The 286,575-nt window shown below is 34.8% G+C and overlaps 15 protein-coding genes across 22 annotated transcripts; 2 read left to right on the forward strand and 13 right to left on the reverse strand.

Annotated features, from left to right (window-relative positions):
• Nucleotides 1–2,931: 2,931 nt before the first annotated feature.
• LOC117324671 (calmodulin-A-like) lies at nucleotides 2,932–6,588 on the reverse strand. The gene is made up of 4 exons (XM_033880609.1): nucleotides 6,495–6,588; nucleotides 5,547–5,687; nucleotides 4,482–4,727; nucleotides 2,932–3,066 (listed from the first exon to the last, which is right to left on the reverse strand). The coding sequence occupies exons 1-4, from the start codon at nucleotides 6,586–6,588 to the stop codon at nucleotides 3,035–3,037; spliced, it is 513 nt and encodes a 170-aa protein (XP_033736500.1). The 3' UTR covers nucleotides 2,932–3,034.
• Nucleotides 6,589–8,044: 1,456 nt separating this feature from the next.
• LOC117324643 (calmodulin-like) lies at nucleotides 8,045–12,720 on the reverse strand. The gene is made up of 4 exons (XM_033880568.1): nucleotides 12,376–12,720; nucleotides 11,537–11,677; nucleotides 9,776–10,021; nucleotides 8,045–8,806 (listed from the first exon to the last, which is right to left on the reverse strand). Exons 1-4 carry the CDS (start codon nucleotides 12,605–12,607, stop codon nucleotides 8,688–8,690), a joined length of 738 nt encoding a protein of 245 aa, XP_033736459.1. The 5' UTR covers nucleotides 12,608–12,720; the 3' UTR covers nucleotides 8,045–8,687.
• A 2,041-nt stretch (nucleotides 12,721–14,761) lies between these two features.
• LOC117324652 (calmodulin-like) lies at nucleotides 14,762–20,484 on the reverse strand. Of its 2 annotated transcripts, none has more exons than XM_033880584.1 (5): nucleotides 19,429–19,536; nucleotides 19,194–19,221; nucleotides 18,260–18,403; nucleotides 16,175–16,417; nucleotides 14,762–15,094 (listed from the first exon to the last, which is right to left on the reverse strand). In XM_033880584.1, the coding sequence occupies exons 1-5, from the start codon at nucleotides 19,465–19,467 to the stop codon at nucleotides 15,066–15,068; spliced, it is 483 nt and encodes a 160-aa protein (XP_033736475.1). In that variant the 5' UTR covers nucleotides 19,468–19,536; the 3' UTR covers nucleotides 14,762–15,065. The 2 variants fall into 2 exon arrangements, with proteins under 2 accessions (XP_033736475.1, XP_033736476.1); XM_033880585.1 differs by lacking the exon at nucleotides 19,429–19,536 and adding an exon at nucleotides 19,613–20,484 and having other exon boundaries at nucleotides 14,811–15,094.
• A 1,026-nt stretch (nucleotides 20,485–21,510) lies between these two features.
• LOC117324666 (neo-calmodulin-like) lies at nucleotides 21,511–29,953 on the reverse strand. Its single transcript, XM_033880602.1, has 5 exons — nucleotides 29,849–29,953; nucleotides 28,624–28,654; nucleotides 25,214–25,357; nucleotides 23,148–23,390; nucleotides 21,511–22,553 (listed from the first exon to the last, which is right to left on the reverse strand). Exons 1-5 carry the CDS (start codon nucleotides 29,849–29,851, stop codon nucleotides 22,525–22,527), a joined length of 450 nt encoding a protein of 149 aa, XP_033736493.1. The 5' UTR covers nucleotides 29,852–29,953; the 3' UTR covers nucleotides 21,511–22,524.
• Nucleotides 29,954–32,409: 2,456 nt separating this feature from the next.
• Nucleotides 32,410–48,000, reverse strand: LOC117324660 (neo-calmodulin-like). Of its 3 annotated transcripts, none has more exons than XM_033880595.1 (5): nucleotides 47,541–48,000; nucleotides 46,378–46,408; nucleotides 35,579–35,722; nucleotides 33,836–34,078; nucleotides 32,410–32,810 (listed from the first exon to the last, which is right to left on the reverse strand). In XM_033880595.1, exons 2-5 carry the CDS (start codon nucleotides 46,406–46,408, stop codon nucleotides 32,782–32,784), a joined length of 447 nt encoding a protein of 148 aa, XP_033736486.1. In that variant the 5' UTR covers nucleotides 47,541–48,000; the 3' UTR covers nucleotides 32,410–32,781. The 3 variants fall into 3 exon arrangements, with proteins under 3 accessions (XP_033736486.1, XP_033736485.1, XP_033736484.1); XM_033880594.1 differs by lacking the exon at nucleotides 47,541–48,000 and adding an exon at nucleotides 47,113–47,441; XM_033880593.1 differs by lacking the exons at nucleotides 46,378–46,408; nucleotides 47,541–48,000 and having other exon boundaries at nucleotides 35,579–35,762.
• Nucleotides 46,167–55,342, forward strand: LOC117324654 (calmodulin-A-like). The gene is made up of 6 exons (XM_033880586.1): nucleotides 46,167–46,503; nucleotides 50,062–50,448; nucleotides 51,366–51,423; nucleotides 52,473–52,616; nucleotides 52,896–53,138; nucleotides 53,678–55,342. Exons 2-6 carry the CDS (start codon nucleotides 50,446–50,448, stop codon nucleotides 53,704–53,706), a joined length of 477 nt encoding a protein of 158 aa, XP_033736477.1. The 5' UTR covers nucleotides 46,167–46,503; nucleotides 50,062–50,445; the 3' UTR covers nucleotides 53,707–55,342.
• On the reverse strand, nucleotides 54,364–72,477 carry LOC117324650 (calmodulin-A-like). Its single transcript, XM_033880582.1, has 5 exons — nucleotides 71,723–72,477; nucleotides 62,453–62,498; nucleotides 58,628–58,771; nucleotides 58,019–58,264; nucleotides 54,364–57,574 (listed from the first exon to the last, which is right to left on the reverse strand). Exons 1-5 carry the CDS (start codon nucleotides 71,741–71,743, stop codon nucleotides 57,537–57,539), a joined length of 495 nt encoding a protein of 164 aa, XP_033736473.1. The 5' UTR covers nucleotides 71,744–72,477; the 3' UTR covers nucleotides 54,364–57,536.
• A 2,948-nt stretch (nucleotides 72,478–75,425) lies between these two features.
• Nucleotides 75,426–84,934, reverse strand: LOC117324647 (calmodulin-A-like). The gene is made up of 5 exons (XM_033880576.1): nucleotides 84,461–84,934; nucleotides 81,555–81,600; nucleotides 78,794–78,937; nucleotides 78,118–78,360; nucleotides 75,426–77,321 (listed from the first exon to the last, which is right to left on the reverse strand). Exons 1-5 carry the CDS (start codon nucleotides 84,464–84,466, stop codon nucleotides 77,245–77,247), a joined length of 516 nt encoding a protein of 171 aa, XP_033736467.1. The 5' UTR covers nucleotides 84,467–84,934; the 3' UTR covers nucleotides 75,426–77,244.
• A 3,500-nt stretch (nucleotides 84,935–88,434) lies between these two features.
• On the reverse strand, nucleotides 88,435–116,316 carry LOC117324672 (calmodulin-like). Its single transcript, XM_033880610.1, has 3 exons — nucleotides 116,185–116,316; nucleotides 111,257–111,499; nucleotides 88,435–88,676 (listed from the first exon to the last, which is right to left on the reverse strand). The coding sequence occupies exons 1-3, from the start codon at nucleotides 116,306–116,308 to the stop codon at nucleotides 88,651–88,653; spliced, it is 393 nt and encodes a 130-aa protein (XP_033736501.1). The 5' UTR covers nucleotides 116,309–116,316; the 3' UTR covers nucleotides 88,435–88,650.
• Nucleotides 116,317–128,838: 12,522 nt separating this feature from the next.
• On the reverse strand, nucleotides 128,839–142,334 carry LOC117324648 (calmodulin-2/4-like). Of its 3 annotated transcripts, none has more exons than XM_033880579.1 (6): nucleotides 141,973–142,334; nucleotides 135,707–135,797; nucleotides 134,922–135,071; nucleotides 134,273–134,509; nucleotides 132,281–132,331; nucleotides 128,839–129,074 (listed from the first exon to the last, which is right to left on the reverse strand). In XM_033880579.1, exons 2-5 carry the CDS (start codon nucleotides 135,795–135,797, stop codon nucleotides 132,300–132,302), a joined length of 510 nt encoding a protein of 169 aa, XP_033736470.1. In that variant the 5' UTR covers nucleotides 141,973–142,334; the 3' UTR covers nucleotides 128,839–129,074; nucleotides 132,281–132,299. The 3 variants fall into 3 exon arrangements, with proteins under 3 accessions (XP_033736470.1, XP_033736469.1, XP_033736468.1); XM_033880578.1 differs by having other exon boundaries at nucleotides 132,278–132,331; XM_033880577.1 differs by lacking the exon at nucleotides 132,281–132,331.
• A 4,099-nt stretch (nucleotides 142,335–146,433) lies between these two features.
• Nucleotides 146,434–149,930, reverse strand: LOC117324587 (calmodulin-A-like). Its single transcript, XM_033880507.1, has 5 exons — nucleotides 149,838–149,930; nucleotides 148,822–148,876; nucleotides 148,323–148,466; nucleotides 147,245–147,487; nucleotides 146,434–147,082 (listed from the first exon to the last, which is right to left on the reverse strand). Exons 1-5 carry the CDS (start codon nucleotides 149,928–149,930, stop codon nucleotides 147,051–147,053), a joined length of 567 nt encoding a protein of 188 aa, XP_033736398.1. The 3' UTR covers nucleotides 146,434–147,050.
• A 1,222-nt stretch (nucleotides 149,931–151,152) lies between these two features.
• Nucleotides 151,153–156,234, reverse strand: LOC117324658 (calmodulin-A-like). Its single transcript, XM_033880590.1, has 5 exons — nucleotides 155,764–156,234; nucleotides 153,806–153,845; nucleotides 152,957–153,100; nucleotides 152,216–152,458; nucleotides 151,153–151,996 (listed from the first exon to the last, which is right to left on the reverse strand). Exons 1-5 carry the CDS (start codon nucleotides 155,764–155,766, stop codon nucleotides 151,962–151,964), a joined length of 465 nt encoding a protein of 154 aa, XP_033736481.1. The 5' UTR covers nucleotides 155,767–156,234; the 3' UTR covers nucleotides 151,153–151,961.
• Nucleotides 156,235–158,243: 2,009 nt separating this feature from the next.
• LOC117324659 (neo-calmodulin-like) lies at nucleotides 158,244–162,170 on the reverse strand. Its single transcript, XM_033880592.1, has 5 exons — nucleotides 162,033–162,170; nucleotides 160,962–160,989; nucleotides 160,279–160,422; nucleotides 159,531–159,785; nucleotides 158,244–159,046 (listed from the first exon to the last, which is right to left on the reverse strand). The coding sequence occupies exons 1-5, from the start codon at nucleotides 162,033–162,035 to the stop codon at nucleotides 159,015–159,017; spliced, it is 462 nt and encodes a 153-aa protein (XP_033736483.1). The 5' UTR covers nucleotides 162,036–162,170; the 3' UTR covers nucleotides 158,244–159,014.
• A 7,512-nt stretch (nucleotides 162,171–169,682) lies between these two features.
• LOC117324665 (calmodulin-like) lies at nucleotides 169,683–187,936 on the forward strand. The gene is made up of 5 exons (XM_033880601.1): nucleotides 169,683–170,076; nucleotides 183,361–183,391; nucleotides 183,691–183,834; nucleotides 185,800–186,042; nucleotides 186,562–187,936. The coding sequence occupies exons 1-5, from the start codon at nucleotides 170,074–170,076 to the stop codon at nucleotides 186,588–186,590; spliced, it is 450 nt and encodes a 149-aa protein (XP_033736492.1). The 5' UTR covers nucleotides 169,683–170,073; the 3' UTR covers nucleotides 186,591–187,936.
• Nucleotides 187,937–221,839: 33,903 nt separating this feature from the next.
• On the reverse strand, nucleotides 221,840–272,759 carry LOC117324645 (neo-calmodulin-like). 3 transcript variants are annotated; one of them, XM_033880571.1, is made up of 5 exons: nucleotides 272,482–272,759; nucleotides 243,353–243,383; nucleotides 231,207–231,350; nucleotides 226,792–227,037; nucleotides 221,840–225,667 (listed from the first exon to the last, which is right to left on the reverse strand). In XM_033880571.1, the coding sequence occupies exons 1-5, from the start codon at nucleotides 272,539–272,541 to the stop codon at nucleotides 225,627–225,629; spliced, it is 522 nt and encodes a 173-aa protein (XP_033736462.1). In that variant the 5' UTR covers nucleotides 272,542–272,759; the 3' UTR covers nucleotides 221,840–225,626. The 3 variants fall into 3 exon arrangements, with proteins under 3 accessions (XP_033736462.1, XP_033736461.1, XP_033736464.1); XM_033880570.1 differs by lacking the exon at nucleotides 272,482–272,759 and adding an exon at nucleotides 247,865–248,801; XM_033880573.1 differs by lacking the exons at nucleotides 243,353–243,383; nucleotides 272,482–272,759 and adding an exon at nucleotides 242,463–242,500.
• Nucleotides 272,760–286,575: the final 13,816 nt, after the last annotated feature.

A 286,575-nucleotide genomic window follows, 5' to 3' on the forward strand; every position in this document is an offset into this window, starting at 1 on the left:
GGGGTGAATGCACACGAGTTGAGATGATTTTACAGTACACTGGCTCTTCTAACCAGATGTTATTATAACAAACAAATACGATCATTGCAGTTGAGTTTTATTGACTTCCCGTCAAAGCAGGCACACACTCGTCCCGGCCCGTTCATTGGGTGGCGTTCCTAGTATTTTCTTATTGACAACGCAAATATTATTCAGACATTATCAATAGAGTAATCATTGAAGATACAAAACCTGTATTTTTGACGTGGAAACTGTATGTGCATAGCAATTAGTTTCATCGGAAATAGAAATAAAGGCTTATTTGTTTTATACTTGCCGCCATCACGTCTTTACAGGGCGTTGTCGATCCCTATCATTGCAGCAATGGGGAACTTATCGATTATTCTGATTTTCATGCAAATGTTATCGCTAAAAGAAATCGATATTTTTCAATGGTTATGAAAAATGCTGAAGTGCTACATCGCGTTAGTAAATGAAGGCCTGATAAAAAGGACGACGACAAGGACAACGACAGCGACGACGAGGACAACAACGACGACAAGGACGACGACAACAAAAACAAAACAATAGGGAATTTGATGCATCAGATGATCTGCCACTCACCCATTTGTAGTTTGTGAGAAATTCTTGTTTCATTACTATAAATAAGTTACTAGCCGCGACCCTATTAATAATTTCCCCAAATCTGCTTCTGTGTTCCCTATAAGATACGCATAATACTTGAACATCCCTCCGTGATAGCAGTCAGGCCTTGTCCTATACTACAGGTACCAAGCAGACGACAGCTGTCAACGGCTGACGCTAACAAGCTGGTCACAAGTGCAAGATGCATAATTAACGAAGGCTGGCGTTTGTTTGGCTTCCGGTTCCCTCATCTCTTTCAAAAGCGTTCCGCTAATTGTCACAATCGAACGCGCCTTCAGGCAATATAGTAGCAAGCTGGTCAGACACTCGTTCAGTATACTGCGAACATTACTATGGTTACGTAATCATGGCTAACGAGACGCAATCATTTGTGAGGGTAAATAAAACTAATTAGGGTTATCGCTCTTGATCCAAGGTAATAACATCGACAGGTAGAGAAATCCGATAGAACAGCACGCACGTAATTAAAATACTATTTCATTTAGATTAGGTAATCACTCCCGGTAGTAAGGTAAACAATGACATACTATAAATAGAATATAGGAGTACGCAGTGTATGTATGGAGGCTCAGTAGTGACATTCATTAGTCTCGAAAATGCCCAAGCGAGTGTTGGGTTATGAAAGAATGAGTTCATATTCAAACGAATTTCCACTTGGAGAGAACAAAGTATTGTTATGTAATATAAATACAATCTGAGAAAAATGTATTCATCCATATTAGATATTTCGCAGTGTCAGAAGGACAGATGCACTTTAATACATGTAGTTTATTTAAGCATTGAACGGCTTTCAGTTGGCATTCATGACTATGAATGCCAACTGAAAGCCGTTTAATGCTTATATTTACCATCTGCGATTTTTTATTTGTCGTGCGATTTTTTTTTTTTGAAATTTTCAAATTCAAATTTCAGTTGGTAGTTCATAAGCTGGTGAACTCGCAACTGAATTGGTAGGGTTATATAGTGGCAGTGCCATACAATGGTAAATATAAGCATGTTAGTTTATGTACAGAAGTGAACGACGCATTTCTTCTCCAGAACTCTATATGCATAAATGTTCATTATTACTGATAAATCATGAATGCTCAAAATAACCCAATGGGGCATTTAAGATTTTCACATTCTGTTTTTTTTAAGTTAATGTAGGTTTTCATTGGGGTGCCTGATTCTTAGTCTTTATCCGAGTTTGTGTGTGATATACCAAACCATTCGAGTATTGAAACAAATATATCAGCCAAAGGCAAAAAATACATATAGAAAATGCGTAGTTTCTAGGTGTTGACTGTCATCACAAAAGCCAGGATCATATGAGGATGGGTGTCAGAGTGAACCATTTAGAAGAAAGTAAAGCACAGAAATACAGAGAGCAATGAGGAAAGACAGAAAACGTTTAAGATCCCTAGTGTTGAAGTGGGGACAAACTATTTATTATGGTATCTTTCATGTCCGTTAGATAAAATACATGGGAAAAAATCCCCGATTCTTCAGGGGACCTATTTTCGGTCGCCTTCTTCGATCAAAATGCAGTAGGGAACAGTGTGCCTTTTCATTGGGCTCGCAAATATCCCCTGAACAGAAGGCAAAGGGAAAAACCCATCCCAAACACCGCGAAGAGGAGGGACACAATAAGTCGCCTCTTAAGACCTCGGGTTTCAAAGCAAAAAAGGCAAGATGTTCCGAAAGGGTAGGTACATTGTACCTTCTGTGACATCGATGAAAAATGTTTTTTTTTTTTAAATTATGACGGAGTTGTGGGAAGGGATCAGGTCAGGGTTTCATTGATGATTCCTGTAATTGTTTGTGTTGTTATTTCGGGTTGTTTTGTAATTTAGCGAGCATTTCTTCTGTTGCTCTTAGATTGTTTAACGGCTTATGCTAAATTCATTTTAATGTAACATAAGGCTTCATGTGATGTTCTGTAAGATTTGTATCTAGACTCGAGGACTGTGTCTCCTTCAAAACAAAACAAATGAGATTGATACTTAGTCAATAAGACATTATTGTTGACCGATTGATAACCTGCATGTAAACATGTCTCCTGTCGATTTCTCTTCATTTGTATCAAGATAACTAGTGGCCCTATTGATTTGCATAAAACAAGATTGATTCGCCATTAACAGTACATTAAACTTGGTAGTGGAGGAGATGGGCGATCATAATTATATAAAGGTGAAGAGTATGGCGAGAAAAAACATCAATATAAGTACATATATAAATAACCACCAAAGTCTTAAAATAGGACTTTTATTACATATACATATATAAACAAATGACACAGGTTAAAACATTGTTGTAAGGATTCACAATATGATCCCTTTTTCTACATATACAAATACGTTCCACATCGTGTGTAAGAGTAGTTCTTGTTCCCGACATTTTCTGGACACAACTAACGATCACTTAAAATGAGTTTGATGAACTCTGTAAGAAAAAGAAATACCTTTTTTAATCAAGTACAAAAGACACAGCATGGAAAATATATTGCATTGTAATCAATGACAAAAAACAGTTACATGTACCATATCTTTAATTACCAACTGCAAAACAAAAAGTGAAATCATGTACTGCTTATTCCGGGAAGATTAACAGAAGTTTTCACCGTACATGTATGTGTATTGGCATCGATTTATCAGATACTCATTGCAGAGTTAATATTCTGTCATTAAATATCATTGTAGTTATAAAACCAAGAATAAAATGTTACAGAATCTAAGCTTTAGGCTGAGATAATATACATATTTCTCTCGTGCATATATTTGTTTCAAAATTGCATAAATCATAGTAGGCGGTTTTTTGTTTGCCATATTCTTCTATACGATTTTGACGTCAAATTGAATATAACGTCATTTTTAACTATGACGTCACTTAAATTTAAATTAAATGTCACGATGATATACCAGATATATAGGACTTGATATAGAATCGGACATTGGAAAGCGTATGAGATTTGCCTATCTCATATATGAGAAATGCCCTAATGGACACAATTAGCAAAGTTTAGAAAAGACAGACAGTGGATGATCTTTATAGTAAAGAGGAATGGAAGAACGTACGACAAAATCTCAACCACCAACCGAATACAGTCTCAAAAGAAGGTCAGAGAAATTAAATTCTTGAACGTGAAGAACATAAAATGCGGCCAATTGCTATAAAATTCTCTGTCAGGAATGTTGTCATGTTAATTGCTACTGAGCTGATCTTGACGCGACATCAACAAGCAATCAAAATCGTTAAGGAAACAAGTTCGATCGTTAGCCAGCACGGATAATAGAATTAGGTGAATCGCGGTCCTCGGCAACAATAATGTATTCACATCAGAACTGGAAACAAATCAGATTTGCTTTCAATGCTCCAGTTTCTATACTAACATGGTGTAGGAGATGAAGAAAGGCTAAACAGATGGCCAGTTTTATTAAGGATTTCTTGTCATTTAGTATCAACGATTCAGACAAGGAGTCGAAGTAATTACGTCACTGGCTTTGGTTATGTGATTGTCTAAAGAGGCGTGAGGAGATTTTTATAACACGAAGTCTAAGATTTACATAGCATAAACAATTTCGGTAGACCTTGAGATTATTTTGACCTATATTATGAATATTTTTGTGACATTCTGCAATCACTTTAGCCCTTGAAGGACGAATCAGCTGCATGATGCAGATTAATTAATGTTTACATTATGGTATCTAGTTCTGCATTGGAGGGTCGTAACAGCTTGTGTGTATTTTGTGCAATCTGTTGAAGTGTTGCCATATTCTTGTTTAGTATTGATCTACAACGAACATAATGGAAACATTATCCTTTGTATTATGTACGACCTTGACCTTGCGTGACCTTACCTCCGTATTGGATGTGTCCGTCTAAACCGTTTGCGTCCGCTATTAAGTCTGAAGCCTCCTCTTCAGTAAGCCGTTCACCAAGGTTGATCATGACTTGGCGTAGATCAGCACTATCTATCCAGCCGATCCTTTCTTTGTCAAAAGTTCGGAACGCCTCACGTAAGCTCTCCTCAGTCTCATCTGGTTCTTTGATTAATTCTGCAGCTATCTTCAGACACTCGTCAAAATTCAGAGATCGATTTTCTCCTAAATGGCATAAAAATATATCAAAATATTAATATTTATCTTAATTGAAGACAAAAATTAAAATTGACCCATATACAAAAGTGCAAGGCTCTTTATTGTCCAGCGTTAGTGGACAAGGACGCACAACCTGAGGAAAGTTTCCATTTGGAAGAAACAAAAGAAACATTACGAGATTAGCATCAGTTTCGCACTGGCGAGAATGTCGAACGTAAGAAAATGAAATATGATAAAATATAAAGTAAAATAAAATACATTATTAAAGTTCTCAATTTTATCACAATGGATTTGTCAGAGTCGTGACATCACGGTGACGTTTCTTACTGCGAGATCACAAACTGCGACAAACAAACAGCATTCGATCTTTTGTCAGACTGTTAAATTAATTTTCTTCTGATACAAGAGACAAAATTAAGATGAAATAGTATGGTTACCCTCACCTAATTTGTAAGTAAAAGCTGGGTTCTTACTTAAGCACATTTCCCCCTACTTCTGACATATTCAAGAGGACAATATTATAAATCTCAACTTAAATAATAGATTGAGATTTCTGAAGACAGTGCTCTGTCAAAAAATCGAAAGAATATGATATATTTTGATACACTCGGTGTACATACATACATGTACGAGTTACTACGTTCATTATGATTAAGTCTATATAATTAAGATAACTAATTTACATTACTGCGGGAAATTGTGATAAGCCGTTTGAAAAAAATATGCTTGTAAAACTTAATAATGATATACTTATAATATTTACCTTATTTCAGTTTGATAAAGGTGCACGTATTATAATCAATACAATTTCAAAACTTGTCTTACTTGATTTGAACTCTTCCCCTGCAGCCTTGACCGACTCCTCGGTCGGATTTAGTCCCATAGACCTCAGAGCGGGGCCCAGATGTTCCACTGGGATAAGTCCGTCACAATCCTTGTCCAGGAGGCTAAACACCTCCTTCATCTCTGTCGATACAAATCATTGTATGTTAATCCTATAAAGATCGATATAATTGATCCACATCTTTATGATATTGATAAACAACCACTAAATATGTGTACATGATGCAAATGAAATTTAATTCCTTCTTCATCCTCATAGAGATCAGTTATATGTATATAATACTCATCTAGATATGAAATTGGTCACTTCAAGTGCCATCACTCCCTCCATACTTATCTCCGTCTAGCCATATTGGTTTTAGCTTTCACTTTATTCCTATCATCAATCTTATTTTCATTGTAAATATTTCTATGTAAAGTACTGATTTCCGTTAAATAACAATGTACACAATGCTCATACTCATTTACTGATAAAAAGATACATCTATTTTATATACACTCCTTCCTTACAATGAAAACAAAACGTGTACCATCTGCGATAGACCACGACGGATCCAGTTTTCTTTATATAAGTATAATACTTTATATTGACAATATACGTACAAAACATGTTATACTTTTTATGAATAGTACACATTTTTACATTCTACTATATATATAGAAATTAAACTTTATATATATATACATATACTAATTTATATAGAAATTATATTTAATATCGATGTTATACTTTATATATTATACTCTATTATGAGAAATTAAACTTTATACATATATTATACTTTATATATATTATACTTTGAAGTCAGTATAGCTTAATCGCCATACTATCAGCGAAACATTGGATCTAAATCATACTACCACCACGATAATTGTGCCAAAGATAATATCTAAATGATTTAAAATGAAAGTATTAAAATCGACATTTACCTACAACCTGAAACTCTGGTATTTGGTTTTCTTCCTCCTCAGCCTGCAAGTAAAACAAATAGTAAGAAACACAGCTATTGTAGTGTTTGGTCATTGTTTAGTGGAACTGTCAGTATATATAACATAAAAGGTTACAGTTCCGTCCAATATAACAATAACAAACACATAAATGTTTCGAATTGTAAAATGTACATGATCTCTCGATTTTTGCTATTAATTTTACATAATTTCTCAATACTTACCATTATAGATGAATATATCTTTCCAATCTGTTGCTTCAAATGGTTACAACTTATGATCAACCTAGTCGTGATTCATTACAAAAACGGTTTGAAGACATGCTGGACCTCAATATTCAAAACCTTGTCATCATAACGAAATATGTACGTTAAGTTTAATTAATACATTCAATAAACCAATATAAACGGAAATATATAAAAAAAATCCGAAATAAGAGTTCAGGATTAATATTTTGTACATTTTAAAAATCCAAAACGGCAATATCATGTTCAAACATTCGACTTATAGCTATCTTAAGCTAACATGTTTAGACAACAAACATTACATTTATCCATTGACGGTCGGCTGACTTGAGATGAAACCCAAACTTAAGTTGTGCATGTTTACGTCGAACAAAGACCCTCGTCCTTTAATGACGAGTATAGGATGTGAAATATCAGCTTATGTGTGTAATCGCACAAAAGACATAATCATAGATGTTCTAAAGCAATGTATCATATGTTTCTAAAATCTTGCGGACTTCATTTTAAAAAACAAAAAGAATGTTTAGCCTCACAACAGGTATTTACTAAATTGTCATCAACACCCTGGCTAGTTAGTTTGCTGATCTACCACGGGATTTATCTTGACGTGATAAAAAAGTAGTGGTATTTTTTCTGGTGACAATATTTACAGAAATAACGAAGAAGAAAATATACATGTTCTGCATATTCGTCTAACTAAGGTTGCTTGAAGATAACATGTACTGTGATTCTACAGTATTACGTGTACTGCACGGTTATAAAATACACCAAGTCACATTTCTGAACAAATAGTAATGGGTACAAAGCTGGTGACATATTGGAAATGTGGTTGTTTTACTTGGCAATGATACGTGTTCCATATGGATCTTTTTAAAATTCGGATCTCGAACGATGGAAAATGACATGGCTGTCAAAATATAAAATGGTTATTTGAAAATGGCATATTTGAAAATGTCATTGCATTAATATATGAATACTATCGCGAAGTAGAATATGAAGAATATCAAATCTCGATATCAGTAGCAATAAAATTGATACTAAATGTCTTTACTATGACAAGCAGGCATAGGAAAATCAATGCTTCTTTAAAAAAAACCCACCAAAAATCAAAGACAAAGCCGGATGTGACATCGTGGTGGAGGAGTATTAATTCGAAGGTTCGTACATTCAACATATTGATTAAAAAAAGAAAAACAAACAGGAATATCTACATCTGCTAAGCATTTTTATGTTTCTATAGAGTGATCACTGGTAGTTCTATAGAGTGACCACTTGTGGACACACAAATATGATTTACGACATTGGACGGTAGAGGACACCGCGGCGTCCATGTCCGACCGATGGAGCTGTCCGGCCCTGGGGACCTAAATAGGACATGTCTCATCAGACGGGGATTTAGGCCAGCGGAAGTCTCGACTACTGATCCCCTCGTGTCGTCTAACAACAAGACCACCAATCACTCACCCAACCAACAACAAATATGTCCATATATATAATACAAATTAATTTATTTAGCATTATGTATATGGAGACAACAGATTTTCAAATACTATAAAGGTATGGAGAAAAAACGTCCCTTTTCCTACTAATATGAAAACCAGTTTTTTTTTGTGCTGAAATTTCTTTGAAACGTATAATCAGTAAAACCACAGAATGGAACCCGCAGGCAGTTTGAAGCTACCAGCGTTGCTAAGAGGTGTGATGCTGTTTGAAGGACGAGCTTCGTTGATATGGGACCTTGGCATAATAGTCTGTAACGCGCTCCCTCTGAGCCTTGTGGATAGTGGAACAAATCAATTACATAAATGGTGCATTATGATGTATCGATAGTGTCCACAGTAACATAGGCAGGATATCCGGGTCTGGTTTCAAACACGCCCTCGACAGTGATCTCTCTAGGGAGTATGAACGCTTTATAGAGCAATGTCGACTATTCCCGGTCCATCATTACATTGTTATTAGATATAGTGTTTAATTCCATCTTAAAATCACCCCGACAAGCGCCGCTGACGTATCTCAGCTCTTTCCCTAGAATCAGCCGGACGAACTCTGAAAAATAAGAATGGCTGTCTGTTGATAAAAGTGAGCATAGTTACGTGGGTGATCGTAGAAAATTGTTCTACCGCTTATCTGGTTAGTGACTATTGATACATGGATCTCTTCAAGAGCAATTACTGCCAGCTACCGCATTGATTGACTGACATGTGTAGTGGTCGGGCGTCTCACTACACTGATGTGTGTAGTACATCTCTTTAACGCCGAGATAAAATGGGATTTGATGTGATGAATGGTAGAGTTGTGATTGCCGCTGACCAGCTGTCGTCTATTACATTCATATTCTGTCAAACATTTAGAATGAATTATAAGATTGGTCAAGAGTCGGAGAATTTTCCTTCGGTATCTGAATCATCCAAAGAGCATAATGGATGAAACATATTCATATAAGCATCATAGTAAAATGAGCGGTCGATCACTTTGGTCTTTTATAACCTAATACTATTGAACCATACTGAAGCGCTTCCCATTCCGGCACATATGGTCGTACTACATGTATCAAAGTGTATGGGATGAAATGTTCTATTTCGGGTCATATTTGCAGAATATGTACGTCCGGACCAAGTCAATACTATGTAGTTATGCTATGACCGATTATTTCATTACACGGGTTTGCATAGCACAAATGGGAGCTAATGTAAATCGATGTATTTTTACAACAAACATTTTCCCTTATATTTTGGACAAAATAACAACAACAACAACAAATAGAAATAAAAAAAATCTTTTTGTACAATGATTGATATGTCATATACATGTATATCACAATATCTAAGATAACATGGTAGATAGGTATCATGGTGATTATTGCTGAAACGGCCGCAGGCGATAATAATTAGGAAATTTGCTTAAAACTATTGTCTATGTGCTAACTTATTATTAAGGTTATGTTATTTATTTCGTAATTTATCAGTTATGTTATAATTATAAGTATACATTTGTAAACATCCATGTTAGATATACCTTCGTATTTGATGTGCCCTTCTCCATCGTCAGCCTCCAGCATCATCTCTTTGACATCATCATCTGATAACCTCTCTCCCTTTGACGTCATCATTTGTGTTAGCTCAGCACAGCTGACGTATCCGCTTCCATCTCTGTCAAGTACTCGGAACGCCTCTCTCAGACTCTCCTCTGTCTCCAGTGGGCATGATAACATGTCTACCACAACTTCCAAGGCGTCCCGAAAGTCTACATTCTTATCATGTCCTAAACGAAAAGCACAAATAGAACATAAATGTCAGCCTTGTAGGATATATAAAGGAGCCTTACTTTACCGACAACGTATTGGGCCGAGTCAATGGGTCGGATATGACAGTGTGCCGTAAAGGCAGTGTGGAATATGGCAATGTGTCGGTAAAATGAGTGTGTCGGTATAGTCGGTGTGTCGGTATAGTCTGTATGTCGGTAAAGTCAGTGTGTCGGTATAGTCGGTGTGTCGGTATAGTCTGTATGTCGGTAAATTCAGTGTGTCGGTATAGTCGGTGTGTCGGTATAGTCTGTATGTCGGTAAATTCAGTGTGTCGGTATAGTCGGTGTGTCGGTATAGTCTGTATGTCGGTAAAGTCAGTGTGTCGGTATAGTCAGTGTGTCGGTAAAGTAAGTGTGTCGGATATGACAGTGTGTCGGTAAAGTAAGTGTGTCGGATATGACAGTTTGTTGGTAAAGTCAGTTTGTTGGTAAAGTCAGTGTGTCGGATATGACAGTGTGTCGGTAAAGTAAGTGTGTCGGATATGACAGTTTGTTGGTAAATTCAGTGTGTGGGATACGACCGTATGTCAGATATGATGGTGTGTTGGATATGATACTGTGTCGGTAAAGCCAGTGTGTCGGATATGACGATGTGTCGATACAGTCACTGTGTCGGATATGACAGTGTGTCGGAAAGTCAGTGTGTCGGATATGACAGTGTGTCGGTAAAGTCAGTGTGTCGGATATGACAGTGTGTCGGCAAAGTCAGTGTGTCGGATATGACAGTTTGTTGGTAAAGTCAGTGTGTCGGAGATGATAGTGTGTCGGTAAAGTCAGTGTGTCAGTTAAGTCAATGTGTCGGATATGACAGTGTGTCGGTAAAGTCAATGTGTCGGATATGACAGTGTGTCGGTAAAGTCAGTGTGTCGGATATGACAGTTTGTTGGTAAAGTCAGTGTGTCGGATATGACAGTTTGTTGGTAAAGTCAGTGTGTCGGATATGACAGTTTGTTGGTAAAGTCAGTGTGTCGGATATGACAGTGTGTCGGTAAAGTCAGTGTGTCGGATATGACGGTGTGTCCGCAAAGTCAATATATATGTACCATATCGCCGATTAACTGGAAATGGTCGGGTGATACCGGATGTCATTGATGTCAGTGGTCTGTAAAGTCAGGTTTCACGGCACATTGTAAATATGTATTTTAATGACTTTTCATTACATGGCAGATATAAACAATCTTGTTTGAAGACATGTTTGAAAATATAAAGCTTCAATCGATACATTTTGTCAGCCCTAGTCGAAGCGTGCAGGTGTTCTGTGAGAGCAATCTGAGTACATGCAACACCACACACCTTCACGTTCAATCGGAGTCTTCCGCCAAACACGAATCCAAGTAGGTTGCGGAACAATTATTTAATTCGAAAGAAAATTTTACTAGGAGAAAAATAAAAGTAAAATTTCCTCATGCTCCTATACTCCTTATGCAAAATAAGTTATACATTGTAATATAGAAGAAGTCTTATATTGCTTACTTTGATTAAATTGCTCGGTGTAAGCGAGTATTTCCTTCTCAGAGGGATTAAGGCCCATCGATCTCATCATAGGTCCAAGATCTCCCAGGTCCACAAAACCATCACAATTCTTGTCGTAGAAACTGAAGACCTCTTTAAGCTCTGTAAAAAAGGCAACTTTTTAATAATGATAAGGGAATTAATATGCATGAAGTGATGTATCGGACAATGACCGCTTAGTTGGTTATATTTCAAACATTACAAGACAGGAGATGAAGGGGAAAAAAGACCACCTAGAAAAATAATTAAATTAGACAGATACATAAAATGTTCCAGGAATTATTTTTATTTACTTTTTTTGTAAAATATCACAAATCTCTCAAATGACTACAAACTTTAATATCCTACTGAATTTAAAGTAGCATTATGAGGTTTCGTGGCTATACATCTACATTGGCAGTGAGCGAGGTTGTAGTTTTGGCGAGGGAGATACGTTATACAGTATGTACATGCAAGGAAACCAGATCGAATATTTACTCTTAATATCTGGTAGTAGTATTTGGACTTGGACTAATATCAATCGAGCGAATAGGATCACATGTGTTTGTAATAAAAGAGATACTCTACATTTTTTTAATTTCATTTTGGAGCATCATCATTTACTATTATCATTCGGAATACTAATTAGTATACACGTGACGTTATATGGGGAATGTTCTGCATCTTCTGTATTAGATATAAATCGTTGACTTGTGTGGTTGTTCTTGCTTAATATATATTTTTTTTATAAACGAGACCATTTAACCTTTTAAGGTGTCTGCGCTATCAATTTACAGTGTAGTGTTCAACGATGACCTTACCGGCGATTTGTACCTCTGTCAAAGACGACGTGACATCCTGCAAGAAAAAAACGTTATGAAAATAACAGAATTTACAGGAGCAGATTTGAAGATTCCATATCAGAAATATAGTATAGCAGGTATAGTGTAAAGGTATATACGTAAGATAATCTGTTATTCTGGGTAGATCGAAACACACGTCAAACACAACATAAATAATTTTATAATCTACCATGTTTATTACAGTGTCCATGATTGGTCAAAACGCATCACGTGACAAGAATGTTAACATTATATATTCCTCTCGTGAGGAAAAGAAAGCTTTATATATCACTGGGGTAAATGTCCCCATGATGATCCCCCGTGAAGTTGTCTCCCTTATAGTTGCTAACAAATGTAAGACGAAGAAATGCAAACATTTTCAGTCGAATAAGCAGAAATAGATGAAATTCTACAGAACAAGAATAAAAAATCACCAACGTGAACATAACATAGCAAGTTATCAAGTTCACAAAGTAACAAAACATGTCATACGATATAACAGATCATTAACATGTTAGAGAATATATAGTAGCAGATCATGAATGTGACAAAAATGCTATAAATCAGGAAGATCGAATTAATATAAACGTTTCCAATCGGAGAAAGTAAATACATAAAATAATTTCATAACGTTTAACTTACCATGCTTATGAAGTATCCTCTCACCAAACCAAACGTACACGCGTTTTACCTATGAATTTCTACCACCTGCGTTCGTCTCCAGGAGGACAAATTATATAAACAAGAAAACACAACACGCGACGACTTCTTTTCAACAAATTGTAAAGATTTCCACAGGATATTGTCTGGTGTCGGTCTCGTTCCCCATTCCCCTGAGGTTCCTATATATGGTATTGTAAACATACGGGTCGCTATTGTAATAATACTTCAGTAAGACAATGAAATATGATACCCTGTTAGAAAGCTTAAAATATGACACTATTATTTAAAACTTGTGAGTTGTTCTTTGAATAGCTGAGATACAGTTACATGAATTATATATCAGATAGCTACACTGTACTTAAAACCTAATACATATACGCAAATCATTCGTTGGAAAATAAACAATCTTTTCGAAAGTAGATAAGCTATTGTCAGGAAGATTCAAAACAATTGTTATTTGCCAAAAAGCCAGCTGCCTGTGTTTGACAGGTGAAAACAACATATCCATTATGTTTCCACTCAGTTATTGAAAGTACAATACTCTATCTTTGCCTTTTATTTTCTTCTGTCATGTATTGTTGTGGAATGTGGCTCTATTAACCAGAGTTCTGAAGGATCTCCGTTATGCTTTGTTGATTGACTACTCTGCAAGCGAATTTTGTAACAATTTCAATCACTCAGATTACTCGAACATACTCGCGTGGAATTCCTTTCAATTCTAAATGTGTTAGGCTACTGAAAGACACGACACCAATTAAAACGTCGCCTTTCTTTCTGTATGTATGTTTAAAACATTTATATAGTTATGAACCATTTAATCAGACTCTAGTCTGGGTTGTCTAATGTTGAAATGCTTTGTCAACAGCGGAGCGCCTATGCCACAAGAAGAAAACGATTCAATTGTAATATTAGGTTATACTCGAATTCAGATGTCATTTATCCACATTAACTAATGTGTCTTGAAATATACCCAGTAGTAAAAGTAACGCCATAACCGATGCATGGTGCGAGTCAGAGAGCAACAAGAGATAGATGCAACACTTTACACCGAAACAATATATCACTGCATTTTATGATGGGTCAATAGCGAGTTGGCTAGCAATAAACATGGAAATTGAGCGTGTTGTAGATACCCTGTTTCTCTGATCATCGTGAAAATTGTTTGCATTCCAACTTGTGGAATTCAATTACTGTTCATATCGCTTACTTTTGCTTCGCTCTCCTGACAAGAATGCAGAAACATGCATTCTACTGGAATAGATAAGTAATTGAAGCATCGTGCCATGTCCCTACAGGAAAACCTGTTTATAACGATCACCTAAAGTGGACGTGATATGGTCTTAATGTATTTATTTAGAACACAGATTTGTGTTTCGATATGGTTAATGCGTGTATGTAATTGTTTAACAATAATTTATCAAGGACAATTTTCTTTCTAAATACCGAAATGTTACACGAATTATAATTCTGTATTAAATAAGAAAGAAAAATAACATGATCAAACATGCAATCTGTTTATGAACACATTTATATTGAGAAGATATTATGAACATATCATGCTGCATTAATTGAGAAGAGCAAATCAAAAATCCCTGTGTAGCATGACATAAATATATTTCAGATTTTATTGTTGATTTTATGAGCATTAAAGAGGAAGTATTTATCAAAGAAATGCACCTCTGTAGGTAGAAGATCAACAATATTGATGTTTATAAGACATATGTTTTATTTAACAATCAATGTATATATACAAACATGTACGTAGTAAATTTATGATTGACCTAAGAAATATATTCAGCAGAAAACTCCGGGAAATTTCCTTGCTAGTATGAAAGCTTTCTGACGACATAGTTTGATAATCCAGAGCTTCAGCAAATATTCAGCATCAGCTTGAAATTTGATCCCATGTCATTTGACTACATCACTCACAACTATGTAACACTAATATGTCTGTGTCCATTGGTAGAATGATATCAAATTTCTACTGACAGCTCGTCGGGACGACATCAGGACCTCGTCATCATAGCCACGAATTCTATTGGAATTAAAAAATAAAAACAGTTTTAAGGTTCGATAAGGAATTGTACAAGTTCGTATTGGTAAACATAAGTTAACAGTATCTTGAAATTAAGTAATATGTACAGTAAATGCAGGGTAATGAATTCGAAACCGCCTTATAGCGCCTCTGATAAAAGAATATGGCACACCGTGGTCAAATTCTTGTTGATCACTCTCTTGTAAGTTTGAAAACAAGAATGATATAAATATTTTCACACAACAATACAGAAACTGGTATTATGTTACTAGTAGACGATTAGTTTTTCGTCATATTGGATAGACTGACTGAGCCAGACGAGGTTTTATTTCAGGTTCAATGCGTCGACAGACTTTAAATGTCAAACAGCGATGGCGTGTAAATGTGAAAACCTAGGGTAGTATTCCCTACACTAATAACACGTTATGATTGTAAATGTCACAGTGAATATCGCTATGTGCTACTAGTAGGTCTTGTTTGTTGATGAGAAAAACTCGATATAAACATTTCCCATATACAGTCATAGCCATAAGTATCTATATAATTTAATTATTTTCTTAGATTACCGGAATATGAAATTAACATGTGCAAATATTTTCGATAAACAGAACAGTGACAACAAGAAGGGCAATATATTGACAAATTGTATGCTATATATAATGTGATGTATACATTTTCAAGGGTAGTGCTACACTATGAGGATTCATTTTTGCTGCTATACAATTTCTCGAGGTTATATCATCACATTGAAAGAGTCATGAAAAATTAATTTACGCGATCAAAATTTTATAATACGCTTTAGAATATAGGAATCTGAGAGTTATTGTTTTGAATACAAACCATCACTTATAGTGCCAACATGGTGTATTGTTCATGTTTACGTAAACGTCGAACTATGCAATGTTGTGTGCATCATATGATATAAAGACATAAATAAACATTCTATCAAAAATGATATATAAATAAATGAATCGATAAATGTACTAGCAGTTGAATGTCAAGAGACTTTTTTAAAATGTCAACGAATTAACCTTTTGGGATGTTATCAGAAAACAAGACTGCCAACGGAATGTGAAATACCTGAGTAGTTTATTCGACCATCACCATCCAGATCTGCCTCCTTGATCATCTCCTCGACCTCGTCATCGTCCATTTTCTCTCCGAGGTTGGTCATCACAATTCTGAGTTCTACCTGACTGATATGTCCATTATTGTCCTTGTCGAATACCTTAAAGGCCTGTTTCAAGTCTTCCTCGGAGTCAGTGTCCTTCATCTTCTTAGCCATTAACGCTAGGAATTCTTCTAAGTCGATATCACCACTACCTGAAATAAGATTATTTCTGATATTTGATAGGTGTAGTTATCAGTTTCTAGTTAATCAGATTTTCCATGACAACTACAAAAAATGTATATCAACTCCTTTAATGTTATTTTCTATGATATCGATACACACACCAAGTACGCAAAGGCGTACAATAATGTAATTATATCAAATGAGATGATGTACAAAGGTTAACATATTTACCACTAAAAATTACACATTTACAATTGACAAGGAGTTCCGGAATGAAAACCATCTCGTATTTCTTCGATGACCGCTAACAAGAAACACCATTCGTATAACATGATCATTTGTGTATCATATCCAATTTGTTATCTCCCTTAGATTGTACTTCAATGCCATGTGTAAACCTCATAAATCGAATAATTTCCTATTAAAGTAATGCATTATCAAAATCATCAATTGATGGTAGCTGAAGTATGTGTTCCTGAAACATAATTTTGAAGTCTAGCATCTCGTTTAACAAACTCATCAATACCATTTCTCAAAATTATATCGCATTCTGATATCAATGTGGTACTACAAGTTGAGTTAGGCGTCTGTCTCCTGTATACTTTTCTGCTGTACTTATTTCCTAAAGTACTTACCATCGTCTGCTAATGTAATTGGTCCTGATAGTTATCGTCATCCTCTCCTTCCTTGATAATTTTCTTTAGTACTTACCGTTGACAACTGCATTCTGAATCATTTCAATCAGTAATTACCGACTACGTTTGCCTGTTGAATAATTTCCTTTCTTTTAGTACTTACCGTCAACGTCTGCCTCCTGGATCATTTCATATAGTATTTACTGTCGACGTGTGCTTCTTGAATCATTTCCTTTAGTAGTTACCGTCGGCCTCAGCCTCCTGAATCATTTCCTGTAGTACTTACCGTCGGCCTCAGCCTTCTGGATCATTTCCTGTAGTACTTACCGTCGACGTCAGCCTCCTGGATCATTTCCATTAGTGTACTTACCGTCGGCCTCTGCCTCCTGGATCACTTCCCGTAGTACTTACCATCGACATCTGCCTCCTTGATCATTTCCTACAGTATTTACCGTCAGCGTCTGCCTGTTGAATAATTTCCTTTCTTTTAGTACTTACCGTCGACGTCTGCCTCCTGGATCATTTCATATAGTATTTACCGTCGACGTCTGCCTCCTGGATTATTTCCTGTAGTAATTACCGTCGGCCTCTGCCTCCTGGATCATTTCCCGTAGTACTTACCATCGACGTCTGCCTCCTTGATCATTTCCTACAGTACTTACCGTCAGCGTCTGCCTCCTTCATCATTTCCCGTAGTACTTACCGTCGGCCTCTGCCTCCTGGATCACTTCTCCTAGTACTTACCATCGACGTCTGCCTCCTGAATTATTTCCTGTAGTACTTACCGTCGGCGTCAGCCTCCTTCATCATTTCCCGTTGTACTTACCGTCGACGTCTGCCTCCTGGATTATTTCCTGTAGTACTTACCGTCGGCGTCAGCCTCCTTCATCATTTCCCGTTGTACTTACCGTCGGCGTCAGCCTCCTTCATCATTTCCCGTAGTACTTACCGTCAACGTCTGCCTCCTGGATTATTTCCTGTAGTACTTACCGTCGGCGTCAGCCTCCTGGATCATTTCCTGTAGTACTTACCGTCGGCGTCAGCCTCCTGGATTATTTCCTGTAGTACTTACCGTCGGCGTCAGCCTCCTGGATTATTTCCTACAGTACTTACCGTCGGCGTCTGCCTCCTGGATTATTTCCTGTAGTACGTACCGTCAGCGTCTGCCTCCTTCATCATTTCCCGTAGTACTTACCATCGACGTCTGCCTCCTTGATCATTTCCTACCGTACTTACCGTCGGCGTCAGCCTCCTGGATCATTTCCTGGAGTTCTTCCTCAGTGGTTACTCCACCCATACTTCTCATCACCGTTGCCAGCTCGTCAGTGGTAATACAACCGTCATTGTCAGTGTCAAAAATGCTAAATGCGGCTTCCAGTTCTATTTAAGACATTAATATAGATTAATAAGATATTGATATAAGCGTTAATTAAAACAATTAAGATAATGAATGTTTACAGTTAACCTTTGAATTAATTAATACAATATCATGTCAAATCATTAAATGATTAAAATATGAAATGTACTTGTAGTAACCATAAAACGGAAAAAATATATAACGACTAAATAAAATATGATAGTGAAATCAAATTATGAATTGTTGAAAACATACAATTTAATGATGACATATCATATGAATTAATGGGAAAATAATATAATAAATTGATTAGATAAAAACATATCCTGTTTCAATCAAATCAGTAAATATAACGAAAATATCAGTTTATGTTGTACTTTCTACGATATATCCGTCTGCTATCGCATCCCAATAACATGGTCGACTTTATTATATATTGCTGAATAAAAAAAACAAGTTTTCCGATAGAAACTTTCCTGTTATCAAATGTATGCATATTATACCATTCCTATAGCATGTTTTATGCCTATTTAATGGCCGAATGAACATTACACATTTTACCCATATGTATAGTAGCGTATTGATTACATGCCAAAGTAAGGTGCAGTTTGAATACTCAACCAGAAGATTTGGACACAGTTATGTCTCTGAAAAATAGTGTTCGGATTATTATTCTTATGAATGTAAATATCGATCCAGTCACTGGCAGTAAACGTTCATTCCGCAATGCAGATGTTATTTTTCTGGCACTCTACATACTTGGTAAAGAAAAATGTCGTAAGCTTAAACATATGTATAGCGTATAGCACTCACCCGCAACCTGTTCTTCATTCAATTCATCCTGAAAAATATATAAAAGTACACAATTAGCCTAATTACAATCATATAGTTATAAACAGACAAATAGAGAGAGCATTTATCAGCGATATCAACTTCCTTATGTCGTTATAGACAGGTAAGTTAGATTGTAAAAGAATAAACGTAATAGACATATCATATGCATTAGCTACTAAGTTAAACAATAGTAATAACAATGTTTTTGTCTTACTCGTCTTGACTGCCAGAGAAAGTTTCCTTTTTGTGCCATTTGGAGTCCACAACTATATTATAGAGCCATGTCTAACTGGGGACATATCTTATCCTGGGATTTGGCTGTATGTTTATAGCATACATTTACACAATGTAGCAAAGTCAATATAGCTATTATTTGGAGTAATTTCAAATACACTTACCATAGTCTAATGTCATTATTTGTTATTTTCCTTTCGTGTGAGAGTTTCTTATTTCAGGCCCATTCAGAGTGTCCCTGGTAGCATTCCGCTCGTTATAACTCACCACATTAACTACAAAGCCGTAGGGCGTACGATATACCAAATGTTTATTGAAAGATTACCATCTTAACTGTTTGGTAGCTACAATAGCTTTTGAACTCTTCTATAGAACAACCACGGAGTTCTTTGATAGGTAATGTCTTGGGTCAACATTTCCTGCACAATCACACACCACTCGAAACATCGCAAACACGACAGGGAGTCAATTTACGCCTAGTGTGTCTTTAAATACACCTATGAGGTCAAATCGTATTCGTTCGAGTGTTTAATGAGCGTCAATATAGGCTATTTATATTAGTTTGATTTGCTATGTTAAATACAATGATCTTTAATGAAGACGATTATGAAGCATGCTCGTGTCTCCATGGCGTTACTTATGTCTGTCTACATGCATACACATTGCCGTTACTTAACTATGGTGGAAGATTATTAGACATACGTGTAATGATAACGATAATACTGTACTTATCGAGTGATTTGCGTCATCAGCCACTTCGAATTATTAACACTTACAACGTACCAAACGGGGAAAGATTGGCATCAACGTGTAGGATAAGGTTTATTTTTCCAATTGTCAATTCTAGATAGTAATATCATTGCGTACTCATTTTCGGTTGATACAGCACGCTGCTGACTAGTGGTGGAAAAAAAGCGCATAGCCCTGTCTTTTGAGAGATGTAGGTCGATAGAGATAATGGAAAGGTTAAAAGTGTTCCATCTGTTTGTGCGTCGAGTACTGTAAATCACTTATATTTTGCGAATAAGTTGAATGAGGCGAGTTCGCCAAATTAAGTACTCATGAAATATAAGTGGTTGACAATATCCCAAGCTAAGTACCACTATTCTTGTTCCCATTTTGAGGGTGTGACATTCCTCAGATCTGATCGCGTCTAACGTGTCAGATGTTGTAGATGACGCAGCAACAGACAACATACCACCCCCACCCCCCAACCTCCGCCCCCCGGAACGCGTGGTCATGTTTAATGCTGCAACAGTATCCATGCAAACGTAGATTTCTTTGATAATTTTGAATTATTTTCTATAATTCGCTACTGCATATTTGGTAATATTCACAGGGATTTGATTTCGCTTTACTAGCAGTCATTAAATACAGCATGAAAATAAATACCCAGCTATTGACCTTACATACAATGGACTGTAAAGAAGTGCCTATCTATGTTTTCAAATGTAATATCCGCGAACTAGGTCCGACTTCGACAACCGCGAATAATTTGCTCCGTGAAATCAACAATTGTACAGTATTTATTGCTTTATGGTTAACCCACTAGGAGTATTGTTAAGTATCCTGTAATAGCTGTTGTCTCAATTCTCGTAAATAAATTTTATTCTCATTATTGCAACATGTATGTTTTTTAAAAATGTCATATTTCAACCAAATTATAGTCTCTGTATCTCACCTTTTCCCTCTTATTATTAGCATGTCTCCTCCTCCTAAACCCAACAATTCAATTGGTATTCATTCATGTTTACCTACTCACATCCTTTATTAATATGCAATGTATAAATTATAGCTTGGGTAGAAATTGTTTCGGGGAAATAGCGTATATTAGGACACATGAATTTTAAACACTGTTTGTTGTTCTTCGCTATCGTTTTTCGCAAAGATGAGTTTCACTATAGGATATACATGTAGATAACTGTATTATACTACGACTTCAAAAATCGTCCCATGTGTCCTTAACTATGGGCGATTCCATTTTAACCCTAATTGACTGCTGTAGATCATATTCCGAAAGCGCCTTGTCGTTCAATGCTATTAATAAACCGAACGACGCCAATTTCAAGAAAACGTTTATTTGAATTGAACAATTTAATTGAAAAAATAAATAAATGTACATCAATTTTAACATCACAATTTATGATGGATCAGAGAGGCAATATGTTTGGTTCCCCAAGACACAACCTCGGGACCACTTTTACTTGCATTATATATACTGTAAAGCATAGTACATATCAAACATGTCAAATTTCAAGTGATATATACATGTAATATATCTCAAATGACATAACAACTAATATCAATTCATTGTTTCTTAAATATCGCAGTGAAGTATTATTCTTATAATAAAACCTGATGCCTTTACGTCGCGATCATATTTCTTTCTGCGGTAAAACAATATGATGATTATAACCAATTGTTTGTTAAACACTGATCAACTTAAATCATAGAAATAAGTTTCAAACATTTGTAGGTTATTGTTATTCGGCAAGATAATTGAGCATTAACGTAAGATAATGGTGAATGATTTTTACAGAAAATATGATATACCAACTCGCACACAAACACATACACATATGTATATATACATACATATGGTTGGAAAATAGAAATGTAAATAGCATGCAACACCTGTTCAGCTAACGTCTCAGGTTACGTTACATAGCTGCATTGTTTCTTTGAGAAAATAGGCATGTTCCACTCTGCAATATATAAATCCTTGTCAGGCAGATCGACTGCGGATACAAACAACAGGAATCGACTTCAATTGAACTATCACTTAAGGAAAACTGAACATCTTAATGACATTTACGAACACACAATGGTATTTGAAGACAAATGTTTATAATACTGATAACATTTGTACAATTCGCCTTTTGTCTTTTTGATTCGGACAAAGGATCTTTATCAATGACATGAACACGTACAAATAAATTTAAGTACTAATACATATAACATGTAGAAAGCTTCAACAGAGGAACATGTACTGTAGGTTTATATAAGATACATTGTAAAACAAGTTCCGGGAATAGTAGAGAGAATGATCGTTATAATAGGCGGAATCCAATCTTCTTTAAGCTCGCTGCATTATTTCAACAAATTCTGCAAGAATAAAAAAGAACATAGTTTTTGTACTTTCTTTCATAGTTAATATTTTGTTAAAGAAATAAAAAAAATCTAAACCTATTTTGAAAAAATATGGTATATATTACACAGTTAATTCCACTAGTTTCTCGTGATTTCTTAAGTATTAAATCTTTTAAAGTGATTGTTAGTATAGCTTATATGTAGTTAACTGATATCGACATTGTACATTGTAATATTCACAGTCATTGAATAGTAAAACACAACATACATAGCATCGTTAACTTAAGAAAGTTTGCATGCCGGTTTGGCTGCAAGGAATATAATACTAGCAAACTAGGTCCGACTCGGTCAACGACGACTGGGTTAACGACGAAGTATTAGCTTCGTGAAATTAACAACCATACATTGTAAGAGAGGGACAACACGTAAGCAATTATATCATGCAGAAATTAAAATTATATTTGTCAAGTGCTTGCTATTAACAAAGGATAATGAATACTAAATATTGACAGGCGAAGCACCACAAATGGTCTACATTGTACGACCTTGTCACTCATAACATCAAACGAGACGATGTCAGCTATATTTTTGGCGACTGATTGAACTTACCTTCTATGCTAACTTTACCGTTTCCATCATTGTCAGCCTCGGCTATCATGTCGTCTATATCATCAGGTGACATCTCGTCCCCAAGTCTCGCGAGAAGTACCTTGATGTCCTTACGAGTGATATAACCATTGCCTTCCCTATCAAATACGTGAAAGGCCTCCCTGATGTCTTCCTCTGTGTTTTCCTCGGATACTTTCTTAGCGATGACCATTTTAAATTCTTCCACATCTATGTAGCCATTACCTGGAGTAAAACAGCCCTAATGTTTAATACAATACATCTTAACGTACCATATCCTAAATAACAATTTTATTTGATTATCGAAGCCAACAGTAGCTATATTCTTATGCCTTAAATTTCTGCCCTCTGAGGAAGAATATGTTGATGTCCCTCAGGTCATGATATATCAAAGGCTTTTAAAACGGAATATGGTGACCCCTGCTTGTATTTCAATAATATCACTGACTTACTGCTATGGCGGTATATTGGACCGATATTATGGTTTTGTGCATGCCTCTACACTAAATGGGTCAAATTCAAATAAAGTTCTTTTCTTATGAAAAAATGTGTTAATTGGAATTTTTTTTTTTTTTTAGATAAATAGATAAAAAAAAGTCATGTTACTAAATACATTGCGTTACGATTTATTTTCAAAAAAAAAATACTTTGGGCGGATTAACAAAGAGTAGTGTTGTTCTATGTTATGTATGTTTCACAATAGCGATATTCAATAATATAAGCAAATCAATCCTTTTATGTGTATTTAAGTTATGAAATAGTTTGCCATAAACCCATACGTATAAAGATGGGTGCTACAGCTTTATGCTTCCTCTAATTGACTTATAATCGAAATATTGCCATCCTAGTTCTAATCTTGAACTTTGTTTTGTTTTCTCCGCCCAATTCACAGCATGCCCAATCGACCGAGGTGATTCAGTGCGACTCTCTTGTCGTGTAATAATCCTTTAGTACCAACACAAGTGCGTAATCAGGGATAAATGGTGATTACGTGAGATAAGTCACACATACAATGAACTCGCCCAATAACACTATGATACTTATATATTTTTTAAACTTGATGAAGATATACTCGTCTTCGGACGGCATTTCCCCTGGTTTCCCGCTATATAAGAATGTACGTTCTATCTATTTATTTATGCCTTTTTCTTTGTTAAGTATTGGATGTTTACAATATATCAAATAATAACATGGAATGATTTTTTTCTCTGTGAGTATAAAACATTATTATACATATTCAACAACCGTACCTTACATGATGCATAATAATGTGATTAATGTTTGTAATTTTTGCTTTCACGGATTGTTCTTTCTTAACTTTTATAGATTTCATATTAATCAACATGTTATTTTTTTTTCTGTGTGTTGTTTACATCCAAATTACACATCATCAAGTGGTTGTCGAAATGGAAACATTCATTATTTTATATTGTATAACACTTTTCCCGCTAACCATAAATACTGGTTTTAGATAAATAAATATATAAGACATTTATGGTCTGATAATCTGGACCACTCTAGTCGAATTCGTATACCTTATAAAGGGAGACAAATGGAACCAGAATACAACATTAAGACATTGGCAATGATATTAAACGAAATTAAACGTTAATTTGATCGCTTATATAATGCAATATATGATTGCATGCCCTAAATATTACACGATCGGTATTGTCATGTGCATAAAAGGGTCGTGCTAAAGGTACACATTCCCCCGCTCTTATAGGCGTACAGCATGTGAAAGGGGTTGAGAATAAGACGCGGTAGTGGAGATTCGGGGTTATTTCTATGAACGCAGCATTTCGATATTGATGTATATGTATACATAAGTGCATCATATCACCTTTAATGTCCTTCAAATGGGAAAGTTTTGTTTCCCCCCACTTACAGGTACACATCTTAGGGTTATGTATTGAAAAAAGGGATTTGCAAAACAATCCATTTTCTCATAGTCTTACTATCTGTAAAACAAAATACATTCCACTAAACCGAATCTACAATAGATTATTTCTACATAACTAAATCTGTTACTGTTTCTATAAACTGACCATCAACATCCGCCTCCAGCATGATTTCCTTGAGTTCGTCATTTGTGGGGTTCTGCCCAAGTGATCTCATTATTCCACCAAGCTCCTTGATCGTGATGGTTCCATCCCCATCGTCATCAAATAAGGCAAACGCTTCCGCTATTTCTGCGTAAGGAAGGGTGTGATCATTCTTAGTGTGTCACTAAAGGGGAATATACTAATGACAATCAACATTACCCATTGTAGTTTAATAGATTTAATTACGTCTTTGAGATGTAAATATATATTTCTTTCGCTATACACTGATTTGTCTCTATTTTCAGCTGAAAATAATTTCTCCGCCAGCCTCTAGGGCATGAGAATTGCGCGCACTGGTCGTCTTAACCGCAAGCGAGTGACATCACAAGGCAGGAATAAGGTCAACAATAGACTAATGAGAAACATGAATGAAAAGGAGTTAATGTTTCACGACCGCTGCTATTGAGTATTAGTTACTTGAAATGGAGACAAGGGCCGCTATGTATCTTAATATCATCAGTGATGTTGTAAGTATAATACAATATAGAATTGGAATTCAAAAAAATTATATCATTTAATAAATAAACGTGAATTACATGATATCTTGTACAATGCTCTGATATACAGGTTTTGAAGTATGATGTTTACCTTGAAATATTGTAGTCATGCATCACTATTGTGCTAAAAATCAGACAAAAATCAGTTATAAGGCAGCTTGGAGAAACTTGAGAAAAAAACCCAATTAAGGATGTAATAGGAAAAGCTCGACCCTCAGAGAAGTATCTGGTTCGATACTCATAAATCTTGAGATTCCTTTATCGCACCCTTATTATAGTGATATATCTTATAAAATTTAACCCTAGTACAATTATATAGGGATAAAAATACACGTTGTGATTCTCTCTTTACTGCAGCAATGATGGTCTCACGAGACGAGCAACAAACTATTGAAAGTACAACCGAAACTTGAAACACATATTCCATGTCGGATAGATCGTAGACAAGAAGTTGTCCTCTCTCGTATCAGTACTGGACACACGTATCTTACTCATTCGTTTTTTTAAACCAGAAGATTCGTTAACATGTCATGCTTTTGACATTTTTAAGCACATTCGTGATAAATATTTTTGAGCCCCGGACCTCAAAACTCTTTTTGAAGTCGAAGGCACTATCTAGCCATTTGAAAAACATCGATCTATTCCATAGACCCTGATGGCCTTTTGTCTACCTAATCCCCCTTGGCACTATGTGTGCTACGTAGTCCATATCAGCTATCCCGTACCAATGTTATTATTTAACATTTTAATATTCTAATTATACAATGCAGATATTTTTGAAAAATAAACCTTTTCATATGATTTTGTCTTCATTATCCACTTTTTTGTTTGTATGAAGATAGTAAATGAATCAGCATTGACTCAATGACCGTAGCAGTCTATAGGACGTTTGACAAAAGAAAAAAAAATCTCTTTACATCATATATTTGATGTTTTACCAATAGACTGATTTCGAGCAACGAGGCGCCAATTTCCTTTGAAATATTTGTACGGTTGTCAACATCATCTGTTTTCCAGATATGTCATGTCATTCACTGCCTTGACTGAACTATCCATAAAGAGTTGCTGGTGACCTATATGCACCGAAGTTGTTCCTGGACGTGACAAAGACATCCGGTTTGGTGCCATGACTGGTGGTGACTCGCCATCACATTTTTCTTATGGATTGATGATTGCTTATTGTTGGTCAGTTAATTTTTCCTGATTAGATTGATTTCATTTTAAACCGGAAGTGCTATTTGTGGTGTTTTTGTTGAAAGCAGGTATATCTTTACTGTCCTAAATAAGGCATCATTGTTTTGATAATACCGTTGAGCTGGTCCCCCTGAACTTTGACATTGCGGTGATGATATCATGTAAAATATCTAGTGTTATACTATATTCTCTACGTTATTCTCCCACGTAACAGTTACTCTCTTAACGTTACAGTTACTCTCTTAACGTAACAGTTACTGTCTTAACGTAACAGTTACTGTCTTAACGTTACAGTTACTCTCTTAACGTAACAGCTACTCTCTTAACGTTACAGTTACTCTCTTAACGTAACAGTTACTGTCTTAACGTTACAGTTACTCTCTTAAAGTTACAGTTACTCTCTTAACGTAACAGTTACTCTCTTAACGTAACAGTTACTCTCTTAACGTCACAATTACACTCTTAACGTAACAGCTACTCTCTTAACGTAACAGCTAATCTCTTAACGTTACAGTTACTCTCTTAACGTAACAGTTACTCTCTTAACGTAACAGTTACTCTCTTAACGTAACAGTTACTCTCTCCATTTAACAGTTACTTTCTTAACGTAACAGTTACTCTCTCCATTTAACTGTTACTTTTTTAACGTAACAGTTACTCTCTCCATTTAACAGTTACTTTCTTAACGTAACAGTTACTCTCTCTCAATTTAACAGTTACTTTCTTAACGTAACAGTTACTCTCTCCATTTAACAGTTACTTTCTTAACGTAACAGTTACTCTCTCCATTTAACAGTTACTTTCTTAACGTAACAGTTACTCTCTCCATTTAATAGTTACTTTTTAGCGTAACAGTTACTCTCTTTACATAACAGTTACTCTCTTTACGCAACAGTTACTCTCTTAACGTAACAGTTACTCTCTTCACATGACAGTTACTCTCTCAAAGTATTAGCGACTTTCTTTATGTTAGTAATATTGCTCTCTTAACGAAAGTTACTTTCTTCCGGTAGCAACAACTTTTTATGTATCCATGTAAAATTCAGTGCAAGGACGAACTGATATCGTATGAAAATCAACGCTGTGGTCCAAAACAATCGAATTTCTTAGAAGTATTGGAGTAAAAACTGTAAGATATGCCTTTACCGGCATTGATATAGCCGTTCAGAATAATTAAGAAGTATTCTTAGCATTATATCAGCATTTATTATCGTGGTTTGCTTTTATCTCCATTCGTAATAATAGAACTTTTACTATTGACAATATGCATATGACAACACACACTCTCTTTTACATGCAGTAAACCAATAATCAATCAGATACAAACGGATCCAAAATGTATTATCAACTGTCTGGTAGCAAAGTGGATAATACAATAATCACCCCTAATAGCTCATACTGTAGGTATCGTGTAATTCTCAATATTCTTTAGATACATCATCACGTAAAATTAGTCATGTTTTTGAGCCACATCCACGGTAAACAGTATATTGATATGATATAAGATGTTACAAGATCACAATTAATGAACAATTACACGAAAACATGCTTTTTACTATTAGACAATTGCGGTCTTCTCTAATTCGGGCACGGGTGGTCACTGTTTTTGCCAAACCTGACGGTATACTGACCATAAAGTGTACTGCAACTCAGGACACTTACCTTTGTCATCAAGGTTTGCTAGTATTTCATCCTGTAATTGAAAATAATGTTATAATTACTAATTACATACAGTATTACTCTCGATTGAAATATTATATTTATATAGAACTACACATTATATGCTATATATTGATCTACATTTCAAAAATTATCACATACGTAACATCTACATACATGTATATAACTTAATATGAAATGCATTGTTAAAACATGGAGCTAATCTGGTTCTTAATAATTAAATAATATTTCATCCCAATTAGGGCGACACAGGGGAATCTCAACCCGAAGAGGAACATCCTTAAGTTGCAAAACATGAGGATTCGCGAGTTATTGGCAGCTTAAGTATCTGACCCTGAGTTTAAGATTTCCCTGTGTCACTGCATTTGGGGTGAATAGTTATTTTTCCCTTACCCTGTTTTGCTTTTATGCATATAACATAGACGAAACATCAATGCAAAAAAAAAAAAATGTTTACGTGACGTCATTGAATTGTCGGCGTGACGTCATGGATTGTCACCATGACGCCATGGCATTGTTGATATGACGATTTGCAATTGTTCAGAACGTGCAAAGAGCATGCGTAGTTTGTCTCAACCCATGATGAGAAAAGAAAATCTAACATCAGTAAAATTGTGGATATCGTAGTCCAGGATAAGAGAAAATAATATTGCACTTACGTAATCTACAAATGACAAACTGTATCATTCTCGAGTAAAACTGTTGTTTTGAAACATCAACATCGCAAGCATATGTACCCTTACAGTTCGTTCATGGGTTTCTTGGGATAAAAATAACTATTTGGCATTAGAAAACGTCTCTGTGAAATAGACCGTGTCGGGTTCATGTGGATATTTTAAATCAATAACAGATCTTCACTGCCCTAACGTCAGTTACTATTTTTAGATCACGCACAGGACCAGGACGAAAATATAGACGCCATGTTAAAATTCATCTCTTTTTAAAAGATGTCCAATTATGAATATAATTCTACATAGCATGTTTACAATTGTGAATCATTGAAGAATAAGCAATCTTCGAGAATACTGAATTTATTGATTATTTCTCGTGATGTGTGACAAAATACTTTACACTGCCTAAGTTACATAAGCTGACATACCAGCTAGCTAGTTATTTAAAAAACATCTTTCTCTCTCTGATAATATTGCAACAATGCTCAAGAAGCAACTGTAATAGATAATATAGAAATAAATCAGGTAAAACTTACCATTTTGTGCTGGCTCTAAGTCAACCCTAGTTCATACTATATGCTCACAAACACACAATCTAAAGAGTCTGGTGTACACCTTACAATAAATAAACCCGATACTTTTAATTACACGTTAGAAGTAGAATTAACCTCTGGGGATAATCCTTCTGTGATACGATCTCTAATACACATTACAGTCGGGTACGATTAGTAACAAAAGGAAAGCAAAGCCAGAGGAAAAAAGGCCCTAGGTTAATCTACTATCAAGTACTTGTCACCTCGGTTTTGAAATGGTTCTAATGTGTTGATACAATTATCTCACTATATGTATTTGAATTTGAAATTGTCAGGGCTGAATAGATCAATTGAAATAAAAACAACTTAAACAGATTTTCTTCAATATTATATGTATGTACGTATGTTTTTATCTATCGGATTACGAGGAACAGCTTTAAGTATGCCATGCGGTATTAGAATTGTGTATTACTTTTTTTGTTACCTGTTAGTTGGTCTTAAGAATTCAGATCAATAATAAATCAATACATTCCATTAAGAATAATCTGAAATCTACTGAAGGGAGGTAACTCGTAAATATATCTGACTTTGTATTATTGATTCATCTGTAGCCTGTAATTTTAACTAGTGTTCAAGACGTCTCAGTTTGTAAATCATTATTGTTTTTGATAAAATCATCTGAAGTGGAACATATACTATTTGATACGCGTCTTTAGTTTGATTAATTGCCTGGTTATTCTTTAAACTCAGAGAATTCAGTGATAAAACGCCTGGGAATCTAAACGTTTGGGTCATAGCCCTAACGAAGAGTCATTGAAGGATAAACTAAGTTTATGAAGGAGTTTTGTTCTAGTAACATGACAAAAATGTGTGTTTAGTTCAATTCATATTTAAAGACATTATCTACCAGTATGTAATTTGTGCAATATGTGTATGTATGTGCCATAAACAACCATGTAACATAAAATAATACTTTTTTCAATGTCGACAGAATGATAGTGAATGAAACGGTTTGATTTAGTACTGTTTAACGTTCTATCAACAGCTCAGGTCTTTAAAAAGACGGCCTCCCCTGTGTGCGAGACGCATGTGTGTGGTGATTGGCCATGTGTGTCATGAATGTTTGTGTGATTTGGGAGATTTTGGTATGTTCGTGTTTGTCTCATTGTGATAGCGCGGAACTGATGCCGACTTTATAATGCTACCTCACTGAAGTATGCTGCCGAAAACAACCAGCATTACATCCCAACCGGTCACGTTTTACTGACAACGGGCGAATCAGCCGTCCTATTCTCAAAATGCTGAGCGCTTAGCAGGAGGAACAACTGCCATTTTTAAAGAATCTGATATGTATCGGCCATGGGACAGAACCCAAAGCCTTCCTTACAGGGGCGAACGCTCAACTGCAGACCAAAAGTAAGGCAGCGTGAATGGAACGGCACTAACAATACAAAGACTAATGCTAACAGAATGGAGGTTTGAAAGACAAGTTGTAATCTCACTATCTTGGACAGTCTTCAAATATTATTTTGTTATAATTAACTATAAGTAAATGGTAAGGTTGAGTAGCTAATGTTTATATAAATGTTTATGTTTCTTTCCTTTCGATGTCTGTCTTGAAAATTTATTTATTTTTTTATCATATGATCAGATATGGCTGTATTTGCCAGTTCATTGGAATCTCAATGGTGGCGGATGTAGGACTTTGCGGTAGGGCTATCCTCAACCACTCTCAGGTTTCCCCATAATTGGATCATAACATACTACTTGTATAAAATAAAGCTTCAGATATGTCTTTTATCTTTAAATTAAATTACATGATATCTATATTCAATAGACTTTTAGCGAGTGAATACATTTTATGTATATTGTCTCGTAAGCCATAATTAACTGGATATCGATATAATATTTATGTTATTGTGGCTTGTGTCATGTAATGATCGCAGGTATGAGAATGTCACAATATCTCAGGTAAATATCAAAAAAACTGATTCCTGAAATCCCAGCTATCAATTTATCTCTGCCTTGTCAACTTATTATCCAAACAACATAGAACACCGACATAATAACGAAATATTAATAAGAAGTAAAAATCCATTAAACAAGAGGAAATATAAACAAGAAAAGTACGAGAAGAATTAGACTACAAAACACAATATCTTTTTTATGTACATGACATAGAACATCAGGTCCCAGTTATTCAAAAGGTGAACAGCTTAATTATTTGATTAGTGTAAATTTCATTTCTATTTTACTTCAAAACTTGTGTGTGTGTTCCTGGAAATAAGCAGGTAACAAAGACTGACTGCTACAGTTCAATACAATTTTGTGTCAAGTTAGTTTTTCCAGAAATGGTTTTAAAATTGATATTAAACCGTCATAAGCCTGTGAAAATGAATTGTCCTAAACTCATTTTTAGAAAATGCGTCAAAGGTAGTGATTTCAAAAACCCTTATAAAGTTATCCGACATTCTATAAGGCAGGAGGGGTTTTCAATCTTTTGCGTGATTGTTTTAACTTATAATTATAAAACAGTGCTGAAACAGATAAAACAAGTCTAGAAGTGATTTTTTTATATATTTTTAATGATAAAGGTTAATGTATATTATACGACTCTAATTCATGATGTGAAAACCGTAAGCAAACGTTAGCGTTTCATCAAGGATTCCAACAGATTGTCGTCATGGTCTATTGAAAAAAACATCGCCATCTTCCTTCCATGTCTGATGGTGAACCACTTCTACCGAACATGAAGATTTATCATGAGTTCCTGTGTATAAGTCAAACTTTACCACGCGAAAGGATGTTTATTCCAAAATTTAGAGTAACATTAAATGCATACACGTGACCTTTTTGATGTATCTATAAATATGTGTCTACATGGCTTGTCTTAGGCACATTTCCAAACCACAGAGCAAATCAACTGATATACACCCTCATGGCGCTGTCATCAGGCGCACGAACTCTGTAAAAATAAAAACAGATATAGGTATCGCCTGTTTTCCGATTGAAGTGCGGAAGTCGAAAGTGTACAGCACTTTACCTATAATTGGTACAAAGAGTTTACCTACTTGGCGAAATAATGTAAACGAGCACATTTCCTACATAACAAAGTGGATCTTTAATTTGAATAGCTATTAAATGCATTGTCTGACACAATTAAAAGCCTTACATATGTACATTTGCTTAATAAGCAGCACAGATTCAATGATATACCGTGAACTATTCGTTGTGTATAAAATTTTGTGCTTTTCCTGGTAGCTATAAAACAAACTTATTCAAATGCAACGGATATTGTTCTATGTATCATTGGTTTATTATTGCATCATGGGCATAGGCTAACCATGCAGGTTTATACCAACGAAGTAATTTGAAATCACCAAACCATTAAAGAAAGTACAAATGGAAATTTCATGTGGTAAAGTATACGGATTTATACATGTTATAAACGACTTCTTAACCTTCGAATAAGCCTACATGTATCCTCTATTATACATGTTATTTACATCTTAACCTTTGAGAAAACCTACATATATCCTCTATAATACATGTTATTTACATCTTAACCTTTGAGAAAACCTACATATATCCTCTATAATACATGTAATTTACATCTTAACCTTTGATAAAACCTACATACATCCTCTATTATACATGTTATAAACGACTTCTTAACCTTTGAGAAAACCTACATATATCCTCTATCATACATGTTATAAACATCAACTTAACCTTTGACAAAACCTTCATCTAGCCTCTATTAAACACATTATCAACGTTTACTTAACCTTGGACAAAACTTCAATCTCGCCTCTATCATATATGTTATTAAAATCGTCTTAATCTTGAACAAAACCTACATATATTCTCTATTATACATGTTATTTACATCTTCTTAATCAAAACCAATATATCGCCTCTATTATATATATTGTCAACGTCTACTTAACCTTTGACAAAACTTACATCTAGTGTCTATATTATACTTACCGACGTAATTGATGTGACCGTCCATATCGGCGTGTGAATATTTAATCATTTCGTCCGTCTCCTCGTCCGTCAGTTTCTCCCCAAGAGTTGTCATAATGTCTTTTAACTCAATGGCCGTGATGTAGCCCCTAGCACTCGTATCGAACACCTTGAAAGCGTCTTTAATCTCCTGTTCCGTGTCGGTGTCGTTCATCTTTTTCGCCATCAACTGCAAGAACTCGGGAAACTCGATTGATCCACTTTCTGTCAGACAGATATATACATCCATGGCTTTATAAGAGGTATTTTAAAAGTTAAGGGTAGCAGAGTTGTTATACACCTATGTAAAAAAAACTGAAAATGTTTATTACTTAAAAATCAGGTTGATGACAGTACCATGTTCATACCCTAGAGTAAGATAGTTTTATATATTAAATACATAAATTTAGTAACTGAATTTATTCGAATGAGTTCATCTCCAGATATTTATCAGCATCATTAATAAACATAAAACTGAGTGTTTCATCGTCACACAGACACTTTCTTCTTATCATACAGTGATTCTTACGTGACAAGTCTAATGTTTAATGACCACAAAATCGAACTAATAAATATACACTTAACATTAGTGATATCTACGATATTATAGTAAAAGTTTCATTTAATATTTGTCAAACATATTACCAGATCTCAGATCAATTTTCACAGTACATTTTAGTTAACCCTGTTTGTGTCTTTTAACTCATTTAAAAGTTTTCCCTTTAGATTATTTTGGATATATTTACTTATTGTCCCTTAAAGTTCATGTCAGATATCACAGTGGATACGCATGATTTCACCTTATATTAACATAGATTGTTGCAGGATTATTTTTCTGATATTGCTATTCGATGACTGAAATATATTTAATTTATGTTAAAGATATTGTGATCAATGGAAAATATGGCAGAGGAACATGTATAAGCCCATGTCTAGTGCTTTGGTTAGATATCTTAGCAATAAAATAACCCGATTGAAGACAGATATAAAAGATATAAATTGCATCCTTGTTAGTCATGAGCTATTTATAATTCATATTTTTTTTTCAACTTAGCGTTTTAGCTCTAATCCTGCAATATTAACATCTACACACAAACAGTTTAAAAATATATTATATGAATTTCATTCAAGCTAGTCATGAGCTTTTTTTAGTATAAATCAAATTTTCAACAAACACTGTAGTTAGAATCCTACCATATTATTATCTACACACCAATTATTGATAACATATGTAGAAATCAAAAGGTTTTTAAAAGGAAATATATAATCATTTCAGTATATATCAGAAGAATAATATCAATTATCACTTTGATATCAAATTGTCTTGAATTTTTAGCAAAGGTTTAAAAAAAAGTTATAGATATATAGGTTAGATTGTGCTGCACCGGGAAGAGCCTTAAAGCGAGCGATAGAATAATGTTTTGTTTTGTTGTAAATTTTCAACAAAAGACACGCAAGATAATACATTTCAAAACTGATTCAGAGTTTGATACAATAGAGCCAAAATAAATCAAACTGTTTCATTAAGCTGTGAGTGAAAATACGTGACTACAGGGACCTTAGGAGGGACAAAAAAAAACTCTAAATAAGTGATCTGATTGACATTGTAATTTTTTTTGTTGCTCAAAACAGATATTAATGGGTTAAGATAATTCATTAGTAGTGTATTGATGATAAGACATACCCAAATACATATTTTACTGGAGAGAATAATGATATACATACGGTCATTGTCGACCTCGTTGATCATATCCCTGACCTCCTGCTCTGTCGGTTCTTGGCCAAGGGACTTCATCACCGTCCCCAGCTCGTCCACATCCACTGTTCCATCTCCATCACGGTCAAACAGCTTAAAAGCCTCCTTGAACTCTATAAAAATAACCAGTATAATTGAGAGACTGTTCCCCATATCATGAAACAGCTTAAAAGCCTCATTGAACTCTATTAAAATACAACCAGTAATTAATGTATACTTATTTCCCCGATATAATGAAATAGTTTAGAAGTGTCTCTGAACTCTATAAAATACAACAAATAAAAGTGTATTTATATTCCCCATATTAATGAAATAGATTAAAAGTCTACTTTAACTCTATAAAAATACGAGAACAAGTGTACTTATTTCCCTTATATCTATGAAACAGTTTAAAAGCCTCCTTTAACTCTATAAACATAAACAAGTAAAAGTGAGTTTTTATTTTCAATTTATTAATAAATTTGAGCATTAAAACAAATGTAACCAGGATAATGAATAAAAGTTAGACTAGATATTTAACGCGTGATTAGGGAATTTCCTCCTTCTCGAGGACAGGATATTATATATCTTGATTGAATTTTGATGATATCTAAAAGAGTAATTTATATAACAAACAAAATTACGCTGAAATACATGTATATGGAATGTATCGTTTTTTTATACAGTGGATAAGCTTATTTGGACATATTGATTACAGATTGATTGATTTATAGCATTCCCTTCAAAAATTTATATTTTATGATCTGGATGTCAGATCAAGGTATAACTTGAATTATTCTGAAAATTTATCCAGAAAAGAGAAATTGTTTTGTATCTTATCTGAAGTGAACCTTAGCCTGTTTTTAGTCTGCAATTAGAAGGAAGGGATATCTTCTTTAAAATGCCATTACAATCAATAGCCGAAGCCTAGCTCCATGCTAACAGTTTAGTGTAAAAATGAAATGTGCACAGTCTTCTAAATTCCATATTACTTAGTGTCCGGTATGTATGATACTTGTAATGGTGAACGAGTATGGAAACGATTCTTTTGGGGGAATTCAAATTCAATTTTGGATAAAATGCTTATTATGTTTTTCGTTTGTCTACATGAATACCAAACATTATATGTCGTTGATAATAATCTGACGGGTTTTTTTGTTCAAGATTTGCTAAGAAAGATTAGTATTTATGAATATTCAAGAGAAAGGAATACTTAAATGAATCAATTATTAAATCAAATTACCTGAAAATGAAATGGTACGTTGATACTGTTTTTACTCATATTTCTAAAATTTTGGATATAACGCGTCTAATGTAATATAGTTATTTTTTTCGTACAACCATATTTCCAGCAGGTCATTTAGTTGTTGATACCAATGAAATTATATAGAAATTCCATTATTCATTCGTTTTCCTCCCTTATATCAAGCGTCTTGGCATGGTACAGTATACTTTAGATCAGCTGAACGCCTAAACTTGATATGGACCCAAAGAAGTATCGTGGCCAATGGTCGATCGAATTTATCGAGTGCTGTGAAATATCAATTCCGTATGACGTAAGGAAAGTGATTCCACTTACTCTTGCACACGACAGATCGGTTGAAATCTGTGAAAGATTAACACTTTCGTGTGAAGCTGACCCGCAATGCGGGAACCTTGGTGAATCTAGCTGGCGCCGTTGCGGTGCGTACGATAAGCTAAATCACCTAACACAATTTGGTTAAAAACCTCGCCAATAACACTGGTTTGACAGGTACACTTAAAGTGCCGTTATCTCATTGTTTCGAACATTTTAATGGAAAATTTGGCTTCAACAAGAGAAAATGATTCTACTAAAATTGTATTCACCATTCGATTATTTGATTCGGATGAACTTAATTAGAATTTGTAAAATTGGGACACTGCTTGTATCAGTAGGTTTCAGACAAGCTCTAAATAATGTCAATTACCAGAAAAACAGAGAAAAATCAAACAAAATATTCTCTACAGAGGAGCGTCGAAAGAGAAAAAGACAACGTGAACTGAAAGACACCAAAGCAAAAGGAAAAACAACATAAACTGAGGAGACACACATACAGAAGGAAAGACAACATGAACTGATGAGCCATTGGAATAGAAAGGTAGACGACATGAACTGAGATATTCCATTTAGGAGAGTAAACATGAATTGACGAGACAAAAGCTGAGAAAGGAAAGACAAAGTGAAGAAACATAAGGACGAATGAACTAACACAGTTCATTGACGCAATCATACGCTAGTGATCTGATGCTTGACGTGGAAGATTAAAACGATTTTTTTTAGAAAATTTGAAAATAACTGCGTGTTTCATAGACCAACCTATCGATATCAACATAATTATTATTAACCTCTAGTATATGCACTTATGATATAAACAACTATGTAAATATATTGCCTTGCGGCTAATTATAATGTTGAAGTATCAAGCCCTGCTGAAACCGATTTAACGAACACCGATTTTCCCATGGGGAATTGATTAAATCTGATAATTATACGGATTTATAAAACATTCTAATTGGAACATGCATCTTAAGAGCATACATACATGTATCGTGTCATTTCTGTGGCTAAACAGAACAACTTCGGCCGACAGTGTGGTTTACTTAGTTTAACGTCCTATTAACAGCCAGGGTCATTTAAGGACGTGCCGGATTTGTTTGGAGGTAAAGGAAAGCCGGAGTACCCGTAATAATACCACCGACCTACGGTCAGTACCAGGCAACTGCCCCAGGTGGGTTTCGAGCTCGACCGACTAGCCTGGTATGTTAATATAAATAGCTTGACAATTGTGGCTATGAGTTGCCTAAATTATTCTCGTGGATAATGTCTTATACGATCCTTTTGCCAATACAATTAAACTAAATCCCAACAATTATATTTATATTAGGGTAATTGGGTACCAAAATAAACCTACTGCATATGTCATATAACAATAAATTAATTACATCAAGATAAAACGTTAAACAGTATGTGTATACCAAATCCATTATCTCGTCCAATTTATCATGCTAATTTAATTTGATTATACATATGTATAAATAAATATGACCATGATAAGAAGACAAAGCATTGTCAGTTTCAAAGACAAGATTTCTATTTAAGTTTATTTTAATATTTGTTTTTCTCTTTGTTGGAGCTTTATATCTTTATCATAGCTCGAGAAAATTGTATGTATGACGTCATTTATCAAAGAGTTGAACAAGTTTGGTAATACATTATTGCTTTGTAAATATCCGAAGCGCACTAGATCTAACTCTTACTTAAAATTATCAACCTTTAAAAACCCATTGAATTTACTGAAAACCTATAAAGAAACATATGATAAAGCAAAAATCTACAATGTCGTTCAATGTATAGTGAACAGATCCAGATATAGTGTAATCATCTACATTATAGTTAATGGTACAGTAAACACATTACAATGTAAATAATGGTAAACACCTGCATTGTATATAATGATATAGTCAACATCGACACAGCCGTTAATGATATAGTGAACCCACAATGTAGTTAATCATAGAGCAAACACATTCAATGCAGTTGGTGGTACAGAGCAAGTCTACATTGTAGTTGGTGGTAGTGTAGCTTATGATAAAGAAACACACCTACATTGTATCTAATGGTAGAGTGAACACCTAAAATGTAGTTAATGGTATAATGAACAATTACGATGTAGCTAATGGTATAGTGAACACCTAAAATGTAGTGTATGGTAAAGTGAACACCTATAATGTAGTTGATAGTATAGTAAACACCTATAATGTAGTAAATGGTATAGTGAACACCTATATTATAGTTAATGGTATAGTGAACACCTACACTGTAGTTAATAGTATAGTAGACACCTATAATGTAGTTAATGGTATAATGAACACATACATTGTATCATATGGTATAGTGAACATCTATAATGCAGATAATGATATGGTCACCTATAATTTAGTTAATGGTATAGTGAACATCTACAATGTAGTTAATGGTGTAGTGAACACGTACAGTGTAGTTAATAGTATAGAGAACATCTACAATGTAGTTACTGGTATAGTGAACACCTATAATTAAGCTAATGGTGTAGTGAACACCTACAATGTAGTTGTTAATGGTGTAGTGAACACCTACAATGTAGTTAATGGTAAAGTGAACATCTACAATGTAGTTAATGGTGTAGTGAACACGTACAGTGTAGTTAATATTATAGAGAACATCTACAATGTAGTTAATGGTATAGTGAACACCTACAATGTAGGTAATGGTATAGTGAACCCCTATTATGTAGTTAATTTTATGACGAACACCTACATTGTAGTAAATGGTGTAGTGAACACATATAATGTAGTAAATGGTATAGTGAACACCTATATTATAGTTAATGGTATAATGAACACCTACAATGTAGTTAATGGTATAGTGAACACCTACAATGTAGTTAATCGTACAGTGAACCCCTACAATGTAGTTAATGGTGTAGTGAACACCTACAATGTAGTTAATGGTACAGTGAACATCTACATTGTAGTTAATGGTCTAGTGAACACCTATAATCTAGTTAATGTTATAGTGAACACCTATAATGTAGTTAATTGTACAGTGAACCCCTACAATGTAGTTAATGGTATAGTGAACACCTAAAATGTAGTTAATGGTGTAGTGAACCCCTATTATGTAGTTAATTTTATGACGAACACCTACATTGTAGTAAATGGTGTAGTGAACACATATAATGCAGTTAATGGTGTAGTGAACACGTACAGTGTAGTTAATAGTATAGAGAACATCTACAATGTAGTTATTCATATGGTGAACAACTTTAATTATGCTAATGGTGTAGTGAACATCTACAATGTAGTTAATGGTGTAGTGAACACCTACAATGTAGTTAATGTTGTAGTGAACACGTACAGTGTAGTTAATGGTATTGTGAACCCCTATCATGTAGTTAATTATATGACGAACACCTTTATTGTAGTAAATGGTGTAGTGAACACATATAATGTGGTTAATGGTATAGTGAACATCTACAATGTAGTTAATCGTATAGTGAACACCTACAATATATTTAATAGTATAGTGAACTCCAACAATGTAGTTACTGGTACAGTGAACCCCTATCATGTAGTAAATGGTGTAGTGAACACCTATAATGTAGTTAATGGTATAGTGAATCCCTACAATGTAGTTAATGGTACAGTGAACATCTACAATGCAGTTAATGGTACAGTGAACCCCTATCATGTAGTAAATGGTCTAGTGAACACCTATAATTAAGTTAACGGTACAGTGAACCCCTACAATGTAGTTAATGGTATAGTGAACACCTACAATGTAGTTAACGGTACAGTGAACCCCTACAATGTAGTTAATGGTACAGTGAACACCTATTATGTAGTTTATGGTATAGTGAACACCTATAATTTAGTTAACGGTACAGTGAACACCTACAATGTAGTTAATAGTATAGTGAACACCTGTAATGTAGTTAACGGTACAGTGAACCCCTACAATGTAGTTAATGGTACAGTGAACTCCTACAATGTAGTTAATGGTATAGTGAACACCTATAATGTAGTTAACGGTACAGTGAACCCCTACAATGTAGTTAATGGTACAGTGAACTCCTACAATGTAGTTAATGGTATAGTGAACCCCTATTATGTAGTTGATTTTATGACGAACACCTACATTGTAGTAAATGGTGTAGTGAACACATATAATGCAGTTAATGGTATAGTGAACACCTGTATTATAGTTAATGGTATAATGAACACCTACAATGTAGTTAATGGTACAGTGAACAGCTACAATGTAGTTAATCGTATAGTGAACACCTACAATGTAGTTAATGGTGTAGTGAACACGTACAGTGTAGTTAATAGTATAGAGAACATCTACAATGTAGTTATTCATATGGTGAACAACTATCATTATGCTAATGGTGTAGTGAACATCTACAATGTAGTTAATGGTGAAGTGAACACCTACATTGTATCATATGGTATAGTGAACATCTATAATGCAGATAATGATATGGTCACCTATAATTTAGTAAATGGTATAGTGAACATCTACAATGTAGTTAATGGTGTAGTGAACACGTACAGTGTAGTTAATAGTATAGAGAACATCTACAATGTAGTTACTGGTATAGTGAACACCTATAATTAAGCTAATGGTGTAGTGAACACCTACAATGTAGTTAATGGTGTAGTGAACACCTACAATGTAGTTAATGGTAAAGTGAACATCTACAATGTAGTTAATGGTGTAGTGAACACGTACAGTGTAGTTAATATTATAGAGAGCATCTACAATGTAGTTAATGGTATAGTGAACCCCTATTATGTAGTTAATTTTATGACGAACATCTACAATGTAGTAAATGGTGAAGTGAACACATATAATGTAGTAAATGGTACAGTGAACCCCTACAATGTAGTTAATGGTATAGTGAACTCCTATATTATAGTTAATGGTATAATGAACACCTACAATGTAGTTAATGGTATAGTGAACACCTACAATGTAGTTAATCGTACAGTGAACCCCTACAATGTAGTTAATGGTATAGTGAACTCCTACAATGTAGTTAATGGTACAGTGAACATCTACATTGTAGTTAATGGTCTAGTGAACACCTATAATCTAGTTAATGTTATAGTGAACACCTATAATGTAGTTAATTGTACAGTGAACCCCTACAATGTAGTTAATGGTATAGTGAACACCTACAATGTAGATAATGGTGTAGTGAACACCTACAATGTAGTTAATGGTATAGTGAACCCCTATTATGTAGTTAATTTTATGACGAACACCTACATTGTAGTAAATGGTGTAGTGAACACATATAATGCAGTTAATGGTATAGTGAACACCTACAATGTAGTTAACGGTACAGTGAACCCCTACAATGTAGTTAATGGTACAGTGAACACCTATTATGTAGTTTATGGTATAGTGAACACCTATAATTTAGTTAACGGTACAGTGAACACCTACAATGTAGTTAATAGTATAGTGAACACCTATAATGTAGTTAACGGTACAGTGAACCCCTACAATGTAGTTAATGGTACAGTGAACTCCTACAATGTAGTTAATGGTATAGTGAACACCTATAATGTAGTTAACGGTACAGTGAACCCCTACAATGTAGTTAATGGTACAGTGAACTCCTACAATGTAGTTAATGGTATAGTGAACCCCTATTATGTAGTTGATTTTATGACGAACACCTACATTGTAGTAAATGGTGTAGTGAACACATATAATGCAGTTAATGGTATAGTGAACACCTGTATTATAGTTAATGGTATAATGAACACCTACAATGTAGTTAATGGTATAGTGAACAGCTACAATGTAGTTAATCGTATAGTGAACACCTACAATGTAGTTAATGGTGTAGTGAACACGTACAGTGTAGTTAATAGTATAGAGAACATCTACAATGTAGTTATTCATATGGTGAACAACTATCATTATGCTAATGGTGTAGTGAACATCTACAATGTAGTTAATGGTGAAGTGAACACCTACATTGTATCATATGGTATAGTGAACATCTATAATGCAGATAATGATATGGTCACCTATAATTTAGTAAATGGTATAGTGAACATCTACAATGTAGTTAATGGTGTAGTGAACACGTACAGTGTAGTTAATAGTATAGAGAACATCTACAATGTAGTTACTGGTATAGTGAACACCTATAATTAAGCTAATGGTGTAGTGAACACCTACAATGTAGTTAATGGTGTAGTGAACACCTACAATGTAGTTAATGGTAAAGTGAACATCTACAATGTAGTTAATGGTGTAGTGAACACGTACAGTGTAGTTAATATTATAGAGAGCATCTACAATGTAGTTAATGGTATAGTGAACCCCTATTATGTAGTTAATTTTATGACGAACATCTACAATGTAGTAAATGGTGAAGTGAACACATATAATGTAGTAAATGGTACAGTGAACCCCTACAATGTAGTTAATGGTATAGTGAACTCCTATATTATAGTTAATGGTATAATGAACACCTACAATGTAGTTAATGGTATAGTGAACACCTACAATGTAGTTAATCGTACAGTGAACCCCTACAATGTAGTTAATGGTATAGTGAACTCCTACAATGTAGTTAATGGTACAGTGAACATCTACATTGTAGTTAATGGTCTAGTGAACACCTATAATCTAGTTAATGTTATAGTGAACACCTATAATGTAGTTAATTGTACAGTGAACCCCTACAATGTAGTTAATGGTATAGTGAACACCTACAATGTAGTTAATGGTGTAGTGAACACCTACAATGTAGTTAATGGTATAGTGAACCCCTATTATGTAGTTAATTTTATGACGAACACCTACATTGTAGTAAATGGTGTAGTGAACACATATAATGCAGTTAATGGTATAGTGAACACCTATATTATAGTTAATGGTATAATGAACACCTACAATGTAGTTAATCGTATAGTGAACACCTACAATGTAGTTAATGGTGTAGTGAACACGTACAGTGTAGTTAATAGTATAGAGAACATCTACAATGTAGTTATTCATATGGTGAACAACTATAATTATGCTAATGGTGTAGTGAACATCTACAATGTAGTTAATGGTGTAGTGAACACCTACAATGTAGTTAATGTTGTAGTGAACACGTACAGTGTAGTTAATGGTATAGTGAACCCCTATCATGTAGTTAATTATATGACGAACACCTTTATTGTAGTAAATGGTGTAGTGAACACATATAATGTGGTTAATGGTATAGTGAACATCTACAATGTAGTTAATCGTATAGTGAACACCTACAATATATTTAATAGTATAGTGAACTCCAACAATGTAGTTACTGGTACAGTGAACCCCTATCATGTAGTAAATGGTGTAGTGAACACCTATAATGTAGTTAATGGTATAGTGAATCCCTACAATGTAGTTAATGGTATAGTGAACATCTACAAAGTAGTTAATGGTACAGTGAACCCCTATCATGTAGTAAATGGTCTAGTGAACACCTATAATTAAGTTAACGGTACAGTGAACCCCTACATTGTAGTTAATGGTATAGTGAACACCTACAATGTAGTTAACGGTACAGTGAACCCCTACAATGTAGTTAATGGTACAGTGAACACCTATAATGTAGTTAATGGTATAGTGAACACCTATAATTTAGTTAACGGTACAGTGAACACCTACAATGTAGTTAATAGTATAGTGAACACCTATAATGTAGTTCACGGTACAGTGAACCCCTACAATGTAGTTAATGGTACAGTGAACTCCTACAATGTAGTTAATGGTATAGTGAACCCCTATTATGTAGTTGATTTTATGACGAACACCTACATTGTAGTAAATGGTGTAGTGAACACATATAATGCAGTTAATGGTATAGTGAACACCTGTATTATAGTTAATGGTATAATGAACACCTACAATGTAGTTAATGGTATAGTGACAGCTACAATGTAGTTAATCGTATAGTGAACACCTACAATGTAGTTAATGGTGTAGTGAACACGTACAGTGTAGTTAATAGTATAGAGAACATCTACAATGTAGTTATTCATATGGTGAACAACTATAATTATGCTAATGGTGTAGTGAACATCTACAATGTAGTTAATGGTGTAGTGAACACCTACAATGTAGTTAATGGTATAGTGAACACCTACAATGTAGTTAACGGTACAGTGAACCCCTACAATGTAGTTAATGGTACAGTGAACACCTATAATGTAGTTTATGGTATAGTGAACACCTATAATTTAGTTAACGGTACAGTGAACACCTACAATGTAGTTAATAGTATAGTGAACACCTATAATGTAGTTAACGGTACAGTGAACCCCTACAATGTAGTTAATGGTGTAGTGAACACCTATATTGTAGTTTATGGTATAGTGAACCCCTACAATGTAGTTAATGGTGTAGTGAACACCTATATTGTAGTTTATGGTATAGTGAACACCTATAATTTAATTAACGGTACAGTAAAACCTTACATTGTAGTTGATGGTTTAATGACAACCTACAGTGTAATTGATCTATAGTGGGAATACTATAATGTAGGATTATATTATTGTAACTGTGACATAGAAAAAACCTACAATGTGTGATTAAGTATAGTTAAAACAAACCTATATTTCCGGAATAGCTATAGTGAAGAACTACGTTTTAGCCTGGGAGACGGTTAAATGGAGGTTTTGGTATAGTAAAAACCTACAATGTTGGCTTTCAATGACTGTCAGGACGTATTACGTAATTTGATGGGAGATTACGATAATGACGCTCGTGTATAAATACACACTTGATGATGGCACTACACGTACGCTGCAAGAAAAGATAGACACGGGATAGGTTTTCAAGTGATACAGTAAAAAAGGGTCGCCATGTGTAATCATTTGCTTATGTTGTTTGTTGAACATGCTTGAAGTGCCCTGACCAAGCCCTGTCCGGTCTTGTCTACGGGAACCCATCTGACTTGTTCCATCCATCTCAACATCTTTGCGTTTCCCACACTCTACTTCACTTCATAATTGAAGGAATGTATCTGTACTTCATGGTAGCATACAAATAGCTGAAATGCTCTATTAAAAATAGTGTTTTTGGAGCTGTAAGCTGTAGTACACATACATGTATAGCTAATGAACAGCATAGGAAACTATGGCGGCTGGTTATGTTACGTCATTTACAGAGGCGTGTGTTGTGTGAGATGATTTTAGGGAGTATATCACTAGGACAAACACTTACCGTCTATTTGGTCCTGTGAGAGATGTTCCATCTGAAAAATAATCAATTGAGTGATATCAGCTTGAACAGCGTCATGCATGATGTCGTTATCTTCATATACGTCACACTGACTTTGAAGTGAACCAAGTAAGTTAAATAGCATGTCATATATTTAAATATATTTTGGTATATCTTTTACTAAAAGCATATTCATATTATTTTGATGTTACTTTCCGTAAAACACATGATTACTATATAGAGGCTTTAAACACTAGATTTGAAAGTTATATAAATTTAATGTTATAACATATTTATAATAATGGCTATATAGTATAACAGGCACATGGTATGTTTTGCATATCTATTTGCTTCAAACATTGTATTTGATAGGTATATAAACATAATGTTATTATATACATATACTAATCATTATATAGTATTACAGGCACATAGTATATATATATAGGCTTCAAACATAGTATTTGAGAGTTATACAAACATCATATTATTACATATGTATAATATCCATCGATTATATAGTGTTACAGACACTAGGTGTTAGCTGTATATAGAATCGATGATTATTTTCATAGTTTCGCAAGATAGAAACGGTGAGAAATATACTGTATACAAAAATGTATATACATCAACACTGCAAAACACTCAAAACAATAGCATACGAACTGTGAAATGATAACTTGAACAGATGCCAATTCTTCAATTTACATTCAGAACAAATAACCGAATCTTCTTTACCTATGATGGTGGCTACTCCATAGCTCCCTCCACAATGAGTAAGACGTTTGTCGTAGTTATCAGGTCAGTGTTTTTATATTATAATCCAGTTGCGTGAATCTGAACAATATTTGTTCTACAACATTTCATCGTAAACATCTTGGTAACACACACTCAGATATAATGATAAGACAATCGATTTCTGTTAAAAGTTAAAATGTCTTGAATCACCCAAGACAATAAAATGAACCCTGCACGCACTGTAAGGAAGCTGTGTGTTAGTTACAGATATTTGTTTGATTTGCCTAACACATGACCGACAGCTGCTCACCTGTGCCCTAATCAGGTGCTGCTCAACATCAGGAGAGCCTGCTATTATCATTAACACACATTTATACTAGTGAGGAGTAGCTCTAATTGTTTCTGACAGTAAAGTAAAAACAACTCACCGTGCGTTAAGGGGAATCTGACATTACAGTTGTCCCTTCGCCTTACGTGGTCACAATGTAATTATTCTCTTAATTGGCCTTTGCTTGAAACGTCTTTAATGTTTTATATCAGAATATCAAATCAGTTTTGGCTCATTTACAAAATATATAGTCCTTTTCTCGATAGGTCAAAGTCTCCGTGGTATATTGAAGTCAGTCGATAATTGAACACTGCGCTGTCAGCTGGAACCGATCTGTTTAATTTGCTATACAGTGGTTGTCGATGATTGCGCGGACAGGCCTGTTTGAAGAACAATAACGCTGGTTAAGTCAGTTATCAATATCTTTCGTCTTTAGTGTGCTTTGTAAAATCCGGTATGATATATAGGTAAAGAATCATACTGCTTAAAACACATTGAGGAAATGTTCACCGCCCAGTAACCACAAACCAACACATGTAGTGTTCTGGTTACAAAAATAGATGGCGGTGTCTTACAGTAGCTGGGAGAGGAGGGAATCGGTTGATATCAAATACAGGACTCTTTATCTGTAGATTTTAGCATCTTCGTGTTCATGGTGATGGCGCGAGTAGCGAACACTTGTAAGATTCGGGAATCCAATCTTGCCGGAGCTATCAGCACGAGTATTACACGACATGGATTCTGTGTTGTAAACTCCCCAATCTCAGAGCAATCAACGCACACGCTTGATTTGGAAGATTTCGTAGTTTTAAAATAGATCCGACAACAGACCTTCGTCTATAAACGTATCTCTCAACAGCGTCCTTCACATTTTCATCTGTTTCGTACCATTTCAGAACATCATACAACAACAATACTTATAGAATGTCAATCATAACTGACATACTGTAAAATTTGTAATATTCGTAGGCGATTTTATTTAATTATTTTCGAGGTAAAAAACGAAAATAAATACCCAGTTATACTTATTTCCATATGCGAATGTAAAGAAGTGTTTACTAAATAATGTTTACAAGGTGTGGTTGAGCCAAATTTAATGCCCGCGAGCTAATTCCGGCCGGGACAACCGCGAAATAACGGCCCCTATGGAATTTAGTATATATACAATATTATTCTTAGTTATTCCCTTTCATTCGGCAGATAGGTAATGCGTTATTTATACTGCAATATTTTGGGAGAGAGGAGGCGTTCCCCAGGCACTCTTAATTGTTTTCCTTAATCTTCTACTCGCTATCATTAGATGCAATCAGTAGTTGATTCTAACCCTACTATCGACGCCAGTGTTTCGTATAGACATTTTGTTTTGACTGAAATGCTGCGGACTATTTTTTGTAGCTGATGGCACAGATAACATAGTTGAAACAATCTATATCTGCTACCAGTCCTCACAGGCAGGTCTTATATTTGTATATATATATTATATTCTTTCAGAAGAAATTTAGTACATGAATATTTCCTATATAAGATGTTGTAACAATTTATCTTTAAATTTTAATGACAGAGAATATCGACAGTTAAAACCAAATCATACGTATAAGTCTTAATCGAGAAAACGAGGGATATATTCAAACAGAATTAGAAGCATTGAGATCCTAAAAATATACAAGATGAATATAATTTATCATAATGTAAAGACACTAGTACCAACACTTATACAAGGATTGAACTGTTTTTAATTTAGAGGTTATCTAGTACATGTACGCAGTGGAATGAGCTCAATTTTCTATGATAAACACTTTACCACAGACTGCGAGCTATCCAGTCATATATACACACCTACTGTTTAATGCACATGCCAACATGTCATATCTCAGATTAATAGATTGTTTCTTCTGTTTATGGGAGATGATCGTATGAGACCTTTTACCAACTGTCGATGTTCAATTCATTCAAGATAGTCATTCTTGTTAGGTTTTATTATAATTATATTGAGTATTACAAACCTGTTACTGATATACAGCATGGTACGTAATGTAGGCCTGATCAATTTACTCCCATTCCCGACAATAGCCACCAGCAAAGAGAATAATCACCTACTCAAATTAAAGATTCATCCAATTAATCGCCATTGAATCAACTCCGATACTTTGATTAACGTTTGATATAATACAAAATTCAATATATTTAATTAGACAAATCAGCTTAAACTTTCAGTTTTAAGTAACGCAGTTAAGATTGTTCACGTGTGAAATATACCAGAAGTAGCGATCATTAACAATTATAACGTATCCTCAATTCATGTGTTGAAGTACTGTGACGTCACATATATGCATTATTGTTGACGTCATCTATTCGTGTGCACTTGATTTTTTTTTATTTCATCTTTAGGATTCGTAGAGATAACGTAATATAGAGATAAAATAAAATAAACTGGTTTCGTTTAATCATCAATAAATTTATTTAACCTACATCCAAAATATATAATAAACTCAATATTTAAATTTTAGAAAAAAATTACATAATGACGTTATCAATAATATACAGTTGAAACGCCCAATATGCCACAATGCAAATGTACCTTTAAGGTTAATTGATTATTCTGATCGTTGATGTCGTTGCAGACTTTGGCACCAGATTTTCTGCCAGTTACAGTTTGAGTGGCGTGCACCAACCCCGTGACCGTCCATCTATGACATGTGTGTGGACTTGACAAAAGAAGGGGATTATATTACGGCTGACTGGAAACGAGACACGTCCGTACAAAGAATCAGACACAACTGTACAGTATAATTAAAACAATGATCTGGTCATATAAAACAATTCACATATTGCTTATCCCGTGGTTAATACAACAATCAAACCATGCATAAAACCGATTCCTTCAGATATCAAAACAACTATTGTACAGTACTGATTCAACATAGTGAAGAATAACACAGGGTTGGACTAATTTTATTCTACTACATACGGGCCCCATGTAGGTGAAAACAGCGGTTTCCCTAAAAATGGTAAGTACATTATTGGCAACATTGTCGATATTATCTTATATCCTATTCAGTACTTTTGTTGATGGCAATGTGGTGGTTTCTATAGAGAGATACTTGACACTACACTATTTCAAAAGGATAATTGATAGGTTATATATGACAAGACCAGCCCCTGCTATCGTCTATTGTTAGATAGATAGACATTTTGTTTTACCTATCTCTGTATATTTACCAACCATACAATGATAGATCTTTACATGCCTTTTTATTCATTTTTGTATTATTAAGTATTGGGAATATTTTTGCTGGGGTTTAATTTAATATCACCGAAACGTAGCTATATATTTAAACGATCAAAATCTCAGACTACCAATTCATTCATCTGTTAGACAACTGTGAGACTTGTATTAATGGGATCTGAGTCTTCACACAGTACATTAGAAATTATTGATATTATGGTAAACGTATCAATATATTGGTTGCATGCATCGTTTACATTCTCCTTACTTCATGGTTTCTCTCCCATAGATTCATATTTCAAGATGTGGTCACGTGTTTCGTCGTATGACCTATGTTGACCCGCTGAATTGGCTTTATTTCTCTCTATCTTTAAGTAACAAGATTTCTACTATTATGGCGGTCTAGACATGTCCATCAACTAAATCCAAGTTATCCTTATTCTATTTACAACCCTACTTTGTAAAATGCATATATTGCACATCTGACCATCATGCATTTATTTCTTCTATCTTCCAGAAAAAAATTCTTTGTATATATATTTTTAGATAAAATTCTCTTTTTGTGACAGTCTTGACATCTTCATCTCTTATCTGTAGTTTGTTAAAGGATTCACTTTGCAAAATGCAAATAGTTTTCGCAATCATGTTGACAGCCATACATATTTCATATGTTTATATTTGTTATTTTCATCATAAAAGTCGCAGACGTCTGAACAAGTGGAGGACGAAATCGACCTAACACCAGATCAGATAGCGGGTGAGTGACGACAATAGCGAAATATGTAAGCCCACGTTTCTGTAGGATATTAACTATCTATAGATGACATAACATTCTTTTTATTTTTCATAAAAGCGTTTGGATGTTCCAGTATACCAATAGAAAGAGATCAATATTTTGCAATGAATGTCAACTGTCTATGGAAATATCACTTTGTGGAAAATATAGAATATAACTTATGAATAAATAAACAAAAATTCAGTTGTAGCTGGAGATAAACATATATATGTGGATATATACTGTAAGAAAAAGGACATTGTCCTTGCGAATTGCGAAGTTTAACGAATAAAAAAGAACAAAAAAGAACAACAAACAAAAAATACAACTATCAAAAAAATCTGTAAATACATGTTTCCTCATTACGACTGTAAAATACATATATAATAATATATATATCAATATAAATCAACAAACCAAAAACAAAAAAAAACAAGACTTTACCGCTAGGCCTTTCTGCCTTTCAGTCTTTTTCATTCCGCATAGGCAAAAAGGCCTAGCAGCAAAGTCTTGGTTCCTTTTGTGATTACATATATATTAATATCAATAATATTATACACATATTTCGGGGGCCGCGGTGGTCAAGTGGTTTAGGTGTCCCTACACTTTATCACTAGCCCTCCACCTCTGGGTTGCGAGTTCGAACCCTACGTGGGCAGCAGTTGCGAGGTACTGACCGTAGGCCGGTGGTTTTTCTCCGGGTACTCCGGCTTTCCTCCACCTCCAAAACCTGGCACGTCCTTAAAGACCCTGGCTGTTAAATAGGACGTTAAACAAAAACAAACCAAACCAATACATGTATTTACAGATTGTTTTGATAGTTGTATTTTCGAATAAAATCATCACAATACCCCACCATAAACATCCTTTGTTTGCATAACATGTAGAATGATTAACCTTCTCACGGCGGGAGGGTTATAATCATAACATTAGGACAGTCATTTAAACGTCACTTTCAATTGTCAGTTTGTTACTAGAATTCTTTTTTTTTCATTTTTTTGATAATTTTAATATTTCCCCATCTTCTATAGAATTTCAGGAGGCGTTTAGCCTGTTTGATAAAGATGGCGATGGTACAGTGTCGGCAAAGGAACTTGGGACGGTAATGAAGGCTCTTGGACAGAACCCATCAGATGCAGAATTACAAGAGATGATAAAAGAAGTGGATACAGATGGTAAGATAGTTGTGTCAATGCCCATTAGTGCAAAAAGGAAAATATTGTTACGCTAAATTTTTAAATATGGAGGGAGAATACAGATAAAAGAGACCAACCAAACATACCAGTTGCCTTGAAATCACTACAAATTACAAAGACACATATAATGTCATTTTCAAACATTCTGCTGACGTGAAGATCTTTTTTTCCGAGAGATAAAAATATCAGCCATTGGCAGATTTTAAAGAGAGATTATTTCCACGTACAGTCCATGCTGTCGTTATACACATATTACAGGTAACGGCACGATAGAGTTCGATGAGTTCCTGCAGATGATGGTGAAGAAAATGAAGGATTCCGACAGTGAGCAAGAAATAAAAGAGGCGTTCCGAGTGTTTGATAAGGATGGCAATGGATATATAAGTGGAGAGGAGCTCCGACTTGTTATGGCGTGCCTGGGAGAGAAGTTGTCGGATGAGGAAGTTGAAGAGATGATTAGTGAGGCAGATCTCGATGGCGATGGTCTTATCAACTACGATGGTAAGGAAGATATAAGGTCCCCTAGATTATTTATTAAATGTAGCATCCCTTTCGTTTGCTCTATCTCAAGGACATGTATCTTTTGAGTTTTTTTGTTTTTTTTAGTTTTTTTGTTTTTTTTTATCAGTATTGTCTTTGCATTTGCTTTGGGGTCTCTTTGTTTGTAATAAATAACATCCATACTGATTATCGGATTATCGCCAGTAACTAAAGTGGGAATTTTTTTATTGAGGAAATATATCAGGCTGACTTTAAACTTTATTACGTAAGAGCTTTGGTAACCGAAGTTATATACAAATATGTTTTTTACTTCTCCTTTTTTTCAATTTGTGATCTCCCTTACTGACATAAATGTATACAATATACAATGTAAATTATATGGTAAAAATGACACACCATTTCTTTGCAAGAAAATGATTCTAAAGTAAATTGCATGAATATTTAACTCCTCAAAATACAAATAGAATTCTGATCTCTTTACAATGATTTAATTACAATGCTCATTTTGCTATAGTTTAAATTCATATTTTGGATTTCAGAATTTCTGGCAATGATGTCGAAGAGTTGATACCTTATCAAATGGAGTGTGTATGTTCAAAGACTGGAGGATACTACAGTTATAGCGAAATGTATGTGTGGATGTATAGCTTTCCTCTCAAAATCATATTACTGCATCTTTAAAGTGGACCATTACCCTTCCTCTCGTCGGCTTTTGCTACTATCACAGACAGTAGCATTATCTACAAAAACATGCCAAATGGATACTAATGCAAGAGTTATCGAGATACTTGAAACACAGGCACCTTACTAAAACACCATTTTTTATGTTTTATCTTTGTTTTTAAAAGTAGGTGCATGAATTAATGTCTTTTGTGACGTAAGTCAGAAATGATTTTTGACAAAATGGCGCCACGTGACTTTATCGATCAGGACGATGTGGATACATTCGTATGAGTGTTATAGAAAAATATAGTGCTCTAGTTTGAGAGCGTTGTATATTGCGATGTAATTTGATCATACATCTCAATGGAATGTTCAGCCTGCGCCAAGCACTTTCTAAAAGTTCTATACACGTGTTCAGGGAAAGAATCATTATAATTTTATGTCTTCGACACGTGGCAAGGAGGGCATGCCAACATGCATTACACAGAATGTAATAGGTTTAAAAGAGCAAATAGATTGATATTCCATTTTCATTTATAGGAGGAGAAAAAACTTAACTCAATTTAGATAAACATTCATTTTTATTAAAAGTCACACATTGGAAAGTGTGCATCAAATTCAAAACAAAGTGCCCAAAATGTGTCATGGAATCCATTGCATAGATAATTCAATATAGGCATAGTACACCAAATATTCACTCGTCACCGTTTAGAGTTAACACATTTTGATGACGTCATCCACATTTTTTGTAGATTTATATTCGATGACGTCACTCATTATGATATAACAAGTTGCTGACATCATCCATCATGTGTATACTTTTTATATGATTATTTAACTGTCAAACTGTATAATGACTGGCATTTTCACAATATTTTTTATTGAATGTAACAATGTAAACAGTGATATTTTTTGTTGTAAAATTGGGATCATACAGGTTTTGAATACAGTGTATGCTGTCTTTTAGTTAATCTTGTTTACAATGATGTACGACATAAATAAACAACATGTGTATTTAACTGATTTTTTCCGTGTGACGCATGAATATTGAAACAAGATTAACTAAAATTCCGGTTTTATGAAAGCTGGTGCATAATGACCAAGAAATAATGGTTGAAATATATTTATTCTTCTTAGATCAACAAAATATTTTAATAAGCTTCCATTGTGATTGGCAGTAAAATTAAAATTGTTTGAAGTGCTGTTTATAGCTATATCAAATAGTGTTGACGAATTCGATCTCTCTAGACCAGATTAAACATAGTCTAGTTCATTAAGGTCGCGCATATAACATAAACTTCAAACTCTATTCAGCACATACACTAAATGGGAAACGAGTTGAATGTATTGACTTTAACGCTGAAAAACATAAACATATGTAATGAATCTAAGAGGGACTATGTCCATATTTATTTTAAGGGTTTTGAAGTTAAAACTGAAGTATATAAATCTTTTATTCCAATATTTCAATGCAAAAATGCTATTGGAGATTTATATATCGATAATCAGTTCTAGTGTCAGATAACATAGAGTTTAAACTTAAGATAATTCTGAGCTATTGTTTCCTTTGATATATTGTTAACAATTAAATGTTTTCTTTGTCCCCTATTTCTGTCTCAAGTAAATATCAGAATCTTACCATTAAAACGGCATTTAAGTCATTGTTCTATAAATGGCAGTATAAAGAGGTTTATAAAATGAGCAATTGTTTGTAAATAGTTTATATATTAATATTTATATAGTGACGTATAAAATATATTATTTTAATGTCACGATAATAAAGAAACCATAGAATTAAACAATGATTGAACATTCTGAAATTACATCAATACACTTGGCAACCTATACAATACTGATATTTTCAGGATGGAATAAAATTTCTTTAAATGAAATGTACATACTGAATTGTAATAATAATATTGTGACACAAGTGTTATAACTTTCCCAAAAAGTATGAATTACTTTGTGCATATCATGAACATATATATATATATATTACTTAAAATGATATTTAAATGATGGACATGTGTGATATATACATATTTATTTAGGTTGAATATATCATAAAAAGAAAACTACTTAAATTATAAAATGAATGAAAAACATTGTATTTATTCAATGGTTTCAAGTGTGGGTTATGTGATTGGGTGCGGGAACATATGTGCCCGGCTGGTGTGCAGAGTTTTCTCCCTTACTTGGTGGTTTTAAATATACACTTATAAGCTGTTGTCAAATGGCTATATTTAGGAAATATTTAATAAAAAAATACATCTAAAGTGACGTAACATTGACTTTTCAAACAAGAACAAGATCGTGTGTTGATACGAGTTTGTAATGGAAGACAGATATATTCTGTTAAATATTTTGAATACTGAATTAAGTATATAAAGCGGGCATATCAACGAAGGCCTAATTATAGATTATTAGTGTCAAAACAGGGTAAACTTTATTTATAGTGACCTTTCATTAAATCCGATTACAGTTTTTATTCGTTTATTTATTTTATCTTCATATCAACACATGAATCGAGTGATATATTTTCTACCACTGATGTGAAATGCGCAGAGAATATTGTGTATTAAAAGTCATAATATACAGAGTACTGATCTCAAAGGGGAAGAACGTCTTTGTCAAATATCAATTAAGGCCATACATTACATCTCATATGTGTAAGAGTTATCGTTCTTCATGATTTATGTTACAAGAGATACTACTTGTGATTTGCATCTTTATATGATTCAAATATAAATAGTTATCTCTTCAATGTTTTATCAAAAATCAACTAAGATAATCTACAAAGAAAAAACAGATTCAAAATGAATCACTTTTCCGAAAGGTAAGGAACCATTTTCAAAGGAGGTTAAACTCACATCGAGCATTTAACCGCACGTGCACCGTGCCAGGCACAACTGATTGCAGAATGTTTTTTTTATTATATACTATTTTAACTTATTTCTGAAACTTATTTATATATAAATACATATGTGTATTTGTTTGTGAAATTGAATTGCGCATGAAATGAAAGTATGAGTGGTACTGTATTTTGTTACTGAATATACCTTATACTGTTGTATTGGTGATATTTATATATGAAGAGCGAAATACACACAATTCTGAATAAAACTGAAAAGAAAAAAATTGTCTGTCTTGATGTTACAGCTCGATATTATTCCTGGAACTTAAAAATATCATGTTCACTTAATTGGGTCATGTTCACTAAATTGGGTCATGTTCACTTAATTAGGTCATGCTCAATTAATTAGGTCATGTTCACTTAATAAGGTCATCTTTACTTAATCAAGTCATCTTCATTTAATTGGGTCATGTTCAATTAATTGGGTAATGTTCACTAAATTGGGTCATGTTCACTTAATTAGGTCATGCTCAATTAATTAGGTCATGTTCATTTAATAGGGTCATGTTTACTTAATTAGGTCATGCTCACCTAATTGGGTCATGATCACTTAATTGGTTCATGCTCACCTAATTGGGTCATGTTCACTTAATTGGGTCGTGTTGAAATAATTGGGTCATGTTCACTTAATAAGGTCATGTTCATTTAATAAGGTCATGTTCACTTCCAGGTAAGTCGTTAATATAAAGTGTATATAAAGAACATCAACACATATCACGGGGGAATTGGCCAATTTCAGTTGATGCAGAGGAGCATGTCGTTGTAAAAATCAGCGTTCCGCAAGGGATGACGCCTTCTAACCATTCTAGGAGAGAAACCCGCTATCTCCAATCCTTCTTTGTAATCATCATAACGAATTCTGAAAAAAAGAAACAATGGAATTTGTTTCGTTTATTTTCTTTGTTGTGCAAGATATCATTTTCTGGATTTTAGTATGGTTCTGGACTAGTTTGTTTTTCCATCATTTGATGTAATACAATACAATCCCAATTCTTTAATTCTGTACTGTATTCCTCAGATCCCTATTCTTTTATTTAATCTAAGTACGATATTGATATGCTCTTAATGTTGATTAAGTATGGCTAGCGATCCGTTTCACATTTTCTTTTCGAGAAAGGATTTCATCTATTTTGGCCGAAAACCCTGCAACAAATTATTAGGTCGACAAAACCTTTAAAGGCCTCTTGACATAGCATTGGTCACAATGTACAAAATGCAATATTTTCTTTTGGGAATTCATATCCGAATTATCGTTTACTCACATTTCGACCAACTATCCAACAAGTGCAACAGACAGTCTTACCTTCATACTCGAGAAGACCATCGCCATCTTTGTCGGCAACCTCTAATAACTCATCGACCTCCTCAATTGAAGCATCTGCTTCCTCTAAACTGGTCAGAACGTATCTCATCTCATCCACGTGAATGAAGCCTTGACCGTCACGGTCAAAAACCCGCCATGCTTGTCTGACCTCCTCCGCGTCATCGATGGTATCAATCTTCCGTTTCATCATGTTCACAAACTCCAAAAACTCGATGGTACCACTACCTACAAGGTTAGGATACAGCGTGATATTTACTCAACATCATCATCTTTTGTAATGTTGAATTGTGGTTTTACTTCATTATGTCAAGTAATTGTGATTCACCTAAACGAAAATTGCATTGTTTGTGTTTTGGTATTGGTGACTTGTCCTTATGGTTTTAAAATGGCACAAGATTGATTGAAGTCAAATTGTATCAGTACTGCGAAAGCAATTGTTTATGTTATCAAATATAATTTGAATGCAACTTGCAATTGTGTGCTATAAACATAATGAAAAGTGATCAAATAAGTTGAAGAACAACACATCATAATATATTGCAATAAATGAATGCACATGTATCTGTGAATGGGACGACGAAATCTTACCATCAGCGTCTACCTCGTTGATCATTTCCTGTACCTCGGCGTCAGTCGGGTTCTGACCTAGTGACCTCATCACTGTCCCTAATTCCTTGAGCGATACGATTCCATCGCCATTTTTGTCAAATACATTAAACGCTTCTCGTATTTCTAGGAGGAAAAAAGAAACATTGTTAACTTGATATCTTTGTTAGGGAGGACTTCATACGCTATCTTATACATTAAACCAGTGACCCATGTTATAGTTAAGGATGTATGTTACCTTACATATTATATATATACCTGTGCTTTGTGTTAGAGTTAAGGATATATGCTACCTTACATATTATATATATACCTGTGCTTTGTGTTAGAGTTAAGGTTATATGCTACCTTACATATTTACATGTGATTTGTGTTAGAGTTAAGGATATATGCTACCTAACACATTATACCTGTGATTTGTGTTAGAGTTAAGGTTATATGCTACCTTACACATTTACCAGTGAGTTTTGTTAGAGTTAAGGATATATGTTACATTACATAATATACCTGTGAATCATGTTAGTGTTACGGCTGTGTGCTACCTTAAACATTATATCTATGCCTATGAATAAATCATTTTGAGATACTGACGACAGTTTACAGGTTTGTGGAAGGTAGCTTACATCTAATAGGTATAAACAAAACTTACAAATGTTGTTGTTGTTATTGTTGTTGTTGTTGTGTTGTTGTTGTTGTTGTTGTTGTTGTTGTTGTTGTTGTTTAGATCAGAATTACCACATATACAATGTAAGTTTATTATCTCATAAAGTGTCTATATGGATTAGCAGATGGCATTGTAAATTGCCCAGAGGAGTCCATCAGCAGACCGAGTGTGTCCCCGGAGACTCATAACACACTCAGCTGAATATCTTATCTAACTATCAGTACTCCACGTCGTATTTCACATAGAGGTATACAAGTCGATATATTATATAATGTCGTTAAGTAGCTGTGTGGCTGTATAGGGGTGTGGGGTGGGGTGGGGGTGGGGGTGGGGGGGGGGGGGGGGGGGGGGGGCAAGTGGTGGCTACAAACGGACATAATAAGGATCAATATATATTTATGCTAATTATATAATACCTTGTTATCAATATCACAAAATTTAGATTAGTTAATGCATAATGTAATCAAGATTTTCATGAAAATACACACTGTATCAAAGAATATAACAATAATGAAGTATATACCAAGACAACAGTTAACATTTTAATGAACAAGTTCAAAAATAACATCAAACACTTAAACAAACACACACACACACACACAAATGCTTATAAAAAAAGTACACACCTACACACAGAACAAACAAACACACACACAAACATACACAAACATTGAAACAAAAGAGTACACAAATACACAGACACTTAAACACACAAACAAACAAATACACACATTCAAATTTATTTTGGTTATTGTGCTTATTGTGCAAATTAATGTGAAAAGAAAACTTACACATTTTGAAACACTTATCAATATTTCGAACAGAAATAAAGATGTCTTTGTTCAAAAATTTTACTGCAATGTTTATTTATAGCATATATAAATTTATTTTACGTCGCTTTCGTATGATTCCAGTCCTTATGAATTGTTGATATAAAGTGTTCAAATACTCAAAAGTACAACACGTGATCATAGTAGGGGTATTTCTTAAACGACATCTGTTCATTTCTATAATGGAAATCATCCTATAACAATATGTAATTAAGTCTATCAACCTAAACAATAACCGGTAATTAATACCAATAATTGACAACCACGTGAGTAAGTTTGCACTATTAGGCGTGTAAGCACGAAACGTGGACTGTAATTAGCTATTGAAAATGATCGTCGAGTCGACATCGACCCGACACATTCGGTTTACAATAGCCATTCTATCATACCTTTAATTCAGTACAGGCAATATATCTCGTTAATGACAGTTTGCACCTGTATAACAATGCTTGATTCGCCACGGTGGCCATCTCGTCCAGGTTGTTAAAATTATTACTATTTGATTTATACTTTGTCCTATTATATTCATTTATCAAACATATAATATGTCTACTGTCTTTTATTAAATATTTCATAATTTCATTTCGTAAATAAACCTTTAAGTAACGGCACTGTTGAAATATATTACAAAAAGATACAAAATGTTTCCAAAATCCTGATACGTATAGATACAGTTAAAGGAAATCTATACGAGAGGTAATTTCATATGTAAAGGTAGCGAAACACGTGACGTCATTAATGTCCGTGTATTTACAGGATCATAAACGCAGAAGGAATAATGAAATAAGAGTTATGGATGGCCTATCGTTTACCACAATATGTCTTAATGAATAACATCTATGATTCATAAGTGATGTAAAGACTTTTATATGTTTACAAGTGGGAAATAGGAGCCAAACGTATAAAATTATTTCAGACCTAAAGAGAAAATATGACAATTAACTATATTAAACAACACCGTAATTGATGAGGCGTGAGGATATATCTTCTTACAATTGCCAAATTTCATTGCTCTCTTTGTTATTTTGCCCCTTAGATCTCGTGGCAATGACATAAGGGGGTGGCATAGCTGCAATATCATATTGAGTTAGTGTAAAATATATTTCACTGGTATATTATATATGAAACGTCCGAGACCCAATTCATTTAAGCGCTGTGTGATATTGAAGTATCGGTGACGTCAGAACTATAAAATGGTTCACTGTTCACAGCTATTTGGCAGATATTCCTAACCTTACAGTCCGTATGGATGTACTATTTATGAACAGTTGATTGGGAATATATACAAAGTCCCTTGTTGTGTATTCCTAAGATCTATCTACGTAAGACAAAGGAACAGTCCATTTGATAGTATATCAAACATGTATAAGACTGTGAAGGTCATGCAATGTTCAAATGGAATCGATTCGCCCAGAAAGCCAAATTACTTCATGTTCATTAGGATTTCTGTGTTGTAATCAGGCCTATTGTCTGGCCACACTATTTTGCATGAAGGTTATATTTAAAATGTTCATATATCTTTATGTGAGTAATGAAATATAACTTATTTTAATCACGAAACATGTTTATCAGTTACAGACTTGATTTAAATCTAGATAAAATCAATATCTAACATAGCGAAAGCTTAATACATGCGGATTCATTTGAGAGTGCAGAATAAATTCCAAACCGTGAACGATTAACACTCAGATAAAAAGATCACTTTATAAATTTTGAATGACAACCTCAGTTTAATCTGATCCATCTTAATTCGATATTAATACTGTCAGTTAATCAAAGTGTGACGTGGCACTTATCTACCTAAAACATTCAGCGTTAAAGATATTTTGAAAAATAAAGTATGTAAGTGAAACGCGAACGATCAATTTTTCATAATGCTATTAAGCTAGGCGCGATTAAAATGTTATCGCGAATAATTAAAGTAGGGTAGTTTGAGAAAAGATGATTGCAAGATTAAAATGGATATTTTATATTATATGCGTTAAATCTACGATATTAAAATTGATTCCAATCTATTGCTGTAATGAAAATCCCTAAAGTCGATCCAGATGTAATTATAAATCTATTGAATATTCCCGGAAGGACAAACCTCAAATAGTGATACACTCATAATATATGATATTGATAATAGCCGAATTTTGTTTCAGTGGCAAGCTGTGATGCGTACCACAACATAACACTATCTACATGGTGCGGAGATTACAAAATACCAACATGTGATTGATCACCATGGTTTAATTTCGTGCGATTTTAATGTTAGCTATAAATGTGGGGGTTATTAACAGCTGGGGGTGATAGCTATCAATCTCTTACCCGCTACCTGTTCTTCTGTCAGACTCTGCAGCGCCGCAAGCTTGGCCTGAAACATAGGTGTGTCTTAATATCAAACAAACTTGTATATTCTCTTTGCTTTTTTTCTCTCTTTATGTTGAATTCTGTGTACCTGAAGATAAGAGTCACATACATCAAGTAGTTATAAAACACATCGTGAAACATCAACGTCCAATAAAGTGTTACAAGAAATGAGAAATAAAAACGCAATCGTTTTTGCTGTTTCATATGTATCCACATTCCAAGAGTGCATGTTCGTGGAGAATTTTGAAAGTCTGAAAGTATAAACAATTCTGTCATACGGTACAGCGTCAACTGGCCGGGTAATACATTAAGAACCTATACAAGGTCAAACGGTGGTCCTAACAGTTTAGTAATATTATACTGTTGAAAAGGGTCATATGGTAGTCTTAAAAGCTTAGTAATATTATACTTTTATAAAGGACCACACGGTAGTCATCACACTTAGTAATAGTATACTGTTATACAGGGTCATACGGTAGACTTCCTAGCTTAGTGATATTATATTGTTATACAGGGCCACACGGTAGTCTTCACAGCTTAGTAATATTATACTGTTGCACAGAGCCACACGGTAGTCTTTATAGCTTAGTAATATTATACTGGTATACAGGGCCACACGGTAGTTTTCACAGCTTAGTAATATTATACTGTTGCACAGGGCCACACGGTAGTCTTCACAGCTTAGTAATATTATACTGTTATACAGGGTCACACGGTAGTCTTCACAGCTTAGTGATATTATACTGTTATACAGGGTCACACGGTAGTCTTCACAGCTTAGTAATATTATACTGTTATACAGGGCCACACGGTAGTCTTCACAGCTTAGTAATATTATACTGGTATACAGGGCCACACGGTAGTCTTCACAGCTTAGTAATATTATACTGTTATACAGGGTCACACGGTAGTCTTCACAGCTTAGTGATATTATACTGTTATACAGGGCCACACGGTAGTCTTCACAGCTTAGTAATATTATACTGTTATACAGGGCCACACGGTAGTCTTCACACCTTAGTAATATCATACTGTTATACAGGGTCATACGGTAGTCTTCATAGCTTAGTAATATTATACTGTTATACAGGGCCACACGGTAGTCTTCACAGCTTAGTGATATTATACTGTTATACAGAGTCACACGGTAGTCTTCACACCTTAGTAATAGTATACTGTTATACAGGGTCATACGGTAGTCTTCATAGCTTAGTAATATTATACTGTTATACAGAGTCACACGGTAGTCTTCACACCTTAGTAATAGTATACTGTTATACAGGGTCATACGGTAGTCTTCACACCTTAGTAATAGTATACTGTTATACAGGGTCATACGGTAGTCTTCACACCTTAGTAATATTATACTGTTATACAGGGTCACACGGTAGTCTTCACAGCTTAGTAATATTATACTGTTATACAGGGTCACACGGTAGTCTTCATAGCTTAGTAATATTATACTGTTATACAGGGTCACACGGTAGTCTTCACAGCTTAGTAATATTATAATGTTATACAGGGCCACACGGTAGTCTTCACACCTTAGTAATAGTATACTGTTATACAGGGTCATACGGTAGTCTTCATAGCTTAGTAATATTATACTGTTATACAGGGCCACACGGTAGTCTTCACAGCTCAGTAATATTATACTGTTATACAGGGTCACACGGTAGTCTTCACAGCTTAGTGATATTATACTGTTATACAGAGTCACACGGTAGTCTTCACACCTTAGTAATAGTATACTGTTATACAGGGTCATACGGTAGTCTTCACACCTTAGTAATAGTATACTGTTATACAGGGTCATACGGTAGTCTTCACACCTTAGTAATATTATACTGTTATACAGGGCCACACGGTAGTCTTAACGGCTTAGTAATATTATACTGTTATACAGGGCCACACGGTAGTCTTCACAGCTCAGTAATATTACACTGTTATACAGGGCCACACGGTAGTCTTCACAGCTTAGTAATATTATACTGTTATACAGGGTCATACGGTAGTCTTCACAACTTAGTAATATTATACTGTTATACACGGCCACACAGTAGTCTTTATAGTTTAGTAATATTATACTGTTGAAAAAGGTCATACGGTAGTCTTCACAGCTCAGTAATATTATACTGTTATACAGGGCCACACGGTTGTCTTCACAGCTTAGTAATATTATACTGTTATATAGGGTCACACGGTAGTCTTCACAGCTTAGTAATATTATACTGTTATACAGGGCCACACGGTAGTCTTAACGGCTTAGAAGTATTATACTGTTATACAGGGCCACACGGTAGTCTTCAGAGCTCAGTAATATTATACTGTTATACAGGGTCACACGGTAGTCTTAACGGCTTAGTAATATTATACTGTTATACAGGGCCACACGGTAGTCTTCACACCTTAGTAATATTATACTGTTATACAGGGTCACACGGTAGTCTTAACGGCTTAGTAATATTATACTGTTATACAGGGTCACACGGTAGTCTTTATAGCTTAGTAATATTATACTGTTATACAGGGCCACACGGTAGTCTTCACAGCTTAGTAATGTTATACTGTTATACAGGGCCACACGGTAGTCTTCACAGCTTAGTAATGTTATACTGTTATACAGGGCCACACGGTAGTCTTCAGAGCTCAGTAATATTATACTGTTATACAGGGTCACACGGTAGTCTTAACGGCTTAGTAATATTATACTGTTATACGGGGTCACACGGTAGTCTTCAGAGCTCAGTAATATTATACTGTTATACAGGGTCACACGGTAGTCTTAACGGCTTAGTAATATTATACTGTTATACAGGGTCACACGGTAGTCTTTATAGCTTAGTAATATTATACTGTTATACAGGGCCACACGGTAGTCTTCACAGCTTAGTAATGTTATACTGTTATACAGGGCCACACGGTAGTCTTCACAGCTTAGTAACATTATACTGTTATACAGGGCCACACGGTAGTCTTCATAGCTTAGTAACATTATACTGTTATACAGGGCCACACGGTAGTCTTCATAGCTTAGTAACATTATACTGTTATACAGGGCCACACGGTAGTCTTCACAGCTTAGTAATATTATACTGGTATACAGGGCCACACGGTAGTCTTCACAGCTCAGTGATATTATACTGTTATACAGGGTCATACGGTAGTCTTCACAGCTTAGTAATATTATACTGGTATACAGGGCCACACGGTAGTCTTCACAGCTTAGTAATATTATACTGGTATACAGGGCCACACGGTAGTCTTCACAGCTCAGTGATATTATACTGTTATACAGGGCCACACGGTAGTCTTCACAGCTTAGTAATATTATACTGGTATACAGGGCCACACGGTAGTCTTCACAGCTCAGTGATATTATACTGTTATACAGGGCCACACGGTAGTCTTCACAGCTTAGTAATATTATACTGGTATACAGGGCCACACGGTAGTCTTCACAGTTTAGTAATGTTATACTGTTATACAGGGCCACACGGTAGTCTTCACAGCTTAGTAATATTATACTGTTGTACAGAGCCACACGGTAGTCTTCATAGCTTAGTAATATTATACTGTTATACAGGGCCACACGGTAGTCTTCACAGCTTAGTAATGTTATACTCTTATCCAGGGTCACACGGTAGTCTTCATAACTTAGTAATATTATACTGTTATACAGGGCCACACGGTAGTCTTCACAGCTTAGTAATGTTATACTCTTATCCAGGGTCACACGGTAGTCTTCATAACTTAGTAATATTATATTGTTATTTAGCGCCACACGGAAGTCTTCATAGCTTAGTAATATTATACTGTTATACAACGCCACACGGTAGTCTTCATAGCTTAGTAATATTATACTGTTATACAGGGTCACACGGTAGTCTTCACAGCTTAGTAATATTATACTGTTATACAGGGCCACACGGTAGTCTTCACAGCTTAGTAATATTATTCTGTTATACAGGGCCACACGGTAGTCTTCACAGCTTAGTAATATTATATTGTTATACAGGGCCACACGGTAGTCTTAACACCTTAGTAATATTATACTGTTAAACAGGGCCACACAGTAGTCTTCACAGCTTAGTAATATTATACTGTTATACAGGGCCACACGGTAGTCTTCATAGCTTAGTAATATTATACTGTTATACAGGGCCACACGGTAGTCTTCACAGCTTAGTAATACTATACTGTTATACCGGGTCACACCGTAGTCTTCACAGCTTAGTAATATTATACTGTTATACAGGGCCACACGGTAGTCTTCATAGCTTAGTAATATTATACTGTTATACAGGGCCACACGGTTGTCTTCACAGCTTAGTAATATTATACTGTTATACAGGGTCATACGGTAGTCTTCACAGCTTAGTAATATCATACTGTTATACAGGGCCACACGGTAGTCTTCACAGCTCAGTAATATTATACTGTTATACGGGGTCACACGGTAGTCTTCACAGCTTAGTAATATTATACTGGTATACAGGGCCACACGGTAGTCTTCACAGCTTAGTAATATTATACTGTTATACAGGGCCACACGGTAGTCTTCATAGCTTAGTGATATTATACTGTTATACAGGGCCACACGGTAGTCTTCACAGCTTAGTAATATTATACTGTTATACAGGGCCACACGGTAGTCTTCACAGCTTAGTAATATTATACTGTTATACAGGGTCACACGGTAGTCTTCACAGCTTAGTAATATTATACTGTTATACAGGGCCACACGGTAGTCTTCACAGCTTAGTGATATTATACTGTTATACAGGGTCACACGGTAGTCTTCACAGCTCAGTAATATTATACTGTTATACGGGGTCACACGGTAGTCTTCACAGCTTAGTAATATTATACTGTTATACAGGGCCACACGGTAGTCTTAACGGCTTAGTAATATTATACTGTTATACAGGGCCACACGGTAGTCTTCACACCTTAGTAATATTATACTGTTATACAGGGCCACACGGTAGTCTTCACACCTTAGTAATATTATACTGTTATATAGGGCCACACGGTAGTCTTCACAGCTTATTAATGTTATACTGTTATACAGGGTCATACGGTAGTCTTCACACCTTAGTAATATTATAATGTTATACAGGGTCATACGGTAGTCTTCACAGCTTAGTAATATTATACTGTTATACAGGGCCACACGGTAATCTTCACAGCTTAGTAATATTATAATGTTATACAGGGCCACACGGTAGTCTTCACAGCTTAGTAATATTATACTGTTATATAGGGTCATACGGTAGTCTTTATAGCTTAGTAATATTATACTGTTATACAGGGCCACACGGTAGTCTTCACAGCTTAGTAATATTATACTGTTATACAGGGTCACACGGTAGTCTTCACACCTTAATAATATTATACTCTTATACAGGGCCACACGGTAGTCTTCACAGCTTAGTAATATTATACTGTTATACAGGGTCACACGGTAGTCTTCACAGCTTAGTGGGTCACACGGTAGTCTTAATAGCTTAGTAATATTATACTGTTATACAGGGTCACACGGTAGTCTTCACAGCTTAGTGGGTCACACGGTAGTCTTAATAGCTTAGTGATATTATACTGTTATACAGGGCCACACGGTAGTCTTCACAACTTAGTGATATTATACTGTTATACAGGGCCACACGGTAGTCTTCATAGCTTAGTAATATTATACTGTTATACAGGGCCACACGGTAGTCTTCACACCTTAGTAATATTATACTGTTATACAGGGCCACACGGTAGTCTTCACACCTTAGTAATATTATACTGTTATACAGGGCCACACGGTAGTCTTCATAGCTTAGTAATATTATACTGTTATACAGGGCCACACGGTAGTCTTCACAGCTTAGTAATATTATACCGTTATACGGGGTCACACGGTAGTCTTCACAGCTCAGTAATAGTATACTGTTATACAGGGCCACACGGTTGTCTTCACAGCTTAGTAATATTATACTGTTATACAGGGCCACACGGTAGTCTTCACAGCTTAGTTATATTATACTGTTATACAGCGCCATACGGTAGTCTTCACAGCTCAGTAATAGTATACTGTTATACAGGGCCACACGGTAGTCTTAACAGCTTAGTAATGTTATACTGTTATACAGGGCCACACGGTAGTCTTCACACCTTAGTAATATTATACTGTTATACAGGGCCACACGGTAGTTTTCACAGTTTGATATTGTTATAGTACAGAAAACAAAAACTCTCAAAACCTCTACCGCAAACCTTTCATCGTCAAGGTTTGATATTTGGTGTCCGAGATTATATACAAATACAATATTTTCGGGTTACTCACATAAAACTTTAGAGTACTGCTAATTCAATGAAGGATCAGTGATGGGAGCAACGCTATACCGATTAAATCGCCCTTCTAGGTAAGATGGGTGGTACTAGGGGACACCATACAGATCATTAATCCTTCTGGGAAGGATGGGTGATGCTAGGAGAAACATGCAGTTAATTGACCCTTTTAGGAAGAGACAAAGATGCTTCGGGCATAGTAAGGGTCAGTGACGCCAGAGGCGCCATACAGTTGATTAACACTTCTAGGAGGGGCCACTGATACTAGGGGCACCATAAATTGTGACGCCCTTACAGAGAAAATCAGTGAAGTGATGCCAGGGGCACCATACAGTTTATTAACACTTCTAGGAAGGTTCTGTGAAGCTAGGGGCGCCATATGATTGTGTCGCCCTTCTAAAAAGAGTCATTGATGCTAAGAGCACCATACAATTGTGTCGGCCTGATAGAACGGGTCAGTATTGATGATTGGGGCATCATGCAATTGTTTCGTCCATCTGAGAAGGGTCATTAAGGGGTACCATACAATTATTTCGCTCTTTTAGGAAGAGTCAGTGATGCCAAGAACGCCATACAGTTAATTAATCCTTCTAGAAAGGGTCATTGATGCTAAGCGCACCATAGTTAGTTCACCATCATAGGAAGGGTCAGTGATGTTTGGGGCATCGCACAAATGTTTCGCCCATCTAGGAAGGGTCATCAATGAGGGGTACCATACAATTATTTCGCCCTTTTAGGGAGGGCAAGTGATGCTTGGGGCATAATAGCGATTTTGTCCTTCTCGGAAGGTTCAGTGGTGGTAGGGGCGCCATACAATTGTTTCACCCCTCTAGGAAGGGTCAGTGATGCAAGGGATACAATACAGTTATTACGCCCTGCTAGGAAGGGTCAGTGATTCTAAGGGCTAACGGTGAGGGAATTCAGAAGGAATGTTAGCAAATTTAATCAAGACTATGTTGATGTACTCTCTTTAATGCTGTAGAAGTTCTCGTTCATACATCTATTATCCCTACAACAGATCCATGACCCATGAGACCATTTCTACGCATCCGATAACTTCAAGACCTTATGCCCTGCTAGATATATCATTGTGCAATTTTATAGGGCAGACAATGAGTCTTTTTTCATTTTTCTTTCATATCGATCACATTATATCTGTTTATCTGTGATAAATTGCTAGGAAACGCATACGATATTAAACGAACAAATAACTGGGTCACAAGTGTTACTATGCTGGGAGACTGTAGGCTCCGATCTGTCTAATCTTAATATCTTATTGATGAGGCTGGTAACAGTCTGTTGCAGATATGATACAAATGTAACAGAGAAAACAACACGGCTGTTATATACTGCACTAATGATAAAGACAAATGGCTTCTTTTTGACGAAAATAGATACATTGAAATAAAGCAAATATATTTTCCCGTTTAATATCAAATTAATACAATTTCATCCTTATCGGGGAGAGTTTTTATTAAACCGCGAAAATTTAAACTATTTAACTAGGAAGTATTTTAGTAATGTAATATTTAGAGCATTTATTTTCGCCGATGAGTGTCCTCATCCGGGAGTAACTTGATTCGAAATAGTGTATCTTAGATATAAAATTAACATTTCCATCGAATGTTATTAATCATTTGATCAAAACTAAAATGCTGAAATATATTGGTTATCAATACTCCTCAGCAAAATGTGACAATGAGGCGATATATTGATATCAGAATTTTCAACAATATGTGACCGAGAAATATTATGTAGTTTAGTAATAGTTGTAGTACGTGTCTTAGATCCACTTAGAAAAAAGTTTAGCCTCTAGAACGTTGACATTGATTTAACTAGAAACTAGTGTAAGCAATAGAGCAGAAAACATAAATGTCCAAGTAGTCGACAAAAATTAAATTTATAACATTATATTTCAAAAGAAATGCTTTCACAGAAATCTTTGAGAGAGCCGTAAGGGGGTTTCTGTCCGATTGACGTCAAAGACAATGCGTACCAAGTACAAATACAAGTAATGTCATAACTTCAACAAGAGAACTGGGGCAATGTCAGGGAAAGGAGGGAACAAAACGATATCTTAAATACGCTATTCAAAATCAGTTTTGAAACAAAAGTGATGCATTTATTTTTCATTATATAACCCTGGAATGAATTGTTGATAATTCTGAACCTTCTTACCAAAGACGCAAAGGTACATGGTAACTAGATAGAGTTTAAATATATATATTACAATTCGCGTAATCGATTTGTCCTGCTGTGGATATTAGTTGATACGAGGGCAAAGTGGTATCGGTTCATTGCCAAAACAGCTGCCGAATTCACAAACGTAGCTACAATTCCGCCTGCTGCTATCTCTCTCGCCCTCTCGACTTCTATTAGATATTGTGAACGGCATCCAAATAGGAATCATGTAAAAGTACCTATTAATGGCCCATTTCGTGAGCGAATGCTACAGGTTTCCAAAAGAAACATGTCAAATTAGTTTCACTGAAATTGATATTCTGTCTTATTTCAGCCTATCTATATTTATTCTTATTGATTTGTTCTCCAAAAATCTGTCAAATTGTATTTGCCAAATAAATGACATCATTTACTTTCTGGAACTGCAGCGTATGAATGAATATAAATAAACTTGTAACATAGCTTTAAAGTATGATTTGATTCTGTTATAGAGATTAAACGAATTTAAGGGAAAATGAACTGAGAAAGTTCTTCATATTGGTTGTATGCAGTTTAAGTCCGCGTTAGTTTTACACAAATCGCCGAAACTAGCACACTGACGGTCTCTGAAAACCAGATTTTGTATACAACGCCTGTAATTTAAATGCCCGTTATTGACTACAAAGATGCTAATTAGGAAGAAGGTAATTAAATCCTGGAAATACATACCAGGTGTTCCTTGGTGCTCATGGCTGGAAGGCGAAGATCAATGAGAGAATGACCAGTGGTCGCAATTCTGTCCTGTAAAGTGACCAGCGAGGTGACCAGCGAGGTGACCGACGAAGCTGACCTGTCTGCTAGTAGAGGTGTGATGCTGTCAATGCAAGGCACAATTTTCGCATCAAATATTCATTAGACACGTGACAGGGCACCCGTCCAATATAACAGAAGTCCAAAAAAGTGTATATCTGGCAATAAAAATTATACAGTGATATGCATCATACGCAGATGCATTATACAAATGAATTGTCAAACCGCTTACAAATACCAGCTTCGTAAACGTTCCTGGCCACTGTTTTACTTCATCACAGTTTTCCCCAACATATTGATGTCTTATAAACAATGTATAGTGGTGTACACACTTCGTTACCCATCGGGGCCACTAAATACCATTATTCAGCCTCAGTAACATCGACTGACTTTACCGACTGGTTTAACAGTACCTATGAGAAATTGCATTGACACAAGACTGGATGCTCCAATAACAGACTGTTTGTATATGCTATTTCAACAACTCCTCCGAGAATTAGTCCACGGAATGTAAATGATGTCTGTCGGTTAAGATATATTATTTATCTACCTTCGTCCATGATATTTCCACGTGTCAATTTCTCTTTTGTTGTTTTTGGTGTCTTGAATGTCTTGAATGTCTTGAATGATTTCTACCGATTCTTACTTCCTTGTCTCGCTATTCGTCATTATAGACAGATATTCCACGACTGAATGGCTTACAGCACAGATGCAGGACAATGTTACCCAAATCAATATATAGATATGGACCAGTGGGCCGTGTGATCACAACGGCAATGCGCTTTATTATTTATAACAGTCAAAGCTTTGTCTATACATCTTCAACAAAACATGAGTTAATTTTAAAACAGACTATCGTAATATGATTTACTCTGCACTCTAGGGGCATCCATTGGATCTATTATTGAAACTTAGAAATAGAAAATGGAAACCAAGTACTTTGAAAGTCTCTCGAGTATGGGCACCTGTGAAATTTGAAAACAGTTACAGGTGGAATACCATTTCTTTCTTAATTGACACTACGCGTCTTGCTTTTACACGCAGACATCCATTTAGAGATACTATTGACTAAAGTGTAAACATTACTACTTCCATGGTGGATCTCAAAACATAAAATAGCGATTGGTTTCCTCTCAAATATGTCTTAGTTATACAAGGTCGTTTGCCGCCGACAAACATCAGAATTCTCGCAGATCGATACGCTTTGGACATTCAAGGGGTCTGTATTGCTTTCAGTTAACCCAATTCCACGTTTAAAGTGTTTTGTCTTGTGAGTCCGTCTGTTAGTGCAGTAAGTATATACCTGATATGTTCAGTGCACGATGATTGTCTATTGATCCACATGATTGCCATATTTTAGAGGAACTTTATTTTTGCTGGTTGAAAATGACAGAAAGTATGTATGGATGTCTTTATTCGTGGGTCCTTGATAGAATTCTCCGAGTTGACTAAAACACTTTTGAAATGTACTGTATTGCAATCTTTCAGACAGCAGTTTATTATAAGGATACCATATTCCTGGCTTTCAGTAACTTTGCTCATCTACATGTAGATAACCAACAAAAATTCCGCCTTAAACTTCTGACTATCATTAAATATCAAAGTAATGTTAATGTTTCAGTCGAATTGGCGAACTAATTAATGGATCGTGATTTTGATTTTGAAAAAAAAACATTGACAAGTTTTGAATACAACCTCATTTTCTATTAGAAAATGCTATATTGTCCGGTTATGTTGCTTGTATATACTGTAGCGGAACTGGATCGATCATCGGCGACCAGGTAGCTCAGTGTTAGAGTGTCCGTCTAGAGTTCAGAGGGTCCCGGGTTCGAACCCCGGTCTGGCTGCTACATGTTCTCCTTCTCCTATTACATAATTGGCGAGTTTGACTACCCCTTGTTTAAAGCATAAGGAGTATATCCGAACTTGTGGTCTTCGGGGGCGAAGACCTTGAAAAAGGAGGGAGGAATGTAACGGATCGGGACTGGGTCGAGCACCGGCGACCAGATAGCTCAGCGTTGGAGTGTCCGTCTACAGTTCGGAGGGTCCCGGGTTCGAACCCCGGTCTGGCTGCTACATGTTCTCCTTCTCCTTATACAATACAGCTCTGACCTTGACACATATTCTTCTATATCAAATGCGTATTTCGATGCAAATTATTTTAAAAGTGTAGAGTAAACAGTCAACTTTCTAGCTCAGACTAGCGGTATGTTCCTTTAGCCTAGTGGTAAGATGTCTGCTAGGAGATTAGAGATCACTGGTTTGAGGCCCAGCGCCCAGTAACATCTGGAAATATCCATTACCCTAAATCAAAGTGTCTATTTCTCAATTGTAGCATATCTTATAAAAAATGTGCAGAATTACCCCCTATCCTGTTTTGATTTTTCCATTTCCTGATAGTATCACTAATAACAAACTCTCATGTACTGAGGTTTCCATTTCTCGGCAGTTGTATGTCTGCTTCCAAGCACGTCCTTTGTGAATGTCAAAGTCATAATTAGGATCTTGTTCCCCGGATCGCAATTTATGTGATATGTCTCGACTCCTGGCGAAAACAGAATATAGGCATAGGAAGTTTAATTCGGATGTTTCCCATTGCAATTTATCTCATTAACTTATAAATGTCTCCTAAATAATAGTTTTATAAGTATGCAAAACAATGAAAAGGCAAAAGAGTGATAGCAAGTGATCGTAGAAGAGTAAATTTCACTTGTTCGACTTTTAAGATTTTGATTGAATTTTTATTAATTTTATTAATTTTCTTCTGATTTGAATATCAGCTACAGTTTGGGAAAAAACCAGTACAAACACAAAGAAAACAAATATGATCGAATTTATTGAATTGCAAATATGTACAATAATAATAAATTAATCAGTGAAATGTAACAACGAATATACACAACCAACGATTCAATTGATAACAACTGAAAATATGTATACTTCATCACAAACTCGATAGTATACATAATTAATTGACTTTAAGAAGAAAATACTTTAAAATCTAGTAAAAACTGATACAATATTGAACGATAAAAGGTTATACTAATCATGGCTTAATCAAAACATGTAATTTTAAATTTTATGGCTTAAGATGTCTTTGGTTCACTTCATACAATAAAATCTGTCAACAGCAAGCCCCGCATGGACCTACAATGTCACTCTGACCTGCCAATGTTTCATCAAATGTACATTGTGAAATATGCAATCTGTGATGTAAACAACAGGTGTCAATTTCTACTGTAGCGTTCGGTTTGACAAGTTTTGGTGTATATACAGATTTATATTTTTGAAAAAACAAATACTGGATGGTCTAGACGTCTTATATCACAAATATTGCCTTTTTTCATATGAACAGAAAGCAAAAAAATATATCACCAATGAAAAGCATGAGGAATGATGGTAATGAAACTTACACACCTCTCGGATGTATTGTCAAAGGCAATACGAGATCATGTATTAACGTACAAATATCAAATACACAATAAGTTAAGATAAAAAAGTTCGAAAATTAAAAAAAAAAGCTAAAATAAAGAAATAAAGAAAAATTTTGAAAAAGATAAAAAATAAAATATTAATATGAAATTAAACTAAAAGGAGAAAAAGAGACGAATTAAAACATCAATGGCTTTTATCAATGGATTTTAATTCTTGTCATTGTCTCATTTTTCAATCAATAATTAAAGGACATATTATCTTTAAATCAGGTAGGGATGATAAATAATGTTGTAATGCTTAAATTTTCATGAAAATCATATAAAAAGTGCAGCATTAAAGAATGTGAATAGTGAGGTCTTGCACAATATAAATACAATAAAGAGCAAACATCTAATCCGTTGATATCTTACTTCATTTTTGTTTATTATAATGCCAGTCTTTCTTTCATGAGTTTATTTAAATTACAATGTTCATAAAAGATACGAGAAATGTGTTTAAAAACAAATATGACTTGAAATAATGATTTTGTCTCAATTCTACCGTTACAAGGTTCCCCTGCGAGATACAGATGCGGGTCAGATAAATGGCATAACATAGTCTTATTCATGAACGATAATTTATCAATCAGACAAACCCTGTGCATTCTGCTGACTTTTGCTACCATCTATAAAAGATATAAATGTATTTGATTATGAAATTGGGTTCTACAATGATACCGATGACAATATATTGAGCCATGTGACCCTGATTACGATCTTAAAGGTCATTTGATATCGCATCCTTGCGACAAACCCCAGGTCTAGACTTTTGATTCATATCTGATGTACGTTTCTATTCATGAATGCTCTGTGATGACGCAATGATATCATAACTCTGGACGCCTCTAGAACTAGTGAAAGGAAACCAACCGTCTGAGGGGAATGTCGTTGGATATGATATGGTAATAAATATAACCGGTCAGGTAGCATTTCAAAGTAAGCCTGCCAGGCCAAGAAGAGAAATATTGTTCACTGAAATAATTCATCTGGCCCTTATTTCATCAATCTTCATTCACTTAAGGAAATCCCTAAGCTTAAACCTTTCCATAGGATGAATTATTGGATTTCATAGGGAAAAGTCTGTCTTGGGGAACTTTCATTACACTCTGTGATACATTCCCAAAGAAAATTTTGAGTTGAGAAATTTCTTTTTGTGGAAAATGAATGGAGCTGAAACCAGGAAGAGACAGCTCAAAAGTTGGTATTAGACATTGTATAGTTTACCGTTGGATCTATCGATTGCAAATTTTAACCCCAAACACCCTACCAGTATAACTGTGATGGTGGCTTTCATTTATATTCAATGAAGCACTTTGTCGTAACATCGTAATATGTAAGCAATTAACGGCAGTCCATACCAGCATAGCTATTAAAACACATCATAAAATTCTGTTTTTATAGTCTTAAATGTGGTCATCATTTATCGAATTAAACGCATTCCATAACCGTTGGAGTTCTTTTGTGTGTAATGTCAATAATCTGTATTAAAGGCATATGACCTCAGCAGTCATATTCACCTGAACGATTTGTTGAAAGCGTTTCACTTTCTTAATAAAAGCGTTCCACCAAGCGTCTCATTGAAAAATACATATTAGTTTTTCATAACTGTAAGCGGGCCTTCAAGCGACATGGTGGCATTATGAATTTATAGCTTTACGATCATACCGATATGTTCAGCACATGTATTCATACCTGTATGAACGCTGTTTTGTCTGGTATGTATACAGCTGATCGACATGCAACGAACATACATACGTTAATAAAATTGCATCTGATAGACATATACCTTTCGTATGAAATCAATATACATTGTACAAACAATATCTTACAGTAGGCCGTAACAATACATAGGCAGACAAGTATTGTTATACATATGAACACCACGGTATATGATGCCGAGGATATGTATTGTGACTTTTCTAAATCCCTGGCATTTTATTTTATTTTTGATGACTATAATATCAATGTCTATACCGCCACTTGTTCTTGTTGATCACAATCTGGGTCTTTGACTCCTTCAGGGTTCGCTAACATCTTAACGAATTCTGAAATGATACAAAATCGAATTTGGTATCAGAATGAGTGTGCATTGGTGTCAGAAAGTTATCATATGCATATATATCGATGGTACTAAAACATAGATTGTAGATATGTGACAGATAACTAAAAAGATATTGATCTAGACAGCAGTCGAAATATTAAAATCTAGACAGCTCAAGAGTGTTTCCAATTTATGTAATTCTTTATAGTTTAAGACATTATCCAACTTATCTTCTGCTTTTTTGGATTTTTTAAATTACGATTCTAACTATTTGTGATATAAAATTTTATAATGATAACTTTACATTAGTTTTAAATTAAATATGGATCGTTTGCAACTTCCTATCGATATTTTGCCATTTCGTTTGATAAATTTCGAGTTTTGTATCAACAACACTTTAGGCCCTTAGAACATCTAAGAAACAGCTGTAAGACCGTCTAAGTCATTTGCTTTACCGTATCATAATCTCAATTTGTTTCAACAGGACGAGGTGTCAGTATCTTTGGTGTCCGTGTACATTAACCTTGCGTCAAGATTTTATGAATTGCAACTTATCTAAGATATATTATGCATAATAAAATAAATGTACAAGCAATTACTATATCGGAATAAACAGAATGCGGATTCATCAGTCAGTGTCTATGTCGCTGTGAAATACAATTGTTGTACTTTTGTTGTTTATCCTATTGGGTTATGTAGAAGAGAGCATGCATAATTTCAAATGTACAGAATGCGGAAGAGTTCTAAGTGTATCCAAGCATTCGTATTGCGATAACGTATAGGATTAGCAATCGATTTACCTTCATATTCAACAGTTCCGTCGCCATCTATATCAGCAAGTTGTATCATTTCATCAACTTCCTCATCCGGGAGCTTGTCACCAAGGTTTGTCATGATGTGACGTAACTCATCGACAGTGATGTAACCTCTGTCCTCGCGGTCAAATACTCTGAACGCTTCAAATATTTCTTCTGGACTTCCTTTGTTTGCATCTTTTTTCTTCATCATCCTCACGAATTCATCGAACTCAATTGTTCCGTTACCTGAATGTGTGGAAACAAATGGTAATAATGGAGTTTGCTAATTATTCATTTTCTGTAATACAATTTAAAGACAATATTTGTTTTGTTTTTGATCATAAATTGTGTTATACTGTGACTTATATGTATATTTTTTTGGTATATTATTCCCTCATTGAAAGTCCTACCGACACATATTTCAATCTAGAAAACTATAGTTAGCTTTCCCTATAAAAATTGTTTAATATTTAATATAATTTGTTTCAGTCACTAAACTCCCACGTCATTTAAACAATGCATAACATATCATGCATGCGATACCATTGTCCTTGACTGAATTGGAGATCACTGGAAAAAAAACAACACAACAACAATAACTCTGACAACACGTGGCCCGCACCCCTGTAATTATACATTTAAATTAATTAAAATACATCAACAAGGTCACACTATTTACCGTCTGTGTCCACTTCCAGGACCAGCGCCTCTAGTTCCTCCTCGGTAGGGTTCTCCCCTAGGGATCTCATTACAGTTCCCAGTTCTGTCGCGGACACTGTTCCGTCTCCATCCTTATCGAACACACGGAATGCCATCCGGTATTCTGAGAAATAATTGATCGAGAAATAAATTTATTTTAATAACTACGACCGCCTGAATGTTGTGTTAATATGTCATAGATAACCAAGAACAGAAATTCAGTTAATTGTATCAACTAATGATTTGTTGATAATATTAATTCACGACACTTATCGCCCGCTTATTATAAGTCAGCATCTTTATATAATGTGTTACATTTGCAAGACTTGCCTTTGAATTTCAGACAGACAAATGTAGCGACAGGATATCTTTTCTAACTATTATATGGTGTATATGATATTAATCTCTGACTTTCTTATTTGGATTGATGCCCTGTTCTGTCTATATATTTAAGTGTTATTACAATACTAGTCACATTGGATGTGCTGTAAAAGTGGGTTTTTTTTCGATGGTTTAATTTTGGTGGTTATCAAAAGTTTTCAACAAAATGGATGTCGTGTCATCATCTCCTTTAATCAGAAGTTCAAGGTGTCTGTAGTTTGCGATTTAAGGTTTGCTAAGACACAGCGAGAATAGAATAACTCCTTAAAATTGATATTTTCATAGCAAACAAAAAACAAAACAAAAACAAAAAACAAAAAAGCACGTGTCTGTTGGTGACTCTTATCGTTTGAACTAAACTATGAGTTTTAAAAATATATATTTTTGTCCGGGTCAGGGCTGGTAATAGGCCAAACAATATACCCACCAATTATATATCCTGTCTAATTGTAATATATTAAACGCAATATTTCTACCATTTTTATTGTTCGAATGTTGTTTCTGTCAATATGAATCAAATAGCAAAAATATGTCAAAATCTAAAGCTTTTTAAAGATGTAAATGGAACACTTGATTTGTTAGCTTGAGAATTTTATTTTCAATCGGTTTTTATTGGGGTTTTTTTTTGTTGTTTTTTTGTTTTTGTTTTTTTTCTTTGTTTTGTGTTTTTTTGTTTGTTTGGTTTTTTTGCTGTGTTTTTTTTGTGTGTTTTGCTTTTTTCTGTTTTTGTTTTGTGTTTTTTGTTTTGTTTTTGTTTTCTTAAAAATCAAATGTTCACATAAAACCTGCAATAGTAAATTAAGATATGTTTCCAGCAGCTGTATCAATATGAATACATGTTTGATATACATGATGTATAGTTACTCATCTCAATCACAAACAGTTTACGTCATTGACCACACCGTGCCAAAATTATTGTTCCTATATTGCTAAAGTTTCATTTTTCAAACCAAACATATTGTAAATGATATACATCAAATACGTGTCTATCTCAAATATGTAATAGGATACAAAACAGATATCGTGGACAAAGGAGCGTTGACGATGGAATTCCTGTGTTTTTTAGAGGTAACCTTATACCGTACTCACAGCCCATTGCTGTAGTAAGTGTATGGATGTTAATGCGATGGTGATGTCTATACCAAGAGGTTGAACAGAAAACCAGCATTACGTTGTAAGTACAAAGCGGAGTTAATCAATTTACAACCGTCCCAGTGGACTGCTGTTGTTACCACAGTGGACCTAATGGCTGCATATTTTTACAATAATTAATGAATAATTTTCATCTGGATGACTCTGCAGGAATCTACAATATCCATTGTTGGTTCACCATACAAACGGATCACCCTCATAGACTTGAAGAAAAAAAGTCGGCCTCTTGATATTTCTTCAATATCCTGATAAAGACCATGTGCATCCTTGATAGATTTATCCTCCTAGGAGGTGATAACAGGTTATGGTAAATGTTCAAAGTTCCAAGAATCTCACTGGCCTTGTGTCAAAGGATCGTTTGAGTTCTGTGTTTAGTATAGAATATGAATATATCTCAAAAGAGATAAAAGATAGCAGAAACGTCAATATCTTGTATCTAATATTGTTTTAATCTTTATTACAAAGTATTCCAAATTTGGTTATATACTCATTAACTCCCTCATGAACGTCATAGAAAACGTATTCCAAATTTGGTTAGAAATTCGACAATGCCCCCGTGAATATCATCGTGGAGCATATTTATTGTGAATATTTTAAAGCGGCAATTTAACATTGAAATTAAATTTAGATAAAGAGAATAACGAGAGGACATGATAATGAATAGAGGACAATGGGCCAATAGGATAAGTATGCAAGGTAAAATACTAGACTCTAGGTAGAATACTAGACTCTAGGTAAAACACTAGACTCTAGGTAGAATATTAGACTCTAGGTAAAACTCTAGACTCTAGGTAGAATACTAGACTCTAGGTAAAACACTAGACTCTAGGTAAAACACTAGACTCTAGGTAAAACTCTAGACTCTAGGTAAAACACTAGACTCTAGGTAAAACTCTAGACTCTATGTAAAACTCTAGACTCTAGGTAAAACTCTAGACTCTAGGTAAAACACTAGACTCTAGGTAAACCTCTAGACTCTAGGTAAACCTCTAGACTCTAGGTAAAACTCTAGACTCTAGGTAAAAGTCTAGACTCTAGGTAAAACTCTAAACTCTAGGTAAAACACTAAGTAAAACACTAGAATCTGAGGTCTGTATATACGGGGCTATTTTATCGAGGTTTTATCACTGTTATGATGGTCGTTATAACGAGATTTCAATTAACATAGTATTGATATTCTCAAGAACTGTTATCACAATTACACTCACCCTCAATTTGCTCCTCCGCGAGTCCCTCAAATGTCTCATCTATGAGCTGTGAATGAAATATCAAATATATCTTACATACGTATTTATCTACATGGTATTGTCCTAATCGCCAGCCAAATTGTGTTGTTTTTATGATGCTGATTTTCAGAAATATAAGTACTAATGAGAAAGAACAATTAATTCCTTTAAAGAATTTAACGATACAAGGTATCAGATAAATGATGGCTAAATTCTAAAATATTTGACAATATTTCCTTTGGCATTTGAGTGATATAAACTCGCGTATGAGAAGTTGACTACTACAGTATATATTTACAAATAGGAGACTTTCTATCATAGTTACTTTTGAATTCATTAAAATTGAAATGTATCACTTAGTGTCAATCAATATTATAACCTTTAATGACTTATGTAATGTAATACATCATGCCTTATTAGACAGCTGAAATGGGGAAGGAAGAAAACACACACAAAATGTCAATACACAAGTCCAGCCGGTGTTAATGTTACTTCTGGAATTATTCCTCTGAAAACTAATTCAACAAAATGTTTTGCACTGCATCCTCAAAACGGACAAATGATATTTAATGTTAACATCTAGCATGGCACAAAAAACCTCTAACTAAATCATACATGTAATTAACATAACAAAATAGCCCTATCTAAAAACGGCTTTTCAATTTATTATTTAATATATATATATATGTGTGTGTATATAATTCTAATTAGATGGGTTTTCGGCTAATTATCACTTCATTGAATAAATTTATTGAATTGATTTGGCACCTAATTGATTCCTAAATTAGAAATACAAATTGTACTAATTTAAACTTAAGAGTAGGCAAGCTGTAAAGGTGCTCCAATAATGTAGTTATACTTAAATAGGATTTGATTTCTTTGAATGTTCTGAAAAGTTTTGAGCAATAGATATACAAAATTGATCATTGAGTGATAAAAAACGTCCCTACGTCATTACTACCTGTGCGTACAATAATGCCCACGTCATTACTAGATGTGTATTACAACCATCCCTGTGTCATCATTAGTGAAGCGTTCCAACCTCCCTACGTCATCACTAGATGTGTGTAATAATAATGTCCACGTCATCACTAGATGTGTGTTACAAATGTCCCTGTGTCATCATTAGCTAAGTGCTACAAATATCCCTACGTCATCACATCATCACCATTTGTGTGTTACAATTATGACACGTCATCAATAGCTTTGTGTTGAACTCATCTCTACGTCATCACTAGCTGTGTGTAACAAACAGCCCTACATCATTACTAGAAAGGCTACAATTAGTCCTGAATTTTTCACTAGCTGTGTTTTACAATCATACCTACGTCATTACTAGCAATGAGATACAACGATCCTTGCGTCATCAATAGATGTGTGTTACAAGTAGAATTATTTTGTCCTATCACCATTACAAGTAATGTGTGTATTGAACATCCCTACATCATCGCTAACTGTGTGTAATAATTTCCATACGTCATTAATAACAAGGGGTAAGAGACAGCCAAACACCATCGCTAGTTGCGTGCTATCATTTCCTATCGTCATCACTAGTTGTTTCTAAATAAACATCCTTACGTCATCGAAACTTGTGAGGCAAAATTACACTACGTCATCGGTAGATGTGTAAAATAAACATGTGTACGCCATTACAACTTTATCCTATCAAAGATAATCCACCGATTGATTACCACGTAGTAAAAAATGAATTTATGATTTTGTTTGTAATCGAATAAAACTGCCTTTGATTAAATTAATGTTTCTGCCTTTACCTGGTTTAAAGCTGCTTAATATTCAATGTGTATCGAATCCTAATTTCATTCAACAGACACAATGTACCCTCAACAAACAAACAGCACACTTTTAAAAAAGATGCACTCTTGTGACATTATGAGATGATTGTCAATGAAAATGCATCATGATTTGATGGTGTTCCCCAATAACAAAACACTGCCAGACAACAATACCTTCTGTTGTTCTGCTGTTAGCTGTAATAATAAACAATGGTCTTTATCATCTGACGTAACGCAATTAAGAGGACTTTTAAAAGGTGTATATTTCTATTTATCCGTAATCTGGGTTGTAATTAATTACCAGTTTAATGAGAAATAAACAAGAAATCCAAGATATAAGGTGTAAGTCTTGACTGGAATCTAATTAATTATTGATTCCGGTGCAGACATGTCACTTAGCATTTTAATCACAATGTGATTTCAGGTATACATGCGCATATGCAACAGTATATTTATGTACCAACACAAAATGAATAAATAATGTTAATCAGTGAATATAAACTCATCACTGATTAACTTTACATGCATATACTTTTTTACTATCCAATATTTTTCCATTTCACAATGATTTAATTGAATTAATTTAATTGGTATTGGGCAACAGGCTAATACCTATATAAACCCTTTTACATAATTAAAGTGTAAGTATTGATTTAAACTTAATGAATATTTTGATCCTTTCTGGGAAACAATTTTTTTATTGAATGGTAAATTTTGTCTATTTATACGTGTAGGTTTACCTTCGCCGATTGCTGAAATGATATTCTAGACAGGAAAATGCATGTTCAACATATTTAATTATATTGATAATCAATTAAACAATGTTACATATACCCAGTTAGATATCATATTATACTTTACCCTGATATGAAGAGCGTGATTCAAATTTACGTCAGCGTTTAGCAAAATTCCTATCAACATATTCCACTTAAAGATATCTATTTATAACTTTAATCACTTGCTTTTGGATAATCATATGTCATGTTTGAAGTCCATAATATTAAGCAATATACTAATGTTTTGTAATTAAACACCTGTTCATACCTGTAATCAACGTTTCAAAAACATTTTGTATATATATGTATAAATACTCACCGCCATGACACCTGTTTAGGTAGTTCCAGCAGCCGTATATACTAGTTCTGTCAGGGACAGTTGGGATATCGAAGTCGACAACCAGGTATGTGTTTATCTTTGACAATTTGTCCAAATTCAAAATGGCTGCTGATATTTTGAATGACAAGGAACACGAATCCTCCTATGTCCACAATAAAGCTTTCTGCATGACCACTTCACATGTAGGTATCTGGTATTAGTCCTGTGATTGTTGACCTTCTCATTGTTTCAGGTGACTGAGGTTTGATACCACGTGGGACTTGTTCTGAAATGTATTGTTGTCCTTAACAGAGGTGCCCTGTCGTTATTCAGCTACTTATTGATTCTTACCTGTTCAATATACCTATCACACCATATCATTAATGCATCATCGACGCGGGGCATGGAACTGTCACAGAGCCGTATATCTATATAGTCTACGTATTGTATATAGGTATTCAGATCCGGGATATAAATAAATATCTTCAGGAGACTTTTTTTTTTTAAATTGTTGTGCACAATTCTCAAACATTTAAACCTGATCGATAATTGAGGATAAGATTCGGTGTTGGTCTTTTAAATAAAACGCGACGCTTTGATCAACGTGTTGTTTTATTTGTGGCTTTGTTCCATAATGTTTTGTTTTATTAGTTAATTCGTGTTATTATGTGCGATAAGCTACCTGGACGAAAAAATAAATAAAATAGAAATAAGCTCGGAGGTAGATATCTCTCCTACCCCACAAATCGATGATTGACAAACATACCTGAAGCGGGATCAATCCACATTAGGTTCTGGGCCGCGACTTGACAATAGCTTAACTAAAACCCTTTGAGTATTTTGAAACAGCGTCATATTGATCTAGCAACCCAGCACATTATATATGTACAATAAGTACTGGCCCATTATTAATTGTTCAATACAGTATGGATCCGTACCTTCAAAACATGGACTATATCCTGAATATACAGCTACCGGGCGTAAATATCATACAGAAACCTCGCCATATACCTTATTTACATTAAATAAAAGTATACCACGAAGATAAAGCTGAATCAGTACTCTATAAAGATTTTAGTGAAAACAGCGTCATCTCTTAGAATCAATTCGTTTTATATATTGTGTAAACTCTGGATGTCCTTTCCTCTCAGGTGCCTGGTTGATTTCGTTTGTTGACATTTTATTTTCGTACTTTTCACTCTAATTTTGGCTGTAAGAAGTAACCCTGATGAAATATTCTCCATTCTCCTGTTGTTTCCTTTGACTCTCGTACCACCTAACGCTGACTATTTACAAAACACTGTCTTTATTATAGCTTTGCTTAGGGACATGTATCTACCGCTGTCTTGATCACTGGGTTCCATTTTGTCTTCTATGTTTTCATATGCCGTAAATCACTTAGATTTCGCGAATCCATTTTTTCGCGAATTAACTTCTTCAGACAAATTCGCGAAGACATAATCTCGCAAACGCTGTTCTAGAAATGGCTTTCAATTTGCGAATCAATAGCTTTCAGAGTTATGGAATCTGCAAGACTCCTATATCGGTAACTGGTAATTTCGCCGTTATCCAAGTGTTATTTTCGTACAAATAATCTTCAAGGATTTGAATTCGCGACTGAATCTCTTCGTGTATTAACGCGAAAATAAACCCCATGCGAAATATAAGTGATTTACAGCAAAATGTTTATTTCATTGTTATATGCATGAAATATCGGAATAAAAAAGCTGAATATGAAAAATTAATTTGAAAAAAATATCACAGATTAATTCCCAAGTACAGTAATTACAGTATGAGAGCCTTTGTAGGCAGGCGTATATATCTTAGTGCAGACAGTTCTTTTACGTCCTGACAAGAATACAGCCACTTATCACGTCAGCTTGGCATGACAATGGTACATTTGAATATCTTTAACAATATAATACCACAACACCAAGGGTTTTAGTATTTTATTATGTATTTACACATAGTATAAGGGAAATGTTTGAATGTATGACATAGAAGGAAAGAGGAATAATAAAACCTAATCATGTTAATAGTTTATGTAAACAAACATTAATACACGTATCTGTGTGGGAATGTTTCTCACACAGCAGGACAGTCACAATCGGTAGTATTTAACTAATGATTATATGTACTCAACCATGATAAAAGCTGATATGTCAGGCTAGGTTCAACGCATAGAAATAGTTTTCATGATTAACGCAATTTAAACGAATCTTTAAATTACAAATGCATGTACATATATATGTATACAAATACTGACATGACCAATTCAATTAGCGTTTACTTTGAAGACGACAAATGATTGATCAGTCCCTGGTTAACCAAATTTACACTATTATATAATGTTAGTTTCTGAATACTATATATTCGAGACGTATTTTTGATATTCGTGTTTAATGCTTATTCAAATAATCACGTATACAATATTAGAATATGGCATGCAAAGAAATACGCGTGCAATACATGTAAATGCGTCCCCATTATACTATTAAAAAAACTCTTTCGAATCTCATTGTGATTAATATCTTTCGAAAAAAAAATTTAAAAAAAATTGATTTACGTGTATTGACTGCCAAATATGGTATTGTTGAAGTTATATATTGCTAAAAGAATTGTTTGCAACTGATAAATAATACTTCGCGAAAGATCTTTTCATGCCATTCGTTTAACAACGTAATAACGGCAAGTAATACGTATATATGACATATTTTCTAGAGTTATCACAGACAAAAATGAAGCACAATATAAAATATATTCTTAAAATTCAACTTATCGATTAGTGTCAGGTACCAGAGAGGAATGTACTGTATAGTTGGTCGTATTCGCGGGGGATTTAATTTCGCGGTAAATAAATACATCGCGAAAAAAATATGCCTTGAAAATATTAATATATCAGTAATAAAGAAGAATTGTTTGTTTACTACAGAATTTCAACAAGACGGTGTTGCGCGAAATTTAACAACCGGGAACTATTTCCAACTGGGACAACCGCGAAATATTAGTCTCGCAAAATTAAACAACTATACAGTATACATATTTTGAGACAGCATTTAGGCGTTTGTTCTTTCCTTTCGCTCGCCCCTGTATATCAGGTACTTTGCACTTAGATAAGATACATAGATAAAATAACGCCTCATCTCTCCATACACAACTTTTCGTAGCAAAAATGACTGTTTAATTGAAACACTTGCAATAAAATGTTCTGAGCAAATTGTGTACAGGAAATAGCATGTAAAATTGAACTCGGCTTACGATAAGAGAGTGTTCCACGTCAAATACAGACTCTGGACGCAAAGTCAAACATTTTCTCTGGTGAATTAAATGTTCATTTTTTGAACCTAATACTATTTTACCGAAAAGTTACAAAAGTTGTCAAAAATAAATATAGCTGGTAATGTTACAACTCAATAGTTTTAATTTGAGACAAACGCAATTCCTTGTTAGATGTATGGATTGTGACACCTTAAGGTCACAGAATTATCAAATTCTAGGTATTGTTTTCAGACTTTTGGCATGAACAGGTTGCTTAGGATTATTACAAGCATAAATATTTTCAAAATAAAAAAAAAAAAAAAAAAAAAAGGCAAAATAAATGAAAACAAAAAAAATAAAAAGTTTAATGAAATTTAAAAAAATTATATAATTTATAACAATTAAAAAAAAAATTCACAAAAAAACTTTTTTGATATGAATATTATGAACTTGGTATTTCACAGACGATGGTATCTGTAGTCGTTTACATGTTTTATACTTGTTTTACAGACTGAAGCCACTTCATGATTACACTGTTCAACTTTCATTAAAATGTAACTAACAACGACTCCAAATAAGGCACAAGAGTTCACCTCGCTAAAAAATATACAAAAAATACGCTTTAACACAATATGGCAACACCAATATATAACAGCTAACAGAATAAAATAACCTTTACCCATATAGATATATATATAAATTATATGAAGCTATGTCTTAGCAAATACACTGTACTTGGAAGTTTACTCATATTGAAAGTTGATATCGGTTGTCATAGTAACATGATGTGAAGCCAAGTACTTGTTTATTATTCGTTATTGTAAAATAATGACATCTATTGTTAATTATACACATAATATTAATCAGGCATGACGTCACACTGGAAGGCTTCCCCGGATGTGCCGTGTCTGTTGTGTGTATGACGTCATCTGTCATTGATTCATCATGGTAATAAACTCTGAAAATATAAAAGAAAACGTGTTTAATTAGATGAAAAACTACATAAATAGCAATTTCTTAAAACATACTTAAGGTGTTATGCTATGTATCGCCTATGAATTTAGAAATCAATATTTGTATTACGATTCCACATGTTTCCACGAATTATTTTCTCAAATTCAAATCCTCATTCAGTACTTGTCATATATCAATATGAAATATTTGTAGCATAGAGTCATAATTCAGGGTCAACAGATGCGTCAACAACTATGCTCCAAGATATTTGCTTTGAAAGATTTGTGTCAATCATAAACACTCTAGCATTGTCCAAATGTTCCATGTACTAGACCTTCACCTATTGGGCATAGACTTACTCGAGTCCCAGATGTATCTCGTAAGATACCGTAGGGCCGTACACAGGGAAACCATATACCACAGCGTATACGTACAAGGGCATTGCAAGAGGTTACACAACGAGTGGTTGCTGGATATGTTTTTATTTTAGAGTTAATTATGCTTTTCAAGCTACAAAATACACGAGCTTTAGCCTTTGACTGATCGCTGTCACTGCCGCAGTTAAAGACACTTGGTCTGGGACGTTTCTGCGAGACCGGTGTTGTTAAAATTTGCTACATGTACAAATGTGCCACCGTTTAGAGGACCATATATAAATACTAACGCATATTCATTCTGTATGACAGACATTGTTTCAAGGTTGTTGTTGGAAGGTCGTAAACCACCAGTTTTATATCGATGTATTTATTCAACTGTCAGCACGTTTACAGAATGGTCCGAGAGTGTCGTAACACAACGTATTGTGGTAGAAAAAATACATCAAAGTGTCAACAAATGGGGCAAAAATACTACTTAGCCAAAACAAAAGAACAATCGATGTCAATTTATATATCAGCCGTCAGTGTCAAGCAACACAAATTACTTCACTATCAACATTCAACGTGACGTCAACACATATCACCTCACTGTTAACTACAACATAACGTCAACACATATCACCTCACTGTTAACATACAACATAACGTCAACATATATCACCTCACTGTTAACATACAACATAACGTCAACACATATCACCTCACTGTAAACATACAACAACACATATCACCTCACTGTTAACATACAACATAACGTCAACACATATCATCTCACTGTTAACATACAACATAACGTCAACATATATCACCTCACTGTTAACATACAACATAACGTCAACACATATCACCTCAATGTTAACATACAACAACACATATCACCTCACTGTTAACATACAACATAACGTCAACACATATCACCTCACTGTTAACATACAACATAACGTCAACACATATCACCTCACTGTTAATATACAACATAACGCCAACACATATCACCTCACTGTTAACATACAACATAACGTCAACACATATCACCTCACTGTTAACATACAACATAACGTCAACATATATCACCTCACTGTTAATATATTACATAACGTCAACACATATCACCTCACTGTTAACATACAACATAACGTCAACACATATCACCTCACTGTTAACATACAACATAACGTCAACACATATCACCTCACTGTTAACATACAACATAACGTCAACATATATCACCTCACTGTTAATATATTACATAACGTCAACACATATCACCTCACTGTTAACATACAACATAACGTCAACACATATCACCTCACTGTTAACATACAACATAACGTCAACACATATTACCTCACTGTTAACATACAACATAACGTCAACATATATCACCTCACTGTTAATATATTACATAACGTCAACACATATCACCTCACTGTTAACATACAACATAACGTCAACACATATCACCTCACTATTAACATACAACATAACGTCAACATATATCACCTCACTGTTAATATATTACATAACGTCAACACATATCACCTCACTGTTAACATACAACATAACGTCAACATATATCACCTCACTGTTAATATATTACATAACGTCAACACATATCACCTCACTGTTAACATACAACAACACATATCACCTCACTGTTAACATACAACATAACGTCAACACATATCACCTCACTGTTAACATACAACATAACGTCAACACATATCACCTCACTGTTAACACACAACATAACGTCAACACATATCACCTCACTGTTAACATACAACATAACGTCAACACATATCACCTCACTGTTAACATACAACAACACATATCACCTCACTGTTAACATACAACATAACGTCAACACATATCACCTCACTGTTAACATACAACATAACGTCAACACATATCACCTCACTGTTAACATACAACATAACGTCAACATATATCACCTCACTGTTAATATATTACATAACGTCAACACATATCACCTCACTGTTAACATACAACATAACGTCAACACATATAACCTCACTGTTAACATACAACATAACGTCAACACATATCACCTCACTGTTAACATACAACATAACGTCAACATATATCACCTCACTGTTAATATATTACATAACGTCAACACATATCACCTCACTGTTAACATACAACATAACGTCAACACATATCACCTCACTGTTAATATACAACATAACGTCAACACATATCACCTCACTGTTATCATACAACATAACGTCAACACATATCACCTCACTGTTAACATACAACATAACGTCACATATATCACCTCACTGTTAATATATTACATAACGTCAACACATATCACCTCACTGTTAACATACAACATAACGTCAACACATATCACCTCACTATTAACATACAACATAACGTCAACATATATCACCTCACTGTTAATATATTACATAACGTCAACACATATCACCTCACTGTTAACATACGAACATAACGTCAACATATATCACCTCACTGTTAATATATTACTAACGTCAACACATATCACCTCACTGTTAACATACAAACAACACATATCAACCTCACTGTTAACATACACATAACGTCAACACATATCACCTCACTGTTAACATACAACATAACGTCAACACATATCACCTCACTGTTAACACACAACATAACGTCAACACATATCACCTCACTGTTAACATACAACATAACGTCAACACATATCACCTCACTGTTAACATACAACAACACATATCACCTCACTGTTAACATACAACATAACGTCAACACATATCACCTCACTGTTAACATACAACATAACGTCAACACATATCACCTCACTGTTAACATACAACATAACGTCAACATATATCACCTCACTGTTAATATATTACATAACGTCAACACATATCATCTCACTGTTAACATACAACATAACGTCAACACATATCACCTCACTGTTAACATACAACATAACGTCAACACATATCACCTCACTGTTAACATACAACATAACGTCAACATATATCACCTCACTGTTAATATATTACATAACGTCAACACATATCACCTCACTGTTAACATACAACAACACAAATCACCTCACTGTTAACATACAACATAACGTCAACACATATCACCTCACGTAACTAAACCTATTCAACACATATCATCACTGTAACAACACATAACTCAACACATATCACCTAACTGTAACACATACAACTTAACACACAATAACTCACTGTTACAACAACAACAATTCAACTCACTGTTAAAACAACATAACGTCAACACATATCACCTCACTGTTAACATACAACATCACTCAACACTATCCACAACATACCAATAACGTAACAAAATCAACCATTTCACTTACTTAACATAACACATACCCTCACTTTTCAATACATATAACGTCAAACTAAACACTCACGTTAACGATAACAATAACGTCAACACATCCCTCACTTTAACAACAACATAACGTCAACACATATCACCCCGTTATAATTACAACAAACAAATATCACCTCACTGTTAATATAAATAACGTCAACACATAACCACTGTTAATATACAACATAATAACACATATCACCTCACTGTTAATTTACAACATAACGTCAACACATATCACCTCACTGTTAACATACAACATAACGTCAACATATATCACCTCACTGTTAATATATTACATAACGTCAACACATATCACCTCACTGTTAACATACAACATAACGTCAACACATATCACCTCACTGTTAACATACAACATAACGTCAACACATATCACCTCACTGTTAACATACAACATAACGTCAACATATATCACCTCACTGTTAATATATTACATAACGTCAACACATATCACCTCACTGTTAACATACAACATAACGTCAACATATATCACCTCACTGTTAATGTATTACATAACGTCAACACATATCACCTCACTGTTAACATACAACAACACATATCACCTCACTGTTAACATACAACATAACGTCAACACATATCACCTCACTGTTAACATACAACATAACGTCAACACATATCACCTCACTGTTAACATACAACATAACGTCAACATATATCACCTCACTGTTAATATATTACATAACGTCAACACATATCACCTCACTGTTAACATACAACATAACGTCAACACATATCACCTCACTGTTAACATACAACATAACGTCAACATATATCACCTCACTGTTAACATATTACATAACGTCAACACATATCACCTCACTGTTAACATACAACATAACGTCAACACATATAACCTCACTGTTAACATACAACATAACGTCAACACATATCACCTCACTGTTAACATACAACATAACGTCAACATATATCACCTCACTGTTAATATATTACATAACGTCAACACATATCACCTCACTGTTAACATACAACATAACGTCAACATATATCACCTCACTGTTAATATATTAACATAACGTCAACACATATCACCTCACTGTTAACATACAACAACACATATCACCTCACGTCAACATATATCACCTCACTGTTAACATACAACATAACGTCAACACATATCACCTCACTGTTAACATACAACATAACGTCAACACATATCACCTCACTGTTAACATACAACATAACGTCAACACATATCACCTCACTGTTAACATACAACAACACATATCACCTCACTGTTAACATACAACATAACGTCAACACATATAACCTCACTGTTAACATACAACATAACGTCAACACATATCACCTCACTGTTAACATACAACATAACGTCAACATATATCACCTCACTGTTAATATATTACATAACGTCAACACATATCACCTCACTGTTAACATACAACATAACGTCAACACATATCACCTCACTGTTAATATACAACATAACGTCAACACATATCACCTCACTGTTAACATACAACATAACGTCAACACATATCACCTCACTGTTAACATACAACATAACGTCAACATATATCACCTCACTGTTAATATATACATAACGTCAACACATATCACCTCACTGTTAACATACAACATAACGTCAACACATATCACCTCACTGTTAACATACAACTAACGTCAACACATATCACCTCACTGTTAACATACAACATAACGTCAACATATATCACCTCACTGTTAATATATTACATAACGTCAACACATATCACCTCACTGTTAACATACAACATAACGTCAACACATATCACCTCACTGTTAATATACAACATAACGTCAACACATATCACCTCACTGTTAACATACAACAACACATATCACCTCACTGTTAACATACAACATAACGTCAACACATATCACCTCACTGTTAACATACAACATAACGTGAACACATATCACCTCACTGTTAACATACAACATAACGTCAACATATATCACCTCACTGTTAATATATTACATAACGTCAACACATATCACCTCACTGTTAACATACAACATAACGTCAACACATATAACCTCACTGTTAACATACAACATAACGTCAACATATATCACCTCACTGTTAATATATTACATAACGTCAACACATATCACCTCACTGTTAACATACAACATAACGTCAACATATATCACCTCACTGTTAATATATTACATAACGTCAACACATATCACCTCACTGTTAACATACAACAACACATATCACCTCACTGTTAACATACAACATAACGTCAACACATATCACCTACCTGTTAATAACATAACGTCAACCATATCACCTCACTGTTAAACAACATAGTCAACACATATCACCTCACTGTTAACATACAACATAACGTCAACACATATCTCACTGTTAACATACAACAAACATATCACCTCATTAACCTCAACATAACTCAACAATCACCACTTAACTACCCATCACTTTACACATATCACCATACACTGTAACATAAACATACGTAAATATACACTCTCACTTTAAAATTAATAACGTCAACACATATCACCTCACTGTTAACATACAATAACGTCAACACATATCACATCACTGTTCAACACAATAACGTCAACACATATCACCTCACTGTTAAAAACACAAACCAAACATAACCTGGATACATATACTCCACTTAACCTATTACATAACTCCCAACACATCACCCACTTTAACATACAACATAACGTCAACATATATCACCTCACTGTTAATATATTACATAACGTCAACACATATCACCTCACTGTTAACATACAACATAACGTCAACACATATAACCTCACTGTTAACATACAACATAACGTCAACACATATCACCTCAACTGTTAACATACAACATAACGTCAACATATATCACCTCACTGTTAATATATGAACATAACCGTCAACACATATCACCTCACTGTTTAACAATACAACATAAACGTCACATATATCACCTCACTGTTAATTATTACATAACGTCAACAATATCACCTCACTGTTAACTATAACAAACGTCACACCATATCACCTCACTGTTAACATACAACATAACGTCACACATATCACCTCACTGTTAACATATCAACATAACGTCCAACACATTCACCTCACTGTTAACATACACAACCAACATATCACCTCACTGTTAACTAATTAACATAACGTCAACACATATCACCTCACTGTTAACATACAACATAACGTCAACACATATCACCTCACTGTTAACATACAACATAACGTAACACACATATACCTCACTGTTCAATACAAATAACGTCAACCAATCACCTCACTGTTAACATAAAACAAACATACATCCCTACGTAACAAAAATATACGTACACATATCACCTCACTGTTAACATACACATTAAACGTCACAAATATCACCTCACTAATTAACATAAACAACAACAAATACCTCACTTAACATACAACATAACGTCAACACATATACCTCACTGTTAACATAAACAAACGTCAACACATATCACCTCCTGTTAACATACAACATAACGTCAACAATATCACCTCACTGTTAAATATTACATAACGTCAAACAATCACCTCACGTTAACATACACATAACGTCAACACATATCCCTCACTGTAACAATACAAACATAACTCACACACTCCTCATTGTTAAAGCAAATAACTCACACTATCACCGTCACTGTTAACAACAACATAACGTCAACATTAACACACCACTAATAACATAACTTCACATTACCTCACTGTACAACAATCACACGTCAAACAATCACCTCAACGTTAACACTACACATACTTAACATACACAACGTAACTAAAACAACGTCAACAATACACCCACGTAATTACATACGTCAACACATATCACCTCACTGTTAACATACAAGTAACGTCAACATCACTCACTGTTAAATAAACATAACCAAAAAATATACCCACTTTAACATACAACAAAACAACATATCACCTCACTGTTACATACAAAAAACGTCAACACATATCACCTCACTGTTAACATACAACAACGTAACCATATCACCTCACGTTAACATACAAAAAAACACATATCACCTCACTGTTAATCTACAAGTCACACTATCACCTCACTGTTAACATACAACATAACGAACAATAACCTCACTGTTAACATACAAAACATAAACGTCAACACTTATCACTCACTGTTAAATATACATAACGTCAACACATATCACCTCACTTACATAAACATAACGTCCAAATACTCACTGTTAACATACAATAACGGTACAACACATATCACCTCACTGTTAATATACAACATACGTCACACATATCACCTCACTGTTAACATACAACATAACGTCCAACACATATCACCTCACTGTTAACATACAACATAACGTCAACACATATCACCTCACTGTTAACATACATACATAACGTCAACACATATCACCTCACTGTTAACATACAACATAACGTCAACACATATCACCTCACTGTTAACATAACGTCAACACATATCACCTCACTGTTAACATACAACATAACGTCAACACATATCACCTCACTGTTAACATACAACATAACGTCAACACATATCACCTCACGGTTAACATACAACATAACGTCAACACATATCACCTCACTGTTAAATACATACATAACGTCAACACATATCACCTCCACTGTTAACATACAACAACACTATCACATTCACCTCACTGGTTAACATACCATAAAATAACGTACACACATATCACCTCACTTTTAACATACAACATAACGTCAACACATATCACCTCACTGTTAACACACAACTAACTACCATATCACCTCACTGTTACATAAACATAACGTCAACACATACACCTCACTGTAACATACAAACAACGACACCTACACCTCACTGTTAACATACAACAACGTCACAATATCACCTCACTGTTAACATACAACATACCAACACATATCACCTCACTGTTTAACATACAACATAACGTCAACATAACACCTACTGTAAATATACATAACGTCAACACATATCACCATGTTACATACAACTAACTCAACACATATAACTCAACTTAACAACACCTGTACAACAACATAACCCACCTAACATACAATAAACGTCAAACATACTTCTACTTAAATTATAACGTCAACACATATACCTCACGTAACATCCCATACTGCAACATATACACCTCACCTGTAACATACAACCTAAAATATATCACCTCACTGTTAACATCAACAGAACGTCAACACATATCACCTCACTGTTATATAATTACATAACGTCAACACATAGCACCTCACTGTTACAGATAAGATAACGTCAACACATATCACATCACTGTTGAACATACAACATAACGATCAACACATATCACCTTCACTGTTATACACATAACAGTGCAACACAATATCACCTCACTGTTAAATACAACAGTAACGTCAACACATATTACCACCTGACCCACTGTTAACATAGCAATACAATACGTCGAACACATATCACCTCACTGTTAACCATTACAACAACACATATCACCTCACTGTAACATATAACATAACGGCAACACATATCACCTCACTGTTACATACAACATACGTCAAACATATCACCGCACTGTTAACATACAACATAACGTCAACACATATCACCTCAACTGTTAAATATATTACAACGTAACAATATATCACCTCACTGTAACATACAACATACGACAACATAATAACCTTCACAAAAATTAACATAACGTCAACCATATCACCTCATGTTAAATACAACATAACGTCAACACATATCACCTCACTGTAACATACAATACAACACATATCACTCACTGTTAACATACAACAAAACCCAACATATACATACACTCAACATATACACACTCAAACATACAACCTATAAATCAACATACTCAACTACATATCACCTACGTTAACATACACTCAACTCAAAACACAACCACCTACTAACATAACATAACAAATACCTCACTGTTAACATACATATACACAATTACCTCACTGTAACATATCATAACGTCAACATATACCTCACTGTTAACATCAAAACACATATACCCACTGTAACATACAACTAACGTCAACAATCACCACTCTTAACATAACATACGTCAACACATACCTCACTGTTAAAACAAAACGTCAAACATTCACCTCACTGTTAACAAATAACGCAACTTACCTACACTCAGTACTTAATACAAGTAACGTCAACACATATCACCTCACTGTTAAACATACAACATAACGGCAACACATATCACCTCACTGGTTAACATACAACTAACGTCAACATATCACCTCACTGTTAACATATAACATAACGTCAACACATATCACCTCACTGTTAACAGACAACTAAGCAACATATATCACCTCACTGTTAACATTACAAATAACGTCAACACATATTACCTCACTGTTAGCATACAACATAACGTCAACACATATCACCTCACTGTTAACATACAACATAACGTCAACACTATCACCTCACTGTTAACATACAACATATACGTCAATCACATATCACCTCACTGTTAACATACAACATAACGTCAACACTATATCACCTCACTGTTACATACAACATAACGTCAACACATATCACCTCACTGTTAACATCATACAAACGTCAACACATATCACCTCAATGTTCATAACATACGTCAACACATATCACCTCACTGTTAATATACATAACGTCAACACATATCACCTCACTGTTAACATATAACAAACGTCAACACATTCACCTACTGTTAACATACAACAACTCAACATATACCCAACATACACTTATAACACTATCACCTAATTTAACATCAACAAACTTAATACCACTTTAACATCAAACATACGTCACTATTACCACTAACACATATAACTACGCACACATACACCTCACTGTTTCACATAACACACTAACATACACCACACTGTTACATCAGTAACATCAACGTAACTCAAACATATCACCTCAACTGTTAACTATAACATAACGTCAACACATATACCTCACTGTTAACAATAAATAACGTCAACACAATCTCACTTACTTTTAACTCAACATAACGTCAACACATATCACCTCACTGTTAACAAAAACAACACAATCACCTCACTGTTAACAATAACAAACGAAACACATCCTTACTAGTCACCATAACATACAACGTCACACAATCACCTCACTGTAACACTACAACAATATCAACCTACTGTTAACATATTACATAACGTCAACACATATCACCTCACTGTTAAACATACAATAACGTCAACACATATCACCTCACTGTTAATACACATAACGTCAACACATTATCACTCATTTTAACATACAACACATATACCCTCACTGTTAACATACAACATAACCCAAACATATCCCTCACTGTTAACATCAACATAACTCAACATATCACCATGCAATACAAACTCATGACATATCACCTCACTTTTATAAAACATACTCACATCACCTCACTGTTAAATAAACAAACTCAACCATATCACCTCACTGTTTACATATAACATAACGTCATGACATATCACCTCACTGTACACAAACAACTCTCAACATATACCTCCTCTTAACACATAAAAACGTCAAACATATACCTCACGTTAACCATAAACAACGTCAACACATATCACCTCACTTTAACATACAACAAACGTCAAACACATCACCTCACTGTTAACATACACACACATCAACACTTCACTGTTAACATAACATACACGTCAACAATATCACCTCACTGTTAACATCAACATAGTCAACACAATCACCTCACTGTTAACATCAACAACACATATCACCTCACTGTTAACATAAACAAACAGTCAACACATCACCTCACTGTTACATACAACTAACGTCAACCATATCACTCACTTTAAACAACAACAACACATATCACCTCATGTTAACATAAACATAACGCCAACACATCACCTCACTGTTAACATAACATAACGTCAACACAATATCACCTCACTGTTAACATAACATAACGTCAACACATATCACCTCACTGTTAACATACACAACACATATCACTCATGTTAAACATACAACATAATGTCAACACATATACCTCATTAACATCAAACATATCGCACTAATCACTCACTGTTACATACAAAACACCACCTCACTTTTAAATAACATAACGTCAAACATATCACCTCATGTTAACATACAACATACGTCACAATATCACCACTGTTAACATAAACATAACGTCAACAATATCACCTCACTTTAACATATAACTACATCAAACTATACCTCACTGTTAAATACAACATAACGTCAACATATACACCTCACTGTTAAATCACATAACGTCAACACATATCACCTCACTTTAACATACAACAAACGTCAACACATACACCTCACTGTTAACATAAACTCAACAGAATCACCTCACTATTAACAAAACATAACGTCAACACATATCACCTCATGTTAACATTTACAACACATATCCCTCACTTTTAAATTCAACAACGTAAATATCCTCAGTAACATAACTAACTCACACAATCACCTCACTGTTAACACAAAATAACGTCAACATATCACCATCACTGTTAACAAAACATAACTCAACACATTATCACTTTACATAACTCAACACATATCACCTCATGTTAACATACAAAATCAACACATATCCCTACTGTAACATACAAAAACAATCACCTCACTTTACAACATAACGTCAAAAATTTACCTCACTGTAACATACAACAATGACACACATCACTGTTAAATAAAACAACAACAATATCACCTCACTGTTAACATACAACATAACGTCAACACATATCACACTCACTTTAACATAAACATACGTCAACACATATCACTCACTTTAACAATAGATAACGTCAACACATACACATCACTGTTACATACAACATAACGTCAACACTATCACCTCACTGTTAAAAACACTCAACCATATCACTACTGTTAACATACAACAATAACGTCACACAATCACCTCACTGTTAACATAAACAAACATATCACCTCACTGTTAACAACAATTAACGTAACACATATTACCTCACTGTACATCAAATACTGTCCACATATCACCTCACTGTAACATACAAAAACTATCACCCTCACTGTTAACATTAACATAACGTCAACACATATCACCTCACTGTTAACATACAACATAACGTCAACACATATCACCTCACTGTTAACATACAACATAAACGTCAACACATATCACCCACTGTTAACATACAACAACATATATCACCTCACTGTTAACATACAACATAACGTCAACACATATTACCTCACTGTTAACATGCAACACAACGTCAACACATATCACCTCACTGTTTACATATAACATAACTTCATGACATATCACCTCACTGTTTACATATAACATAACGTCATGACATATCACCTCACTGTTAACATATAACATAACGTCAACACATATCACCTCACTGTTTACATATAACATAACGTCAACACATATCACCTCACTGTTAACATACAACATAACGTCATGACATATCACCTCACTGTTAACATATAACATAAACGTCAACAGACATATCACCTCACTGTTAACATACAACATAACGTAACAATATACCTCACTGTTACAATACAACATAACGTCAACACATATCACCCACTGTTAACATACAACAAACGTCAACAATATCACCTCACTTAACATTACAAACAAAAATTTCCCTCACTGTTAACATACAACATAACGTCAACAATATCACCTCACTGTTAACATATAACAAACGTCAAACATATCACCTCACGTTTAAACAACAAAATTCACACCACTTACCCATACTCAACAATCACCTCACTGTTACATCACATAACGTCAACAATATCACTAACTGTAACATACAATACATTCAACATATCAACCTCACTGTAACATAAAAATACTTCAAAATATTACCTAACGTGCATACAACTAATCCCACTTACCTAATTAAAAACAAACTACACCTCACTTACTTAAACATACTCAACACATATCTCCTCACTGTTAACATACACAAAACCCACCATAACCTCACTGTTACATATAACACTCAAACTATCACCTCACTTTAACATCAATAACACATATCACCTCACTGTTAACATACAAAAACATAACCACTGTTTCATAAAACATAACACAACATATAACCTCACTGTTACATACAACAAACAACACATATCAACCTCACTGTTAACATAAACAAACGTCAACACATATCACCCACTAATTAACATAAACCTAAACAACACATACACCTCACTTTAACATACAACATAACGTCAACAATGTCACCTCACTGTTAACATACAAAACCATAATCACATCACTGTTAACTACAATACAATGTCAAACAATATCACCTCACTTTTAACATACAACAAACATACATATCACCTCACTGTAACAACACATAAGTCAAACATATCACCTCACTGTTAACATACTATAACGTCAACACATCACCTCACTGTTAACAACTAACCAACACATATCATCCTCACTGTTAACATACAACATAACGTAACACATATCACCTCCTGTTAACACACCAAATACCATCAATTCCCTCACTTTACATAAACAAAACCAACACATTCACCTCACTGTTACACACAATAACGTCACACATATACCTCCCACTTAACATACCAAACTCAAACAATAACTCACTTACACCTCACTGTTAAATCACAATCCACCCTCACTGTTAACATATAACATAACGTCAACAAACATCACCTCACTTAAATAACATAACGTCAAAATCACCTCACTTTAAAATAACGTCAACACATATCATCACTGTTACATACAACATAACGTCACAAATCACCTCACTGTTAACATAAACATAACGTCAACACATCACACTCACTGTAACTACAAATAACTCAACACATACCTCACTGTTAACATACAACGTAACGTGAACACATATTACCTCACTGTCAACATGCAATACAATGTCGACACATATCACCTCACTGTTAACATACAACATAACGTCAACACATCACCTCACTTTACAAACAACATATCCATCACTGTTAACATACAAATAACTGCAAACATACCCTCACTGTTAACATACACAACATCATACCCTCACTTTACAACAATAACTTCAACACTATACCTCACTTTAAATACACATACGTCAACACATATCACCTCACTGTAACATAAACACTAACAAACACTAGTTAAATTTTTAAACAACAAAATAACCTCACTGTTAAAATAAAAACACGTCAACACATTCACCCACTGTTTAACATAAACAAAGTCAATACATATCACCTCACTGTTAACATACAATATAACGTCAACACATTACCTCACTGTTACATACAAATAACGTCAACACATATCACCTCACTTTAACATAAAAAACGTCAACACTATCACCTCACTGTTAACAACAACCAAAACTCCACTGTTATACATACAACAACGTCAACACATATCACCTCACTGTTAACAACAACAACAAAATCCCTCCCTTAATACAACATAACGTCAAACTATCACCTCACTGTTAACATACAACATAACGTCAACACATTCACCTCACTGTTAACATAAACAACGTCAACACATATCACCTCACTGTTAACATATTAACATAATCCAACACATATCACCTCACTGTTACAACAACATAACGTCAACACATTCACCTCACTGTTAACATACAACAACAAAATCACCTCACTGTTAACATACAACATAACGTCAACACATACACCTCACTGTTAACACAAACATAACGTCAACATATACCTCACTGTAACATAAACCATAACGTAACACATATCACCCACTGTTAACACACAATATACTCAACACATATCACCTCTTTAACATAATATACAACATAACGTAAACACATATCACCTCACTGTTAACAACAATAACGTCAACATCATACACCTCACTGTTAACATATAACAAACGTCAAACACATATCACCTCACTGTTAACATACAACATAACGTCAACATATCACCTCACTGTTAAAAAACATAACGTCAACACATAACCTCACTGTTAACATACAACATAACGTCAACACATATCACCTCACTGTTAACATGCAACACAACGTCAACACATATCACCTCACTGTTAACATACAACATAACGTCATGACATATCACCTCACTGTTAACATACAACATAACGTCAACACATATCACCTCACTGTTAACATATAACATAACGTCAACACATATCACCTCACTGTTAACATATAACATAACGTCAACACATATCACCTCACTGTTAACATACAACATAACGTCAACACATATCACCTCACTGTTAACATACAACGTCAACACATATCACCTCACTGTTAACATACAACATAACGTCAACACATATCACCTCACTGTTAACATACAACATAACGTCAACACATATCACCTCACTGTTAACATACAACATAACGTCAACACATATCACCTCACTGTTAACATACAATACATAACGTCAACACATATCACCTCACTGTTAACATACAACAACACATATCACCTCACTGTTAACATACAACATAACGTCAACACATATCACCTCACTGTTAACACACAATATAACGTCAACACATATTACCTCACTGTTAACATATAACATAACGTCAACACATATCACCTCACTGTTAACACACAATATAACGTCAACACATATCACCTCACTTTTAACATACAACATAACGTCAACACATATCACCTCACTGTTAACATACAACATAACGTCAACATATATCACCTCACTGTTAACATATAACATAACGTCAACACATATCACCTCACTGTTAACATACAACATAACGTCAACATATATCACCTCACTGTTAATATACAACATAACGTCAACACATATCACCTCACTGTTTAACATACAACATAACGTCAACACATATCACCTCACTGTTAACATATAACATAAGGTCAATACAGATCACCTCACTGTTATCATGCAACAACACATATCACCTCACTGTTAACATACAACAACACATATCACCTCACTGTTAACATACAACATAACGTCAACACATATCACCTCACTGTTAACATACAACATAACGTCAACACATATCACCTCACTGTTAACATACAACATAACGTCAACACATATCACCCCCCTTTTTAACATACAACATAACGTCAACACATGTCACCTCACTGTTAACATACAACAACATATATCACATCACTGTTAACATACAATACAATGTCAACACATATCACCTCACTGTTTACATACAACATAACGTCAATACATATCACCTCACTGTTAACATACAACATAACGTCAACACATATCACCTCACTTTTAAAATACATCATAACGTCAAGACATATCACCTCACTGTTTACATACAACATAACGTCAACACATATCACCTCACTGTTAACATACAACATAACGTCAACACATATCACCTCACTGTTAACATACAACATAACGTCAACACATATCACCTCACTGTTAACATATAACATAACGTCAACACATATCACCTCACTGTTAACATACAACATAACGTCAACACATATCACCTCACTGTTAACATACAACATAACGTCAACACATATCACCTCACTGTTAACACACAATATAACGTCAACACATATCACCTCACTGTTAACATACAGCAACACATATTACATCACTGTTAACATACAACATAACGTCAACACATATCGCCTCACTGTTAACATACAACAACACATATCACCTCACTGTTAACATACAACATAACGTCAACACATATCACCTCACTGTTAACATATAACATAACGTCAACACATATCACCTCACTGTTAACATATAACATAACGTCAACACATATCGCCTTACTGTTAACATACAACAACACATATCACCTCACTGTTAACATACAACATAACGTCAACACATATCACCTCACTGTTAACATATAACATAACGTCAACACATATCACCTCACTGTTAACATACAACATAACGTCAACACATATCACCTCACTGTTAACATATAACATAACGTCAACACATATCACCTCACTGTTAACATACAACATAACGTCAACACATATCACCTCACTGTTAACATATAACATAACGTCAACACATATCACCTCACCTCACTGTTAATATACAACATCACGTCAACACATATCACCTCACTGTTAACATACAATACAATGTCAACATATATTACCTCACTGTTAACATACAATACAATGTCAGCACGCAAGAGAAAACATTTACAGCAACGTCAGGCTACAGGAAGAATGTACGCCAATGTTTTGACTCAGGAGTAGAATTGAAGCCAAAAATAGCTGCAAAAAGAAATTGAACTGAGGAGACACACAGAAAAAAAGGAAAATATCATGGAACCAAATAATATCAAGAAGCTATCTAACCAGGATTCCCACTTGGGAATCAACACCTCATATGCCTTCGTCACGATGACTCCCGTCAAATATGGGGATACAGAGTCGATCATTTAAGAACTACCACACCGACACATTAGTTCTCTCCACTGTCATTAGTTTTCTATTAGAAGTTAGCTAAGCATGAAATTACATGCATTTTTTATCGAAACAGAAAGAGGCGTTTGTTGATAAGTAAATACGGTTTACGAAGCAGCGTCATTAATTAGGCCTTATGTGGGACATAGTATTCAAAATGTAGCCAATGTTTTGGCGTACGCAATGTGATTGCCTTTGTTTTAGATTATGTCACTAAATGTGCTCCCGTTGTTTGGCCCAGTCTGTATAAGTTGTAGGACGTCTGACGGTACTAGAGTATTACCAATAGCCAGGGATTGTAACCCTCGGTAGTGTATGTAATTAGAAATAGTTCCATTCCTTAGCAGTGCAAAAATGACTATTTGTATTATAGTTGCTTTTTTATGAGTGACATTTGTTAAAACAGCATCAACAGAATTCGTATCACATGTAAATGGCGTTTATCCTGGAGAGAATTTAGATGCTTTAATGTACCCGTGCTCTCTTTACACATATGAAATCTTAACGCATGTTATAACGTTATTTTCAATGACATCTGAAAAATGTTAATTACACCAATCCTTGTTCATGCCACCGACTCGTCTCGTAAGTGTCCATGAGAAAATAGTATTGTAGCGAAGAAATATAACTTAATTTTAAAGCGGCTTTCCTTCCTTCGGACATCAGAAACATACATAATTTGCTATTGATTAAATCTATGTCCGAACGATAATTATATGAGAGTAATGAAATTAACGCCGATATGGACAAGAAAAAGGTTTATTGTATACAAATACCGTATGTCTTTGTGGTAATTAATGATACTTCGGGTCGAATTAAGAATTTTCAGGATCTAATACTCGAAGAACTTTGGTTTATCCTGAGAGTAAAACTGCCTTATTAATGAAAAGATTATCACTTTAACTACTTGGTAAAAATACATATTTTCCAGTAAGTTTAATTTTGACAACTTAAACTTTATTCAAACGAAAGAATGCCTCTTAATAGAACGGGAAAAAATATATGCTTGCCCTTTATCTAATTGCAATGTATTCTTGGCAATTAACCACTTGAAATGATATAATGCAGGATAGGTATTTGCTGACCTATATACAACTTTACAATCGAACATAAAACGGGGACACACCATGAAAAAATCACGTGGCATACTGACAATTACAATCAATACCGATGGGATATCTAATTATTATGCATGACCTCGTAATGAAAATGTCCACCCATCTGTGACGATAGAAAAACGAGTTGATTGGCATCACAATAGTTACATTACTGTTGTCATTCGGGTGACACGTCACGGTCTAGTGGCTAATATTGCGACATACAATATTAATTACGGCAGTCATCGCTAGTAGTTTCCGTTCCCACAAATGCTTACATAGCGTTTATTTCATCTAGTCAAGAATCTGTATGGGATGTCTGTAGTATCAACATATGTATTGTTACGGATGTTAAACAGCGCAGATTTGATAGAGTTATCTCCCCCACCGTCAACTCCGCATATGAATTCCAAAATGAGAAAATATTTTATGTTTTGATCTTTGAACGTGCGGAGCAGTACCGTGTGGCATTTGAAATATCATCATTATATGTTAAAGAATATAAAAAAAAGTATAAAATAAGAAGCGATAATCGAGAGCTTTCGATGGCCCAATCTTCTAGAAATTGAGCTTGAGCTTCATGTAGGTGTTGCAATTGTGTACATGACTTAAGCTTGTCAGAAGAGTTTTTAAAGTCCTAATAACAGCCAGGGTCATTTAAGAACGTGCCAGGTTTTGGAGGTGGAGGAAAGCCGGAGTACCCGGAGAAAAACCACCGACCTACGGCCAGTACCTGGCAACTGCCCAACTTGGGTTTCGAACTCACAACCCAGAGGTGGAGGGATAGTGATTAAGTGTCGGTACACCTTAATTAACCACTCGGCCACCGCGGACCCGTGTCAGAAGAGTTACGCCACCGCTCCAAAAGTAAGGTACATATGTAGTAGCAAGGGAGGCATCAGAAAGGAGAACTTTTAGATGAGAAGAGAGAGGATAACATCCCAAATTTAGTCGCCTCTTACGGTAACTTACTCCCTTTCAGTAAGGCAGGTCCGGGAAATATTCGAGGTCCAGACAAAATTGATATTTTTCTTACAATCTACACAATATTGTCATTGTTTAACGATATTCATAGAAAATAGATATACAACACATATTCTCGGACTTTTCTCGCGATTCTTATTATCAGTCTACATATATCATCTGTATTATTTCACAGAGCGCTATTTATCGATCAAATACCAAAACCCGGAATAATGAAGACCACCACACCAAGCGAACCCTCTAGTGCATAGCATTTCTCTGAGGTACAATGATTAGAAAACAATAGGTGAACAGGAATTTAATTCAATCATCAATTATGGATAGCTTTAATATAAAGATATGTGTCTAGACAGCAAAAAAAATAATAAAAAATTAAAAAAAAATTTAAAAAAAATACATGTTTCACATATCTTATGTTGATATAGATTATTGGTGAACACGTTTTGTCCTAAGGGAGAAAGCATGTTAACAGGACAATGTTCTTTTTGTCAATACTGAGTAGCCATCCTGACATCCGACGGGAATTCGAAAGTTTAAAACGTCGACAATGAATAATAAAAATATCTTCCATGGTAAAACAGTCATATCAATCTGTCGGACACTCCATCGTTCCGGCTATGTGTTAATGGTTTGCTAAGGACCCCATGACTACTGATATTACTTTGTCAGCATAAAGAGGCACCATTCTAATCAATATTCTTAAAATATCCCATGAATTACAGAATTTAAGGACAGTTATTTTATTTTCCTGTTTTGGTTTAAAATTTTCTACTTTTCACTACACTTAATGGAAATTTCAATACTGATTATAAATAATAATGATTATAAATAATACTTATTATAAACCGACATTACTGACAAACGTCCGAAATCATAATATTTGAGTTTGCAACCCTATATAGTGTAGGGCGTAAGCATTATGCCTGCTGTCCCCACTGCATGATCGAAAGAGGCAACTAGAATCTTCAACTTCTCCATGGCCACTGTGTCACGTTTACTTAATATGATTAGCTCTCGCGCTTGAGAGAATAGACGTGGTCTTAATGTGCGGGAGAAGACTTCACAAGCTAAGTTAAGTGTACTAAGGGGATGTGAAAGGAAGCACGGGTGACCTACATTCATGGATATCAACAAAGAATGCTGACGTAATAATGTGACCATCATTTTAACTTAAAATCGATAAAACGAGAAGAAATATGAACAAGAATATGAATTTGCCTGGAGACGCTAAAAAAGTACAGGTAGAAAAAGATAAGGTGCTCCGGAAAACTAAGCGTCTTTGCTTCATCGACGACACCCGCCATACAAATCTAGGTCACGGCGAGACCCGCCATATACATCTAGGTCACGGCGACACCCGACATACAAATCTAGGTCACAGCGATACCCGACATACAAATCTAGGTCACGGCGACACCTGACATACAAATCTAGGTCACAACGACACCTGACATAACATCTAGGTCACGACGACACCCGACATACAAATCTAGGTCACGACGACACCCGCCATACAAATCTAGGTCACGGCGACACCCGCCATACAAATCTAGGTCACGACGACACCCACCATACAAATCTAGGTCACGACGACACCCGCCATACAAATCTAGGTCACGACGACACACGACATACAAATCTAGGTCACGGCGACACCCGACATACAAATCTAGGTCACGGCGACACCCGACATACAAATCTAGGTCAAATCCGGGTGGAGTCACATTCTCAAAATGACAACTAGGATGATGAAAATGGAGGCAATAGACATAGCTGTGGGTCAATGTATCTCAGATTAATCAATAAAACAGTTCTGTAAATTAGCAACAAAGCTGGTCCCAATGAATAGGCATTGTTCTTCAACGACCAAAATGTGCCGTTTGGTATTAAAAAGTAACAATCACCCAACCCTTTATACACTACTTTTAGTTTTCTGTATGAGTATTTAGTGAAGGCAATATTAATATGATTATGTTATTTTTTTAAGTTTAAATATATATGTATGAGGGCGGCAGATCTTATTTTTCTCACCTTCATAGTCGATTTCTCCGTCGCCATTTCTATCGGCCTCCTGTAGCATTTTCTGTACCTGCTCATCCGTAAGACTCTCGCCGATGGATGACAATGCCACTCGGAGCTCCTCGAAATCTATCTTTCCACTCTTGTCTTTATCAAATAATTTAAACGCATTACGTAGTTCCGCCTCTTCCTCCGTAGATTCCATCTCTACTTTCATTCTTTTTGAAAAGTCGTCAAAGTTGATCATTCCATCGCCTAGTAAATAAAAAAATTATCAAACGAAATAAGATGCATTTTTTCTTTGGGTAAAGGTTTACACTAAATACATAAATAAACAAATAAATAAATAAATAAATCAATCAATAATAAATCAATCAATCAATAAACGATATTACCTGGTCAAAAATCTGACTAATATCCGATAGGATTGATTGTACATGTATCTATAAAGAGTCATATATACAAAATGTTATGTGCTGATTTTGCTTTACATGAAACAATATTGCAATTGACTATTTTAGAAATTGTCCAATTCTCTTTGGCTAAAATATGGTATCTTGGAGGTTAATATTTTCAGATATGCCCTGATGCTTCTAATCTTAGATTCTCTGTTAATATTTCGTTTATGACGTCATTTTCGTTGTGACGTCACAATGCCCAAATGAAAATGTCATGTTTTCAAGATAAATATAATACAAATCCACCGTTTTGCAAGCAAGATTTATATCTTATTTCAGAGTAAGGACCTTTCTTTCTATCAATATGGCGTTACTTGTATACCGACCTGATAGAATCTGAGGTATTAAATTCGGTCAATATGTGATTCTACATGGTTGGTATAACACTATATTGAAATAAACAATGGTCCATAACTGTTAAGGATTATACAATCAATCAATATTTTTTCTATGAAAAACGTCATTTTGGTTTTTTTTTTAAAGACATTGATTTTTCAACGAAATGGCAGCTCCGGTTACTTGCTCTCCTGGGAGTTACATAAGGCAGTGACTAAAGTCTCAATAACTAAGGATAATAAAAGCTCAGTTGAGTCGGCTAATTGCTGTGATACTAGTTAGTACATGTATATAGTGGTATGTAAGAAATTCAAATAATTATCAAATTATCGAATTAATTTTTAAAGTTCAATTGTTATTGAAAATATGAAAGTAAGACTGGTTGACTGCCAACTTGTCGGGAAAATCTTATTTCCGATGGTGGAGGTTTGAAATAATTTAAGCACACAATGAGGGTTTTCGATCTGTATACGTAATATCGGCAAAAATTTTTGTTTGAAATTGAAACAAAACAAAAACTGTCGCAGTAAATTTGAGTTTCCTCAAGGAGGGTCGACTTTTATCTAAGGCTGTGGGAATGTTTTAATCTTTTAAAACAAATATTCCATTGCTTGTCAGAAATGTTCATAAGACATGTTGTAATTCATGTGTTCCATTGATTGTGGGGTGAAATAAAAGATGATCAACTTCCTACCGCCATACAAAGTACGTGTATATCGCTACATGTTCGTCATACAAATACAAAATGTATAATATTTGAAATATGTTTTGTTTTGAAGTTATCAGATTTTCGAAACGAACAATACAAATATAAATAAATAATCAAACAAACAAAAACATTCTTGAAGGAACATTTGAAATTAAGATACCCGGTAACACGTGTTTCTAGTAAACATTTCTATATTAAAAACTTATATTCCATCTAATAAATTAAATTAAAAAGACATAAAATTGATTGAAGTTGTAATAAAACTGATGTTTGACGTGCATAAATGGCCCGTTAGAGTATACGGGACCTCTGTGCTCCGCCTCCATCTATTGTTAATAGTCCATGCTTATAACGCAATGGCTATTTGGCACGATACTAACATATTCAACGGGGTCGTAACATATGGTATCCCAGGTATATCATGGCCGATGGTTTACGTGAACATGTAAGAGAAATACGCAATTGAAACGCCGTCGTCATCATTAATATACGTAACGAGGATGTTTCATGTGGACAAATGATACGGCTATAATTCAGTAAAGATCAGACCTTTCAAACACCTTGGGAATGAGCTATGAGTTGGCGGTGTATTACTTACAATGTAAAACACGTTTTGATATATGAATATTGAATCATGTTATATGTTGTTTTTAAAAACATTTGAAAAAAAAACCCCAAAATTACATCGTATGCAAATAAGTAAAATTACAGTGTTACAATACATGTCCATTTTCCGGAAGGGAAATTGTTAAAAATCATTACCTTAAGTACTGAATATTCACACACAGACGGAACAGTGTTAATTCATTATAGACATATACTGTCATTCAAATTTAAATAGTGTCGACTATTAAGTAAAATTAATCCGGAACATTTTGATCTATTTTAACATATTAAACGAAGCTTAGAATGATTTTATGAATCAGGTGTGTTTCGGATCAACGGATAATATCTATATTAATAGAATCACATCTTATCAGGCTAATATATATAAAACAGATGAATTCACAGTAAGGTATTACATAGATATTTCACAGTCGGTATACACACAAAAAAAGAAAAAAATTAAAATAAAAAAGCACGCATGTGTTTATGTGAAATACCGAAAACGCTTATAAATAACCGCCTAATAAATAACAACATTGATTACATGTGTCTTATATATATATATACTTAACAACCTGCGTGAAACCAATTATACCGACGATGTCTTATAGGTTACCGAGTGGAATATGTCAAAGGTCGATGGAGGTTTGGGGAAGATAACTCTATGCTTCTACATCCCGATTCAGCATCGTAGCTAGAGCATGATTTGTATGTGCGAATCCTAACCAGCAATAGTTCAACACGTAACAACTGATTGACTGATTGATTGATTGATTGATTGATTGATTGATTGATTGATTGATTGATTGATTGATTGATTGATTGATTGATTGATTGAGTGGGAGGGTGGAAGGGTGGGTGGGTGGGTATATCTAACTGACTGACTGACTGACTGACTGATTGATTGATTGATTGATTGATTGATTGATTGATTGATTGATTGATTGATTGATTGATTGATTGATTGATTGATTGATTGATTGAGTGGGAGGGTGGAAGGGTGGGTGGGTGGGTATATCTAACTGACTGACTGACTGATTGACTGATTGATTGATTGATTGATTGATTGATTGATTGATTTACACACTTTAGAAAGGTTATTTACATGACCTTCAAAACCAAAACACGAACGTCTGTTCTCCTATTGATTAGATCACTATAAGGAAATGCATATCTTATCTTTCAATGATAACAGCCTGTATCACCAAAAACTCACAGATACAATATCTTATATCGTAAAGCACAATGGCCCAAGATTTTAAATCAGTCTCAGTTTATAAGTACAATGTACCCCGTCCCCCGAATCATACAATATGTGTTGGGAAACATTTTACAAATGCTAAATATTACAAGTTTATATCATGCATTCTGCTAGTTCAATAGATATTCCACTGAAAAGCTCGTGCGTTCCTCCTATTTTCCACCTGTTCATTAAAATTTGTCAACCGGAAGTTATGAGTGAGAATTAAACGGCATAGCCCAAGAAGACGCTTGTTTGATGTAAGTAATTCTCAATGTTATAAAGTCCACCTACTTCCGACAGCTAGGGACTATAGCTACAACACAGTGTTTGGTTGTTTGTTTTTGTCTAACGTCCTTTTAACAGCCAGTGTCATTTAAGGACGTGCCAGGTTTTGGAGGTGGAGGAAAGCCGGAGTACCCGGAGAAAACCACCGGCCTATGGTCAGTACCTGGCAACTGCCCCACGTAGGTTTCGAACTCGCAACCCAGAGGTGGAGGGCTAGTGATAAAGTGTCGGGACACCTAAACACTTGGCCACTGCGGCCCCTAACAACACAGTGTACCACGATGTCTAAGAAGGAATGTTTACAATGTAGTCTAGCAAACTGACATGAAACATGTAAACTATCAGCATTAACGAAACACAATTTGTTGGAATTTAAACTATTTGGTCTATTTATCGTATAAATTGCATGGATTATGGAACTTTTTAAATTCTATATTAAAGAAGGACCAATTCCGTACAATGACAATCCGTTCGGTATTCAGAGGTGTTCGGTTGTGAGAAGGTTTGGTTTTCGGGAGTTGCACTGTACATAATTAGACAACGTTAGAAGAAAAATATTGTAGAAAGAGAAATAGAATCTATAACGAGACACAGTGACCCTAACAAAGATTTACTGTAAGTTGGAATTCCATATTATTCGGGATATATCTTATCTGTAACAACTGCCAAGACTGCAAGGTCCGTAACTGGATTAAAAGGGACCTTTCTGAACCAGCTTCTGTTCTTCTAGCAACATTAAATTATAACCAAGTGAATGCGCATTTACCATGGGGATATATCAAATTATTGATTTATTTGAATTTTTTTTTACATTTTCTTTATCGTAAATGTGTATTTTACTTATTCTTGCATGCACTGGAAAGATAAGTAAGTTTATCTATATAAACAAATATACATATCTATTGTTTGTACCGTCTAATGAAGTTTGTTCTTGCAATAGAACAGTTTTCAGTGACTCCGTATAGATATCAAATCTAAAAGGTACACGTACTACACAAATTTAGGTCTCGTGTGTGCAGCACGCTTTGGTCATGTGATACTAAAAAAGTAATCAATATCACGAATGCATAATAATATGATAAGAGGTCTAATGATGATGTATAATTCATAACTCGATATTGCGATTGTATTTCAAAGTAAAATATCTCTCGTCTTAAAATTTCGGCTTCCTAATCATAAAACCATTTTATGTGACATCAAAGTAACGGTGTTTTTTTGTTTTTATTTATTTATTTATTTTTTTACCAATACCGGAAGTCAATTGTTGAAGGTTGAAAATTGTCACTTCCGGTTGGAGTCTTACCGTCAATATCCATGTCCTTAAGGATGTCCTCCACTTCCTCCTTTGTAGGATTCATTCCTAAGGTTTTCATCACCAACATCAGATTTTCGACCGTGACCTTGCCATTGTCATGAAGGTCGAACATTTTAAAGGTCTCGCGCAGCCCTGACAACCAACAAAGAAACCACGATTACAATCCATTGAATCAATAGCAATACCGATCAGATCATCTACAATCCTGTAAATGTGAAACGTAAAGTTACTTATTTCTACTGGAAAATGATTATTTTACTCATTGCAATTGCTTGTATTTAGCATAGAATCTCGATTAATTGGATTCAAAGCGAACATACCTTGCATTTCCGGAATTGGGTATAAGAAACAAGACGTATATATCTACTTACGCGCATGTTCCGTGTCTGTCTTTCCCTGCGCATTCTACAAAGTAACCATAGAAACATTAACAGTTTTGCGAGGACATGTTGATACGAGATTATGGTGCATATATCTTTAATAAGAAACCATCATTAACATGTACATGTATCCATAGTGTACATACAAAGAGATGGAGGCCACGCATAATTAATGATTTAACATCTGTTAACTATGATGGCCGATTACGGCCATCCCGTGTTGGCGAGTTTGCGCGGGGAAATGTCGCTTTTGCGTTTTGGCGTGTAGGCGACTTGTTACGGTTTAAAAACGCGACAAGATGACATTTTATATCTTAAATATTGCTTTTGGCGTCGTTTGAGAACGCGATCGCGCCAAAGCGACGAAATCTTAAAGCGACGAAATGCCAAAGCGACGAAACGCTGAAGCGACAACACGAGATGGTCGTAATCAGCCACCATAGTTAACAAAACGGAATTAATAATCTTAAAAATTCGAGTTAGTGTCATAATTTCAATTCATTATCCCCAAATTTCTATTTATTATCGAAATATATTGACTGAGTATCTCCAAATTCCAGCTTAGCGTCTCAAAATTTCGAATTGTAGTACATGTATCTAAATGATTCTACTTAGTGTCTTAAAATCATGCCTTTAAAATGTAAAACTCTCCATAACATTGTCTATTGTCATGTGTACGGACAGTAAATCAGTGACACAGACAGTAGAACGACACGAAGATTTATCAACGATAATGTCAAATTAATATGTAACAAGAATTGATTTTCTCACGTGACAAAGATACATACTTATCGAAAGGAGAATGGTGTTAAAGTGATATTTCAAAAATATAAATGTTCTATTACGTGATTAAGATGTAATTTTGATTGATTTATGACATCAGCAGCCGTGATGAACCGTTTGTTTTGTTTTAGGTACATGTAAATACTTAATATATATATACATTGTATATCAATATACAGCCTTGTGCATTTGGTATTATATATATATTATTAAAAATAGTCCTTAATTCAGGAATTCAATTCGTCACAATTATTTTGTAATAATTAGTATTGTTAGCTGTAGGGCGAGCGTAATCATGTGTGATAATTACAAAGTATATTGTTTAATCAGGACAAACCTACTAATTAATACAAAGTGCGCCGCATATTCATTTACCCCAATACAGCATAAATATCCAAAATAAGTTTTTCCGTGTCGGGCACATTGTAATAGCCACAGCGGGATTTTTTACGATTTCCACTAGACATGTCAAACCTTGCATGTTTGAAGGGATAAATCATACTTCAAGGACAAAAACTGTCAGATATGATGTTACGATTGATTACATTAGTGTAGTAATGTGCATTTCTGCATTCTTAATGTTTGTTTCAAATAGATAACCGAAACGGTTCATTTGACTGCTACGTCAAATACCATTATCGAGATCCCGCACCTTTATGACGTAATAGAGATACGCCTTACAATAACATACACGTATTTTGTCCCATATTATGGTCATGTAGGCTATCGACATGTCCATCTTCAGGTGCATATATTCAAAGAACTACCCGGATGTGATTCACCGCATTTTTTTTTCAATCTTTGTTTTAATTTATCGAGTAATTTAACAATCATACACATATATCTGACAAAGTCCATACAAACGTACCCTTCCTTACAATACCACATGACTGTTCAAACAAATATGGATGGACGTAGTTTACATAACCTGAACTCTAACATGGGTCAAATGTATGATGAGTAAGGTATCATATACCCTTAACTATAACACAAATCGTGAGGGATAATGCATACGGAAGCATATAACCTTAACTCTAACAAAAATAACATGTATGAGTAAGGTAGCGTATGACCTTAACTCTAATACAAATCGTGGGATATAATGTGTAAGATAGCATACAACCTTCACTTTAACACAAATCTAGTATAATGTGTAAGGTAGCATACAACCTGAACTCTAACTCAAATATTGCAATTTCAGATCTGAGGTGTCTGATTCTATTTCTCGGGAAGCTAAGAAACGGACAGGTATATCCTTACGTGGGTCTGTCCTTTGGCTAGAGACTTTACCTTTACTGCTATGAATGGTAGGCGACGCGCTTCCTGTATGTTGTTCTGTGAGGTAGCCATCAGCTACTACACTGATATCTGGCCTAAAAATGATCCTTGATATCTACGTTGCGACAAACCAAACATACAAACCATTTCAATACATGACCGATTTAAATGACCGATTTCCGATTCGTTTTGTGACTAATACTTTATTACGCATTCTAAATGTACCTTTGGTAAGATAAATTACGAGGTATTTACTCGCACATAATACCCGTGATTCGGGTTAGAGTTAATGATATATACTACCTTACACATTATAGCTATGATTTTATTAGCGTTAAGGTTGTATGCTACCTTACACATTATACCTGTGATTTGTGTTTGAGTTAAGGATATATGGTACCTTACAAATCACACCTGTGATTTGTGTTAGAGTTAAGGTTATATGCTACCTTACACATCATACCTGTGATCTGTGTTAGAGTTAAGGTTATATGCTTCCGTATGCAGTATTGTAGTATCTAAAAATTCTACTTAGTGTCTTAAATCATGCCTTTAAAATGTAAACCTCTTCATAACATTATCTGTTGTCATGTGTACTGACAGTAAATCAGTGACACAGACGGTAGAACGACATGAAGATTTATCAACGATAATGTCAAATTAATATGTAACACGAATTGATTTTCTCACGTGACAAAGATACATACTTATCGAAAGGAGAATGGTGTAAAAGTGATATTTCAAAAATATAAATGTTCTATTACGTGATTAAGATGTAATTTTGATTGATTTATGACATCATTGGCCGTGATGGACCATTTGTTTTGTTCTAGATACATGTAAATACTTAATATATATACATATATATCAATAAACAGCCTTGTGCATTTGGTATTATATATATAATATTCAAAATAGTCCTTAATTCAGGAATTCAATTCGTCACAATTATTTTGTAATAGACGTTATGTTATGACGTAATAGAGACAAGCTTTACAATAATATTCACGTATTTTGTCCCATATTATGGTCATGTAGGCTATCGTCATGTCCATCTTCAGGTGCAAATATTCAAAGAACTACCCGGATGTGATTCACCGCATTTTTTTTCAATCTTTGTTTTAATTTATCGAGTAATTTAACAATCATACACATATATCTGACAAAGTCCATACAAACGTACCCTTCCTTACAATACCACATGACTGTTCAAACAAATATGGATGGACGTAGTTTACATAACCTGAACTCTAACATGGGTCAAATGTATGATGAGTAAGGTATCATATACCCTTAACTATAACACAAATCGTGAGGGATAATGCATACGGAAGCATATAACCTTAACTCTAACAAAAATAACATGTATGAGTAAGGTAGCGTATGACCTTAACTCTAATACAAATCGTGGGATATAATGTGTAAGATAGCATACAACCTTCACTTTAACACAAATCTAGTATAATGTGTAAGGTAGCATACAACCTGAACTCTAACTCAAATATTGCAATTTCAGATCTGAGGTGTCTGATTCTATTTCTCGGGAAGCTAAGAAACGGACAGGTATATCCTTACGTGGGTCTGTCCTTTGGCTAGAGACTTTACCTTTACTGCTATGAATGGTAGGCGACGCGCTTCCTGTATGGTGTTCTGTGAGGTAGCCATCAGCTACTACACTGATATCTGGCCTAAAAATGATCCTTGATATCTACGTTGCGACAAACCAAACATACAAACCATTTCAATACATGACCGATTTAAATGACCGATTTCCGATTCGTTTTGTGACTAATACTTTATTACGCATTCTAAATGTACCTTTGGTAAGATAAATTACGAGGTATTTACTCGCACATAATACCCGTGATTCGGGTTAGAGTTAATGATATATACTACCTTACACATTATAGCTATGATTTTATTAGCGTTAAGGTTGTATGCTACCTTACACATTATACCTGTGATTTGTGTTTGAGTTAAGGATATATGGTACCTTACAAATCACACCTGTGATTTGTGTTAGAGTTAAGGTTATATGCTACCTTACACATCATACCTGTGATCTGTGTTAGAGTTAAGGTTATATGGTACCTTACAAATCATACCTGTGATTTGTGTTAGAGTTAATGTTATATGCGACCTTACACATCATACCTGTGATTTGTGTTAGAGTTAAGGTTATATGCCACCTTACACATTATACCTGTGATTTGTGTGTGAGTTAAGGATGTATGCTACCTTACACATCATATCTGTGATCTGTGTTAGAGTTAAGGATGTATGCTACCTTACACATTATACCTGTGATCTGTGTTATACATGCCTGTGATATGTTTGTTATGAGTAAGGATATATATGCTACCTACATCATACCCTTTACCCATAATTCCTGGTAGAGTTGAGGATACCTAACACATTATATGTACGCATTACATAATACACAATCAAATTGGTTTGTTTGCAAAACCCAATCGACATCACCAATGGACGAAGATTGAGCTGAGTGATAACTATGATGTCATTTTTGCTTACTCTGTATCACACAGAAGTGTAGCATAAACCCTTAAGTCAACAGATTTTTTTTGTACGGTTGTTACATGTAGACGAAGTAAGCACACAGAAAGAGTTATGTATCCTGCAACAGACATTTAATCCCGCACAAATGTATATTTGTTTTCGAACCGCTTTCTTCAGTAATCGAAGTCAATTTCTTTATATTTACCATTGCATGTCACTGCCATTATATGACCCTACCAATTCAGTTGCGAGTTCACCAGCTTATGAACTGCCAACTGAAATGTGAATTTGAAAATTTCAAAAAAAAAATAAAAAAAATCGCTCGACAAATAAAAAATCGCAGATGGTAAATATAAGCATTGAACGGCTTTCAGCTGGCATTCACAGTCAATATGAATGCCAACTGAAAGCCGTTCAATGCTTAAGAGGTTACGTCAATTTCAATTTGAACAAATTGTTAATCGTTTCTGATTGACATTTTACCCATTACAAAACCAGTAACCACAGAAAACGCGACCTTGCCCTAGCAGAAATGTATATACATTGTACATGTACCGTGTAGTAAAGTTTGCTCATGTATATGTATATAGTATAATGTAGGATCAATTAAAATGAAGCATTCGATAATTAGGAAATAGATATATATATTTTCTAAATGTATTCATGTAAGTAATGAATGCATCTTTGTAACAATGATCATGATGCATTATATACATGTTCCAGAGATCCATTATTAAGATATTAACTAGCATTAAAAATGTAGCGTCCCGATCTCAAAGAAATGAAGAAAAAATTGTAAATATAAATATGTTTTTTACTAGTATCTAGAAAAGGCGTTCCGATTTTATACATGAACGTTGTCACTCATTACCCATTCAAACAAGTATATATTTACTTAATTTGGAAAACACACACCAATAATTCTATATCAAACTTTTAAAAAAGTATTAAAAATCACTTACCATAATTATATGACCAAATGCACAATTCTGTGAAAATTCATAGCATACAGCCCGTCGTATCAAGTCCGTCTGTTTGTACAGCAAAACACATATACAAGGGATGTCTCGTTTTCTGAGTTAATCCCGACACATTTGTGGCACCGGTAGGTGTTGGAGGTCAGTCTTCCATTGTTTCTGGCATAACCAGAGATGATCTGATTTGTGATACTGTTTAAAACTGCAGGATGAACTTTGGAGTAAACATTTAAACAACCATTTAGCTGTCAGAATGCAATAGGCAGCTTTTGTCCCGGTGGTCTTTAATAGGAATACCTATAGCTATTGTCTATATCGTTCACATTACACCTGTAGATGTATACACATTTGCAATTAAATTTTAAGGACCACCGGTTTCGTATAATCTTTATTACCGGTTAAAGATTTTTTTAATGTTTACAAGATGAATGATAAACAACTTCATTGAATTTTGATTGAGTCCTTCTTTAAAAGTACACACAGATGTATTTGTTAAAAGTTTATTCAAGCATAAAAGCGTTTGTTTATCATAATTTTTTCAATTAAATCACTCTTTTTTATTTCTTAAATATAACAGAAAATAGAAATCCGGCTGAACGTCTGTCTCAAATTATAGATAATTATGGATCATTATACCATTTTTTTTTTATTCATTTATGGACTTTTGTCTCAAACTATGTTCATCTGCATTTATTTACCAAAGTTTCGTGATACGGCTATTTCTATAACATTTCGAACATTTTTAAAGAAAATATGTAATCTCGAAAGATTCAATATTTAAACAAAAAGAAAAAAGAAAAAAGAAAGAAAGAAAACCAAATATCGTCATGTTTTCAATCATAATTCTTGTATCAGTAATTATCTAGTATTTTTGATTTATTAACATATCTTATGAAGGTCAACATCCTTTCAAATACACTAATATTTCTGCTATTAATTTCAGTGTCTCCTAGGTCCGACTGGACTGGATCGTGTCCATTAAAGCTCCGATATTTTAAACTTATTTGATATCGACATCAAACGCAATATATGTAAACTTTAATAATATTATTTAAAAGCAATAAATAAATCAACAGAAGAATTCCTTATTGTCAGAGTATGTGACGAACAATAGATTCAAAATGATATCGTGTGATTTATATTCCAACATCTCTTCACCAATACGGTAAGTATATGTATGGCGGGGAATTAGATTGTATCGAAGACCTACGGAAACCTCTGACGAGAACTGTTCGACTTCTATTGTCTTATCTGAATTGACACCAGTCAGTACCGGCCTGTTCAAAGGACGCTTAAAATCCAGGAATATATTCTTGTAATCGAACTGAATTACGTCCGTGATATCATTTCACATAACTGCATGATTATTTTCTGTCATCTATTTGATTAAAACAATACAAATCACTTTGTTATTGTTTTTATTTTTTTGATGTTATAAACAATAGGTTGTCTTGGATATTCTGGTTAAGCTGACTATACTTTGAAGAATTAAGTTTATACATCGAGTAGGGTGGTCCGGTTTACCGAGGTAAAACGCACCGTTAGTTTTGCTCGAAGTTTTAAAATAAAATATATCGTAATACTTTGATGAATGTAACAAGCCTGTTATCTAAATTACAGCATGATTCTTTTAAACTTCATTAAATAAGTGTAGAATTGAATATGATATTTTTCATATTTAAGATAATTTTAATTTAAAATCCGATTAAGCTGTTTATAAGAATAAGATATAGGATCGAATACCTTAGTCTTCTACTTGTAGAAATGCATTAATCTTAATCAATATTTTATGACTGTTTGTACTTCTAAATCATATTGCTTGCAAAAAGTACATTTAAGACAATGTTAGATTAATTTGCATTTGTTTTGAAACGATACAAGGAAATAACGAAAATCCTGTTTAATTTGAGTTTGTGAATTGTATATCATTTTGACTGCATTTTTGCCACAAATAATTCTTTTTGATTCAGTTTCATAAATTATATACAAAGTATCTGGACCCGGGCGCAGATTTAAAGATGGTATTGTTAAAGATGGTATTGTTTCTGTGATATTTCTGTCCTCTTGAAAGGGACGCATTCATTGTACCTATTATTGAATTTGAACACCGGTTCAAATGTAAGACCTACGGCATTGTATGTAACAGTTAAACTGTATGTGTGTAAATTATATTGATATGTATTTGTCAAACTTAGAGTATTGGGCTACACAGTTACATTGTTTTGTTTTTTTCTTTTTAGCCATTCATGCATTTTTATTACAGTCGAACTTCGTTTTCTCGAAGTCAGTGGGAGTAATGAAAATACTTCGAGTTATTCTAAGTATTCGAGATACAGTACATAATTCATACCGAATTTTTACAGTCGGAATTGAAATTTTACCTCGACTAAAGAGAGTCTTTGAGTTATCAGAATTACTTTAGTTACTGTGTTCCATCCCATATAAATCTAGGGTTATCTCAGATAATTCCATGTTCTCAAAAAGAGAATTAGGGTAGTGACAACAAAAACTGCAGTGAACAATTCTAGTGCTTTCTATCAGGATCCTGTTAAGGTCACCTATAAGCAACCCGTCATTTAATAAATCTGGTAAATTGGAACATTGAAAGAATTTGTGTAGGAAGATGAAATGCGTGTGCATGAATGTTCTCGATCTGTGCCATGTCTATTTGGCTTATAGGGTAACGACAAACCACGGGGACTAAAAATTCACCGGCAGAGACCCACTATCAGCCTAAAATGATTTTAAAATAACATCTAGTTTAGTTTTAACATATGTTATTCCATCTTTGAATCAAGCAAGAGGATTGGGCACGAGTTATAGTAAATTATATAGACTCTCTCCTTCATAATTTTATTCATCGACAATATACATTTATGTTCAATTTATCCAATGAAACGAAATTTAGAAAATAAAAACAATTTTTTCTTTGATAATCAGGTTCAAAACTCAAATTTATGATAAAATTCAAAGTTAGTCTTAAAAATTCTGTTTCAGCTTGCAAACAGGTGTATACAGGGGTTAGACCTTTTAATTTATTTGTAGGAACACTTGGTCTTTGTTGTGATGATATTGTTAAAGATCAATTGTTCTTTTGACGTCACAAAAAGGCGACTGGACATGGTAGCAGTATTAATTTACACTCTGTGAGTGTTTTGAATGGATTTTTAAAGACCACAAACCGGGAATAAAATAAAGTAACACCTGTCTATTCAATTTTATAATTATCGGGACGAAAATAGTCTAAGATGAAATACGAGGAGTATATAGTTCATTTTAATTACCTAGGTGACGTCACATTGCAATAGATCCCGGAAATGAGATCAGCTGAAGCCAAATTCGTATACACAGTACAGCGTAGTGTTACACTGTATACGTCAGAGATTAAATGGACGGCAAAACAATTATATTCCTAAATTATTTGTCATTTAAAATCATTTGATTTGAAATTTTAACTGAACGCTTAAATACCGTTTAATGTTTTTTATTGAATTTAATTTTAACTAATGCGGTAGTTAAAAATAGATCGCGTTCTACGTACATATCAACCTGTCTTATGACCACACGTCATAATGGTGTGTGTTAAGGGTTCTTTGTTCAGTTCTGAATCTACATATCATTACACACAAAACACGATGCACGTACGTTACATATGTAAGAAATACACATGTATATATATATGTATTTTTTTTAATTATATGCATTGATAATTTGTTCACTTCTGAATCTACATATCATTACACGGAAAAAAAGAAGAAGAAAAAAGAAAAACAAAAAAACACGATGAACGTGCGTTAGATATGTCAGAAATACACATGTGTAAGTTTTTTTTTATTTATATGCATTGATACATTAGAGGATGTAGAGTTACGTAATTGAAAAAAAATCACAGGGACTTGTCACAATTTTCCATCGCACATTCCGTATATAATGCATGTTAAAGGATAGTTTGTTGGAAATTTGTTCAAGAATCCCTGTGAAGAAAATGAAAGAATTCTAGCTTGACAGTGAAATCACTTAACTCCTACACTAGCTACACAGGGACCTAGAACGTATCCCCAACTCCACGGAATACTTATATTTACAACATTTAGGTGATACGGTATTGGACTAGTGCCAAACACTCCTGTGTCAAAAACTACCTATTGCCTATCACATGATGATTATTAAGGGATCTGTGCGGATCGTCAATAATCAGATAAAAATTATATTCTCCCAACGTGAACTGAGACGAGACTTCAGAACACAGGAGGGGCCCGGACCCAAAAGCCTTGTTATCACACAAACACAAATCAAAATTCATCTTTTTAAAAAATCGTTTTATTTCTTTTTTTATTTAATTTTTTTCTTTACTTATTTATCTACTTATTTTTTCATTTATGAGTGCGCTCGAAAAATTCAAATGCAATTTTACTTTTTTAGTTCCAATATTCCTTCATATGTTATTAACTGTGAAAAGTTTTTCTTGTCGTTGGGCTAACAATACTTTGAGTAGATGAACAAAAAACGCAACCGACTTTAATAATTTGTCAAAATATGTCTGATCAATACAATCAATTCACAAAGAATGCGTTTAAATACCATGGATCCAATGTCATGGGTATTAAACCAGAAAACGGGCCTAGCCGAATTTGTTTTAAATAGGTCAAGTATGCACATATATAAATGTATATATTTACAACTCGCTGTAAGGGAAATAACACTTAGCAAAATATTGGATTTACAATTTGATTTACCTCCCCTTACTATGTATAACCCCGTATAGAACAAACTGTCTATGTGATATTGGAGCAAAAGTATGGAAATCCGAAAAGAGATTTGGAGCGGTCTTTAAAATGTGAAAGTGACAAAGGATGAAGACACTTCATTGTCGAAACAAAGAGAGATAGTTACACACTGAAGGCTAATACCGAAATCCAAATGGGTTTATTTCTTTTTATTCTTTAAATTCAAACTGAAAGCATCTTTTATTGAGCCTCTATACATGTATGGTATGTAACAGTTCCCACTTAAGTGGTCCATATATGCCCCGCCCCCTAAATTGTGCGGATCTTCCATTAGATTGAGTTCATTCAAACTTGTGTACATTTGACACATTTGAATATGTCACAAATAAATATCCATCGGTAATTGGTTAGAGATTATCAGGATTCACAATCTGCCGCGCTAAATCACTCAAACTCATTTTCTTGTGAGTAAAAGCAAAAAATAGCTCGATGACATTCAGACGCCATGTTTGTATGCTTTTTTTTCTTCAATAGACACGCCAGTCCTAGTATACATATTGATAGTAGTAGGAACAAGCACAAAAGACATGTCCATCTATCATTGAGACGCATCCGAGTGCCGACATGTTGGATGAATCAAAGCACACGCAACTGTTGTAAATTAGATACAGCGAGTGTACTTTCGTTTAATTCTTTATTTCCTTAACGAATATTACATACGGGCCGGGTGCCACAGGTGCTTCCCTCGACATATATCCCAAAACAATACAATATATATGACAAAGCATTGCAGAGATATGACACCGGGTACTTGCATACTTTCAATAAGACACTCACATCGTTAAAGAAAGGAAAGGAGAAAGAGAAAATAAAGAAGGTAGGCAAAAGAATCAGAGGCTTAGGATATTTTGGACTTCGTCTTAATTTCGAAAACATGACCAAAAATGATTTTGTTTGAAAATCGGGTTTCACGTTAGAGTATCTTAACAACAACATCAAGCATCAACTCCACAATAAGGTATATATTGATATTTGGAGTATAACCATTGTATTCTACTCCTAACATGATTTTATGGATAGTGTTATATTTGGGTAAATTAAGAAGAAATGTTATACCTTCACACAAAGATCAAAGAATTTATTTGGACTTTAGCTATAGAGGAGAACCTCTGTTTGTTCAGTGTCCCGAGACCCATTCTTATTCCACATTTCATTAATTTTGCTCTTTCCGTGTCTATACACGTACATCATTTGTAAGCTTCTCTAAGCCACAATTATAGCAATTTGTTACAACTAATCCGTAATACTGGATATAATTCATAAACCAGTCTCTTGACCTCCCTTCTAGAGTTCCTCATCTCCGGACCGACCCCAGCATCACTGACAAACATATCCCGGAAATGACTGACATTCACTTCTGCCTTTTTGTACAGTTATTTATGATTGCTGTTTGGTACGCCCTGGAGTTAGACAATAAATACCGATGGTTTGTTTTACCATGCATGCCATGGTGTGTTTTTTTTATGAATAGTGACACCACTTCAGAGCACTTTTCAAACATTCAATATCTTAAAATTACGAAAATGATTCCATTTTGGCATAACGCAACCCCTCACCTAATCCCATCCCAACATAACTCTGTAATATACTAACACCGGGTATTGAAGCTATTTTTACTGAACTGACTTCGCTTCTGTTTACTTTGTGGACATATTTTGTCACTGGCATCACTGACGAGTCGTCAAATGACGAAACAGCTTTATGACGTTGTGTCTATGATGAAATTTTGTTTTATACATGCAACTTAATTTTGTATACTTGTAATAGAATATCTAGAATTAAAAAAGTAAAATACTCGTGAAATGAATCTTATCAAAAATGTTAAAAAAAAAATATAAAATAAAAAAAAAAACCGAAAAAAAATCAAAAAAAATCCCAGAAAACAAGAAAAAACAACAACAACAAAACAAAAACAAACGATCACATTTGTAAGTAGATGAGTATTTTATCTAAAACAATGTAACAGACGATGACAACTACATTACTACAGGTCGGACAGTCCAGGATATCACAGAGTAGAAAGATAATGCTTATATCAATGATTGTCCATCTACGAAACCACGTGATCGATTAAGTTTTTCATGACGTCATATGTTGTTAGAATAATGGTCGGTGAGGATCTCATCCCATCATGGTCGTGAACAAGGTGTAAAACTCTGAAAAAACAAAGAAAACCAAAATTGAACATAACCTTTCAAGAGAAGGATCATATTGTATATATGGAACATTTCTGAAAGCTATGTTCTGTTTGTCATAAATTAAATTCTTGATAGCAGTTCCGTGGTTTAAGATGATGTATGTGAGAATATGAACGAACGATTTAAAATGTATCACGATATTGAACAATACACAGTGATCATAGATTCACACCAATAACACTCCAATCAAAATACGTAAAGACATTTTATATCCACGAACATGTATGATGATACGTCATAAGTTTCAGGTAATTCAAATATGAAATTCATGGACATCCTAAATTTATTGCAGATTACGCAGTAAGTCAATAATTACACTAGCAACGTCTTTAGAGGTCGACATTGAATGTGGAAGATAAAATAAAAAAAGGGTGTTAGATTTCTACGTCATAAGATACTTCAGATAAAATATTTCAATCGAAATTGATATTTAATAAAACATGCAACATTGGATTAAAGATTAAAATATAAGTAAAGTAGAGGACAATTAAGATTAAAAAAAGGATATTAAAAATCTACAATGATTATGCAAGGGTTGAACGTCCACTATTACGGCCTTGAGGGTTTTTTTTTTTCAGTGGACGAACAAATTCTACAACAATACTAAAAAGTTTTATTATCATTATTTTCTAAGAATTAGATAATTGTCAACAAAATATATTTCTACTGTCGATTGCATCATTAATTTTGTCATCCATACGATATATTTTACATCACACATATAAAGTGAATGAGATTTAAAAAAAACACAATGATACAAGTAATGCATTTATCATAAATGGTAAAATTTATCTACAAAACTGTCAAAAAAATATCCAAAAAGAGTAAAATATGTCCATGTATCCATAAAAGGTTTGATACATCCCCAAAATAGTAAAAATATCCCCCAAATGATAAAAGATCTCCGAAAATTGAAAACTACATTCCCAGAATGAGACAAAATATATCTCAAAAATGTTAAAATATATCCCTAAATGGTTAAATATATCCAAAAATGGTAAAATATATCCCAAAATAGTAAATGATATCTCCAAAGTGGTAAAATATATCCTCATGTTATACCAAGGTAGAAACAAGATAATTATATTCATTATACAATCATACAAGACATGATCTGCGTGGAAATTACTAAATAGATCTGATACTAGAAGCTGGCAAGCCTACAATGCAGTACATAACAGTAGCATTATGTAATGTAAAGCTATATACATGTATATATGCCACTACAATTAATGTTATCATTCTTTAGAAAAATACCCTAAGTTCAGCACTTAGCAGAAAATTGGTTCACAATATTGGTAACAGTGTAATAATCATTCAAGCACTACTATATAGTAAAACATCGCTGAAATGCCTTTTGTTTCCTCTATCTACAAATGCATATATGTATATTTTGACGTCAATTCGTCAATTTGTTCATTTGGAAATATATGTTTTTTCCATACAAAACAAATCTTGAAATATGCTAACAGGCAACAACAGGCATTTTATCAAGGTATATAAGGTAATTTTTTTGCTGTGGTGTACCTACAGCAGTAAAAATGTTAATTTATATTTCTAGAATTCATTGTAAGTTGATAAATTAAATCTTTATGTTAGTTTTACAATTCTAACACCTAAAAATATCACGTGTTTACTGATGCGTAGGGCATTAGTTAATTCGATTGTAAAAGTAGCATGAAAAGTAATACTACACATGCTCAGTCTAGAGGTGTTTAAATAGGTTTAAAAATATTACGTCGTTATAAATGAAATAACAGAAATAATCATTCTGATTACGTTTGGAATTACTTATATTTAGTTCAATAAATGCAGCATTAATAAGCACGTACATAATAAATTAATGTAAATTAATGTATATGTTGTTGTTTTTTTCGGAAAGGGAGGTAATCGATCTTTCATCGTACATTTACTATATTACAATCAAACTTCGATACCTCAAAGACCTGCTTAATTCAGGTAAAAACAGTTCAAACTTTTAAAAAATATTAAAAAAAAACGTTCTCAGTAACCTCTATCATGACCCCAATGACTTTGGGATAACGAGGTTATAGTGTATGTGCTGATATGGAATAATTTATATTCTTCTGGTAAATAATTTAAAAAGAGCTAAATGGATAAACATAATGTCATAATCGAAATATTACTTTTTTGAATTTTAAATTGATACTTGGTATTTATTACTATCATTCTATAAGTACATAGACGGCCAATGATTGACCAGTATATTTATATAAGTGTTATAATCGGACAGCTGGCATACGGGAACGGTGGCACTCAAATATCCAATCAACTATTCACAGACAAGGTACAATACAATGACAAGAGAGGGGGAAAATAATCCAAAGATAATTTGTTGAATTCTTAGAGAAATATCAAATTTTATAAAAATAATATTCTTCAATATGACACAACAGTAAAATCTACGGAGTATATGTTAATGAAAGATGATGTATGGGATCAAAAAACAGTTCTACAAGAAAAGGTGAAAAATAACAAAAAATATTTCCCTATCCATACTGATTAGTAAATTGTCAAAGCACTCGTGTTACATTCTAATAGTGTTTCGGGGAATTTCACTAATAAATATATTCATAACACATCTAATGATGAAATGGGGAGAAGAATAGGTGATTATCCCAGGAACACAGTTAACCAAGCAATCTGCTCGCTGACGATAAGCTGGCGTGTAGGATAGAGATAGTTTGGAACTAGGGTGAATTGAAAACGAATTTGTTTTGTCGCGATAAAAGTAAACTTGTAATGTAACAGTGTTATATTACGGATTTAGTAAAACTGACGTCGAAAGTATTTTTTGCATGATATAAATAAAAAATGTGACGTTTGAATGGAATAATGCTAAATATGTATTTTTGTTTGTTTACATTTGATCCCAGAAACGTAATCCTTTTAAAATAAAATGCGAAATAAGATCTACAATACGCATGTAAAATTGATGTAAATATTAACTTTGTTTGTTAAAATTCAGTAATCATTACTATTAATTAATATGGATTTTAATGATTTATCAAGAGGAAGTAGAATGATAGATAATAAATAATAATAAAAACAAAAAAGAGAAATAACACGTGTTTTAGACATTTAACACCTGTTGTGACAAAAAGCAATGCTATATATATAAATATATGGTGACCATGTACCACGATTTGAGTCTCCCTATCATCAGATAGACGTCGTGAACAAGACGTAAAATTCTGAAACAAAAGTACAAATCAACATATATAGTAAAAATATACTTACAAATGGTACTAAACAATATGATCAACAAAAAATCTCGCGACTCATCCAAACTATTTACATACATATGCTATTAGAGTTAATCTTTCAGTGATTCATTTTTTCAGGTTTTGCCAAAAGTTTGAAGTAGATGATGTTATTACTCGTTTAAATTACGAAACGGTCCGTAATTTGCGATGATTTTATTACGGTAATGACAATATACACGTCGGCATGTGCAGTAATAGTTTAGTAACATATTTGCTAGCAGGGTGAATATTAGGTTTAACATGTACGTGTATTTTGTCCCAATTGGCAAATATGTATGATGGACCAATCTAAATGAAGAATAGTTTATAATAACCCTTTTTATCATAGGTATTTGAACAGATATGTTGCAATGAGTATTAAAACTGGAAGGCGATAGAAATCCTTATCCGTATCAACATCAGGTAGTTGGCATTCATTATTCAATTACGTAACTCAACAAGAACTTCTTTCATTGGCTAAATTTATTATTATTATTGATATAAATGAGATAACTAATTCACAATACTGATGTCCATCCTTTTTTACCATGCATTCTTGTTATCCATTTGTTAATATTCATATTCTCTGCACTACTGTATTGTTTACGAGAATAAATGTACGAGAACAAACAATGCCTATTGTTATTATCATTGGAACTTAAGAAAAGTGTTATACAAATGTACATGACTAATCTTTATGAACACACTGGCACATTCAAATTCGACGGGTTTCACTCTCGATGTTCTTCTCTATATAGACCATGGAATACAATCATGACATATATGGAAGGTTCAGTACCTTCATGACCTTGTAAATGTTGGAAGTCTTATCGGCACACGTTTTATGAAAATATCATATTGATGATAAAAAAAAATAAAGAATTTATGCATCAGCATCATATGAGAATTGACTACATAAAATGCTAGATTCGAATTTCACATGTAAAAATCATCTTCCTCAAAGCTTTTTTTTTATGTATGAAGCAAAACAAGATTTGCCACGAATTATTACAAAATCGCAGAGAAGAAATATATGTATCCAGATTGAAACCCTTATATTCAAATAATGGCATATTATTTTTGTTTTTATCGTTGTGTTGTGTTTGTGTTAGAATATACATTAGTAAGTAAACAATGCCCTCATCCTCAATATGTATTGTTGTTATACGGTTACATGGTAAACAAATATATTATTACACATTGTGACTTTTTCTGTACATTTACAGCACCATGTATACCCTAGACTAGATCTCAATCCCTAAGGTCGTGTAAAGTATTGTCAATCCTAAATCTAGTACTCGATCATACCCCAAAGTTTGCAACTTTTAAAATTAGAAAGATATCTAACTAACAATTGATGATAATTATTTTTTCATAATCTTTGATTTTCTAGATACAGGTAACAGTCTTAGATTACCGTTTTCATTTAATTCTGGTATTAGAAATATCTACCCATTCAAAGTCTGATTCATTCACAATTCGAAATTAAATTAATTCAAAATAAAACTAAATAAATGAAAATAAAAACGACCAGCTCCAAAAATAAATAAAGCAACACCATGCAGTGTTGCCCGAGTATACATTAAATTGACCTAGTTTATTAAGGACGAGTAGGTCATACGTACGAGTCATTGTCATTCAAATGAGAAAAGATCTCGACCCTTGATCCATAACGAGTAAATAGCTATCAATCTAAACCTCAGATGACTGAATCGACTTAGACAGTTCGATGCACCCGGAAAATGCTTAAGTTACAACACTGTCACTTTCTATTCAATCACCTTAACTCTCTCGAAAACAAAATCCCTCAAAATCACAGTTAAGTTAATAAAACCTCTCAAAATGCAAAGAATTAACCGTAAATTTGATTGGTTGTTTTGAAATGCCTACCGTCAAAATCGATCTCGCCGTCCCCGTCAGTGTCCGCGTCAATGATGAGTTGCTCGATTTGTTCCTCTGATAGGGACGAGGCTGACAGGATCTGACGTAGTTCATCCGGGCTAATTGCGCCGCTGCCATCTTCGTCAAACTGAGCGAATGCTACCTGGAGTTCTTCCTTGCTCAACTCGTCAGGTCCAAGTTTTGACCGCATTAATACCACAAAGTCCTCTGTCAGCACAATCCCATCTATAACGATATTTAAGTATTTTATATGCCTGAGTTTATGATATTCTGTAAAACTACATATTTTACATCGAAGCGGTAAACTTATCTTAGCGATTTTTGCAATGGAAGAATTTCGCTAAATTTTAATTGCACTTATAGCAGTTTATATACAGTGTTTCCTATGGGAAAAAAACAACCATGCATTAACCTCTTTAAAAGTCCATAATCTCATAATAAACTGAAATCACGTGGTGTACATTGAATATATTCATCAACGTATATATGTCTTTCAATCAATGCATTGTTTATTTTCCCTTCATAAAATGATATGTTGAAATATGGTATTTATATTTCAGATGGTGAGGTCGCCATTTGGATTGTGTGTGGTATGTTTATCACTGCTAATGAAATAAAAATACAAACAAAAATCTACCATTTCTGTCTCTTGTTAAAATCGATACATTTTCACGAAGCTCCGCTTCATGTGGATTTTGTCCTAGCAAGTTGAAGCACATGCGCAGTTCTCTGGTCGTCATCTTCCCATCTCTATTCCTGCCGAAACTATCCACCAAGTCACGCAAATCTAAAAAAACAAGTAATGATAATTGATAATAATAATAAAAAATAATAATAAAAAAAAAAAAAAAAAAAAAATAGAAAATAAAAATAAACTATTTTTTTTAATGTCGAAAATTATGCCCCAAATTTCCTTCACCGATAAATATGAACTTTTTAGGAGAGCTGGCATAATTCTATAAATGTCAAACATGTATGATTCGTAGGTTCATTGGTACACATACATGTACATGAAATGTATATTGAAAACCACCGACGAATTTTCTTTTATTTATGATAGTAAATGAGGAAAATCTATCGCATACAAACATCAAGTATTTTTTTCTGTTAAACTCTCAAGAAGTATTTCGAGTATGTTCAGTGTTATTACAAAATGAGGAAGCGTTGCTTACATGATAACATGATGCTGCTTTGCAACAGATAAGAACTTTTAACTTTTCGACTTTACTAAAGTAATCATTTAGAAATGAACAAAGTTGCTGGAATATCTGAAGGGCGCAATTAAACAATCTCAACCTCCAGGAAGTGAATCATGAATATACAATCAAGAATTTCTCTACCTCGGGAAGAGATGTTTTATCGTGTTCTTAAAGAAGAAAATGTTACATTATAATTCTAAAAAGTTGAATGTTTTACTACTACCATTATCAGAGTAATGTTCCTGTTTGTTTTCCTGGACCTTTGGTTCGTGGTAGTGCCCCTTGTAGGAGTTCTCTGTTTTCTGCTGGGTCATCTAGAAGTAAACAAATAAATGATGGTTTAAAACAACACGAAATCTCGACGTATAAACACTACCAATAATATTAGTTAAAAAAGAAATGCTGACAAAATATTAAGTTAATAGAACCTTGGAACTGCAAGGATATGATAGCGTCAGTACTTTAACAACGGCGCCCGATTTGTAAAGACATGCCATTTTCAGTTAATGTCATGAGCTCAAAATAAAATCTGGGGAAGTGACGACTATGGTCGGAGTCATGAGGGCGATAACAAGTAAATAGCTAAGGGCGGAGTCACATAGGAGAAAGACAGTAGATATCTAAAAAAAAAAAAAAAAAAAAAAAGGCGTAGTCGTATAGGAGGGTAAAAGGAAACTAACTCAAAAAAGGGCGGATTCATGTACATGTAGGAAGTAATTAAGGGCGGAGTCATATAGGAGGTAAAAAAGTAACCAGCTAAAAAAGGGCGGATTCATGTAGGAGGTAAAAAAGTAACCAGCTAAAAAAGGGCGGAGTCATGTAGGCGGTAAAAAAGTAACCAGCTAAAAAAGGGCGGAGTCATGTAGGAAGTAAAAAGTAACTAACTAAGGGCGGAGTCATGTAGGAAGTAAAAAGTAACTAACTAAGGGCGGAGTCATGTAGGCGGTCAAAAAGTAAGTTGCTATAAAAGGGCGGAGGCATGCAGGAGGTAAAACAATAACTAACTAAGGCAGATGCATGTAGAAGTTAAAACCGTAACACATATTTAAGGAAAAAAACTTCCTTCAGGAAACATTTCTTAAATTTGGTAATGCTTCCCAGCGGGGAAAAAAATATGTTTAGACCTTTCTTAAGTTCGGGGACGTTGACAAAAAAAGGATCTGAAGGAGTATATACGTGTAGGTTAGTCGGAATCAAAGACAATGGCCATTGTTTCCATCCTTCTGATGGTCAATAGCTACCAAACCTGTGTTGTCATGACGGTTGTCAGTGTAAAGTAGGTTGCAGACAGGTTTGCTTCTTGTGTAAATTATTCCTTCGAAAATTATCATTCGTACCTTACATGGATGTACATTGTATATACCCCTACGGTAGTTTAGTTATAGGTGAAAATGTTTATATTTTTATCTGTTGAATATCATACCTCGTTATCCAATATACATTGTATTGTACGTCTTCCTAAGTGAAAAGGTTTTAATAAAACACGATGAACACCATGCATTGTGCAAGTCCTTAGGCTGTGAGTTATAAATCATTATTGACTGAAAGACATTATCCAAGCTAAGCGACAAGGCGGTACACGTAAACCATTTTAAATGTTTACAGCGAGACATTCAACAATACCCGCGGATTAGAGACGGGTATCTTTATATGAGAAAATAGACGTCCGATAGCCCGAAGGTAAATATTGATTTACTCCGCCAATGTGTAGGTGAAAAACTTCAAGGTAAGATATACAAGGATGAACAGTTTCTTCGGGGCTGAAGATATTGATTTCCCGTTGTCTTTTCAAACCCATAATGGAACTGATGTTTATACTGTACCGTACACAAATCTATTTCGGAATGACAGCTGTCATATGGTTGAACAGAGGTTTGCTTGGTTGCCAAGACGTCTTTCTTCCTTAATTTGTGTTAAATAATTCGGCATCGCGTGTTGCACGTGTTCAACATGCTCAAAATTAGTTTAACCTCACGGAAGGTTTTGTATATCTGAGATATTAGCATGTGTTATTGACAGTACAGTATATATATATAGATATCATTTTCCGTGTATTGCCTTTAAATTTCTTATTAACTAGGGGTATTTTTTATGATTCCATTTAGGTAATCGGCCTCGAAAATTTATTATTAATACATGTATCATCCGGTTGCTGTGTATTGTTCTGGTGAAACAAGATCTTAACATAGTCGACTTTGATAAAAATCAAAGTCGACCGGCCCATCAAAAACTTCACAGAAACCGGACTTACGGAATCACAGCACCAATTGTCATGAATCACGAACACTTTAATTTTATTAGATAATATCTTTTTCGGAAGACTTTGTCACGAAGAATACTTAAACAGTGAAGCTTACTACATGTAAGATAAAATGAAAAAAAAGTGTGATTTTAATGATATTTAATTATTTGCTTTGATGTTTTATGCCAAGGTTGTCACCAAGTGTCTACACGACCCCTATAGGATAATTAGATCAATTTAGCGTTAGATGAGACAGGTTTTCAAAATAAAATTGAAAGTGATTTTCTAATGTTATTACGTTTGTGAAGGACACAGAACACGTGCGCCGATTCAGTTTCGAAATTAATTTGTTATTAAATGACTTACGATTAAAATGTCAATTTTATTGACTTTAAAAAAGTGAAATAACTTTTATCAACTTACATTAAGCACGTTTGATGGTCGGGCGCAAGCACTCGAGGGGCCTTTAATTAAACTTAAACTTAAGATAAGATAAGGTATTTCTTTTAACTATATCCTTCTTTTTGATGGTATCACGTGACTAAGTGAGTCCATATAGGGTAGAGGTCACAAGGTCATGCCGTAATACATAGCGTGATGTCATTCTAATCTCAACGAAAGAAAATAACCAATTCAATACATTAAACATATAAACTATTACATTATCGGGTGGATAATGTAACTAAATAGGAGCGAATCTTTCAGGGGAAATAAGTACGATTATATCGTGTGTGTAATTTATGTCGTAGATATTAAGTGACGTTAAATTATTAAGTAAACGGTAATATTTGATCACGTGAAAAAAAAATTTTATCGTAACGAAAAATTATCTAATAAGACGTTAGAACTATTGAATTCAGCTATGGAACTACGGTTATGAAATATTCAGGGCCAATAAATATTTTGTTAGATTTTCCCGTTGATATTTTTTTTTTTTTTTTTTTTTAATTTTAAAAGACATTTCGCGTTTATAACATTATGGGTGGAATTTTTCTATAGTTATCAAACATCAATATGATATAATGGTTCCTTTCATTAGATTCCTCAAGGACTAGAAATTAGTGAAAACGGTCTTTTCATGGTGACGTGAGCGGGCGGTAATTTATTTGTTAATATTAATAATTAAATCTTCATTCCTGCTTGTCAAACCATTAATGTCTGATCAATAAATGGTTGGCTGTACTGTCAAAAAGGTTGTCGGTAAACCCATACAATTAAGACGTTTGAAAGACCGAACCTGTTTGAATATGAAAAAGAAATTTCATATCTATTTGCAAACTTGAATTATCCAGACATTTTATAAGCTTTAAACTTGCACAAACAAGACCATATACAATTCATAAACGTGTATAAGTCAGACTGTATAATCTTTAAACCTGAATAAACTAGGCCCTAAATAATCTGTAAACCTGAAAAAAACAGAGCATGTATAATCTGTAAACCTGTATAAACAAGACCTTGTACTGTATTATCAGTAAACCTGTATAAATTAGATCATATATGTTATGTAAAACTGTGTAAACCAGACCCTTTATATTCCGTAAACCTGTATAAAGCAGACCCTTTATATTCCGTAAACCTGTATAAACCAGACCCTTTATATTCCGTAAACCTGTATAAACCAGACCCTTTATATTCTGTAAACCTGTATAAACCAGACCCTTTATATTCTGTAAACCTGTATAAACCAGACCCGGCCTTTATATTCTGTAAACCTGTGTAAACCAGACCCTTTATATTCCGTAAACCTGTATAAACCAGACCCTTTATATTATGTAAACCTGTATAAACCCGACCCTTTATGTAAGGTAAACCTGTATAAACCAGACCCTTTATATTCTGTAAACCTGTTTAAACTTGAACTGTGTAATTTACTGTATAAACTTCTAAACTAATACAGAGTCTTTGCAGTTTCATCAATATTTTATCATTAAACATATTTCAATATGTCTATTTTATACACAAAAAACACGTACTAAATATAAATCATTTTTAAAATCCTTTCCGAAAATCGCACATTTGTAACACACATATACGTAGCTCACTACCACGCCCTCTGTAACAGCCTCTTCACCTGTTATCAATACGTACACAGTTCGATTGTTCTGAGTGGTACACAATTCGATTGTTCTGAGTGGTAGGTAATTACACACCGGTGTGATAGCGAGACATCCCGCAGTAAAACTGTCAATACTTCGATTTGTACCTAAACTACCGCGTAGAAAAACCCAATACATCACAGGTAAGAAATCGATGTTTGCAGCGCCCCCTATAGTAGGCGGGAACATCAACACATACCTACATTTACATAAGATGCTTGCCCGTTAGCTGATGATGAATGTCATTCTTAATTTTAGCAAATCAATGGAGAGTTCAAAACAGGCATACACAAGAATGCACTGCTAGATTATGGAGAAATAATATCAATTCAAAGCGAAATTCTAGATATTACTATCAATATATGGTCAAACCAAAGCGGTATATGTAAGATGTCTTTGAGAAGCCGAAAAATGTTGTTTTTTTCAAGAGCCTTCCGACAGGAATGCCACATCTTCGACAGGGTACCTTCCCATTCGACCTTGCCGTACAGTGGTGTCAAAAGTAGGTTTAATACAAAGGAAAAGAAGGTTAAAACGTTCTTGTTCCTGAAACTTGGTTTAATCATAGTCCAATATCCGTTAACAAAAAGAAAAAAAAATTATGAACGATATTTACAGGAATAGAACTCGATCCTATAGGATCCTGGATTATCCGAATCAGACAAAAAAAAAAAAAAAAATGAGTGTTTTCTACCTGTGCGAACCGAACACGGTCTTTATAAAGATGCAACACTTTGGGGGAAAACCGGCAAGAGCAGGCTCCTATAAACCTGTTCAAATCAAACTTAAATTACTTGGGAATCTATCAAATAAATATATACTTGTCAACTTTAATAAAGAAGACGGGTTTTGATATATGGATTGGAACTGTGTGTACGGAAGGTTTATACAACTAATGTCAACAGAAGCCGCAAAAGTTATATCGCTGTGGGTGTGTTGGTGAATAGTTCTTCAATGTCAACTTTTATATTCAGGCTACAAGGTTAATTATCGCTGTATACACTCTATCGACTGTCTAGTACAACCAAATCAATTATTTACCTATGCCAAGTAGCGTGAAATACCGACCATTCTCTTATTTACGATAGGCGAATTGGTTTTTAATGGCGTCCGTCACTCGACTAGCGATGTTATTACACCAGAAGTTCAATAAGCGGTATTATCTGTGAAGGTCCTGTATATAAATCGGTAGTTAGGTGGTCGATATGTAAAGCAGTTTGGTTTTGTTGTTATGTGTTTTAAACCACGTGTTTTCTTTAACCTGTCGTGGTAATACATCATAGGACTAGTGGTTGAGGGTATTTTTACCATCCCCTCTCCCCTCACTCCCCTCCACCATCGACCTCACACACCTCATCCCACCTCAACCACTACCACACATAAATCCCCCTCTCTCCTGCCCCTCCACCGTCGGCCTCATCCCTCCTGAACCACTACCACACATAAATCCCCCTCTCTCCTGCCCCCTCCACCATCAGCCTAGACCTTATATATTATAACATATGAAATGGTAAATGATTGTGAACGGATAAGAATAAAGTAAAACCTTCCTTAAAGGACAGTCGAGTGATCAGAGAAATTTGGCCGTTCTAGACAGTGGTCTTTATATAGAAGTTTATGTAGAATGGAACGTTTTAAATTGGAATTTGAAGAAAGAGGCTTTTAAAACAGGTTCGCGTGTAAATTGTACATAATTTAGATTAAAACATAGAGAAGGTAGTAAAACTGAAAACAATTTACATTTTCGGTCCATGGAGAGAGGTATTGCTTTGAGATACTGCGGATGCATGTATAGGGATGGGATATAGTGTCACGGGAGAGGGAGGGGACGGGGAGAGGGGGTAGGGGGTGTCATGAAGATCATAATTCACTTGGTTTAAACAAAATCCACCTAAATCCATTGATAAATGTAAGCGGTCAAGACATTAGATAAATCAAATAAATAAAGTTTGTCATGGGGAATATTTAAAGATTAACGAGACATCAAATTGTCATTTGGATAATAAACTTTAACGTTCTGACAGATATATATATGTAGAAGAAGGTTTAACATTGTCACCAATGTTTACCGTTGTTGATGGTTGACAATAGTCGGTGTTTACCTGTCATTAGGAGCGACACCTGGATTTTATACCTACTTGTACTTACCTTGTCCACTATCACACAAACGCACTTTGTAGAAATGACAATGTCGAAAAAACAGGTTAATGGTAATCCTTCATAGGCATTTTAAATGTCTCGTCCAGTCTGATGCAGAATATGCCGTCCCTTCGACCAGCGCACAGTTCGTGTAACCCTACCTACAATAATTATAATATCGAAAAGACTAGAATTTATATACCACGTACATGTAGCTCCGCGATAAACATCAACGACGTATTCAATACTACGCTATATGGATCCTATGTGTGCCGTGTGGCTTAGCCAGTCTATTGTTGAGACACAATGCCTCAAATGGTCCTCCAAATATCCACCAATGTCTCCTCGATAGATATTCCTTATCACAAGAGTCGCGCAAGCTCACTATACACAATATTATATATATATATACACCGAAACTATACTATGTTCATGTATAGGAAACGTTTTTTCAATTGCTTTAAAGTTCCAGCATGTAATTCAATATAAATTACCCAGTTTTTTTTCTTTATTTACAAAAGGTTTGAAAAGTTCATTTTAGCCACCTTAAAGCTCCCATGGTTTTAATAATAGTTAATACGTAATATAAATAAACTGACAATGATTTGTAAAAATGGCACGTGGTCTGTGCCGTTGTTGGTCTCCTAGGGCCGTTTACAATTAGAATTTACCATGGAATTATTTACATAAGGCATTAAAAGTGTTATATACATATATTTGTATGTTTGTATGAAAAGGGCATTTACGGTCACCAAAAGCTTTTCAGGTTTAAAAGAATATAAGATAATACAGAATGAAAACTACGAACAAAATGGACTGTTGGGAGTTTCAAATTTACTGTTGTTGTTGTTGGTTGTTGTTAGTTGTTGCTGTCGGTTGTTGTCAGTTGTTGTTATCCGTTGCTGTTGTTGCAGGTTGTTGTTGTCGTCAGCTGTTGTTGTTAGTTGTTGTTTTTGTTGTTAGTGGTGGTTGTTTTTGTTGATAGTTGTTGTTGTTGTTGTCAGTTATTTTTGTCAGTTGTTGTTGTTGCTTTTGTCAGTTTTTCTTGTCGGTTGTTGTTGTGGGTTGTTGTTGTTGTCGTCGGTTGTTGTTGTTGTCGTCGGGTGTTGTTATTGTCAGTTGTTGTTGTCAGTTGTTATTGTCGGTTGTTGTTGTCAGTTGTTGTTGTTGTTGTTGTTGGTGGTGGTGGTGGTCTCAATAAGCTTATTTTGGTTGTATCATGACGATACCCACAAAGTCAAACATGTGACTCCTGTATAGGTTCCTTTTCAGGTCCGATTGGGCAATTCAGCCACGGTCGAGTTAGCATTGTGACATCCGACCGCACTCTATAACCTCTTACTGTCTTTTTGATGGAATTCAATACTTTGTTCCGTTTCTGTCATCAGTATAGATTTTCACCTGTGTTTTTCTGCTGTTGTTGTATGATATCTACCTTACTGTACGTCGTTACCTATGGAAGCAATGCTATTGACTGATGTTTAACATGTGAACATGTATCAGAGATCCTTTGAGGGATATAAAATAGGCCGTCTTGTCTGAAGTAGGGATGTAATATATACAAATATTCAGCACTCATAGCTATTGACAGAGCAGTTCATTTTAGTAGAATCTGAAAACACAACCTGCTAACTCAATCGATTTCAGATCAATCCGAAAATTAGACTCACAAATTTGAAATGATTAAATACATGTAGGTAAAATTATAAAACAAAATGGCGTCCATTTATTAACCAATACGATTGATTTATATCGCCACGACACTTGATGATGTCTTATTTAATTACCTCTCCTGTTATTTATGATACCGTATCACCTCGGTTGATTTTATTGTAATGAGTTGTCCCCGATTTCAGACAACACCCGGAAAACGTTATATTAACGTCAGGTTGTGATGTTGCTTTTAGGTTGCAACAACGTTATAAATGACGGTTCCAGAACGTAAATGTGTTACCTTGTTTATTTTTATGCTGGATAGACGTTGTGACGTCATACATGTCTTATTATGTAATATTATAATGCTTATTATTTATACCCGTCCTCATATGATCCTGGCTGTTGTGAGGAGGTAACGCCCCTAAAACAAAATCCTGTTTGTTTGTTCCCTCGATCTTTGATATTGTCTTTCTTTTCCATTTCGGTCTCTTTAGATTCTGTCCTTACTTATCTTTCCTTTTGTTTTGGTGTCTCCTCAACCAATACTGCTGCCTTTCCTTTTGTTTTGGTGTCTCCTCACTCAATACTGCTGCCTTTCCTTTTGTTTTGGTATCTCCTCAATCTATACTGCTGCCTTTCCTTTTGTTTTGGTGTCTCCTCAATCTATCCTGCTGTCTTTCCTTTTGTTTTGGTATCTCCTCACTCAATACTGCTGCCTTTCCTTTTGTTTTGGTGTCTCCTCAATCTATAATGTTGTCTTTCCTTTTGTTTTGGTGTCTCCTCAATCCATACTGCTGCCTTTCCTTTTGTTTTGGTGTCTCCTCAATCTATACTGCTGCCTTTCCTTTTGTTTTGGTGTCACCTCAATCTATACTGCTGCCTTCCCTTTGTTTTAGTGTCTCCTCAATCTATACTGCTGCCTTCCCTTTTGTTTTGGTGTCTCCTCAATCAATACTGCTGCCTTTCCTTTTGTTTTGGTGTCTCCTCAATCTATACTGCTGCCTTTCCTTTTGTTTTGGTGTCTCCTCAATCTATACTGTTGTCTTTCCTTTTGTTTTGGTGTCTCCTCAATCTATACTGTTATCTTTCCTTTTGTTTTGGTGTCTCCTCAATCTATACTGCTGCCTTTCCTTTTGTTTTGGTGTCTCCTCAATCCATACTGTTGCCTTTCCTTTTGCTTTGGTGTCTCCTCAATCCATACTGTTGCCTTTCCTTTTGTTTTGGTGTCTCCTCAATCTATACTGCTGCTTTTCCTTTTGTTTTGGTGTCTCCTCAATCTACACTGCTGCCTTTCCTTTTGTTTTGGTGTCTCCTCAATCTATACTGCTGCTTTTCCTTTTGTTTTGGTGTCTCCTCAATCTATACTGCTGCTTTTCCTTTTGTTTTGGTGTCTCCTCAATCTATACTGCTGCCTTTCCTTTTGTTTTGGTGTCTCCTCAATCTATACTGCTGCTTTTCCTTTTGCTTTGGTGTCTCCTCAATCCATACTGTTGCCTTTCCTTTTGTTTTGGTGTCTCCTCAATCTATACTGCTGCTTTTCCTTTTGTTTTGGTGTCTCCTCAATCTACACTGCTGCCTTTCCTTTTGTTTTGGTGTCTCCTCAATCTATACTGCTGCTTTTCCTTTTGTTTTGGTGTCCCCTCAATCTATACTGCTGCTTTTCCTTTTGTTTTGGTGTCTCCTCAATCTATACTGCTGCCTTTCCTTTTGTTTTGGTGTCTCCTCAATCTACACTGCTGCCTTTCCTTTTGTTTTGGTGTCTCCTCACTCAATACTGCTGCCTTTCCTTTTGTTTTGGTGTCTCCTCAATCTATACTGCTGTCTTTCCTTTTATTTTGGTGTCTCCTCAATCTATACTGCTGTCTTTCCTTTTATTTTGGTGTCTCTCCAATCTATACTGCTGCCTTTCCTTTTGTTTTGGTGTCTCCTCAATCTATACTGTTGCCTTTCCTTTTGTTTTGGTGTCTCCTCAATCTATACTGCTGTCTTTCCTTTTGGTTTGGTGTCTCCTCAATCTATACTGCTGTTTTTCCTGTTGTTTTAGTGTCTCCTCATTTTATACTGTTGCCTTTCCTTTTGTTTTGATGTCTCCTCAATCTATACTGTTGCCTTTCCTTTTGTTTTGATGTCTCCTCAATCTATACTGCTGCCTTCCCTTTTGTTTTGGTGTCTCCTCAATCTATACTGCTGCTTTTCCTTTTGTTTTGGTGTCTCCTCAATCTATACTGCTGCTTTTCCTTTTGTTTTGGTGTCTCCTAAATCTATACTGCTGCATTTCTTTTTGTTTTGGTGTCTCCTCAATCTATGAGGCTACATTTCCTTTTGCTTAGGTTCTTATCTGTTTCCCTGTTTGTCTTACTTATATTCTCAATCTCTCCCCCGTCCTATCAATATTTCCTTAATCTTCTGTCTCTCTCTCTTTGTCCTTTTTTAATGAGTATCGTTTTATTATGAGTATCTCCTGGTTGATACTTTTGCCCCATTCTAATTTGTATGCGTTTTTTTTTCTTTTTTTTTTGTCAAAATCAATCATATCACTATTCACATACACAAATATCTGTCCATTTTTTTTTACCTGTATACATTTCAGTTACATTTTTGATATTTAAATGACAAATCTTAAATTTACAATTCTTATAACTTTTAATAATATATCTTCTTTTTAATTCCAAGGATAGCCTGTTTGTAATAGTATAATGAGCAATTAAGCTCTCGCTAACTTTACCAGACAATGCAAGTGTTTCCTTCATAAAGAGAAATGACAATGCAATGTTGTTATTGCTGGTGATAATAAATTTATTCCGTCTGAACATGCGTTATATACAATGATCTTCTTTATTGAACAGCTTACATCTCATCACATATCAACATCTCACATAAGAATAGCTCAACACATTCATTTCTATTAACGAAAAATGACGTCATAGTTTACCTATATACAGCGATGAGGTTGAATTCTTTCAAATAGAAATACCATAAAAATATTTAAAAAAAAGTTTCAATATTAAAAAAACACGTTATGTTGTCAAAAAGTTTTTTTCTGTAGATTTCTTGATTGGATCTTTTCTAGATTTTGTCATTGATAACACACACGTTTAAATATAGCCCGAAACATTGGACATTTGTCGGTTTCCCCTTCAATAAGGATTAATGACATCATAAAGGTCAAGTTCTCGGATGGCATTCGGCTAACACTATATATTTCCATTAGCGTAATTATAATGACGATCTGCACGTGAGCTCCTACACGTTCACATGGCTCGCCCGTGACGTCATTGAACATAAGGGAACTCACAAATGGTGTCATAGGTTGGAAGCATTGTAAAAAAGACACCCAAAGTGACCTCACGCTTGATGTTTTACACCGCAGAGACCCAAAAATACGAGTTGGTGAGAAGGGTAGTGGTATCTTTTCAGTATCCATACATTCGTCAAGGATCTCCAGCGATCATTTCGCAAAATTCTGAAAAAAAAGATTGGTAAAAAAAAAAACATTATTGAATATCACTCGAAATGCATTGCATATTAAGTTTTCTTTGGGCAAGGCCACTGATAATTTTCTGACGCTTTCATCCAATTATTTTTAATACAGATAAAAAAGACAGATGAATCCGGGAATAATCACCTTCAAAGCTCATTTTGCCGTCTCCATCTTTATCAGCATCCCTTATCATCGTCTTGGCCTCATCTTCCGTCACATTTTTACCGAACTTGCGCATTACGGACAGAAGCTCTTCCGGTCCAAGGAACCCATCTCCGTCTGCATCGAATATTGCAAATGTTTCTTTGTCCACTTCCGGTCCAACTTCCTCGTCTATTTTGTTCAACATCATCTCCTCAAACTCGTCAAGTTCCACAGTTCCGTTCCCTGTGTAATGTAAGGATATACGTTAAAATAATTCAAATCAAATAGCAAATGCTTCGTCTCATTCTCAAAGTCTAAATCTTAAAAATGTCTTTAAAACTTAATTTGTATGTACCGTCTAAAACTGTTTAATGTTTCCTTAAACAAATAAATTCTGACAGACAGACAGACATAAATTTCTTCTAAAATGTATCTGCAATGGACCCATTTTTATATTCTGGAACTCAAACTTCATGTAGATATTGAACTTGCAATTCGAACCAGGGCTAGCCATATCTTTGAGTTTTGGGTTTGTTTTCTTTTCAACAATTTTTTCCTGGAATGTCATAAACTTTCTCTTTTTGCATAAACTTAAGCATTGAACTGTAACCAAATGGTAGTATACAGTCGATATAAATACAATTTGGATGACAGATAAATAGAATGCATCCTGTCATTGTGGTGGCTTATGAGATTAAATGCTAACAATCAAAAGCTCTCGAGGCCGGAAGTAACTGGCAGCCATTAGTCTTTTTTAACCTACAACACCTGCGGCTGTATCTCTACACAGACCGAATCACTGTAAATTGTAGTATACAGTCTCATAACTACAATTTGGTTTACTAACGTCATATAGGCAAATGCAACACAGAATGTAGATATAAGTACATGTATGTTAGTAGCCAATACAAAGTATTTCGTGAGACAAGTGGGCGTGGCAACTGTAATACCCGTATGTCCGCACCAGACCACGAAATATCTTCATAAACAAATGAAATATTTATCTTTTTTGGGATTTACAAGAAAGCAATAGAAAAATTGAATTAATTAACATCTAGTGTTTTTGTGGTGTACTGACCATCCGCGTCCACTTCGTTGACCATGCTGTTGAGTTCGGCCTCAGTGGCGTTTTGTCCCATAGCCCTGAGGACAGAAAACAACTCCTGTGTTGTAATGGTGCCAGTTTTCTTCATGTCAAAGAAATCAAAAGCTTCGGCGAATTCTGAAAAAAAAAAGGAATTTATCTAACGTCATTTGATGCTCTCGGACACTTTAGGATTTGTGACACCTCGTTCTATATTTATTGATACCATTATCTTAGAAGCTGAACAATGATTTATATTTACATTAAAGCTGACCATCACCAAATTATCCATTTGCGATACGACGATATTGAATTCGTGCTACTCTACAATATCTCTATCGATCCATATCATAAATCTTATAGAAACGTTTATTAATAAGTAAAGTCGAAAGCCGCGTTGTCTTTTTCCTCCGTTTTCATACTGTAGCAGAAAAAAGAAATTTTAAAAATTGTTGGAAATTTTCCAGGATACAATGGGGAAGTAAGTTCTCACCTGCCAGCAATTCCTTTGGCAGAGGTACTTCCTCCTCTTCCTCCTCCTCCCCTTCCTGTTGACAAAAATGTTTTAATATTGTAGAGTTATTTATTGATGACCTTAGAAAAAAAGCTTCAGACATTGCTTACAGCATTGTTTCAAGTAATAGACATTTTCATTGATTATTCAGTCTGAGAAAATACAATTTATATGAGCAGAATGGTAGCAAATAAGGCTATGTTTGTTTATGTTATCTGAGCATGTTTATGCAAGGTACATTATGTAACTCTTGGATTTTGAAAGTAGACTTATACCTTGTTTATATGTTTAATACATGTAGCAAGATCGCCTCATAATGCTATTGAAGATTACAATGTATAAATCTATTTTGATATATTATCTATAATAATTATGTTTACTGATACCAAACATCCGCGGTGTTTTAAACTCATAGGAACTATGAGCAATATTGGTACATACCATTTTGTAGTATAGAAGTGCTACTCTCCAAAACGGATGTCCCCGTCTTCCTTAGCAACAAACCACGTACAGGCCAAGCTAAAACTTCAGGGTACATGTACAGATTAAAGATGCACCGAATGGACACTCAAGATTGACGATTAACAAACGATAAATCTAGAGAGTTCCGAAGATACGTTTATCAGTCTAATAAATCTTCCTAATGGTTTTGGCCACCCGAAGTCGTGTGTAACATAAAAGAATAGGATATTATTAATGTTAGCGACTCATCCATTGTCTTCTATCAAGGCTTAATCTATTTGTTTTATGCTCGCTCCGTTATTGTACCTTGTCACGTAAGATTACGTTTCAATGATCAGGATAATTATAAATTCCTCAATAGTCTATAATTGTCGCTAGAAACAGGTTTGGTTCATGGGAAGTACGGTAAAGTGATTCATGAAATATTTGTTTTATTTAAGTCATTAATTTGTTTAAAAATGTAATTTAGAACAAATAATCTGTTAATACAACGAGGTGCATTGTAAGAAGAGAAAAACGCTTGTACAACTGACAAAAACCATAACAGGGCGTACAATTATAGCCCAGGGTTGACGAGAGAACTGGGGAACCAGGGTCAGGGATGGGAGAGATGTGGGCTGGTACATTTGTATAAGTGTGTGGATATGCAGGATGTGCTAAATATACAAAGTTATTATTACATAAATATCTGTATTTAAGCACCACAAAAGAATAGGCAGGTGGCCGTTATATCGAGGTCGATAGGTAAAATGAGTCGTGTTACCATGGGAACGAAAACCGACAAGATTTTGTGGTATACAGATGTTTTTTTTTTTTTTTTTTTTGCAAACATGTGGCTTTAATATACATTTAGTATATAATATGCATGTATTCGTTTTGGTAGCTTTTACTGTTTTTGACTTTCTCACCTTTTAAACTTATATCTATTTACACTATATAGTGAGGGAAACTTAAATAATAAGATGGGGGGGGGGGGGGGGGGGGGGGGGGGGGGGTCCTCCTCCTCCTCATCATCATCATCATCGTCGTCGTCGTCTTCCACGTGACCTTGTAATACGACTTTGTACATGTAGAGAGTGAAGAATTTAAACAAATACGGTCGTCTATCTAACTATAGAATAATCTAAGTCCTTGGTAATATGATTTTAATCAGATTGAGTCCTCAGTACCAAAACTTTATGGCAGATTTAATTTTTTCATGACATTAAGCGGTATAAGTTCCGACATTTCATGTCAATGTTCAGGTGTACCATCTTAACCGCGCGTGTCGCATTGCAGGTGTCTATTTATAGAGTATACTTATGTTGGTTGTGTACATATGTATCATAAGTGTACACATGTAGACATATATACATGTGTATAAATATATAATGTATACACGCGTAGCGTCTTCATCTATATGTAATGAACGGTTACCACCTTCTTTGTCAATATTAACACGCCCACTTATATTTTGAGTTTAAAAGATATATTTGATGTGTGTGAAACTAGATTATCTCCTATAAAAGTGTAAAAAACTAGTTTAAAGGGAGGTAAATCGTACACTCTTACTCGACTACACTCTTTACTTGTAGGATAAACCTTAGCATTTCAATGATCAATTTATGCCAAAATTGGCTAAAAAGAAAAAAAAATGATAATAGTCATTCTCCGGTATACAGGTAGACAATGTATGTCCATTGTTTTAATTCGAGTAGCTAGTTGTTATTGGAGGGGCAAATGACCATGGCTCATGAATTCACATGCATACGTGTATTTCCATTAAAAAGTCATTTTGAGATACAGACTCGCCTATGAAACAAACTCGTGTGTCCGCTTATTTGAGTTGTCATACCTGTATAACGACTGAGTCTTGTGATAACGCGTTATTAAAATCAAGCTATACAAAATGAATTTGTGATTGCAAAGCTGTAAATGCAAAATAAAACGGCATGTCTTCCAAAATTTTTTAAATTTTATTCGCATAAACATTCACAAAGGATAATTTATACAGGTACAAAATTTGCAAAACATACATTTTGATAATAGCCATGTAAAATGTACATGGTATTTGTGAATAGCTATATACATTATACTGTGTTTTCTCTGGATATTATACACGGGTGTCACATTTTTAGTATCCCATTCACCATAGACAGCTTATCACAGACACAAGCACTCTTAACATGTAGGTTTTTTTACATAATGGAGAAAAAAATTCAGCAGTTTCGTAATAGAACTGGGCTAGAAAAACTCATAGCCCAACATTGTCCTTCAAATACAAGTCCTGCCGATCACAAAAACGTTATTATGATGAATGTCGTACAAGATTCGTCAAACTACAAAACGTTCTCACTGTTAAATGGTCTTTTTCTCACAGTCTCATGATCTCAATGTATCACATCATCAATGGAATTCTGACAGTCCAAGCTATTAAAGAAATGGTGTCTTGACGAAATGAAGATCCATGAATGTTTTCGGACGACGAATTTGGCACATGATCGTGTGACGTGATGACATGAACATTATGATGTCAGAATCATCTCACGCGAAATAACTCCATTCTAGAGGTAGAATAATTGCACGTGAATATAATCCACCGGTAGAAACATATCACGTGAATTCAGTCCAGAGTTAGAATCATTCCACGTGATATTTTATTCAAGACGAGAAGCGTCTCACGCAGGTTCCATCATTATCATGGCGTAAAATTCTACAAAAGAAACAAAAAAATGAATGTCTTTGATTAAAATGAAAGCAGGACTTCTACTATGATAATTGCATTTGAATATTTCGGGGTTATTTTGACGACACAAAAGTGAATTGTACCTTGACCATTTTAACGGATTAGTGATGATCGAGAAACAAAACACAAACGAACAACGTAATGTACCATATACCCTTAACTGGGTAACTTCTTACTCCTTCCTACCTTTGTAGTTAACTTTGCCGTCACCATCTGTGTCCGCCTCTCTGATCATAGCATCGATTTCGATCTCGGTGAGTCGTTCTCCCATCATGGCCATGACTTCCTTTAGTTCTCGTGGACCAATAAAGCCGTCGCCATTTTTGTCAAATATCGTAAATGCCTCTCTGAGCTCAACATCTAATTCTGTCTCGTGGATTTTGTTCATCATCATTTCTACAAACTCCTCGAACTCAATAGAACCACTTCCTGTATCGGAGGAATAAGATACAAATGTACTACATAAGTAAAATTTCAACTTTTACAAAATTAATTAGTCATACAAACAACTTTAAAACCCTGTAAGACATATGACCTCCCTCCTATTAGATGAGACCAAGAGATTAAGAAATACACTTTATTTATGAGTTGTAGAGATGACGTTGGCCTTCAAACCCTAAAAGATTATCTTATTCTAGGTATTTTGTATATAATATTTGTGTTAAGTTTGACTGAGATCAAAATACACCAAAAAATAAAATGTCCAAATTAATAGTGATGATATTTTATAAATAGTAACAAAATTAATTCATAATTATTACGTATTGTGAAATAACATATGAAACACCATATTAGTTATTTGTACTTCATAAGAATTTGATTTAAACACTACTGCTGGAATTTTTTTCCATATTTATTTACGAAAACTTATAAATTATAGACAAACATTGTAAAATTTGATTTAAAGATTTGTCACGTGACACCCACCATCCTCATCAACCTCGTCCACCATGTGTGTGAGTTCCGTTTCCGACGGTTCCTGTCCCATGCTCCGGAGCACGTCTCCAAGCTCCTTGGTCGTGACGCTTCCCGTCTTATTTATATCAAACATGTTAAAAGCTTCTCGAAACTCTACAACGGAATAGGACAAGTTCAATGTTAAAAAGTATTGTTCAACTGGATAACCTTGTCTTCTCCCTCCAGTTATTTGAAATTTTTACCGTTTTTAGTTTATTTGAAGCGGAAAATGAAAATAATTTAATTTTAATTTAATTGAATGCAACCTTATCGGTATGTTACGCGGAGGTCTACATTTCAAATTAATGTTTAAAAAAAAAATCTAAAATAAAGATGTTTGAAATCTGATTTATTTATATAACATACGGACAGAATTTGTTTGTTTTGAATTGATTATGGTCGACTCATACTTATAAATGAAAAAAGATACACTTCTGGCCTGAGAAAGCATCATTAATTTAATAAAATATTATTGTTTAAATTAAAAATAGCTTCATTAACGCATGCACCGCAGAAACGATACTATCATGCTATTATGAAAGCGGCTAGTTAAATTTCACACCGGGGATGGAAATTATTTATTTAGATATATATATTAATGTTTTATATTAAACTGTATCGACGTAATACAATTAAAACTGATGGCTTTAATAGGGAAATAAAATCAAGGTGGAAATTATTTTATTAAACACCTTTGGAAATGCCAAAATATCACTGTTAAGCGGAAAAATAACTAATGTGCAGTAATCCCCGCAGAGTTGTACGTTTACATCAGGTATGGGATTGTAATGTTTATCATTAAGAGTTACGTACACATACCTGCGAGCTGTGCCCTGGACGGAGGAGGCCACCGAGCAGACTGTGAATGAAAGAATCAAGTTTTTTTACAGGGTAAAAACACTCACACAGGACCAGCAATATAATTTGTAAAATAACTATTATTTTGATACACAACCAGAAAGCCAAGAGCTACAACTAGCTGTCTTCTGATATATTTGTATGTTTATTTTATTTTACTTTCTTCTTTGCATATTATATTGTTAAATTACTTTATGTACATGTACTGTACCAATGGGGTCATTCTCAAGTTGACTCTCCAGAGCGGACGACTTATTGACCAAATATCGGAACAAGAGAAATAACTTCTCTTTGAAGGTCAGTCACGGACATCAATACCATGTACATAACAATAGATACACGCAGATTCAAATAAATGGTTTTGTTGAAGCTCCTGAATCTACATAAGTTAAGGTCAAGATTTGTATAAAGAAGAGTCACTTGTAAAGGACGTCTAATGTTCGATACTTTCGAACTTCGCTCCAGTATTTACACAAGCCGGGAGTGTTAAAAGTCGGAACTTCCGTATCGGATGCTTGAACAGTATATGTGTCTAAAAGTAAATTGATTTACAACAAACATCATAGAAATCGAAACATTTTCGGATCCAAGTATCAAGCGTGTGCAGTTTTAGTGGCCTGCTCGAACTGGTAAACAAAATGAAATCCACGTCAGCTTATATCTTCTCTGAATAAATACTGACCATCTATGGTCATTTTACAGGATTGATTCTCAGACTCCCGCAATGAATATGGTTTTGCTATAGAACGAAATAATAATTCAATTTTCGATTATCTTCGTGCAAGACTCCAAAAGTTCATTGAATGACAGGCGAAATATATTATATATGAAACGGGCACTGCAAGTGTAATTCATGGTGTTTTTATCATTTACGGGTATTTAAGTTTCAAATATCAGTAATTTGCAACAGTATTAGTTTATTTTTATGTTGAACAGCAACGTTACGATTACGTGGTAATGTATGACGTCAATATTAGTCAAAATCATGACGTCAAATTTGACCCGATATATTTTGACCAATCACGTTGTACATAAACAACAACACCAACAAAATATGCCATTAAAACAGATTTCAATAATGGAAATAAAAGAAAGTTCAAATGAACGGGTAAACGACAATGGGCACTTTTACTGGTGAACTCTTTATATAGCTGTCCGAGTTGTCTTAGATTAGGGCAATTGTACACATGTTTTATTTATGAGAAATTTCTAAAACAAGTACACTGTTTTTATTTCAACTAGCCTTTGAGTCAACCTATTAACACGTTATCAAGATCTGCGTTTTGAAATATGATTTCACAATGCAAATGGAATGATGCAACGTCACCCATGATGTGACGTCACAATCGAAACCATGGGAATAAACTGTCGAATGTATAGCTATGCATTTATAGTTAATCTTAAATGAATCACGTACTTGCTTAAAAGATGGCCGCTATAATTATTATTATGTGATTAAGTAAATAATACCAAAAAAATTGTGACGTTACAAGAAAAATGAGATGACGTCATGTGTTCATGACGAAGTCATGATACCGAATAAAGCCTCTTTGACAAAATGTCATATTATAACAAAGATACTTTTGTTTACGTTACATAACTATACATTTTAAATATTTTTCATGCCTTTACATACTTTACAAGTAAAAATTCCTATAAAACACAGATTTTAGATGATACTCACTTTTAAAGAGAAATAAAAGTACCAAAAATTATCGACACGTGAAATATTAGGATTCTGTTTATATATTTGTTAAAAAAAAAAAAAAAAAAGTTTCAACACGAAATTGTCTCAGTACACCGGTGATATATCATAGCAATGCCTAATCTATGGTTAAAGATAACACATAAACAAACAAACAAATCGTTAAGAACGCAAACAGACATTGTAAGATGGGAAATATCTACTTTTTACATACCATGTTCCTTCGTCTTGTCAGCTACACAACTGTACCACTACCAATAATTTTACAGTGGTGTCACATATCGCACACAAGTCTTCGATGTATATATTGATGACGTCACAGCCATAAGGGAGCTGGTGGAGACCCCGTGGGGACTACAGATTGTGGGATCCTCGCTGTAAATCGAACCTCGGATCACAGAGTTCATTCATGCGTGTCAAACATTTTTTGTGTGTGACGGCTTCCGTCATGTCATTCGAATGAGAGGCGGACTTAGCGACGTTTGTTTAGGAACAAAGCCATTGCTAAAACGATACAGCCCTGTACAGTGGGGCTGAATGTCAATTGTCCGTGTGGATGTATATAAATACATACAATTCTTTAAGGCCGTAGTCATTTAAAACAATACATATGACACATTGTCTCTCCAGTAATTAACGAAGCATATATATCTAACATCAAAGTAACATTATTTTTAATTAAATTAAAGATCACCCTGGACAAGACATTACGCAATATCGGTCTGAGTTGACATATACATGTATGTAAAAATGAGGGGGTTACTGTGGGTGGGGTTATGTCGGGTTAGTAGAGGGGGTATGTGTCTATTGTCCCTCATACACACTGTAGAAAACTTAGAAATACAAATTAATACCCCCCCCCCCCCCCCCCCAAAAAAAAAAACAACAACAACCCAACAACAACAAAAAACAAAGACGTACCTACACTTGTTACGTGTTTGTTGGGGTGGAATGTCGGATAGAGACAAAGATCATTGTTTAAATAATGAATAAAACTGGACTTTATCATATCAGAACTTTTCAACTAGTGTTCGGGGTATTTCTTCGGTTTTCATCCAAAATTTACTTTAAATTATTATTATGGTTCACAGATACTATGTAAAGGATATATGCCGAACATTGTCTAACCCGTTAAACACTGGACAATCAATATTGACACAAAGAGGGATATGTTTTATGTTTAATCATTAATAAAAATTGAAGAAAATCAATATGAATTGTCTGATATGTATGTCTAGCGAAAATGATTTATATACATGTACATGTGATATCGATGTTTTAATGTAGAAACTTTTGGCGTTATATCGAGGTTTTACTATAAACGAAGGAAATTATATAAAAGTGATTATGTCTATAAAATTATTGACGTCACATCAGCAGTTGTATATATATATATATATAAGAAATTGAAATCTGTCCTTGCGAAGGTGAATGTATGAAAAATAACAAAAAACAGACTTTGCCGCAAGGCCTTTCTGCCCTCTCAGGCTTCTTCAGGCGGACTGCTGCCTGAAGAAGCCTGAGAGGGCAGAAAGGCCTTGCGGCAAAGTCTGTTTTTTTGTTATTTTTTATATATATATATATATATATATAAACGAAGTTATTTGGGGCTTTACTGATTATGTAAAGAATTGCTATTTTCTTGAGTTTCGTTGTATAACAACGAAGTATTATGGTAGAATAAGAGGCGCGGTATTGTGATGTTATTTTGAGGTTTTACTGTATGTAAGCGAATCGAATGACGTTAAATCAAGGTTTTACTGCAATAAAGGAAGGTGTCATTCTAGACCTGAAGTGTATATGCACAGTTAATACCTCGATATAATACATCTTGTAGCTACACTACGTAAAATCGACCGGTGCTGTCCTTTGATAAAACTTCAACCCTATAGCAATGTTTATGTGACTCGTAATACACTTGGCATACTTCACAGATTACGGAATAAGTTTGTTAACCGATTAGTAGTTAAAAGTCTCCTTTATATCTCAACAAACAGATCCAGGCATAACGTGATATGACACTTGGGTAAAGGGACATAACTCGGCAATCGTGTTCCATTCTCCTATGCATGGTTACCTCCCTTCTATAAAATAGTCGATACGTAAGTGTCAAGATACTGGCCAAAACCTACTCTATTAACGAGCTATCCAATGTATTTTCCTCATGTACTGTTTATCCATATGAGGCTGTGCCAGTCAGAAATCAACTGTTGTGTCATTAAATGGAAAATGACGTTTCGTCATGAATTGGAAAAAGGCATAGCAAAATGGCCACCTCAACTTGATTTTGTAACTTTTTACCCCGAAACCTGTGAAAAGCGAGTTTTTTTGTTTTAAAAACTTAGTTATCTTTAAAACGTTTCTATTTGATATGAGACTTCATGAATCTCGCCTGAAAATGTAATTATTGTTCGCCTAGTTAAATAAAAAGATAGTTTCTTAAACTCAAATATAAAACACTAGAAAAAGAAAGCCGAATATGTCTGGTTTTATGACGAATTGATCCTTGGTATTACACAAGTAAATCGTCGATGTATCATGCTTCATGTAAGTAAATGTACGTTTCATGCCCGGACCTATGCCGTATTTTCAATAAAAAACAATTGTTCTACACTGTAGCATCTACCATTGTACATTGTATGTAGGATTGAAATATGACTCAAATCTCGTACAAAAAATAACAGAAATGATGAATATAATTGTATACAAGTTTTAATGAATCAACGCTTAACATATAAACAAAGTTATCCTATGGATGGATATGAACAAAATGGAATGTATATATCTAAATACATATACATGTACATGTGTTGTGCTCAGATCTTTCGCTACTTATGAACAAACAGAAGTAAGTTCTATCATTCTGTAAAACAGTCGTCGATAGATTCACTCATCTAAAAAAAACTCTACACACGTAATTTTTGGTATTTGCGGCAATAAAAATGGATTTTTATTTGTGTCATAAAAGGGTTGAACTGCCAAGTATTGTCAAACATTGTTTGCCATTATTAGATTTTATGATAAACAATTACAATATTAAGGTTAGAATTCAATTCAAATAATGAATTTTATATCATAGCACAACCCTCATAACGGAAGTGTTCAATTTTTACCCAAAAATATTAAGCGTCATACAAAATTCGAATCGAAAGCGAAGTAAAATAAAACGAAAATTTCATTTCATCTATAGAATATTTGTTACAAATTTGTGTTTGGAATCTCAACAAGCTGCCTGGCATCTGGATGATGACATATGTTAACCATATTATCATTATTTTCTGAAAATGCACCTGCAGTTATCACCTGTTTTCAAACAAACGCCCATTCTGAACACCTTTTTGTGTTGGATTTACCTACGAGTTCAGTTTTTTAAAAAATACATCGCTTGTACACCCCCTTCCCCTGTTATACGTCCCATTCATAAATAAAATACATCTTTCGTTCCTCCTTTGGTTGTAAAAAATCCTATGACGACTGCATGAGAAGTCCTACAACATCTGAAAAAAAAAGATGAAGAAATCATTAAAAACTCAACATTTTTGAAATCCGCTAGCTCAAAATCTTAAGATGTCAAGTCAATTATATTTAAAGGTGTTATCAAATTAAAAAAAAGTAAAGCTTGTTTGTATATCTTGGCATGTCCAGAAATGATACGGTTTTATTGAAAAGAAAATTCATACAATTTAAAAACATACATTACATCTCAAGTAAAAAAAATATCATAGGGAATAGATTTAGATATTTTGTTACTCTTATGGCTAGCTGATCAGGGGGGGAGGAGAGGGGGAGGGGCGAAAGAGGTCGTACCCACATTTTCAATATACATTAATCTACATGTATACATGATATATACAATATTTTGAAAATAAGAATCGTCCTTTGCAGAACCCTTGCATACAATGTACATTGAGCCCCCTACCAAAGTTTGGATCCGCCCCTGGCATTACTGAAGTAAATTTTCCCCATACAATAATTAAATACCTTCATAACTAAACTGTCCATCAACTGTCAGCTCGATTTCTCTGATAAGTTCGTCCACTTCTTCATCTTTCAGGGGCTCTCCCAGGGTCGTGAGCACGTGACGAAGCTCGGACGCACTATTGTAGCCGTTTCCATCTTTGTCAAATATCCGGAAACAGTCCCGTACGGATTCTGCTGTCTCTGTCAATCCTGCGTTTTTCTGGACGATCCTCTTGCACTCATCAAGGTCAAATAATTTGCCTCCTTTACCAGTTGCTGAAATCATGCAAATAGAGAAATTAACTCCAGCCGAAGTTAGATTATCCTAATCTTATAGCATGTTATCGTTTAATAAAGCAATGAGGTCATAAACAGTGTTATCAACATATATTAAGGCTATATGCTACATTACGCTATAGTATGTGATGGATTACAAAGCATGTTGGATTTATCTCCCTTAGTTAATGCATTAGTGTCTAGATTTTTTTTGGTTTCCAATTATGACAAGATAAGCTTGGATTTGATGTTCTTTTAAGAATTTCATGGAGAATTTGTATAATAAATATATCTTTGAGAATCATGACGTCACAATATCCTTAAATACATGTATCTGATTGAAGACCACAGTGACCGGAAGTATCCGAAACTTACAGTGTATGCTAATATAAGATCAAATACTGTGTGCTAGCCCTATGATAGTAGTAGCACTTCCACCAAGAACATAAATTGATTAAAACAACAGTCAAAAATTGTCGTGACGCGAACTTACCACTAGCACCATACTCTTGTGCTATCGAGGAGAGTTGCGCCTGCGTAGGACATAGCCCTATACTGCGCATGACACTGCCTAACTCGATAATGTTGATCTTGTGATCATCATCTTTATCCTGGATAAGGAATGCTTCTCTCAACTCTGTAACAATGTATTCAATATTCGTGAAGTTGGACATTAATTTGTCACAACCTAAAACAAAATCCTTCAACAAAATAGACCGCCATGATATTGAAATTATAGATGGAATTACATATATCTAATACTGTACATATGCACTACAGTGCAGTAACTATAGTAATGATGAATATCTCGATCTATATCAATTAAAAAAGGTAACTATTTTCTTAAATGAAACTTGTAGAAATTTTTATTTTTATTTTTAAAGACATTTTTAATACATAAATACATAAAAACCACACACACAAACACACATCACTTTCATAAAGGTATGGTTTGCCTATCATCATAATCATAATATCACCTTCATCATCATAATCTCATCATCATACTAATCATCATAATCATAATTTCATCACCATACTAATCATCATCATATCATCATAAGAAACTTGTAAATTAATTAATTTTGATTTTATAATTAAAATTATTCTAGATACTTTCTTGGGTTTTTTTCATCATTTTTGCTTAATTCCAGAAATTTTATCTTAGATCCTTACCGTTCATCATCTTGTCCATTCTTTGTGCCTTTAAAAGTAAACAAAGATTTGAATCAAAATAGATATATCAACTACACCGTTACCAGGGGCGTATAGACCCCTGATTTCAACGTCACCACTAGACAACTTCTGACAGATAAACACGAGTTGTCCCCCTTCACTCATTAAAAACGTTAAAATACAATTTTAAAGACTGTAGCTATTTGACAAATCACAACAACAATGTTTCCCCAACATTATTTTAAAAGTATATGTGCTTTCTATATGTATCATAGACGTATGTCTTTCCCACACAAAATGTGACTGTTCACTGACGTTATTTTTAGATATACCAGGTATATGTGCACTGTTACAAAGATATCGGTTGACTTAAAGCAGACCTAGACTTGGTAATATCAAGTACATTTATGTATGTTAGCATTGTCAGCTACTGGATTGAGTTATTTCGCTCATTCAGTTAAGATATAAACAATTTAACATATGTTTTGGAGTACATAATATACAGCCACATGTTGTTTTGAATCGAGTGTATCTTCATCTTTCGATTGTTTCATTAATTATTTAAAAATAACAATGCATCGCCATTGATTTCCACAAGTAAGCTTCCCGATGTATGCCGCTAGGATAAACATCTGTCTATGAAAAAAATAACGAACGCTGGCTATAAGTCTGTCTGAAAACACAATATAAGTATGACCCGATTCTGATCAGGGAAACATGACGTGTAGATTAGTAATCAGCCAGCCAGCTTGTTCTGTCGACACACGTTACATATGTAATTTAGTTATATCGTGTATGTACAGTCATGAAACCTAGAAACGTCAAAGTGAGTATTGATCGGCCGAGCCCTGTTTGAGCATAATAATATAAGGGGAAGAAAAGATAGGACGGCCCAGGTAAACAAGTATGCGTCAACCGGTTTGAAGTACTTACCTGTACGTGTGACCACACCTTTACCTGTAATTACCTGTTTGAACTATGTTACAGTAATTATATATAGGTATACTGTATATGTAATACAGTATATATGACTACAATAGTTCGATTTTGTGTAAAATTCTACATCCTTACCATGACTGTTGTCTGTTTGAGGCCGGTAGCAGAAGAATGACTGTATTTTTGTTCCGTCAGGTGTTGCACAGACCACCGCGCCAATAGTAGGATTTCACCGGTGTAGTGGGAAAAACCGTCCCAGGAACGCTTGACTAGGCGGGCGGTATTTTTAGGTCACCGCTTTAAAGGGAAACAAAAATCGGTGGGGCATTTTTACACCGATACAATAACCTCTGAACCGTAGCACTTGTTGCTTGAAGTTTTTGCTATAATGTCCGTATAAAAACGACGAGTAAAGTGATGAAAATACTAAATGTAAGAAAACAAATATATATATATATAAGTAAATAAATATAAATAAATACACGTAGACAAATAAAATACTGGATCAAGAAGCCAAGAAAATGAATTACTTAACGAAAAGTACTTAGTCAATTTTAAAATTGAAATAGCATTTCAAGGAATGAAACTTACATGTTGAAGATTTACTTCAATTTAATGGACTGGAGGTTCGATTTTTGGTTTGTTTTTGTTTAACGTCCTATTAACAGACATGGTCATTTAAGGACGTGCCAGGCCTTGGAGGTGGAGGAAAGCCGGAGTACCCGGAGAAAAACCACCGGCCTACGGTCAGTACCTGGCAACTGCCCCACGTAGGTTTCGAACTCGCAACCCAGTGGTGGAGGGCTAGTGATAAGTGTCGGTACACCTTAACCACTCGGCCACCGCGGCCGGGGGTTCGGGGGTTCGAACCACAAACCTAAAGCTATACGTTAACATGGTATATACACTAATATACAATGTGCGTACAATGTATTATACATTCGTTTCTTTCCTTTTGAATAATTATCTAATAAAAGATAATGTGCATGGTCATTTGGAGGAGAATCTACTGTTTCGAATATTTGTGGCGTTTTTCGAAACGGCGCTTAATATTTACAGAGCTTTTGCAGACAAACAAACAGGAACGGAGCCAATGTTTGAAATAAATATAACTTATTTTACGATCTATGGTGTCTTTAGCAATCTACTGCGTAGCCCGTATTCCTTTTTATTACAGAATATGTCCTCTGTAATTCATAGATTTTACAATAATTTATATACATGGAATTTGGCAGACAGAGCTTATGGCAGTCCGGTTCTTATGATTATATAAATGATCGATAAAATTGTGAAAGAAACTATAAATTCAGGATATTCAAATAACAATGATATCTTTATGCATGTTGTAATTTATCAAGATATCTAGCTACAATAAGTGGTTAATTTTAATACCAAATTATTGAACCAGGAATCACTCTGATAAGTCAGTTAAAACAAATTGACACGCGAAAACATTTTTTTACGAAAAATATATCCACTGGCTACAGTATATAGTCATACTTTATTATCAGGATGTGTGGAGTTACGTGGTAGGCTACATAATGTACAATACGCCGGAAGATAAAGATGGCGGCCTGCTGTACTGACCTCTGCCATTTCACTCTAGTTCTGCCAATCTGATAACACCTGGGAGTTTTAGCGCGTGCATACGGATGTTCGCCAAGGTGATGTACTTGTACTGTGTATATACTATCTTTTAAGAAAGGTTAAAAATAGCATCAATTGAGGATGATAACAGGATACTGTGGTCCCTGAATGAGGGCCGAAGTTTACCGTGAATGGACAAGGAGCTGGTTTTATCAGTGGTACAATCTACTAAATCACCAAACAATAAATTCTGCTTAATGTTTACTAGTATATCAATTCATTATAAATTATATGTAGAGAGAAATAAAATCTCGTTATAATGTCACTGTTTGGCGTTTTATCGAAGGAGATGCAATTGAAGGAACTTTTGAAATAGAACGAAAAGAAGCAAGGTACCGATGTGTATTCAACGAAACAGTAATTCTTTCTTGAAATTGAAAGATGAGGAAAACAATTGGCAAATAGTATACATGTATTTACATAAAGTCTCAAGACTGGGTAAGATATAATGTGTCCCGAAAGTACGACTTCTGCCATATAAATCTTTGTAAAAACATGTAATTCCATGATGTCAACGTGGGAGTCGGGGTAGTAACAACGAAAACGACAGGCAAAATAACGAGCTTTCCCATTATAATGTAATTTTCTTAAATTCTTTATCAACTTGCACCTCACGACACCCTTTGATGAACATTTGTAAACACCAATGACGGAATATAAGATGTTTAATATCGATATTTAAACACCGAAGATTGGGAAAGCCGGGATGTTGCTATCTAGAAAAACTTATGGTGTGAAGTATACGACAGACGAAGAAGAATTAACTGTGGATGAATGGTGAAAATGATGCAAGCGACGTTGTGTCCTCCCTTGGGCGACATTTTTCATTATTAAATTTTTAGTGATAAGAGGCTTAATTCATGGAAGAGCTTATCAGGACAGACTAATAGAACCCTACAAAGTCCTTTACCGACACCCTTAGATATATAGATGATGTGTTATCTTTAAACAACAAGATAGCATGGACCATATCGATAGGATGAACCCTCAAGTATAATTAAGGACACTATACTTCTTTCTTCAGCATACCCCAACTTTACTGACAACCCAGCCAACAGGGGCATCTTACCACTCAACTGAAAACAAGTTGGGTGATTTCAATTTCCGTGTTGTAATTTTTCCATTTCTAGATAGTAATACCCGCTTCCAGCATATGGCGTTTACGTGCCTCAGTATTTGGATATAAAACGTGTTAATATAAACACCACGATTACAAATAGAGATGTCGTCTGCTGATGAAAACAACACATGGATTCGATATATCATGTCAATAAAGAATAGACGTATATACATTTATCATATTGAAATTATTTGGAAGATTCTATTTTATTAAGAATGTAAAGCTGGTATGAGATGCTCGTTCATGCTTCTGGTGATTTTCGTTAAAATTTCTATAGCCTTTACTTGAATCTGACCACAATATAACTATAAATGGGAGATACTAGTAAACAGTGCTAGGTTAGGACCCATTCGCATGTGGGAGTCGTTGTCAATATTAAGTTAGATAGATAAGACGAACCACCCCAAGTGTCTAAAAGTAATGAGATACAACGATATTATTTGTTATGTGCCAACAGTATCATAACTGTTGCGGACTGAATCCGGACTCTTTGGTAACTTGTACCCGATACCGATGAGAGTAAATTTTCTTGGTAGATATATTTGTCATATGTGGCGCCGATGTGTTCCAATATGGCGAAAATAAAAGATTATATTACAATTGCTATGCATGTTGGAACACTTGCGTGGTGTTTGAGTTACCGAAACACAAAAATAATGACAAAACCACTTGCTTCATTTTAAAAGTGCATTATTTATCCTATGTATTGTTTATTTCGTTTGCTAGTGAAAGAAATCCATCATTTTGTTTAAAGATCGATTGAGTGTCTTGCCATCGAGTACCATCTATCAAACAGGTAGATCGTCAAACATGTGTAGCGACAACCTGTCTCACAGCGGGGCACCAACATAGTTTCACTAACTTAGAATCGTTAATCATTTCTTATGCGAAATTTACCATATTTTTGTACAATGTGTTTGCTGGTATTTGGTAGCTAGCTATATATTACACGAAAAAGATCACAAATGTCTTTCATCAAAATCATAAAACTGTTTAAATCAGAAATTGGAAATGTACCAAATGTACATTCAATCTTAGATGTGATAATTTACATCTATTTGATGAGTGAACACTTTGAAGAATATTCTTCTTCTTTGAACTCTTTGTATTTGTAAGTAGAGATGATGTGCTAATATTGTGGTATTTATGTCAATCATAAGGTTTATTAGAAGGAAGGACGTGGATAAGTACTTTTCATTGTCTTCAATGAATACACTGTACAATGACTAGCCGGGGCACCTGCCTTGGAGTATCAGGCCTATATTGTGATACGGTGTTAGAATAAGCAGGCGGTAGCTATCGTGAGGGACGTTGCGTGGTGGAGCGATCGGAGTACAGCACCACCTAAACACTCCACCAGACAGCCTCTCTCATCTCAGGAAAGGTACCAGGAGAACGTTAATAGGTCCCGAGGTGGAAAAGTTAAGATTGTTGTCATTTTTCATAAACAAGATACAAAGAAAAAACAACTATTGTGGGAACATTTGGCCACAAAAATCGGCCTATGTAAGATTTACTCTTGCACCTGATGAAACATGCGTGTCGTTAATGTGAGAACTAAACAAGCCGTGTGAACAGAAGGCTATAGGCGGATATTCGTTACATAGGGACGTAGTATACATACCTGAGCTTCGATTCTATTGTTTTATTGTTGACGGTGTTTCAAGTGGGATCTTTCCTTTTGTCCCAGTTAAGGTGATTCATCCTATGAAAACATGACTGCCTTTCATAATTGTTAGGACCTCGATTCATATGTTTTCAGTATTTGCCACAACTTGACTGTTTTGCCATTAACCATGACCTTGCTATCAATGCCATATGCCACACGTGTCACATGGCTATTGTGACGTCATCAATAAAGATGCCACGAGACTGTCTTGATGGTGCCAGTAAGAGTCCGAGACTCTTTGGGGGGGGGGGGGGGGGGGGGGGGGGGAATGGGGAATTTATGTCAGTTTGGCTGATTTCCTTAGGATTTAAGTGATAAACAGAATCATAAACTAGAACATGTTTCCATACCATATTGAGTTAACTCTTTGGATACTTTAACCAAAAGGCTCGTGCCATATCAAGTGATCGAGCTCGTTAAATATAGTCGGTCACACGTGTGTAGAGAGTACCGATGTGTTAGTAAAAGAACACACATACTGATGACATCATACACAAATTTATTGGCCATTAAACCCTTTGCCTCTTTTGAAGTAAGCTTTTGATTCATTTTTAATTATGATTGCTCGTGCTACCCTCTTGATATGATTTGCCCCCCCCCCCCCCCCCCCCATGAGAAGATAGATTATATAATATATCGCAATAATATGTTGAAAAGGGGAGATAGCTTTTGTATATTAATATGCAGACGTTTGAAAAAAAAGTCGTTATCAAAGCATCGCACATCACATCCTGGCTTTACGTAAGATCATAGCAACATATTAATACTTTCACATAGTTAGATCCATTAAGGTTCATTTTATAGTATTGTCACACTGAAATTTGATTACCTCAAATGGCAGCATTAATGCCTATCAGTTACAGTATACTGGCAGCAATATACCAATTGTGTTTGCTTATATATATGTTAATGAAATATAGAATGTCTTATCACTAATAAGTCTAATACAGTCTGTCACTCTTTTGGAGTGACGGGGGTGGGGATCTCAACCCGTGGGGAGAGATTCTTAAGTTGCCACTCCGAGGGTTGAGACCCCTTGTCTCTTTCCCAAGGGGGTAAATGATTATTTTTATTTTTCTCTTACCCTGTTTATCCTCTTATTTAATACATACTATTGCCGTTACATCAATGCAAGACAATGCTGATGTGATGTGACTGTGAATTGTCGATGTGACGTCATAGTATTGTTGCCGCGACGTCATACAATTGTTTAGAACTTTCAAAGAGAACGTGTAACTTGTTTCAACCCTAGGGTGAGATTAATAGAATCTTTCACCCCCGTGGGGGTGAGACAGGGGAATCTCAAACCGAGGGGAAGATTCTTAAGTTGCCAAACACGAGGCTTGACGACTGTTTGGCAGCTTAAGTATCTTACCCCGAGGGATGAGATTCCCCTGTCTAACTTCCATGGGTGTGAATGATTATTTTTCTCTTACCCTTTTTACCCTCTTATGTATCTAATGTATTGACGTTATATCAATGCATGGAAATGTTGACGGGACGTGATTGAATTGTCAACGTGACGGTGACGTCATAGTAATGTTACTGTGACGTCATGATATTGTTGACGTGACGAAATGCAATTGTTGAGAACGTGCAAAGAGCACGTGTAGCTTGTCTTTTCCCTAGGGTGAGATAAGAAAATCTCACCCCGGTAAAACTGCGGATATCCCTGTCCAGGGTAAGAGAATAATATAATCTAGCATGTGTCTGTTCCGTGGACAGGGATATCTCAACCCGAGTGTAAGAGCTTAACCAGTCAGCACGAGGCTTGCCGAGTGCTGGCCAGCCAAACTCTTACACGAGGGTTGAGATATCCTTGTTCGCGGAACAGACCCATGATTGAATATTTACATTTACACTGCAGCCCCACTATATAACTTTACCAAGCTCACTTGGAAGTTATGAGTCCGTAAACTTCCAAATCTTCATTATGACGTCATTATTATAGTGACGTCATAATTGTCACATCGGCGATAACGAAAGATGGCTGTTGAAAAGGCTGTTCCGTCTTTGACGATAATAAGTTGTTTATTCATTATCAGAGTAAAATTCTTGGATATAGTCTTTCAAATTCGTTGTCAAATGTAAATACAAGCATTGAACTGCTTTCATTTGGAAGTTATGGGCTGATGTATGCCAACTGAACAAAGGCAAATTCAACATGAAGCGCTAGCGCGCTTCATTTAATTTGCCTTTGTCCAGTTGGCTTTCATCAGCCCATAACTTCCAAATGAAAGCAGTTCAATGCTTAATTATTTTTCTCACATACTTGCAACCAAACGTAAGTTTTTATGAAAGTTTTTCATCGCGCCATCTTTAATGCTCCTTGGAATGTGCGTCGAAATTAATGACGTCATTATTTATGACTTGGCTACTCAACGTAAAATGATGACGTTACGTTATTTATTGTGAGCAGCGCCATATAGCGCGTGCCGACTGTCTTTACCCCCCTGTGTGATATCGAATTTTCTCTTACCCTGGACAAAGACATCCGCAGTTTTACCGGGGTGAGATTAATAGAATCTTTCATCCCCTTGGGGGTGAGACAGGGGACACGGCAACAGTACAATGACGTCACGTCGACAATTCAATCACGTCACGTCAACATTTCCTTGCATTGATGTAACGTCAATATTATATACATGTACATAAGAGGGTAAACAGGGTAAGAGAAAAATAATCATTCACTCCGATGGAAGTGAGAGGGGAGAATCTCGACCCTCGGGGTAAGATAATTAAGCTGCCAAACACTCGGCAAGTCTCGTGTTTTGCAACTTAGGAATCTTTCCCTCGAGTTGAGATTCCCCTGTTTCATCCCAAAGGGAGTGGAAGATTCTATTTATCTTTTCCATAGCAACCACCGGATAACCATGTGAAGTATGCGAGAAAAGAAAATCTCACTACGGTAAAATTGTGGAAATCCCTGTCAAGGTAAGACAAAAATAGTGTGACGTCATAGTGACGTCAGATGACATGACAATAGTTTTATTATCCATAACAATACTTAAAACATGATCAAATGACATAGGAAATACTAATCATATAATAAACTATTTCAATTCATGACCTGATTTCTATGCATTACAGTCATTAAAGGTACATCGTACCTCTAAATAAAGAAGAAAGAAACATCAAGGCCAAATCCTAGTTCGAAACAAATGTAAAAGAAAATGTCTGGAACATAAGACAGATTATATTTTTTCAGTTTTGCTGTCAGATTTATCCTAATATTTTCCCGTGTGTACAACATGTAAAGAAAACAGCGCAGTAACGATTATATAAGAGGCTTCAGAAAAAGCCTTTCGTCTCGTGTACATACTACATACCTATATGTCTGTCTATAACTTACACATGCCGTAACGCGATACCCCAATGATGGGCAGACCAACCCAACAGATTGACTGGGGCAGCCGTGTCTACGGTTGACAAACTCGTAGGTCTACTGCTGTCGGTATTGTGTTGGAGTTAGTTTGGTATGCGGATACATCCGGGCGAGAGTGTGATATTACATATAGTGATTTAATTTTAAAAAGGAAGCAATTGACGGGAGTTAAACCTGTTGTGCGGTATGCTACATATGACGTGTCTCGGGGAACTTCTCAGGCCAACTTACGCCCAGTGTTTCGGGGAGTAGACAAACATTCTGTAATTCCTGGCAGAGTGCTGATTAGGGACGGCTGCCACTAATCTTACCTCCTGTCACATTCCAGCTGTGTTCACACTATTTGGTCGTCGATATGGTAAGTCTGCCCACCGGCCCGCGACGCTACTCGATTGTCATCCCTAACCGCCGTGTCGTCACGAGAGGACGCCATCTTTTATACTGTTGATCTCTTACAGATTTTCCTGTTGTTTTCCCCGTCTTGCTTTCTCTTCATTTCTGTTTTGTATACATACCGCTAGTTATCGCGTTATCCTACATTTAGTACGGTCATGATACTCCCTCGCACGTGTGCATGTTCGTGGATTATATACCGGTTACACTGGCCAGACCATGCGTACGTCATACTTAAGAAGGATGCTTTTGTCTACACTCGCATGTATATTCTTTAATACTCGTTTTTTTGTTTTTGTGTGTTGACGTCATTATCTATGCCAAAGTGACGTTTCATGACGTCATGATATGATGTTTTGTTTTATATACAGAGGAGAATCAGGGTGGCTAATGCTCATGGTGTGTGAACATTTCATATGAAGTTGAATTATCTAAGATGTAACTATTTTACACCACGTGTTAATGGAGTTTAAGGCACGTGCTTTCTAATGCTATTTTGTTACTCATTAGTAGAAAACATACTGCAATTTCACAGATTAGATCTAGTTTTAGTGTTACTTAGTTTACCTTCTAACTCAACTGATAAAAATGATCGATTCCAGAGACTGAGATCTTTCAACGTGTGTTTCTATTTTTATTTTGCGTATATATATACAAATCTTCAATCGCATGGTTCTTGTATCGTATCATCTGCAAGGCAAAGTTACAAACCAAAATGTTTCCGAAAATAAAAATGGCGACTGAGGGATAAATGTGTGATATGATAGCAACTCCAATCTTGATGCTTCATCACGCGAACATGCAACGCACATGTGAATATGCATTACTAGTCTGACAGAAAACAAAAAAGTCTGTATGACTGCAATGTAAGAACATTCTAATATCTTACTGATATACATACTTTTATTCGTGATGGTTACCAAGCACATCACACGAAGAATCTAACCTGTGACTAACTTTTATGATATTACAGTTCTGTCAATAGTGGGATATACTGCCTACTATTACCATGGAAATGAATAGGTGCGCCACACCGTAGGCCATGCACATGTGTGCGCGCGCGAACAGTGTGCACGTTTTGTGTGACTGCGGGCTCTTAATGAGCACATGTACATGCATTCTTACAAACCGTAGTAATTTACTATCGCGTTACACGGGCTTCCATTTAGCCTCGTTCCTATGGCTCATTTCCCCATCTGTCCCAGGCTAATAAGTAATAAAATGGCGAGCCAGGGATGTTTGAAGGCCACAATTCATGTGTTTTTCAGTGGAAGATAGAATATCTTATCATATTTAGCCGTCCTTCAGCTACAAGGCCTTAGCACTATGTTTTTATTGTGGCGGATTCAGATTAAGAGGGACGTGCTAAGTATTACCTGGAGATCTATACAGATTCTTTAGGACGAGTAGGGATCTAGAGGTGAACATAACATCAAAGCTATGAAGGCTGATTGTGTAGCAGTTCAATGGTCATATGATAAGCTTACTGACCTATCAACACATCCGTTAGCTGAGGACCACACGTTAGCATAACTAACCCTTCAACATTATGGCCTACGGGGCCACATAATAACGGTACAGCAATGCGAAATCAGAGAAACACCAAGATATTAACAAAACGCAATTCTAACCGAAAAGTAAGATAAGATATGAACGAAAGATACACGAAAACCACTGACAACATATTTTGCGAAGGAAAAAACCCAGGCGTTTCGGAATGTCAGGCGTCTTAAGATTCAACGATATATCACCACTTAAATCAAGGCAAAATTTTAAACGTCAAATCTCATAGTTCATATTACATATTTCGTGATAGGATCATAATGAATGTGAAAATGGTCTTCTTCCTTAACTTGTGGCTTTCGATATCCTCTATTGAAAGATGTTTTCCGTCCGCGGTCCAAATCTATTAATAATATCGTGATATTACATATCCATACTGTAAATTTAAACTAATTAATAAACTGAATACAATTCTTAAGCGAATGACTAAGCCATTTGAGGACTAAGCAATTCCCATCAAATATCTCGTTTTCCAAGCATTATTTCGTTCATTTATGATAAAAACACATACCAATTTAATAGTAAAACAATTATGGTCCTTTATATCAGTCCATAGTTGATTGTTTCTATCAATTGGTATTGATTTCCATCTCCTTCAACTTGTAGCTCTCTCACGACCCCTACTCGCCAATTATCTTTTATCCATAGCTCTAACCACCCCTTCTCACTCTCTGCTACCACCCATAGCTCTTATAACTCCTACTCGCCCTCTGCTACCACCCATAGCTTTTCCTACCCCTAATCGCCCTCTGCTACCACCCATAGCTCTTACAATCCCTACTCTCCCTCTCCTACCAGCCATACCTCTTACAACCCCTAATCGCCCTCTCCTACCACACATAGCTATTACGACCCCTAATCGCCCTTTCATTCCATTCATAGCTATTACAACCCCTACTCGCCCTCTCCTACCACCCATAATTCTTCCTTCCCCTACTCGCCCTCCCCTTCCATCCATAGCTATTACAATCCTTACTCGCCCTCTCCTACCACCCATAGATCTTCCTACCCCTACTCGCCCTCCCCTTCCACCCATAGATCTTCCTACCCCTACTCGCCCTCTCCTACCATCCATAGCTCTTCCTTCACCTACTCGCCCTCTCCTTCCATCCATAGCTATTACAATCCTTACTCGCCCTCTCCTACCACCCATAGCTCTTCCTACCCCTACTCGCCCTCTCCTTCCATCCATAGCTATTACAATCCCTACTCGCCCTCTCCTACCACCCATAGCTCTTCCTTCACCTACTCGCCCTCTCCTTCCATCCATAGCTATTACAATCCCTACTCGCCCTCTCCTACCACCCATAGCTCTTCCTTCCCCTACTCGCCCTCTCCTACCACCCATAGATCTTCCTATCCCTACTCGCCTTCTCCTTCAACCAATAGCTATAACAACACCTATTTACCTTGATGAAATATCGGTCATTTTTGTAACCCCAGTTTTACATTTAAACCAATTGTTGGCCATTTCCTTGCCCGTGATAGCTCGAAATTTAATCAATGTTGAAATTTGATTAAATTTGGTAATGTACGCAATAGGACACCGGTCACTTTCGTCAACTCACTTTTAATTATAACAAAATGGCATTTACTTGCCTCTGATTGGTCGAAACTTATAGATTGTCCAATCGGTATATAGGGGTAATAGAGCCTGCAAATTCAACTGCATAGGTTCCGTTGCCGAAGCATTGGTTTGGTTTGGTTTATTTAGTTTAACGTCCTATTAACAGCTAAGGTCATTTAAGGACGGCCTCCCGTGCGTGCGACATGCATGCGTGTGGTGAGTGCGTATGTGTGTTTTGGGAGGCTGCGGTATGTTCGTGTTAAGTCTCCTTGTGATAGTCCGGAACTTTTGCCGATTTATAGTGCTACCTCACTGAAGCATACTGCCGAAGACACCCAGCAGCACACCTCGACCGGTCACATTATACTGACAACGGGCGAACCAGTCGTCCCACTCCAAATATGCTGAGCGCTAACCAGGAGTAGCCACTACCATTTTTAAAGACTCTGGTATGTCTCGGCTAGGGGACAGAACCCAAAGCCTTCCTCACAGCGGCGAACGCTCAACCAAAAGGCCAAAAGTGAGGCATTGTCAAGGGAGATATTAGGAAGAAGAAAGTTGTTAAGAAAGAAGAGAAAAGATAAGATCCCAAATTTAGTCGCCTCTTACGATCATGCAATGGGGGCAGCAGGTATAATTCTTACGCCCTACCTGCAGGGCAGTGCTGAAGCAACCATATGAAGGCTTCCGGTCGAACTATTGTCTGATATTGATGAAAAAAATGGTTTATACTGGTTTAAGGGGACTGCGGATTCAACCGGATTGGTTTAATCGCCTTAGCCACGACATTAAAATCATTAGGACTTTGGAGGCTTTCGATGGACTTGTTTAATGGTTTTCCTTCCCAATTACCATTTGTTATTATTATTGCTTAATGTAAGAAAGCTCTTTTTTTTCTCGACTTTAAATAAAAATGAAAATTTCTATAGTTCAGATTCCCTTGACCATTTCATTCAGATGCATATTCTCAAGTTCAATATTCGTACCCTCAGCATTTCATAAGCATTTCATCTAGATCATAACGTTTCTCAAAACGTCGCACCAATAAAAACTTCCTCACGATGAACAGGCGTTAAGTGCAATAAGGATCATGGACAATTTGATCCCAAGGTAAATCGTTCTTGTTAATAGGATCGTATCCATTGAGGAATTAAGTTTCTCCTTTCCCTTCAACTTCACCGACAACGCCAAACGATCTTTCGGTCAATCATGTATGCATAAAAATTGAAAATTGGTTTTCAAAGACTATTTAAGAGCGTCTTTGTTCCCAATCTCTATTGTATTAGCGAGTATTGATTTGTTGGTCTTTTGAATACAGAATCGGCCTATGTAGTGCACAACCATCACACTTACTTAGGGATAGAAGAAAAAAACCTACATTGACAGGCATGGTCATGGTTTAAGAATAGGCTTTTCATTAATGGCGGTGAATGATTTAGTTGACTGCGAGGCATGGGATTTGTTCTAAGGAATTTATACGACTAGGCTACACAAAATTTCAACATTCAACAGTGATGGATGTCCACGTTCTCCACAAATAAATATAACTAACGACTGTTTGATGGAGATTGGTGATCACTGGAGCACGCCCGCATGGCTGAATTATTGAGTGACGTAACTCCTTATATAGAAAATGGCAGACTTCAGGTCAAAGGATCGTTCTTTATGGTAGCTTGTATCTGCATTAAGGGTTGAAGTTAAATGGACACAACAAGAAGAGGCCGCTCTGAGGTGATGAGACCATGGGCTTTTTACACCTTGAAATCTTCATGTATAATTCCAAAGTTTGGCAGGTGAATTTGCCGCAAGCTCGTAACTATATACAATCTATGTGATGTTGCGTGCGTGGCCTACACGGAAGTGGATATTTTATATTTTTGTAACTTGTGGGGTAGTGAATTCCCTGCTTTGATATACTGATTAACACCGGCCCTATCATTATTTCGGCACCGCTCACCAAAGCTCTTTAATTGAATAGACAGCCAGCGAGTATTTCACCATACAAAACTGTAATAGATTCAGCCAGGGGCAGGAAACAATAGAAAGATTCATGAAAATGAAACATCATTTCATTTTCTTAGGTGTTATCAAGATGGCAAGCCTACTCAAATGAGTTTTACAGAAGATGTTTGATATATATATACAATGTTGTGGCTATTTATTATATTACTAAAAAGGTGTGATTCATAAGAAGATCGTGATCAGAGAGCTTAAATGATTTTTGAAGGATTCTCTTTGACATACAACAGTCTTAAAAGGGATAATGTTTTGCGAGACAAAATAAAACAACGGCTACCATCAACACTAGTGCAAGCAAAAAGGAATAACACCATTATCAGACAACATAGAAACGTGGGAAGAATCAATTTCATTCTTTGATATGCTTATCTATCTGAATGCAGATATTTATTTGCTATAATGTACCAGCGTCTCATTGATGTATATTTTGTCACGCGCTTAGATGACGTTGTCATTACGACGCAAAAGCTTCACCAAAAGGTATCTAAGGTTATTATGAAATGACGTCATCATTTGTCGTGTGATTCAAGAAACAATGACGCAACTGTATATGTAAAAAAGTTGTTGTACTGTTTTTGTGGTACATTAGGACAGAAACATGTTTGTTATTCTTCGAAAAAATCCATGAAGAGGGAAATTAGCCGACATTGCCAACAAAGGCTTCACTGGGTCTTCCGGTCAAATTCTGACATGGATATTACAAGTTGAGGAATATGGGATCACAGCTATCAACAACAATTAAGGTTTGGGACATGCTGTATTATTAAATGATTTGTACAAAAATAGAAAGTAAATGCAGGGTTTTGTACGTCCATCTATAATACTAGTTTGGATAGGTAAGTAGCAAAATACCATTGCATGTCTGTTGCACATCAAAGAACATATTCGCTTGTAATTAGTGGTGAATGTCTTGTCTTCAGATGGCCAAACAACAGGCAACATGTGGTGTAGTGTTCTTTAAAAGCAATGGTAAGAATGGGGTATAGTATGCTAGGACTAATTAAGAACTCACTGTCAATTACAAAATATGACTGTATGTTAGAGAACAGTAGCACAACGAAAAAATAGAAAAAAAACTAAGGGGGGAGGGAGAGGGGGAGGGGGGGGGGGGGGGGGGGGGGGTTCTACTTGTATGCAGGTAACAAGAGAAGGCTTCCTGCAACAACACAAATTTATTGTTGAACGTGTTATAGACGTAATTTTACATGTGGAGTATAGCAGTTAAAAAATTATTGCCGTACTCTGGTTCAAAATATTTTTGTACGATTAGATTTTTACGTTTTAACTTTGCTAATCATTATTGGAGATTTATTGATTGACGAAATGTGATACTTTTTGTTTAATTTTAGGGCAAAAAAATGTTTCACTAAGCTGCAAGGCTAGCGTGACTATTTTAGTTTTTAAATTGGGAATTTTCTGTTTCTGGATGGTAGCGTCCATGTGTTACCTTACTTATAGTATAAAATGCACATGATTCGATATTCGATGAATTGTTCCCAATATTTGTTCCCCATTTCGTAATTAATGTCAGCAACTGCTGATTGCAAAAAAAAAAAAACAAAAAACAAAAACAAAAAACAATGTCAACAGTGATACATGCTGTTGAAGAATATGGAATATTTTAAAGGCGTCTTCATGAGTTGAAGGGAAATAATCATGCTTCAGTGATAATCGTCACAAGACTCTGAAAATGCCTGTTTTCGGAAAATGAATAACACAAAATAATAGTATGTTAGTATAATGAATTACGAACTATTCTTTAGCATGCAAAATTTGTTAAATGACATCAAGAAAGCTTTCTAACTGTCTTCTACCAACCTTTCATACAACTGCTGACTTGTTCAAATGATTAAAAACACTTATTAGTTGCTCTGTAGGCGATTACCTGAGATCCGTGTATTCAAGTATGATTTATTTTCATTTCAACATATTTTATTGATAATCAAATGGATTGAACATCAGGCTAAGCCTATATTAACGTTCTCTCCATAAATTATTACATTTATTTCAAATAATTAGTATTTGGTTATTAGTCAAGAATGGAAATTACAGTATATATATATAGAAAGAGTATTTGTGAATAATATAAAACGATAATCTTATGTATTTTCTTTTTCTTTATAATAATTTTCAAGTTATTGTTAAATATTTATGAAAACTCGTTTACTATGCAGGAGAGAGACAAGTGCCTGATCAACAACAGAGTTTCTGACTATAATGTCCATTTGGTAAATACCAGTAGTCTTCTACTCATGTGTTGACCAAACACGCATCTCCCTACCGCATATAAACTGGTACCATATAAGAATTTAAAATTAAACATAAAATTGTATAATTCTGATTAAGTCCAAATCAAATAAGATTATCAATTGAGATTGGAAGGAGATAAATCAATTATACATAACTAGCAAGTCACCACATCTCACCCAACTTTACCCTGTAAGGCATGTAATAAATATAATAATGCTTAGTTAAGAGGGTTACAATCACATTGACACTATTCACTTTTGTTTATATATATATTATATATACATACATTTGTATGTGTGTGTATGTTGATAATATCATTTAACAGATGTATAGTGATTACTACAGAAAGCAGAAAATAATTAGAAAATCATTAACACCCAAATACAGTGACAGCATCCGTAATTGAACATTTACATTATGTATATGCATATTATATGATTATCAAATTATAAAGTAAGAGATAGTTTGCACCTAAAGTGCATTAAAGTATGATTTATGTGGTGAACGGTGTGCGGGGCACTTCCAGAAGAGGACCTGGCCACACCTCTAGAACACATGATCACCTCTCTTTATCACCTTGCCACGCCTTTTCACCATATGGTCACACCCCCAGAGCATAATGATATGCCTCCTTACATCATCAGTGCTTGACTGTCAAACACAGTGCGCAGGGCATCGCCTCTTTGTACCTGGCCACGTCTCTAAAACATATGACCATACCTCCACACATATGTGATAGTTTACGGAACATGGTCATGCATCTGGCAAACATGGCAATGCACACGAACATCAGACCGGTGGACATGTATCAAAATAACGGCTCTGTGACTTTTGAGGATTTTCATATGGAGGTTGAAAGTCGAATGTTATATTTTTATACGAATTGGTTACATTCAAAGAAACTGTTAAACATTATCGGTTGATTGTTAATTCTCTTTGAGGAAAAATATGTGTAGACTCCCTATTGAAAGATGACGTCATCATTACAATGTGATAAGTGACCTCACTAAATTCCCCATATTTGTCAGTGAATGTGACATTGGATATATGACATTGATTATACAGGTATGATATCGAATATATTGCATCGGATATAAGACATTGATTATATGACTTTCAATTAAAGACATTGAATATACATGTATTACATCGGATACATGTCATTTGAAATGATATATTGACAATATGATATTGAAAATGTCATTGAATATATGACTTGATAAGAGACTGATTGAAAAATGATTGGAGTTTTCAAGCGTTGCTTCGGGTGTTTGTTGTTTAACAAAGTATAATCATGTAAACATGCTGCCAAGCGTCAAATGAAAAACTGCTTACAGTGTCCAGGAAATGACATATGCCCTGTCTGTTTTACTGGCACTGTAAAAGGCCAGGATATAAATTTGGAATGTATATTTTATAACGTAGTTTTGATCCATATTTTTGTTTTTGTTTTGTTAATTCAATAGATAGTCATTTAAACTAGCTTAGATATCAGTATTTATACCACAGCAGAACACATATGTGTGATGTTGTAAAATTAGACCAACGCATATTGTACGGTATTAACCGAAGTTCAAGGATACAAGAGGAGAAAATATTCATCGGTATGGATACAATACAATTTATATATAGATATACACATGTACTCCATTAACATCAGAACTTTGACGTCTGTCATTAAGTAGAAATTAACAACATGACTGTTCATCTTTGAGTTCGGCTACTGGGCAAGATACCCCTAACAAAGCATTTATTTTCATATCCAGGCCAGAGTATAGGTGTATACTGTAGATGTGTGAGGCTTTTCAACATAACCAGCTGCTGTGCATTTGTACTTTAACATAATTGGATATTTTTTCCTCTTCTAGAGGAACAGGGTTGATTATGTGTGGTTTGTTTGTGATGTGGTTGTAAAGTACTAACCCCTATTAAGACTATAAACACTGCATGTACGCTTACTGAAGATGCCAAGTACACCACTGCTGAGTCTAACAAAATAATCTTTCTCTTATAATCGTATTTCTTGATCCTCGTTACCTAGAAAGTTTTTTTTTTCTTTTTCTTTTTTTTTTTTTTTTACAAAAGTCTCTCATGTGAGAAACACATTTAGATATGAATTTAGTTGTATATACAGTTTATGTTGAATGATAGGTAAAGTCTAGTAAAATAGCTGTTTTGTTTCCCGGGATTCTACAATGAAACCTTTCTTACTTTTTTCATAGGTCGCCACATGTTGATCACTCGCATCAACAATGCCTCATAAACATTAATAAACATTTCCCCTATTGTTTTGATCTCTTTAGTTTGCCATATCGTTGTCATTTACATAAAATCTGAAAAAGATACTTTAGTGCTGGAATTCATTATTAAGTAAATTCTTTGGTAAAAGGTTTAACTTAATATATAGAAGTACAATGTTCAAGGTCTGTACAAGATGCTTTCAACTGGATGTCACTACTACCGGACAACTAAGAAAATATACCTTTATTCAATGCCTAAACATCGCAACTGTATAGTAAAACAATTACACAGAGATAGCGACATAATTATTAAGAGAATATGATTCCAAGGAAAAGTAACTCAGGATACACCAAAAGAAGACAAAGGTTAGATCACGTGATCCCATTGAGTGTTAGGAAAAAATTGTATTGAGGCATATCTAGTATTACCTGTCTAGTTGTTTTTTAAGATAACTTAACTCACTAAATTATCTGTATGATATAAAATAACAGGTAGTCGTCTTTATTGTATGAGTTGATTATTTATTTTCTTTTGTTTTAGATAATGATATCTAGAGAATTGTAGTAAACCTTCTAATACTTGATACTATTTAATTGTTTCAGTATACTGTATAGTTTGTAATATTCGCGGGGGTTTAATTTCACTGTATTCGCTGTCATTGCATACACCGCAAAAAGAAATACCCAGTGAATATATTCTTATATACACAGAAATGTACAGAAGTGTTTACTGCAGAATGCTGAAAAGGTTGCGCGAAATTTATTACCCGCGATCTATGCCTGTCAAGGACAACCGCAGGGACTCAGGGACTCTGTGAAATTTAACATGTACATGTATACAGTACAGTTGTGTAATATTATATACCTTTTGCCACCAATAGATAAAGTACGGCAGTACAGTGTATTTCATTAAAGCTCTGCTGTGATAATGTCCTGTTGCAGAAATGCGATAGAATTGCCACATTTTATCTCATTTTTGTAACAGGACGTTATCATAGCAGAGCTTTCAGAGAAAGTTTTCTCTCTGAAAGCTTTCTATCGTATTTTATCTGTTGTACTCAAAAATATATAATAAGATGTTTTCATGTTTGTTTTTCTAAGAAAGACAAGATATTTCATAATGATTGATAATGTCACTTTAGTCTGTTAAAATGTTACTTTGTTATTGCGGTGTATACCTAGTGTATTAACAGTTGTTTAAAATCAAAACTACCATTTTCATCCTTTCAATAGCACTGAAAGTTCAGGTACTAAATTATATTTACTCTTGCTTAATTGCAGAATAACCAATGTGAATTTAACATTTGACATTTAATTGTTAATTGCAGATGGGACGAACATAAATTTCCTAAAGTCATTTCTTTTCATTGTTTCACACACAATTTTCGGTCATCGTGAAACAACATTAACTATAGAGTGTATTCGTGAAAACGAGACTACTGTTTCACAATAAAGTGTCTAAAGAGAAATATTGTTTTGCGATAAATAGTGAAAATGACTAAGCGTAATTCGCTAGGAGATATACCCTGGGGCAGAAATCATGATTCATGCTTCAAGGCCTTTACACATGCATCCTTTAATGAGATATGTGATCAGACCAACAGGCATTAGCAAAGCATACATCACTACTATGTATAGATGGTGTGGACATAATGGCGTAATTATTTGTAATACTCAGGCCTTTGCTTTGTCGCATGCATACCGTGTAATTGCCGTGAATTTCGCATGCATGCGCTATGAAGGGGCCTGTCTGTGACAGGTTGATAAATTCATCTTTGGTTTGACATTTCGCAACAACTCTCCTCCCTATGTACTTCCCTTGGTGAAACAGCTGCGCTGTAATAACGCTTCTTTATCCTCTCCACACTCTCATTTTAGATCACGATGTGGGGGAGGGTGGGGGAGGAAAGGGGAGGGGGAGGATGAGGAGAGTGATAATAAAGCATTGCGGTAAATAAGTACATGTGTAGCCGATGAATGCATTGTCAATACACACGTAGGTATAGACGCTGTGGACATCCACAGCAGAGCTAGGCGCACGATTAACCTAACACTGTTCGGTATAGTACAGATATATAATATACAAAATTACACATATCTATAAATACATTTCTCAACCTTCCGTCACATGCCGCGCCGCCATTCCTTGGCTAGCCGTTTTTATTCTTTCATAAATTTTTAATGTACTTGTAATCTATATTTGGGAATGCAGATCAAAACCTGTCAAATATTTGGACACCAAGATTGAATACAGATGTAAAACAATACATAGGTTTGTTGATTTGAATTGTCAGGTTTTAGTTTTAGAAATTGACGACAAATAAATCAAATTATGATTATGTTATAACAGTAACGATTACATTATTGTTCCATGCTAACAATTCTTGACAAAATGCCCTTTGTTCTCGTTCGTTAACAGGGAACAACGTGCAACAGAATTACTTATTACCAAAGAAAGTGCATGTTTAATTCATAAACGTATTGGCTTGAACATTTTCTGCAACTCTCCGCCATTCTGTCTCGCTGTCCAATACTTTAAGAGACGTGTATGTATACTGGCTAGGTTTGGTGGATAGACGTACTTGATACTGTGCCAACGTGTGGTTTACCAATCACTGTTGGACAACACAAATATGTCTCGTTCGTGATGTCTAGAATCATGGCAGGCGTCAGGCATGTATCTGTGAGGTCAGTCAAACAAAATCTTTTGACATATACAGAAAGGAAAAACTTGACAAAACATATGAGAATATCTGTACAGAAAGGCTTAAGTGCATATTGGGTTATTTCCATTAGTAATCATTAGATTTCAAAGAATTAAACTATGTCTATATATAATTTTCGGACATGATGTTAAATAGTATTACATCACGATGATAGATGCATATGAAACCGCAATTAATTTTATAATCGGTACCATTTGAGATTTCTCTTCATACTGAAAATATCCAAAATGGGTCACTGCGGCAATCAGTTTATGTCTTTTCACTAATTATCAACCTTCAGCTTTCGAAACATTGTGTTTTTTCCTGTCAACAGGTTGACAGTAAACTGAATTTAAAAAAAAAAGTGTTAAAAATACTTAAGTCTGCCATGTCCATATAGAGATTTGTTTCTCGTTTCATGGGTGAAATATGAAAAAACACGAAACAATGTCATTTTTTATTCAATGTCTTAACTTGATTTAAACGGAGATAAACAAAATGTTAAAGGTAAAGTATTGACTAGTTATAATTTTAAATAATAATCCCTTTTTACACTTACGCCGATTGATTCCTACGAAACTACTGCTGAATGGTAGATTTCATTCCCATCATTCATTTCCACCGACATATTCCTACGAAACTCCGACTAAATAATGTTTTATATATCAATTATATTTGTATTTATGTACATCATCATTACTTTTTGGTTGTATCTTCATTGATAAATAGCATTGAAACTATAGAAGGACATTTAAGAGTTACATTTGTAGTTAGCAATTAAGTTAGTATGCGATGGCAAAAACGGTACTAACGAATGATGAGATGAACTGATTTCCTTCTAACAAAACGTTTATACAAACAATAACATAATATTTGTTATAAGATACTTTTCAAATTTGTTACAGGCAGACAAAGTGACAGATGAAACACTTAAAGGTAAGAATATGCAAATAGATTTCTATATACAAGTAATATAATACATAAATGTCCTTTAGGTACTTTTCGTATACTTAATATACAGAAATTGTATATCTTCATCTTTATAAAACAGTAAGTAATATACACTAATTACTTCCTAAATATAAAATTTAAACTTGTTTCATTTTTGTATGATTTTCTTGCTGTAATAAACATGTAATGAAATAAGCAAATTCGTTGTCTTAAGTTTGATAAGTTCGTAACTCCAATGTTCTGTCAAAGCTATCAGTTTGTAATATATTACCTTTATCTTGTAGAATGGCGGGAAGCGTTTTCAATGTTCGACAAAAATGGTGACGGCCATATTAACAGTACAGAACTAGGAACAGTGATGCGGTCACTCGGACAGGCACCGACAGATGAGGACCTTTTCAAGATTATCCACGACGCCGATAACGACGGTAAAACAGATTTTTGCTTACCCCAACAAACGAATATATTCAAGTTTGGAATTGTTCCAATGCAGTATAACGTACACAGAAAATAATAAATTGAAATAAGGCTTAATATAATTCAAGAAGAAAGAGCAACACTTCATATTTACTATATATTTTATAAAAATAGATGATTGTTTATTTCATTAACGTTAAAAATGCGGGTTTTTTTTTTTATCAAAATAGCAAGGTGTAATTAAACTCCCAAGGCATAGTCATTGCATTTGTTGAATTACATTAATTTTATACCACACGTGGTAAAAAAATGCGTTTTGATTTGCTGACACGGTAACCGCTGCCAGGGACTATTTTTTAATCACGTGGTTCAGTTCTTTTTGATTTTAACACTTGAAAGCCGCTTCACGTTGTCGTTGAAATGGTAATACACAAAAAGTAGTTCGCACTTGTTTTTCTAATGATTATCTTTTTAATAGATGTCTGTAAATTTAATCTATGTTTTGGCGGTGATAATCTTGTTGATTACTTGTTATAATTTATACTATCTCAACAAATTTCTGAAATTGTCAGTTTTGTATATTAATGAGCGGCATTTCACTACAGGTTATATACTTACACCCAAATGACATTGTAAACAAAACACATTTGGTCCAATTCTTTCTCGTGAAACCTTTTTTTAATTGTGGTAGAAACAGGTGATATAAACTCGTGGTTGTTGTATATAGAGGATATCTAACAGTGTCTTTAGTAATACCAAATATATTTCACGAGTGGGGCTAATATTTTGATGTTTTTCACGAGTGCGCAGCACGAGTGAAAAATATCAAAATATTAGCCACACGAGTGAAATATATTTGGTTTTACTGAAGACACTGTTAGATATTCTGTTTATTACATTTTTTATCAACGAAAACCCTATCCCGTATGCTAACTAGGACTACAGCGATAATTTGTAAACAAAAAAAGTAGTTTCCCCTTTCCAGCTGCTGACGTATATGTCGGGCTTTCTGATTGGTCAATTATTTTGCTATTTTCTAATCATTAATTTGATTGGTCAAATCAGCAAAAGTGATATTTTTCACTTGTAAAAAATATGATATTCTTCACTAGTGAAAAATATCACTTTTATAGAATGAATAATTTTTGATATTTCACTGGTAAAAATGTAATAAATGGCATTCCTTTCACTCTCGATAGTTATTTTTCCAAAGTTTTGTGTAACTTCTATTTCCATTACAGCATAAAACGTTTCAAATGTATGCTATTTAATGATGAAGACTTATAATGTAACATCTATTCCTAGTAGTTTATTAAATTTTTAACGGCCCTTTTCCATAGTTCCAAGTTCTTGTACAGTTCTAAAAGCCAATTAAATGCGACGTAACAAATATATACGTATATATATCCAACATTTTAGCCAGGGTAATTGCTTGTTTTAAAGCAGAAGTAAATTAAATTCTCAAAACGAATGATTTGTTTAATTACTCGATAGACGATAGACATCTTTGTCGTGTCATATTCCAAAAATCCGAAATGGGTAAGCGTTATTGAAAACATGCATGGAAAGCATGAAAGGGAATTTCCATTTGAGATTGGTCCATTTCGGAGATACTGTAAACGTGGAAATTCACGCGAGGGGAAAATGTACGCTAATTACTCGGAGTCCCTTTGATCGCGAAAATTTCCCCTACGCGTATTATTTTGATATCAATTTGCGTAATCTCGCACTACAAACGAAGGTGGCACAATTACGAAAATTTCCATTCGTAAAGTTAACATATCGAAATCACAAAACATAACCCCTACGAAAATAACCACGTTTACAGTTCACGGGGAATGGTCCAGGAATCGTAACATGATCGAGTGTGATATTTCTAACATTCACAGAAGTCTCCCTCGGGAGAATATTCATGCCATGATATTGCCTTGTGTTTGTTTTGATGTCGTATCACTTGCTTTGCTATCTCTACACAGGCAGTGGGACGGTAGACTTTGACGAGTTTGTGGAAATGATGATTCGGTTTATGAAAAACATTGACCCGGAAACGGAAATGAGGGACGCATTTAAAGTGTTCGATAAAGATGGGAATGGCTTTATCAGTGCAACCGAGCTGAGATATGTAATGACCAACTTGGGGGAGCGTCTTTCGGAGGAGGAGGTGGACGAAATGATCAAGGAGGCTGACATCGATGGTGACGGTCAAGTAAATTATGAAGGTATTGCTAATTTTAGAATTACAACTCATTTATACTCTTTTTCTTTATGCAAGTGATATCCAGGAAATTAGCCTCTGGTTTGAAAATACACGTTTATATTTTTTCAGTGACAAATACTAAATGTGTGTAAACCTTGTCAAATCATTTGACATATAACCCGCGTGTTTTATTTGAAATAGCCTCAATTTAGGAAATGTTTACTAAATTTCAATCGAAAATATTAGGTTTGGCAAAGTTTTGCTAACTACCCAGTTCTCAATTTGAGTCTATATGCTTCATATGCTTGATTCAAAATTCTCGTGCTTATATGTATCTTACCAGCCGCTGTCGCAGGCCTTTATTGTCAATGAGGCATTCAAAATATAGGATATTTTACTCGAAAACAAAAAAGTGTTCTACATTGCAAATGTTTCCAATTATAGAATATTTAACTTGATACAATATGACGTTATTTTATTGATGTTTTTTGATTGGAACAATATTGTTGTTTTTATTCTTTTATTTTATTTTTGTTTCCAGAATTTGTAAAAATGGTGTGTAAAAAGTGAAGGATTTCAACCGATTTCGAAAAGGACAACAAACAAGCTTCATTCAGCTTTAAAAACCATTCCATGAAAATCATGCACATCCAACACTGAAACGTGAAAAGTTCAAGGTCACAAATCATGCATTGCCACGCGGGAAGGTCAAAGGTCGCCGAACCATGAAATGATGCTTTTAATATTCAAGGTCACATATACTACACGTTTTAATCTCCAGGGATTGGAATTTTCCCTGAGAAGGAGACGGTGACCATGCTTCGTTTGAACTTTGGTTGACCTTTTGGTGGCCTTTGGTTGACCTTTGGGTGGCCTTTGACATCACACATCGCTTCTTCACTGTAAAATTCATAGCCATGCATATATGTAACCTCGTTACCTGACCTGGTGTATTATCGCTGCTGCAATGACAATGCCGAGATCCTGGGAACGAGTTTTTTCCTGCATAGCGTCATATTCTTTTCCCGTCAAAGCGTAAAAATGTGAGCCCTGGCAGACTAATGAAGGATGGCTTTGGTTTAAATATTAACAAAAATAATCCCTGTTTTAGTCAGATCACCTGACGCTGCTGCTGTCAATTAGCAGCTTTTATGACCCACAATTAAGTAAATCTATATGAGTTTTCAGTGCTGTTTTGTAAACATGATATTTCTGATGGAAATATGGTTATACTTATTTGACTGTGAGACTGCTTCATGTTACACACATAAACAAACACGTGATTTGTTTAACATTAATCTACAGACACAATCATCGCCGCCATGTTATATTTATTTCTTTACATTTATTGAGCAATTTGGTCTTTCCTAAATTAAAGTGATATAAATCAGCGAGTTACCGATTTTCAGCCCTTTTATTTCTGGCAGATGATGATGCTAAAAGGAATGGAAACGATCGGTTATAATTATATAGGTGAGTGACAACAGTGCCGGAAAATACGAAACTGCGGCTGTTGTTGTCAGTAACAACATTTTCCTATAATACACATTACAAGAAAATGTAATTCAACAAATTTTGATTTTTGTTTCATTTTGTGGAAAATATTTTGATTTACTTCTTTTAAAAAAACATGTTTGTTTAAAATAAAAACTGGTATTCGTGAAAGAAATGTGGAATAAACTATACAACATTTCCCTAATTTTATATTGAGATAAAGGGTAGCAATCTGTTTCCAACTGCATGATACAAAAGCCAAAATGCCAAAATAGCAGATATGGTATACAATACTTCACAAAGTTATAACATAACATCAAAATACAACTATATACACTGTACCCTTTGTTTGGTGGGATAAGCAAGGAACGAATCGGCAGTGAGCGCGATTCGTGATTAATAAAAACTTGTGACATTAAAATAGAAATTTTTGTTGCTTTATTTGTCATTTAGAAATAAATGTAGGAAATTGAAAGAATAAAATATTTCCAAGTTAACAGCTTTTATACTTCACGAGATTTTTCATATTCTTTTCAAAAGTCTGATCTTAAAAAAAAAAAAAGAAAAAAAAAAAAAAGAAAAAGGAAAAGAGTTCGTCGCTAGATCTTAGATCTTGGCATGATACTTGCATAACTTCATGCTGATTTGCAGTACATTGCCATGAGGTCAGTGTGGCGTTTATCTGAAGGCCAAAGGTCAAATTATTGCATTTCTTCCCAATTATTTCTTGTCCTGGCGATAACTGACAAACCGTGAAATATCTGTATCACCCAATGACAAAATGCAGTGTTTTGTCATTGGATCTGTGCGACCTTTTGGATCTGTGCGACCTTTACCTCAAGGTCAAAGTTCAAATAAATGTAAACTTCCAATAATGTACTGTACCAACGAGACCTTTAGCATTGAAGATACCATATTGAAGGTTGTTGTATACTTTTATCGCACACTACCGAAGTGCAGTGCTTTGTGATTAGAATATTGCGACCTTGACCTGAAGGTCAACGGTCAAATACGGGCGATATCCCTCCAATATTTTTTTTCATCTGGGCAATAACTTATCACTTTAAAATATATTTTGTTGAAAGTTGCCGTATACTTTTAACACCCACAAATGATGTGTTGAGTTCCCACTGAAGGAGTACAGTGCTCGTCATTTGATCATTGTGACATTGACCTCAAGGTTAAAGGTCAAATTAGGGCGAATGTAACGACTGCTATTCTCTAGATTATACACTTGTCTATGCGATGTCTATGATAAACGTTACCAAAAAGAACAGTAAAAAATGTTAATTTTTATTCTAGCACACCAAACTTTCGAATTTTTAGCCTGATTGCTCTGGATGGCATGAGACGGCCTTTCTCTATGTTGTTCAGTTAGGTAGTCACCAACTACTACAAGGAGACCCTCGGCACAAAATGATCCTGACTGTTTACGTGGCGATAAACCCAGCATACAAGCAAAGAAACAAGCAAAGAAACAATCAATTAATGTTTACTTAAAACTCTCTAATTAATTTCTATACGTATCTACTCAACATTGATATAAGTTATTTTAGGTAAAATGACAAATGTCATCGAAACGTGTGTCTGTAAACTTACCCCCCCCCCCCCCCCCCCCCTTTTTTTTTTTTACAATGATTGCGATACAAGTCATATTTACTTATACTAATCACGCTTGTTGACCCGGATGGAAGCGCCCATGGATCTTGCTGTGGGAGGAAACAGGAAACCCACGTGGTCGGGCAGATGACCCCATACCTTTCCACGTCCGATCGGGGAATCGAACCCCTGCTGCCTAGGTGAAAGGCAAGTGTGTTACCATTGTGCCACCCGACCAACCAGCCTGTAATGTTGATATAAGGACGTCTGCTTGGGTAATTTTGGAAGGTCAGTTTGTTTTGCAAAGTCTGTAGAAAAAGAGGCGTATTGATTAGGAAATATATCTGGTATAATTAACAGAGCCGCACATGTTTATAATTATATGCCTATAGAATATCTACGATAACACAAATGCCGGCTTTATAATCCTTTCTACTTCAAACATATTCGGACGTTTTATCATATATGTCATATACATGTAAAAGCATACACGTAACTGAAGTTGTAATGCATATCGTAATATACAATGTACATGGGTGACTGATATGTCGCTTTCATCAACTAGAAATCTATCACTGTATATATTACTGCAAGTATGCAAATACGAATAACACGCGCGTTATATTCGATCTAGTGAACAAATAGACATAATATCTAGCTCATTAATGAAAGTACACGTACCGAGTGCGCCGTGTATAAGGTAGTGCGATGGTCTGTCTACAAAACAGGCTACTTGCTTTCACGCGAGAAAATATTAATCATGCAAATGGCAATTAAGAAGGGTACTTTTCGGCTCAGAATGTATGCGACAAAATTTCACTGGTGTATATGATAGCAATAAAAAAGACAAAAAATATATATAGAAATATATAGAAACTTTTCATTAAAAGAAAAACACCTGATATTCAAATCTTTGTGTTACGGTTGTATATGAAAACATTAAAAGAAAAAACAAATTCTGAATTCTGTATTTGCAAGAAACTTATTAATCTTAAGTTAATAAGAAATAATCGGAAACTTATCATGTACACCTGTTTCGCTAAACAGATTTTATATTTTCTTTTTAAATTAAAATCTCTGTAGAATGTTCCTAATTAAATAAAGAAAATGATTAAATTTTGAAGTGCAGTTAGAAGCATCGGTCGTTAGAGTTATGCATTATGTAACCCTGTTGCTTTGCACGAATACCTACCCAACATTTCATATATTTGCACATGTATGAATTATGATAACATATCGCTTTATATAAATCATTGGTTGAAAATTCGTGCAAAGTCCGTGTGTTATGTAAGATTATTGATATCTAATTTTCAAAATCAGCAAAGAAATTGTACATGCACACATTTTATTTTACATTTTTGATAAACGTGTTGTAATAGTGATAAAACGTCTGGTGTAGTGTCAACCTCGCACTAGGAAAAAGGAAGTGTAGAGCTATATAATGATGTTAAAATCACTTTCTAGAATGGACAGACAAAGACGAGGCAAGGAGGAGATTAGTCATCGGGGTCAAAATACTGATATAACATTGCGCGCGCTCTTCATAGGCCACTCCCGCAATACGAGCGTTCATTTATAGATCTCCTAAAAATATTGCCTCTGTCCAATATTTAACAATTAAGACTGTTGAAAGCTCTCGCAGGTATCTTAATTCAGGCAAAGAAACTGTCACACTCCCGGTGTGTAACTTGTATACAAGAAGGTTGGTGTAAGTTTAGTTTTAAATATTTTTGAACGTTCAGATTTGTGCTTACTAAACTAGCATATAGCTTTTTAAAACTCTTTATTACTGAATGAAGATAATGCAACATCGCTGGCTGTTCCGGTAATATCAAATCATACACACATTTATGAAATTGATTTTTTTCAACGTCGGACATATGTTTGTTTTAATTACTTACCCTAATGAGTTCAACTACAGTGAAACTTTGTTAACTCGAACTCGGAAAATTCGAATACCCCGCTAAACTCAAAGTACTTCGTCAGTCCCGACCGAATTCTCTCTTTATCCCAGTAAAAAAAGTCGGAACACTCGAATTCGGAAAACTCGAAAATCCCGGATAAACCGAAGTTAATGTGTGTCCCAAGAATAAAAATTCTACTTGAAATGATCGATTAACTCGAAGTGTCATTTTTGAGTCTGACAGCGCTCGGTGGTAAACTACAAACCTATCTATTATTTTATGCTATTATAAGTTATAAATTGTCTGCGGAATATTATAACAATAACTATCGGTGATAAAAAGTACTACTTTACTTCCATAAGGTACATGTGTATACTTTATTATGTATGTCAGACGGATTTATAAGATCGTTACAAAGGACTGACACAAGTTTATATAAATCTTTATATCTATTCGTATGAAAGATGAAAGCAAACCCTAATTCTGATTAGATATAAACTTAAGTTTTTATTTTGATTAAGATGATAAACGCTATTGGGTAACAGATTTAAGAAAATTGAAAATAATTAGGTCTAGCGAACAGTATTTTATTTAAACACAATTTTAGATAAAATAAAATTTAAAGATATAGGTTGAAGACAGATTTTAAAACAAGCTTGAAGCTTAAGTTAATCCATTTTCTAGACTATTTCGGAAAAAGTATTAAGTACATTGGTCGAATTACAGACCGTAATCTGCAGGAGATTTGACCAAAAACTAAAGCAATGTAATGTAATTGTGTTAAGTATGCTTGTTGCGGATATGAATATTTTGTATAAAACTTATTCAGTTCAGGCTATATTTACGCGAATCTTTTTTTCATATAGATTGTATAGTCAAACCAGAATGGCCTGTCGCGTTGACCTTTTCGTGGAATATTCAAAGTGGGTAGTTCCATTTGTGCACATATTGATTAGGAAAACTACTGCGTGTCCAGCAGGGTGCTATTTTGGACCATTCGTTTTTGTTACAATTTTATATTGACAACACAGGGATTGTATCATTCATTTTTGATACATGATTTACATATATTCAATATGTGATCAATTGTTCACATTTTAACAGTTTTGTCGCTAAATCTAGATACAAATTATGCAGCTGATGACAAGGTTTGCACATTATAAACAACTAACAGATATTTCCCCTAAATGACTAAAGACTCGTCTGTAATTAATATGCTAATCAAAGTTCAACACGACAGGTCATCCTGGTAGGACTATACGTGTTTCAGTTATATAAACTTCTATCAGGCAGCAATTTATGTTTCATTTTCTGCACCAATCAAATCTAGATCGCCCGAGAGTAGAAGAGGTGTCCATACGGACAGAGAACTCTGCGGTAGATTTTCTATTAAATAATTAATCTTTTAATGTACTTTAATCTTATTTGTATGAAGTATTTGTAAGAAAGTGGGATTTTAAGTTCATTAAATGTATTTTAGATAAAATGGTTGTTCCAATTTCTGTGTTATTGCTTTCGAATGCTGATGGATAAATGATGCTTCATAACAATTTGTTTTAGAATTTAAGTAATTATGCATATCTGAGTGCCGAGAAGGTACAAATGAGTATCAATAATCTGGTGGTTTGTTTTTGTGTGAAACATTTTGCAAACTGAATTATTTTGAATTATTTCCTTTCATGAAATAAATTTTCCCAACAAAAGTCTTTGTATAATCAGACGACTCTGTGTAATCTTGTATCAGTTGGTAACTACTCGGTTAGTAACGCAATCAACATCAGCATATTCTAAAATTGGTCTGATTAAAGAAGTAAAGAGAGCTTGTAAAGAATATCTATCAAGTACGAATTTAAACTCTCAAAGTATATTCTTAAGCGTTCCGAAGTTTTACACCAAGGTGTTTGCTAGACGATACAATGGCTACAGATACTGTTTTTTTTTATTAATACTGGCGATAATTTGGCCTATTATATACTTTATTTTCCATGAATCAGCCCGATTTTTACTTTAAATACGGTAATAATTATTACCTATTTTTTTCGGTATTGATTAGCATATCAAAAGTAGAGTGTCGTCTGCAAAACGTTTAAAACTATTAGAGTTTGCTGTTGTTGCCATTTATGTAGACAGGTAATATAACTGGCCCTAGAATGGATCCCTGGGGAACACCATTATGCTTCGCAGAAAATCCCACCCCCAGTGGCAAATGCTTTACTGATATATAAAATAAATACAAAATATAACTTGTATTTCCTTACCGTTATCAAGTCCATGTATCTTATATCATTTGCTTTAAATCTTGAATGATTTACAGCAGAATCCATAGGGATGAAACCAGACTTCGTAAAGGATGTTTCTGTGAAGAAAACATACACAACTTTCCATGAATAAATAATAATACTCCCAGAATATTTAATGAATGATATATAGCTTGCGGTGCCACTTTTGTTACTTTTGTAATTTAAGAAATAAGAGTAAAATTTGCAGACTTCCATTCATCCAGATAATTGGAAGATTGCAGCAAGCAATTGACGAAATGTTTGAGAGAGTTGGTTGGTATCTTTGATAAATAATTTAGCACTTTTTATATCCGGACCAAAAGACTTATATCTAATAGACTGATGGAATCTTTAACATTTTCGAGTAATAAGTAAAATATTTCCTAGAGACTCGCCACTTCGGCGAATATGCGAAATGTTAAAATTTTGATGGGGAGGTTCATTAGTCCGGAGTTTCTTGGCAGGTAAATATGATTTTTGTACTTATTTCTATGAAATATGCGAGCCAAACGAGAGCACGTGCTACACTTTTCTTTTCGTTGAATTCTTTTTATTCGTAATCTGTGGTCCCCGTAATATGTTACAAAAAAATAATAATAACAATAATAACAAAATTGATATAACTTGTTAAAGAGCTGTTTGGATTGGCATAGATTTTAAATATATTACATATGAGGTCTGTGTTGAACATAAGACATAAACATTTAATTAATTTCAAGAAAATCAAATTCAAGTAGTAATCCAGCGCGAAATAAAGGAGTGTTATTTTCAGACAAAATGTTTTGCGACATGTTAACATATAAAAAAAACAACAACAAAACAACAACAACAACAACAACAACAACAACAACAAAAACAAATACAAACAAACAAAAACACATACAAACAAAACAATAGTAACGAAAGGTGTCTTGAAATCAATATATCTAAATTGTTCGATTTATTTTTCCAGGGACAACATGCATGTTCAGCTACAAGTTATTCTTCTCTGTGTGGCCGTTGTGAACGTCCTGGTAGCTCTAGAAAATGATGATGGCAGAGAAGGAATTGAATTCAATAAACATGCGAACGCATATGGCATGCGGTCTATCCATAAGAGAGCTGCTAGTCAAGATGCGGAAAAGGTACAGGGGATCACATCTTTCAAGAGAAGACTCAATACCGGAAGTGAATCTCACATCGTCCATCCCGAACGGAAGTAGATCTGATGTACAATATCAGCCGTACCTTTCCCTCTGAAAAATCTGTTGATAAAACAAGACTCTGTTATTTTAAAACAATAAATTAGCTTTTCATTTTCTCATTTTATTTGCAAAGAGCTTTGTTGTATTTCGGAACAAGAAAATGTACTTAGAATGCTTTACTGTATTCCTATATATAATCAGGACAAATCTTATTGACACTTTCTTGTTTAACCTCAGTTTGATTAAATAAATATGTTTATTTTCTGCTGGAACAGATATTTGTGGTTGTATTTTCATAGTCATCTTTAATTGATCCTTTACAATTATTCTCAGAATCGTATGTAAAATGTAACATGATATTTGGGTCTTTTCAACATGTACCTCTTGATGGGTAGTTTCTTAGATGGCTACAATAACACATTGGTTTGTGGACAAAACTCTCATGTTCCCATGACATGCTCTCTTGAGATAAAAAAACCAGTTTAATTACATACTATTGTATGTACCATATCCGAATTGACTTAAGGTAAACAAAGCTAATATTGCACTTTGAAATATGACTGCTAAATTTTTTTTATTGGTCAAAAACTGTCCAATAGGTCTTGAGGAAATGCGATTTTTACCTGTGGTTAACGACACTTATTCGGAGAGAAACGATCGTTGTCCAGTATCCTGGGCTAGAAATAGCCAGGACATTTAAGGCCACGTCACATAATAGAATTGCTGATCGAGGGCTGAAAACCACGGCAAACAAAATAGCAGACGACCCAAATGTCGGACTTGATACAAAGCGTTTGGACTGTATTTCGGACATCGGTCTAGGAAATATGAATGTTAACAAACAAAGCAAACACATCCAATATGGACTATTTGATGGAAAACGATATAATGACATTAGCTTCAGAATTAGATTTGGAATGTAGATGCCATAGCTCTTTCAGGAAGGTGAGAAATGTGATATCAAACTAGTCATTTCAGGAACGATGAATAAAATGTTATTGTTTCTAATGATTCAATAAATCTAGAACAGAGCTATCAGAGAGGTCACAATACTCTTAAAACATTGATTGTTTTCTCTTGTCGCTGTTGTTAGATGACCATTCATTCTTAAAACATTCTCAAAATCGCTGAAAGGGCAAAAACTTCAATTTAACGAATGAGTTGTCACAAGTCCGGTCAATAATAAAAATAAATGTATGCCTTACAATAAATAGAAGTTTAACCCTGAAACTGTGTAAAGTAAGGAGATGACCTTTTTATGCAACTCTACTCAAATATCGTACTTCAACAGGTACATAACACTACGTGAATCAAAAATGAAAGTTACATCAGCATGTCACATGTACCTGAGTAAACATCATTTATCCCACTATTTACTATTTACATTTAGTGCTAGTGGGGTTGAAAAAAACAAATTAGACTATACTGTACAGTTGAGTGTAGACTAAAGGTTACATAAAGTGCACTCCGAGTGCACTCCGTTTGGACTTGGAGTGCACTCCATTTGGACTCCATGTAAACTTGGAGTGCACTCCGAGTGCAGACTCCAGGTAAACTTGGAGTGCACTCCAAGTTTACCTGGGGTCCTACCAGGCTCCAATTCTACCTGGGTCCACATGTATCACCAAGTACATAATGTTTATAGATATATAGGGTCTAGTAAGTAATAACGACGGTATAAACCAATATAGGTACTGGATCCTAACAAACAAATGTTGGATGCGTATTACTAGAAATATATATATGTCAAGTAGTAATAACGACAGTACAGACAAGTAAATTGTCGAATTTTCGAGGCAATCTGCCCCATTATCAAGACACCGGTAAATTACATACGATCACATATAGACATAGAACATGGAACAGTTACACAAATATAGTAGGTATAAACAACAAAAAATATCGTAATATTGTAAAAACGATCCCCTCGGCCGATAGTTAGTTCGCCGAGGGCCTATTATGATTAATTAGGAAACATCCTAGGTGGTGTACAGATGGTAAAAGTAAATGAATAAATAAATAAATCAATAAATATACCTAAAAGGTTTAACAAAATAACATCGCGGGTTGATTCGATGTGATGGCAGCGCGTGCTATGTCGTGAATGTTTTTGTTATTGTTTTTTTACGCGATATGTATAGATAGATGTATACTCATATACATTTAGACTCCTAAAACATATAACAATAAGATATATGTTACTGTTTTATCTTTCTATATATCATCTTATTATTTTGTTGGTTCATTTTAAGTTGGTAAACTAACAATGCATCTAATTTAATTGATTTTATTGAATTGTATCTACATATTACAATTAAGAAAATGCCAAGTAAAAAATGAGATGGGAAAAGGTTAGGTTTTGAAATTGTCTGAAAATTCTTTCTTTCTGTTAAAAAGAAAAAAAAACGCAAAACAATGGCATTGTCTTAAGAGATATTATTTCATGCGCATGCGTGGAGATTTGTTTACGAAACTGACCAATTAAAATAGCTTAATTCCGTTGCCTCTTTGTTTAGAAATACAGAGATGATTAAGGATCCTTGCCCCGTACTTTCAACAGAGTAAATAGTATTTCAGCGTAGTAACAGAATAAATAGGTTATCAGTTTTGAATTTTGATTTTTCCCAAAACTAAATTAAGTATGTTAATTTTCATAAAAAAAACATTACTTATCACGCTCATGAATCCGCCACAAAACGCGCAATTGGTTTAGTTTATTATTTTTTAATATCCTATTAACAGCCATGGTCATTTAAGGATGTGCCAGGTTTTGGAGGTGGATGAATGCCGGAGTATCCGAAGAAAAAACACCGATCTACGGTCGGTACCACGCAACTGCCCCGGGTGGGTTTTAAACTCACAAAATGTTCATATAATTTATACATGTGTGTTCTGCAGAGCTACAGGATTTTCTCCATAATTAAATGGCCTTTTATGAATAAATTCTTATCGTGTTGTAAATTCAACTTAACTTTTATCAATGATCAAGTGCTATATCTTTAGCTTTGAAAATTCCGTCTGGATTGATTGACACATGCCCAGAAAATTGACGTTTTTTTCCCATTTTTTCCCCGTACATTGTTTCTGTCACATACATGTCATAAACATGTACAGAAATTCCATAATGTATGTATCAGTCTAGAGACATGTATTATTCATACAAATGTACCAAGACTATGACAATAACGACATATACAACACCTGTATAAAATAATTACTTTAACATAAAGATATATAAAGGGCGTTAACCCCAGTTATCGATATATAGAGTGAATATGAATTTTTGTTTTGATCATCATAATTTTATTAATGGTATTCATTGTTTTTACGATGATGGTATTCTTTATTTAATACCAAATTTATCGTTATTTTACAACAAAATTGGGAATTTTTTAAGATATGGATGAAGATATCTGATGAAATGACGTCTGAGAACGTTTATATCAATTCTAATGCAGAAACAGATGTTTCTTGTAAAATGCTATAAAAACGATTTTTTATCATACGGTTTTGTTTAAAAAAATCGCTGGACCCTCGAAACAGCTATACACGACATCTCCGGATATAGAACCAAGTAAGTTGTATATTGTTTGTGCTTATTTGTATGCCCCAACCACAAATCTGTCGGAAATAGTGTTACCTGTTCATCTAAATGAACGTCTTTCCATTTGTTACAACTGATTAAGATTTCAGAATAAGTTATTCAATCGTTACAATATAGATATATGGTATAATGTAAAACATGGATGTAGTGTTAGGTTTAAAAAATATCATAAAGGAAAAGTATGGTTTTGCCCACGAATTAATTAGATCAAAACCGGATGTTATTTGAAGAAACCTTAGAGACACCAATGGGGTATGTTTCAAACGGTCAAAAGGTCTAAGGGGCCTGTACTATGGTGGGTTTTTTTTTGCGTTGCCCAACCGAGGTACACGGTGTAGGACAGCTTCACTTTTAATCTTAAAAACTATCAAACCAATATTGATTGCTGCCAAATCATCTTATTTTCCCAAGAAAACGATTTACTGCAAGTTATAAGCTCAAATATAATTAAACCTAAGTATTGCACAATTAATGTGTAACTGTTCTTCTACACCAAAAATATATTATTATTTGGTGCATAATGTTGATAAATGATGGTGAATTTGTCATGTTAAGATCAAAATTAAGGAATGTCTAATTTTAGCGAAAGGTTTATTGGCCTTTCTTCGTACTGATAACTAAACAAAAATATTACGATAATTTATTTCATAATATTTTCATATACTCATCAGTTAAGCTTAATGCTAATTTCGCAAGCTGATAATACCAACATGCAAACAAGACACATCAATTCCTACTCTCAATATGGATATAAAACACAAACAAAACTCAAACAAAATTAAGATTTGCATGGATACTTTTTACACGGAACATATATTAAGATAGAGCAACCAGGTGTTCAGGAATCATAAGCATTTATTTTCTTCATCGACGACATTCACTATACAAATCTAGATCCAATTCGGGGTTTGCAACAATCGTACAAATGTACGACGTCTATTTGTATCTGCTGGTTTTTAAATGTACTTGAATGTATCAAATATTTACCCAAAGACGTACAGTTGCTTAATCATATTCGGCTGATGTAGTGACGTTTTTCGTAACTGAATTGTTTTTATTTTGAAATCTTTTCCCAGTTTTGAAGCTCGAGATAACGAAAGCTGGCTGTATCTTTGAAATTCAACACGATGAAATTGATTTGAATAGTCCCATCGGTTTAGAATTTACTGATGCGTTTAGTTTTAAAGGTATTCAGTAATAAAACAAAAAAAACAAAAACAAAAAAAAACAACAACAAAAAAACAACCCAGAAATTGAATTACCATGACGCAATTATTGAAAACAATAAGTATTCATTGTCGATTTACCATTTCAGAGAAGAGGTAACATGCATGTCCAATTCCAAATCGTTCTACTTTGTGTGTCCGCTGTGAACGTTCTGGTAGCTCAAAGGGGAGGCGGTGGTTTTGGAGCTGTATTGGAAAAACCTTCGCTCGCAGACGGTGAACGTTCTATCCATAAAAGAAGTACTAGTAATGATCAGAAAATCAAAGCTTTCAACGAAGGATCCAATTCCGAAAATTCTTATATTGCCGGTCCTCCTATTGGCTTCGAGGAAGAATGAAAGAACACCATGATGATCAGTTCCTTTTCCATTGAAGATTCCATTGATAAAGCAATACTCCATCACTTGTGTTATTTCAAAAACAATAAATAAATATTTGCACGAGGGTATACATCATACATTGTATATCACAAACAAACCTATAAACTTTAGTCCACTTATATATTATCATAAAAGATATACATACAATCAACTTTTTATTAACAATCTATATATCCACCGTATATCCACACAGGTGCTTTGAGATAAGTTGATACAGGTAATAGTCGATAGACAGATATGTCGTTAAAACTGACGTTGGTTTTTCCTGGGAGTGGAAAAACGATTTAGTTTTGCCAAAATCCAGAAGTGCTTTAGTTTACGATCTGATCAAAATGCGACGAGAAAACTGTTTTAAAGCCAACATAACTGATGATAAGAGTACAGGTTTTTGCCAACATAGTTTTAGATATTTCACTGATAAAATAAACTTTTTGGCCATGCCAAGTACGAGTTACCTCCCATATCTGGTACATGTTCTAGTTAACTCCTATACACTTCTATCTGGTAATTTTAAGACCAGAGTGAAAATATTATTAGTTTTTGCAAGGAGCTGTTTGATTGGTTCGTTAAAAATTGGTAAGCCAATCAGACAGCTCCTTGCAAAACCTAATTTGAAATCAAACGATCTCTGCTTCAGAAATATTTTGTCTTTTACCAGTAAAACAAACGTGGCTAATGTTTCAGATGTAATCTAAATGTTAGCAGAGGATGTTAAGTGATGAATGTAACCTCAAAATACGACTAAATGTGATTATTTCAAATTTTCTAATTTTTACGTGGGTGTTCAAACGGTTTTTTCGAGGAATTGAACGGAAGCTGAATACCTTTCTGTATTTAGTACATAAACGAGGATAATATTTTCACTCTTGTGTTAGTTACCAGGTACAGGTGCCTATGGTTAATTAAAGATTTTGTATATAGGTTTACCAAACATACAGACTACCTGAGCCTGAATCTCGTTAGTATTTATAGAGAAAAATATGAACCCCTACTCTTACTATATCAACAAGGTGTAAACACTTGAAAAAGGTGGTGGGGTCTCGATTCCCTTTGGGTTTTAGTTCAACCTGACTAAAATATTACTTGCACTAATACAGACAAACCTCGTTGACTTTGAAAGTCGTCGGATTGTGGAAAATCAAGTAGGCGTATACCTGTGATTGGAGTCGTTTCTGACACGTTTTTTTTAAGTGAATGAAAGACGAGAAGATTAGCACACATTTTAATATTGATTTTAAGCATTTATATTGGGGTACATACATGATAATATTGTAACACATTATCAGAAATGAGACGAGTTGCAGCCGGAAATACACAGTGCGCATCGCCTTTGACAATAATCACTGTGTTGGAGGGTATACGTAGTAAAATTTGTTTGTGAGCACTACAGATCGCACATGAAATATAACACACTTCGAAAGAAGCACTAAAATCCCATTACGTTTAGTCACAAAGATAAGAACCAACAGTTTTTAAACCACAAACTTAAAACACTTATCACAGTTCTGTATTAACGCGATGTCACTGCTCATATAGTCAATCAATAACGGACCTGTCCTGGAAATAATCCACCGTCGTAGGCTGTCGTCGATTTCGTGTCCTTTCAACAAGTTCCTTGCGCATGATCTCGTCGGCGATTACGAGGATGACGTTGATATCTCTGGTTTTGTTGGGTTGAGCCTCTAGATAGCGTACAAGAATGTCGCACGCGTCTGTTGCCATGTCGGGTGTTGGTCTCGATGTAGACACACTGTCGTCGGCATTATCGTTGTCATCATCATCGCGTTGTTTGGCTTTACTAGTAAGAGTTTCCTCGAGTTCATTGGCTTTTGTCTTCAACATGGGGCCGGGAATCGGTAAGTTCTGGTCTCTGGTATTTGCAAACCGCTTAGGAAGGGCAGTCTCGGTGTCTTCATGTTTCGATGCACGGATCTTCTTTCTGGCGGGACTGGTTCCGTCGTTGCTATACGCCGACTTTATCCTCTCAGCAGTCTTTAGCCATGTTGATAGGGTACTAGCGGGGGTGCCAAACTGTCTCGCTATGTCTGACTTGGAACGATCACTTTTCTCTACAGCATTAATGGCTTTGTATTTGGTCTCGATCGACTTGGTCTCCATCTTCCTTTTCAGACCGGTCTTCATCCTTTCAACTGATCCAAGTATCCTCCCGGTTGAACCGAGTCCTTTGTTGGATTGCTCAGTTGCTTTCGACATTCCGAAACAGGTATGATTCCAACGGTAACCGTGTCCTATTTTTATACATCAGTGTGAAACTTGACATCTCCTCAAATTAAGCAACTCTTTGCGCGGGGAGACTAAGACAATTTGAAAGTGTCGCGAGCTGTAATTAGGTATAATTATCGCACCACTTTGATCACCAGAAGGCGTATAGTCGGGTATGTTTAATGTTATTCAACTTCTAATCCAGTACATTTTACATTGTTTTTTTTAATATCGAGACCAACATTTTATTTCAAGATAAGAGTTTTTCAAACTATCCGAGTTTTCATTTGTAAGAACAAGACGGATTTCTTCCCGGATCGGATGGATACTTCGAGTTAAATAGAGTCTTCGATTTATCCAAGTTCAAGTAAATGAAATTTGACTGTACTTCAGTTACGTACCTTTGTATAGAATCCTTAAATAGTAACACTTGTTATTCTTTTGTCGTGTGACTATGATTTAAAAAAAATGAGAAAATGGATCCAAAGCGGTCTGCTGGCGGACGATTCATAGACTGTGGAATGAAAGTGCAACATGTAATTTGATAAGTCGACAAATCTGTAAACAATATAATTTTGATTGTCGACCATTTCGACTTCCCGTTTTAAAACAGCTCTTAAATAGATAGCCTTCTTCCGTTCCACATTCGATGCATCTCGTCTGATCTTCGAGTGTTACACCTTGTTTATATAGTAGGAGTAAGGGTGTTTTTCTTTTATAAATGCTAATTAGATACAGACATCTGGGGTGGGTACAGACTTAATCCCGACAGAGATCTCGGATGGACATGCTACTGTACACCCATGCATTAAAACATAAATGTACGTGTAGCACATGACATATGTTAATACTTATACACACAGTACATACGTTTTATCAACCCCAGTGGCTCCCTGGGTAATCATGGTTTAAGGAGCATCATATTTATTAAATATTTCATTTTTTTATTGGAACAGTTTTCTTATTTTTACAGTGCCAAAATTATCCCGATGATATATATATTTCATATGTAAATCCAAAAGATATATTTAGATATACAAGGAGAAAAGAGATTTACCCTTTTTTTTTTATCTCGGTTTCCTTGAGGTTTTTGATGTGTCCTCATTTCCCTCATTGTTTTTACGTGTCCTCATTTCTCTCATTGTTTTTACGTGTCCTCATTTCCCTCATTGTTTTTACGTGTCCTCATTTCCCTCATTGTTTTACATGTCCTCATTTCCCTCATTGTTTTTACATGTCCTCATTTCCCTCATTGTTTTTATGTGTCCTCATTTCCCTTATTGTTTTTACGTGTCCTCATTTCCCTCATTGTTTTTACATGTCCTCATTTCTCTCATTGTTTTTACATGTCCTCATTTCCCTCATTGTTTTTACGTGTCCTCATGTCCCTCATTGTTTTTACGTGTCCTCATTTCCCTCATTGTTTTACGTGTCCTCATTTCCCTCATTGTCTTTACGTGTCCTCATTTCCCTCATTCTTTTTACGTGTCCTCATTTCCCTAATTGTTTTTACGTGTCCTCATTTCCCTCATGTGTATTTTCAGTTCCCTTGGTGATTTGGCTTAATGTTAGTTGCTCGTTTTTATTTGTTTACGTGTTCTCATTTCGCTTCTTGGCGGGCCTTTGTTTCCTCTTTGTCTCCATGTGTCCCCCACTCCCTCATTATTTGATATATATTCCCATTTTTTTCATTATTTGGTTGATAGCTTCATTTCCCTCGGATGTTTTTGTATGACCTTAGTACCAGTAACAATGACATTTAAATAAAGGTTTTCTTTACCAGTTTAGAAAACAATATCTCGGATTGGTACGCAGTTTATAAAATCCAAATGAAATCAAGGTACTTTCTTTTAGAAGTAAAATAGGAAATAAAGTGTTTTATTATGAACTTTAAAAATCTAATGAATTCAAAGATTTATTGAATTTGGAACCCGTTTCAAACTTATGATCAAATCAAACATGAAATCAGGGGAGGTAACTCTTGTTGTTATTCTCGAACATTTCCATATGGCTCCGATCCTATCTGAAATAAGTAAAATCTATTCAAATTTTGTACTTACTGACATGTCTATATATATAAGGATGACATATGTATGAAGACAAATGTGACAAACGAACGCGTTTTTAACGATGTACACTTCGCAACAGCTGTCCAAGGAGTTTGGGTTGTTTTTGTTTAACGTCCTATTAACATGCCAGGGATCATTTAAGGACGTGCCAGGTTTTGGATGTGGAGGAAAGCCGGAGTACCCGGAGAAAAACCACCGGCCTACGGTCAGTACCTGGCAACTGTCCTACAAAGGTTTCGAACTCGCAACCCGGAGGTGGAGGGCTAGTGATAAAGTGCCGGTAAAAGGGTTAGAAAGATTATTGCCTATGAAATAGAACAAGGAGAGTTTCCGAGCATCTCTTCTCCTCGAAAGGGGTAACCAACCGGTTTCTGGATATAAGAACTCAGGAAAGACAAGTGTGTTACTCCGCCAACTGATAACTCTTATTTTTGATATTACGGGATTATTTGATGGAAAACGATTATGACATTAGATTTGAAATCTAGATGCCATGGCTCTTTCAAGAAGGTGAGAAATGTGATATTAAGGAACTAGTAATTTCAGTAACGATGCATTAAATGTGATTGTTTTATCAGAATTCAACAAAACCTCGAACAGAGCTGTCAGAGAGGTCAAAATACTCTTAACACATTTCTCTAGTCACTGTCGTTAAATGACTATTCATTCTTAAAACATCCTCAAAATCGTTGCAAGGTAAATCACTTTAACTTTGGCGAATGAGTTGGCACAAGTCCGGTCAATAAATAGAAGTTTAACCCTGAATTTGTGTAAAGTAAGGACCTTTTTATGCTCCTCAACTCAAATATCGCACTTTAATATGTACAGTTACATAATAATGCGTGAATCAAAAAATTATATCAGTATGTCACATGTACATGAGAAAACATCATTTATCCCACTAATTTCATTTAGTCCTAGAAGGGTTGTAAAAAATCACCCAATTTAGAGTGTAATGTATCTACATATCAGAATTGAGAACATGCCAAGTAAAAACTGATATGGTAAAACGACAGGTTTTGAAGTTGTCTGAAAATTCTTTCTTTCTTTCCCGAAATAGCACAAAATAAAGGCAATGCCTTAAGAGATGTTATTTCATGCGCATGCGCGGACATTTGTTTACGAAACTGACCAATCAAAATAGCTTCAATTCGCTACCTCTTTGTTTACAAATACGGTGATGATTAAGGATCCTTGCTCCGTACTTTCATCAGAGTAAATAGTATTTCAGCGTTACAGGATATATAGGTTGTAAGTTTTGAATTTTGAGTTTTCCCAAAACTTAATTAAGTATGTTTTCATGAAGAAACATTACTTATCACGCTCATCCGTCACAAAACGTAAAATTGGTTTGGTTTATTTTGTTTAACGTCCTATTAACAGCCAGGGTTATTTAAGGACGTGTTAGGTATTGGAGGTGGAGGAATGCCGGAGTACAGGGAGAAAAACCATTGAACTACTGCCAGTACCAGGCAACTGCCTCACGTGGGTTTCAAACTTGCAAAATGAATATAATTTCTACGTTCTGCAGAGTTACACAATTTTCTCCACAATTAAATGACCATTTTATGTATAGATTCTTCTCGTGTTGTAAATCTAACTGAAATTTTTTATCAATGAACAAGTGGATTAATTGACACATGCCCAGAAAATCGAATTCTCTTCATGTTTTTCGTAAATGTTTCTATCACATACATGTTTAATCATATACATTGCACATACATTCCATAATGTATGTATCAGTTTAAAGACTTTTATTCTTCATACATAGTTGAAAGTGTGAATGTACCAAAACTATGACAATAACGACATATACAACACCTGTATACCAAAAATCATTACTTTAACATAAAGATATATAAAGGGCGTTAACCCCAGTTATCGATATATAGAGTGAATATTAATTTTTGTTTTGATCATTATATTAATGGTATTTTTGTTTTTACGATGATGGTATTCTTTATTTAATACCAAATCTATTGTTATTTTACAACAGAATTGGGAATTTTTTAAGATGTGGATGAAGATATCTGATGAAATGACGTCTGACAACGTTTATATAAATTTTACTGCCGAAACATATGTTCTTTGTCAAATGCTATAAAACGAGATTTTTTGTGTTACGGTTTTGTTAAAAAACGTTGGACCCCGAAACAGCTATACACGACATCTCCGGATATAGAGCCAAGTAAGTTGTATATTGTTTGTGCTTATTTGTATGCCCCAATCACAAATCTGTCGGAAATAGTGCTACCGTTTATCCAAATGAAAGTCTGTCCATTCGATCGTTACAATATAGATAAATGGTATTATGTAAAACATGGATGTAGTGTTAGGTTTAAACAATATCATAAAGGAACAGTATGGTTTTACCCACGAATAAATTTGATCAAATCCTTATAGACATTACATGGGGTATGCTTAAAACGATCAAAAGGTCCTAGGGGCCTGTGTTATGGTTTTTTTTTGCGTTGCCAGACCGAGGTACACGGTGTAGGACAGCTTCACTTTTAATCTTAAAAACTATCAAACCAATGTTGATTGCTGCTAAATCATATTATTTTCACAAGAAAACGATTTACTGCAAGTTATAAGTTCAAATATAATATAACTGCTCTTGTAATATGTATATATATTATTTGGCGCATTGAGAAATGATGATGAATTTGTCATGTTAAGATGAAATTCAAGGAATGTTTTATTTTAGGGGAAACTTAATTGGCCTATGTTGGTATTGATAACTAAATAGAAAGATATATATTTTAATCTTTTCATATACTCATCAGTTAAGCTTGATGCAAATTTCGCAAGCTGATAAAACTAACATGAAAAAATAATCCTTATTCTCATTATGGATATAAAACACAAACAAACCTCGAACAAAATTTAGATTTGCAAATATTCATCAAAAGACGTATAGTTGATTAATCATATTCGGCTGATGTAGTGACATTTTTCGTAACTGAATTGTTTTTATTTCGAAATAATTTCCCCATGAGTTAGGCAGAGTTTTGAAGCTCGAGATAACAAAATCTGGTTGTATCTTTGAAATTCAGCACGATGAAATTGATTTGAATAGCCCCATCGGTTAAGGATTCACGGATGCGATTAGTTTAATTTTTTAAGATTTTCAGTATAAAACGAATAAAAAAAAAATTGAATTAAACTTTAAAATGTCACCATGATGCAATTATCGAAATATGTATCTATTGTCGATTTACCATTTCAGAGAAGAGGTAACATGCATGTTCAATTCCAAATCGTTCTACTTTGTGTGTCCGCTGTGAATGTTCTGGTAGCTCAAAAGGGGTTGGAAGCTGTATTGGAAAAACCTGCGCTCGCAGACGGTGAACGTTCTATCCATAAAAGAAGTACTGGCAATGATATGGAAATCAAAGCTTTCAACGGAGGATCCAATTCCGAAAATTCTTATATTGCCGCCCCTCCTGGCTTCGAGGAAGAGTGAAAGAACAATTGTAGCTCCGATCCACGATAGCATCATGATGATCAGTTTCTTTTCCATTGAAGATTCCATTGATAAAGCAAGACTCCATCACTTGTGTTATTTCAAAAACAATAAATAAGTATTTGCATGAGACATTGATATATCGTATGTGTCTATTTTTTATTTTTTTTTTTTTTTTTTGCAAAGACCTTCTATTCGTGAACATGTTGTGGCAGAAGCTTGTCCGTTGTACAGTTTTGTATTTGTCTATTTTTTTTTTTATTTTTTTTTATTATTCTTTTTTTTTTCTTTTGCAAAGACCTTCTATTCGTGAACATATTGTGATAGTAGCTTGTCCAGTGCACTTTTTTATATTTGTATACTGTATTGGGTATACATCATATATCACAAACAAACCTATAAACTTTAGTCCACTTATATATTATCATAAAAGATATACATATCTATATATCCACACAGGTGCTTTGAGATAAGTTGATACAGGTAATAGTCGATAGACAGATTTGTCGTTAAAACTGACGTTGGTTTCCCTGGGAGTGGAAAAACGATTTAGTTTTGCCAAAATCCAGAAGTGCTTTAGTTTACGATCTGATCAAAATGCGACGAGAAAACTGTTTTAATGCCAACATAACTGATGATAAAAGTACAGGTTTTTGCCAACATAGTTTTAGATATTTCACTGATAAAATAAACTATTTGGCCATGCCAAGTACGAGTTACCTCCCATATCTGGTACATGTTCTACACTTCTATCTGGTAATTTTAACACCAGAGTGAAAATATTATTAGTTTTTGCAAGGAGCTGTCTGATTGGTTCGGTAAAATAGGTAAGTCAATCAGACAGCTCCTTGCAAAAACTAATAATATTTTCAAACGATCTCTGCTTCAGAAATATTTTGTCTTTTACCAGTAAAACAAACGTGGCTAATGTTTTAGATGTAATCTAAATGTTAGCAGAGAATGTTAAGTGATGAATGCAACCTCAAAATACGACTAAATGTGATTATTTCAAATTTTCTAATATTTACGTGGGTGTTCAAACGTTTTTTTCGAGGAATTGAACGGAAGCTGAATACCTTTCTGTATTTAGTACATAAACGAGGATAATATTTTCACTCTTGTGTTAGTTACCAGATACAGGTGCCTATGGTTAATTAAAGATTTTGTATATAGGTTTACCAAACATACAGACTACCTGAGCCTGAATCTCGTTAGTATTTATAGAGAACAATATGAACCCCTACTCTTACTATATCAACAAGGTGTAAACACTTGAAAAAGGTGGATGGGGTCTCGATTCCCTTTGGGTTTTAGTTTAACCTGACTAAAATATTACTTGCACACATACAGACAAACCTCGTTGACTTGAAGTCGTCGGGATCGTGGAAAAGAAAAAAGATTTATCCGAGTCTTCGAATTAACCGAGTTTCGAGATGGACGTTTTGGTGTATGTCGGTATATATATTTATCACAAATTCCTGAACAGAAACACGCCTATTTGATTTCAAATAGTGATTATAACAAGATTGTTTCGTCATTTGAGCTAAAAGTATTTTATGCAATATTGTTGTATCTTTTTGAAATCAAGTAGGCGTATATCTGTGATTGATGTCGTTTCTGACACGTCTTTTTTAAGTGAATGAAAGACGAGAAGATCAGCACACAATTTCAGCATTTTAATATTAATCTAAATAATTTCTATCGTGGCACATTAATGATATCATTGTAGCACATAGTAAACAGCCAATATAAGAAATCTACGACAAGTATTACATACATGAATGAGTGGAGTTGCTGCCGGAAAGCCTTTGACAATAATCACTATGTTGGAGGGTATACGTTGTAAAAACTGTTTGTGAGCACTATAATTCGCACATGTAATATATCACACTTCGGAAGAAGCACTAAAATCCAATTACATTTGGTCACATATATAAGAACCATCAGTTTTTAAACCACAAACTTAAAACACTTTTCACAGATCTTTAGTAACACGATGTCACTGTTCATATAGTCAATCAATAACGGACCAGTCCTGGACATAATCCACCGTCGTAGGCTCTCGTCGATTTCGTGTCCTTTCAACATGTTCCTTGCGCATGATCTCGTCGGAGATTACGAGGATGATGTTGATATCTCTGGTCTTGTTGGGTTGAGCCTCTAGATAGCGTACAAGAATGTCGCACGCGTCTGTTGCCATGTCGGGTGTTGGTCTCGATGTAGAGACACTGTCGTCGGCATTATCGTTGTCATCATCATCGCGTTGTTTGGCTTTACTAGTAAGAGTTTCCTCGAATTCATTGGCTTTTGTCTTCAACATGGGGCCGGGAATTGGTAAGTTCTGGTCTCTGGTATTTGCAAACCGTTTAGGAAGGGCAGTCTCGGGGTCGGCATGTTTCGATGCACGGATGCACGGAGGCGGTTCTGTCTCTAATATTTTTAATTGTAATTCCGGTGTAAGACAAGGGGAAAATTTGTCCCCATTTTTATTTTCAATCTTTTTAAATGATCTAGAAAATTTCTTAATATCACATGACTGTAGAGGTTTATCTAATTTGGCGGGAAAACTAGAGACAGAGCTACAAGTTTATCTCAAGTTGTATATAATGTTGTATGCCGATGATACCATTCTACTTGCAGAGTCAGTAGAAGATTTACAAACACAACTTAACGTATTTCATTCCTACTCAAAATTGTGGCATCTTAAAGTTAACATTGACAAGACTAAGATAATGGTTTTTGGGAGAGGAACGGTGTCACGAAATATACAGTTCACCTATGATGGCAATAATTTAGAAATTGTGAAAAATTTTAAATATCTCGGGGTTTGTTTCACTAGAAATGGTTTTACACATTTGAATATCAAACAATTATATGAAAAAGGCCTTAGGGCCATGTATGGCGCTATTTCAAAATGCAGAAATCATAATCTGTCCATCGATTGTAAAATGGATATTTTTGATAAAGCAATCAAACCGATTATACTATATGGCTGTGAGGTTTGGGGGTTTTGTGACACCAAGCTCTTAGAACGTCTACATTTGAAATTCTGTAAACATATCCTTAGATTAAAAACATCTACACCAAACTTTATGATATATGGAGAATTGGGAAGGTTTCCATTAAGTATAAATATAAAAGTTCGTATGATTGGATTTTGGGCCAAAATGATGGTCTCAACTCATAATAAATTGAGCAACAAATTTTTCCAAATTTTAAGACATTATAATGCTCAATGGTCTAACTATATTAAAAATATTTTTGAAGAATGTAATTTATTAGATGTTTTTGAAAACCATGAATTTACTAGTATACGCTGCTTAAAAAATACTGTTTTTCATACCCTAAGAAATTTGTTCATATGTAATTGGAAAAATGACGTTTTCAATTCTCCGAAAGGGACCAATTACAGAATTTATAAACATGATTTAAGTTTAGAAAAATATCTACTTGACCTCCCTCCTAAGCTAGCTAATTCCTATTGTAAATTTCGAACTTGTAACATTAAATTACCAATCGAATACGGAAGATGGAATAACATCCCAAGAGAAAATAGAATCTGTAGTCTGTGTAACCTGAATGAAATAGGAGACGAATTCCATTATCTATTTAATTGCAGCGATCATCAAATAGCATTAAACAGAAAAAAATATATATCTAGATACTATTATGAAAGACCAAGTACATTCAAATTTAATACACTTTTTAATTTTGTAGTAGACGATGAATTGAAATCACTTGTGAAATTAATTAAAGAAATAAGTATACGACTCAACAATATTTAAGATAATCTCTTGCTTAACAAATGTATCGATGTATTATATCATATGTCCTGTACAAATTTTGTATGTATATAATTCTCTACACTTTATATGTTTATGAGAATAAAATATTGTCATTGTCTTTCTGGCGGGACTGGTTCCGTCGTTGCTATACGCCAACTTAATCTTCTCAGCAGTCTTTAGCCATGTTGATAGGGTACTGGCGGGGATGCCAAACTGTCTCGCTATGTCTGACTTGGAACGGTCACCTTTCTCTACAGCATTAATGGCTTTGTATTTGGTCTCGATCGACTTGGTCTCCATCTTCCTTTTCAGGCCGGTCTTCATCCTTTCAACTGATCCAAGTATCCTCCCGATTGAACCGGGTCCTTCGTTGGATTGCTCAGTTGCTTTCGACATTCCGAAACAGGTATAATTCCACCGGTAACGGTACCTGTTTTAAACATCATTGTGACACTTGACATCTCCTCAAATTAAGCAACTCATCGGTAATTAATTTCTAACTCTTTTGATTTGTTAGGTATAATTTAAAACATGTACGCTCTTGTAAAAACATATACCGCGTTACCCAGCCAAGTTTGTTATTTCAGCTATGGCGGAAACGTTCCGCCTGATCGCGCATGAAAACCCAAACAATTTAAAAGTGTCGCGAGCTTATTTAGGCTAATTATCGTACGACTTTAATCATCAGAGTGCGTATGTAAGTGCCGTTTGTCAACATCAATAATAGAGAAGTTTTACGGTAACAATAGTCAGGTATGTTAAATGTTAACTTCTAATCCGGTACATTTTAAATGGGTTTTATGATATCGAGACCAACATTTTATTTCGAGATAAGAGTTTTTCAATTATCCGAATTTTTATTACTAAGAACAAGAATGGATTTGGCCGCGATTGGGTGAATACTTCGAGTTAAATGGAGTCTTCGATTTATCTGAGTTCAAGTAAACGAAGTTTTACTGTACTTCTGTTAGGTACCTTTGTTCGAAATCCTTAAATAACAACGCATGCAGGTTATTCTTTTGTCGTGTGAAAATGATTTAAACAAAAAGTGAGAAAATGGACCCAAAGCGGTATGCTAGCGGACAATGCATAGATTGTGGAATGAAAGAATGGTATCTATTTTAGAGGGAATTTGCAACATGCAATTTGATAAGTCGACAACTCTGTAAACAATATAATTTTAATTGTCGACCAACTCGACTTCCCGTTTTTAAACAGCTCTTAGATGCAAAATGTAGATAGCCTACTTCAATTCAAAAGTCGATGCATCCTCCGATCATCGAGTGGTTACACCTTGTTGATTAAGTATGAGTAGGGGCATTTTTTTTCTACAGTATCAATACTAACCAGATACAAACGTCTGGGTACAGACCTAATCCTGACAGAGATATAAGATGGACATGCTATTGTACACTCATGCATTAAAACATACATGTACATGTTTACGGAAAGGACCTGTATAGGCTTAGCCTGTTGTCCAATCCACTTTATATCTAAAATCTATCTCTATTAGGAAATATTGTATGTAAATTAATTCAAATGCCTGATTGAATAAAATATTTTGAAATGAAATACATGTACATGTAGCACATGCCTTTGGTCAATACTTATAATCAAACCAAACATGAATCAAGGGATGTAACTCTTGCTATTCCCGCACATCTTTATCAACTGACATGACTATGTATAATAGGCATGGCATATGTATGAAGACAGATGTGACAAACCAACGTGTTATCAACGATTACCCTACGCAACAGCTGTCCAAACAAGCAAGTGATGGACCGCAATATACAAATGTATAGAAGGGTTAGATCGAAACAACGTTACGTAAAAAAAAAAAAAAATAGTAAAATAATAGTAAAAAAAACCAAAACAAAACAAAACAAAAAAAACCCAGTATGCTGCATGGCATCACGAAACAGTTTATATAACGTTCTGTATTATGTATCGACAAAAACATTAAAACAATATCACAGTGTCATGACAAAATAATTACGTCATCACAGAACGCCAAAATATGACGTCATCCAAAGAATGAGTATAGAACATCTGTATCATTGTGTTAATTATGCGTAGACAAATTAACAATGTCAAGGGGTACCGGTATCTCACAGTTATTATTTATATATTTATCGCAGTATATTGAGGGGCCCGCGATGGCCGAGGTGTTAAGGTGTCCCGACACTTTATCACTAGCCCTCCAACTCTTGGTCGCAAGTTCGAAACCCACACGGGGCACACATTAGACAGTTGCCGTAGGTCGTTGGTTTTACTCCCAGTACTCAAGCTTTCCTCCTCCTCCGAAACCTGGCACATCCTTATATAATACTGGCTGTTAATAGGACGTTAATCTAAATAAACAATGTATATTGTATCTAGCTGGGGCATGGAAACAGGAACAGCGGGTAGATTATGACGCAATGAAAGACAAAAACAGGGCAGACATCGAAGTCAAGGAGGATTGAAAAAGAGATAACTCCATGGATTCTTGAAACAATATCAACTTTATCAGGTGCTCCTAGAAGACAGGCATCTTATCTATAATTTATATGTTGTTCTTACTGTATCATCAAAAACATAACCATAATGTTATAACGCCCGTTTCTGGTAGACATTATTAGTTCGAAAAAGCAAATGTCTTGAAAATACTCTGCATTAATGAATGAACTGTGACATGCGCACTTCGACGGTAAAAATGCGTTTTAATCATGTATTACATTGCATCAATATGAAATAATGATGGGTGATGTTGCAAGATTATGGGTGAGAATGTCTCAATTTCGAGATTTATGTCAAAATAGTCCAAAGGAAAAAATATAACTATAATCTCCTGGTGTGGTATCCCATAATAAAGTAAGTTCTCCCTGAAAAAAAATCTCAACCAAATATTTGCATGTTGTAACGAAGAACTCCAATGATATCGACGGACATTTTCTTTCGATAATGAAATTGCTGCAAGCTAATGAAATTGTGACGGTAATCAGCTCTCTTCTCTTCAACTATAAAGAACTTCGATTTCAATCCCTTTAATGGAAATGTCCATCTGACGAGAGCTCAGAAAGGTACATGTAGTATATGTACAAAATTTTATAGTGTATAGCTGACACAGTTATCTCCCTTAGACTGAAGCGCTAACCATTTTGCACTTCCACATTATTACCAAATTCTTAAAACTTATCGTATGTCTATATTGATTTGCTCAGTCACTTGTCAGTTCCTTTTTGCCATTGAACATGTGATACGACTGTTGCACCACTGAAGTAACCGTCAATTCGTGTCCATTTCATCGAACTGCTTTATACTTCCTTTCTCCGTTTTTATGGGCGAAGTTAAACAGAACTTGCCAATCTTGTGGTATCCTGGAGCCAGACACGTTTGTCATCCAAATTATTCAAATATCGCTTTAAGATGATTCAATAATTGCCGTCATTACGTACAAACATCAACGGAAGCATTTTTGTGTACGTCAGCCGTTTTGGCAAGAATTTTACATTTGGGAATACACCGTATTGGGAAGGTTGGAATTGTAATGCGCGAGTGCTTGGATTATTTCTCTATTGGGAAAACTATCCAGTCATCATGATTTTGTTATATCGTAAGATATTATCAGAATTTGACGCCAATTATTGACAGTTTTAACAAGTAGAATAGCTAAAAGTTGTTATCGCAATGCCAGCACATCGGCAATCATCACGCCACAACGGCACAGCTGAGGCAACTAACGAAAACAGTAAAAGATAAATAAATAAATAAATAAATAAATGAAATTAAATAAAATCAAAATGAAAGTTTTTACGGAAAACATTATGAATATACAGAACAATGTTATCATGCAAATACAAATTATGTTAGCATGTGTACACGGTCTGTTATAAACAACATAACATACAACAGAAACAACTCCCTAAATCAAATCATACTACAGCATCAATAAGCGAGAAAAATACACCACAGTGGCGACAGAACGAGCCATGTAATACACTACGTCGGAACACCATAGTGGCAACCGGGCACAAACGAGCCACATATAACACTACGTCTGTACACCACAGTGGCAACACAAACGAGCCACATGTAACACTACGTCTGTAAAACACGGTGGCCACACAAACGAGCCACATGTAACACGACGTCTGTACACCACAGTGGCAACACAAACGAGCCACATGTAACACTACGTCTGTACACCACAGTGGCAACACAAACGAGCCACATGTAACACCACGTCTGTACTACACGGTGGTGACACAAACGAGCCACATGTAACATTACGTCTGTAAAACACGATGGCCACACAAAAGAGCCACATGTATATGCATGATGCATCTTTGGACAGCAATTTTTTTATACTGTTTACATGTATGTCTGTTTCAATCGGGCTCATTTGAAAATATTCATTTTGCTGGGAATGACTTAATGACTTTCGAGGATACATAATTTTGGCAGTATTCAATTTAAATTGTGTATGTATACTCCTGTGTGTTTGCTGCAGTACACTACGAAATTGCCAGTATCTACAAAATTATAGATTTTCATTGGGATTCTTGAGAAAAAATGCAAGGATGATAAGCCAAAGTGCCCCGCAAGATTAAGCGTAGTCTGTTTCATCAACACCTATTTCCCGACGTCTCAATGTTTGTTGATATGCCTAGTTGTTCCGGTGTTGCGCCTGAATCCGGACTTGACCTAGTTTTAGTAAGGTGAGCATCATCGACGAAGTGAGGCAGAAGACGGTCACCTTCCCCGAAACACGTGGTCTTATTCTCATTTTACTTTGTCAAGGGTCTCCAACAAATCAATTCTCCATTGTTCTATCAATATTAAGTTGGAATTGCGGGTTCTTTATTATATCGATATTTTCTATTGTTTCAGCTAAGATCGTAATGTATGAGTGTTAAGTCAAATATACGTTTTAATCAGTATAATTATCATCGAACCAAATCTGTGAAACTTAAGACGACGGGTATAGCCTGATTCGGCAGTGATTTCCATGGGTTGATTACATACGTTATTCAAACAAATCATATCGGTAACAGTACATTTAATTATGAACAATTTGCGATCATAATTCCTATAACTAACAGGAAAATCTAGTATGCTCTAGTTCTGATGGCTGTATTGCAATGTAGACCCTCTGATGACGTGTTAGGGGAGGGACAGACTATTCTCTAATTGCTCCCTTGGTTCATATCCGCACGTGATTTCAATTAAGCCTTAGAGACATTGTACGTACTGCCTCATCGCCATGTTCTTAGTTGTAATTTTGTGTGTGAAGACATATTTATAGAACTGATTGGTTTAACACTTCGAAGGTGCATTACTGAGGGAGACGCACAAGTTTCCAAGGGCTTTCAGCCACAGCGGCCAATCAACGTGTGAAGTCCCGTGAAATATCGCGAGAGTTCATTGCTGACGGATGAAAGGTGTGGACGGACAATAGTCATAACATCAGTACACATGTAACAAATACAGGCGGACTTAAACAACAAGAAGGAGGCCGGAACTAAACAAACGATAGCTGTTACAGAAATTGATTAATCTTTCAGTGTGTCTTTTATAGTTACAGTAGTTTTTCCTCATCAGTGTATTTGGTCGATCGCTGATTTACATCTTCGGAAAAAAGTGTATAATTAGTTTGGTAGGTCGCCAATATTGTCAGCAAACTGTTGCATAACAGATAGAAAGCACCTGTGTATCAAAGTTATCTATAAGTAATCTAGTGCATTTCTTCCGAAAATATGGTTTATTAATATAAGACCGGTGAATTTTGTACTAAAACAGGTACATTGTACTTTAATTGATCTACATTCTAACCAAAATATACATGTAATATAAATCGGCATTTTTTAGTATTTTTTTTTTAATTGATATGCTTACAAAATAATTAAAATATGTTCATCAAATATAAGGAAAGTGAAAACATACTGACAGTAATGAATTTATTTCGTATATTTACATCTTATTTGAATATTTCTTTTATAGATATATACTTTATTTATTTTCATTCTTTTTCCTGTCTGTATATAAAAAAAAAAAAAAAAAAAATTTAAATCAAGTTCCTTTCTGTGATTGATTTGCAAGTAATCTGACGCACATCACAAAGCCTTGCCGTGACGATGATCAACATAGCACCAAAATGATGTCATAGATACGCAATTGGATCACAATCATTATCCTCGCTGCGTTTGATTCCTTCGTAATGCAATGCGATGTATTTCCATGAAGCTCATCAAAATGACGAAACTATCTCATTATATGATTTTGATTGCATCTATAGGCTCATAGATGCAGTCCAGCTTAACACTGAGGCAATAGGAGACTGTGGTGCCAAGTGTAAATATTTACGAGTAAACAATGTCCTCATTTGTTTAATTTTAAGTTTCAATAAAAAAGCAGAATAATAATAAAATAAAGCAATTGACACGAATATATGTATGATTTGAAAATGATTAATAACTTACTCGTGTTTGATTTATATAGATTCAGAAAAAAGGAAGATTAAAAAAACCAAAAAAAACAAACAAACAAACAAACAAAAAACAAGTCTTTCATTCGTATCTTTCTACTTTGTGGCATCTCGATAAAAACATGTACATCAATCTACCTTGGTTACACCCTCTATAAGCAAAGACTGTATATCTAAATCTACCTTGGTTACACCCTCTTTAAGTAAAGACTGTATATCTAAATCTACCTTGGTAACGGCCTCTATAAGTCAAAATGTGTATATCTAAATCTTCCTTGGTTAAACCCTCTATAAGTAAAGACTTGTATATCTAAATCTACCTTGGTTACAACCTCTATAAGTAAAGATGTGTATATATAAATATACCTTGGTTACGACCTCTATAAGTAAAGACTTGTATATCGAAATCTACCTTGGTTACAACCTCTATAAGTAAAGATGTGTTAATCTAAATCTTCCTTGGTAACGGCCTCTATGAGTCAAAATGTGTATATCTAAATCTTCCTTGGTTAAACGCTCTATAAGTAAAGACTTGTATATCTAAATCTACCTTAGTTACAGCCTCTATAAGTAAAGACGTATATATTTAAATCTACATTGGTTTCACCCTCTATAAGTAAAGATGTGTGTACCTAAACCTACCTTGGTTACACCCTCTATAAGTAAAGATGTTTGTACCTAAACCTACCTTGGTTACACCCTACATGTATATAAGTACAGATTTGTATATCTAAATCTACCTTGGTTACTTTCTCTATAAGTAAAGATGTATAATTATATCTTAATCTACCTTGGTTACACCATCTATAAGTAAAGATATGTATATCTAAATCTACTTTGTTAACATCCCCTATAAGTAAAGACGTGTACATGTATATATAAATCTACCTTGGTTACGCCCTCTATAAGTAAAGATGTGTATATATAAATCTACCTTGGTAACATCCCCTATAAGTAAAGATGTGTGTACCTAAATCTACCTTGGTTTCACCCTCTATAAGTAAAGATGTGTGTACCTAAACCTACCTTAGTTACACCCTCTATAAGTAAATACTGTATATCTAAATCTACCTTGGTTATACCATCTATAAGTAAAGACTTGTATATCTAAATCTACCTTAGTTACACCCTCTATAAGTAAAGACTTGTATATCTAAATCTACCTTAGTTACACCCTCTATAAGTAAAGACTTGTATATCTAAACCTACCTTAGTTACACCCTCTATAAGTAAAGACTTGTATATCTAAATCTACCTTAGTTACACCCTCTATAAGTAAAGACTTGTATATCTAAATCTACCTTAGTTACACCCTCTATAAGTAAAGACTTGTATACCTAAACCTACCTTAGTTACACCCTCTATAAGTAAAGATGTGTATATCTAAATCTACCTTGGTTACGGCCTCTATAAGTAAAGACATGTATATCTAAATCTACCTTGGTTACAGCCTCTATAAGTAAAGACGTGTGTACCTAAACCTACCTTAGTTACACCCTCTATAAGTAAAGATGTGTATATATAAATCTACATTGGTTACACCCTACATGTATATAAGTACAGATTTGTATATCTAAATCTACCTTAGTTACGCCCTCTATAAGTAAAGACTTGTATATCTAAATCTACCTTGGTTACAGCCTCTATTAGTAAAGATATGTATATCTAAATCTACCTTGGTAACATCCCCTATAAGTAAAGACTTGTATATCTAAATCTACCTTAGTTACACCCTCTATAAGTAAAGACTTGTATATCTAAATCTACCTTAGTTACACCCTCTATAAGTAAAGACTTGTATATCTAAACCTTCCTTAGTTACACCCTCTATAAGTAAAGACTTGTATATCTAAATCTACCTTAGTTACACCCTCTATAAGTAAAGACTTGTATATCTAAATCTACCTTAGTTACACCCTCTATAAGTAAAGACTTGTATACCTAAACCTACCTTAGTTACACCCTCTATAAGTAAAGATGTGTATATCTAAATCTACCTTGGTTACGGCCTCTATAAGTAAAGACATGTATATCTAAATCTACCTTGGTTACAGCCTCTATAAGTAAAGACGTGTGTACCTAAACCTACCTTAGTTACACCCTCTATAAGTAAAGATGTGTATATATAAATCTACATTGGTTACACCGTACATGTATATAAGTACAGATTTGTATATCTAAATCTACCTTGGTTACGCCCTATATAAGTAAAGATGTTTATAACTAAATCTACCTTGGTTACAGCCTCTATAAGTAAAGATGTGTTAATCTAAATCTACCTTAGTAACATCCTCTATAATTAATGACTTGTATATCTAAATCTTCCTTGGTAACATCCTCTATAAGTAAAGACGTGTATATCTAAATCTACCTTGGTTTCACACTCTGTAATTAAAGACTTGTGTACCTAAATATACCTTGGTTTCACACTCTTTGACGTCACAAAGTGGCTGTAGAATCATTTGAGTAGTCCCAGTATTCCACACAGTGTGACCTGCTGCCAGAAACGTAATGACACCATAGAAATATGCCCGAAAATTAAGCTCAGACATTTTTCCATTATTCAGAATGATGACAGATTTCTGGTTCCTTTCTATGATTGTGTTTCAGAAAGCTGTTGTCGAGAGCTATAAACCGCCTGTTGCTAATAACTTAATGTAGCAGTTTTGACGTTTTCCCTGTGTTAAAGATTAACACAACATTTGCCGAACGCTTCAAGAAGAATAACGTGTCAGCCACTGAAAATCTGCTGTGTTTATGTATTGTTTAAGTTTTTTTTTAGGTCAAACACACTTTAAAAATAAATTGCTGAGTGTGGGTGAGTTAATCAGGGTTCCTAGTTAAGCGAAAAACCTTATATCTTCCGTCTTATCTTAAACGAAATTATATACATTCGATGGCGTATGGAAGAGGATTTTGGCAAAGACGTATTCGTTGTTAATTATTTCGAGAAAGTTTAATGTGCAGTTTACATGGCGAGATATGATAGATAGCATTATTTTCCAGGTTTGTCGATGCAGCTTTTCTATATATGCTATACACATTACGAAAACGTTTTAAACAGGGTAAGTACAGTATTCAACATAATACATATAGAAGCAGGAACCGCTGTAATTATTAAATTAGCAGTAGTTAATTAACTTTTAAATGATATTCCAGCACTTGGTAGGCATATGAATGTTCGGAACGGTATTGAACTTATTTGTCAGAAAATGTGGCGTTCTGTTACAGTTTATTTATTGACAACCTTGAACATAGCAAATTGTATATTAAATTACACTAAATGCATGTGTGTGGTTTGGTCCTGTGAGACTTTTTGTTATATATATTGTCACAGAGTTACACTATAATCCTATTGATAAATATGTATGCACCCGTGCTGTTGTTTCGGTGGGACGATACATTTTTAGACACCTCAGACACTTGCATATTGCCGAATGGGCCTGTATTGTGTAGTAGATACATTGTGCTGTGTATTAAAATGTGTGAGTCAAATGGTCACAGGTGTGATAGTTTTCTTGGTGAGCAGCATTCCTTTGTTTGGTCAGACAGAGCTTATGTTTTAAAGCGTGCAGACAGATTGGACACACACTCTGTTTTATATGACATATAAATGATCTATCAGATGTGTTTTTGACTGTTTTATATGACATGTAATAGTTATGTCAGACGTGTTTTTGACACTCCGTTTTATTTGACATGTAATAGGTCTGTCTTATACCGACCTGTATACAATGTACTTGTATATGTATCTGACTGTGTCCTTGTCCTATCTCCCTTTAATTTGGTTTGACCTATTTCGATGGCATGAGAAAAAAATATTGATGACAATGCTATTTGTTACAATCGATTCTAGTTAACAAAACAACAAGTAAAAATACAACTTTTCTTTGTTTTTACATTTAAAATTCAGTATTTCTTGGTCCATTGCAATTTAAAATAGATGTATCCATCATATCATCCCCCCCCCCCCCCCCCCAAGACTTTCTATAGATACAGTAAGCCAATTATTTGTACCAACATGTAGCTATAAAATACTTGTTTTAAGACATCAATATGATCCTAAGACAAAAAATGCATCACCGTGTCTACATTTCCCCCCAAATTAAACCATTGAAACACAACAGAAGACTTGTAGGCTAATGAATCTGATTTTAATGTTTATGTAAAATCATACAAATATCAAGTGAAACTGTAAGAATGGTGAAGTGAAATTTGACAAGAGGAGTTCTGAGTAAACCATTACTCTGTAAGATTGGTTATAGTCGTAAAACGAAATATCTGACGTAGCAAGCCAGGGATTGTCAAACGTCTTCCGATATTTGTTCACAAGGATGTTAACATCTTGTTTAGAAATCAGTGTGATTAACCAATTCAAATTCAGTACAAAACACAGAAATATCAGTCAGGATTAAATGTGTTTAAAATTCGAGCTAGAATTTAAATAAAAATGGTTAAAGTCTAACTCATCATATAAACAAGGACGTTTAAATCGTAATTGTTTAAAAGATAAATCAATAATATTTATATAAAGACTATTGGCATAATACGATGGGTAAATCTTATACTTAAAATAGTCAAAATGTACTAAAAACGTCTTAAACATACATTAGAACATTTAACATTTGAGATTAGATAGGGTGTGTGAGGGAAAGTTTAAAAAGATTATCACTGCCACTGAATTACCTGCAAAGCCCCTGAATAGAAAAAAAGAAGTCACGTGATGCTCTAGACAATTAAAAAACAACAGAAAGTACAAAAGGAGCAAATAAATCACTTAAAATCTTTACAAAAATGTGGCGAAAAGATTTGATAATATAAAAGGTTTTGAGTGTTATTTAGAAATAAAGCAAAACTTAATTCATAGATATTTTCAAGATTGCAAGATCACGTGACTGATTGGATTGTAAGACATTTTGTGAATAATGCAATAAGTAACAAACAATGTAAAATTCAATACACAGGGGTACTAGACTGGTGGTCCGGGGTCTCTATCCACCAGTGTTTCTTATCAAAATCAAACTAACAATATACTAGTACTTCTCTCTTGTCGGTAGTTAACAACAAAGGGCTGAGCAAATGGATTCGGCACACTAGGGTAAGATATAAAATTAACGAATTCAAATACATATACACCTCCTTCATTTTGAAAATGAGTTAATTCATATGCCCCTACACAATATAATTATATTATATACACTTTTGAACATTTTCTCAATTTCTTTCATCGCTTAATGATTATGATTGGGGTGTTTCTTATAAACACACAGTTTCAATCTTGAAATACTATTCACACAGCGTAAACTTCTATCCGACAATGAATTTTTACAATCTATTAACTAAATAATGACAAACTTGATTATCATAGTGTATATGTATGTTTAAATAGAATTATATCGCTATAGCTAAATATATGTATACCATGTATTTTGCATAAGATAGTCGTTGTGATTGTCAACATAAGATAATACATGTAGATACACATGTGCTAAGACAACAAACTCACATTTCCACAAAATTTGAAAGTTGATTCAGAATCACAAACATATTTTCAATATAATTGAAAAAAAAACAAACAAAAAAACAACATAACGTAGGATTCCTTATTACAAGTTGAACGAAACCATAGGACCTCGATATATATGGGGAATGCAGTAATGTGAAAATAGAAATACGAGTAGTTATATATATATCATATGGTAACGTATTTGGAAACAATTCAAATGTGTTTTCATTGATGTTACACTGTTTTCATTGCTCGTATTATTTTGATTTTACTGAAATTGTCAATTGTCTCGCTAAAATCAAAAGTTTTTGACACATAATCTCACAAGAAACACTAAATCCGTCGTGCCGTCTTCTGAATTTTCAAAATCGGAACTTGATAAGTATAGAAAAAATCACAGAGGGACTAACATGATGTGGGTGCTTGGTATATGACAATCTAACAAATTCTTTCTTCTCTCAAAATCACATTCAAATAATAAGGGTAAACTATGTTGTATATATATATATGATAAACTTCATTATAAATACAAAATAACCATAACAGTTTAATTGGATGTAATTAAACAATGGGTGTTTATAAACAATTATAAACAATGGGTATTAATAAACAATATGTTTACAACAATGGGTGTTTACAAACAATATGTGTTTACAACAAAGAGTGTTGTTAAAACAATCGGTCTTTATAACATTAGGCGTTTATAACAATTGGTATCAATAAACAATATGTGTTTACAACAATGGGTGTTTATAAACAATATGTGTTGATAAAACAATTAGTGTTTATAAACATTATGCGTTTATAACAATTGGTTGTCAATAAACAATATTTGTTTATAAAAAAGGGTGTTGATAAAACAATGGGTGTTTATGGATTTAACAACCAGTGGTTGAAATGAAACCGCCAAAAGAGTAGATACTTTATCTATCTAAAGATAAGATTATAATAAACTGGCCATTGAAGGTGAACTTCTACAACCCATGCATAGATAAATTTCAGTATAGATGTGATATTAATGTAACTGTGTTTCACAGTTGTCACTAACTATAGAATCATTCACGCATTACCCTTTGTTCTGGAATTCCTCACACGAAAACAAACGTGTGGGCATCGGTCTTGGCTGAATCTCCCGCGATATATGTCATACTGACGTTAATGTTGTGCCAGCTACTTAGACAGCGTATATCTAACTCTACTATAACTAACGGGTAGCATTCCCTTTTCGTACATTTAAGGCTTTTGTTAACGTTACAAATCCACATGTAGATTCGATACCAGCTTAGTTGAAGAGAAGTAGACGCTGAAATTTAAATTTGACATGTTCTGCGATATTATATATAAAAAAAATCACCTATTTAATCTAACATACTCATTTACCAGTTCTCTAAACACGCTGCATGTTTTCTGACGTAACATATTTTAAATGGCTTTGTGCTTCATGACATTATAACTCGTTCCAGGATAAACTTCTTAAAATCCCATTATTTCGGTAATCACGTAAGCATGTTTTAATTATAAATTGTTTCATCTGTTAATTTGCGCATTTGTATAAATATACATTTGTACTGGTTAAATCTTAAGTAAAATAGTAAATCTCCGACAAAAAGGATAATACGATTGATTTAAAACAAGAATATGTTGTAACAATTTAAACAATACCGCAATATAGATATTACACTATCAATTCTCTTCAATTTTTTTAGATTCTAAATCTTGAGAGTCAATTTTTGGGACAAGAAGTGTAGCCTGGTAGCATGTTTAAGGATGTATAATTCGTAATCTTACTTAAAGAAGCATTGATGGTATCTGATCTACATATCTGAGATATAATTCAACACAATAAGGTTTTTTTTCTGTCCGTGAACAAAAATGTTCCATACCAGGTTGCATGTACATTAAACATACTATCTTTATATATCACAATATGTACGTGTTTGGGTAACCATATACCTTTTGACAAAACGTTCTTGTATTTCAAGCATGTGCGTCTAACATACTCTGGTATAAAAATCGTAGGTACAGTTTGAGAAAATATCATTCTCCCATGAATACTCCAAGTGTGTAGCTTGTGAATGAGTGACTATTTCGTCAGTTGAAGGACAGTTCATATGAAGGAAATGTTTATCATCGTATCCTTTGCAGCAAAACACACCATATATGTTAGAAGACTACTAACATTCGATTGCTATTGTCAATATCACGTGACCCGTATCGAACCATGTGAGATAGCGGCTCAATGCAAACAGATCAGTCTCATAATTTGCAATGTACCGCGTCATAAAATAATGTCATATTATGACGTCATATGCAATTGGTGACGCAACAGATGACGTATCACAGGTATCACATCCGATCCTGAGGCAAAGAGTTAATAAATGAAGATCACAATTGTAACTATGGAGATCACCATGGTAACTATGTCAGCGGGTACTTTGTACACATTAGCTTGACGAATTCTGAAATAAAAAAAACAACATTAGTTCATTAAATCAGATTTATACAATTTATGAGTTCTAGGATGTAATGCACCTCTGAAATGCGTCAACTAGTTGATAGCTGTCTTAATAAGTTACGTTGTGTATATAAAGATTTAAATAAATTTTATAATACGTATACTGACCTGTTACATAGATGTGTTCACGTACTTTTTATACGTTAAACACCCTGGGGAATAAGTGCACATATGAATGTGTTACAATATGTCAAAAATTGATTGATATATACATTTTATAATACACGTGTGGCTTGATTATTTCGTTCTGATGAAATACTTAGGAGTTTTGAAACTAACTGTTTTAGCATTAAGCCAGATAACGTTCGTTCTAATAACAAATCAATTAGTAAAGACAAAATGACGTCTTCTTACGGTTGTTTCAAAACGGCTCTTGATCATTTTAACGATATGTTTGAAAGATCAATTGAAACACTATAGTTATTACACGCTGATGAAAACATACATGTATTTGGTTGGTGGATTAGTCACAGAATCTTACAATGAAAACATAATTATTTGTATACAATGTATTTAGAAAATATCAAATTACCATATAAAAGATTAGGGGGTTTGATATACATTTCCATCTCACGTAAGTTCTTATTAATAAAACTTCACATTTATCTTTTGTGATGTGTACGATTAGCACTAAATCTGAGTACACAGCTGCGAGATGCACGTGTGAATCATTACCGCGCGTGCTACTGGGCCACAACATCCGCTGCAGACCCAGAATTGTTTTCGTGAATAACAACCTTCACAGATACCTACATATCTCCATCCTCACAAGTGATATATCTAGGAGCTACAGTCTGTATATTGTTAACACAGAATATAACCTCTATTGAACCTTTACTTTATAAATATATTTGAAGATTGTTAACATATATATTTATTTAGTTGTGGTATAACATAAATATATCAAAGTATGCTGATTATTTGTTTATCTATAATGGACATTGACCTTTGAACAAAATGCGAAAGTACGGCTAAGGTTATTGAACCACCCTCGTTGATGCTGATGATGAAATTCCTTCTTTGATATACGTTTATATGTATATTTGGCATATACTAAAGAGCATGTACCTTCATAGTTCATTCTTCCATCGAAATCAACATCTACTTCTCGAATCATTTCCTCCACTTCTTCTTGTGTAAGTTTCTCCCCGAGGTTCATCATACAAAGTCGCAGTTCCTCAGCATCAATGTAACCATTCCCGTCTCTGTCAAACATTTTAAAAGCCTCACGTAGCGCCCTCTCGTGGTCTTCGTCATCGATATCGCGACTCATGACAACATCCAGAAAACTTTCAAAGTCAACGGAGCCGGTATCTGCAAACATAAATAAACCAGCTGATTGATATAATTCTGAGATATTACAAAGAGATTATATAAACACAATAGGATAAATGAGTAGATTACATAAAGAAGATGAAATGAACAGCTTGAATACTTTTGTCCATATTGTGACAGGACACAAACTAATTTCAATGATATTTTCTAATACTTCCATACAACGTCACACTCTAAGCTACACATAACATATGCGCGGCTGACTACTACAGTCAGAAATGGTAGCATGCATATTTTGAGTACGTGACATTAACCGAGCTTGACGTAGATTAATATTCGGATCTCGTTCGTTAAGCAAACCCATGTTAAAATTTATTTACATTATTCCCATTGTTTTATCGATATTTAGAAGGGACTTTGCTTTTAAAACAATCAAGAATTTGTTGCATATTCACAAAGACACAAATGTCTGGACCAGTTTGTATACGTTTACTTACGTGCCCAGTTTATATACGTTTACTTACGTGCCCAGTTTGTATACGTCTACTTACGTGCCCAGTTTATATACGTTTACTTACGTGCCCAGTTTGTATACGTTTACTTACGTGCCCAGTTTGGAAAATGTACATGTACGTGCCCAGTTTGTACGAGTTTACTGTATGTGCCCAGTTTGGAAAAGGTACCTGTACGTGCCCTGTTTGTGTAAGTTCACGTACGTGCACAGTTTGTAAATATTTTAACTGTATGTGCCAACTGTGTATAAATTAACTGTACATGCCCAGTTTGTAAAAGTTAACTGTACATGCCCATTTTGTTTAAGTTAAATGTACGTGCCCAGTTTGTACTGTATAAGTTAAATGTACGTGTCCAGAGTGAGTAACATAACTGTACGTGCTCTGTATGGATGAGTTTATTGTACGTGCATAATTTCTATAAGTAAACTGTACGTGCACAGAGTAAGTTAACTGTGCGTGGCCAGTGTGTATAAGTTAAATGTACGTGCACAGAGTGTATAAGTTTACTGTATGTGCCTAATTTCTTTAAGTAAACCGTACGCGACAAGTTTGTATAAGTTTACTGTACGTGTCCAGTTTCTATGCGTTAACTGTGTTCAAGGATCAATATGAATCTATCGACCACAAATGAAATGCTGTTAAGACCTTTTTAGGAAGAATATTTTTCAATATAATATTCCATTATCTTTAATGGAGAAACATAACGATTGGCACCTTTTGCATATGTCTTGTGTAAAAACAGAACTGTATAATTGTTATTTTTCATAGATTTGATATTTGTAGTGGTCTGAGTCAATCCTAGTTAACGGCTATTTAATTCCACGCATTTTTACTTGTTAACATTTGTTACTAAATACGTCAATTGATTTATTTGTAATGATGCATATTCGGCGGGGTTGAATTTTCGCGCAATAATTGATTGCCGTAGGTATAGTTGAGTTGAATCCCCGCAAATATTACCAACTACACAAGTACATGGGCAGTCTATTTCTTAACCCAAAGTTACCTAAGTAGCGTCATCCACAGGCAGAATGTAAAGGGGGATTCTTCATAGCTTACTTATCTACCTACAGGCATTTATTTTCGTGCTATCATTAATTACCGTAGATATAGCGAAATTATAAACCCCACGAATATGGCCAACCATGCAGTACGTAAGGTGGTCAATTTTTTTAAGTGTTACCTAACTAGTGTTATCCAAAGAGAGAATGTAAGGAGGGATTCGTCATAGCTTACTTATCTACTAACAGGCATTTAATTGACATCGAGCAGACATGAATATTATATAAATATTTTCCATCTGGTTTTAAAGAAAAAATGGGTTTTACCAACACCTAAACATTGTTCGTGGCACACAATCTTACAGGGGCTCTCTGATAACAATTATCAAAATTCAAAACAGAGCCAACTCGTGAACATATCTCTTTATTGAGGATTTTACAGCTGTTTTAATTAAATCAAGTTTTAAATGCGATAATATAATATGACTTCCTACTTTTAAATTAAGTTAATTATAATGATTGTAACTTTTCTATGTTGAATTAGACATATCTAAAGGTACTTGATACTTGGTGGGATTGGTATGCATGTCCTTTTCGATCAATTCCACGAAAACTACTTGAGATATATGTTTGTTTGTGTTTGGTTTTGTTCACAATTACATGTATTTAACGTCCTATCAACATCTAAGGTCTTTTAAGGTCGGTATTCTTTTTGTGGTTGTCTCCTCGCGAAAGTGCGGAACTCATGCTGATTTTTAAGTGATACTTCGGTGAAGAATACTGCCAAAGCAGGACACCCCACCCGGTCACACTATACAAACGGGCGAACCAGTCGTCACACCCCTTTAAGGTTGAGCGCTAAGCAGGGAAAGCAACTGGCGAACACCCAATTAAAGGCAAAGAGTAAGGCAGTGTCAAGGGAGACATCAGGATTATTTTTAGAAAGATGATAAGATACGATTTCGAATTTAGTCGCCTCTAACGGTCATGCAATGGGGGCAGCAGGTACAAATCCTACTTAAGTAATCGTACTATGCTAATTAGCGAAGAGGTAGATACATGTAAGACACAAAGCACTCAAATCATACCTAAACTCTTCGTAACAAATTAAGCCTTGCCTGCTTGAAACTGGCACGCGTATTATGTGCAATCTATTTTGATACTTGTTATTTCATAAAGTAAAAAGCATCCGTTCTAATTTTAGAAATCGCATGCCTGAAACGGGCGACAGACTGATAAACAGTTAGCTGGTATTAAGGTGGCTCGATCGATGGTGTTGTGTAGAGTGTGCCGGTAAGACAACACTCCAGAATCCAGCCATATTTTACAGATATTTGAATCCTCCTAATTATTATTTGATATTAAACATACTTTAAGATCTTTCCATGATAAATTTTACATTAAAACTAGCGCCAAAAGTCTGCAAATTCCCCCTCGAACTGTTGAAGAATAGCAACGCACAAGAACGGGTCTTAGGAAAAAATAACAGCGAAACTCGAGCTGCTGTCATAGACGTTAGAATGGATATAGACACATCTCCTATCTAGGGACGCCATCGCATTATTACGTGTTATTATTAGAGGTAAATAGTTTGATAGGTACCTATACGATTATAAGATCAAGAGGGGTTTTCTACAAAGAACAGAACGCCCATTACAAACATTTTGACGTTTTGAATGAGAACTTGTGTGTTTTGATTGCTCGACTATCTACAATGGAGATGACACATGCCAAGAGATATGATTTCATTGTGGATAAAAATACATGTACGTATATACCATGTTTTATGGCATTTGCAATGATACCATTCAATTTTACAAAGTAGTGTGCAGTCAACTTCGTTTGGTAAGCATGGTTAACTTGTAAATCGATACTAATATATGTCAGTCTGCCTTTAAATGTAAGAGCATAAGTGTATCTTGAAATCTCAAACTGGTTTGTCTTTGTTATATGAGGCATACTGCTTTTCAAAATTGCAGATTCAGTGGCAATTCCTTTTTAACTGGTATCATATAACTTTTTGTTTGTTTGTTTGTTTTTTGTTGTTTTTGTTTGTTTTTGTTTTCAGTTTGTTTTGGGTATTACTTTTTTGTTTTAATATAGCTTAAGTTGCAAAACACAGGTGTTTGTTTTGACCGAACGCCGAAGCTACGATTGCCTTGGATTAAGACCAAGCTTGTTCAGATTCTGAATTGCTATTTTCTGGCTGAAGTTTCAATTGAAATAAATTTGAAATAAATGGTTGTTAGGACCTGATAGCCCTTGACATGTAATGATAATGTCATTTCAGTGTGACAACACTTTATTTGAATTATTAAAAAAAACTAAGTTGTGGCATCATCGGCCGAGGAGCATATATGTTTAAAGTACTTAATATAAAAAAAATGAATAAAAAACGAAAAAAACATCTTAAGCTATCAAACACGTAAATAACGTGATGTAACAAATACAGTCTAATGACATACATCTTTATATAGATAATGCCATCTATTAAGTCCAATCACATACACTGTTACATAGATAAGATTATTGAGTCAGTCCAATCAGAACCATCATTGCATATATAAGGTAATGATATCAGCCCAATCAGAAACTTCGTTATAGATAAGATGTCAATAACCTTGTCCAATAAGATAAACTGTTACACCAATAAGGCTATCAATGCAGCACAATAAGGTATGTAGTTGCTAACCTTCTGAGTCGATCTCGTCAATCATTTCCTGCATCTCAATCTCGGTTGGATTGTGTCCCAGTGCCCGCAGTACCGCCCCTAGCTTCTGAGTAGAGATGATTCCATCGTGGTCCTTGTCATACATATTAAAAGCCTCTTTGTATTCTGTAAAAAACAAAAAATATTATTTATATCAAAGGAACTTTATACACATGTACTGTATAATTGTTAAATTTCGCGGTGCTAATATTTCGCGGTTGTGTCAGTCGGACCTAGTTTGCTGGTATTAAATTTCGCGCAAATATTTCCTTGTAAACATGTTATACGTCTACGTTTATATATCAACGATTGCTTAGTATTCATTTTCGCGATAATATACGGCGAAATTAGGTCATTGGCGAATATTACTGACTATACAATAAATGTATAAACAGCCATCGCGTCAAAATCTATTTTTTTCCGGGATATATTCCGAGCCACACTATTCTTCCTTCAATATAGCTGCATTTTTCTGACTTCACTTTGGGATATTCATGAAAAGCATACCATGAATACCTCCAAATAGGATATATTTCGGTATCGTTCTGTTTGGGGTAGAGGTTTAATTAATTCCGCACCGGGTTATAAAATATAGAGCCTTCAACAATGGATACTGTATGATGATATTCTGTAAATCATTGAATTTTCGCGAGATATTGTTGCGTTCAATAGCGATAAATAACTGAATCGCGCTTTAATAAATTTGTGGTAACATATTCAAAGGGCAATCACATTCAACATTTAATATTATATTTATTCTTAGTCTGGAGTACCATAAATATCGAATAAGAAACATGATCATTAACGTAACGAATGACATATTTCGAAGTCAATCGAATCTTTACTTAGAGGATACAGTATATTGGTGATTTTGGAAAGCAATCATCAATCTTTATTTCATAGTATAATAGTGAAATGTACAAGACGATATTCAAACCAGATTTACATAAGGAACTCAATAATGAATCTACGGAAGAATAATTATATATAAGACAGAAAATACTGACAGAAAAACCCATATACCTTTTAGTACAATTCATTACAATGCAGGGAGCCCCGAAAAAAATAGCTTAACTACTCTTGGAGGAACATTCAGATTTCTCGTCCACGTTTTGTATCAAGAACATAATTTTAAGGACATATGTACATAATATTGACAAACGACACCCATTTTCGATTTCGGTAGTGTCGATGATAATATAGAATAATATTTTCATAATGCCAGTAGGCCATACGAGCTACATATGTCGGGGTAGTTATACACGTATAGCTTCTATCCCAGCTTTACTTGTACAGATTCTTGAAAACACGTAACGTGCTTGCCAAGGTTTTATGATATTACTATTACTAACGTCATTCGCTCGTTATCGTATTTGACAAAAACACATAAAAATGAAGTGCGATATTACATAACACTCTCCGGTTACCCTACAACAACTAGGTAGATTATCATTAGACCCCGTGCGAGTTTCTGATTTATCTTGATATTTGGCAGGAGATGTAGTCTTTTAAACACTTTATTGTTGATATAGAGGACCTAAACTTATTCACTTAACACTAGATATTATGTAATGAACTGATTCGGTCTGGTCTAGCAGCTTCTAGAAACATATTTACATGAAGGAAACTTACCCGACAATGTATAGAAACATATTTACAAAGATAACCATACTAAATGATGTACACAGAAACATTTCCACATAGAACACTAACTGAATCATGTATTTTTACATAGAAACACATTTGCATAGGGAACCATACTAAATGATGTATTCTTACATAAAATCACATTATTCATATTTACATAAAAACAATTTTCAAAGGAAACCATACCGAATGAAACCTTACTTAATGATATATATTTTTATAAAGAAGCACATTTGCACAGGCCATAATAAAGAACAAATGTATTTTTACATAAAATCACATTTTCACAGAGAAAACATAATAAAATTTATATTTCACATTGAATTCTGTATACCTGGTATTTTTCGCCCTTGAGCACCACAAAAGATATTCGCCCCGTTTTAATTTCGCCCTAAACTACTTTTTAAGAAATGTCTTTTCCTCGTTTACAATCGGAAAATTTCGTTCGGAATTCTCGAAGCAATTGCACTCGAAACACTCGGGATTTATCGAATTCCCCAATTTTCTTTTCTTTGCATATCCCGCTGAGGTGTGAAATGTAATCAGGTGTAAAGTAAACAACGTTTACCTGTGTTCTTATTAACTTTTAGCCTATATAGTATCAAGTATGTATGGTCGATTTTATGCAAACACGATGAGTTGTAAGTTCACCGTGCCGTGACTAATTACTGACCAGTGTTTTCTCTTGTTCATTTGTCATCATGGAAGCCACAAGCGACGGCGAACTCATAAAATCAGTATTCATAATGGCAAGAATTTTATGCTTTTTTGTGTGCATCATTTTAAGAAATGACTGGATTTTTAAAGTTACTTAGCATTTATATTTTTCTTTAAATCAAATATACTGAACCTAGTACGCTGTCTTGGCCCATTACATATTTTCAATTGAACTCAACGTGATATTGCATATTTACTAGGTCTAGATTTTGATCTAGATTTAATTTCACATGCATAGATAAGACTAAAACAATAAATTATTTTATAATTTTAGTGTAAATATATTACACGTGTTGCTTGTAATTGCATAGAATAAAACACACTTGAAAAGTACGAGGGTATGATTTGGATCCGACTACAATTAGCCTATGTAAACCCTGCAATTCAGCTTGAAATTTTCGCCGTCATCTTAAATTCGCACTCTCATCAAAGGGCGAAAATGGCGAAAATTAAACGGGGGCGAAAATTACCAGGTATACAGTATTTGATTGCGCCGGGAGTTCCATAACACCCGCCTATTGTTGTAGAAAATAAAATTACAATATAATATAATAAGGACCTATTATACATACATCGGTGTGCCTATCATAACAATTTGGAACATTATCTTGTCGATAATTTAGTTTAAAAAAATATCTATGCTTGAGTGAAAAGTAATGCAGCCCTATTACACATCGTCCTCGACCACCTTTCTAAGGAAGTATTTAACCTTCACATGGAGGTCACCTTTTGATGTTTTAATAATACATGTGTTTCATTTAAAATATGATTTAGTGAACACTGTATGTGGTCTCGAAGATATACATAGGACTCACTATAACAAAAGCATATTCTGAAACTTTATTTGTATTTACCTCACTCAGTTATTAAGAACAAAGAATCATAACAATACAAGGATTAAGTTTGGAGAACATCAAATGAAACAATGTAGTACAGTTTCCTGTTTGTAGATAGGTTTACCTCGATATAAACATATATTCTGTAATTATGCCATATCAAAAAAGCGAGTACTGACGTCAGTTGCAGCCTTGAAATGATTAAATGATGAAACGTAAAAGCTAAACAAATAAGAAACAAATTTGAAAAATGTACAATGTAATACAATTTAGTCGTATAGATCCCATGGAAACGTAAGTATTATGAAATAAGTCATCTAAGCATAGGTTAAATCAAAGTAATGCCACGTTCCCAAACAGAAAATCGCGGAAGTTGTCCGAAATCTTCCAGAAAGAAAAAAAACCCCAAAAAGTTAAGAGTATGCAGCATTTATGAAAACTTATTGAATAGTTTGATATATAGCTTGTCAAACTTTGGTATCAACAGGGAAAACGGAAATGAATTGTGTTGTTAAAAATATATCACACAAAAGGGCTATTTGATCATAAATTGTTACCTAATGTATCAATGTATATGCATGTTGTCATCAAATACGTTATGTCTTACAGTCATTTAAACTTTAACGTCTCAATCCTAGTGTAATGCCAATTATTTGTATTGATATGTCATGATATAAGGGCACTAAGGTTTGGCCAAAGAATGCAAAAAGCCCAAGTGTCCGACAAATGCGAATGGTCTTAAACGTCACGGTTGGCCAGGTTTGAATCAAAAGAGGACTTCACACATATATGCCCATATCCGAATAAAAACAAGTTATTAATCATCAATATTCCATTTATTACTAACACCTGAGTATATAGGCTTGGCATTAAGCCGAATTGATTTGTCGTCTAAAAACCACCAATCCCCGACTTTCGAACGACAGAAACATGTATGAGTGCGCTGATTTGTGAACAACTAAGACTCTCCTTGTCGCTTGTCGTGGGAAGGTTACATGGTACATGTCCCCGAGTTAATGAAAATACAACCAACCAATTGAAAAAAATAAACTTTTGAAACATCCCCTGTGTATTTCAAGCTAAGTCAAGGATACAATGTCTGGCAGCCACTGATTTGCCAGTATATTATGAAGTTACAAAATAGATATGTAGCCTGATAGGTAACTATCCATATCAAATGTTGATATAAATTTTGTAAGTCCGATTTTTTTTAAAGTTCATGTTATGATAATTAACAGGTAAACATTTCAGATTTTCGAGAAGTTTTACTGCGAAATTCACACATTTTCAAAATGGCTACTATGGAATTTGTATTTGATTTAGTGTCATTCGAGACCATAAACGTTTGTTATAAACCATAATTGCCATATTGAATTCTAGAATTTTAATGATTTACTCAAAACAGTTAACACTAAAGTCTATGGAACAACAATTGATTAGTTGTTCCCTATAAACCATGTACATTTTGCATATTCACTGTAAACCACATGTAATAAAACTAGCTAGATCTTCCTTACTGTGGTAGGTATCTGTGCTTTTTTCTGTATTAATGAATAATAGCATTTATATATTTGTGATCTCGACGTGTTGCAATTTGGTAACTCTGACGTAGTTGTATATTGACACAAGAGCACGAACACTAAACATGATTGTTTTGATAGTAGATTGGGTATTTGTGTAAATGATTGGATTGTTGTTCCCTACTGACATTTTGGCTACGACTACCACTGTGGTACCAGTTTCTGTACCTCTGTTCGTCAGTATGCTAGACAACGGGAACCGACTATTTGACACAGGAACATGTGTATTGTGTTGATTCCCAGTACTAACAAACACTGTACTTATATTTTGATGAGGCCTAGCAGCTTGTGGCGTATACCAGATGGCGGATATGAACATGGTCATTGTACATTAGCCTGACAGGTAGTAGGAGTATGGTGAAGTTGTAATCATACATAGAAAGATGACGTACTAATTCTGGGATATACAAGTAAGAAAAGCTGCGTACTTCTACAGGAATAACCAAGTAAAAACGTACATACTGGAGCAACCAGACACACATTCAGATAGAAAAAAGCAACTCTCTTTACGACGGAGACAGAATGGCAAACAGACGTGAAGCATTTTACAAAATGACATCAACGGTTTCGATTATACACAAAAATTTCAACATACATAATATATGTTCGTTTTTTTCTTTTTATGAATTGTAATACAGTTAAAATTAATATCCGTTTCATGTGACTTTGACAGAAGAAATATTGATATCGGAGCATATAAATATTCAAGCGCGCATTGATGATAATGCAAGTCAGCATAAACAGTTTCTATTGATCTGGAGTATTACAGCCTTTTTCAACGAGTATCATATATGCTGCAACTGTTTACTGTAACTCAACAACAGACATTCACAGACGACAATGCATGATAGGACATGATCTTTGGTATACGGGTTAATTATTCAGGTATCAGACAAATACAAGCATGGGATTTTCTATGATATTCTAACATCCAAAGAGTCTCAGACGTTTACACAAGAAATGCTGACGTCACAGGATAGCATGCATTTTGGTACTTCAACACTATTAATGTCTGACGTGTGCATATTGTATTTCCTCTAAACATACTCACAGCTAGACAGTACTAATTGTTTAATACAGAAATTCATATGCAACCTAGTACAATCTGGCTATATCGATATAATCAAAATTCATATATAATTACATTATATTATTAAAATGGTTATATAACTAAAGTAAGATACATCGGGCATGTAATAAAAGTGGCTGTATTACTATGATAAGATTCACCAGGTGTGTAAAAAAAAACCCTGACTTTATCACTGTAGTAAGATGCAACAGGTATATAATAAAAATGGCTGTATCACTATAGTAAGATTCACCAGGTATGTAATAAAAATGGCTGTATCAGTATAGTAAGATTCACCAGGTATGTAATAAAACTGCCTGTATTACTATAGTAAGATTCACCAGGTATGTAAAACAACTGGCTGTATCACTATAGTAAGATTCACCAGGTATGTAATACAACTGGCTGTATCACTATAGTAAGATTCACCGGGTATTTAATAAAACTGGCTGTATCACTATAGTAAGACTCACCAGGTATGTAATAAAACTGTCTGTATCACTATAGTAAGATTCACCAGGTATGTAATAAAACTGTCTGTATCACTATAGTAAGATTCACCAGGTATGTAATACAACTGGCTGTATCACTATAGTAAGATTCACCAGGTATGTAATAAAACTGTCTGTATCACTATAGTAAGATTCACCAGGTATGTAATAGAACTGGCTGTATCACTATAGTAAGATTCACCAGGTATGTAATAAAACTGTCTGTATCACTATAGTAAGATTCACCAGATATGTAATAAAACTGGATGTATCACTATAGTAAGATTCACCAGGTATGTAATAAAACTGCCTGTATCACTATAGTAAGATTCACCAGGTATGTAATAAAACTGGCTGTATCACTATAGTAAGATTATCAGGTATGTTATAAAACTGACTGAATCACTATAGTAAGATTATCAGGTATGTAATAAAACTGTCTGTATCACTATAGTAAGATTCACCAGGTATGTAATAAAACTGGCTGTATCACTATAGTAAGATTATCAGGTATGTAATAAAACTGTCTGTATCACTATAGTAAGATTCACCAGGTATGTAATAAAACTGGCTGTATCACTATAGTAAGATTCACCAGGTATGTAATAAAACTGTCTGTATCACTATAGTAAGATTCAACAGGTATGTAATAAAACTGACTGTATCACTATAGTAAGATTCACCAGGTATGTAATAAACTGTCTGTATCACTATAGTAAGATTATCAGGTATGTAATAAAACTGTCTGTATCACTATAGTAAGATTCACCAGGTATGTAATAAAACTGGCTGTATCACTATAGTAAGATTATCAGGTATGTAATAAAACTGTCTGTATCACTACAGTAAGATTCACCAGGTATGTAATAAAACTGGCTGTATCACTATAGTAAGATTATCAGGTATGTAATAAAACTGTCTGTATCACTATAGTAAGATTCAACAGGTATGTAATAAAACTGACTGTATCACTATAGTAAGATTCACCAGGTATGTAATAAACTGGCTGTATCACTATAGTAAGATTATCAGGTATGTAATAAAACTGTCTGTATCACTATAGTAAGATTCACCAGGTATGTAATAAAACTGGCTGTATCACTATAGTAAGATTATCAGGTATGTAATAAAACTGTCTGTATCACTATAGTAAGATTCACCAGGTATGTAATAAAACTGTCTGTATTACTATAGTAAGATTCACCAGGTATGTAATAAAACTGGCTGTATCACTATAGTAAGATTTACCAGGTATGTAATAAAACTGCCTGTATCAGTATAGCAAGATTCACCAGGTATGTAATAAAACTGACTGTATCACTATAGTAAGATTCACAAGGTATTTAATAAAACTGACTGTATCACTATAGTAAGATTCACCGGGTATGTAATAAAACTGACTGTATCACTATAATAAGATTCACCAGGTATGTAATGGAACTGGCTGTATCACTATAATAAGATTTACCAGGTATGTAATAAAACTGTCTGTATCACTATAGTAAGATTCACAAGGTATTTAATAAAACTGACTGTATCACTATAGTAAGATTCAACAGGTATGTAATAAACTGGATGTATCACTATAGTAAGATTCACCAGGTATGTAATGAAACTGGCTGTATCACTATAATAAGATTTACCAGGTATGTAATAAAACTGTCTGTATCACTATAGTAAGATTCACCAGGTATGTAATGAAACTGGCTGTATCACTATAGTAAGATTCACCAGGTATGTAATGAAACTGGCTGTATCACTATAATAAGATTCACCATGTATGTAATAAAACTGGCGGTATCACTATAGTAACATTTACCAGGTATGTAATAAAACTGGCTTTATTTTATGTAAAAGAGTATGAAAGACACATTACTAGATGTCGAGTTCACCGATAGGAATCGAACCCCAGTCTCTGGCGGGACAATCTCTACCTTTTTAGCCAAAAAAACAGTATCCGCCACCTGAGTGACATATACCTATCTAACACTGTGTATAAACCATTCCGACCCACTCCTTTTACACTTCTCTTCGTGATTTCACAAATCTCACAAATAGGAGACTCTCAATACAGCCATGGAATTGCAAGCAATTGAAAAATACCTCTTCCAATACACGGTATAGTATGGAACAATTGCTATACGATTTAACTGGCATAAAATGTATAGAACGTCACACGTGTATTTCAATAAAAATGACATTGGAAATATACTACGACTCACATGTAAAACCATGAACTTGGCATTATAACAACAGTACGAGTCACGTGTTATAAAAAACTGACATTATAACTAAAGTACGAGTCACGTGTAAAACAATAAAACTGACATTATAGCTATAGTACGAGTCACTTGTTATATAAAACTGACATTATAACTATAGTACGAGTCACGTGTAAAACAATAAAACTGACATTATAGCTATAGTACGAGTCACGTGTTATACAATAAAATTGACATTATAACTAGAGAATGCTTCAGGTGTATAACAATAAAATTGACACTGCAACTATTGTGCGAGTCCCGTGTATTACAATAAAACTGACATTATAACTATAGTCCAAGTCACACGTGAATTAATAAAATTGAAATAATAACTATAGGACGAGTCACGTGTAAAATAATATAACTGACATTATAACTATAGTACGAAACACCTGTTATAAGAACTGACATTATAACTATAGTACGAGTCACGTGTTCTATAAAACTGACATTATAACTATAGTACGAGTCACGTGTAAAACAAAATAACTGACATTATAACTATAGTACGAGCCACGTGTTCTATAATATATCTGACATTATAACTATAGTAAGAGTCACGTGTAAAACAAAATAACTGACATTATAACTATAGTAAGAGTCACGTGTAAAACAATATAACTTACATTACAACTCTAGTAAGAGTCACGTGTAAAACAATATAACTGACATTATAACTACAGTACGAGTCACGTGTTCTATAATATATCTGACATTATAACTATAGGACGAGTCGCATGTGAAACAATAAAATTGACATTATAACTCTAGTAAGAGTCACGTGTTTTATAATATAACTATAGGACGAGTCGCATGTGAAACAATAAAATTGACATTATAACTCTAGTAAGAGTCACGTGTTTTATAATATAACTATAGGACGAGTCGCATGTGAAACAATCAAATTTACATTATAACTCTAGTAAGAGTCACGTGTAAAACAATATAACTGACATTATAACTACAGTACGAGTCACGTGTTCTATAATATATCCTACATTATAACTATAGTACAGTCACATGTGAAACAATAATATTGACATTATAACTATAGTACGAGTCACGTGTTCTATAAAACTGACATTATAACTATAGTACGAGTCACGTGTAAAACAAAATAACTGACATTATAACTATAGTACGAGCCACGTGTTCTATAATATATCTGACATTATAACTATAGTAAGAGTCACGTGTAAAACAAAATAACTGACATTATAACTATAGTAAGAGTCACGTGTAAAACAATATAACTTACATTACAACTCTAGTAAGAGTCACGTGTAAAACAATATAACTGACATTATAACTACAGTACGAGTCACGTGTTCTATAATATATCTTACATTATAACTATAGTACAAGTCACATGTGAAACAATAAAACTGACATTATAACTATAGTACAAGTCACATGTGAAACAATAAAATCGAAATTATAACTATAGGACGAGTCACGTGTTCTATAATATATCTTACATTATAACTATAGTACAAGTCACATGTGAAACAATAAAACTGACATTATAACTATAGGACGAGTCACAGGTAAAACAATAAGATTGACATTATAACTAGAGTACGAGTCACGTGTTATATAAAATTAACATTATACCATAGTATGAGTATGAGTCACGTGTATCAGTTTTCATCAACTTTTTTGAAATTATTTTCTGAACGTATATAAATTAATCAAAATTTATTGATATTTTGTATTCAAGTCGTAGAATGACAAAATGAATCTTTATATTGTATGTTTATTGTATTCATTGTTTATTAAAGAGTCTGAGGCTTAACTTAAATTGTAAGCATCCGATTGTTTATTTATAGATATATGTATATATATAGGTCCTCCACTTGTGCTTTCTTTCAAACTTAAATTGTCATTAAAAATAAGCTGCATTAGTCGTCCGTATTATTGACATGGTAATACATGTGTATAATACTTTTTTAAGTATGATAATAACCTATTCAATACATATCTCTGTTATGACGTAAAATATAACAAGTAACTGTATTATATACATATATAATGATGTACATTATGCATCTTTGATAAAAAACAATGCTTTGTTCAAAACAATGCAAAGGCATAATGCGCTAATTAACAATTAATAACTCGATGTGACATACTAACCGATGTTGCTACATACAATGATTATCTTGATACGTTTTGGTATCTACTTCCGGTACACAAATGTAACAATATGTTAAACTGTATGAGGTCATTAGTAACTATTTAGAGAAGCCATATCAGAATACTTAGTACTAATAATAGAAGCTTCACGGGGAGGATTTTTGAAGGCAAATTGAATTACAACTTGTGGGCATTATCACAGAATCAAGTAGACTTTAGTTTGTCTTCATAAAATATTTTTCCCAAAATATTCAGTTACAAAGAAAAACTTCTTCAAATTTTAGAAATTAAGGACCAAAATACTTTTTCTAAAAACAAAAAAACAAAAAAAATGTATGTAATTTTTAAGTTATTGGCAAAACCACCAATTCTCTAAGTATGAACTTGCCTGGAAATTGTGAACCTGACCTAGCTGATTATTTGCTCACCTTGAGCTTGAAAAAAGACAGATACACCAACTTTCAAATTAAAATTCCATCTGTGTGATTGTAAGCTTACCTTGTGGGTCCACTCGAAACATGGCTGTTTATTCCAAGTCCCAGATTAGAAGGGTGAAAATAAGTTTGTGTAAAATCCCAGTTATCTCAAAATAGAGAGAGGGATTTGAACCCTAACATAGCATTGGTGCTAGACCGCACATTGGTTTTCAATCCACTCTGTGCAAATGAACTCTAGCCTAGAAGGCATAAACCGAGAGCTATATACAACTCTGCATAATTAGGTAGCCATTGTGTCTTTGATGTAACGACTTTCATGCCTGTATGTGTAACGGTGCTGCAGAGCCAAGAAATCTACCACCAATCCATCAAAAAAGCAGACAGTGGCAGCTAGGAAACGATCACATCAGCAGTAGGATTACTGATGTGTTCCTAAAACTTTCGCTAGGGGACAGCGAATCAGAAATAGAATATCGCAAATATTCTAGACTCTTTCTGCACAGTATACTCAGATACATTCCAAAACGCTTTACTCCTGTTAAAGTAATGCGCTGTAAAAATAATGGTATCCAATGTAGAGAAAACATAAAAAAAACTTCAAGGCTAAAAGCAAAATGCAACATAACACATTATGTTTTTCGTGAAATACAGTTATGATCCATAATTGATACACCTTTTAAACAAAATGTAGCATTTACATCAAGTATGTTCAAAATGGGCCAAGTCCCTATAAAATGACTCTGGTGTATAGAGAGCATCTCTATGCCTATGCCGTTCCGCTCTAATCGTAAACAAAATATTGATGTTTTGTTTCCGTTTTGTGACATTTTTATGTTTATCCCGCGATATATCGCCAAATCCTATAAAATGTCTAAGGTGTCAAACTAAAGTGGGGCGCAGAGCTGTGAGGGATAACAGTGAAAACATTATATTGCTTTGATATATACTTACCATGAACTTTGTCCTCTGTCAGCTGGCTAAGCTAAAAAGGAAAATTAGAATATAAGAAGCATATTAAAATCACTTCGGACATATCAAGATATGTACTATCTAAAAATAATCTGTCGCTTCGAAAAGTTTGAAGTAAATGTCAATAAATATTTCATTTCACATTTATTTGAGTTGTACGACATTAATGAAATGAAATATATCTTCAAATCATAAACATTTTGTTGTAAAAAGGAGAAGTATCCAAATTGCAATAGCAGCCAACATCGCCACTAAAATGTTACTATAACCCGTGGATGTATGCAAACTTGGCTGTGGTTTATAGCCGAGCCTGGTCAGAACAGCCACCTGTCTTAAGCGGCCAGTTTTTGCCGGTCTGCTTGTTGGTCTCTTAATACAGGTTTGACTGTAGTTTAGAGTCGGACATTTAATGGCATCAAGCCATTACTATTGCTGGAAATAAGTAAAACTATCATATCACCCGTAGTGGATTGCGGCAAATACATACATTTAGCAAAACGGGCAATCCCTCTATCAAAATCCATTAAACGAACGCTTTCATCACGGTCAACAATAGTAATTCGAATCAATTGATGTAACTCAATTAATAAATATTGTAAAATAGTTAGATTCAATCAAATTGTAGATCAGAAAATGTTTCAAGTGGTCATCATAAGGGTAGGTGAAATGTTGCCGTGATAATAAATAATATTACATGTATAAGTTATTTACAGACATGTGAAAGAAACTAAAATGATTATCTGATGCTTGTACAGCAGTGCCCAGGCAGATCAGACTTATTCCTTTGAGAACACTTCAATAACAACTGTGTAGGGATGATCACCAGATCACTTTATACATATCAATATATATCACAGTTCTATATGGGAATAGTGCTTCCAAAGGGAAGATCGCATTTCTGCACTAGATTCACCCGTCGTGCGCGTATTACGTTCTGGACGAGAATGACCCATTGGGAGTGTAGAGCCCTGAGTGCGTAACCGGACATAGGATTCTCTGAGATTTAGGCCAATTAATTAGATCCAGGAACCAACCCATTGCAAAACATCTGTAATCGTCAGCGTCGGACGTCATTGGAGTTAATGGGTTTCACACGACGTGTCGTCTGCTTGCATGATGATGCTTTCAACAACACTCTCTGCCAATCATTGAGCTGACACTTCATCGATAAGAAATTACTTACATTTTGTACAAACTTTGCTACGAAATTGCATTCAGCCGATGAAGATGTGTCAAACAATTTGGCTTTGTCATGCAATGTCGAGAACGAAATTGGCATTTTACAGAACTATCTACGATATAAATAGATATAAATAGTTTGTTAGTGTCAAATCTAGCACTGTGCCCTAAAGACAAATTATTGGAGAAGATGTAACTGTTCTGTTTATCATCACACATTTACCTCACAAGGACGTGGCATTTGGCCAACTGTGTTATTTTGACGAGTATTCTTGTTCATTTAATGGCATGTCTGACTGTGCTCTTTGCACGCATGTCGCCTTTGATTGATAACATGATAACATTTCACCATTTCAATACCAGAAATAGGAGCATGGTCATTAAATCCATTTTTTCTTGAGATTTTGGATTTCACCTCAGGACTTTTTTTGTAAATCACCGTAATATAAATATGTACTATATGAACTTATGTCTTGTATCAAGTGTTGAACGTGACATCAAGATACAAATGTGAAAAGCACCTATGACTACGTTCCGATACCCTGTTACCTAACATGCGTAAGATGTTCAGTGTTTAGTACAACCCATGACACCAGCATGTTCTAACCTTGACATAGTACCTTTTGGAATGTCGTAATGATATGAACACGATTTTCCTTTTCTTTTATTTTTTGCAATTTCTAGATATTGTTAAAATTTTTCTTCTTTTTGGAAAATAATCGCCTACTTCAATCACTGAATGAAAACATATTGACGGAATGCAATGGTTTTTTAACTCTGAAATATAAACAAACTACTCCGTAGGATTAGTACGAACATTATATCCTCGGGAGTGTTCTAAACCAACACACAGTTAGAAAAAGGCTTTCTTAATTTTCATTGCTCGATACGTGCTGTTTATACGTACACTCATACATGTGTATATATAAGATGCACTTAACAACTACCTAGACATCGCAAAGATGACAATTTTGTTATTTATAATATGTTTATGTCAGTGTAGTCTCATACAAAATGCCATGTTTATAACGTTTTAAGTTGAGTATCGTATATTGCGATAATTTGGTGCGGCGTTTTGGTGTTTTTAGGACACCAAAGGGTTGCTTTATTTTGCTGTATCGAAATTTGGTATTTCCACCAAACCTGTATTGAAATTAGCCGTATTTCGATGCCCATGTTCAATCAAATACCGACTTCTGTCATCTGGATTAGAGATAATAAATTGTGTTTTAATCTGTTCTTATGAACAGTGTTTATGTTGGTTCATGAGTGCAAACATTATTGACGCAAATTTTATTAATCATAACTTTTGTATCAATGGCAGAGCAAAACACTTGGTGCACTCAAGCTGACATGCCTTTGTTGCTTTCATAGAAATAAAATTTCATTTATAAATATCAAATCGTAATGTTAACATTTTAATACCAGCGACTGTATAATTTGGTGATTTTATTTTGGCGCTTTCATGACATGTGTCATACAAAAACCTCAATATAGAGAATTAACGAAGCACATAAGATTTAATTTTTATGTTTCTATTTCAGGAATTTAAAGAAAAACATATCGATTCTAAATTCGATTGTCCTACTTTTTTGTAGTTTGACTTATATTGACTAAGAATAATCATTTTGCTATTCTGTTGGTAGTTTGTGTTGTTTTCTTGCAATTGACAATGCCTTGCTCACTTGAGTATTCCGTTCCTTGTCTCCATTAGCACAATTCTTCATGAGAAAGTGATAATGTGTTTTATGCTGTTTTTGAGAAATGTTGATTAAGCTTTCGAAAAAGAATATATACATATACATACAGTATACAATGGTCATACTGTTTAAGATAAATGTATATATCAATGTCAGACTAATGCAAATTAAAGTAATATTGAGCAATGGATTAAATAAACAAAAAATATTGAAGATGCACTTCAAACATCAATATTTGTCTGACTAAACGGTAAACAAATGTAAAAGCCAAGTATGGTTTTACAATAATAGATCCAACAATTTGGTTCCTATACGCACCAGAAAACAAAAACCAAACACTAAATGTAAAGCAATACAAATTATCCAAACCATTGTCTATTTAGCTAAGAATAGTTTACAGCAACGGAACACAAACACAATTAGCTTTCTACATATAGGATAATAATGTAAATATAAATCGCTATGGTGTTTCAGCCGGAGACACAGTTCCTGTTATAAAGTGAACCGTATCTAAAATAGAATTGTGCATGTCTGTTGCTGAAGGGGTTTCAACGGGATTGGGACTCCACAGGGGGTTGTAAATTCGATTGCATTTTACCGCAGATATAGGGTAGCGTTGCATATACACCTTTTGTACTGCGATAATATACACATCAAAACAACCTGATTGAAGTGCTTGTGTGCTACTTATATTGATAAGTTGGTATATATAATGTCCCGGCGCACTGTGACTATAGATTCTCGCCACGAAGACGATGATAGTCCCCGGTAGGAAAATGGCAATTGACACGTATGTGATTTCCAATTACAGATTCCGAGGATACATAAAGAGGGCGCCCCGATATAATATTCGAAAAAATGTATAAATATATGTATATATATATATATATATATATGAGTTACTCATCGGTTGAGGATATATATGATTGAAGTTCGGATACGACACTGGATATCAATCAGTATGGTACCTTAAGTATATAACATTTTAAACGTAATGCGATATAAAAAAAATTGTTGAATTTTTCCATTGCTCATAAAATGTATTTTGTCAGTGTGCCAATACAGATCATTTCCTAAATAAATGACGAATTGTTGTTAATTCTATTTTATGGTAGCACTGTTTTGCTTTTGTTTTTGATATTTTTTCGTATAAGGCACATTCATTTTTTTCAATATTTTTTTAATTGTGTTGAAATATTATCACATTCAATTGAATTTTTAAAGCATTATTGTGATGATGATGATGATGATGATGATGATGAGAATGGTGATGAGGATTTACAGAACCGATAATAGACAGGCATTAAGAAGAACATGTATGCATACATTAAGTTCACACACCAGAGTATAAAATAAATTATTCAAAGTCTGACCTTGTGCGATATGACCCATCCAACGGAGAGCTAAGCTTCCCCTATATAGCCTCAACATTGAACCAACCAGTACATTCTTCCCGAGATTGTGTAACATTAACAACCAAAACCCGATAAAACAAAACTTTCTACGATTCAAACAACATCAACTGTCCCTCCCACGTCCGACACCATTAGCAACAGATGGTCGGACGCTGAGAGAAGCCGCACGTGCAGCATGTGTCATTTAAACTTTCGCTCACCGGTATGAGATCTCCGTTGGAATCCCGTCTGCATTGCTTCGATAATTTAGTGATGATAATCCGAAGATCCGACATAGATTCGTCTTTGGACATTTTTATTCCCGGTTGTCCCACTTTGATGGATGTTTGATATTTTTGACACTCTCGTGGTCCGATAATATTGATAAATCCTCTGGAATATAAATGGTTCTCGTTTCTAGTACATTCACATCACTGGGTCCTTGCATATTGTCCCGCGGCAGTACCAGTACTTGTGTGACGAATGGATACCATGCATATCGAATACACAAGGCGATGACAGTGATATATATACGTATATATATACTGCATATCCAACACGCAGCAGCTCTTTATACTTTTTTCTTAGACAACTTGCCGGAACACTACCGATTACCTACAAGAGAGATCTACTTAAAAAAACCATGCCGGTCATTTGATGAAATCTCAGTGGTCGAGATTTAACCACAAAAGGAGCATCATTCTACGTGGAACATCTGGTCGTAAAAACATTACGCGAGTTTATTGCCATGTGCAATCGGAGTGTGTGTTATTAGCGATGTGATATCAAACATACAGGAGAAACTTTGAAGCGGCGTGTGTCTGGAATGGCAACGAGAGGTTACACTCTATTTTTGTCCTATTAGACAAATATAAAGAACTTTTCTTACCACGCCAAGCTATAATGGACATAAAAATTCACAAAACGTCATAAACTCGCACAGTCCTTCCTCAAAAAGAATCTGGACGTTATTATTTCTGCGAATAAAAAAGACGTTTTGTTTTTTTATAGTCGGTATGTCATTATTATTATTTCGGAGCGAACTTCTAATGAAAGCCATTCGGATAGGCGTAGCGTGATGGCTATAATTATGCTGTCCTCGGTTATGTGAACATTAGTACATAGAATCGCACTAGTAAATCACAGTGACATGTACTAGGGTGCGACACGCGTCCCACTGCGACAATGCATACTGGAACGCCGGTACTGGCGGTGCATCAACTGCTTAATGTAGGGGACATGGTGTACAATGGTTTTACAACAATTAACAGGCGAACAATGCGGTAAAACAGGATCCTATAGCTGTTGGGTAATTGTTTTACACGTGTATGCACGTGTGGATGTAACACACGCGCAGTCTGACTGGATAATTGTATATCAAAGGGATGCTGTGTCACTTACTCATATCGTGGTGTATAAATATAACCTGCATGCGAATACAACCGGTTGGCAGACATCATTATGTTGATATGGTCGTGCGTTTTCACCACCTTTGTCACGTGCTAAAACACGCAATTTATATATAGAATGTTAGATTTGTGAATTTTATCACAATGCATAAACGACAATTTGCCACCTAGCAAGGAATTCGAGCAGTTTACAAATTATTGATGACTATTCCCAACATACGAAAGCGATGAAAGTATTATATTCGACCCAAGAGAGCCCTGCCGACCTTTTCGGTAATGGACTGTTCACCGACAGACTGTCTACTAAGTAGATCTTAACATATATATTTGTCAGTTATATGAGCAACTGGCATTAGGAGGATATCGCCATCTATCCACAGGCATGCCAAGCCACCTATGCAATACTGATGTTAAATATCAATTAGTTACAATACTTTCTTAATCCTTTGATGGTGTGACCAATTGGTCCTGCTCTTTTGGTACCTTGCTCTCTGTGTGAATGTAAATTCAGTATCTTCGACTGTTTCCCAGGAGAATTGTCAGAAAAACCGAAACAAGACAGTATACAGTCAAAACTGCTGACCAATCAACAGTCAAAAATGTTCACCGTCGTGGAACATCCGCACGCGACTAAGCTTTCAAAGGACAATAATGAAGCGTCTTTCTGTTCGCGATTACAGTAATAAAACTATGTCTGTTTCAGTATGGTCTTCTAAAATTGCCAATATTTGGTTATTCCTGTAATAAAACAATATGCCTTCACTAACAATTAAAAGCCAAATCATTGCCCTTCAGAGTTGGAACGGTCGAGAGAAACAATTGATTCCAACACCTCGGGCAATAATTTGACTGTTAACTGATAATGGTACAACAACTTATATTAATCACATTCGCCCTCCGAAAATGACAAGAGTATATACCATCAAATATTGAACTTCACTCGTGGAACATATTACAGTGGCAGTACAAACTGTATTCAACTCTGTCACTGGCTTGTACTTTGTCCATTAGGAGAAAACGGGTAATGTCTTCCGATATGTATAGCCTTGCTTTTCTCAACAATTCCTTGTTATTTGTCTCCAGCATTTTGATGTCACTATTGAAGAATTTTACAATAACCGGACGTGGTTAGCGAGTACCACTGGGTATGCGATGTACTGCTGCAATGTCATATAGTATCCATTCAGCTTGACACCTGTTACTTCCATTACCCTTTATGGATGTCCCAGGTTTTCTCTTCCCTGCTCGTGTATTCCTTGAATACGGATGTTGCTTTTGCAAGTACATTTCTGTTGGCCGTGTCCAATGCCTTATTCATTATCCGCTTCTGACGCAAAAGGACATTCTTCATCTCTGCAATAGTATCATCTTCTTTCTCTATCTCGTCCTTGCATTTCTCCACATCTATCTCCATACTGGCAAGACGGTCACAACATGGGAAGACAATGAATCGAAATCCTTGTCCTTTTAGTTGCATTTGTTTGTTTATATTTTGTTAATATTTTCCGACCTCGTTTTACTAATCCTTAGTACAAATTAGTTAAATTTCCCCTACATTTCCGTTATGAAAATAAAATAACATGCATGATAAGCTTCTTCATGTTTTATTAGTGATCAGATTGGGCGTCATTTTTAGTCCATATCATGCCATTTTGAAATTCTTAGATAATCAAGTTGCTGAGGTAACTTAAACTGCCAGTGCGCATGTCTCAGAGATACTTTTAAAGTTATATCACCATTTCTTTGATATTCCGAATCATGACGGAGAAATATAAAACAGCGTTTCATCTGATGCAGGTAAGTAAGTAATAATTGTTTGTTCGCCAACATTTCCATATGTTCTGTTGCTTCTATTATTTCATTTTTGTTACAAACGCCAAAATGAGACCTTCGCTTTGCTGACATGGAAGTGTAAGACAATTACCGTCTTTAGGGGTCTTGTTTAAAGTCTGTCCTTTGTCTGTACATTTCAGATCGAGTAAGGTTTTGTTAATTCAGATGAATCCGCCAGTGTTTTTTTTTTTTTTTTTTTTTTTATTGTGTTTTTTTTTTACTTACATAATAATAGGTGATTGGACAAAAATAACTTCAGCATAAAGAAAATTATATAAACGATGTCCAATATGTTTGAGTTAATAACCAATTACTTGTCATAATTAAAAAAAAATACATAATTTATATAATATATCAATTATAATAATAACAGCCTTTTAGGGGTCCGTGTCGTTTCAATTACTGCCCTTCATTAACGTACTGATTTTTTTGTAATTAACTGCTCAATTTGTGTTGAACGGCTGACAACCCATATCCCGCTCTACCTCAACCCCTCAAGTTCATACGGAGATCCGTTCTTGACAAGAAACAGGGGGAAAGACCGAGGTACTACTGTATAATATTTATGAGGAATATTTGATATTTGATACGTCTTCATTTCATTTATACCAGATAATTGTCGAAAATTCATTCTTCATTTTTTGACAAATCAAAACATTCCTTATAAACGACAACGGAGAAGATTTTAAGCTGACCAAGTATATTTTGCTATGAAAATGTCATAAACAGAATATCTAACAGTATTTACAGTAATACAAAATATATTTCACTCATATGGCTCTCTCATCAAATATATTTGGTAATACTGAAGACACGTTTAGATATCCTCTTTTACTTGCAACGCCCACACAATATACAGTTAGGACTGATTTGAATATGTCAAACTTAACGGCAAAATTAATGGTACATTTTACCTGAAATGTCATGTCAGCGATATTGAAATATCTTTCCCGGGCCCATTATACCGGAATGGGCTAGTAAAATTTCGTATTTAGGAAACAAAGAGGAAGCATTTTCTTGTTATTGTTCAAATAATAGACCATTAACAGTATGACCAATGATGAAACATTATTTCAGATTATATAATAGTGATGCATTGGAATATTGCGTACAAGCACTTAATATGTTACAAATATTGATTCAAAATTGCAAACGATGCGCCTGTCTGATATATTGCTTCCATTTGCTGTGTAGCAGTAAGCAGATTTTAGGTGTTATTTCGTCAGCACAATTCCTTACCAAACATCTGGCTTGACATCTCGAAGTGATGACGAAACAATGGCGATTCATTGATTTGACGTTTTTTGTTTTCTTATTTTAGTCCTCGGAGCTCGGACCATCAATATTTCGAATGATTCAAAACTTAGTAAATACTAAATTGGCATAGGTTGCTGTAAGCAATATGTACGGTATTCTAATTCTCACATACTGCAAAGGGTTTTATCTTACCCTGGAGAAGGATATCCACTATTTTAGCGGTGTGAGATTTTCTTATCTCACACTAGGATTAAAAAAGCGAATGTGTGTCCATTTAAATGAGTGTAAAACAGAGAAAAACATGTTTAATGGAAAAATATAATTTGTGCAAGCTGAAAGTCGAAAACAAATATATATTCTCAGTTCTGAGTGAAAAAAAAAAAAAAAAAAAAAAAGGATTAAAAAAGCTACACGTGCACGATCTCAATTGAATTTCGTCACGTCAACAATACCATGTCATCACGGCGACAATAGAATGACGTCACGTCAACAATTCAACACGTCACGCAAACGTTTCCTTGCATTGATGTAACATTCATATAAGATACGTAATAGGGTAGAGTAATAGAGTTAGATAAAATTAATCATTCGCCCCCATGAAAGTGAGACAGGGGTCCCTCAAGCATCGTGTTTGGCAAGCTGGCACGCGCTATATGACGCTGCTCTTAATAATTTAACGTCAACATCATCATTTAACATTGAGCAACCATGTCGTTACTGATAAAGTCATCAAATTGACGCATATTCCAAGGAATATTGCAGATGAAAGACTTTCATAAAAACTTACATTTGCTTGCAAGTATGTTAGAAAAATAATAAAAAAATGGGGTATTTTCTGCATATAAGTATATCTCAACCCTCTTGTAGGGACCACAGAACCAAATCAAAAATAAATTGTGGGTTTTCCCCGTTTGGGCAGAAGATTTTATAGGAAGGTGAATGCATCGGGGCCTAATGATTCGATATTTAGGTGAGAGGAGTTTCTAATGTTTTATGTGTGGACTGGGCAATACATGAAGATGAGTTTTTTCTAGCCTGTTTTTGTCAGGGGGAGATAATTAAGTGTGTATTTTGTTGTAAATTTAGATGATTTTTTTTTTGGTGCTGAATTCAATACAAGATGGTGGCCCCATATAAGAAAAGTTCAAATTGGTAGAATTTTTAATCATTCTATTTACAGGTTTCCGAGATGAGATTCTTCAAAATTATGGCTAGTGGACCAGTATTCAAAACTCCATTTAAGCAGGACAGTGGTAAACGTTAACATTATCATCTATGGGAAATCATTTGGTTCCGTGGTTCCTGTAAGAATTTGGCTGGCCCGTACTCTACAAGCCTTATGCTGACTGGTCAAACTCTTATACTCTGGTTAAGACATCATTGTCCAAGAAACAGACCCATTTTAGATTATAATAATCAATATAGCTAATCACAGATATATTAGTGCTTTAATCGTCCAAAGAGTGTTCTAAAGTGTAGCATGCATTATGTACTGATCCTGATAGTTCAAATATCAATAAAAAAATATCGAATACATGATTTATGATTGCATCCTCTTCGGAGCTGAGGAACCTAATAAAGATGCATGTACCAAAATTTAAGATCTCAAGAAATACTTAACGATCAATAGTAAGACTATACTTATTAATGAGGAGAACCGGTTTTTTTTCTTCTGACTTAAACACAATGATGGTCGGCTGGTGCGTATGTTGCATCTTATAAAGACCGTATAATACGCGTGAGTTTTAACAACCGTCAAATTATTCCTAAACAGCACATAATTTCGGTATATAATCATTGCTTGTAATTAAGCTTTGAGGTCCTTAATGCTTATATATTTAATTACCATGTGTTTTACGTTGTACATGTATGTAATTAATCAAATTAATTGCATACCACTTCCTGTATAAATCATTATACATGTATATGTACTGCCAAAAGAGCATATCTTCGTCTCTATCAGGTAGATTGTACTTCTCTTGGCTGATCAATAGCGAAAACAATTTACGACAAAACCTCAAATAAATTGTTCTGCCGCCACAGGACTTGATCTGCATATCAGTTCGAGGAGAAGAAACGAGCGCTGCTTTTCATGACTCTTATGTGCATTTGTTGCCAAAATTCAGTGGTTGTTTTCCAAATGGGATACAAAATGTTTAAAGGGAAACGTTTTGCTAGACTTTGGAATGTAGACGTCCCGGAATAACGGACCTATCAATACGTGAAAAGTTGTGATGTAGCACTACTCTCGCGTTTGAAAACATTTTAAAAGAAACCCAGTATAACGTGACACTAGAAAGACCTGCAGTGCCATGCAATTAACATTATGTCCATAGATATTTAACAAGAAACATATGACTATTAATATTTGTAACAAATGTTCACATCATATCTTCCTCAAGGGCTGGCATATACTGTACATGTATATCAGATAGTTTCCAATATTACGTATCACACATAGGGCTACATCAAATTATCCCACCTAACGTTATTACAAGATTTTCTGATATTGTTTAAAAAAAAAAAACATTTCTCGAGAACCCAGTTCCTGTTTGCATCACTCTTTCCATGATGAAGATATGTAATTACTGATATGATGTTATACCGAATTTACTGATAAAGGCGATAGGGAAAATGACGTCTAGTCAACATTAAGAAAACACCAATATTCAAACCGATCATGATTATAATTAAAACACCTTATCGATAAAACGACCCTTGTAAAGGAAAAGATGAATAAGACTTTAGTACTGTAATAGGTCGAATCCGGAAAAAATAAGGTTCCTGAAATTAGAATCGGGGTAACAAAAATAGACCTACAAGACAGAAAAATGAATTTGAACAGAATGTACCTATGACACAAACTCGCAAACTGGGAATTTTATATCTAACTTTATCAAAAAGATCATCTAACTTTTATCAGTGTAGTTTTCAAAATTTAAAGGTGTGTTTGTTAGGTACATTTGTCATATTTCGGAAATAATAAAGACACAACCTCTTTTTTTCAGTCATGTTAAGCAAGTCATTAAGCAAGACTTGGAAACCTCATTTATTCCAAAGAATTAAGGAATCAAATGTCTATACGATGAATACATGTTTTGTTTTAAAGAATCCTTAGATAGTTAAATATTTTTGAACTGTTTAAAGTTTAATGAGTGATTAATTTGAAAATATTACAATTTCCAATGTCACCTTCTTACAGCAATGGGCGATAGATCCTTGTACAACTCAGGGCTTAACATCAAATATGATTAAGAGTTAACAAATATCGCAACTTTAGAACGCCTTTATTCTGGTGCTTTAACAACGCAAGATATATATACGAGGCACAAATTAGAATGAAATCGATAAGGGACGTTCACTGTTCCTCTGTATAGTTATTTTGTATTTATGAATGCATGCTTACGACACATTTTACATATTTCCCTGGGGCAAAAACCGAGCCACATGTGACTTCGTCCAGCTATGTGTGTGGTAGTGTACGCGGAGCTTTGTATGCAGGTGCGGTGAAATCGAAGACATTAGCAAAATAAAATACAGACTGAAAACATCAGAGGATGATTCGGTGTACATTACTATACATATAAAGATTTATATGTGTGTGTGTTGGGCGGAAAAGGTGGTCGCTGTTGTTTCATTAAACAAAAAGATGTCTGGGGGCAATGTTTTTTTTCTGCTTCGTTGTACTTTACAATACTCTTCCAAAATATTATTAGAATTTGTTTGATAATTGCTTTACGATTTTGTCCAGATAATATGATTCATGTTTAAATTGAACATCTATAATTTGGTTATTTCGGTATTTCGGAAACTCTGCGTGTGATTCTGGAATACCAGATTACTAAATCTATATTTGTTGTAACACACATTGACAGATATAGGGAATTCATATCTATGACTGGATATATATGCACGGTAGCACCTGATCCTAAGTAAGCATACCACGGGACCATGTCAGTCTGAACTACGTATGTTAGGACATTTTCTAGTATCTGTAGTAATCTATAATACATGCTGCACAAGATAAACAATTATCTGTGTGTCCCGTCTAAATACTTATCAATAATGGTTTCAGTCCATGAGATAACATAATATTTCATCCCTTTTAGAATTATCAATATCTAGTTTACAAGAACAAGATATATAATGATGTATAATTGAATACCATCTTCCATTGTTTGAGAGGCTTGAGTCTGTTGGCCCACGACCATCACTGACGAGTCCTAGAAGGACGAAACTGTAGAATGGAGCTGTTCTGTTTGTTTGTTTGTTTGCTTGCTTGCCTGCTTGCATTGTGTGTGTCTTTTTTGTTTTGTTTTTGTTTTTGTATGTTTTGTTTCTGTTCTTGTTTTTGTTTTGTTCGTTTGTTTTGTTTTTGTTTTTGTTTGTATATATAAATTAGTTTCCAGTTTCTGTATCTACGAAAAAAAGAAATAAAGAAATTCACTATACGTGTGTCTTTTCATGCTATCAGAACTGTACTGCTGTGATTCATCTGTACTAGACCATGGTGCTTTATAAAAATAGTATTGATACAGCACTGTTCATCTCAAGACGGCCATTTGTATATATAACACCCTCGTACATATCATCTAATATGAAGGGAAATCGAAATAGCAGTTGCACAGAAATATCATGATGATAACAAATGGTCTTTATAAAAAGTTTACGCACTTATGTCGGGAGACAATCAAACATCTTGGATAGCGAATGGTGTATACCTCGGTAATACTGACATTTCAAACGTAAATGTTTATTGGTTTTACCATCAATATAAATATTGTTTTAAAATTGTAATTTCTGAGTTACTGTGAAATGTAATATTTCTGAATACTGCTGCATATTCCTATAAAATATGCCCTACACTTCAAACTAAAATATCTCAATTACTTTAAAACGGCAGCTTTATGTTTCATTTTGTAAAAGCCCTCTGTGGATCCATGCAACACAGCATGTTCTGACTTGTCTTTAAATGGAATTGATTCTGAGAGAATTTATATTTTCTCGATACCATTTCGTGTTAAGTGTCTTTTAATGCAAAGATTTAAGTAGTCATTGTTTAAAGATATGAACATTGCCGACGTGTGGTTTGAAACACTGATTTTTTTCTAGTCATGTTGTGTTCGTAAATATTGCGCAAGAGAAGGTTAAGTTATGTTATTCGACAAAGAGATACCCTTCACAGCTTTACGTTTGAAAGATATTTTTAAACATTCATCTAGCTTAGAATCCGGTGTGATAAACATTTGTTATCATTGGAGTACAATCACGCGGAACAGAAATGTTTACGAAACCCATTGTTCAATTTATCCTTACTACAAGAGGGATGTATACAGTTTCCTGGACAAAACAAATCTTTGTTTTGGGAGACAATAAGATGCTGTAAAACAGACACAAAGAACAAAGACAATAACTCGAATGTTTACGAATTTGTTTACTCGAGAGCCATTCGGGATATAGACGTCACTTGTTGCATGGAACAATAGTCAGTGGACCACTTAAGAGCGTGCTGCCGTTGCTATCGCCTCTCCGGCTCAAACACAAAAGCACGTGCCGCGGTCTACTTGTGTATTATAGAAAATGATTGCATACAAAACCACAGACACATCTGCAATACACTGAAAATAAGAGACTATCACAGCGCTCAAATCATGTATAATGCGTAATGGTATTCTATGAGAAGAAAGCTAAGAATTGTTTTTTGTCTGATTGTCGTCAATTGGAAACAAGTTTGGTCCAATTTCTACATCGCTGTGATACGTCCAAGGATGTGGATCGACGCATGTGCAATGCTTATGTGTATCGTGAAAATTCGGAATGATGATTGAGGTTGGATATTTCTTAATTTCATTTCTCTATTAATAACAATTTTGCGTTGATGAGACACATCATAAACTTACAGATTATATACGTTGTGCTTATGTTCGCGATGATTCGTGCAGTAACGTTTATTATCTTTCAATTTGTGGAAATAATCATTTCAGTTACCGTATGAAAAAAAGACTAGTGATTTAAATTCTCGTATTTGTATCTGTGATCTACAGTATTATATTAACACATTATACATCAGGTTATTTTGTTGAAAATGCAAATAACTATAGATAATTAAGATAAGGTAATTAATTAAACATACGATTGTGTAAGTTAAGGTAAACTGGTTTGTACAAATGTTTATGTACAAAACAGGGGACCGCGGTGGCCAAGTGGTTGTGGTGCCTTTGTTTGAACTGTGAGGAACCTCAGGGGCCCCAACCCATGAGGCCCTATGTCTGGGATATTAAAATTTTATTTTTAAGATAAAAAAAGGTGTCCCGAAACTTAATCGGTAGCCCTCCACCTTTTGGTTGCGAGTTCGAAACCTACGTGGGACAGTTGCCAGGTACTGACGGTAGGCCGGTGGTTTTTCTCCGGGTACTTCGGCTTTCCTCCACCTCCAAAACCTGGCACGTCCTTGACTGACCCTGGCTGTTAATAGGACGTTAAACAAAAACAAACCAAACAAAACAAATGTACAAAACAGGTTCCACAACCATGCTTTTAATTTTTGGCAGAATATAAGTGTATTTTTTCATAAATTAAGAAAAAAAAATATCTTAGGATATATTACGTACATGCACACTCGCTCCATGGAAACTGTTCCAGTTTTGTTTTGGTATACATGTATCAGTCTGGTGGTTGAAGAATAACTTATAACCGACCTCACCGACCCATAAGACTGGGAACTGTATAGTAGTAGAATCGTAACTCTGACGCTTACACTGCACGTGCTGTGCCAAAACATACGTTTGTTTTGGGTTATATATGTAACTAGTATCACTACATGTAATTACATATGAACACACACGCAAGCGGTAACGGCACTTTGCATGATGTTTATAATTTGCCCCGGATCATAAACATTTGCGGAAAATGCAGCACATCAGGTAAGCACATACAGTTAGGGTCGGATTTTACGGTTCGTCGCTTACTACTAAACATCCGTTTTTCATTGGTTTCTTCTGATAATACGACACACTAGATGTTAAAATGAGGCAACGAATGGGAGATGTTGAATAGATCAAAAAAGCACAAGCACATGCACAGTTTATAGTTATTCTGTTATACAAACGTCTTAAAACAAGAGAAAACTTACATGATAACGATCCAAATCGATAAACATAGAGCAAAAATGAATAGAAATTAGTAAAGTCAATATGGGGTAGATAGGGGGGGATAGGGGGGGATAGGGTTGATTGATCTCTCCTCCTCCCATGTTTTATAAGATTCCAATGTCTACATACGATTGTCCATTTAAAGCCGAGATGGCCGTGTTCCGGAATGACAAACAGAAGAGACATCAGATTTTTTGACATTTCGACTATAGCGGAATATGCATATTGTTCATCCTTGAGCAAGAGGAATGCTGCCACTGTCTACATTTAATTTTATATCTAGTTTAAAGTCAAAATGAAAACCATACACGATAACAATTATATATATGAATGTTATGGCATCAACGAAGATCTTTATAAGTACAAAACTGGTGGCTATTTTACTTATCAATCTTAATTACTCTCTTAGAGGGACACGCGCTATGCCCTATTGAGCAATATTTATATTTTTCATGATGCCGGTTAGGTTAAATTAGATCATAGTTTGGTTGTCTGACTGTATATTAAAGTGCATCTCTGCCATCGGTACCCCTCATCACTGGTTAAATATTGTCTATATACAGTATTAGTGGGGTTCAGTTGTTATTCGTGTTTCGGACAATACTGGCCGCTCGCTCGACAATTCATATGGATTGATAGACTACTTAGCCGGAACAGAGGCCGTACATACGTGATAGACTTAAATTTGAGTGACACGAACGCTGTTTGTTTCATATTATGTTTTTTTTATAAACATATCTGTTTTACGTGTTTTTCAGTCTCCAAATAACAATTAAAAATGAACTTTAACTTCGCCGAGTAGGAACTTCTGGTGTGTGACGTAAGCGCTTGTCGATGATATACATATGCACATGCATTATAAATCTCCTTCCGGCGCATTACAGAACACTTCTCGCCTCTATTTATAGAAAATGTTCTGAAATTGAAAGACTAAGAAACTGACGTAACATTTGTTATCTATAAACAACCAGCGCGTGAGATGACCAGCTGTTCTTACAACAATGTCCATATTATACTGCAAACCTGCGCGCGCTGTTGTAAGTGTCCATCACGATCGAGATGATTCGCTCAGCATCTTTGAGTTTTCGTATGCAGTACATGTTTCTTGATTCTGAAACAGGGCTATAATATTCCAACCAATTCCACGAACATGGATTCGCCATTATGCCTCCTTCATTAAGCGTTTCTGCATATAACCCCATCAATATATCGCCAAAAACTTTTAAACATATTTCTTTCCTTCCTGTTTTTTTTTTGTGATTTAATGTTTAACCGCGCCTATATACAAAGTGTACCTATTTAAATAAATTACATTGGAGAGTTACAAATCCATTTTCCTTTGTTATCAAACAGATGTTTGAGTCTTTGTTTTAACTGATAATTAGGAATGACGCTGGAACTCTTCACTTGTGAGTGTTTTTGTTATTTAAAAACCTCTCATGGCCGATTACGTCATCAACCGGTGGTGTTAATGGCGGGGGGTACTAAAAACATGTTTTTTCATTTTCTTTTATTATACTTTTATTTTTAGAAGATGGAACACATTTATATAAGCTATAGTGTCTTATAAGCCATCAAATGGTTGGATGTTAATATAGATTTTTTTTCATGTAATGGTGCCTCTAATACCTGTATTATTATGTTTGCATTAACATGTGACACTTTGATAAAATGTGATTGGTTGATTTATTGATTATGCTTTCAGATTAATTTGCCTATGATAATGCTTCATTTGTATAATTAAGCTTAATTGTATACTCGTTTACGTGTTAATTTGGACACTGGTCAGTTATATTGTATATGGTCACCATGGTGACCTGGCCGACAGTTGGACTACCCGCCAGCACTAGTGTTAACTTTACAGATTACCGAGTGTAACGAGATTATCGCCAACTCAATTATTCGACATACCGATTTTACAAAGTTGGTTCTCCATCAACACGTTATATATTTTTTGGATACCAATATATATGGACTTATAGGGATAGGACATGGTCAGATAATAATTAGCCGATTGACATAAAAATGTACATGAGCTATCATTGCGCCACCTTTGTGCAAAAAGAAAAAAATACTACACTTTTTGGACGTTTTTTATTATCATTTTTTTAAAGGCGATTAATTCCAAATAAATATGAAACATAGCACAATTCTAAATGTTTGGCGGTTATATGGAGAATAGTATTTTAACCTAGAAACTTTACCTACATACATGTACATATAATAGTTCTACTTCTGAGCTTTCTTATTTCACCGATATAAGAAACTTTGAATATATTTGCAAAAAAAACCCACAACAACAAAAAACAACAAAACACAAACAACCAAACAAAAACAAAAAGAAAGTATATGTATTAGTTTAATTAAGGATTGAATAATTTATTATGAACTGCTTCGCAGTTCATAAAATTTGTCTCAAGACCTATTGAGGTTTATACCCCCATACACCTCAACTTAACTTTATTCAATCCTTATATTTATATATTTTTGATATTTTGTACAATATTTTGTCTTTGACAAATAGGGACTTGTGCAAGTCTACCACAGAACTTACCGAAATGTACGTCACCACTCTTCGTCTACATATGGTTAATACTTTTAGGATTTCTTTCGTGAACAAACTTCATAGCGAATTAAAACAAATATAAGTTTTAAAAGAATTTATTTCATATAAATATGATCACCTTTGAAAGGAATTAAAAAAATATAGTCCAAGCTCGACAAATGTATTCCTACGCCGGACTTGATATAGTTCATTGAAAAATGACTCGAGTTAACTGTGGTGGGTTCATTGAGTCTGAATTGAGCGGAAATATAAATATACGTATTTATCGCCAATATACAGCAAAAGGATTGGGAATAAGTTACATGAACATTATAGACGCCCGCTCCTAATACTTTTCATTAGTGAAATCATATAACATTTTTGTGAAGTGATAAATGTTGATAAATAGAATAAAAACACGATATTACCATTGAATTAAAAATAAATTTAATACGTATCACGTAAAGGGGAGTTATATCCCCTTCAGATTTCATCCTCACCTTCCTCTGTTCCGGAGTGACAGTCCCTGTACATACCTCCGGACTACATCTTATCTGTATGTTTTACTTGGAAGATAGCATTTTATTGGTATAATTATGAGTGTTACCAATCATCATTTCTTTTCAAATATTGCTATTGTGATTTTAAACTACTACTTTGGACATAATACCACATCATTATTACTATTAACGGTTTGAATTCTTTGCTAACCGAGACAATAAATACTCTATATGAAAAATCTAGTAGCCCTTGACGAGATGTATTCTATAGAACAGGCCCCACAGCAATTCTATCAATTCAATACCCAGACAAAATTATTAAGGTCATTAGGCCAGTGAAAGTCCATATTAGGGTGACTCAAAGCATCACCCTCATCAAACAGTTTATACGTTCCTCCAGTGTCCATTTGTCCCGTTCTCAATATTATTCATCTTTTTGACCAATTTGATAATACTTATAAATGTACAGTCAAACATCGTCATCTCAAACTCTGATAAGCCGAAGACCCCGTTTATCTCGAAGTTATAGTTCAGTTCCGACAACAAAAAATATATAACAAAATGTTCGGTCATCTAGAAGATGTCTCGATTTATTGACTTCAAGGTTCGAGTGAATGAAAAAGAAGAACCGGGATATGGTTATGATTTTCTAAGGCCACCTATATAGAAATGATGCGGAGTTTGCTTGCATAAAAGCAAAGAGCTTAGATTTAGTGGCAGAAACACAAAAAAAAGGAGTTGGAATAATTTTGTTTCGGTGCAGTATGGATTTATCCTGATACTTTATTTACAGAAAAAATAGGAAATTATAGATTTGTAGAATAGTATACCACACACAGGAACGGTTACCCTGACTCAGAAACAACGACTTTGGACCAATATTCTTATGTATTCCCGCGGGAACAGTAAAATATACGTTTGAAATGTATATACCGCTGAAACACACACGCTTTCAATGATCGCTGAAATTAGATGTTCTGTCGACCAGACATACGGTCATTTTCTTTTTACAGAATATCAATAATTGTCAGGAGATTTCTCAGTAACAATTACTTCGATTTTCTGTCTGCTTAGATTCGGTACCAGGAAGTGTTATTTTCACACAAAAAAAAAAAAAAAAATTCCTCACTTCAGACACAACGTTATTTTACACCTTGGTCTGGACACAACGTTAATTTATACCTCGGTCCGGACACAACGTTACTTTCCACCTCGGTCCGGACACAACGTTACTTTCCACCTCAGTCCGGACACAACGTTACTTTCCACCTCAGTCCGGACACAACGTTCCTTTACACCTCGGTCCGGACACAACGTTACTTTATACCTCGGTCCGGCCACAACGCTACTTTATATCTCGGTCCGGACACAACGCTACTTTATATCTCGGTCCGGACACAACGTTACTTTACACCTCGGTCCGGACACAACGTTACTTTACACCTCAGTCCGGACACAACGTTACTTTACACCTCGGTCCGGACACAACGTTACTTTACACCTCGGTCCGGACACAACGTTACTTTACATCTCAGTCCGGACACAACGTTAGATTACACCTCAGTCCGGACACAACGTTAGATTACACCTCAGTCCGGACATAACGTTACTTTACACCTCAGTCCGGACACAACGTAACTTTACATCTCGGTCCGGACACAACGTTACTATACACCTCAGTCCGGACACAACGTTACTTAACACCTCGGTCCGGACACAACGTTACTTTACACCTCGGTCCAGACACAACGTTACTATACACCTCGGTCCAGACACAACGTTACTATACACCTCGGTCCAGACACAACGTTACTATACACCTCGGTCCAGACACAACGTTAATTTACACCTCGGTCCAGACACAACGTTACTTTACACCTCGGTCCGGACACAACGCTACTTTATATCTCGGTCCGGACACAACGTTACTATACACCTCGGTCCGGACACAACGTTACTATACACCTCAGTCCGGACATAACGTAAATTTACACCTCGGTCCGGACACAACGTTACTTTACATCTCAGTCCGGACACAACGTTAAAAATGTAATTTATACCTCAGTCCGGACACAACGTTACTTTACACCTCGGTCCGGACACAACGTTACTTTACATCTCGGTCCGGACACAACGTTCCTTTACACCTTGGTCCGGACACAACGTTAATTTACACCTCGGTCCGGACACAACGTTACTATACACCTCAGTCCGGACACAACGTTACTTTACACCACAGTCCGGACACAACGTTACTTTACATCTCAGTCCGGACACAACGTTAAAAATGTAATTTATACCTCAGTCCGGACACAACGTTACTTTACACCTCGGTCCGGACACAACGTTACTTTACATCTCGGTCCGGACACAACGTTAATTTACACCTCGGTCCGGACACAACGTTAAATTACATCTCAGTCCGGACACAACGTTAGATTACACCTCAGTCCGGACACAACGTTACTATACATCTCGGTCCGGACACAACGTTAATTTACATCTTGGTCCGGACACAACGTTACTATACACCTCGGTCCGGACACAACGTTACTTTACACCTCAGTCCGGACACAACGTAACTTTACATCTCAGTCCGGACACAACGCTACTTTATATCTTGGTCCGGACACAACGTTACTTTACACCTCAGTCCGGACACAACGTTAATTTACACCTCAGTCCGGACACAACGTTACTTTACACCTCAGTCCGGACACAACGTTACTTTACACCTCAGTCCGGACACAACGTTAATTTACATCTCAGTCCGGACACAACGTAACTTTACATCTCGGTCCGGACACAACGTTACTATACACCTCGGTCCGGACACAACGTTACTTTACACCTCAGTCCGGACACAACGTTACTTTACACCTCAGTCCGGACACAACGTTAATTTACACCTCAGTCCGGACACAACGTTACTTTACACCTCAGTCCGGACACAACGTAATCTTGCACCAAGTTTCAGACGCAACGTAACTTTACTCCTCGGTCCGGACAAACTTTACTTTTTTTACACCTTGGTCCAGATACAATGTTACTTTGCATTTCGGTCTGGGTTCAACATTTCAACTTCTCTTTTTTTCCGAAAGCAACAAAAGACTTATCGTTCATTTCCATACTGGCGTTAAGGTCTTACGTATCAATTATCACAGGCATACATAAATCACAAAACATGCGAAATATCACGAGACAATTCACCGAAAGATGAACTATAAGCGAAGATTCTTACCTCGCGTTTACTTCAGTTATCAGCAGGTAATCATATTCTCAAGATCACTTCAAACAGGGTATTAAATTAAACCAGGTAAATATCTGAATCTAACCAAGGGGCGTTAAACGACTCTCATAATATCTTTATATTCTCTGGGTGTTCCTTTCAAGATAAGGCACGCGCTACAGTTTATGACGCTATTAAATATTTACTTTTACAATTGTCTCCCTTGATAGAAATCTTTGGTGAATGAAAAACATAAAAAAAACGAAGGGTTTTATATATAATTTTCATCTGTTTCCATGTGGTTAGAGCGCATTATTTTTGAAAGATTGCCACACTGTTTGAAGTGAAACATTTGATGAACCGTCAGATATGACGTGGTGGATAAAGAAGCTGGGAGACTCTATAAATTTTATGATAAAAATCATCCGTTTATAAACATCAATTTATTACGTATCCAACAATATCGTAAAATACATCAAATACCACATCTCAAGCTTTTATTGGATTTTAGATTGTACGCCAATCCAATTTTGTTTTCAAGAAAATTGGTGATTTTATCACATTACCGTGAAATTATCTATAAATTTGTATTGCAATGTAATAAATAAAGAGGTTTGATAAACGAAAACATTCTTAGAGCGTTGCTGAATAGACTATATCTGTTAATATAGTTACAAAATACATTAAATTTTTTATTTGACTTTTATTTTCACTTTTAATTTGGTCTTGTTGGTCGGAAATTGCATCAGTTAATTTGTAAATTGTTTATGATATATATATACAGTAATATACAAATAATCTAATGTTCATAGACGTTGTTCTGGAAAAGTAATTGAAAAGTTAAGGTTTAATAAAGCATGGCATATGAAAATTAATTTGTACAAATAGCCTGTGATCACGTTCCCTGCCATTAAGCATATCAACCTAGAATATGCATGTTAAGAACAATATCTATAAGAATTATATATTGCTATATTGGAGATACATTTGTAGCGGCACTAAACTGAGCTGAACATCGGTGGTCAGTTAGTTCAAACGGTTATAGCGCCCATCTAGAGTTCGGAGGTCCCGGGTTTGAGCCTCGGTCTGGTGGCTGTATTTTCCTCTCCTGTTACATTTGGCGCTCAACTAAATATACCAACGGAAGGTTTTCGGAGTCTTATTTGTCTTTTGGATCGGACACTTTCTTTAAGGAGAGGATAATGTTGCGGAACTGGATTGGTCTGACTGCCGATGGCCAGTATGTCCAAATAGTTAGAACGCCCGCCTAGAGTTCGGAGGATCAGGGTACGAGTCCCGTGTCATTTGCATTTTCGTCTCCTGTTGCATTTAGTTTACATGTCGAGAGATACAAAATGGAACGGAAGGAACTGTTGACACAATTTTATGATATACATGTATACATATTAATATTTTGCAAATGAACCGAATGATAAAAAAAAAGAAGGGATATCCCGAAATTCTGGTCAAACACATATCCTAAGTATTGTTAATATTCAGGCATATGATAAAACTGTCCTGTCGTAATTATACCGTATCAATTATGTTATGCTTGTACAATTCGTATCCATGGAACTATACTGTACATTGCGATCTATAGTATTATTGTATTGGTCTTCATATCAATTTATTCACCTTTTTTCATTAACTATGACATTAATAAATCCCTAGGGAGATGTCAACTTGGCGCAGTGGTACCAACAGCAGGGTATTTTTTGCTCGGTGATTTGGTGCCGTAGATCTTGAGCTCGCGACCCAGTCACGGCATGAGCCAAAATAGCAATTAGAATTTGTTTGTCGTACAATACAAAGTGTCACGTATTACAAGACTTTTGTGTGATTGACGAAACCACAGGTAGCTAATGCTGTTATTTCACTTCCTGTAAGGATTTAAATGGTTAATGGCAATCATAGCGCATATATTACAATTTTAACTGAAAGAAAAGTCCGATGGGGTCTCAATTCATGGTGCCACGGACCCAGTGACCCGTATGTAACGTAATACCAAGAACTCACGGAGTTTGTCTCATTGGTAACTAATGCTACATATGTATATATATAAGTAATATGGGATCCTTTCTGCTAAAAAAAAAAAGAAAACAACAACAAAAAAAACCCCGAAGATAGCATGATTTAGAGTCCATATTTTGGGTACAGTTATTTCTATTAGTCGCTTTATAAAGTTGAGTTAAGGCCATGCTTGTAATCCTGCGTAATGTATTGAGTATTTTTAATTCTTATCATTTTAGATGGGAAGAACCACCATGAAGTTGATATTTTTCACTTTTTCTTTCTTATTCTTTTTTGTTTCTGTTTTTTCTTTTAATCCTGTCCAACTATCATGTCAAATTGCTTACTCTCAGAATCACAGTCTTAGTGTCGTTTAATGCTTGATGTATTTGTATCATAACTACTCAACTTACATCTTTAATTCTATATCAGGGATAATATTTGTGATAATTTACCTCATTGGTTCAATTTTGCGAAAAACGCGACTTTTTCCGCCTGAACAAATACAGTCCTTGTACGTAAAACATTTCACAGACTTGATATACAATAAACTAGTTTTATTAAAGCATTTGACTGATCCCGGCTACATTGAATAACCTTGAAAATGCAGTGTATATAAGAAACCAAAATTAGATTTAAATATTTAAAATGTTTATTTCAAGGAACTATATTCCTTTACTGTTTTCATTACGTCGCGGCTGGGCTGATGACGAGGAAAGGGAGGCATCATTAGGTTTCGTATCCCTATACGCTATGGCATTAATTGTCCTATCACTGCCATACACTCTGTTAAAATTACATCAAGTTTGTCGGCAAATCCGTTTACGGATATTTTGCGAGATCTACGTCATACAGTGCAGAACTAAATGAAGTTATTTCTCAGATTGCTCAACATTCTATAGGTAAATCATTGCTTATCTTTTTTTTTTTTTTTTTTAATTACATTGCGACTTTAGAATATGATGGTTGGAGTAAAATTAATTCAATCTCTTTATTACATTAGCAGACATTCCACGTTTTTAAACTTCATTTTAGACAATACGAAGTCACTCTGGCGGTGAATAAAACAACCTGCATGGTTAGTTTGTTTCAGAGTGATTTTCTTACGACAGACAGGTCAAATAACATTATCTCAGTAAGGCATACCAATTCGGTTTATTTACATTAAACCGCACAAAAAGCACCAAATCTTCGTACATGTATTTGTCTTGGGAAGTTAGCTAAACCTTATAGTGACTAGGCTACCATTCAGTTGGAACACAGGTGCTCGGAGTTTTCTCCTGGGAGTTGCTTCCCTTGATAAATTTGATGCATATATGGACCCTGGGTTGGGAATTCAAGTCCCTGTAGTTCCATACGGCGATTTTAAAATATTCCTGAGATTGTTGATTGTTTTCAAAATGTACAACAATGTCTATGCTATATTGAAGAAAAAAAGATATATCTTGTTTGCATTTTTATTAAAACAAATATTCCTGTGCAGACACTTTGTCCTAAAATGGGACAAATTAAATCAATATTTATTATCATCCATCTGCGCAAGTCGACATGTCGTTTATATATGCTCTGTACATTGTGTAACACTTAAAACAGATTATTATATTACGTAATCTGAATTGAGTTGGACTTATTTTGCAAATTAGATAATAGGGTTTATATTTACATTCTGTGTTGCATTTGTCTATATGTCGTTAGTAAACCAAATTGTATTCATGAGACTGTATACTACAATTTACAGTGATTCGGTCAGTGTTGGAATACAGCTCCAAGTGTTGTAGGTTAAACAATGGCCGCCAGTTACTTTCGGCCTAGAGAGCTTTGGAATGCTAGCACTTATTTACAGAAGCCACAACGAAAAATAAAGCAACATCACAAGTTATGAGAGTATCATTTTATAATTAGAAAAATGTAGTCAATACGAAATTACTATAAGTGCCATTCTTGATTTATACGAAATATGATCAAATTGTCAATGTCGTCACACTCACAGGGGCTCGTTCCGAATTTTCAGAAATGCAAGATACGACAACAATAAAAGTAATGTATTTATAAAATCAATCTTGTATAAATATCGGGAGTATCGATGTGGTTTCCGGTTGTGTATGTGTAGGCCTACTGGATTTTAGTTTTGTGGTTATTAACTGATGTCAAAGGCCTACCTTACAAAATCGAGCCCCTGTGAAGTTGAAAATCGTCTGCTAATTATATATAAGTTAGCCTAGCGACACTGAGTTGACCGGTTAGACTGGAATCTGTTTCGAACGAAATATCCTCGGAATCGTTTCCCCCTACTGTCAAGACGACTTTCATTTAGAATCTAAACGCTGGTATTCTTCTTAAAATAACGTAAATCCAGTCGATAGAAACATAAGTGTTTCCGAGGAATCGAGTCTGTCCTGGGCAATGCCCGTTCAAAGCCGCAACACTTCTAAATGTTAACCGTTTATCATTGCGCAGAAAAAACGGGTTCGATTTTGAACAAACAGAAATTATGCAATTGTGAACAATTTGACGATACCTACAAGCGTATATGAAATAAAAAATAAAGCCAAATTTGTACAAGAACGATCTTATATGGTTGCTATTAATAACGTCATCAGGGACTATATTATTCCTTCTGGAAATTTCGGCTGTTCCGGTATTTGAACTTGATGACGTCAGTGATAGGGTAAGCGACAAATTTAAACGCGTCATAACCTACAGTAAATACAAAATCTTTATGAATGTAAATATAAGCATTGAACTGTTACCAAATGGTAGTATACAGTCGATATGAATACAATTTGGGTGACAGATAAATATTTCATGTCGCCCTAACGGGCGACATTCTATTTATCTGTCACCCAAATTGTATTCATATCGACTGTATACTACCATTTGGTAACAGTTCAATGCTTAAATAAATGCTGTATGTTATTATCATTTTCATTCACAAATAACGTTGATTGATGCTTTACTATGATAAGAATTGCATTTATTGAAGTTAAAAGCTTTCGAATAACCGTTTTAAAGTGCCAAACCGTGAGTTACCCCAGATAATATCTCCCTCACGCTTCTCATTATAAATCCGACCCCATAATCCGTCTCAACGCCCATACCCCATGTCTTAGTTTGTTATTGATAACGTTTAGCGAATCTGTTCTATCCCCTGTACAGGTCGTAGACAATTACGTTTGTTAATAGCGCTGAAAATCTCTAAACCAACTGCCAAAAGTAGGGCGATTCTGACACACCATCTAAACAGTTCCTCATATTTATACAATTTTATGCCCAGTTCGTGTATAATATAAAATTCCAGATGTGAATTACACACTTTTAAGTGAATAAAGCAGATATATTTAGCATTCCATCCATACATTTTCAAATAAACCGGTGGTACATGTTTTTATATAAACCCTTTTTTTTCAGTTTAGTTCTGTATATTCCTTGAGCCTTACGGATCATCGGTTCAAAATAAAAATGTGAACATATATACCAGAACAAACGTCAGAAAAAACTTAGCATATTGTGGAGCGATTTTAAAATTACATTTTTACATTTTCTCATCTTATTGCAAATTATAAAAAGTCTTCTACATTTTAATTGCTAGCTCTTTCTTTTTTTCAGAAGTTGGGTAAACCTGAACTTACTTGGCCGGTTATAATAACAACTCTTTATAAATCCTTTCATTGGCATAAATATTCTATTTTTAGTAACAAATACTGTGATTAACATAACATTGTTTGATAGTAAGTACTCGTGTCAACCTCCGATTGTCACACGGTTAGGGTAAAAGCTCATTAAATTAGAGCCTTTGTTTGACGTATTCTCCTAATTAGTGAGGGAGCCTATTGTCATAACACAGTAAATAAATAACAACATCGCGGGGAGTTATACCAGTCACTATAATGACATATAGACTTTGTTATATACATTCACGTGACTTACGTAATATATGTCTAATTACATATTATACAGTGTCCAACATAGATGTTTTAATTATAGGATAAACATTTTTATGCATTTGCTTTTAAAATCATTTTACATCACAAAGGCACTTAATTGGTTTTTATCATAAAAATCCCTGACATAACACAGAAAGATCAATAAGATCATTCAAAATATTCAAATTTTCATCAACAAAAAAAAAAACAAATGATGACTTTTAATTATCACTTGAAGCGATACATAGCTATAAATATTAAGTATTACTATTATCAGTAGTATGTTACAGTATTACACTCGAGCATTTATGATATATGTTCAATGAAATACGTTATCAGTATAAGATATATGTCATTTATATACATTTAATGAATCGAAGTTTATGTTCAAAATTTTGACAACGGCATAAGTCTTAGCCTTTATCTTTAATTTCACAATGCGAAATGCGTACCATTATACTTTACAGGTACATAATTGGCTTGGGATCGTTATGTGTATGTATATTAATTAATAATCTCTCAAAAAGTGAAATATATTCTAAAATCAAACTTGTTTCGTACACGAAACGTGTTGTGCTGCACATATAACTCTGTTTCACTTTCTACAGTGTTTCAATTATGACGTCATTAAAATCTGATTAAAATTAAACTTGTAATTTCTGCTTCTCTACGATACTGTATCGTAGAGTGTCGTAGAGGAGCGGAAAATATATATACAAAGCCTAATTTTAATTAGATTGGATGACATCATTTCATGACGTCACAGTAATAAATACACGTCTTTGTATATCAATATAATTGAACGGAATTGTCCTTCGCTCCCTAGTACATGTATTATGAACTATGGATATCCATGTATATTTGTTCCATATATGCATGTGTTGCATTTGGAAGAATTAAAAAAAAAATACCTTAAAATGAAATATGATATACACTGTACATCAAATATGATAAGAAAAAAACCTATATATATATACTTACCAAAGATATGGCGAACGTTTCTTCCGTAAGTGCCGGTTCTGGTTTTCTGATATGGGCCATGACCGACACTTAAACAAAGTCCAATTCAAAATGACCGGTGTCCAGAGCTTGTAGATAGCACGTGTCCGCTCCGAGAAGGCTTGTATTCAACTGCCCCGCAAAACACTTTGAACGATTCTAACAGGTAACTGACCAGTGAAAGATGTTTATTTACGATAATCACCTCTTTCAACAGACGAAAAGCGTCTGTTTGTCGGGTTAAACGCTTAAACCATCTCACACCTCGCCACCGACGGCTCAGTGTTCTTGTATTCTAAACCCGGAAACGCACCTAAGCCTATCATGAGCCTCGCACATTATCGAATGTTAAGGTAGCAAGCTATCCGGTATAGGTACACAATACACCAGCGAGAGGTCCATGTACTTGTTGTATACCTGGTCAGATCACTTACTTTGCTCGTTAGTTAGTCTGACAAGTAAGTGGCAGATCTCCAGGAAGTGGTTAAATATATATATAGTTATATATACTCAGAAACTTTTTGGTCACATATATCGTCTGATCAATGTCCAAACTCCTCCTTCACTTTTCCCCGGAACCATTCAGAAAACATTGAGATAAATATTCATGATTTCGCCCTTCCCCCCTCCCCCGGGCTCTTCTGCATCTTGGGACAGATACCCCCACCCCCTCCCCTTACGCCCCTATTCCCACAGTAGTCTCACCTCCTCATAACCTCATTGCCCCAACCTCCCACTGATATCAAATGCGACCAATCGTGTAAGTTCGATGTATACTTAAAATGTCCATTCTGTCAGATTTGATTGTTCCATTAAGTTGGAACTCAAACGGTAAGAATATGTTCCTATGAGTCGCCTGCTTCAGCCACCAGGACCAAAAATAATGTGTGTGAGACTTGTTGTAATTACGTTTCCGGCGAAAGTGTACTGGGTTGTAAGTACTTTGTGAAAGAGAAAATATCATTCATTGCTATAGCTCTCCGCGTTAAAACGAGTTGGGCCGATTTGACGTGATCCCTTTATTCACACAGTAGTACGACAGCCAATTTGTCGGTTTCTTTACAGGTTCTTCAAGCGAACAATTCTTATACTTTATAAAGTTATAATTGTACGAAGGCCACACAAGTGGAAAAAGTATTTCTAAATATGAAAATAGTCATCAAGAAATTATTGAACAATGAACATGAAACTTCACAATTAGACTAGTCTGTTCTTATAAGACTCATATGTTGTGTTATTTAATGACGAATCGAAAATATTTGTTTTTATGAAAAAAAAAAAAATTAAATAAAAAAAATTATAGCACTTATTTTATGTTACTAAATGTCTTTATTATGCATTTCGAATTTGCTACATTTTAACATTCATAAAACTCTATTTCAATGTTTTAAGAGACAATGTTCTAGTTATAGAATGCAGGACTACATCCCCGAAGGGTCGCTAGTTCGAGTCCCGGCACGGGCACTGTGTTGTATCCTTGAACAATATTTATTGTGTTTCAGTCGACTAAGCTGTAAACGAGCACATGATAGGAGAGTGCAAGAAATGTCGCATGTAAGTTGTAAGTACCGAATGGCAGCTCCGGCTGTATGTTTGTGTAGTAATTGAGGGGGATTTGAATGGCTATTAGAGTGTATTACATGTAGTTAACATCGAGATTGCTGAGTGGTTGACTACGATACGTTGTACATGTAGAATGTTCGACTACGCGATGTTGTAGGGAGCTTGACGACGATACGTTGTACACTTAGAAGCTTGACCACGCCTTGGTATAGAAAGATTGACCACGAAACGTTGTACACTTAGAAGGCTTGACCACGTCATGTTGTAGAAGGCCTGACCACGAAACGTTGTACACTTAGACGGCTTGACCACGTCATGTTGTAGAAAGCCTGACCACGAAACGTTGTACACTAAGAAGGCTTGACCAAGTCATGTTGTAGAAAGCCTGACCACGAAACGTTGTACACTTAGAAGGCTTGACTACGTCATGTTGTAGAAAGCCTGACCACGAAACGTTGTACACTTAGAAGGCTTGACCACGTCATGGTCTGACAACGATATACTATATACATACATTGTATGTCGCCGAAGAAAAGTCAAAAGAAATACCTTCCCTCACTTCAGTATTTTTTCAAGGAACTGACCAATGATTTATTGTAGAGAGCTTGACCGGGACATATCATATTGTTCAGTGTATACTGCAAAACGTATAATCTATTTCACTACGGCATCAAGCTTAATAATTCTGCTCGGAAAAATGCGCTGATGGATGTTTCGGTGTGTTGTAGAAAGCTTAAGTACGTTTTTAGCATGCTGTGGGAATTTTGAGCATGAAATGATAAAGAAAGCTTGACAATTACACGCTCTAGAAGGTTTTTGTACAAAAAAAAATCTAATTGCGTGATTTTGTCATCAAACTAACCAAGGTATGTTGTAGGATTCAAATTGACTACCAGAGCCACAATACGCTATATAAATCTTGAATCTTGACCATAGTATACCACCACCAGCTATCATGTTTGTTACATGTCTCTATCCTCGAGACCTTGCTGTCAGTCGCGACTCCTGTTAAGTAGCACGTGCGTCCGTACTAACACAAATGTACGGGATGTTTGCCAGTACCTCTTGGCCTGATCCGTCAACACTGACGTCCTTCGCATTCCCTTTATTTATCTAATCATATGTCAAGAAAATATGACACAAATTGCTGTGAATCCGAAGGTCAAATATGTTAATTCCCTGTCGCAACAGTTCTGCGTCTATTGTGAGATTTTAAACATATTTTGCTGTCGCAATAGACAAATGGACGAGGGGCAAGCTTTTACAACTGGCGAGTCCCAATAAAGAGCTTATTTTAATATGAAGTACTTGTAAAGTTGATTCATCCATACATACATCCGATCACACATTATTCCATTTCACGTCGCATATTGCACTCTCCGACAGTGAAAAAAACAACGAGTTGCATTATCGCGCGAGTATTCTGTGACGTCACGTAACGTCAGCCAATCAGAGTTGTCAGTTACATTCCGTCAAGTTGCGCGAGAGTGCAACATGATGTTTTATCAAATATGCGGTATTGATGAGGTTCTGGTGAATAAGATGCAGTTTAAATGGCATATGATCAAACCCTCAGCATTCTGTACTCTCGTTTTGATTCCGAAATGTAATAAAACAGTTAACCTTTAATTGTATTTCAAATGATTCTTTCATGCACGATGGGCATTTCAGAGTATTGATCTGTTTGTTATTGCGATATCAAAATCGTTTGTTTAATATTGATTTTAAGATATATTAAGGTACGAGTACATGCGAAACCATATATTTTCCAGTTGCTGAATTTTAGATTTGATGCAATGGAATTTTTGGGTAATCATTTTGGTTTATTTTTAGTCGTCTAACGTACTATTTCTAATGCCAAATTGCTATGCAACTATACCAGCCAATCAAATGGAAGAGTGCCAAAACAATATAAACAGTGACATTATAGCACTAATATTTATCTTTTACCTATAAGATTATATCGAGAAAGACAGCGACTAAAAATACCTTGTTTCAAGCATGATTGAAATATAAATTCTTATATCATTACTGACCTAGTCTGATAGATGTATATCATTATCATTGGTTGCTTCTGGGTTTTAAATTACACGGAAATGTCATTGTTTCGCAAATGTTTCAGAGAAACCATCTTTGACGTCATGTCTAATTAAAGTCAATAACAACCACTTGGCCCTTGTTGACAGGAAGCAGAGCCAAACATACAATAAACATACATTTACTGGCGTCATTGTATAAAAGAAGACAATGACACAATTTGGCAGTATTGTTATATGTACTGATAAATGAAATGAAAGCGATATCAACTACAACAACGGAAAATACGTTTCGGTCATAGATAAATCATTTTTCGTGCTGCATATCCGACCTGATGAGACTTAATAATAATTGGTTGAAATGGAGTTTTGAGTCATTGCCAGGGTAATATGACTTAGACATTTCTTAAAGAGCATCAGCAAAAAGAGAGTAAAAAAGAAGATAAACAGGGAAGAGAAAAGAGATAGATAGATAGAGGAGGGCAGCACATCAGCTGTGATCTGTTCAATATCCCTGACTTTTGGTATCTGTGACCAATAGAAGTGGGATACAGCGAGTATTTCTCTTCTATATAGAGGATATTAAAGAATTCACATTATGCTACAATCGCCTCTTACAATCCATTACATTTTTGCGACACAAAGGTAATCACTTTGCACGGTCCTACACGGTCTCAGACTATATTTGTAGGACATACATAAATGTATGCAACATTCGGTGTACTTACATGTAAAGCCAAAGTTTGCATTGAATGGGTGTTTATTTTCATTTCTTATATATATCAGTATTTCGAAAAAATATCTATAACAATGATCAGCGTTCTGGAGATTCACCTCTATTACAAGGCTCCTGTACCTCCTTATCCAGATGACCTATTTCATAAAGGCCTCCTAGGTATAAACACTTCAGATTCTTTATACTAATAACGAGTCCTTAAAAAGACAAACAGGCTACGTATACCTTATGAGGTATGATTCATTTTTTACTCTGTTGTAGCTAGGTCCCAATGTATATTGAGAGGTGCTAGAATCTTTTAAATGGCTATTGCACAACCAATTGCAACACATACGAACTCTTTATGGCCGTTTCTCCAGTGCCCGGAATATAATTTCGGTTGTGTCTTCTAGCTTATAAGTCGGTCATGAAATAACAGCTGGGCAAGAGGCCATCTGAACGATATGTCCACTTGACAAAGTTACCTACAGTGACCCAGTCATCTACGGATATCGGCTTCACGTGCCATTGTTCGCGGAGAGGAAATGCATTCCTGAACAAACGTCCGATATTTGCATCATGACTCACATCGGCAGATGTAGTGGTTTACTCCGCTGTAACTTGTAGATCAATCCGAGATGAACAGGTCCCTTGACATACACTAATTGTTTCTTGGTCTGATTCTTATGACAACAATCAAAAGATTTCATAAGAACATCACCCACACACACAGCAATTTGCTTGTTAACCTCACTGACGTGTAGATATACGAAGGATAACATGTTCCAAATAGCGTTAGCTGTCTATATTACGAAACTTTTCATTTTTTACCTATCCAGGGTTATTATTCTATTTATAAAACAAAGCAAAAACAAATTGGCCTTCTGTCTGTATGCACGAGACTTAGTTCTACAACGGCTGCTGTAGGTGGGCTAGTAATCGCAAAATCTTCACATGTCAGAATTATGATTGATTGACAAAAACAATGACAACTTTGTCGATATGATTGAGAGAAGAAGCAGCTAGCCCGTCTGTAAATGATTCACAGTTGCCAAACTTATGTGTATTATCTAAAGTATCAGTTCCGACGTATCCATCATATTGTTCTTATTTTAACCTGTCACTTCCGAAGTGACAGTGCATGACCAATTTACCCTCTACCTCACAACTTTGTACAGCGGCTTTGGGAGTGGGCGGATATTCCTCTGTGTGTAAATCTAATACGCTAGCTTTCGCCAGACGTCTTGTTTTTCCCGAACTGACAGTACTGTGTTAGTTTATTTCCATTGTTTACTGACGGTACAGTTGTGGTGTTTATGGCTGGCTTTGTTTGTTTATCAAGAGTAAGACTGTTGTTTTGTTTTACCTTACCCTATATACAAATGCCATGACCGATCTTTCATAGTATGCATGCTATACTTCTTTCCCAGAAAGCGATGCTTTCTTTGGTTTGTTTTTGTTCTTTTCTGCAATACTTTTTAAACAATTATGTTTCATTTACCTTTAGTATAGTTCAGACAGTACTTCAATAGATGTAGACATATTTACGCCTCCTTTTTACCTATTGTAAACATATAGTATCTCTTTTGTTTCACTTTTATTCTACGCCACTAGCAATCTTCCATATTTAAATTTCAATTTAGAAATATTTGAAACAAACAGTCCCAAAGCAAAATCCTAAATCATAACTCCTTGCACACAAATTGTAGACGTAATATGCTTACGTGGTCGTGCGCGAACAATAGATACACATAGTCAAGACTGTGACAAAGAAGTATGCTGACTGAATATTAATACATTGTCAACGGCTTCAAACAATGGTGGCCGGAGGGTAAGCGACACTTCGACCAAGAATCAGTTTGACATTTCATTTGTTGTCTATTTTTTCCCCTTGGCATTTCTCTTGTCTAAGGTTGTTTGTTATTACATGTCGTTGATTTATTTCTTTATCTGTTGAAGAGAGTATATTTTTGTTTATTAAAAAGCTTAATTATAAAGTATATTTCATCTTTTTATGATTTCACCCTGTTTTTCAGCGTTTTGATAGACATTTCATTCTGGAACATTTTCAAAATGGAACAGAAAATGTATTTCCTGCTGGAACATATTCAAGTTGGAAACGACAATGCCAAGTTGCATGTTGTACATGTATACCGGTTAAAATCCGAACAATTATTTTGTGAACAAGATCTGTCCATGCTCTCAAACAATGGACATTATACGAAACGCATTACCTACTTAAGATACCTTTTTAATACAACAGCACCCTGAATATCAATACATGTAACAGTGTTAAAATTGAAAAGAGCGTACTTAAGTGAAAATGCGCGAGCTTTGCAGGTCAAAATTCAGACAGACATTCATTGACTGTAATATTTTTGAAAGGTGAGTCCAGTTTGGTCGGTGATAGTATTCTTTGTTAGTAAACAATAAAAATATCTCAAAAGCTTTTTTGGAGACAATAAACAAGCTTCATACGTCAATCTGCAATTTTCAGGCAAATCGGTTAGTTCCCGAACTTTCCAGTTCATCAGACCGTCTCAGCATCTCCTCTCACAACACATTAGCAGAGGGACAGCATTTTGCTTGCAGAAAACTTTTCCTGAGATGAACCTTACTTTCCTCCTTAAAATCATTATGGTAGCGTGATTTTTCTCCGCCTGAATCATGCAGTCTGCAGCTCCAAGAAGTAATCTTATAATCTAACACAACTGGCACCTTGTTGTTTAAACACGCCGATGACCTTGTGTTACTTTATCAAAGATTTGCATAAGTCCTAACTTGAAGATAAATATCAAAAGTGAATTACATAATTTGATCAAGATCTTAATTGTATGGTCTATATTTAAAACGTACTTCTTCAGTATTTCTTATTTTGTTTTGGAAATTTTGAATGAAACATTCACCTCACAAAATGTTTTGCTGAGAATTGTTTGAATACACGCACGGCTAAAAGGACGTGTGATGAAATTTTAGTTGAGGAACAGGTATTGGTCGTAAATAGGGGACAATTATTCCAGATATGATTTTTATCAAAATCAACATTATCAAAATTATGAATTCTAATTAAGTTAATGATATTTTTGTTCTATTTTCGTCATAAACAATTTATGTCACTTGCAGAAAAATAATCAGACCGACGGTAGCGCTTGGATATACTACCGCAAAAATAAAGACATTTTGTGTAAACCTGTTTAAAATAGAAACATTAGGAAATATGTGTATAATTGAAAAAATCAAAAGATGTTATAAGTATCTTTCTTGCCAAATCAATTATAAGCGAAAACTCCAGAAGTGTGTTTTCGTTTCTGTAGGGGAAATGTTTAGACATATATAATTACCGGGTCAGTCTGGTTTAAGTAACTACCAATAAGTAACACATTTCCTGATTTCTTTCATCGCCTAGCAGTACGCATTAGAACGTCATATCTAAGAGCAGAAAGCTACAATAATTAGCTGTACTGAATACATACTCCCGGGATATTGGGTACAGAATGACCCATAATACAAATATATACCCCTCCTTCTGCAGGTATGAGAGGAAAATATTCGGAACATCAGAGGAACATGATTCAAGTATACACACTCCTTCCTTCCCTGAGGTAAACAGGCCATAATTCTTCGGAAATGGTAATAAAATTACTTGGTAATAAAATGATGTTCTTTTGTTCTATTTTTTTTAAAGCAGTCTGCAACCTACATGTACAAATGTACCTCACACATTTCCTCTTAAAAGGGTCAATTAAATCACGTAATAACCGACTAACTGTTAATGACCCATTATTCATTTAACCTGGTTATTCTTCTTGTTAGAAAGAAGGTTAATCAGGGCATGGATTACTAAAACATGGATTTGTTTTCAATATATTTTTCAATGACATATCCCTGATCATGAAAGGGTAGCTTTAATACTGTGAATTTTCAGTGAATTTAAAAATTAACACTTTCTACCAAGATGACTACATATATACTTTGTGTAGGTAGGCATTTTGGTTGTGAAACTTTTGAAAGTGAATTATTTACCAAATAAATTCTAATGTACACATTAAAACAGTCACCAATATGAATGTGTGTTTTAATCGACCAGTTCCCCCTGCATTACAACATTTATTTCTGACATATGTAAAGGTAATTATCCTTTCACACACATTCTCATTATGACATGACAGTCACAACACTCGTACAGGGATTTTGTTCGAAATGTTACCGTGTCCGGCTGCAGGAAACCTTGGTTGGAATATGAATACGAAACACCAATCGTTAAATCGCCTGAATCAAACTAGGCAGACGTCTGATTGTTTGTGTAAGCAGCGTCACCTTTTTGAGAAAGCAAAAGAGTTTCATCAGTGTAATCGTCGTGCTCCAGTGAGTGGAACCTCTAGGACATTTCTAAGCCTTAATAGAAGAAGTACCAACACTATTCGTAAATGTTTAATTCGGACAGTTCAGGTCGTCGTTTGGCGTAACGCCAATGTAGTTGATGAATCAACACTCGTTTTGTCATTTGATGATTGAAGCCGTTTGGGGACATTATATAAGCGTTTAGCGAGTTGCTCTGTCATTGAATGGGATCATATTATAGCGATAGTGTGTACACCTCACACTTAATTAAGTGTTTAATTTGGTGATATATCAACGGGACAACATCTGGAAGCGGACGGTAATTGTGCAACTGCTTTACAATGTAGCGTTATTTTTCGACAACGTTCGTTATCTTATACCAGTCAAATTTCTGGCTCTAAATTTAAATCACTCGATATATGTCACCATGGAGAACCGATATATGTCACCATGGAGAACCGATATATGTCACCATGGAGATCGTTTTGGGGAAATACTTGGGTGTCAATCAAATCAGTCTTCTTACTTACAGGAACTGGACCACACGTTTGCCGGTCACGTTAAACATTAGTTGCTCAATAAGATGATGTTCTAGCGAAAGTTCTTACTGAGGAACTCGACATGCTCTGTGATAACGTCTAATAAAATCAAAGCTACATTTTCCCTTTCATTATGATAAAAAAAAAACACTTCAAAAATTAGAAGACACCAAATTGAATAAAATTACAGCAAACATATTTATCTTAGCTTAAATAGGGTTGTGGTTTCTTTTTATTGTGTACTTGTGTACATTAGCAATGGAAGACTTCCGCGGCTTGGATAATTTCAGTGAAAACAAAAAACTCTCAGTGCTGGGTCTCTGTGTGGAAGGTTTATCCACACAATGTGTATACCGTAAACATGAAGTCCATGATAGATGGAATATTTTACTACATTTGCTATCGAATGTTTAGACAGTTAGTTTTGTAAATTGTTCCAGTAAACTGTCATTATATTCATATTACCGTTATTGTTTCTAATACATGGTCACAACGAATTTCATACTTTGAAGTAACTATTTTCTTGTCAAAAACAAATTTTAGACTGGCTTGACGAGTTCGACCATCCTAAAGAGTACAAAGTATTTGTGCATGTAAACACGTTTTTCTCTTTAAAAAGTGATAATTTCTCCCGTCGCAGTGAATTTGACAAAAGACACACAGATGCATATCGACTTTGAATAGGTTTTGCAACAGATGCAGTGGATGCAAAATAAAGCTCCTAAATGACGTCATCAGGAATATAGATATACATATTTTACTCTGTTCTGTCTGAACTAGCAACACGAAAAAACACTTGTATTGAACTTGTTTTCCACAAATTTGAGACGTTGTGTATAATTAGCAATTGTAAACGCATCACTACAACTTTGTAAACATGTTGTCGCACAAGGACGTTTATGCCTATTCCAAAATAAATATTAAATTAATGTACTGCCTGCCATGTTCATATAAATATTTGGATTGTAGTACATGAAAGACATAACTGTCTGGTAAGTGAATATGTGTACGTATTGCAAGTAGATCATTTTCAATCTCTAGTTGTTATAAGACTCGTGGGTATAGAGCGTGATGGGGAGGGTATATAGTAGATTTATCATATGGCAAACGAATCTGCCGTAAAATACAGGTAAATGCTACATCGTTGTACAAGATAAACAAAAATGAAGATTATCAACAAAAAGCGGTAGGTGAGGAAGGAGCCGTTCTCTGACATTATAAATCAATTAGTTGCTTGTATACTCACAGTGTGGAAAGGAAACAAACTCCCCAACAACCTGGGAGTCTCGCACGTAAGGTCACGCAAGAGAAGAACAATGGTTATGACAGATGTAATACAAAGGCATGTAAGTTTCCTCTCGGGGCAGTATATGTAAACATCTGACGGGTTTATTTGGAATATATATCAAGATGTCAGCATCGTGCATGCTTCCTGCATCAAATATCAATATTAAACGAGGCTGATGATTACTTTATTTTCGGAAAGAGATAAAAGAGACACACCAGACCTACCACTTGGACTGGAACAATACATTCAGTACATGTACCGAGTATACCTTGCTGACAGACGTATGTACATTGTTCCTCACACCAAACAGTGCCGTGCACTTGATTTACTGTTTAATTAAAAGGAAGAAAGCTAAAAAGAAAAGCGATCTGCAGTCTTATACGTTTGACATTATCTTAATATTGCTCGATACAACTCACCTTTATTCAATTATTCAAAGATGTTATTGATATGGAATATGGAATATCTTTACTAACAAGCAACATGTCTCTGATTTGTTTGTTTACATTATTGTAATATTAACGAGGCCAAAATCGGATAGGGCATTACGACTATTGCTAGGTTAGCATGTGAAATACAGATGTTGTTCACTTTCATTTTTTATTCTGCATTCCAATTCTCATAGATATCGGTACAGGTTCAGAATGCCTATTTCCCCCTACCTATGCTGATTACATTCCCCAGTTGATTCGGTACTTATGAGTTTCATAGTCAACATAACAATATCATTTGAAAAAAATGTCTTTTCTCTTGCGATATGAAATAAGACGTGTTAGATGCTTGTTGATATACCTAGTGGTTCCGTTGTCACCACCCTAACTCTCATCTGTTTATTGATATACCTCGTGGTTCCGTTGTCACAACCCTAACTCTCATCTGTTTGTTGATATACCTCGTGGTTCCCTTGTCACCACCCTAACTCTCATCTGTTTATTGATATACCTCGTGGTTCCGTTGTCACAACCCTAACTCTCATCTGGTTCTTGATATACCTCGTGGTTCCGTTGTCACCACCCTAACTATCATCTGTTTGTTGATATACATCATGGTTCCGTTGTCACAACCCTAACTCTCATCTGCTTGTTGTTATACCTAGTGGTTCCGTTGTCACCACCCTAACTCTCATCTGGTTGTTAATATACTTCGTAGTTCCGTTGTCACCACCCTAACTCTCATCTGGTTGTTGATATATCCAGTAGTTCCTTTGTCGCCACCCTAACTCTCATCCGTTTGTTGACATACCTAGTGGTTCCGTTGTCATCACCTTAGGTCTGATTTTGAAAATGTGATTTAACCCTGATTTGACCAAGGGTAGATTTGTATCGCGAATGTTATCGATAGAGTGGACGCTTACTCTCCCGAAACACCTGGTCTGATTCTCCTCGTGCTTTTTATAGTGATCTCTATACTAATTTATCGTCTTGTCGTTGTTTTTAGGCAGAATCCCGGTTTCATTTAAAGTCGGTATTCGCTAAAGGACATGTTACAATTTGATCAAAGTCTGTCTGGCTAACACTGCCCTTACGGATTTAAAACACACGTGGCCGCTAGCATTGCTTTCGGATCCTAACAGGACAAAACAGCTTTATTATGCAGTTGGTAAAGCATTTTGGCATTTACACCATATATTTCTTAATTCAAATACAAAGGCAGTGTTTCCCGTGACTGTGGTATCTCGTACCTTAATCAAAACAGTAGAGCTAATTACTCCACCGAAGAGTAAAATGTCGATACTGAGAGAATCATATACGTCTGGTCCCATTGACGCTCAACCACCATTTGCATATTAACCAATGTTGCTGTTTTTTTAGAAGGAATGTGCATGCCTGTCAAAATCTACCAGTCTTCGTTTGTGAGTGGTTTTCCTATACTGATGTTTATAGATCTTTCAATATACTGTTGTCTACAAGGACCTTAGAGGTCGAGGTCATAGGGATCAGAACGTGAAAAATGGATATGTAGATGCTTCCAGATCATGTCAAGGTCTAGTCTATGTATTTGCATTGTGAATGCGTGTTGACTACCATGTTCATTTACACTAAGATTTTGTTAGGTGTCGGCAGCTGACAACACCTGCTCTCCCTCTCAATAAAAATGGACGCGCTCCCCGTGCGCATATATTGTACTCTCTAACACACATTTATTTATTTACGTGCAAACACATGTGCAAAAGACACACGCAAGATATTAGCACCGTTCAATACAAAAAGAGATTAACATACCACAGACCAAAAAATTATTTACATTATACATCGGTTTGGTCTTTATAGGTCTCGTCTGTGATGCTAGGGACACCGTACAACTGTTTAGTTTTTCTAGACCTCGTCTGTCATGCTAGGGACACCATACAGCTGTTTGGTCTTTCTAGGTCTCGCCTGTCATGCTAGGAACACCATACAGCGGCTTAGTCTTTCTAGGTCTGGTCTGTGAGTCTAGGGGTACCATACAGCTGGTTGGTCTTTCTATATCTCGTCTGTGAGTCTAGGGACACCATTCCGCTATTTTGTCTTTCTAGGCCTCGTCCGTGATGCTAGGGACACCATACAGCTGTTTTGTCTTTCTAGGTCCCGTCTGTGATGCTAAGGACACCATTCAGCTGGTTGGTCTTTCTAGGCCTCGTCTGTGATGCTAGGGACACCATATAGCAATTCGGTCTTTCAAGGCCTCGTCTGTGAGTCTAGTGACACCATTCCGCTATTTTGTCTTTCAAGGCCTCGTCTGTGATGCTAGGGACACCATTCAGCTGGTTGGTCGTTCTATATCTCCTCTGTGATACTTTGGACATTATTTAGCGAATTAGTCTTTCTATATCTCGTCGCTGATGCTATGGGCTGTAGGTGTAGATACCAAGACGCGACAAAACAACTCATAACAGGTCGAAATTAGGGTCACAAATTCGAAGAGGGGATTGACATAGCTCTGCATTGGAAGATATGTATTATTTGTATAGTTGGATATCAAAAGAACACAAGTCTCTATTCTGAATGTTATGATTTGCATCACGTGACATCGTGAAAAGCCTAAGTTGAACCGCATACAGTACCTTTTTGTTAAATTTTCGTATGCATTAATTATTAGTTTATTTCACTTTTCATTTTTTAATTCTTGTTTTACCTGATTTACAAACATAAACAGACATTTGGTTTTAATCACCTCTTTACAATGAGATCATTTAGTTACATTTTAATCGTTAATTCTAGAATTAAAACTTAATTCTTAATTCTAATCGTCAGCAGCTGCATCAATGTATTTTGTTTAATCTGTAGTGAACGCATTATTAACTAATTCGCATTTAAAGACTCGGTGAAACTCATCCCCTTCAAAACATGCCGGACAGCAAAGGGGCCAACGGTCCAATTACAAAGATTTTGTATAATCTATATCCCCCTTGCGTAAGTTTGATGTGTACTGTCAGTGAAAGGTTGATCCGCAAAAATCAATGAGTTATTAAAGAATTATATAGGCAAATCATAAAACGACGAGTAATGACGAATTCAATAACGTAACAATGTGTGAAGTGTTGCCCTTTCCAATAGATTCATTTAAATTTCATCACAGAACCGAGGTTAACCGAGGTTATTTCACAGTTGCTCG

The sequence above is a fragment of the Pecten maximus genome, chromosome 3, assembly GCF_902652985.1.
Source record: "Pecten maximus chromosome 3, xPecMax1.1, whole genome shotgun sequence".
Classification (NCBI taxonomy): Eukaryota; Metazoa; Mollusca; class Bivalvia; order Pectinida; family Pectinidae; genus Pecten; species Pecten maximus.

Excerpts from the sequence above, each read along its gene's own strand:
- LOC117324665 (XM_033880601.1), top strand. Across the intron at positions 183,392-183,690 it reads GACAGATGAAACACTTAAAG|AATGGCGGGAAGCGTTTTCA; the intron begins GTAAGAATATGC and ends TTTATCTTGTAG. Across the intron at positions 183,835-185,799 it reads CCACGACGCCGATAACGACG|GCAGTGGGACGGTAGACTTT; the intron begins GTAAAACAGATT and ends ATCTCTACACAG.
- LOC117324654 (XM_033880586.1), top strand. Across the intron at positions 52,617-52,895 it reads AAAAGAAGTGGATACAGATG|GTAACGGCACGATAGAGTTC; the intron begins GTAAGATAGTTG and ends CACATATTACAG. Across the intron at positions 53,139-53,677 it reads TGGTCTTATCAACTACGATG|AATTTCTGGCAATGATGTCG; the intron begins GTAAGGAAGATA and ends TTTGGATTTCAG.
- LOC117324672 (XM_033880610.1), bottom strand. The coding sequence starts at position 116,308 with ATGTTCGACCTTCATGACAATGGCAAGGTCACGGTCGAAAATCTGATG. Across the intron at positions 111,500-116,184 it reads TAAGGACATGGATATTGACG|GCGATGGAATGATCAACTTT; the intron begins GTAAGACTCCAA and ends TTTATTTACTAG. Across the intron at positions 88,677-111,256 it reads CGGAGAAATCGACTATGAAG|AGTTTATTACCATGATGAAT; the intron begins GTGAGAAAAATA and ends TTATATTTTCAG.
- LOC117324650 (XM_033880582.1), bottom strand. The coding sequence starts at position 71,743 with ATGAGCACCAAGGAACACCTG. Across the intron at positions 58,265-58,627 it reads CAACGAGGTAGACGCTGATG|GTAGTGGTACCATCGAGTTT; the intron begins GTAAGATTTCGT and ends CTAACCTTGTAG. Across the intron at positions 57,575-58,018 it reads TGGTCTTCTCGAGTATGAAG|AATTCGTTATGATGATTACA; the intron begins GTAAGACTGTCT and ends TCTTTTTTTCAG.
- LOC117324660 (XM_033880593.1), bottom strand. The coding sequence starts at position 35,762 with ATGGGGAACAGTCTCTCAATTATACTGGTTATTTTTATAGAGTTCAAG. Across the intron at positions 34,079-35,578 it reads CAACGAGGTCGACAATGACC|AAAGTGGATCAATCGAGTTT; the intron begins GTATGTATATCA and ends TCTGTCTGACAG. Across the intron at positions 32,811-33,835 it reads CGGTCACATCAATTACGTCG|AGTTCGTGCGCCTGATGACA; the intron begins GTAAGTATAATA and ends TTATTTTTACAG.
- LOC117324652 (XM_033880584.1), bottom strand. The coding sequence starts at position 19,467 with ATGGCACAAAAAGGAAACTTTCTCTGGCAGTCAAGACGA. Across the intron at positions 18,404-19,193 it reads GAATGAAGAACAGGTTGCGG|AACTGGAAGCCGCATTTAGC; the intron begins GTGAGTGCTATA and ends TGTCTTAAATAG. Across the intron at positions 15,095-16,174 it reads TGGTCGAATAAACTACTCAG|AATTCGTGGCTATGATGACG; the intron begins GTATTTCACATT and ends TAATTCCAATAG.
- LOC117324666 (XM_033880602.1), bottom strand. Across the intron at positions 25,358-28,623 it reads AGCAAACCTTGATGACAAAG|AAATAGCGGAAGCGTTTGCC; the intron begins GTAAGTGTCCTG and ends TTCCTTACGCAG. Across the intron at positions 22,554-23,147 it reads CGGTAAAGTTAGCATAGAAG|AATTTGTTGAAATAATGCAG; the intron begins GTAAGTTCAATC and ends TTATTCTTGCAG.
- LOC117324647 (XM_033880576.1), bottom strand. Across the intron at positions 78,938-81,554 it reads CGCGGAGGAGCAAATTGAGG|AATACCGGATGGCATTCCGT; the intron begins GTGAGTGTAATT and ends ATTATTTCTCAG. Across the intron at positions 77,322-78,117 it reads CGGAACTGTTGAATATGAAG|AATTCGTTAAGATGTTAGCG; the intron begins GTAAATCGATTG and ends GTATCATTTCAG.
- LOC117324658 (XM_033880590.1), bottom strand. Across the intron at positions 153,101-153,805 it reads GTCCAGGGCACAGCTCGCAG|AGTTTCGAGAAGCTTTTAAC; the intron begins GTATGTGTACGT and ends ATTCCGTTGTAG. Across the intron at positions 152,459-152,956 it reads GGACGAGGTTGATGAGGATG|GAAGTGGTTCTATTGAGTTC; the intron begins GTGGGTGTCACG and ends CCTCCGATACAG.
- LOC117324643 (XM_033880568.1), bottom strand. The coding sequence starts at position 12,607 with ATGGACACTGTAATAAACATGGTAGATTATAAAATTATTTATGTTGTG. Across the intron at positions 11,678-12,375 it reads GACAGAGGTACAAATCGCCG|AGCTTAAAGAGGTCTTCAGT; the intron begins GTAAGGTCATCG and ends CCTTTTTTACAG. Across the intron at positions 8,807-9,775 it reads AGGGCACATCAAATACGAAG|AGTTCGTCCGGCTGATTCTA; the intron begins GTATATCTAACA and ends CTTATTTTTCAG.
- LOC117324659 (XM_033880592.1), bottom strand. Across the intron at positions 159,786-160,278 it reads ACAAGAGTATGGTGCTAGTG|CAACTGGTAAAGGAGGCAAA; the intron begins GTAAGTTCGCGT and ends GCATGATTTCAG. Across the intron at positions 159,047-159,530 it reads TGGACAGTTTAGTTATGAAG|ATGTTGTAGGACTTCTCATG; the intron begins GTATTTAATTAT and ends TTTTTTTTTCAG.
- LOC117324671 (XM_033880609.1), bottom strand. The coding sequence starts at position 6,588 with ATGACCAAACACTACAATAGCTGTGTTTCTTACTATTTGTTTTACTTG. Across the intron at positions 5,688-6,494 it reads ACCAGAGTTTCAGGTTGTAG|AGATGAAGGAGGTGTTTAGC; the intron begins GTAAATGTCGAT and ends TTGTATCGACAG. Across the intron at positions 4,728-5,546 it reads AGGGGAAGAGTTCAAATCAA|GAGAAAATCGATCTCTGAAT; the intron begins GTAAGACAAGTT and ends TATGCCATTTAG.
- LOC117324645 (XM_033880570.1), bottom strand. The coding sequence starts at position 247,957 with ATGTCCAAAGACGAATCTATGTCGGATCTTCGGATTATCATCACTAAA. Across the intron at positions 231,351-243,352 it reads GACAGAGGACAAAGTTCATG|AATACAAAGAGGCTTTTAAT; the intron begins GTAAGTATATAT and ends TGTTTTTTACAG. Across the intron at positions 225,668-226,791 it reads TGGAAGAATGAACTATGAAG|AATTCGTCAAGCTAATGTGT; the intron begins GTACATGCTCTT and ends TTTTTATTTCAG.
- LOC117324648 (XM_033880577.1), bottom strand. The coding sequence starts at position 135,797 with ATGACCCAGCAGAAAACAGAGAACTCCTACAAGGGGCACTACCACGAA. Across the intron at positions 134,510-134,921 it reads TTTAACAAGAGACAGAAATG|ATGGGATTGTGCTGACAGAG; the intron begins GTAGATTTTTGT and ends ATATCGTTATAG. Across the intron at positions 129,075-134,272 it reads CGGCGAGATCGATTTTGACG|AGTTTTACACCTTGTTCACG; the intron begins GTAGGCATTTCA and ends TTGTTTTTTCAG.
- LOC117324587 (XM_033880507.1), bottom strand. The coding sequence starts at position 149,930 with ATGTACCAGCCCACATCTCTCCCATCCCTGACCCTGGTTCCCCAGTTC. Across the intron at positions 148,877-149,837 it reads TACGCCCTGTTATGGTTTTT|GAAGGGGAGGAGGAGGAAGA; the intron begins GTCAGTTGTACA and ends TTTTGTCAACAG. Across the intron at positions 147,488-148,322 it reads CAACGAAGTGGACGCGGATG|GGAACGGAACTGTGGAACTT; the intron begins GTCAGTACACCA and ends TACATTACACAG.